The sequence below is a fragment of the Drosophila mojavensis genome, unplaced genomic scaffold, assembly GCF_018153725.1.
Source record: "Drosophila mojavensis isolate 15081-1352.22 unplaced genomic scaffold, ASM1815372v1 contig_136, whole genome shotgun sequence".
NCBI lineage: Eukaryota > Metazoa > Arthropoda > Insecta > Diptera > Drosophilidae > Drosophila > Drosophila mojavensis.
This window is the reverse complement of record NW_025318667.1, coordinates 16,967,796-17,215,393: the sequence shown is the minus strand read 5'-3', so window position 1 is coordinate 17,215,393 and position 247,598 is coordinate 16,967,796. Positions and strand designations below refer to the sequence as shown.

Below are 247,598 nucleotides of genomic sequence, written 5' to 3'. Positions count from 1 at the left end.
TTGTTTTGTCGCGCTGATTGGTCTTTCACTGGTTACAAGCGCCTGTGCGAATGCGCCACATTGTTTTGCCATCTCGCTCGCACGTGCAGCTTTCGCTGACTGTTAATTATTTTTATAGCGCGCCCCCTGTTGCTGCCATTGCTGTTGTTGTTGTTGTTCTTGGAGTTGCATTTTGATTAAATATGCTTGCAGCACATGCAATAGCTATACATATGTATGTATGTACACACACACAAACGCACATATACACACGCACACTTATGCAGTTTCGTCTAAAATGGCGTCGCAGCTGACAATAATTCATTGCATATTTCGGGGCGTTTCTATCCATTGATATGTGTCTATTCAAATTTGTGAATGCTATTTGGAATTCATTTATTAATGACTATTCATTAAAGTATCTATTTGCATTGTCTTAAACTCTTAACTCATTTTGCAGCCATATCGTAGCCTGTGTCAATTCGAATTGCCACAACTTCTGTCATGGCCGTCAGTCATATGTGTCACATGCATCTCCCTACTTGTCACCAGCTGCAAATGGAACATGGAACAGGAATTGCAACAGCAGCAGCAACAGTGGCATGTGGCATGGGGCATATGGCATGAGGCATGTGGCAAATTAGCGCTCCATGTTAACATTTGCCCACATTGTTACGTTGTGTTAATGCATTTGAATTTTTCTCTTGCTCTATGTGAGACGTCGGGCAACGTAAGTGCTTCACATGGGATGCCTAGGAGACCAAAAAAGAAGAGTGTATAGAAGAGTATATACATATATCTGAAGAAGAGTATATATATCAACTATTTAAGAGAAAGTATGTTCTGTTTAAAAGGAGTTTTTAAGAAGAAGATAGGTGGACTATATAAAAATACTACAAATAAAGTTGCTTATGATGGATTATTTCATTATACAAGACCCAATCGAGAATAGCATACAATAGATATTTAATTAAAATTATACACATATTTGTGATCTATAATTTTTAAACATCAAACTCGTATAAAAACAAATGTTATTATGTATACTGTCTTTGTCCTTAGCGCGTACAAATTTATGAAATCCAATAATTAATCATTAATTCACTATAAAATTAAATATATTAAATATAATTCAATAAATAAACACTTTTACAATTACAAAAATTATTTTATTGACAATTACCAATTAGATTTAATTTAAATTTAATTTATTATGTTTTATTTAATTGTTAATTATCAACAAAATCATTTTTGTAATTGTAATTGTTTTTATTTATTGGGCTACTCAATTTTGAGCTATTGAGTTATTTAATACATAATAAATATTATAATACAACAGAATTTTAAATTTAAAAAATAAATATAATAAATAATTATAAGCTAAAAAGTAATGTAACTATTTATTTATTTAAATAAAATAAAAAAAAAACCTTTTTTTTACGTTTGTACAATAAATTTGTAATTTTTTTTTTTATTTAGTATATTTTAAATACTTTTAATATCTGCGAAAAATTGAAACCAAAAATTATTTTAAAATTTCAAATAAATTTCAAATTTATATATTTATATATTATAGAAATATTCGTAATCTTTCGTTTCAAATTGGTATTCAATTATTGTGTTTAACACTAATTTTATAAAATTTTTAATGCAACATTTAGTGTTGTTATTTTCATGATCAGCACTATGCATATATGAGGTTCTATATCCCTCGCTCGATCTGAGCTGCTTCGCTGCAGCGTATTCGCAGTTTAGTGTTTAGCTGGTTTCGGAATTGTTGTTGCTTTGCTTTTTTAATTACTTTTTTTTTTTATTTTATTTTTTTTTGTTCAACTCATTTTCTTTTGTGCCTGGCAGTCAGCCGACAGCCCGAGCCCGCGCAGGAGCTCGAGTCCTTGCTGCCAGGATTTATGCAACGGTTGGCGTCGTTGTCGTCATCAGCAGCGTCTTTGTTGCTGTTGTTGTTGCTGCTGTTGTTGTTGTTGCTGTTGCTGTTTCTTTTGCTTGGCTGCATTTAGCATAAATTCAGTTTCATCTCATCTCATTTCAACTCATCTCGTTCTCGTTCTCGTTCTCCTGCTCGTCCTGCTCGTCAACGTTGTCCTCTGACAGACAGCCCCAGCCGCAGCCCCACCAGCCATGGGCAGCCCAGTTCTTCTGCCGCTCGCTGAAAATGACATTGTGACGATGCAATTAGTATTATGAAAATATTTCTTATGTTCTCTCTCTTTTTTTTTTTTTTTTTTTGCTCTTTCACTTTCTTTGTTGTTGTTATTATTTTTCTTTGTTTTTGTTGTTGTTTTTTTTTTTTTTTTTTTTTTGTATATGTACTATGTTTTGTTGTTGCGCCCATTTAGCGTAATCCCCGACGGTGCCCAAAAGCTCAGGCGCCAACGTTGTTGTTGTACTTGTTGTTTTGTGTCAGCCCAGCCACTGCTCCACCTCCTGCCCCCCCTCCTGCTCCCGTGTAGCTAACTTCAGGCGCGCCGTGTGCTTTTGTGTGGCGCTGATTATAATTTTGATGTGCTTGTGCCTCAGTCTCTTCCTCTCTCTCTCTCTCTCTCTCTCTCTCCCACTCTATCGCTGTGTTTCTGACGCAGAGGCCGGGCGTTGTTTATGTTTGTTTTTTTTTTAATGTATTTTTTCTCTGCTCGCTTTTCACCTGCCCTTCACTGCCATCTCAGTGTTTCTCCCATTGCATTTGGGCGCGTGCAAAAAATGTAATTAACTTAATGATTTTCATAAAGTGTGGTCGCTGCGCCACCGCGCCACCGTGCCACACGGCAAGCAGTGGCCGTTGCAGGTGCAAGTGCAGGTGGGCTGCAGGGGTAGCGCCTACCCTAACCCCTCCACCTACGCCTATGCCTAAGCCAGCATTATTGGGGCAATTAAAATGATTACAAAATGCAGCAAAAATATGACGAACTGTCGATGTTGATGTTTCTGTTGTTGTTGTTCTTGTTGTTGTTGTTGTTGTTGCTAATAGTCCTAGTTTAATGCGTAATCATTTCTGGTTTTCATTTCTGTTTTTTTTTTTTTTTTTATCCAAACCCCTGGCTTGCCTTGCTGGCTTGTTTTGTTTTCCTTTTCACTTGCGACGACAAATCATAATAATTAAAAATTCCAATTAACCACCGTCTTTGGCCACACCACATGATTCCGTCCGCCGCTGACAGCGCGGCTCAAAACAATCAGCATCAAAAGCAAATTTCATTCTTCATGATTTATCGATGGTTTTTTTTTCTCTCTGTCTCTCTCTCTCTCTATGACTTTTCGACTCCCTTCAGGCATAAACTGAGAGTTGGATTTAAACTTGAATAGAATCTATTGTGCTGATCCCTGTGACTGCCAATCGGTGTGCGGGAATTAGTTTTCATTGCAAGCTTATAAGATTACAATTTGAATCTTGTAAGACTACAAATTGTAAAATATCTTGGAATATCTATAGATATTTATGTGGAATAGTTAGAGCGGGCTGCTGCCAACTCTATAAGGCATGACTCATGAGGAATATATCGATGCATATAAATACATATAGTGATATATTGAATCAAATCCAGAAATCTATAGCTTCTAATCGAATTTTGAAACTTTGCTTTCAATTAGATATAAAGTAGAGTCCGGTTATAACGATGCTCAAAGGACCGTCGTTATACCCGGACGACGCTATCACCATATAAGTCTACACATATAAGTTTGTCTGGGGACCAGAGTTTTCGTCGCAATAGCTGTACGGACGCTATAAGCAGAGTCGTTATAGACGGATTTTGCTGTATACATATATATATATACCTACCATTGTATACATATGTATATACATCTCTGTTAGTACCTCCTTAAGCGGATCACCTTCGCCTCGATCTTAGCAACTATAGAAGCTTTTTTCCCGTCTGTCAAAAACCGATCAAGCATTTATATTTATCTTATTCTTAATATCAATAAAAATATATATTAAGCGGTTTGTTCTCAGGCGACTTATACATATATAGTTGTCATTTAGTGACTATAAATTTACCTTATAGCTTAAGCAGATCTTGCTTAATTTCAGTTAGTTTGCATCAAGCTCAGTCTAGACTTTATATATTTTCTAGAATATTCATGTACAGAATTGAAATTATTCCAACAAGTCTTCGTTAATTGCAAAATATAGTCACAAGTCTTCAGACACTTCCCAAAAATGGAATGGGCATTAGCAAACTCTTAGCTCCCTTGCATCTGTGCCTTTACTTCTGTCTCATATATATTAAATTTGTCGAGACTCTTAACAGACAGTTGATACAGTAGATAAGGGGGTGTTCAAAAAACGTGGAGAACTTTGATTTTGTAAGAGGGCTACAAAAACAGGACACTAATGACAACATTAAGGCTGAACATTTGAGCCAGATCACAAAAAGAGGATTTGTTGACGATGCTTCGAGGAGTGTGTCTGATGGGATCTATTTTGAGGATCACAAAATTTATAATACTTTCTGAATAAGTTCCATGTGCAATTCATCAGTCGGCTACTGGTAAATATATGTAAGGATATATGATGATGCACTGACCTGTCTCTACTCATTTCGGGCCCCGCGTTGGGCGCCAAAAATGTATGTAAATGACTGCGGATGTTCTCTGAAGGTTTGGGCTACTCTCGTAGGCACCTGATTGGACGCCAGAGTATTTCTCCGGCCGCAAGGTAGATGAACGGGAACTTCTGGTACCGTCGCTCATTCGGGAGTATGGGGGAGTTCGTCTCTACCTCACGACCTGAGTGCATAAATCTTATTTTTAAGTTCCCTTAGACTCCACACAGGTTGGAGCTATATCCCAGAACATGATACGTTTGAAGTAAGCAGAGAACTGGCACAATTCATAGGTAGCTCTTAAATTTGTCATGCTAATCAATTATCAGTAGATCTTTTAAGTGACAGAGAATTTCCGTGCTGGTAGAGAGTAGACCAAGCTCAAGGTTGCCTGAGACACAAATCCACTCTGATACTTTGAGAACTGCCTACAACAATAATAGTAATATAAATATAAATATAGATATAATAAAAAGTATGATGGGAAATTCCTAATCCCTGTCTAATAAAGGAAAATTTAGTCATATTAAAAAAAAAATAATAATGCCACACGCATATCTAGCATCAAAATCTAACGAATATTTAGTAATAGTTACATTCGAATAATATTCAATTATCGATTCTGGTTCAATTTCAATAATCGCAAACAACTCGAAACTAATCAAATTAGCCGAAAAAAAGGAAAAAGGAAAAAAAAAACGAAAGAGAAAATCAAACAGAGAAAAGGCAAATTGAAATACGCTTGGACAGATTCACTGATTGGGATTTGGGGCCAATAAAATGCATATTGCAGCTCAATCAAAATTGCAACAAAATGCATTTTCATTATATTTGTGCGAGCTGCTTCATAAAAAGGGTCAGAGCCAGCATAGCGAATGGATGCAAGGCTGCCGCAAAGCAAACGCAATCAATATAATTGATATACATATGTGCATGTAGGCATGTATGCAGTGTGTGTGTGTGTGTGTGTGCATTCGAAATTCATTGTGGCTTTCCACTGAGAATTGTGTTGGTTGCAATAGCTTGGCAAAAGCATAAAATGCGTTATAATTTACAAAATTGATTTGCAAAATGGAAATTCTCTGTTCCACAGCATCATCTATCTCACTCTCTCTGCCTGCTCTCTCTCTCTCTCTCTCTCTCTCTCACACTCGCTCTCCTGTCTGCCTAACCACTGTGTCCGCCATGTTGATTTATTAAATCTCAATGTGGCAACATCTTCGTGCCGCTGCCGCTGCCCGCCCCGTCGCCCCGTTTATTACCATGGCCCGAGACAATGCACACCGGCAGCATTCATTGTTTACTGAAAGCGAGCCATAAAACTACTAAACAAAACAGCTCAGCCCCCATTCCCATTCCCATTCCCAATCCCATTCCCATTCCCAAGCCCACGACCGACCCGGTCCCGCCCCTATTACCCCAATCTGGCCATACGGCTGCCTCTCACCCACGCCCACAAGCAGCCGCGCAAGTGCAGTCAGGCGAATGCAGGCGAAATGCTGCCAGGAGGGGTTTGGCCGGCTGGGCTGGTTGGGCTGCGGCAAAAATTAATCAAAACATTGCATAAAGCATGCAAAAATAATAACAATAACAATGTAGAGTGTCAGGCAAAAAGAGCCGACAGCACAGCAGAAAGTTGACAGAACAAAACCACCCAGCCCCACCCAAGGCTCCTCTTGCGCACCACCCACCCGCTCATAGGCGAGCGCCAGCTCTATCGCTGTCTCTGTCTTTCGCACGCTCTCATTGTGGCAATGACGTTGATAATGACGATGATGATGATGATGAAGATGATGATGCCACTGACACAAAAGCAACAAACAACTGTCGACAAGGATCTCATTTGTTATACTGATTATGTTGGCGCCTTGCGACAAGCACTAAGCTAAACAGAGAGCGAGAGAGAGAGAGAGAGAGAGAGAGAAAGAGTGAGTGGGTGAGTGGGTGGCAAGGAGCAACATGTCAACAAAACAAGAAATAAGAACAAGGAAATTTATGTAAATCATAGAAACACTGCCTCAATAATGCTCTCCAAAAATACGAGTTTATATGATAATGTATGTAAATATAAGAGAGAATGAGGGAGAGAGAGAGAGAGATAGATAGAGGGAGATAGGCAGAGATAGTATATGATTCATGAATTTCGATGACGATTAAAAGAAAATTTTAGAAGCATATATCTATGTATCTCTCTTGAATATTTTCATACTTGGCTAATATTCCATCGAGTCTTAACTATGGTAGCATTTTTTTTTTATTTGTAATTATTTATTTTATTTATTTATTTTATTTTTTATTTATTTTATTTTATTTTATTTTTTCTGCAGCTAAATTTTTAATTATTTGTGACGGAACTGCAGTACTTATATAACATTAAATCATACCTCGTAGGCTCGATGGCAAAGGCTGAACCAATTGTAAAGGAACAAATATTTGCATTCACAATAATAGAATGTATAATTAATTAAATGTAAATAAATAAATAAGGCTAAAAAAAAATAAATAATAATAATAACAATAATTTTAAATAAAAATCGGAATAATATATCTAAAAGAAATATAATATTTAAGTAAACAGCAAAGAAAAATATAAATAAATAAGTAAATAAATAAAATAAATTTAATACTAAAATACAAATAATAATAATTAAATAAAATATATCAAGCATACATAAATAAAAAAAATATTAAGCATATAAAATAAATAATTAAATAAAATATGTCGAATAAATCAAAAATGTGAACAAAATCAAATAAAATTCTAACTAAAATAATTGAAAAAATATATAAAACAATTAGAGTACATTCAGCATTTTATGGTAATAATACACTCTTGCGGTGACAAATCGCTTAAGAATTCTCAGAGAAACAGCCTATGAAGAGCATATGGAATAGAAACAGAAGCAGAAGCAGCAACAGAGACGCTCTTAGCAGGCAGCCAAGCTGACGCTAGTTGCCAGCCCAGGCCAGCCCAGCCAAGAGGAAGCACTGCGGGCAGGCTACCCCAGACTCAGTCCTAATCCCATTCCCAGCCACCATTCATATCCAGCTCCACGAACTTTGTATCAAATCATAATACCTACGTAATCAGGGACTTCTGCTCCGTAAACTTTTAGCTCGACTTCTGATTCTGCTGCGGGCTGCTTTGGCTGTCTGCAATTCGTTTGCCAAATGCAATATCTCAGATAGAAATTCTGATTCGAATTATAATTAATGATTCGCCACTTCTTGATTAAACTAATTATGTAAATAATATAAAATATTTATTATATATTTTCTTGAAAGTTCAACTTAGATATGCAACATTCCCATAGAAGAATCTCTGAATGAGCTCAGTTGTTATACCCTGAACCCATTGAAAATGGGAAATCAGGGTATAATGGTTTTGTGAAAAGTATGTAACAGGCAGAAGGAATCATCGCAGACCCCATAAAGTATATATATTCTTGATCAGGACGACGAGCTGAGTCGATATAGCCCTGTCCGTCTGTCCGTCCGTCCGTCCGTCCGTCCGTCCCTCCGTCCGTCCGTCCGTCCGTATGAGCAAAAGGATCTCAGAAGATATAAGAGCTAGAGAGCTGAAATTTGGCATGCATACTCGTGTATACCATAGGCAGTACGAGTTTGCTTTATTTTTTCGATAACTCATCCGATAACTTTTTTATCGAGAATAATCGAAAAATCGACTTGGTTTTTTCAGCCTAATTTGAACACTTTTAAACCTGGAGACTTCAAATTTGCGTTGTATATAGAGTTAACGGATACAAAGATTTTGTAATTTACAGATTTTGGATACCACGCCCCCTTCGCCCCCAATTTGTAAAAAACGCATTTCAAGTACTAGAGACTTGTGCTTTAGAATGTACACACACTTTCATCATATGATTACGCTCTAAAAGTTTCATTAAGATCGTGTGTCTACAAAAGAAATTATTCAAGAAATAAATTCTCATAATATTGCCCACATTGCAGCGCAGCCTAAGCGCTGTCGCTGCTTACTGCGCAGCTAGCAGAGCGCGTGCTTATAAGTGCATGTGTATGTATGTGTGCATAAAAAAAGTCCAGAATGATTAGAATATCAGCTTGGAGGAGGGTTCAGGGTATCTCCTAGTCGAGCAGTCTCGACTGGAGCCTTCTTACTTGTTTTTGCTGTGTTTATTACAGATCTGTCCTATACATTTTGACTTAAGACTTGCTTTTTTATTGATATTATGAAAGTGATATTATATTTTGTTTTCATTAATCAAAGCTCCATAGCCAAGGCTCAACCTATTCAAGGCAGAACGAGTGAGAGCTGAGAGTGAGAGAGAAATAGAGAGAGAGAGAGAACTACAAAAATAAGATAGAATGAGAGATAGACTGAAAAGAAAAATAAGAGAGAGAGAGACGATTAGAAGGAAAATTAGAGATAGATTCGAGAGTGAAATGGCGAGAGCTATCCACAGAAAGAGATAAAGAGATAGCTGCGAGGAGACAGAGACAAAAAGCGAAAACAAGAAATAGAGAGAGAACAAAAGAGAAAGAAAAGGAGAGAGGAAGAGGAAGAGAAAGAGAAAAACACAGAAATTGAGTCAGGTAGGATAGATAGGCTAGGCAGAGAAACGGGATTGGTATGGAGCAACGAAGAATGGGAGAATGGCAAAGAAATTGGGATACTGAGAGAAGGCGAGAGAGCAATCAAGCATGAGATGAGATGGTAAATTACAGATAATGGAAAGCCATATGCAGAAAGAGAGAGAGAGAGAGAGAGAGAGAAAGAGAGAGAGAGAGAAAGATAATGATAAGCTCTCTTTAATACTTTTCTATGCGATTTACACGGATTGAAATTTTGCAAAGTCAAAGCTTTGACTGAATTTTGAATTTCATTATTAATAGAAGCAAAACTTAATTTAACTAAGGCCATATTTGCATGATAATTCTATACATAAATAGTTGTTCAACAACTCCGCTAAACACTCTACCGAAATGAACTCACTAAAAATAAACTAAAAACACTTCAGGAATTATTATTTAATTGTTGCATGAGCAGAGATGCTTCCTCTACAGTGGCTGCAGCATCTCTGGCATCATCGTCTGGCAGGCAGCATCCGTGTAATTAATTGTTCGCTTAATGGACAGCTTTAACATTTGGCGTAGAGCTTCAAATGGCTCATGCGGGGCCTTGAACTTGAACAACAATTGTCGTATAATGAAATCAAAACACATTCAAGATCGACAAAAACAAGAATTACAAAAAAAAAAAAAAAAAGCAGAAAAAGCAAAAATTAATTTTAAACAAAGTCAAATGGTCGACAAAGGCAATGCCGAGGGGTAAAAGTAAGTGCAATTAATTAAAAAAACTAGGTACCCTCACCTACACACATACACACGTGCTGGAGCGGGCATGTGTGTGAGTGTGTGTATAGGAAAGCAAATCAAGTTCAAAGTATTCACTGAAATCGACTCAGAAATACCCTGTCCCAAATGAATCGAATGCTTGACAAAATTATTGATTGATTGATAGGTTGATTGACTAATTATTGAATGATTGATGATGTAAATATAGTTAAAATTATTGAGCGAAAACTTTTGACTAAAGTCGGCTCAGAAATACCCTGTCCCAAATGAAGCGAATGTTTGAGAAAATGATTGATTGATTGATTGACTAATTATTGACTAATTGATGATGTAAATATAGTTAAAACTATTGCCCGAAATCCACTTTAAGTTATTCTGTGTCATAATGAGCTAATTGATTGAGGATTGATTGATCAACTGATTGACGATGTGTATAGGAAAGTTAACTCAAGGACAATTTGATTGTTTGACTGCCTGGCTGATTGATGATCAACGTAGAGCCTAAATTGCAAGAGAAACAAATTGAATTTTAACAACTCAGAAAAAAAGTAAAATCTTTAAATTTTTTAAATATATTTTTTCCATATGATATAAGGTATAATATAGATATAGCGCAGCTCAATTATTTATATCTCAATGGCGAAATTTACAGGGTATATTTGATATTCTACAATTGCAAATAATAGCAAAGAAAAGCAATAGAAGAATGTTAAGCGTGGTAGCTGCGACTGAATCTGATGCCGATTCAGATTCAGATTCCGATTTCGATTCTCCTGTTCCCCTCTCATTCTCTCTCACACACACACAGACATACTGTATGTGTGCTCGTTCTTCTGATTGAATTGAAAACATTTTATGCATTTGATTTGATCAAAAGAGAGGAATTGAATGCGAATGCGACTGCGATGCGAATGCGAATGCACTGCGCAAAGACAACAGCAACAGCAACAACAACAACAGCAACAACAACAGCAACAGCAACAACCGAACGAGTCATTCAAATCAATTGCTAAATGGCATTCATTCATGCAATTTGCATTGTTTCGTGTGGAACGAACGACGAGGACAACATGTGCAGTGGCAGCCTCAGTAGCCGCAGAGCTCGAGCTGGCAGCGGGAGTGGGAGAGATTGTGCGGTGGTGGGGTGGCTGGCTATGCCCATATCCATGCCTCAATTGTCATTTATTCTGCCACCTGCCACCATCACACGGACTAAAAGCAATCCTAAAGCACACACTGCAACGATTTGACAAGAGTTAATTTTGATTTCATTTGCTGGCCAGAGCCGTAGTTAGTCCATGTGTGTGGTTGACACAAAAGACCAACTAACTAACTACAAAAAAAAAAAAAAGGAAACAAACAAACAAGTAGAAACAAGTATTACAACGGCAACAGGACTGCAGGTCCTTTAAACAATCATAGAGAGAGAGAGAGAGAGTGAGTGAGAGAGCGAGAGAAACTTTGCATAACAGCAAATTAGCTAATAAAACTCACTGGTAATGTAATATGTATATACATATGTTAATATACATATGTTATGTTATATACATACATATGTATATGTTAATATAACGACAAGCTCGACCAAAGAACAAGAATACGGCAGCCCCACCAGACCTCACTCTTGATGACTTTCGCTTTCTGAAACTTGAGAAACCCATGCATGCTATGAGAGCTATGCTTCAGTTGAGTACATAAAGGCGGCAACTAGATAACAGATAAAGAAAATCACAAAAGCGATTCCTGTAAATGTTTCGACAATTATAAATAAAAAATAAAAAAACAGATAATGGTTTTATTATTATTGTATTTCTATCAGACACAGCTCAAGGTATACGAACAAAATATCCGCCCACCCAAGCCAGCTGGCAATTTAGCCACTAGAAGACTAAAAAGATTTCACCCGTTGAATCTCAGAAGAGACGGAAATGTAAAGAAAGACTAGATTTAGTAGCAATAAAGGAATTTAACCTCTCTAATAGTTATCGTTTATTGAAAAATGCGCTTTAGAGTTAAGGACAAAAGTTGCAATAAAGTTTATTAAAAAAAAAAAAATAATAATATATATATATATATATATATATATATATATATATATATATATATATATATATATATAAAAAAAAAAAACAAACAAAAATTTATTAATTATTATTGTATTTCTAACTATTTAAAAAATATTTATATATTAAAAATTATGTACTCTAAAGTGTGAAAAAAAGAAAAGTTAGAAAGATCTTGACTAGACTCTACAACATGATTCCCTGAACCCATCGAGAAACGTATATTTTGAATTATAACAAAAATCCAATCTCTATTTATACATATATATAATCTGTGTTTATTGAGACTTTAGATCAGATTATACCATATGTGATAGTAGCGACCGATAGAGACGCAAATGACTTGATTTAATTTAGTCTTTTCTCATTTACAATGAGCCGTATATACATATATGTATATATAATATACATTCAGTATAAAAACAAATGCAAATATTTAAAGAAAAATAAATAAAAATAAATATAACAACCTAATATATTTTTTTAATGTAAAAAGAATTTATACTTTTATTATGCCCTGAATCCATTAAAAATAGGAAATCATTCGTGTACTAAAATTGAGAAAATAAATAGAGTAAATAAAGTAAATGTGTTTTAAATTACTTTTTTTCATTAATTTACTTTTAAACAGACCTTGTGTAAAATGTAAATTATTTGTAATTACGTAACAAGGCGCAAAAGCTGTATTTGAAAAGGAAAAATATTTTTCAAATGCTGTAATAGAGTATGAACCAAGTTTCTTGGAAATTTAAATAAATACAAAATGTAATTGTTCAATGCGTAATTAAAATTAAATAATTAAAATTAAATTAATAGAGCAAAAAGTCTATATATTATTATATATCTAATGGTTCTGAAAGGATTTATAGCTAAATCTGTATTTGGGATATTGAAGATATCTTTCAAAACGAGTCAAGCTGTAGGTATCAATCATATGTGGTACCATCCTACATATATTATGCTCTATGTGACAGCAAATTTAGATCCTAGTATTCAATCTGAAGAGGAATATAGCTTTATCCTGCAACAGTTGCTAATTAACTGTAATTAGCTTCATCACACACATGTGTCGGGCATTGTTAGGGGCTTTTATGGAAGGAGGGAAGGTGGAAGGTGGCGGATGGAATCACATCTATTCCGGGCGCTGAACTCGACGTCCGGCCGTCCCGATGCCTTTCCTCAATGCAGAGTTTTTGCGCTTGCTTTTTGTTTTTGCTCATTTTATTTCCTTCTTTTTGTTTTGCTCTTTTTATCCATTCTTTTTTTCCAGCTGGCTTTTTATTTTGTAATTTGTTTGCCGTTTTGCTTGTAATTTGTTACAGCCTTTTTAATCTCGCATTGTTCTAAGCATCCGTTGACTGACAAACTGACGGACTGACGCCCGGACGCCCGGACGGACGGATGGACATGTTTTGGACATGGCCAGTGGGCGGACGACAGCAGTGATGGAGGCGCGGTCACAATTTAATCAACATCATAATCAGTAGCCCAGCACAGGCTATGGCTATGGCTGCATCTGCATTGTCCTGCCGGAGTCACAGCTCTGTAGTAGTTCCACTCCCCAACTCTCCCTCCCCCGCCCAGCCACGTCCCAGCAACAGTTGTAAAACTCATTTTGCGTACACATGTGTGTGTTTCTAGAGATGGGCACTTGGATGAACTACACACATACATACATGCATAAGTCACGCAACTGCATAACAGAGCTCTGTCAACTTAACAGTGTCATCGCATTATTTATTTAATAGTTGATCTTGAGCTAACAGTTCATTGATCGTGTGAGATCACACTTGCAGCTGATTCTATCATTTTGATGATAGGCAGGCACCTAACTTTTGCTACCTGTTGCCGATCAAGAAAGGAAACAAATAACTGTCGCAATTAGTTTAAATTTTTACTTTGATTTATGGAAAACACATTTTTTTATTTTTATTCTTATTTATTTATTTATTTATTTTTTTTTTTTTTTCAAATTATTATAGAGGCACACATAATATATAATATGATATGATATTAATCATGATTTTTATTATTGTGCTTTAATTTTTATTTATTTATTTTTCAAATTCTTTATTCTATATATTGCTTAATTTCATTTACTCTTATACTATATATACATATTGAGTAATATAATGTAATATTACATCATATGCATTTTAAATATGCAAAAATACTTGTCATAAAATAACTATAAACAGGTAAAAAACTATAGTTCATTATTTTTTAAATTACTTTTTACTCCGTTCTAAAATATCGTCACACAACTATTTCTACGCCCTTTAAAGCTTAGATCTGCACTGAGTTTTTATATTTTAATTATTATAACTACATGCCAGCCAGGCACCCACACTCACGCACACGCTCATACACACTCACTCACACACTCACACTCACACTGGGACTAAACAACAATGAGCCAAGGCGGTGCTTTCTCATAATTCATTTGAGAGCGCACAAAAGCGCACATGAAATTGAAATGAAATTGAAATACATATAATAATAAAAAGAAATAATAATGAGAAATGAACTATGCGAGTGTGTGTGAGACTGTGTGTGTGTGTGTGTGTGTGTGTGTGTATGCAGATGTAAATGCCGAATACAATAAAAATAATAATCAACAATGCCCTCACACACACACGCACACACACACACACATGGAGTGAAACACATGTGAGTTCACAATTCAGTTTTCATGGATTTGTGCTTTTTAATTTAGTCTGGACTTATTCTTTTGCAGCCCGTTTGAATGTGCAAAAAAAAAAAATACTTACATGCATAATGGACGAGGGTGTAAAAAATGCGGGTGATTTTCTAAAATAAAATCAAAATCAAGTCAAATTATTGAGAGCGCAAAACTCGACCGTAAGATATCCCCTAATCAATGTATGTAAATGAAAGCTACTAGAAAAAATATTATATATGTATGTATATAGATTCATTTAATGTATAATATCTTAGTTTCTTAATTTTATGATGTCATGGATTGAAAATTCCTATTTAGTCAAAATAAAATAAAGGTATATATATTCTATATGGTATCAACTTTCTTTTTGTTTGACTGTTACGTACGTACGCACAAAACGTGTATACCCTGAACTGGTGTATTTTAATAAAAACAACCCAAAGTTCACTAATTAATCACAAAAGCGTTCTTATTCGCTTTGAGGTACTTTTTCTTCAGTGAATCCCAATTGGAATACTCAAAACTTGAATCAAAATAGGTTTCAGCAATATATATGTACATATATGTATGTATATATATATTTTTTTCTGACTGACTAAATTATCAGTCTTCAATTTGAGTTGGAATCGGATATTCCAATGGGATTGCTATTACATACACTGAAATACTCCAATTGGAAAATTCTTCTTCCTGCTTTTCAAATCATATCACATACATATACGATTAATGCTTCTCTCTGGTATTGTGCAGTGAACAGAGTATTACTTGACCGAAAGTACTCGATTGCAACTGATTTGCTTTTCTCTGCCAGCTCGTCAATTTGCTGATTTGCATACGAGTGCAAAATTTCTCTTTTGACTTTGGGATCGACCAACTTGTCCAGTGACTTTTTGGCATGCGAATCGGTTTTTTCCTTTAGCGAATCGGAATACATTTTACATTTACATTGCTTTATTGCTTTCCAACATGTGCATTTAGAAGGCATAACAACATAAACAAGACGTTGGGTACGAGTTGAGTACTTGTTTATATGCATATACATATATGTATATACATACAACTACATATATATGTACATATGTATGTCGCGCCTATAATTTATAATATTCTATATTTCAATTTAATCAATTATTACTTCAAAATACTAAAAATGTTAGATTTATTAGAGAAAAATTGAGCTGTATGAAAAGTCTTCTAAAATATATTCTATATAGTATATGTATATAAAATATCAACTTATATGATATCATGCTCTATATGCATATTCGATAACATGAAGCTATCTATGTGTTAGCATTCACTCTTGAAGACCTCCAATTGAAATAAAAAAAAAAAAGCTTCCAATATTTTTTTAGTATTTCTTTTTCGCATTTCTCAAGATTTTCTAACTCAATTTCTTGTGTTGATATCATAAAATCTATAATACAAACTAGAAAAAAAGAGCATTCGTAGCTCGTTGCAGGTTTGAAAAACTTTACATTATTTGATTTGATTTTTATTCTTTATTCAGCTCGCGGGTCGCTGTTATTCTCTTGTTTTTGTTTTTGTTTTTATTTTTATCAGGTCGGCCCCATTTGTGTTTGCCCCATATGACAGCGGGACAGCTGCAGCTGCAGAAGCGTTGCTCAAACGCCAATATACACACCTCGCATACCCATGTTCATGTTCATGCCCCTGCCCCTACCCCTGCCCATGCCGCTGCCCCTGACCATGCCCAACCCCTGCCGCCCACACTCTAAGCCCCATTTCGCCGCACTGAAGTGCAAAGCATAACAGTGAAAATGACAATAGCAATAACAGCAATAACACAACATCGCCCTTTGGCTCTGCCTATGGCAAAGCAAAGCGCAGCGCAACGCTTGAGCGGCGACGCCGACGCCGACTCCGACGCCTGCGTCCGCTGCCAGAATCAATGGGACAACAATAAGCTCCGCTGATAACCAAGTCTTTTCAGCATTTAATTTAGTTTCAGTTCGGTTTTGGCATTGCGCCCATTTGCATGGTTTGCTCATTGGCGCTGTGAATTAATTTTTTGCATTTAAATTTTTTGTTTTGTTTTGTTTTGTTTTCTGTGTTCTTATCCTTAGTGCGAAAGAAAGGCGGCACAACATGATTCTTAACAGCTGCAATCGCTGTTATCTGACGCTGTTACTTTGTGTGGCAGCAGCTGCAGCAGGCTCAGTGCCCGATGACAGCGGCGAAAGCGGTCCCACCACTAGAAGGTTTGCAAAAAAAAAAAAAACAGTGCTGCCAATTTGAAATTTGAAATGATTAACAGACATGTGCGTATGTATGATACATGATCATGTTAAAGGCCGAAGCAAGTTCTGTAGTGAATGCATATGCATTGTACAAACATTTATAAATATTTGATGGACATGAATATACTTATTTATTTCGTAAATGACTAATTGTCATATTCAAGAAACAAAAAAAACCAAAAAAAAAAAAAAAAAAAAACAAACAACAACACAGAGAAAAATATTGATCAACAAAATATCTATCGCACTTATTATCTGAGCGGACTGAAAAAAGAAACATTAAGCTTAATATAGGCACACACAATATAAATTGACAGTTAAAATATTTGAAACTCGAATATTATGATTAGGGGAAGATTAATAGGAAAATATTGCTAATCGATTTCGAAATCACAAGCTTTGCGTGTGCTCTGCTTCAAATAGAAACTTAAATGATATAATCAATCTATATGTAGATATATTCATGTACATATGGACGCTTTACCGTATAAGACTTTTGACACTTGACTTTTGTAGTCCAGAGTACAAACAATTGACAAACCTAAAGCTAAAGCTCGCATATTTAACAAAGCAAATGTGTGAGATCTATGAGCTATAAAGAAGCGGAAGTATGAAACAGATGCATAATGCATGTGGACTAGGCATTTGATGGGGGGACTAGGGCATCTCCATGTCAGGCACTCAGCACTTGGCTCGTCCTACTGATGATTTCAAATGATTACAGCAAATGGCTCTGCGACTCGACAGATCTTTGTCTGCCAGAGGAGAGCCTGTTGCCGGGCGAAGGGCATGAACAGCCCAGACATCGGTATGAGAGTCAGCGGGATTGCCGTCTGTCTTGTGGCAAATACGGAGCCATTTGGCCAATGCCGACCGGTGAATGCAGCCTGTCGCATGACCGTGTGCCCTTCGATCCGTGGAAGGTGCGCTTCAATGTGGTGGCCCCCAACGAGGTGACCACGCAGTTTCTGCGCGAGACGAATCGCTTGTTTGTGAGCAATCTGCTCAAGGAGTGCATCCGCAACTGCACGCTGGCCGCCAGCAAGGAGGTGCTGGTCAAGGCGACGGTGACCGACAGCAGCCTGGTGCTGGATTGGAAAACAGACGAGAGCTATATGATAGTGGTGCGCACCACCGATAAAGTTAGCTTTGTGGACATCAAGGCGGCGACAGTGTACGGCGCGCGGTTCGCATTCGAGACGCTCAGCAATCTAGTAACGGGAAGTGTGACGAACGGACTGCTATTGGTGAGCTCAGCTCGGGTCACCGATCAGCCCGTCTATCCACATCGGGGCCTGCTGCTGGACACCTCCCGCAACTTTTTGCCTTTGCGCTATATTCGCAACACCCTGGATGCAATGGCTGCCTCCAAGATGAATGTGCTGCACTGGCATGTGGTGGACACGCACAGCTTTCCGCTGGAAATAACACGCGTGCCGGAAATGCAACGATATGGCGCGTACTCGAATGCACAGACCTACTCCCATACGGATGCTCTTAATCTGGTGAAGTATGCCCGTTTGCGAGGCATTCGCATCATCATGGAGATTGACGGACCCTCGCACGCTGGCAGCGGTTGGCAGTGGGGTCCCTCAGCCGGGCTGGGCAACATGTCCGTCTGCCTGAACCAATCGCCCTGGCGCAACTACTGCGTCCAGCCGCCATGTGGCCAGCTGAATCCAATCAACGATCACATGTATGCGGTGCTTAAAGAAATATTTGCAGATATCGCCGAGCTGGGTGCACCCGAAGAGACCATACACATGGGCGGCGACGAAGTGTTCATACCCTGCTGGAACCGAACCGAAGAGATCACCACCCAAATGAAGGCCAGGGGCTACGATCTAAGCCAGGAGAGCTTCTTGCGCCTCTGGTCGCAGTTCCATCAGCGCAACGTAAAGGCCTGGGACGATATTAATCTCCAGATGTATCCCAGCGTGAGGGAACCAAAACCAGTCATACTCTGGTCCAGTAAACTGACCGATCCCGAGTACATTGAACAGATGCTGCCCAAGGAGCGCTTCATCATACAAACCTGGGTGGCTGCTCAGAGCCCGCTCAATAGGGAGCTGCTCCGAAAGGGCTATCGCATCCTAATCTCCACGAAGGATGCTTGGTATTTGGATCACGGTTTCTGGGGCAATACCCAATACTATAACTGGCGCAAGGTTTACGACAATGCGCTACCAATAGACGCACCCAACAATCAGAAGCGACAAGTGCTGGGTGGCGAGGTGTGCATGTGGAGCGAGTATGTGGATCAAAATTCTTTGGGTAAGTCTTAGCTAAACTGTGCTCTACCTCAACTAACAATTTCCATTTACAGAGGCTCGCATCTGGCCAAGAGCGGGTGGCGCCGCTGAGCGCCTTTGGTCGAATCCCAAGTCATCGGCCTACTTGGCTGAGCGTCGATTCTATAGGTATCGGGAGCGACTTATAGCACGCGGCATCCATCCAGATGCTGTATTGCCACACTGGTGTGTTCTTCACGAAGGACAATGCCTTTAAATAAAATTTTGTTATTTGTACCATGTTGGAAAAAAAAAACAACAATATTAAAAACATTTTTATTACATATTTTGGTAGTTTTATCAAGTAGAAATCAACATACATATATGCATGTACATATGTACAATTCCACAGCTTCGGCATGATTTAAATTCCTAACGGCCATTTTCAGCGCAATCAGCTGTTGACGTAGTAAACATGGTAACGTGAGTCAGCTGTTTTTATATGCTCTGGTAGCCCAGGAGACAAGCTATTTATCTGAATCAGCTGTTTTGAATATGATCTGGCAGCCCTGCCAATTAACTACTGTTTGTCAACAAGAGCGGTTTGTCCGTCAGTCTGGCAGCCCCGCGAATTCCAAATTTGTAATTTGTACACACAGCCGGTGAATTCCAAAGTAAAATCTCATCAATTTTAATAGCAAAATGTTTTTACTGCTTTATGCAGCTTACTTTGTAAGCTTTCTGCAGTTGGGCCAAGCTACCTATCCAGATTGTCACGACAGTGACAACAGGAGCAGCAATGGCACTGTTCTACCCGTCGTACTATGGCACGGAATGGGTGACACTTGTTGTTTTCCATTCAGTATGGGCTCTATTAAGAAACTAATCGAGGAGCATACCAACGGCACCTATGTGCGATCCTTGGAAATAGGTGCAAACATTGTTTTGGACTATGAGAGTGGCTTCTTTATACATCCGAACAAGCAGGTGGACTACGTATGCAAACAGCTGGCTGAGGATGAAAAGCTGGCCAATGGGTACAATGCCATTGGCTTTTCTCAGGGCGGCCAATTTTTGTATGTTGAATTGAATTGAATTCCGTTGACAGAAATATGCTAACAAATAGTTCTTCACAGACGAGCGGTGGCCCAGCGTTGTCCCAATCCGCCAATGCGGGTGCTCATCAGCCTGGGCGGCCAGCATCAGGGCATCTACGGATTGCCAAAGTGTCCCACGCTTAGCGTCAGCAGCTGCGAATATATTACCAAACTGCTCAACTATGCGGCCTACGAGGAGTAAGTGCTATGAGTAGCCATTATTGCATTGACTCTGATGTTGGCTCTTTTCTCAGCTGGGTCCAGAACGAACTGGTGCAGGCCACATACTGGCATGATCCGCTTCACGAGAACAGCTATCGACTGAAGAGCAGCTTCCTGGCGGACATCAACAATGAACTGTACATAAATGAACGCTACGCAGAGAATCTAATGAAGCTAAGGAAGTAAGCACAGCTATCGAGTTTCTATTGGACTTTCGTTGACTCGAATAACTGCATTGCAGGTTTGTAATGGTCAAGTTCCTCAATGACACCATTGTGCAGCCCAAGGAGTCGCAGTGGTTCGAGTTCTATGCACCTGGCCAGGACAAGCACATACTGCCGCTCAACGAGAGCAAAGTCTTCAAAAATGTGAGCTATATTATTAACCCGCATATAAAGTGCATTATTAAATTGCTAATTTGCCCACAGATTGGCTTGGAGCAAATGCATATATGCAAGAAGCTGCACTTCCTCAGCGTTGAGGGTGATCATCTGGCCATATCCAAGGAGTGGTTTGTGAAGGAGCTCGTGCCGCTGCTACTCGAAACATACTAAGAATATCAGCCCCGCCCTCTACCACAGCTGTGTCGTCTCACGAGCTCAAACAAAGAAACGTTTTAATAGCATACATATATAAGCTGAATGACGTACGATATGACATATAAATAGAGTTGCTACAATATTCTACATATATGTATATGTATATGTATATGTATATTTATTAGATGTGTTAAGCTGGTAGTTAATATTAATAAATATTTACGGGAAATATTTAATTCAAGGCAGTCGCGTGATCCGACTATGATTCATACGCATATCGTAATCATATTAATAACGTTCTTGATATCTACATACATACTGTGTATTTATATGTAAAGAGTATATATAGTGTATACATATATATACGCACATATATAGGTATATATATATTATATAGCTATGTACAATTAGCAGTTAACAAAAGCTTATTGACAACCATAGAATTATAGGATTTACATTTGAAATTTAATAGATTAAAGCAAAACAAATGGATATCCAAAACCAGCACAGATCCAGTGTAGCACAGAAATCGTTGTGCATGGCGTAATATGGGTGTGATTATGGTGACGGTGCTTCAGAGTAGGACTTCATGCTGTTGCCTTATTGCTAGATGCTCCACATCCACAAAGCATTGGGGGACAGCGACATTAGCAGCAAGCACATCATAATTTGGACTTTGTATTCGTATTACGTGCGAAGAAGATTTCGGGATCCTTGAGAGGACGCTGAATCTCGCGATAATTGTTGACTATTTTCTTGGACTCATCTTTGGGGCATGATTGCAGGTTCCGGAATACGCTCACCTATGTAATAGATGGACTCTGTGTTACTCGGCTCGGGCTTGGATTCTCAGGTGCGCTGGCTACTCACCTGTCCTCGCGAAACGTAAATGGGCGTGCGGTAAATTATCCACGTGACACTCTCAAAGTACGGCGCCGTTGTCAACGAGCCTTTATATGTGTAATAGTGTTTGCTTAGCTCCTGCAGACCTATCCAGGAAAGGCAATCTGCAAATGGACGAAACCAGAAACAGATTAAATCAGCAGAGTTCATTGGTAATTGTATGGCGAGCATGTCTTACCCGAATCGAGAGATGCGCTTGTGTGTATCTTTTGGACGATGCGTATGCCTTCGGTGATCTTCTTGAATTCGGGGCAATCCTTGTCGCCGCAGGCCTGAATGAAGAATGCAACAACCGCCAGTCCGTCCGGTTTGTTTTTAGCTTCCGAGAAGTCCTTGTACTTGGCATTGTAGTGCACAGCGTGCGCCTCCATCGAATACTTCATGCCCTCCAGCGTGTGCTCGCACCCAGACTCATCCGAGTCCGACCAGTGAAAGTGCAGCTGCTCGAACACATACTTATCCGAGCCGAGTCCGCCCCCGATGATATATGGCTGTTGCTTGCGCTTGCTAAATGTGACCATGGCCGAGGTGCCAGTGTTTTGAACACGGGCCACGCCGACCGGCTCCCAATGGCCATGATACTCGAGCGGATCAACGTCATCAATATGCTCGATAGCACGATTGCTAATCTCAATGGGCGACTGCACGGGCATACTGTGTAGTCTATCGGCTCTGAACTGGCTGCTCTGGCTGCTCTGGCTGCTCCGACCCGCTACCTATCTATGTAATATTCGCGGCGTTCAAGTATTTCTTCTTCCTCAGCTTGTAGACACGCCCGCGATCGGCAGCGCTGGCGTCGTCCAAGTGCTCGGCTGACAGAGGTGGCGCTTCCGGCGGCGACGTCGTGATGGCGATTGTTATCCTCGACGCCGGCGTGTGGAAGGAAGAAGTGTGACGGCTCTAAATCGAGCCCGCCCGTCCAATTCGATTAGATCTCCGCGCCGGCCCTAGCTGCCTGAAATGGAAATGAAATAATAATAATAAAAAAATCAACATGCAAATGTCAATCAGTAATTGAAAAAAACTAAAACTAAACATGAAAATGAAAATAGGAAAACTCTATTAATTGGAAAACTGTCAACTCGTGCCGCACAATAAAAGCAATTAAATGATTCAATGCTTCCGTGACCAGCTGCCCACCAGCTGGCCAGGAGCAGCCCAGGCTTTATCCCTTTATTAGCAGCAATTGTAATCGACACCTGCGACAGTGCATCCAACCGCCCCCAATGCCCCCAAGGCCTCTCAATGTCCCCCGCTTCGCATCCGTATTTGATGAGCCATTTGAGAAATTGAAATGGTTTGTGTAAATGTCTTCATTAGCCGACAATGGACAATCCGGCAAATCAACAAACCAATCGCCATTCCCCCTGCCCCCCGCTTTAAATATTTACGCGCCTCCCTCCCGCTGGCTTTAGCCTTCGTTTGTCTTGTTTGCACCTTTCGCAGCGTCGACTCAATGGATTCGTTAGCTAATCGACAGCTGTTGCATATTTCATAAGTGACAACTGATAGGCCACAAAACGCAGACGACGCTTTCGAAATTGCGTGTTCTGCATTTTCAGTGTATCAATTGAAGCGACCAATTGCCCCTATTTGTATACCCATTGAAACCGGGCTGACAACAGAAATGAAAAGGCCGAATGGTATTAGGACAGCGCAAGCAGCACACAATAGAAAGTTTCTGGAATAACAAATCGATTTATAGAATTATGCATCTCCTCATATGTATATCCAAATTTTCGGCTTTATAACTGAGTTCAATTCAATTTCTATTGCTAATCGTCTATAACATTGTCCTTTGGCCAACTCATACTACATATGTACATATGTATCATAAGACTCATACTATATATGTATATAAGAAATAATTGTCATATAGCTTACATAGATATCAGGAAGTTTTATATATCATAAATTCTTGTACAATATTATACATATAGATAAATATCGATAATCCTAGCAAAACTTGATATCACCTATCATATCATATACGACTTTTTAAGTATCCAAGAAACTGTAACGAATTTGTGTCATTTGAACAACTTGAAACCTAAGGCTGAGGGCAATTATCGTAATATCATATTGTCTACACAGTTATCGGAAGTAAAAAAGAGAACGTTTTATGTTACATATTATTCAGTAGAATATTATACTATATGTATATGAAAGTGGATAAATTTTGTAGATCTTATAAAAGGTCTTATAATAACATAAATATAATACTCAGAAATCTGTATATTGTTCAGTTAAGCCAGAATTTCATTACTAAACAAATCTCAAATTAAAACTTAGTAGAATCCAATTTTAACGACGCTCAAGAGACCGTTGTTATACCAGGCAGACGCTATAGCCGTATAAGTTTGCTCATAAAATTTGTCTGGGGACCAGAATTTTCGTCGCTATAACCGTACAGACGCTATAAGCGGAGTCGTTACTGTACAAAGTAATAAAGAAGATTCTATGTTGTCCCAGAGACGAAATTGGGATTCACCCATCTAAAGAATTAATTGCCAACATAGTGGAAATATGATATCCACTTGCTGGCACACTTAATAGTATTCATTTTAATTTTCTAACCATATAATCAGGTTATCAGAGATCAAGAGCTTAAGAGCTGGTCATAAATAATGCTGAAGGCATTAAAGAGTGCTTTAAGAGTTTTTAGCACAGATATGCATACATGAATTGATTAAATCAAATATGGTTTTAATTTGACGTTTATACAATGCACCACTCAATATTGCCCGCTAAGCCTAATCGGGGCTACTCGACAGACCGCCCACAACTGGTGGGGGAGGTGGTATCACTACCTGCTGATTGGTGGTTCGACGGCTTGTAGACTGTGAATTTATGGCAGATACTTTAAGCTTATATGGCTATTATAGGTACATATATATCGGTATGTGTGTGTGTGTCTGTGGCATGTGCTCATATCAGAGGCAGTCACTGATAAGCCAAGGAGGTCGCCGAATCAGCGGTAATTATTTGCTCAGATGTTTCGCCTGGTCACAGTCAATTAATTATGAGCGAACCATTCGCAAGGTAACCCTGACAAGAATTTCAAACTTTCCGCTCGCTGTGGGAGTGTCAAGTATTCTCTGTTGGTCTTTGGACTCGAAATTGGAGATTTGAACAGAACTGAGAACAGAATGGGGCTCGATTTGATATCTTATCATGCATCTTGGGCGAATGCAGTATATGGCTGGGCCCGTGGCTGTGGCTACATGCGTCATCAGACACCCAAGACAAACATATTAATCCAATATCAACGTTATACATGAATGAGTGTTATATAACCAACGCACAATTTGTATGCGGCTTGTGCCAAATTATATATTTGCTTCAATTGGTTCAAGAGCTCAAGAGATTCATATCTTACATTCGGATCATACGCTTATCTATACGCTTTACCAAAGTTCCCAAATTATATTCTCATTTATTTGCTTTTCTTTGGTTCTTTCAAACGAATATTCCTGATTTGATTAGAATTATGTTCGATTCGCGTAATTGAATTGTCCATTTTGGATGTAAATCGGTTGACGTACTCCTGAAAGATATATCATTTGTAAGTCGCTTTGTCAACAAGATAAAGATACGGTTATATAGAAACACATACCTGACCCTGTACCGCCCACGACTCAGACATCCTTCATGAAAATTCTTATCTAAATGAGCTTACACAGTTAATGGTTTAATAAGCAGGGCCCAATATATTTATCTATCTACGATATTTTATTCGGTATTATCTATTATTATGCACAAATAAAACAGCAAAAAACCAAAAAATGGACATTGAGATAAGGGAAAGGTACGTTCTCAATGCTGTCGAATGGAACTCTGATTGAAGTACTGTTATATATGTATATAAATATACATATAATCTATAGAGATAGAAATAGAAATATAGAGAAGTAGCTTGAAACGATGTGGAAAATGTACGGACAATAGTCAAGTGGCGTTTAGATACATTAGTTAAGGTCATGTGACGGCAGTTATCTGACGGATTGATGGATCAGCCGAGCAACTTCGGAAAGAAAGTGTAGTTAATTGGTAAGCCTTGACATATCATTTTATACATACATGTTCAGGTATGTATGTCATTTGAGTGACTATATATAACACATACACTCACACACACTGTCACACCTGATTGTATTGAGTAATTACTTAAGTAAGGCTACAGCTGTGATAAACCTTATCAGCTGGATCAACGATGAAAGAGTCGCACTTGCAAGGAAAAACAAATATACAGATATCGGATACAAATGAGAGTGAGAGAGAAACAATTAAGTAATAACAGTGGAACGGCAATTGAATACGCTTCCAAAGCAGTCGAGAGTAAATAGAGCCTCAAACATCCAGGTAGCATGCAAATGTAGCTCAGGTTAGCTACGCAATGACCTCATCCAGGTGGCATGCGTTTTGTGGAAAGGAAAGCAACAGGAGTAACATAGGCGATAGCAGCAGGAGCAACAACAGCAACAGCAACATCAACATCAACATCGACCAAATAACAGCACTCCCTCGCCCCCTCTAGAAACCTCTCGAAACTATGCGAATCCTCTGCAAATACTTGAATGTCAGTCACAAAAAAAAAAAAAGATAATAAAGCAAAATACAAGCCAAAAGCTCAAATTGACTAGCATTATACTTGTTGTATAATTATATAATTAATAAATATATATAATTTAAGAGAGTCCACTATTTACAACAGGGTATGCCCAATGTTGATGTTGGACAGCTGTTATTGTAGCTGCTGCTCCCTAAGCAAATCAATAATTGAGCGGCAAGTGCAGTGTCACCCACCCATATACACTCACACACTTACACGAATGTATTTGTGTGCGCGTGTGTAGCTGACCTTCGTACTGGCATTTGGGGGGCAAGCGGCTAGCGGCAAATGTGATGCCGGGCTGGAAAATGTTATTAGCGAAGTGGAGAGAGAAATTATATTTCCGAATCGACTAGCCATTTTACACCTTTAGCTACAATGTTATTATTTTTGAAACGCAATTAAAATGCTCACTGTTACAATAACACCAACAGTCGCTCTCACTCTGCCGGCATAGTTTTACTGTTGTTGCTTTTTTTGACATTTCGCTGAGCAGACAGACATTTTTAATAACAGAGATGCTCCGAAGTACTCGACATAATACATTTACATATCTATGTGTGTGTACTTACGCACACATCTAGATGAATGCATGTGTATATAGATGTGCCAATGTATTCATGCCATGTAGATAACTGACTAATCACACACACAGCGATACATAACACAATGTATGCACGTACATATGTATTGCACGTACATATATACATATATGTAATTGTATGTCCGATTTGTATTAGTATATTTACCTGTTGATTTTGACTTGCTTTTGCTTTTGCACTTTGTAGCCGCCGTTGCTGTCGTCTTCCGATCAATTAAAAAAAAAAAAATAACGGAGACAAATAATGTATGTAAATACAAGGAAATATGTTGACACACGCGCACCCAATTGCTTTTGGTTTTTTTAAGAGTTTTGTTTTTTTTTTTTTTTCTTGTTATTTTTGATTAATATTTATTTGTATATATTATTGAGTGCCAACAACAAATAACGCATTGTCAATGCCTTTAATATTGCGTTAGAAAAAAATAAAGCACCGAACGAGGACAAGAAACAACGCAGTGTTGACAAAAACTAAGCGCAACAGAAATCGGATGTTAATTAACAGTTTCAATAACACTTCCAGAATCCGTTGAAACCTGAAAATAAATTCTGTTAACAAGCTGTTCGCTGGCATATATATATAATAATTCTAGTAGTTTTTATTAATATTTGAAATGTGACCAGCCTAAAACATAGCGATAGCTATATATCGATATCTTACTTCAGGCACGACTTTATTAAAAATATAATGATTTTCATATGTTTAATAAATGCTTCGAATACAAATTTATTCGAAAATTATGTCAAACAATCTTAGTTGTCGGCAGTTAAAGCTCATATTTTTAAATTGGTTTTGCGTTTTTTTAAGCTGTAATAAATAATTTCTTAATAGTAATTATTATTATCGCGGCTTTTTCAAGAATATCGACATTTTGCGTATGCGTATAAAAATACGATATATGTGACGTTGAAATTTAATCGCATCTATTTCATGAAATTGCAGCTCTGTCTTTAATACTGTTTATCGATTACACACAAGTCGCAGAACGCAGAGTACTTTCGGACGTGTATCTTTTTCAATAGAGTAAATTTTAATTTCTATTTCTTAGAGTCGAGTTCGTTGCGTCTTTTTTCTTAACAAAGACACCATAAATTCAAATCAAGTAAATCTTGTTTTAAACGGAACTTCACACTTTTCCAAATTTGTTCAAATCTTACATTTTATTTGTAGCTGTGGTAAGTAAGCGTGACAAGGCAATATACACGAACTTTCTGGGGGAAAACAAATTATACTTCAATAGCATTATGATTTTTCAGATTTAAAAGAATTCTTGGTTATTTTGTTATTTCACAATTCAAAGTTTACATGAGCGTGTGTGTGTGTGTGTGTGTGTGTGAGTAGGTTTTGTGTAATCGGACGGATGCTTTATTTACAGTAAACGCAACGAACACACGCACGCACACGCACACACATACATACGCATGCTTGCTTGCACATATTTAAATACATCCCGCTAAGTTTTTAGCATAAAAAGTAAAACATGTATATATGTATAGCGTTTGTAACAATGGCTGAATTTCTTTGCAGATCAACATGCCTAGTATCAAATTGCAATCGTCTGATGAAGAAATTTTCGATACCAATATTGAAATAGCGAAGTGCTCCGGCACTATTCGCACCATGTTAGAGGATTGTGGCATGGAGGATGATGAGAATGCGATCGTGCCGCTGCCGAATGTGAATTCAACAATATTGAGAAAGGTGTTGACTTGGGCCACCTATCACAAGGATGATCCACAGCCCACCGAGGATGATGAGAGCAAAGAGAAGCGCACCGATGACATCACATCCTGGGATGCAGATTTTCTCAAAGTGGACCAGGGCACACTATTCGAACTGATCTTAGCCGCCAACTATTTGGATATCAAGGGGTTGCTGGAACTAACCTGCAAGACCGTGGCCAATATGATTAAGGGCAAGACACCCGAGGACATCCGAAAAACGTTTAACATTAAGAAGGATTTCACTCCGGCCGAGGAGGAGCAGGTGCGCAAGGAGAACGAATGGTGCGAGGAGAAGTAATTTTAGCTTGCCCAGCTTGTCGCGAAATGGTATATGGCTTCGTTATTAATCTGAGATCCCATAACAAAAATTTGCAAATTCAAAAGGATGAGATACGTTAAAATCTCAAGCAACTCAAAAATTGCTTGAACCATTGCGTATTAATATAACTTTTTATCTAGTTTATGTATAAGGTTGAATACACCCATGAAATATTTTTTCTTAAAAACCAAATTTAATTATATACGAACATGAGCAGAAGAAAATAGCAATAAAATGTAAACAGCGGTTAAACATGCGTAAATGATCAGACATATACATAATTACTATACACATGTACACACATATATGTATACACACAGGATATTTATAATCCTACTGAATCATAATAAGATTGGCATACCTTAAAACAGTCCTTTCTCGATTAAGTATTATCGGTTCGAAGTTTATCTTGACCATATATATCTCAACACAGTTTATTGAAGTATATAAAATAGAAGAAAGAACTATATTTCTTTTTTTTTAAACATACAAACTTCATTTCAATCATCCTTAATTTTGTTTCTTATTTACTAATGTGTATCATTTAACAGAAATCAAATGAATAAAACATAATCTAGATTAGAACTTAATAATCTATTAATTAATCATTTTGTAGTTTTTTGTAGACTTGCAGCCATCAAGCAATATATACTATACATATAAATATATAAATAAACTCGCCTTAACAGAAATGGTCTATTGGATATTTGAAGTCGAGTGGTGTGCGTTCGATGTTTCACTCAATATGGATCACATATCTGTCGCTAAAGAAGTCTTTTCAGCGGAAGTCGTAAATTCCAAGAAAATAAACTCGTTTTGCTGCATGCGGAATTGTTTTTTTTTTTTTTCCCTCGTGGTGTGATAATATTTTATTGGTAATATTTCTATGGATGTTGGTAAATTGGAGCTAATGTGGAATTCTTCTATTTGAAATCTGAAATTGTAAATAAATAAATATTTGATCGATCCAGATCAGAACCAAAATTCGAATCCATCCATGAAGATGCGAGAAATGTCTGTAATTATTCTCAATTTGTTTTTGTCATCCGCTGAGGATTGAAAATCTGAAAAGCAGTGTGCAAATAGAATATAGCGAATATGTACATATGCATTTATGTATGTATGTAGAGGATATATATACATACATACATACATCACCTTACGTACATACATATGTATGCACATATGTATGTACCTAAGTAGCTTCAAGAATTTGCTCGAAATCTAAGGACGTCTGGAAACTTCGAGCCGAAATGATATCGCCAGTTAGCTTTCTACATACAAATATGTACGTACATACAAATGTATGTGTATGCATTTATCTATGTAGATGCATACATATGTTTGCTAATTCCATCTATCTTCAAACATGTACATTTGCCTGCCTAACCATATACTACATACAGATGTACATATCTACATACATACATAAATACATATGCAAGTATGAACTCTGTAGGTATATTCCCTTCTCTTTTACTCCAGCTCCAGCTATCCCTTTCTAATTGATTCACTTGCATTTCCATTTTTTACACATTTAGTTGGTTTTTAATTTTATTAAATTGTTTTAAACACTACAATTAATTTGTTAAAAGGCCATAAACAAAAAATTTTTGTTCTTTATGTGAGAGTGTGTGTGGGGCTAGCTTGTCTGTGTGTGTGTGTGTGTGTGTGTACGGGTGCGTTCTTGTGCATGAATGTGTGTCTCTGTGTGAGTGTGTTTCTTTGCTAATTTTGCTGTTGTTGCATTTGGGGCGCTTTTGTGTTTGGGTTATAATATGTATAATAATTTCCTGGCTCTTATAGTTACAATGGCAAACAATAATTACATTTCAATACATTTTTCTTTTTTTATATGCATATTTATGCACCAAACATCAATCGTTATTTTTATTGTTGCAAAATTACAAATTATGCGTGTTCGTTCCATTAGGCTTGTTCCTGTTGCTGTCCCTGTGTTTGTGTATTTGTGTGCGTGCGCTCTTGAGTGCATGCCTATGCGCGTGTGTGTGTGTGTCTGTATGTGTGTTGGTGTGTGGGGAGAGGGAGGGGGGTTGCTTCTCATCCTTGTTATAACGTTTTCTTGTATTTTTTTTTTTTTTTTTATATATTTGTGTTTTTTTTTTTTTTATATTTGTTTTGTTTGTTTGCATTTTTTTGGTTGTTTTTTAAACGATTTTCAATAAATTATCATATTAAACAATTGAAAGGTGTTTGAAATAAAGATGTGCATTGGCAACATTTTGCCGCTAATCTTGCTCTAGTTGTCGTTTTTCTTTTTTTTTTTTTTTAGCTGTTGCTGCCTTTGCAATAGTTTTTCCTTTTTTTTTTTTTTTTTTTTTTAATGTTTTTTGTTTTTGCTTTAGTTTTTTTTTTTTTTTTTTTTTTTTTTTTTTTATTTATTTAATTAGGACGTCAATTTAATGAGGGCAAATGTCCACCGTGCCAATTTATTTCAATATTGGGCCATTTGGTCTGCAGACATGTGACCATCGGATTTGAGGTGCAAATCGACTTGAGATCGCCCTCTAGCAATATTGCCGAGCCACAGTAATAGCGCACCTGTAAGATAAATAGGAAAACAGTTAGGGTCTGCATACGTAAGTAAAGAATTAATTAATTTAATACAGTTGCAAAATGTTTTATATTTTTGTAAAACATGATAAGGTTCTAATTGTGTTGTGAATCATATCTAAAGTTGCTTCAATTTCGATTCGTATTGCTATATATACGCTATAAATCACCGGACTGACAGCTGAAAACAATTACAGTTGCAATAAATAACTCTAATTAGAATAGCACAAGGTAACATACATGTATATATACAGACTTCGATTTGCTTTCATTACACTAAAGTTTTTGCTAATTAATTGAATGCGTACAGCTAATGTCAATTAATGTTATAAATTAAATGACTGATGTATCTAAAGTGGGCATTATACATATATCGTTGCAGTTGTAATAATTCTAATCTATGCAAATTTTATAAATACAGTTTATAAGTTTCCCAACTAGGAAAGCCTCAAGCTCTACCCATTGACTATAATGCGCTTTGCTGTGCTATGAAATGTTAAGCAACTCGAGTGTTTGTTCACCTTGTTGTTTTCGTTGGAGCCGGGTATGCCATTGTAATGCATAAGCTCGAAAGTGTCGGGAGTTGAGCGGCGCTCCAGTGGGAAAAATTCATCCATGAATGCATTCAAGAGAATAATACCGAGATTCTCAGGGTCCAAACGCTTTTGCATGAGACTTACACTGGACGATGACATGAAAATGGAAAGAATCATGTTATTTAACTAACGGCAAACGATATTAAGAAGCAACTCACTATCCCGGCTCGCTGACCAGATTCAATGCGGCTAGCACATCACGCAGCAAGGTGCTCGATATGAAATTATTGCCCTCCGGATCGTATGACTTGAAGATACGACGTCCTGTCTCCGATGGTGTCTCTGGAGAGACCAGCCTCTTTTCGTTGCTAAACAAAACTGCAACAGAGTACAATGAATCCATATTAATTGTAAATATCGGAGATATTAAATAAATACCAGTTAAATGCGTATCCGAGCCCATTACCCAAACTGGGTAGCGTGGATTCTTGAAAAACGAGCCCACTGTGCAGTAGCGCATCTGTTCCATTAGTGTTATAAATCCAACATCGCTCTGCTCACAAATGCCACGCAGCTTTAGGCCTCCCACATCCTGCTCATTGTCCCAGACATGAGCCACAGCGCGCCCAGTTAGCATTAGGTTAATCAACGACTGTGCACCATAGCCATATGTGCTGTGTATCAGCGGCTCCGATGTGTCCGATATATCAGATGTCACCTGCTCCGTGCCCTTGGTTAGGAATACCGAATACATAAACAACAGCACGCCGTACGTATTCGATAGCTGACTATAGTTGTCCACATAGTAGCGAGCCACCTCGCCAATGTGATCAAAGTGAAGCGTGTGGAGGCGCTCATGAAATTGGTCCGGTGTCAATTCCAAATTGAAACGTGCGACAATAGCTGTTGCATCGTTTTTGGCTGCAAGAGCAGTGGCACCTGCAGCTGCAGTCGCATCGGCGGCATCAATACCAGTTGACTCCTCCGCTTCCACAGCATTTTCACTCGAATCAGTTGGCGGCGTCAGGCGACGCTCTTTGGTTGCACGCCGATGCAGTGTGACAATTTTATAGCGCGGCGCTCGACAATTCTTCAATATGTTGCATAGTGCCTGAATGAGCAGAGTCTGGCATTTTTCACTGGTCAGCTGGTAATGAGATTAAATTGAAATTAAATTTCTATTGGCATTTCGAGCGTGTGGGCGGGGCGAGGAAACAAATAAGGAGGGGAATAAAGGAATGAGGGTGCTTACCTGTTTTAATTGAAAACCTGGCATGTCCATGATAACTATCTTAAGCAAGTACGCCTGTACGGGCGCTATCACAGCACAAGGACCGCCCTGTTTTTGCACCAAAGCCGAGGGCTCCACATCACTAAACTCAAAGCCTGCAAATGCATATTGTATGTATTATACATATATATAGTGTACAGAGAGATACACACACAAAAAGCGCGCGCGCTCGTTAACCGCTGGCACTATCTGTTTGGGTGGGTTGGGGTTGGGGTTCGTGTGTGTGGGTGGTGCGGTGCAACAGCAACTTACCTTGAGACCAACGCTTGAATACATCTTCGCGCACACTGTCGCCCCACAGCAACTGCTTAATCTCGCGCAGCTCTCGCATGTCGCTCTCACTGGAACGCACTTGCGGTTGTTTTCGTCCAGCAGCAGCTGCTGCTGCTGCTGTTGATGACGGTGTACTGCCACTGGCCATAGATAGGTCTTGTTGCTGCTGCAGCTGCTGTTGTTGCTGTTGCTGCTGTTGCTGCTGCTGCTGCTGCTGCTGTTGCTGTCCTACTGTGTTGTGAGACTGTGATTCCAAGGCTGTTGACGCCAACGTCATCGACGCCGTGGCTGATGCAGTTTTCGGCGAGGCGCACTTTTCGCTGCGCTGCTCCCGTTCGCATGCGTCGCTCATCTCGCGTCGTTTTCTTTGCTGTAGGGGGGGAAGGGGTGTACGGGTATGAAATCACAAAATGTATTCGTCTTTATCGAAATCGAAATACAATAAACGCAAAGTCAACTATTTAGGTTGGCATTTTTTGGCTATGCAAATGCAACAGTGTAGGGATGTACAAAATATGGGTGCATCAATTGCTATCGATACGATTGCACGATATCACAAATGCAAGTGCTGCCCACTGCAGGCTAGTGATGTCACTTAGCAACAAAGATTCATTCGTGAAATCAATCGAGTGTTTATTAGCAAATATATCGTATTGTTATTGTTAAATTAAACAATTAAGTAGTATTATTACAAGTAAAATCTCTTTGACAATAGCTGGACTTTCTTTTGTAAAATAGGTTGAAGTCACATTTTGAAGAGTTTTTAGAAATCTGACAAGCTTATCGAACCGACTAGATTAGTGTCTACAATAAACACTAATTAAATATCGATATATCGATAGTAGTCATAAATTTGGTATCTAACTGGACCTCTGTTTATAAACATAATAAAGTTATTGGCGCCCCATGGAACTTAGAAGCATATTGCCAAAAACTTCAAACGCAACTAATCAAAGCACCTCGCCTACAGTCGCACCGAACATGAGGAAGCCCGAAACGGCACGCCTCTACTACTGTCGCTCGTGCCTGGTGGCCTTTCCCCGGTTTCTCGCCTGCAAGCTGCACGAGCAGCTGTGCGACGCGCGTTTAGCCCGGCTGCACATATGCAAATATTGCCTGACGCTGTATGGGGATGAGCAACTGCATAAGCGTCACATCCAGCGCAAGCACATGGATCGCCGGTATATGTGTTTGCAGTGTGGTACGTTTGGCAAGCGCTACAGCTCCTCGATATTCCTCTTCAAGCATGTCGTATCGTGGCATGGCGAGCAGTCGCTCTTCTACTGCGCCATGTGTGCGGACAACTGCAACGACGCGAAAGCATTTAGCTGTATGCGTGATCTGATTGCTCATGCCGAGAGCGAGCACAGTCTGCACGGCGATGGCAGCGTTGTGGACGAGACGGAGGACCTGGAGATGCTTGAGGAGAACATAGACGAGCTGCTGCCAACGGTTGACTGGGACGATGATTTAACATTTGGCTGGCCCATGGATTTGGACAAAGAGTCATGCATTGCCGATCCGAAGCCAAAGCCCAGCGCTTACGTCTGTCCAATTTGTGCTAATGGATTTACCGGCAGCATCAGCCTGTTAAAGCATATCGAAAAGTCGCATCAGCGCGATCCCCTGATCTGCATCTTCTGTGGCAAATTGCACAAAAACCGCGAGGCAGTCAGAGCACATTTGCAGCGCCAGCACGTCCTACTGCGCGCTCACATCTGTAGAGTGTGCAAGGCGGACTTTACCACCGCCGATCATCTGTTGAAGCACCGAAGAAGCCAGCATCTGGAGCGTGCCTTTGTCTGTCCCGAATGCGGCAAGTCCTTTGCCCAAATTAGTCATCTAACTCAGCACATGTTGTCCGAGCGTGGTCATATCAAACACATCTGCGCTCTATGCAACACGCAGTTCTTTCGCTCCATCGATCTCATGCGCCACACTCAAGTCCAGCACTCACTGCATCCCTAACAAGGTAGGTTACAAGCAAACATATTGCTTGACTACTCTCACTTAGCAGTGTGAGAAAGAGACAGCGCTTAGAGATGTATAATGCATATCTAGATGTATTTATGTATTTCTTTAGCAACACCAGAGAGAACATCTTTCAATATCAGTGTTTACAAGAAACTATTAATCTCAATTTGCTAGCTAATTGATCTCTGGTGGAGCGCTCTAGCTGCTCCCAGAGGAGCATGCAAAAATGCGTACGAAAAGGTTATAAAATAACGTTATAGTCCAATTTATATTAGATTTCATATATATCGTAGTTTTGTCTATATTCCATATAAAATTTCTATATTTATCAAAATGTTGTATATGCTGACCATCTATTTAATTGGGGTTTTATATTGGGTCGAATAATAATAATAATCAAAGGGACAAGTGGTATATGGTTATGGCTGTTCGACTTGGATAATCTTAACCTTGCAAAGAGAGGAATCCAATATATGTATGTGCTTCTTTTTACTTACTTTTATATCCAATACCTTTTCTACACGAACACACACATACACACGCGCTAAACGATTTATCACAAGTTTACTGCGCTTCGCCTGAAGTCTGAAGGAAACTTTTCTTTTAGATTGATTTTTTAAAAGAAATTTTCAAACCGAGCTACGAGTTTATTTAGTAAAGCACCAGCCTCTAGTATTTGAAGTTTATGCTTTGACAGTTTAGGCGAAGGTAGAGTGATATTGTAAATGTCTAATGTTTGTACATACTTATGTATGTAGAACTGAGTTCAGTGTGTTTAATCTATTTAACACACAAATCTTAGTTCTACTGATATTCCAATTAAGCCTAAGTAACGAAATAAAATGATCGATTTTTAGCAATATTGAGATGAACGATTTAGAATAATATAGTTCTAATTATTTTATAGATAATTTTGAGAAAAAAAAAAAAATACAAAAATACAAAATCAATATTTATTATAAATATGTGAGATATCTATACCTAAAATGAGCAGAGAATTAATTAAATCTATGCACAAAATACCCTATAACCAGTTTTAAACATAATAGAGTATATTCATAAATATGCATGTAAATATGTGTGTACAAAGTAGTTTCCATTGGCACTAAAAGCTCCTGCAAACGCTCTGTTAATTAACAGCGCACCTGCTGCACCCTGCGTTTGCACACACACACACACACACGCACACACACATACGTAAATCGGTCACGCACGCCAGCCTTAACAGTTAAAAGTTTTAAGCGCTAGCCCAAGAGACGTCGGCAATGCTGACAGCGACGACGACGATTCGATCGCAGCAGCCGACATGAGAGCGTCGCGTCCGTTACAAACTGAGAGCGTCGGAGCGCAACAACAGCAACAGTAACAGCAGCAGCGCAGCAGCAGCAGCAGTGGCAGCTAAGCCAACGGCGAAATAAACGTTATTGTCATTAAAAGTCTCGCTGTTGGCCCACACAGGCGACAGTTTTGAACGAATCGTGCTTGTGTTTGGATTGTGCGTCGCCGTCGCCCTCGTCGTCGTCGTTAAGAAAGTTAACAAAATATATTCTTGTTTTTGTTTTTAGTTACTTTATCGCTTCGCTAAAAAGCGTTAGATAAATTAAAGAATTGTTGTGTTGACTTAGAGAGCAGACAATAACGTGTAAGTGCATATAAAAAAAAAAAATAATAATAAAAATGAACAAAAACCTAATGTCAAAATAATTCATTAAAACTGGCGATCAAGCAACGCGACCCTCAGCCGCCAACAACTATTTTGTTTTTTTTTGTTATTGTTTTATTCTATTTATTTTGTGTGTGTTGTTTTTGTTGTTATTGTTTGTACTAATCGGGCTCAAAAGCTTTTGTGTTGCATTTGACGAGTTGGCTTTGTGAATTGTTGCTAATGTCGCTTTGAAAACTAAACTCGAATTAGAACAACATTTGATCACTCATCGAAACGAATTCTAATTTCTGATGTTGAATAAATAAAATCATAAAAAAAAACCACACAGAAATTAAAAAAAAAAAAGAGTGCACTAAAAAAATCCCGTGGAAATTGTTACGCTCGACTTAACGCACGTTGAAATTTGTTTTTGTTTTTGTTTTTTAACCTGTTGTAGACGTAAAGTTGAATAAACGTATTATTAACCGCTCAAGTCCAGTCATCAGCGAGTTAAATAAATAATAGCAATAATAAATATTTGATATACATTCAAATATAAATACAATGAAATAAACTCTTATCTATAAACAATAATTTTGATATGTGAATATCATAAGAAAAGCGAATATGTTTAATTTACCTGAACACACCTGAACTTCATAACACACCCCAATTGGATTGCATATCAAATTTGGTGTTTGGTTTTCATTTCATTTTAAATAAATTCAACTTCTTAATAATGAAAAAACCAGCTTTAAACTGGACCTGCAGGTGAATCAAGCATTTGCGAGCCGGTCGATCAACAGGTTGAAAGCCATTTAAGAATTATCATAACGAACAATAACTGCAAATAGTTGTTGTAGTACGAATTCAATTCGAATAGATGGAAGGGCGCCAGCAATTATTATCCAACAGCTTATCAAAGCCAAAATCGAACTGCTTATCATACTTGGGTTTTTTGCCCTCGACCAACGATCGCCACTGAACTGAACTGAACGGAGCTGAGCTGAGCGCAGAGCGCTGAACGCTCAACGATCACTTTACCGATCCGCTGGGGAACCATTAAATCCATAATTTATGCTGCCCTCTGTACCTCAACTGTTGCAGACATGTTAGTCATTCAGCATGCAAAACATCAGCCCTCAGTTGCCCCACGATGTTGTAGGGCATCCTCATCCTACGATGAGGCCCCTTGGCTTAGCATAAACTCCATGCAGAGGGCGTATCGTAGTTAAAGCACATTCATATATTGTACAGTGTATCGAAAATGTGTTTGCACACAGTAATACACTCATATATTAACGGTACTAGAATAGTCTGGAATTTTGCGAAATATTGGAAAATTCTATCTAAACTGATAATAATTCATATATTACATTTGGTTCTGAAAATCTGTCAAGCTACACTGGATTAGGGTATTAGCTAGTCGTGCTTTCGTCAGTGCAGCACTTTTTTTTTTTATAATTGTAATTGATTTGCCTTTTTGCGTGCGCAGACGTTGCTGTTATCTGCCTCTCGCTGTGTCCCTTTTGTTTTCTGTTGCTTTCGCTGCCGTTGTCGGGGTTGCTGCTGTTTGTTGTTGTTGTTGTTTGCTGGCAATTGAAATCGGCGCTCGTGCGCAATGGTAGAGCTATGCAGACGAAAATGGCTGAGAAGCTTTAGCCAGGTAACGCGGGATCACGGCACGGCATGACGCACCGTTCTGCAATGTCTCAGCCAATACGGGTTAAACCGACATCGACGCAGCGAGCCAGCAACAACAACAACATTGATTGGTCAACGACAATATCAATACGAATACAAATACAAACGCAAACGCATTAACTTATTAATTAAAACGTGCCGAATTTATAATCTGTACGCAGGCAACGTACTCATACTCACAGAACAGCATTGGCATGCGCTGCAATTGCTGCTGTTAACGCAACACATGACTAAAATATTGCACGATTTGTGTGATAAGCGACGCCGGCACACACATACGCACACTCATCTAGGCGACACTCTGCCGTAGTAGTAGCACAAAAGAAAATAGACGAAAACTACAGACAACGGATATTAATTTGCATTTAACAGAATTTGAGTCATGCTAACAGCGCACTGTTAACGTTAACTGACTAAGTTTCATATATGTATTTTCGCTGTTGCTTCCTGCAGCCACCCATGAATCACGCAGGTGAACAGCAACAACAACAACAACAACAACACCAGCAGCAGCAGCAGCAGCAATAACGAAGTCTACCGCCGAATCGCTGTCATATCAATCAGCATTTGTTTACTCAATGGCAAAGAAAAGAAAGAAAGAAGAAGAGGAAGCAGCAGAAAATATGCTGTCGCATTGATAGTAGCGCACACACGATTGTTGTTTTTGTCTCGCTGATTACATAAATAAACACTTTTACGCGTGCGCCCCTGCCTGTGTTTTGTGCGCAGGCATCTCCACTGTGGGCGTATGCACACAACATGTGTGCTTAAACATACATACATACAAACATAAGTAGTTATGCTCTTCTCGTTTTGTTGTTATTGGCTATGCGGTAATACAGAGCTTTTTTAAATACCTTCAAGTTAACTTCTTTAATCGCCGCGCTGCAGTTCCAAGTCAGAGCTAAAGCTATTTTTAAACAAGTTGCAGGCGTACGAAAGACACACACACACAAACACACATGCACACGTATGCATTACAGTGATTCCTCTGCTTAGCTTACTATCGCCCGCGTCTTGTGGTATTCCGTTTGTTTTTCTTGTTGCTTCTTTTTTCCTTCCTTAACGTGCATGGTGCGTTCTTTAGCTTGCGCGAGCTTTCGAAGTCGCCTGCAGCTTGTGGGGGGCCATTTCGCATATTTGTTTTGTTTTTTATTTTTTTTTTTGCATTTTTATGAATGAAATGCGATGCATTGTTGTTATTATTATGGCTGCTTAGTTGATAAACTGCCTTGAGCGTTTCGCTATCAGCGTTTGCATATATTTCATATATGTATGTATGTATATTTTTGTTTGTTTTTGTTTTTATTCTGCGCACCATTATCGCCACAACAACAACAACAACAACGACGACGACACAGCAGCAACAAATGAAAGTGAAACGCGCTAACTGACCTATAATAAACATTTTCATATTCATGCATGCCAAATGGACATACATATGTATGTGCATATATGCATAAATACATACATACATACATATGTATGCATGTATACAGCTGAGTATGAGCATATACATATGTATAGGGTATACAAGATATCCTTACGCACGTAGCTACATAAATCAGCATGCCCACGCAATGTAAATACAAATCTATAGAGAATTCTCCGTCAAGAATTTTAATTAAAAAATGCACTTTTCCTATTAAAACAAAGTAATGTGTCAGAAATACTCTACTAAAAATTAAATCCAATTTATATATATGGATCTATATGTAGAGATATTTATATATTAAATTATTTTAAGCATAGCTTTACTATTTTAAGAGGATTTAAATATAATACTAATATTATAATAAACAAATTCAAAGGAAACTCCATACTCTACTATCTACTTTTAATAAAAAAAAAACTAAAACTGGAATTTTTATATAAATATGTATACATATGCAAACGATATATCGTATATTCATATAGAATAGCTTATGCCTTGGTGCAAATGCAAATCAATATAAATTCGTAGAACGACTGTTAAAGAGCATTTGATAGTCGTCTGCACTCGCATGAACATTCCTAGATGTTTTTCTTTAATGCGCTTCGACTATTTTTACTGTTTCCGGACAAGAAACCCACTCCATCGGTAGCTTATCAAAATGGTCAGCTGATTGAAGAGTCGGATCAACCAGGCCAAGAAAACAAACATTGTCCATTCATGGCCAAAAGCGGAAAATAAGCATTTATGTCACGCATACAAAATATCCTCTAATCAAAGTGAGTGCAAAGAGGGTATACATGCAGACATAATTTTCATTGATAAACGAAAGAATATAAAATGTATATAAATATACACATATGTGTAAGTGTGTATAGATTATTATTGGTCAGATTATTATCAATACAATATTTATCAATACAAATTCTATGAATTTACAGATAGTTCAGTTTGTTTAATTGATCTTAAGTTTTTACTACATAGGGTATTTTCAAGCTCATCAACTTGACTTCTGGGACTTTTCGTAGCAATCAGCGGGCTGATGATTTACTTATTGATATGCCCAACACATAATTGCATACACACATACACACTCTTGCATTTACACACCCGCACACATACATTCACACATGCATATATAGATTTGTATATACATATGTCTCTTTATGATAACGCTGCATTTGTTGTTGTTCTTTACATATTTTGTTGCTTGCGTACTTTTGTATCAATGTCAAGTTAACCATACAAAAAAAAAAAAAAAAAAAAGGTTTTGTCATCCACAGTTGACAACAATAACAGCAACATTTAGTGACCCCAATTAAAGTTACGTCTGTCGGCCAATCGGCGTGTGGGCGGCTGCCAGAGTGTTGGTGTGCTGCGTACACCTGTTGCATTGACATAAACCAGTGCGCTGACTGAAACATAAATAAATCAGCTGTCAGAAGGGCGACCAAATCTTGGCTGACGCCTCTGTCTCTCTTCATAAAAAAAAACAAGTCATAAATCATAAACGTAGCGTAAAGTAGACAGAAGTATTAAAAAAAAGCTTCGCTATTTACATAAATGTTAATTAAGTGTTGTTGTTCTACTCTCTCTCTCTCTCTCACTCACTCATGCACGTCATGCTGCTCTATTTGCAGACAACAAAGTGACAGCCAGCGATAATAACGGTACATTGGTTAACAGCACAAGAACAGGCGTTTAGCCATGACACAAACCCAGCACACAATGCGCAGCTGCAGCAGCAGCAGCAGCGATTTACAGCATGCGCAACAGCGACGTCGACGCCAAATGTCAACGCATTGTTCGACGCTGCTGCTGCTGCTGTTGCTCGTGATCAGCTGTGGCATTTCCGTTGCCTTCGCTGCGACAGCGCAGTCGCGCTTGTCTCAACCCCAGGGCAGAATACGACCGCCGCGTGAGATATATGAGGATGATGCCGGCGCCGCAGCTGCCGCTGCTGCAGCCGCCGCCGATGCCGAGGCTGCGGAGGCAACAAGTTGCTGCCAGGGCGCAGCAGCCACATCTGTCGAGCCTGTCACGGTAAGTACACATACATACACACATATACAAAGCTCGCTGGGAGTCGGCGCCAATGCGTCGCACCTCAGCCAAGACGTAGACCGAGATCGAGACGTTGCATTATTTGGGTCAGCTGCAGTTGCCGTTGCCGTTGCAGTTGCAGCAGCTTTTTTTTACGCTCACCCATTCAGTCTGGGTGCTGTGCCTGATAAGCCGCCATGCAAATGGACAGCGGCGCCTCACTGCCAGCCGCAGGCTGCCCTGGCCTGGCATTGATAGTGCCTGGGGTCGCCTTGACTCCAAACTCAAATAGCTCGCACTGCGCCTTAATAATCCGAAGGGAGGGGGGGGCGTTACTTGGGCTCCCACCTCGCACTCGTTTTATTTGCTTAGCAATTGTGTTTGCACCAATTAAAAGATAAATCTCTTTACGTCTGCTGCACTCCCCCTCTGCCCCTCTGCCCCTCTCCCATACTCCTGCGCCACGCAGCGGAAATGAGAGTGGGATTTTGGCATATTTGTGCGAGGCGAAGCTTTTTCTAAATATTTACTTAGATACAGTTGCAGATACAGTTGGAGATACATACACAGATATATGTAGATACAGTTACAGTTACGGATACAATTACATAAACGTAAACAAATACGCTTATCGGAACCAATTGGATCGTATTACGCACCTCCGTACATTTCTAAGAGCTCGCGCGTCGATAAAAGTAAACGAACATTTTTAGAACTTTCAATGCATTGTCCTTCTAATATATAATATATATATAGAATAACTGGAAAATTCGTGTACTTTGCGACGTGGAAAAGTCTAGTTTGCTTCTTGGTTAGTAAATCCTATGGACGGCTCTAAGTCCAATTATTGACAGAACTACAAATGGGTTTGAGTTTATAAAAGCATTTTTCTAAGCAAATCAAAAATGCTATATAGGGATATTAGATATGCAAGATTTCGCAGCTAGAATTATACAATATACCATCAATTCCCGATGGCATTGATTACATACGTTGAAATTCTTAGCAGAATATACATATATGTATGTCTATGCTTGACGTAAAAGTTCTTCGTTTTCACTTACCTTTGAGTGCTTCCACATTAAGGTAAATTCTTCAGTTTTTATGAGCGGATCCCTATTGAATTTGGTCTTCTATTCTCACTCGTTAATATATTTTGTGCACCGATGCTACATAATATGTGTTTGATTATTTTGTTGTTTTTTATTTTTTTCTTTAATAAACGCAACTACGTTCTGGAAATGAATAGGGCACGTATTCATCAGAAGCCTATGAAATCAAGGTCTGCTTGTCTAGTTTGATTAGTATATACAATACTTAGTATGGAGATGTGACAGAAATGTCAAAAGTATATACTATTACAGTATTACTGCTCTACTATGTAACCCTGTTCCAAAGTCCGAATATATAAACTCGTTGAAGTGGACAACTCTTCGAGCTAGAGATTCGACTTTGTCTCAAGCAATCGATAGCAATGTCCGTGACGTCGATAACAGGAATATATATCGAACTTCTGTGCTTTAGGCTTGTTTCCAAAGGATATATAATATTATTACCAAAATATACTGTCTAGATATTCAGTTTACTCCGAATTAGGCTGTCTCTATATATTTTTGGCGAATTATGCCATTGCCAGATGCACTTTACTCCGAATTAAGCCCTCAATTTATGCACTTTAGCTATATGCACTCTGAGCTATATTACGCCTTCGCCATTACTCCGAACTGTGTCCTGCGTTTATGCACTTGACTCCGAATGATAGCATTCATGCTTATTGTTACCCCGATATATATATATATCTTACCCCGAACTATACATTTGTTTATATGCACTATATGCCATCCATATATACACTTTATTCCTAATTATACCATTAAAGTAATTTACTCCGAATTATCCCATTGATATAATAAATGATAGATCTGATATATAGAATACAAATATTTGGATATATTTCTGTAAGAGCAGCTGAACACAGAAGATAGGGTATCTTATAGTCGTATAGTCTGATATGTTTATGTTTTTATTTTATGTCACATCTAGTTGAAAAGTGTGAAATAAAATGGAATGCATATACATATATTTATATATTTATATTACAGAGTCAATGGAATTTGCAGTTTTCAGTGACTGAAAATACTTTTGTTTCCCTCTCCAGCATCCACCCCCCCTCTCCCTATCTCTCTCTTTTCCCCTGAACTTTACGTGCTAATAAGTTGGCAGCAAAATAACAGTTGAGAGCCGTAGCACCAGCTTCTCTGACGACACTGTGATTCATGTGGTAGAGGCAGGGGATGGGGAATGCAGGAACGAGGAACGACGTGAAACGAGCAGCGCGAAACGAGGAACGCTGAAACGTCGTTAGACGCCAATATTAGCGACGTGTCAATTGGTCAATCAGGCAATATTTGTGACGGCGACAATGGGACGTGTGCAGTAGAACTGTATTGGTTAGCCGCATTATTAGCGGGGTCTAGAGCGAATGCCTGGCATACCCTACGGGCCAGTTGACTCAGCCATCGCCTAAGATGTGGGCAATACAAATACTTATATATATACAAATATATATACATATATCCATATTGCTTATCTGGTATTTCGAAATGCTGAGCGTGTTTTCATTCAATTTTATGGCTAGCAAATCGCTTGCGACAGCAAAGTGTGCTATTCCGATGACTAATCTGAGAGAGAGAGAGATAGAGAGAGAGAGACAGAGAGGGTGCAACTGTAAATTGAATTGTAGCATCCGATATATGTATATACTAAGACAGTTGTTTCTCTATTGTTTTCTACAGCTTGAGCTTGAGAGCCCCCAAAGCATGTGTTCAGCTGTTTTCCCCTATTTTTTTATTTTTGTTTATTTTCTTTTTTTTGCCTGCGGAAAAAGCAACTTCAACTTAAATATTAATACACAAGTTAACAACATTTTGGAAAGTCTTGTAAACCAGAAGAAGAAAAGACTTGGCCAAAGGGTTCTACCAGCTAATCTAGTCTAAAGATAGACTTCGCTTTGCACCGATAGGTGTCGATCAATTTCGATAATTGTCTATCAATGTCAATGATTGACGATAAGTGTCGATCAGTACACGTACAGTTTATGAATTTCTATTCCAGTCTTCGTTTTATGGAGCGTACTTGAGGGGGATTGTTCAAGTTAAAATAATATTTAGGTCGATCTGCGTCGATTAATGCCGATTAGTGTAGATCAATGTCAATCAATGTCGATAAGCATCGATCAGTGTCGATCATGTATAGTTTCTAAAGTTCTGTTCCAGTCTAAAGTGTAGTGCAAAGTGAGGTGAAGAGTTAAATTTAGAATAATACTTGTGTCTTCTACAAGTTCAGGGTCGTATAGCTTCTCTCTTATGGAAACTACTTAAAAGTTTTCCACTGAGATATCAGAGAGCATTGTCAGGGAATGTAAGTAGGGAATGCGATTAGCTGTGGGATAGCGGATTAGTAGATTAAATAGACAATTTAATTTATCTCAAATACTATTATAATGTATTGATACCGCAGGATATCGACTGCTTAGCTGATTTTACTTTTTCCTACAGCATATTGAAAGCCTGGCATGAGAACGCCTGAACTCGCGAATTCAGCTCAGAATTAAAGGTCTTTAGAAAAGTATAGCTCGATTCTCGTTTACTAAACCCTGTTGTACTGTGTGTGTGTGTGTTTTTTTTTTTTTTAAGGAATTTATTGTTCTCGGATATTAAGTCAGTTTTTAGTTGCTGTTCGTGTAAATATTTGTTGCACTTGCATTACAGTTTCTATAACTATTCACTAGCTACTGCTTGTTTTTAAGGAATTTACTGTTCTCTGATATTATTTCAGTCCTAACTTGTTTTTCGTTGCATTTGCTTTGCAATTACTACAATATATTTATAATATTCGTATATGAAACTAGCTTATTCGGAACTCATATTTTTTTCTATGTTCTGAGTTTGTTTTTCGTCACCTCATTCGCTAATGATCTACTTGTATTACGCATAATATTTGAAAATGGATTTGTGCAGATCGCAGTCTAAAAATATTTTTGTTATCAGCTAACCAACATTCAACCCACACTCAGCATGATTCATAATAGAAAAGAATTAATTGTAAACTAAATATTTGCTATTGACTTAATTTTTTTTTTTATGGCATCTGATAGCCAAACGACAATTGTACCGGATGTCGTTATAGAGAGCTATAATTTGTTGTATTATATATATTAGTCAGAATGCAGTTTCTATGGGCCAAATTGTTGTTGTCCTATGCTCCTCACCTGATATTTTGCACGTCAACATTTCTCATTCGCATGTGCTACGACTGCAAGCATTCAGCAGATAAGACAAACTTATCTTTTATCAGCCTATCAATCATAAAAGAGATGTCTCACTATTTGAAACATTCTAGAGCTTTATAGAAGTGCTTCGGCAATAGTTATAGGAAATATACTCAATTATGGCTATAAAATGAAGTTATTGTGAATAACATTTGCGATAACTGTATTTAATTTATTAACACGATCCCAAAGGGTGGAAAAACTATTTTACTACGCCTTGGATATATGCGCTTTATTCTGGATTTTACTATGAACCTATATTTACTCCGAATTATGTCATTCATATATTTTGCTCCGAGCTATGTTAATTGATTTCGCCGTGTGACGTCCAAATAGGCCTGTTTAGTCCGAATTATTCTTCACTCCGAATTATGGGGATAAAAAAGTGGGCCTTTACTTGCCTTTTCATCCGTATACTTGATTCCGAATTATGTTCGCACATTTTACTCCGAACTAAGCCATCGACATATGCATACCACTCCCAGATATGATCTTTATAATAAAGGAGTTATCATACTCTTTCCGTGGACGTGTGCATTTTACTCCGAAAACTGCACTTTACTGAAAGTTATATTATATAATTATGATCTAGAGGGTTAGGAATTCTGATTTAACTCGGAGTAAAGTGAATTTTTCGGATGGACATCTCAACATATTCTACTCCAAGCTGCGTCGTCTCTGTAGACTTTATTCTTCTTCATTTCGCTGCCATATCTCTATGGATTCTTTCATCTATCTCATTGTAAGGGATTGACCACTTCAAGAGTTTAATTTGTTTTCTTGTCGTATTTTCTGTATTTCATATAGCTTTCACTGGAACTGGGAAATGTGACAACAGACTACGATGGCTCCGGCGAAACCTCCTCAAAGGGTAAGCATACCGAGAGGGAAGAACCAAATGAGCAGATCACTAATTTTCATATCGCTCTTTGTTTTCGTTCTATTCTATTTCATTGGCACAGAGACTTTCAAGCGCAGTGTGGCACGTGGTATGTGGAGGAGAGGATGAGTGCTCAAAAATTCACGGTTTGCTAATTGATGTACAATCGAATCTGTTTCAGCTGCCATTCGGAATGCGACGCCAGCGAGCTGCTCGCCACAGCCGACGATCGTGGAGCTGAAGCCACTGACGGAGCAGGGCGGGGAGCAGACGGCCTCGAATGTCTACTATTTGCCAGCGTGCACGCGCATCAATCGCTGCAACGGATGCTGCGGCTCCACGCTGATCTCGTGCCAGCCGACGGAGACGGAGACGCTGCAGCTGCGCGTGCGCAAGGTGGAGCGCTTTGGGGCGAGCAGCAAGCGGGGCTATGCCATTGTCAATGTGGAGCAGCATTTGGCATGCAAATGCGATTGCCGCATCAAGGCCGAGGACTGCAATGCGTACCAGGAGTACCGCAAGGATCTCTGCCGCTGCGAGTGCCAGAACACAGATGCGCGCGACAAGTGCCTGGAGCAATCGGATCACAAGTATTGGGACGACGCCAACTGCACCTGCGCGTGCCGCTACAACCAGAGCTGCACTACCGGCACCGTCTTCGACGAGGCCCAATGCAAATGCACCGATGTGAGTGACGACCGCGACATGTTACCAACTTGATAGATTAGATTGGCCCAAATTGTTAGCCTGGGCTTGGTTTCTGGTTCCGGTTCCGGTTCGGGTTCGGTTTGTGGGTTATAGGTTCTGTTTAAGCACTGACTGGTTGATGGTTTACTGGTTAGTCGATGTCTTTAAGTCCGAATCTGTATACATGTATATACATATATATATATATATATATATATATAATTATGTAATTATGTCGTTGTTTGCCTAGGCTTAAATATCTTAACTGTAATTCTGTTGTAATTCTGTATTTGTCTTTATTTAAATGTGTTTCTCTGTTTTTGTTTCTTTTATATTCTTTATTTTAGATCAAGAGTCTCGAGTATTATTCCTAGACTACATACATACATACATTCATACATACTGAAATAGCCTTAAAAACAAAACTGACTTAAATAGTAGTTGTAGCTGTTGTTGTTGTTGTTGCTGCTGCTTGGTTCGATTGCAAAGGCAGCTTTCAAGTAAATCATTCAGTTTATATACCATATAAAGTAATCATATTCATAATCATGATCAATCAAGGCAGCAACAACAAATCGACGACATCGCACTACAATGTGATACTACCTAAAAGTTTGCCAAATTGGAAATTCATATCAAAAACTTCAAATTTATTTAAAAGAATGTTTTTTTTTTTTTTTTTTTTTTGGCTGTTGTTGTTTTTGTAAGGCAAGTGTAACTTATAGCTGAGTTGAGGCCATGAAAATGAAAAAGAAAAAAAGAAAGAAATTACAAAAGTAAATATGAAAGAGAAACACACAACGTCAATTGTGTTGCATTGTGTGAGTATTTGTTATAATTTATGTATGTAATTTATATCCATATGTTAAGATCTTGCATGTGCTTTAGTATCTATACCCCTGCATCCCAACCCAGCTTGATTATTATTCAGTTTATGTGCTTTGTATTCCCCATTCCAGTTAACACAGCTATTAACCATTATTATCTTGATATATACATATATATGAATATCCATATATAAGTGAGTATACTAATCTCTATCTCTCTCTCTCTCTCTCTCTCTGATGTGATCGCAGCCCTCGGCGCCCAGCGATGTGGCCGACCGTCGACGCTTCATCGTACAGGCCGTGGAGGCCGTGGAGCCGGACAACAGCACCCTATACAGCGTCTAGGAGGGCAACCCAATTACAATACTTATTTATATAAAACCTATAGCTTTACTATCATACATATGTAGCTATATGCATCGATATACCAACGTATATATACCTATATAGATGCCGTATCATTTATTTCAGTATTGCCAATTCTTTCAATTCGTAGTCCTTTTGTGTGTGTTTGCTTGGCTGCCAGACATTGTGCATTCCATTTAATCGTTACTAGTATATGTTCTATCTTCCATAGACAATTTAAGTTTTAATCTTTGCGCATTTTAAAATCACATTTCTGTCCAGTTAGCTCTTAGACTTAAATAGCAAACGCAGTTACATTGTCTTTGTCTTTGTATGAGTTAGTTGTAGACTTCATAATGATATATTACTAGAATTCCTATATTATACATGCATATATATATATATGTACACATATGTATATATTATATTGAACATTTTCGTTACATTCAAAGATGAAATTAAAAAAAAAAAAAATAAAAATATATAACACTTTTAAAGAAATACAAAAAAATTATAACCAATAAACTTGAGTTTTCTTTGAATCTATCGAGCTCTGAAAAAAACTTTACTAAAGCTTAAATTTTGTGATCAAAATGGCATTTCAATTCATTTGGTGGTTCTGTAGATAAGTTTTTACATGTTAGAACAAAAAATAAATAAATCATAAAAAAATTTTTTATCTAAAATGATAAATTTATATAAGTAGATAAGTAATAAGTGCGTTACAGTAAATAATTTATTAAGTTGCTCAACCCTTTATCTGCTTAGAGTGCATCGCTTCGAACTCTCCACTAAAAATTCTGACATTGGAGATATCCGATTATCTTGTGCCCTCAGCACGAGGCGTATAACGGCGTCTATAATGTAGGATTGGGCGGAACCGCTACGGTGGCTATGTAAAGATTGAACTGAATGAATATGAATATAAAAGTGAATGTCTCCAATTGACGGAACGATAGCAGACATGTAACTTCAAACAGGATCCATCGATTACGGGAACAATGAATCCACTCGCTGCGGGACAATACAATTAGAATTCAGCTTGTGATCAGCCGAGAGAGGTACAATTGATACATTGATTTGCTTTTAATTCAAGTGATCCATTAAGATACATTAATGTTGCATGATTGATAGCTACAATTATTGGAATCTCGGACATTATGTTAAGGTAATTTACGGGGTAAAGCACAAGGGATCTCGCTGGCATTACCATTAGGCATCATATTCTCATCATCATCATCATCAACATTATCATCATTATTATTATCATCATTGCTATCCAATGTCATCGTCGATTGGGACATCGTCCGGACATTGCATATAGATTTGTATATCCAGTCTGTAGCTGAGCTGCTCGAGCCGACGTCGAGCGATCGGATCTCATTTGACATCGAGAGTGCGCTGGAACATGTGCATGGCCAAGGAGCGCAATCCCTCGCTGACAATGGGCACGTTGCGTGGGAAATCACATTCGCGAGCGGGCAGCCCGCAAAGCTGGCGTCGCAGGCGTAAATCCTGGCGTGAGCTCAACGCACGACTGCCCGGCCCGCAAACGTTGCCGACCAGACGCTGGCGCTCGGCGGCGGCGCTGCGCAGGCCCATCTGGACGCAGGCCAGCGGCTCCACATGCTCGGTGTCCAGCAATTCGCGATAGTCGTGTGCCGGCGTCGTCTTGCCCGTCTCGACCGTGTCGTGTTCGGGCTCTGTCTTGACTAGCGCCTGATTCTGCTGCGCCATTTGCTCCTCCAGCAGCAGCTGCTGTCGCGATTCCTCAATTATTTGCCGTGCATATTTCGCGCCAGCCATGCCAAAGCTGATGCCCATATCGAGCAGCACGCGATGTGGCTGCCATCGCTGTTTGGCCGATGTGTTGCGATCGGCGCCCTGCTGTGCCGCATGCTCCGTTGCCTGCTGACGCGTCTCCGCGATCAAGCCCTGCCAGTCGACGCCCAAAGCATCACCAATGCCTGTAAAGCGAAGTGCATGAATTAAATTTGTGCTGTCATCCTGCATCCAACATTTGCTTGGAAGGCAGAGGATTTATTCATCCATTTTTATCTTAGAGTTCTTGCTGTTGCTCTTGTCTCTTACCCTTGTGCCTCGCGTCCTCTTCCAATTCGCCATCGGATATCTCCTCAAAGTCCAGCACCTCGTCCACGTCCTCGTTCTTAATGTTTGTCTGTGACTGACACTGCGACTGTGACTGTGACTGACTCTGTGACTGAGACTGTGACTGTGCCTGTGACTGGGACTGAGGCTGCATTTCGCCTTTGATGTGCTCGTCACTGTTGGACAGCGTGTCAGCGGACAGCTCCTGGGTGCCAGCCAGTGCGCCCTCCAGTTGCAGCTCGCTCTTGGGCTTTACCTTATCCGTTTTGTTCAGTATATCGTCGTCACTGTCGCTGATCTCGCTCAGTTCGCCGTTGGGCTTTGGCTCCTCTTTCAGCTGACGCAGGGACGTCTCCATGCCCGCGGCCTGCTCTGCTGCCGGCTCACTGGCTCCGGTGCTTTGGCCGGGCTCTGGCATGTCAACGGAATCCTCGGACGCATCCTCCTGCTTAATGTTTGGCAACTTGCTAACCTGTGCCAAGATTCCCGGATTGGTGGTGGCATTGGCTGCGCTCTGTGCGGCTGCCTTGGCTGCGGCCACTGCTGTGGTGGCCGCCGCTACGGCGCTGGCCTGTGCCGCGGCATTGCTTGGCTTGGGCTGGGCATGGGCCGGTGCCTGGGCTGTGGACACCGTTGCAGCTGCTGCTGTGGGCGGTAGATGTGGGTGCTTCTTGAGAAATGTGTTGCCTCCCATGCCGGCGCCTCCGCCATAGGGCAGACGCTTGTGCGGAAAGCCACGCGTGCTGCCGCCACCGCCGCCATGATAGCCACCGGGCGGCTGCACCGGCAGTGTCATTAGAGGCGGGGGATGCGATCTGTAGCCGCGCTCGCCATGCTCGTGACCGTGCGACGGTGCACCGCCACCTCGCCGGAAACCGCGCCCACCACCCCGTTCCCCGCGTGCGTGCACATGATGATGCGGCGAGGATGACGGCGGATGATGAGGCGGCTGCCCCTCGCCGCCGTTGCCATTGCTGCGGCCGAAGCTCGGCTCATCGTTCTCGCGCCAGTCATTGTTGGGCTGCTGCCAGGGGCGTGGCTTGTCGCGCTGATCGTGCTCAAGCCAGGCTGGCTCATTCTTGACCACACCGACGTTGCCGTCGGCGCACTCCTCGCGTTCATCGGCATCCCAGTCGGGCTCCGAGGCGGAATGATGCTGCTGCTTGCCCGGCTGCTGGCTCGATGGTTTCGGCCGTTTGGGGCCACCCACGAAACCGGCGGCACGTCCAGGTGTGCCGCTGCCATTGGCGCCGCCGCCGCCACCGCTATTCCCGCCCCCACCGCCGTTATCCTCATCCCAGTCGCGCTCCCATTCGGCACGATAATCGCCGCGTGACGGCAAACGCTCGCGCTCCCGCTCTCTGTTCCGCTCACGTTCGCGCAACATGCGCTCCCGCTCCTCGGCATAGAGTGCATCATCGGCGTCCAACTCCCGATAGTCGCGCAGGTCGCGCGCCTCTAGCCACGCCTCTCGATCCCTAGAGTAGCGCGCATCCATATACGCCCGCTTGTAGGCCCTGCAACAAAAGAATTGCGTAAAATTAGGCTCTGACATGCGAAGGTTCTCCGAGCAGCTAATCTTGGGTGAATGAGAACTGGGAGGAAGAGTCTAAGCAAACTAGATTCTAGATTCTCTAGTTGATTAGCAAGGGTCAATTTCTGTGCAGGGGCAATCGTCATATACAATATATAGTTACCGCTCTCGCTCCTCCTCCGAGTAGAGATCGCGCGGATCTCGTAGACGTGGCGGATAGTGATCGGGCAAGGGGCTGAGCTCGCGACGCCTTTGATCTCCGTATCGTCGCATCTCGCTGATCAGGCCATGGCGCTCGGCCTCGATCAGCTCCTGTTCGCGCTCGTAGACGTCCAAGTCGCGCTTGTCGCGCACATGACGACCAGCCCGATCCACGGTCTCCAGCGAACGCTCGCGACTGCCGTATGGCATGGCCATTTCCATGTCGCGTACACCGGGCGCACCATACGGCTTCTTGCCCTCCTCCTCCTCCTGGCGACGCAGCTTCTCACGAGCTAAGCGCTCTCGCTCCCGCTGCCGCTCTTGGCAGCGCGCCAGTGCCTCGGCTCGCTCCTTGTCACGAGCCGCCTCACGCTCGGCACGCTCTCGTTCACGATCGCGCCGATCCCGTTCCCGTTCACGTAGCGATAGGTCATCGTGGCGCTGCAGCTTGTGCTCGTGCCGCTGCCTCTCGTGCTCCCGCTCTACGCGTTCGCGCTCCCTCTCTCTTTCGCGTTCGATGCGCTCGCGCTCGCGCTCTCTCTCGCTCACGCTCTAGCGACGGAGTGCGTCCACGTGTTCGTGTCTGGATGATGATCTTCTCGCGTGACATGAGCTGATGATGCATTCGGGCGGTGGGCGTGCCATTCGGCCCCAGGCCCGAACCGGGACCTGGACTCTTTTGCCGCTTGCCCACCACATCCTGATGTATGCGTATTTTGGTGGTGGTCGTGGTGCTGGAGGCGCCGGTGGGCGATCGACTGCTGCCTAAGCGATGGTGATCCCGATCGCGCTCCCGCTCCCGTTCCCTATGCACACTCCGTAGCTTTTCGCGCTCCCGTTCTCGCTGCTCTTTGCTGGCCACACGCAAATGTTTGCGCTCCGCCAGCTTCTTGAGTTTCGCCTGTGTGGCTGGGGACAGGGCGCGATGCCCGTGTCCACTTAGCGCAGCAGCTGCTCGCTTCTTGAGGCGCGCCTCCTTCAGCTTGCGCTTGATATGATTGCGTTTTGCAACCAGTTTCTTCTGAACATGATCTCGGTCTCGGTCACGATCGCGCTCCCTGTCCCGCTTGTCGCGCTTCCGTCGCTCGTCGCCCGACGATGTGCTGCCCGTGCGACGCGAGCTCTTCTTTTTCCGGTGATGACGCTCAGCTGCACGCTGATGCGGATGGGCATGACCATGGTGGTCCCGTTCGCTGTCCGAGCTGCTGTACGAACTACTGCCACTGTCTGTGTCTGTGCTGGAGCTGTCGGTGCTCGAATGTGTGTGCCGTGACTTTTTATACCGACGCAATTGCTCTTTTGCCTTTTTTTCCATCTCCATCGAAATGCACTTCAAGAGTAAAACACACTTTCTTTACTGCACAATTCCCGCGCTTTCGCCGCTACGAATGCTTAGTTTTCTTTCGGTTGCACTTTTGTTGATGTTTTTGTTTGTTGCTTAGCGTCGTTTATATTGTAATTTTGTAGCTACAATTTGTCAGCTTATTTATTTTTCTAATTTAGAATTGCATTGTGTTAAAGTTATCGATATATTTACAGCCCTGTCGATGCGTTGGCAAAGTTGTGAGCGATTGTCAACAGGTGTCGCCCTAGTGCGCACAAATCAATGGCGCCAAATTGTATGCACATTTGAAATTGATGTAAAAGCGCAAACATTTGGTAACTCATAATTTATTATTATATTTACTTACATAATGTTGATAGAAAAGAAACAAACATCTCTCACGAGGCCGTATATACTTTGTTCTTATATTTACTTTTACAATATTGATATAAAAGTTATACATAGTAGATGAAGAAACATTTGGTCATTCATATATTGACATTTTATTCTTATATTTACTTATATAATATTGATATAGAAGGAACATCTTTGAGGCCAAGCTTTTGGTCACTCATATATTGACTTATATAATATATTACTATTTTCTAAAGATTAAGTAATTTACATACTACTTGGCCGAGGTTTATAACTAACAGTTGGCTGTAATTTGCAAAATAAGAATATAAGTAAGAATATCTTTAAACTTAACTTGAGGCACTTGGATTATTCGTAGTTAAAGGTTTACATAATAGCTACAGCTTGAAGATTGAATATGCATTATGCCTTCGATGTTTCATTTCGATGAGTGTTCTGTGTTTGTTGTTGCCCTCACTCGGTTCCTTCTGTGTGTGCTTTTAGGTGGTGAATGCCTCATGCCAAAAACTGTGTTAATGATAATAGAACAATAACAACTGCAATTTACGGAAGGGCCAAGCCGGCGTTCAGTTGCTCTATCACTAAAGCTTGCGGAGCTTCTCAGGCACAACTAATGGGTTATCGCGGCGTATCTCGTTGGCGCCCATTTCACGATAGTCGAAGGTGCAATCATGGCGATCGCTATAGCGATGGACGGCACAAAAGGTGCCACCGCAACGGCAAGGGAATCCGCCGGTCAGACCAAGTTTCTTGCCACACTTGTCGCAGCCCTTCTTGCTCGGCTGCTCCTGAGCCTGTCCCTTGCCACTGTCAGCAGCTGATGGAGCAGCTGCCTGCTCTGACTCACCACCAGACGGCTGCTGATTGCCGCCCTCGGCCTGCTCATCCACTTGCTGGTGCTCATCTGGTAGATCTTCGACGCATATGGACAGAGGGCTCAGTGCAGTCCCGGTGCCTGGTGTCACATTTAACGGTGCCCTCGAATCCATGCTCTTTGACTTAAACGTCGAGATTGACTCAATTGCGCCCTCATTCGCATTGGCAAAATCGCGGATTTCTCCATTATCCATCTTAACCGGGTCTTCAGATTCGATCGTCAAAGCCTTCAGTATAAATTTTATTGAATTTTGCTGCCCAAGTCTACTACGACTTCCAAGTGTCTGAACAACCAGCAGATGAATGTGCATTAAAGCTACGCAAAGCCAAAAAATCAGTTAGTTATGGAACAACTGCTGCCAGCCCGGCCCCTAACAAACTATCGATTATCGAATTTACTACATATATGTACTTATTTCGAGTTAGATCAAATAACACTGGATTTTCAAATGTTTTCGTTCACTGCTCGACTACCCAAACGATTAATCAACACCAAAAATCCAAACATCTTTTATCATTAATCATACAAGCTAAATATGTCTGTATGTGTGTATGTATGTATGTATGTGGTCCCAATCACCTAATTGCTTGCATTGTTATTGCGCCCATTATCGCCAGCCTAGGCGTTGCCATTGATGACGTCCTGCATGTGGTGGCGATACCAATCGCCCACCGCGGTGCGCAGCACACAAACAAAGGCGCCGTAGCACCAGTCCAGCGCCGTTCTGGCCGAGCGACGAGCATGCGCATTGCAGCCATTGATGGCCGGCACGGTCTGCTCCAGATTCAGACGCCTCGGGCCGCCAAAGCTTTCGACAATGCGCATCGGATCGAAGCCGGTGCCATCGTGCCACAGCTGTAAGCGCGTCCAGAAGCAATAGACATAGCGATGCACATAGGGTACATTGCTATACTGCTGTCTGTCCAGGGCCAGGCGCTGATTCGGGCTGATCCGCTCGCTGCGGAAGCATTGATCTCGAGCACGCAGTATGGCCAGCGATTGGGCGGATCGGGCTGAAGGAGTGGGTGGTGGTGGCGGTGGCGGTGGCGGCAAAGCCAACGGCCCACAGTTAGCCAGTAGCGATAGCTGTAATTGTTCAATGGGCAATTGCAATTATCGTGTTATCGATAACATGACCGATGAGCGAACCGAATTCAAAAGAATTGCAAGCGCAATTTCAAAGTTAATTGCGCTTAAACAGGTTTTCTTTTAGCATACAACCTGAGCATTTAAATAAGTTAAGCTAAATTGTAAATTGCACATGAGCCACTTCTAATTGCGAGACTCAGATACGTACAGTCACAGTTAAAAGTCTTTGCACAACACGTAATTGTTCTTTGTTCAGTGATTGACGCAACAGTTTTTTTTTTTCTTTGCCATTCTTTGCGACGGTTTTTGTCCAAGTCTCACAATTTAGCGAGCTATTTCGATATTGGACATGAACTGCAAATTTGTCACAAAATTAAGAGAACTGTGAATGGAAATCTGATTTAAAATTTTGTACAATTTAATGAGAAAACAAATCTGAAATGTATATGTAAAGCTGAGCTGAGCTGAGTTTTGACTAGGTCTGCCCTGATGTACTTGTTGCAGCGCCTCAAGTAGCCTCCGGCTAGGCTTAATTGAGCTAATGACTCACCAGCAGCGGCATCAAGATCAGCATTCGCACGAATGTCATCTTGGGTCCACCTATAGAGCAGCACTGAGCGACATCTGGATAAGCGCTTATCAAGCTGAGCTGATCGTTGGAGCGGCAGACGCAGCGTTGATAGCCATAGCCATAGCCATTGCCATTGCCATTGCCACTCTGATTGTTATTGCTAGCCACAATCATGCCGCCCAACCACCCACCAGATGATCGACTGCAGCAGGAATGACGTCAGCAAATTGGCATTTGGCACGTTACGTACGTAGTTGAAGCCAGAGCCGTATCCAGTTGGGTAGGCAATCGAATTGGATTGGCAGTCACAGCTGCCGTTCGTCATCTGTTTTATGTTAACACATAAGTCGGGCATATAATAAGTATTCACAATCTTTCTCTATCTGTGTGTGTGGGTGTGTTTGTGTGTGTGTGTAGATAGATGATCACTTATGTAGATCATGTGCATATGGAACGCAGCGGCAACATTTTTGTAAGATTCCACACTTGTATTCGCTTGTAAACAATATTTGCGTTTCACTTCTCCTCTGGCCTCTTCTCTTTACATGTATATACCTATAAATATATATATTTTGTATTTGATATTTTTGGGTGATCTTGCAAATGGCGCAGAAGCTAAAAATCCATATCCAAATCGAAATCCCCTACACCCCCATCACATCGAATAGCAAATCAAATTGAATTCGATTCGACAGGCAACCGAAACGAGCGCATTAAAATTGATTGCGTTTAAGTATATTAAAATCTAATAGAACTTTAGAGCAAATCTCCAAGGCTGCTGGGCCCGGACTGCTTGCCTGCTCGCCTGCCTGCCTGCCATCTGGACGTGATCATCATGTGCTCCCCTCCCTCCCCTCTGTCAGCAATTATCGCTAACATTTTGCTGCAATGTTTTCTCGAAATGCCCGTGGCATTTAGCATTGCAAGATCAGTCAGTTACAAATGCGGAAATACTATATATGATATAATATATAATATCCACATATGTATCATAGGATCGATCATAATATTCATGCATATATTTATACTCTATATTTATATGAGATATATTAATATGTCATATATTATCTTAATTTCCCTAGAAGGGATCTGTTCAACTCCAACACATGTATATATATGTATTTATATGTATCTATTAATAAAGCGGATCCCAAAGTGAGTGTCTTTAAATGTATTTTTAGTAGATCAAAAACAAATATTTTTAGGACTTCTTCATTATATTGCACACGCAACATCCGCCTGGCTGGAAGTACTTACTTGGTTACCTGGTAACAGTTGATAAAAAAAAAAAAAAAAAAAAAAAAAAAAAATGGGAAGCTTTTGTATGCTTTGTGTCGCCTTGAAAATGGGAATTCTGGGTATAATGCTATTGTGGCAAGGTATGCAACAGGTAGATGACGACATCGCAGAGAATAAGGTATTTTTTTCTTAGGCAGCATGACGGGCTTGAGCACCACAAATGTTGGTAATTACATATTAAATGTGGTGGTTACGATAATGAATACGTAGTCTTTATCATGGATATGGCAAAGCTCCGTACTTCCCTTAAATTTAAATAGTAATGCATAGCTATATACACGCAGCTATTTGTCATTATCATGCACTGAAAAGTTGATTAAATACGTCTTTGTAGAGCACATTCCGGGAGCAGCCTGCGCGAAGCCCAAGCACAGCCCAAGAGCAGCCCAGGAGCAGCCCAAGCATACCCCAAGCACAGCCCATGAGCAGCCCAGGAGCAGCCCAAGCGCAGCCCAAGAACAGCCCAAGAGCAGCCCAAGCATAGCCCAAGAGCAGCCCAGGAGCAGCCCAAGAGCAGCCCAAGCATAGCCCAAGAGCAGCCCATAAGCAGCCCACGAGCAGCCCAAGCATAGCCCAAGAGCAGCCCAGGAGCAGCCCAAGCATACCCCAAGCGCAGCCCACGAGCAGCCCAGAAGCAGCCCAAGCGCAGCCCACGAGCAGCCCAGAAGCAGCCCAAGAGCAGCCCAGGAGCAGCTCAAGCGCAGCCCAGGAGCCGCCCAAGCGTACCCCAAGCGCAGCCCACGAGCAGCCCACGAGCAGCCCACGAGCAGCCCAAGAGCAGCCCAGGCATAGCCCAAGAGCAGCCCATGAGCAGCCCAAGAGCCGCCCAAGCGTACCCCAAGAGCAGCCCAAGCATAGCCCAGGAGCAGCCCAAGAGCCGCCCAAGCGTATCCCAAGAGCAGCCCAAGCATAGCCCAGGAGCAGCCCAAGCGTACCCCAAGAGCAGCCCACGAGCAGCCCAGAAGCAGCCCAAGCGCAGCCCACGAGCAGCCCAGAAGCAGCCCAAGAGCAGCCCAGGAGCCGCCCAAGCGTACCCCAAGCGCAGCCCACGAGCAGCCCACGAGCAGCCCACGAGCAGCCCAAGAGCAGCCCAGGCATAGCCCAAGAGCAGCCCAGGAGCAGCCCAAGAGCCGCCCAAGCGTACCCCAAGAGCAGCCCAAGCATAGCCCAGGAGCAGCCCAAGAGCCGCCCAAGCGTATCCCAAGAGCAGCCCAAGCATAGCCCAGGAGCAGCCCAAGCATAGCCCATGAGCAGCCCAGGAGCAGCCCAAGCGTACCCCAAGCATAGCCCAAGCGTACCCCAAGCGTACCCCAAGAGCAGCCCACGAGCAACCCAGAGCCGCCCAAGCGTACCCCAAGAGCAGCCCAAGCATAGCCCAAGCATAGCCCAAGCATAGCCCAAGCGCAGCCCAGGAGCAGCCCAAGCGCAGCCCAAGAACAGCCCAAGAGCAGTCGGAGATCAACCAAAATATAACCACAGTGCAGCCTGAGCGCAGTCCAAGCGAAGCCCAAGCACAACCTCAGCTCAGCCTAAATACAGCCAGAGGGCAGCCTATATAGAGACCGAGAGTCGCCCGAGAGCAGCCCAAGAGGAGCTCAGTGCCAGCCTGAGCGTTGCCTCAGTCGCTGCGTAAGCTGCGTGTGTAAAAGAAGCTTTCGGCGAGTGAAATAACGGCTCTTCCTGACTGCAGGTGCACGGTATTTACTAGTCGCACATAGCCGATTCGCGCTTTTCACTTGACTTGACTTATTTACAATATTTATTATTTGCAAGTCATATGTTCTAAGTGTATTTAAATGTAATGGAGCAACGAGAGAAAATAATATTTCTATCAGTTTACATGAGGCATAAGTACTTACACACACGCACACACATACAAACAGTGGTTGACTGTGTGTGAGCAGTGTCTGCGGCGGGTGGGGGGAGTAGGAGAGGCAGCTTGTGATATGTGGATGTCAACTCAACGCCAAATTTGCCGCCATCAACTGACGTCGCCGTCGGCGTCGTGACAAAGTCGCGCAAATATTTTAATTGCAATTTTTTTTGCGAGTGGCCGCCGTGTTGGTCGCATCGCATCGCATCGCATTTTCCTACCTTAAAATTATAAGTTAAATTAACAATTTTTAATTGACTCTGAAAATTAAAACAGCAACACGACGAGAGCTGCAGTCAAAATTTTGCGCCTTTTTTCAGCAAATTTTCATAGATATTTTGTGCAATAAATTGCAAAATATTATTTTAGATTTTATATACCCTAATAAAACAAGGGAATTAAACACTAAAATGGCTTTATGAACTGGCCTCAAAATAAGCTAAACATTGTTACAGGAAAGTCGAAATTCAGATGATTTATGAGGCAGCTAAGTGACAGTGGCCGAGGGATATGGCTAAGACAAGCAAATGTATGTGTGTATAAATAATCATATGTTTAAATTGGTATACAAATTTTGTATATTATTTTATATATACATATATAGTTTGTGTTTATTTACAAGCTTTAAATTTCAATTTAAATTAAAGTCCAAGCTGGCAAAAACTTCTCTGTTTTGGCAGTACAGCTCATAGTTAATACTATAGTCAAAGTTAAATACATTTGTTATAGTTTATCTTCTATCAATATATTTCCTATATAATATATGCTCGATCTTACAGGGTATCAAGTAGTTGAGCTAGTGCCTAATGCTTATTTAGAGTTATATATGCAAGTTGAATGTAATTTATATTTATTCCAACTATTTTCTATATAATTCCACTTATAGGGTATCTAGTAGTTGAGCTCAAAGAATAATGTTAGCTTAGTGTTATTTAAAGATATATGTAAATTGATTGCAATTTATATTTTGTCAATTAATTTGCCATATAATCGAACTTACAGGGTATCTGGCAGTTGGGTAATGCTGGCAAATCAAGGATTCTACTTTTTGTCTTGAGGCATTTACAGCAATTTGCTGCAGTCGTCCCACGCGGCGTATGAATGGTTAGATGTGTATGTGTGTGTGCGTGTGTGAGCATTGAGTCTATGTTTGTATTTGCTATGTATATGTATATAAATATTTATTTATATTTTTTTTAAGAATTCTTTTTTTTTTTTTTACATTTCAGCAGCGGAAGCAGCGCTGAGCACATGACACTGAGCAGAGGCTGCAAGTGGATGGCAAGTGGATGGCAAGTGGAGTGGACTGCTCAGTGCTGGGCGAGCTGGAGAGCGGAAGCGGAGCCTGGCCAGGAGCTGTTGCCGTTATTAGGGCGACAATTTTTGACATGGCTGCTGACATGGCGATGGCGATGGCAATGCCGATGCTGATCTCGATCTCGATCTCGATCTCGATGGCGTCAAATTTCCAATGGTCAACGGCGCGTAGCGCGGAACGCGTGAAAGCGCCAACAATTTGCACTTGTTGTTGTTTTCAGCATGGCAAGGCAAGGCAATGCAAGGCAAGGCAGAAACTGTGCCAGGCATTTGCCAGGTTTTTCAATTTGATTACATATTATTATAATATTATTATGCATACACATATTTCGGCCGTAGACTAGCAATTAATAATAGCAGCAGCAGCAGCAGCAGCGAGTCGTTCGCTTGATTTGCTTGGCATTTAATTCAATTTTATTAAATTAAAGTTGTTGTTGTTGCTGCTGTTATTGTTGTTGCTGGCACTAGTAGCCGGCAACGAAAATCTTGCGCATTGGCAACACATTCAGCCAATTGGCTGTCTACACTGCCGCCACCTGACCAACCTGATGACGTGAACGTCAGACATCATCTGCCTTGGGGCGGAGTGCTGGGGGTGGGGCTGCGGCAGGGGCTGCGGCTGGGCACAGCTGCAACGGAGCCGAAGCATGATGAGACGGTGTCAACATGGGCGTGTGTGTTGTTAGTCAATTGTCATGCTGTTCTCGATCACAAAATCTAAAAACAATTTCCCATTATTTGCCAAAACATTCCGAATTTTGGGTCTTTTCACTTGATTACCCATTGCAAATGCAGATGCATCCCATGTAGACCTATTTCTATATTTTATACATACAATTATTCTCCTAGTCTGTGAGAGACTGTTAATATATACATATATGTATACATATATATATATATATATATACATATATAGTTTTAGCCAAGTTTTACTCAATGCTAGGTAGCTCTGCTCCAACTGATGCGTTCCAAGCTTACACAGATCTCAGCTCTCTTTAGTTTCTGCCGAGCATCTCTCTTGCCTTCTACAAAATTATGGCTTCTTGAACAATTCGCTTTACGTAGTAGCGGAAGCATTCGAGTCTAGACAGCAGCTGTGTTTCATATGTAGCAATGAGTGTTTCCTTGATGTCAGTTCCGGTAAAGGCAATTATATTCAACCTTCTTCTGCTCCGCCAATCCATTCCATGAGGACAGCTCCAGCTGCTGTCTCATTCAAGGCAACTCTCAAGGCAACTTTAGCTGTCAGCAAGTGGGTAAAAGTTTCTCATGCTCTAAACTCAGACTCTCAACCCTAGATAGCTGCCTAACAGCTTCAGTTGATATGTCAGGTGCTGCAGTAGGTATTTAGTATCAGGCTCTAGTAATCTGTGCCGTGTAGCTATTCGATTCGATAGAGCCCTATCAGTATAATAGAATCATAATCATAATAATCTAATAATAACTAATAATATAATGCCACCTAGAGTGTTACTTGATCAAAGTCTAAAAGCCTTGTGAGCTGAATTTGATTGCCTTGCAATGCTTCACAATCTTTATTTATAATAACTGACGCTTAGGCGCTATGATTCCTGACTTCCTTGGCTTCGTTGGGACAGTCGAAGGTCACCTCCACGCCATTGGGCAGCCAGGTTCTGCTCCAGATCTCCACATCGCACACCTTCGTCTCGTTATTCGTATCGATCAGCTCCACCTTATATCTGTTCAATGTGCCAGTAACGACCTGGGTACTAGCCGATAGAATCCTTGAAACACTATAGGTAAAAAGAAAAACAAAAGTTTGTTTTTTTTAGGGAACTCAAGCACATTTGGTTGATAGAGGCTTACCGATAGTAGGGTCCACTGCCAGCTGCCAGCTTAGTGAGCGAGCTCTCCAAATTCGCCCTCGATTGCTCCAGGTCGTCGCCGGTTAGCTCGCGCGGTGCACCAAATCCCTGGGGATTGCCGCTGACCAGCGCAACAGCCGCACAGACCAACAAAATCTTTGCCACAAACATTTCTCGCTTCAAATGTCAAAGCCAGACTGAGCGCGAGAACCGAGAACTGCAATCGATTTATAGAGCAACGGTCATCGGCATCAGTTGGTGTCTTATCAGCGATTCACCTATGAAACTTAATGAGCGCTTGACCCTAATTTCTTGAAACTACATTATATTATCGTATATATTATATAATAATACATATATAATACAATATATAAATAAAGTGCGTATAGCTAGGAAGATTCCAATTGGCAAAGATGCCCTGATTGTCTGATTGTTACAGATATGGTTTGAATCCTAATGTCGCGAGGGGGGTGAGTGAGGCGTGCCACCCGGCCCAAGTTTTTCAGAGTCGGCAATCTGTTTAAAATGAATTGAAGGAGCAACAGCAGCTTTGTTGACTCTATTTGATTTTATTTAATTCTGTAATATGCCATCAGTGCATTCGGAAATTGGAATATTGATAAGCCCAATAACGTATATTCATTTATTTATAAGATCTTCACGCCGTTGTCAAAGATGAACAGAAGAAAAGTCGGCAATTTATCACCTATCATTATCGATGGCCTCACTACGCGCCGGAGTTGATTTAGTTATCCTCTGGCCTGAGGATATTCCATCGATCAGTTGATCTTCTGGAATCGTATTATGTTCTCGCCTGTGTAGGTCGGTTTTATCAAGCCAAACTTAATTTATAACTGCATGTCAAACATGAATAAACATTAGTTCATTAGAGATGAGAATTTATATAAAATGAAGAGCAATTCAACATTGAATACTGGCAGCTTGGACTTGAGCATGCATATAGGGTATTTACTGCATTCATATTTTCATATTGTCTTAGAAATGTTATTTACTTTGATGATAAATCATTTAGTAAATTTATAGACATTTAGCAACATTATAGACATTTCTCAATCTAAACACAATTCTAAAGGTCGAATAGATTCAACAACCAAATCACAGCTTGGACTACCATTTAAATTTCCCAGTCGCTTCGGTTAAGACATCTCGAACTGATCCGTATGAGTGCAAGTCAATCCACTAATCATAATCAATTATTTGGCTTTTGATCACTTATACATGTAGTTGGTTGCTACTCAATCCAAGTCCTGAAGTCCATGATCAATGCTTTGCGAACACAGAGACGAAAAAACGAAGCGAGTTTATTAAAAACCCAATTTCCAATCCTTATTTTGCATATATGTTGAGTTTCCTAACCCACGGAAGTTCGTTGAGGCACTTAAAAAACACCTCATTGCCCTTGCGCAGCCACGATCTGATAGAGACCTTAACCTCATCTGATTTAGTAGATCTTAACTTCGTCTGGTTGTTGCGTGCTCTCTTTAGAGAACTCAAATCATATTGAAGCGATGTCTGCTCAGCGAGGCACTCCTCCAATCTCCGATTGATAAATACATATGTACCTCTAATTTAGCTCCGCTTAGCTCGTCAGATGTTCCTGGGAATTGTTCCTGGGCATTGCCGTTATTAAAATCTTTATCACAAACATATCCCAATTGAAATATCAAACTGAATAAGAAAGAGCACAGCAAATTGCAATCGACTTATATGGCATCTTTCAATGTCTTATCGAAGTTTCATTTACGAGATTCCTTCTTTTTTCCTTTATATACATATATTATAATATTATACTATAATATATAAAAATATGAAAGATCTGTCTAATGGGCATAATGCCAATATAATATATCATCGTCAGCTGTTTGTGTTTCGATTACTTACAGTCGATTATCGATAAAAGAGAAAAAGAAAACAATCCACTTAAATGAAAATCCATTTACTTGCATCAATTTTTAATCTTTCTTTATTTTGGATAACTGGCGCTTAGGGGTTATGCTTCCTAACCAAGGGTTCCTCGTTGGGGCACTCAAAGGTCACCTCAATGCCATTGGGCAGCCATGTCCTGCTCCAGATTTTGACGTCACACACCTTCGTCTGGCCGTTGCTGTCGATCAGCTCCACAGTGTACCTATCCAAGGAGCCAGCAACCACCTGGTGGCTTGCCGATAGAATCTTCGAAATGCTATGGGGAAGCCAAGCAAAACAAGGGAATCGTTAGAGAGCTCAGAGCACGTTGAAGCGATGGCTGCCTACCGGTAGTTGGGTCCTTCGCCAGCTGCCAGCTTCGTGAGAGATTCCTGCAGCGTCCGCTTCGATTGCTCCAAGTCAGCTCCGCTTAGTTGGCGAGGTGCGCCAAGTGTTTGGGGATTGCCGCTGACCAGCGCAACAGCTGCACAGATCAATAAAATCTTTGCCACAAACATTTTTGGTTACTTTGAATGCCGGTTCCAGACTGAGTATGAGTACGGCGAGCTGGAATCGTTTTATATGGCGTCAGTCGGTGTCTTATCAATGCTCCCAAAATAATTTAGGTCGCACTTGACCCACTTGTACCAAATATTAATCTCTTCTATAGTGACATTTAAATATATACATATATATATATAAATATTAATAGGAAGTCGGGCACTACCGACTGCATATTGCTCAGTCAAGATCCAAAGACAATAGATCAGTTCCACAGTTCTACAGTTCTACAAACTCTATTTATATAAAATATATAATATTTCCACATTTCCACACCCCAGTAGAAATGTATATATGAATTTTGGTCAATCCTATGAAGAAGTTTAGAGTAATGTAGTTGGAATTAAGGAGCTGCATTTTCAATGAGGAAAATAATTGAAGGGTAAATGCAACGCCCCCTAAGAGCTTCCATATATCCACTATATATTTTATATCATATTTTCGGATTGCACAAAACCAATATACTCTTTCACTTCATGAGCGAGTATAACAAAGCGCATTAATCTGACGATTATGTTTCTCTTTGTTTCATGGGGAATTCTAGTTGGACAATTCTAATTAATGGCATTCTATAATTCTATGCATATATATTTATTTATTTCTTTTAATTAAGCACTTAAGCTAAGCTCAATTCTAACATTATGTGTACATAATTAGATTATATTGAGCTAATCGTAAAGGTCGCTGGCTTCAGATGGGCTTTTACCCTAAACTCGTTGAGAATGTAAAATCAAAGCATAATGGTTTTATGAAAATATATGTAACAGGCTGAAGGAGGCGTGGCAGATACAGTATGTATATTTTTGATCAGGATCAGTAGCTGAGTTGGTCTAATACCGTTACCAGATTTCCTGTGTTTGTCCATGGAAAAAATACAAAAATCTTACCATTTTTGTTTGCTGGGGATTTCTTAGTCGAACAGGCTCGACTAGAGAGCTCTTAATTGTTTTGATTTGAAAAAGCAATTATGGTTTATTGCTTATTGTGCTTATATAATATTCAAAGGCCACACAGGAAGCTTTTGATTAAAATATTGATGTACCTAAAGTTCAACATTTAAATATATATAATAATATATACTAAAATCTTTATTCTTAAAGAATATCAATTTTTTAATCTCAACGAAATCATTTTTTATAATAATGGAATAGGAATATTTATTGCTAAATTTATAAATATAATTAAAGTCCAAAATAAATAAAGATGTAAATAATCATGCTAATAAGAGACATTCATCATGGATCAATGTGCATCCTTTCAAGCCGTTGGAGTCGTAGACCTCATAAATTGTTCAGCTGGAAGACGCAGTGGCTTCCTCCTCTGGCTGTCATGTCCAATATACGGGGTAATTGCACAGAGATCAGTCGACGGAGACGATTAATTACGGATCGCATCAAAGTACGGGCACGAGTGTGCAGGCACAACAAACATCTGAACAAGAATGTCAAATGATTTAAGCTTGTCGAATATGTATTTTGCATATCTCTCTATCTCGCTCTCTCTCCCTCTTTCGCACTCCCCCCCACTCCAATCGCCCATTCATTTTTGGCGCTCCTCCAGCAAACTGTCAGAGGTGCACAAATCTATGCCCCTATGCCACGGGCACAGCCACAGCCATTCAACTGGCGGCGCATCTGAGACATTCGACCGTTTGGGGGTCCGGGCTCTGCTCGCTTTTGCTGGGAGCCCGTGGCTTATTCATCAATCCATCCAGCCATAGACATCTGCAGCCGTTGCTGTCAGCTAGAACTTGTCGCCCCGTTCTTTCATTATATATATATGTGTACATTTATATTATTATTTTTTTTTTCACCAGATTTTTGCGCTTAACACTTGTAATCCGTTTCACCTCTTGAGTGTGACGGCGCCAATGGCGATGCCCCCAATAGCGGGCGGGCTGGGGGTGGTGGCGCAATGACTTGGTCGTGGGCGTTGGCGTCGTTCCACTTCTGCTTCAAAGGTGCTTTTCGTTCTCTCTATCTCTATATCACTATCTTTCGCTGCCCTCTTATACATTTCTCCCCTCTCCTTTGGCCACTCTCACTCATTATCTCTTCTCAATCATGCTCTATTTCTTCCCATAACTATCTCTCTCGCTCTTGCTCTTTATCTCTTTCACAGTCTCTGATACTCTTTTTCTGTCTCCCTGTCACTCTTTCTTTAGCACTTTGCCTCACTATTTGCCTCTCTCTCTCTCTCTCTCCCAGTTTTAATTTTTCTTTTTTCCTGTCTCTCTCTATCTCTCTATTTCCCCCTCTCTATCTCTCACTCGTTACTCTTTACCTATCTATTCCCGTTCATTCTATCTCAGTTTCTCTCTCGCTTTATGTCTGTATCTCTCACTCCCTCATTCTCTCTCTATCTCAGTTAGGCTTACTTTCTCTGTATAGCTTTCCTTTCCCCTCCTTCCTTTCTGTTTCCTCCCACTCTCTCTCGCTCTCTTTCTCATTCTCTCTCTCTCTCTCTCTCTCTATCTCTCTCTCTCTATCTCTCTCTCTCTCTATCTATCTATCTCTCAAACTTTCGCCCCTTCTCCAAGTCTCCTTCACTTTGCTCTATCTTTCTCCTCTTCTTTCCAATAATGCTCACTCTCTCACGCTCTCTCTCTCACTCTTTTTTATTTCTTCTCTGTCCCTCCTTCTCCTCTGTAGCTAATTCCCTTTGCTCAATTCCAAATTGCTTTACACTTGATCAGTTTTAGTAGTAACATCGAGTCTATCAAGTCATCTTCATCATCCACATCATCATCGTCATTATGATCAACACAAACATTATCCACTGTTTATCATAATGAGCTGCGGCTGCTTGGTTGGCTCGTCTCTGACCCGACTCGGCACTCGCCTCGTGCCGCAAGCCGAAATGCCAAACGAAATTATTCGATTTTCGGACTTTCGGATTTTTGCGCGAAACATTTTCCGACTTTTCACATAAAAATCATGTAAGGCTGGAAAACGGCGACAGTTTGCGAACGGCAGCCGTGAAACTCGTGGCAAGTGGCACAAAAGCGAAAAACTTTATCGAGTGTTGGATCTAAAAACAAAATCAGAATTCAATAAAAAATAATACAAATTGAAATTGCAAAATTTGTAAATTTGAAAATTTGAAAATTTGAAATTTTCACAATTGGAAATTTGAAATCAAGCGAATTGAGAATTCCGATTCAGATTGAGAGCAAAGCGAAGCGTTTGGACTTTTGGCAACGTTTTTTCATTTTTGTTTGGTGGCCTTTCGTGAGATTGTGGTTGAACGTATTTGAAGCAGGTGTTGAAGTGTTTGACGATCGACGATTGACAATGATTTGCCCGAAACGCACGTCGGAGCTGCTGGATCTGCATCTGGCGCCGTTCAAGGACAAGGACCCCGCCTGGGAGGTGGGCGTCTCAAAGATCGCCGGCCGTGGCGTGATGGCCACACGCAATCTGAAGCGCGGCGAGATCATCTTCCAGGATAGCCCGCTCCTGATCGGCCTGGCTGCCCACGAGGAGGACACGCTGAACGCGTGCAGCGTCTGCTTCAAGATGCTGCCCGACACGCGCTTCATGTGCCGCCAGGGCTGCGGCCTGCCCGTCTGCAGTCTGTGCGCCAAAAAGAAGCAGCACAAAACCGATTGCGATATGTTCAAAGCGTGGGGCTCCAACGAGCCGGACGTGGCCAATTCAGTGATCATACGGCTGCTGTGCGTGGCGCGCGCCATCAATTTGAGCAAAGATCAGCGCGATCTGATCTACTGCCTGCAGGCGAATCTGGACAACAATCATCGCACCGAGGTGCGCAATGCGGCCAAGTGCTTCAAGAACTTCCCGACGGACAAGAAGATCGTGGAGATCATGAACCGCACCGTGGCCGTGCTAAGGACGAACGGCTTCGACAAGACAACAGATCGCACCACCGACAACCAGGAGTTCAACTATCGCGCCCTCTATCCGCTGTTCGCTGTCATGAATCACGATTGCATTCCCAACTCGTATTACACCTTCGAGGAGAAGACCAACAATATGATCGTGCGTGCCGCTGTCGACATTGCCGAGGGCGAGGAGATAACCACCACCTATACGAAACTCTTCACGGGCAACATAGCGCGACATCTGTTCCTCAAGATGAAGAAGGGCTTCACGTGCAAGTGTCCACGTTGCTTGGACCCAACGGTAAGTGGAAACTGGAATCGGGGATTGGGGATCGTAAGTGTGGAAATATATACATGATGCTGACTAGCAGATCGAGAGTTGAGGAAAGTCTTTATTAGAAGCTGTGTAGAGATGCTTGGGATTATATTAAATGATTATGCTGACTGATTGTACAGACTGATTGACCAATTGACTGATCGTCGGTTTAATTGATTGGCTCAATGACTGATGGGTTGACTGATGGACTGACTGATCGTTTGACTAATAACTGATAAATCGATTGGTTGAATGACTGACTGATCGATTGACTGATGGACTGACGGTTTACTTAACTGGTTGACTGACTGATTAATTGACTGATCCCGATTGACTTCCCGACTGACTGATTGACCGATATAAGAGTGGCTCGATCGACCGACTAATTGACTGACTGCTGGCTGATCTTTTACTACTATTTTTACAACGAAAGCGAAATTTGTACTTTAAAAAAATTAAAGCCTTTACATTCCAATGTGAATAGATCTTAGATATTAGATCTTAGAAATTGTGAGCATCTGCGTTTCTGAGCTCTGAATCATTCAATGCATATAGATTACGTTTGTCATCGACAGTTATTATAAAGATATTTAAAAATTTCATAAATGACAACAAACATATAAAAGAAACTTAATCCCTTAATGATCGAAAAAACCAGCTCACTTTTGATTATGTTTTTCGTTGAAAGGAACTAAAAGTCTTTAAGCCTTTTAAAAAAATCGTAAACTAATTTTTCCCCAAAATATTATTCAAAGAATTCTTAATTTCAATCACATCAACTGAATAAAACGAATCAATTGAAAAATTCATTGAGAATTACCTGAATTTTCCAGACAATTTTCTTTTCTTTAATTTTCCACTAATTCATGGGCTTTTTAGTTGAATGGAAATTGCAGCTGCAATTTGCGTTCGGCTGGTGATTCGACTTGATTGAGTGGCTAACGATTTGCAATTCCAACCCGAAATACACAACGTCGACCAGGCACAATTTACAGTCGAAGGTGTTGACTGATCGAGCAGCTGTATAAACTACTTGTTCACCCACATGAGAGTACACACGGCACACACACGCACACACACATGTATATAGACAGCTACACGTGCGAGTGTTTGTCTTTTTACTCTTACCCAAATAATGCAAATATCTATTGTATTAAAAGACTATTAATAATCATATTCATATTGGATTCTATTTAAATGTTTCACATTTGATATTTACATCGAAACATTGAGTTAGAGTTAGTTAAAGATACAGGGTATCCAACACATATATATCTATATATGTATATGATCACAGCTGCACTCAGTGTATTTGATTTTTGAATTGATGATGTTTTTGCATTTATTCGAAAATTCTCTAAATTCTGGGCGCGTGTCGTGTCTTGCTCTTGTGCAAAAACATTGCTATAAAAACTAAAAAATTGCAATAACATGAGCTAGATTTTATATTTGATATGGAATATAATAAAAAAAATATATATATAAATATTTTTCAAAATGTGACCATTATATTTAAAATAATGATTCTATAAATTAAAAATATATATATATATATATATATATATATATATATATATATATATATATAAATTTGATCACTTTATTCTGCAAAATTTATTTGCTTCTTTTCTTGTCTTAAATAATAATGAAATAATAAAAGCCATATTTTTTATTATTATTTTATTATGATTCACTAAGCTAAGGAACTAAGGAGCTGAAGAGCTAAGCTAAAAGTCTTCCAATTACCAAAGATGTCGATAATATAAAACATATCAGGATAACTCAAAATATACTAGACCAACGCATTTCTTATTACACAGATTTCTAAAATAAAAGATATATCATAAAAATGGAAAGAGACAAAAACCAAAATCTTAACAGAACTAACAACAGAATTTCATTCCGAGAATACCAGATAATAATACTTGTGAGACATACAATGGTAAACAGAAAGTGTTTGACAAAAAAAAAAAACTGATAAATAACAGATTAATTATATATCAGAAAAGGTATTCGAATAAACTAGACTCTTCTATTTAATACATATTTCTCTGATGCTGTTTTAGATAGCATCGGAATTATTCAAAATATTGGAACAACTCAACCCAATAAACTCTCTATCTTTAAGTATGTAAATTTATCAATTACTTTTCACATATCAGCTAGCTCGAATCTTCCGATATCTATTGGCTAGGTAACCATATATATGTATATATAGACATATATTTATATATATAAATCAAGTCGTTCTTTTCGCTTGCCTGTAAGAAGTTCCGGCAATCGAGAGTGGTACGTGTAAACAGGCGGTGTCAGGCGATCATCGGAAGGGCGTGTCGCGTGGAATGATCTATGTATGTACTAATAGAAAAGTCCAAGGAGAATGCAAATATTGTTGATATGTTTCGCATTTCGCTTTTCGCTTTTTCGCCTTTTCCGCTTCAATTCTGTTTTTTCTTTGGCCGTCCGAAGCAAACAATGAGAAATTTACATTAAGGATTTCCTGTGCCCATCCACATCCATCCGAAAGCAATTAAACACACACACTTTTGCAGGCAGCCAGCGCCATTCTGGATGTGCACTTGTTGTTGTTGTTGTTTTTAATTTTTATTTGTATTTGAATTTTGTTTTTGTTTTTGTTGACTGGGCCATAAATTTGATCAGCTTCCAGGCGCAACAAGTGGCAAGCAGCAAAACGCGCCACGCAATGCAAACAATGCCAGCAAACAAGCAACAGAATATACGAATGAAAATATAAGTCAGTGTGCATGATTTGTGTGGGTATGCCCGACGGGCCGGATGCTCCCAAAGAATGTTGAATGAGCTGAATGAAATAGCAGCTGATTTATATATGATATATATATTCTATTTGTGTAAACTTGTTCAATCATGATCATCTTGATACTAACTTTGAATTTACATTATATTAGAGCCAATTGCCAATTAGGTTCAGCTGCATAGACTCTAGCTTATGCCTACATATATTTCTATTTTGCAAAAAAGTGAACCTCATTGGGACTTCCAGCTACGGTATGATATTTGTCAGAAATCAAGTTAGAAAAGACACCTACCAACACCCCTACAGGGTAGCAACACTTTCGTCATCTCTTTAGGCCTATACCAACACCCCTACAGGGTGGCAGCAATCGCCTTTCTTTTTTCTTCAAGTGCAAAAATGCAGGAGAATTTATCAGAGAGTATATTCTACCTTAATGAAAGGGGCAGCACTACATTGAACATTTCCAAGGCATCCCAGCTCGAAAGAGATGTGCCTGGAAAAAAGTTCCATGCCGTAGTATCGCATGAGAGGTGTCTTCTCTCTTTTAAACATTATCCTGGCAATAGAGTCGGTGTGCTATACTCTTATTCGCTAGCCTCACAATCTAATTGAATGAATCCATCTATGCTAGGTAGAGCTCAAGCTGTTAGACTAGCACCAGCTAAGCCTTGCAGCTCGACTGACGCTTCGCTCACTTTTCAGAGTCAGCATCAGTTCAAGTTTGACTCTTGCAGAAATAAGTTCAGATATTGGTAGTCAAGCTGAGCTAACCTGAGCTACCCTCTGCACTCTGCCTATGCGACTCTGCAAATTGACCCAAAGAATAAACATGAAATATAGTAAGACCTGTAGCAAACCCAGTCTAAAAAGCAAAATGCCCTCGCTTCCGCCTACTTTCCATAAATATAGGGTATAGGAAAAACAAAATAAAAATAACAACAATATGAACACCAGCGAGAACACCATCAACAACAACAAAAACATCATTGATAATAATAATAATAATAATAATAATAATAATAATAATAGCAAGAGCAGCACGAAATTCGATGTGTTTATTTTTAACAGCAAAAGCAATTCAATTAAATCACAAATAAATATGTAAATTCCAAAAAGCTTTTAATTTGCATGAATATTTGAGGCGTTTCGCATGCCTTCACACATCTATTTGTATCTGTATATCTATAGATCTATAGATCTACAGATCTACATCCATATAGATTGGCGATTGTTTTTCCCCAGCGTATCTGAAACGTCTGTGCGTATATCCGCATCCGTTGGCAAATGATTTTGAATTTGGTTTTGGTTTTGGTTTTGACTTTGATTTCGAATTTGAATTTGATTTTGATTTCTCGCTGATCTACTGCATACACAAATACATGCCAAGAATTCAATCCCTCCCTCCCCTCCCCCCTCGAATTTCGCTCGGCTGTCCGGACGGTGGTTGTCGCGCATTTTATGACTTTTAAATTTTTTATTGGCATATCTCATGAGCAGCTATACATATGTATATCCACACAATATATGTTAACTGTATACACATATATGTATATATATATATGCTAGATTCGTATAGATTTTCTTGGCCACGGCCATAGAGCCCATACATATCGCTAGTCATGAAATCAACTATAGACTTTGTCGCTCTCGCTCTCGCTCTGGCTGCCTGGCTGTCCCGCCAGACTCACTTACAATTGGATGAGCAATTATAACAGCAATTTAATGCCTTTGAGCAGCTCATCAACGGCCCGAAATAGTTGCTAAAGTCTTTCGCCCTGACGCTTAAGCACCCATCAGCTGTCTCCACGGGCAAATGAAACGGGCGCCACAGCCTCTGAGATGGCCCGGATCTGTCTTGGGGGCGTCGCTGGGCGGCAGCCACTCAAGTTCATTTGGTTCACTGAACTTTTTTGGTGTTTGTTTCTTTTTTTTTTTTAGGGAGCGCACTCGTTGTAGCTACAACAATATCATCCATCTAAAACTTATATATAGGGCTTCTCAGAGATTTGTTACCAAAAATCGAAAAAATATTTGAAAAACCTTTGCAATTTTTACTAAATATTTTACGAAAATTTCAAATATGAATGCTGAATTTTCGTTACAAATTTTTGGGTATTTCAGATCATTTTTGATTTATATACATATTGTATAATACTCTTTAAATTTAAAACTGCTTTCTAAATGTATTAGAACAGCTGTAAACAATATATATAAATGTAATAAAATTACAAGAAATTCCTTTTTGCAACTTATTATTTTCTAGTTATATGGATCTCTTACAATCGTAATCATTTTAAATTGTGCTATGATTACAATTATATAAGAATACCATATAATCGTAATCATAGTACAATTAATTACAATTCATTATATAGATTATATAGTATACTTTTTATTAGCAATTTTTTTCAAAAACTAAATACAATTTCTATATAAATTGAATCAAGAATGGATTGAGAAATATTGGAAAATGTTCAGTGGAAACTTTTCAAATATAAAAAGTTCTTCTAAATGTCTGCATAAATGAAATCATTTAGAAAAACTTTGTATAATTATGTATAATGAAGACATAAATTAAATCACTTAAAACAACTTGGTATAATGATATACATATAATGAATAATGAATACACAAATGAAATCATTGAGAAGAACTTTTAATTTTTGAAAATGTATCTATGGGAATTTAAAATGCTGAAAATTATAGATGAATAATATTTATAATATATTAGAATATTACAAATCATCAAATCTAGCTGCTAAATATTATCAATATCAGATCAGATCTAGCTGATCAATATAATTGGCAGGTATATATTGTATAACTGGACATATTTATAGTATAATTTATATATTTATGAATATATACACATGTATAACTGGACATACTTATTGTATTTTTTAAGTTCATAAATCTTTAATTTATGAATTCTATAATATTTATGTAGAAATTTGCATTAGTAATCCCACATGTTTAATATTAGCTATTATATGATATATATTTTTGATCTCTAGATATTCAACTGGGAATTCTTTATGGGTTATTTGAAGTCCATGGACATGTATACACTAGATTATCTGTATATACTATTAGATGTATGTCTCAGTTGTTCATATTATCAACTATCAGTTGTTCGATATTATCCATAGAAATATGTATATACAAGAGCCTTGGGGTTTGATCTCAATGCATATGATAAGTATCCCTACTTTTTCCATACTTAAAGTCTATAATTCTTAGACTCAAGTGATTAAGTGACTCAAAAGGATTACTATTTAAAGAGTTAGCCGAACATTTTGTAAATCGACTATTTTACGAAACGTTCTTGATCTGCACATTAAACGTATTTGTATAACTGACCATACTTTCTGGTTCCATACAAATGATCTAAGCTGATTATGATATATAACGAATTTATCATAGCTACCATAACCTATTGGATGTCAGCTATAAGATTATATCTATGCAATTATATTTGATATTACTTCTTGAGTTCCTTGAAATCTAGAAGATATATGTATATATAGGCTGAATATGACTAATACCAATTCGGGTTGATTGCATTCCATATATGACCTAGACTGAACTAACTAACTAATTTGCAATAAACTGTTAGCAAATCCCTACCTTGCTCCATATCTATAGAACTGATCTGATGATAGCTCTTCGGTTCTTTGGTAGTCCATAATTCAATGGGACTTATTCCGTAATTTATTACTGTCGTACTTTTTGCTGAAATTTATGGTTGGCTAATTAGCGCAAATATTCGGAGACCTCGAACTGAACAAATTGGATTTGCAGAACGGAACGATGACGTGGCTAACCTTGGCGCAAGGAGCACGATCAGACTAAAGATCTGTGATGATCGCGTACGGACGGATCTTTGTCAATCTGGCGACGATCTCTTCCATACCAAATCTGTTATTAAGCATCATGTTTTTTATGTGTCACAATATTTACGATCTGCATACAGACGTGCATATACTCACACACACACACACACACACACACACATAGAAAGAGATGTGTGTGATGTGATGTATCTAGTCGAATACAGATATATACATATATAAATATATACATATATAGAGAGAGATATATCTGCCTATATCTGTTGCGTATTTTTAGCACATCTGCTGAAAAGGAATGCCAAATATTTGCGTATATGAATAACTGAGATAATGCTTGAACTGATCTGCATTTCTTTCATTTTCTTTGTGTTGTCTCTTTGATCTGATTTGCAGGAGAAGGGCTCGTTCATATCGGGACTCTACTGTCGCGATACCAACTGCAGCGGACTGGTGGTGCCGGAGATCACCGGGCTGCCGCATCCCAATTGGAATTGTCTGGTGTGCAAGCAAAAGTCGACGCATGCGCAGATGATGAAGTCGCAGGACTTCGCCAGTGGCGCCATTAATGCCAAGGTCAATTCGAATTCGCTGCGCACCCTGGTTCACTATCTGAACGAGAAGAGCGACAGCTTCATACCGAGCAGCAACTATGTGGTGATCGATGCCAAGCTGTCGGTGTTGGCGCGCCTGGCGCAGGGGCGCGAGGACTGCAACGAGGAGCTGGTGTCGAGCACGCGCCTGCGCTACTGTCGCGACATCACACAGATCATGGACAAGCTCGGCCTGGGCGATTCGGTGCTGCGCACCCAGCTGGAGCAGCAGCTGCACAAGGAGGAGGAGCGACGCGCCAAGAAGCAGAAGGAGCTGGCCGAAAAGCAGCGCCAGCTGGCCGAGCTGGAGCAGAAGGCGGCCGAGGCGGACAAGCTGCTAGCCACGCTAGCCGTGGCCGACGAGTCCGCTGCAGGCGCAGGAGGCGGGGCAGCGGCACCACCGCCAGCTCCTGCTGCTGAGCAGGCCTAGGGAGGAAGAGAGGGAACCCAATGCGTTGACGTTCGTTTATCGTCTATTCTATATATATACTACTCTATATATATATATATATATATGTTTTTTTCTCATATTGTATCGTATCGTATCGCATCGAACATAAATCTATTTGTATTTATTTATTTATAATCATTTAAAAAATATATATATATGTATATGCATATATGTACTTACAATGGAAGCACTTTTTTTTTCATTTTCTTTTTTGTTGTTTGCTCTAAAGATCAGAGGTCTGAAACGATCTCGAAATAAATGACGCATCGCTTAAATGCCAAAAGCACATTTTCCGAGGCTTTAGGATCGATTTAACAAAACGCTTTCTAATCCCAATGTCAGCAAATGTTTTTTATTATATTATTCTTTTCTTTTCTTTTTTTTTTTTGTGATAAAACATTTGTTTCAGTTTTTTTTATGGCCTAAGCGAATTACAAACGGGAGATTGGGGTATGCTGGTTTTGGTAAAATGTATGTAACGGTCAAAAAAAGGGAATATATATGCAGTCGAGTCTCGATAATTTGTACCCCGATAAATCGAAAATCGCGATAAATCGAACAGAAATCTATCGCCTTAAAAAATCGTTCTCAATAATTCTCGATAATTTGAATTTCTGTGAAAATCGAAAAATAAATAAAATATCCCCTTGCCATTTCGAATTGTCGGGAATCGACCCTATATGCCAAATACATGAAATCGTCGATGTATATTCATGCATATCAGATAAACGATAATCTCTATCGATCAAAATCGATAATTAAATCTAGTCTTTAAAATATAACTTGCATACCTTAATTGCTACAGATTTCAGATTTACATTTATCCTATATTACATGCTAAGATCTAATAATTTTCGGATTTTGAATACCACTTTCCTTCCTTGGGTAAAAAATGTAAATGCATTCCTTGATCTTTCCTTTTCAGGGTATCTTCCAGTCAGGCACACCCTATTCACGCACTCTGACTTAGTTCCTTTGTTATTTTTACAGCAGAATATATTAGCTATACTATTATATGCCAAATATAGTTGAACATTTATATCTTTTACAGACAATAAATCAAGCAGGTGTAAACATAATTTGGCTTCGCCTTTGAGCGGACTTTATGCAGTTGGCTTTTGTTATGGATTGGACTGCACTGAGTTTACGCTGGCTTTTGCGCAAATCACATTTTCCATTTGATTGTTTGCTCTTTTTATTTACATTTGAAGATTTTCATTTGATTTGTTAGCATTTGTTTTATTTGCCATAAAAAGTTGCAGAGGCCGTTAAAGTTTTGGGGGCCGCATCTATTTTGGTTACGGCAAATGCGACGCGACGCGACGCTTGCGGCCTCCTTTATATATTTTTATACCTCGGCGACACACACACACACTTTTATACTATTTATGTGTATATACACTTACATTCTCTCGCTACTTACATTCTAGATGCTTGTAATAAATGTTTGTTTCGCCTTCTTAAATAAATCTGACTGCGACTAAATTGCTCATTAAAAAGAAATTTGCCAAAAGAAAATTGGCTTAAATTCGCTAAAATTCGCAAAAATTCACAGAATCGCTAATGTTGGATAAGTGTGCAAGTATGTATTTTCATGGCCAGACATAAAGCCAACGGATACAATTTAATAATCTACCAAAACTGCAAATAAAGCATATAATTAAATATTTACATAATATTTACTATAATTACATATATTAAATTTACATTTTTCGAATATCATTGTACTTTTTCATGAAAGTGAAATGGGTATATTGGCATTGTAGTTTATAGCATGATATAGTATATATTGCATGAAATATATGTTCCAAATACTCATTGATAGTTTCGGGTGCTAAACAGTGAAGCTTTCTTCGACCCGATCTCGATTCTGAAAATGGGAAACAACATTCAATCATTGTAAGCCTACGCCCATTAGGGGCGTGGCAAATCGGACCTGAAGATATAGTGATTTTTTACATTCTGCTATATTTTGGACACTATTGATGCCAGAGACCTCAAATTTTGTATATATACTCGGGCTAATCACCCAAGACCAAAAAGTTTTGTCGGATATATGTCCGCCCACAGGGGGCGTGGCAAACCGCAAAAGTTTATATCTCCTAAAGTATAATAGTTACTAGCTTTAAATTTGGATAGTTGAGTTACTGGTAGCCTCCTCTATCGATGCCCCAAAAAATAATTTTTTCGCCTCTTTAGGGGCGTGGCATATCGAAAAATACCCTGTAATTTTCACATTTTTTGAGCGTAAGAATTCAAAGTTTGCATTTAGGTTACCGGTTTCTCGTTCTAAGAACTGGCTAAAAATGAGGAGCCTACGCCCAGAAGGGGCGTGGCAAATCAGAAAACCTGTATATTCTATAGTATTAGAGCGAAACTTAACTACTAAATTGTTGATGGGATGTGAATGAGTATTCCGCAGTCGGTAACGCCCGACTGCAACGTTCATACTTGTTTTTATTAGATTTTTTTTTTACAGAGAAACTACCTTTTGCTAGGCTTCTGAACCAAACTGTAAAAGTCTGTTTTGTCTCCCAGCCAAAGTTCGAAATAAAAAGGTAGCATATAGAAGGAATACTACGCGTATTCCTTATATTGTATATACATATGTACATAGACTTGATGAGGACCAATAACTGAATCGATCTGCATATCTCACCTGCTGCATGTCTGTCTGTCCTTCAGTACGTCCGCCCCACCTTCTGTCAGCGTCCATCTCTTTAGCCTTCCGTCCGAGCGTCTTAGTGTCCGTTCGTGCCTGTTGCTATCTGACTGGACAAATATCAATTCCGAGCCTAAAATATGTACATATATTTTAAATATGTAGAATATTTGAAATATTCTATTTGCAAAGCCTAAAAATAAATCTAGCCGAATTTAATGCTAGGTCCCAGTAAACTAGTTAGAAACAATGAAAGTAGCCAAATTCTCTGCTCGAGCTCATTTCAATTTATTTGAGTTCATTTGAAACAAATCATGTTTGAAGTATTATAATAATACTTATATGCATAGTGTATATAGTAAATGTATATATATCAACTATATCTGTCTAATAACATAAAAAATAGAAATGAAAAGAAAAGAAAAAAAAAAAAACAATAAACTGTCATAAATATTTGCTATAGCAAAACCAACAACAAATTGTCGAAGCTGAGCAAATTTTGAGAGCTGCAAAATCGTAAATAAAACTGTAATAAAAATATCAATAAATTACGCCACATATAGATTAATGAAGCAGGCAGCTCACGAGTGGCCATCAGTATTATATACATCTACATATACATATATTCATATATGTATATATCTAGAATATCTAAAAGTAGTACGAGTATCTAGCCGACTCCCTCCCCCGCCCACTGGCAACACTTGTCGCACATTCTGCCTAATCACAAATTGCTTTTAGCATTAGCTAACACGATCTTCAGATGTGAGGCTGAAGATATTCATCATATATATATATATATATGACAGATATCTATCTATCTATACATATACAGTAAATACTCATTTGAACATAATTTTAAGTGACAATTTATTTATTTTATTGTTGAAAATCTATTGAGATCTTGCCCAAGTTCACTTGATATAAGTGATCAGGTGTCTGTCGGATTCTCCTTCTGCTTCTGCTTCTTCTTCTTCTTCATACATAGATAGATGATTGGTCTATCGCCAATTGACAGCGAGGACTCTGCTCTGCCATCAAGGCTAATTAGTTAGGGGTACTCAGAAGTCGAAGCTAATTTTGTTGTCAGCTTTGATAACGAATGACAGATGAATTGAAATGAATAGAAATTTAGTCACTGTCAATGGACACATAATACCTATATTAGCTGAGACATTAACATTTGCTAGGGCTGTCACTCCCCATCCAATTGATGACCATTGATCGGTCCCATTCATTTTTACGTTTGACGTTTCGCCATCAATCTGAAATTTTTGGTTTGGGCAAATGGCTGGCGAAATTGATGAAATAGTCATTAGGCAAGTGGGGATATTGCTTATTTTTCTTACGAATTTCATTGCAATTTATTATCGTCTGTTTTGTACAATATTTAAGCATGCATTTTATGGTTCGAATTACCGCCGCCCATGGCCAAAATCTCAGCATCCATCCCGACCTCCAAAGTAATTTATGTATTTTTAATGAACCCGCAAGAGCCAAAATTATTGTGCTCATAAATTGTTCAATTACACCGCCAGATGGCGATACCAACAGCTGCATTCAATCGATATGTACTATAAATAATATACCATACTATAAATATATGCCCATCATTTTCTTTTTGCAAACGCCTCTGAGAAGTTGATTAAATTAAGTGTCACTCTACTGATGGCGCCATCTATCGTTAACATAATGAACAAATTTTCAAAAATCAGATAAAAAAAAACATTTGCCAAAAAAAAAAGACTTGTAGACTTGCAAAACTCAAACTGTCACTGTTATTAAGCTCAAGTGACGTATCAGACTGCTTTGTTCCGCTGGCAAGTAAATGTTTTATAGCAGCCAACAGTAAGTCGTGTGCCAGCTTTTCACTACGACCGCTAGAGTGCGTGTTACATTCACTATTCTCACTGGCTGAAAATCACAGTGCAGGCGGATGTGAAATGCAATTACGCTGCGGATGTGTAGAGGGGCGCAACACCAAAACACGTAGGTGTAAAAGTGGAAATTAAGAGAAACTTGATTGTGATGTATGATTATCTTGTTAAACCATTGGATATAATCTAATCTATAATATCTATAATCTCTTCGAAGAGGAACGAGTGTATTTAATAAAGCGCAGGGAATTAAAATGGCAAATAATCTTGAGCAGAATTACAGATACTGATAAGACAGAATTACAGTAGGGCAGTGTTTAATAAAACTGGGATTTATCAGTTGCTCTGGAGTATTTAGTATAAGATGCAAAGTATGCAAATGCATATAATCGAATTGAAACTTATCACACACTAATAAATAAATCAAACTACACTTTTAAGACACTCATTTTCTCATTCCTCCTTTTAAAATTGATTAATGAACTTTATTTCTAATAGACGGGAAACTTTATTTCTAATAGACGGGAAACTGTTCTCTTAATACTCTCTCTCTCTCTCTCTCTCTCTCTCTCTCCTCGCGCCACTTTTGTCCACTCTTGCGTCCAGTGTAAATATTGGTATCGATATATCGACTGGCCTGTATAATCGGCGCGAAGAATCTGACTGCCTTTTCTTTAATCAGTGCTGCAAATTTAGCCTTTTTTTAATTAAAGATAACTGTGGCGTTCGACTTTAGTCTGTAATCTTAACTGGCTACTTATATACACTATTATCTTATAATACCTAAGATATACATACATGCACATATGTATGCACATATGTTGAATATGCATATATTTGTAATGTTTATAGCCTACAATCTTCAAGAATTACGCGTAAGCTTTTACCCTGTTAAATCGCATAACACTGGGAGCTTTATAAAAGCTTTTACAACGCAAAAGATGATCACAAAAACAAACAACACGCCGACGTCGACTCCAAAGCAAATTCTGTATGTGACTGCAATGTAAGTGTATGTGTGTGTGTAGCTGCAATGTGGGCTTCGTTCGGTCAACGCCGAAGTCGACGTCAACGTCGACGCCGATGACCGCCGCGTTCTGTTTGTTTTTAAGCAAATATTTTCACAAGCAAAAAACCATTTGGAATTGTGCGTTTCCAGTGTGAAGACCGATTTCTGTTTTTTTTTTTTTGGATTCCCACTCGCGCCAAACCCAAATCAAGCACAATTTTTTTTTGTTTTCGTCTTTCATTCACAACGAGTGAGTGAATGAGCGAGCGCCGTGTTGTAATCAGCGGATCAAAATCAACAGAAGCTATCAGCGGAGCGAGTTGTTCAACAGCGCGAAATAGGTTTGTTCTAATTTAATTCAATTGAATGCCACCGCCCAAAAGAAAATAAATACAAAAAATTAAAACTTAAACAAAAACTAAAAAAAAAATAAAAAAATAACCATTAATATGCGATATAAACCAGAATAGTTAGAGCTAAATTTCGACCGGGGTATGGAGCATATTAGAATAATTTTCGCATTTGCATATGTGATTTTTGTGTGTGCGCAATCTATTGGAGATTTATAAACGACGAAAATGAAACTGGAATTTCAAATAATAATAGATGTCAGCTGATAATGGGAACTTTTTTTTTTTTTTTAAAGATTCCGCATACTAGGCGCAGCGACGACGAAGGGGGGCGTGTGCGCTCATAACAGGTCTTAGTATATTTGTGATGTCCATACAGTCAACTGATACTATAATGAACACGCGAATAGTTCAATTTGAATATATACAAATTGTTTTGATTTAGGAACTTCTATTTATATACATGGTATGTGGAAAAAAAAATAAAACCTATATAAAGGTTATCAAATGTGACTTAAGTTTTCGCTTTAGGAACTTAAACCTGTCGCCGGACTAGTTTTTTCATGCCGATCTTATTTGGTAGGGTATCAGAGTAGTTTCTACATAGACTTTCGTAATTGAAATTTGTCTTGTAATAGATTTCGTAGCTATCAATTGCCATTGATGTGTGCTATAAATGTCTAGTTTAATATTAATCAAAAGTAATCAATGATGATAATTTAAAGTGCTTCGGCGCGTGGAAGTTAAAAAAAAAAAAAACAATATGTAGTATTACAGAGAAAATATAGAATACTAGCTTCTGGGAAATACATTGAATATACGCATTATTTAAGATAAAAAAAATATATAAAATTCTGACCATACTTAAAATTTATTATTTATTATTGATTTATATTTAATTTTATTAATTTATACCATTTAAACAAGAGGAAATTATAACAAATTTTTGTTGGTCTTTTAAGAAAGATTTCCTATACCCTGAACTCGCATTTTCAATGACGTGTTGCCTCCCTTAGAAGATGATAATGTACTACGTAGAAAACATGTATGATTAAAAACAATATATAGTATAGAGACACACATACATACATATGTATATGTTATGCTGGGTATCTGTAGCATTATATATGGGTCTTGTGTAGATTGTAATAGCACGCACTGTCCGTAGCCGTAGCTGTGGCTATATATACACATAGATACAACAATTGGTTGGCAAGCGACCCGTTCGGCAACTCGAAGCTGTTAACTAACCTAATCTTTCGAGTGTGCGGCATCGAACCATGCCCGCTTGATAAGAAGGGCCCAAGCAATATGCGTAGATATACACATACATAATATATAATAATTTGCTATATACTGACGTATGTGTGTGTGTGTGTGAGCTTGAATATAATATATCAAGTATAAGTCCCCTGCGTTGCGATTAGATCAGTTTCATTTTCAAGACCAAACAAGAAGTATGTGAACATAGCTCTATATCATATATATATATATATATATATATATATATATATATATGTATGTATCTCTGAAAATATATATTCGCAGCCAAGCATTGCTCAGTTAAGTCAGAAAAGGAAGGAAACGAAGCAGGCAATCTTCAATCAAGATGAGTCCGCCGGCATTGCTAAGCAAAGACACGCCCGACATTGAGGTAGGTCGCTAGAATTTCCCTATTGGGGTTTACATTTTTTGAGACTCTTGAGACTTGTGTGTGCAGGACCTGTTGGCGCTGAATCCGCGCGTCAAGACGCAGTGCAGCGTGGTGCCCACCAAGCAGACCAAGGAGAACAAGAAGCATTGGAAGCGCAATGCCGACCACATGGCGGTGCCCTGCACCACATTGGCCAACAACTTTGAGGATATCAAGCACACGACCCTGTCGGAGCGTGGCGCCCTGGAGGAGGCAGCACGCTGCCTCAAGTGCGCCGATGCGCCCTGTCAGAAGTCCTGTCCCACGCAGCTGGACATCAAGAGCTTCATCACGTCCATTGCCAACAAGAATTTCTATGGCGCCGCCAAGGCCATCTTCTCGGACAATCCGCTGGGCCTGACCTGCGGCATGGTCTGTCCCACCAGCGATCTGTGCGTCGGCGGCTGCAATCTGCAGGCCTCCGAGGCGGGCCCCATCAACATTGGCGGCCTGCAGCAGTTCGCCACCGAGGTGTTCAAGCAGATGGGCGTGCATCAGCGTCGAGCGCCAAATCTGAAGCCGCTGCCGCAGCCGAACAAGAAGATTGCCCTGATAGGCGGCGGACCTGCCTCGCTATCGTGCGCCACATTCCTGGCCCGACTGGGCTACGACGATGTTACCATCTATGAGCGTCGCAGCTATCTGGGCGGCCTCAGTGCTGCCGAGATACCACAGTACCGTCTGCCCATCGATGTGGTCAATTTCGAGATTGATCTGGTCAAGGATGTGGGCGTCAAGTTCGAAATGCAGCGTGCCCTCAGCACCAAGGACTTGACCATTCAGGTGAGTCGCATTTACAATGCAGATACATACATATATCTATGTCTTAGATACATCAATCTACAGATACATAGATACTAGCATAAAAGGCAAATGAAGCTTTCCTCTTAAGGTAGGGGCGTTTTAATGTAAATCTTATCAGCTGTGTGCAAATCTTCTCTCTCAAAAATTGATCCTCCATCCTCCTAGTAGATGAAGGACAAAGATAAAGTTAGTATAAATAGTAGTATAGAGATAAAGGAAAATGAAAACGAAATTTCTTATGTGCTATACATACATTTATATTAGTTTTGTAAAATGAAAACCATTTCGTGGGTACACTCCTATACACTACACTATCTATATTCTGATCTTGGCTATTTTAGGAGCTAGATCAGTTTGACAGCAAGGCATATACACATAGAAATATCCTTGCATGAATGCATTCACGAATATATGTATAAGTATATATTATCATCGGTTTCATCATAATTATAATCATAATTATACTTCATATAAGTATCGATAGTTTAAGTTACCTAACTACAAACATTGCATAAAGGCTGTAGACAACAAATTGATGTATGGCTCATAAATAAAAGGATTGCGTAAAGCCTAGTTCCGAGAATCTAATCACGACTAACAACAAATACACTGCTTAAAGTAGGAGGCAGACGCGGCGTATCTGTATGTGTGTGTGTGTGTGTGTGTGAGGAAGTGTCGTAGGTGAATCAAGCACACGTATAAATGGCAAGTGTTGCATTTTGTATATGTGTGTGTGTGTGTGTGTGTGTGTGTCTGAGTTTGATCGCTTTTGCTTTTGCTGCTCGTGCATTGACCTGGAGAACTAAGCTTTTGCTGGCAAAAAGCTACTCGCCAAAAGCTATATGCAAAAAGTAGTTTCAAATATGCGAAAGCTTTCACTGACTATTCAACAGGAGCTAGAAATACTGAAGCAGAATGAATTTTAACGGATGTTTATTGTTGCTATTGAACTATTCTACTATTTGAAACATCTGGCCATATAAACTACTCATACTTAAAACTTAAATTGGACTAGCTAATACCTAATTTCAGCTAATTGCATTCAACAAAACACCTGCTCCTATTTGCCCATTTTGCACTAGCGACACCTTGACAAGAAAACACGTAATGAATACCTGAAGATCCCTTAATTCTCCCACACATCCTTATCGCAAAACCCAATAGAGCGAATTTAGAAAATTTTATAAAATTAAATAATAAACTAAACATAGAACTATAATGTATATAATATACATAATAATATATATATATATATATAATAATAAAATAAACTTCTGTTTTGAACAGGGCCTGCTCTCTTCCGGCCACGATGCCGTCTTCGTGGGCATTGGACTGCCAGAGCCAAAGATCGATCCGATTTTCAAGGGTTTGAGCACTCAGTCGGGCTTCTTCACGTCCAAGAACTTTCTGCCCTTGGTTTCGGACGGCTCGAAGCCAGGTCTGTGCGCCTGCAAATCGGCCCAGGCGCTGCCCAAGCTCTACGGCAATGTGATTGTCCTGGGTGCCGGCGACACGGCGTTCGATTGCGCTACCTCGGCGCTGCGCTGTGGGGCGCGGCGTGTGTTCGTTGTCTTCCGGAAGGGCTCGACCGGTATTCGGGCCGTGCCCGAGGAGGTGGAGCTGGCGCGTGAGGAACGCTGTGAGCTGATGCCGTACCTGAGTCCGCGCAAGGTCATTGTGAAGGACGGCCAGATCACGGGCATGGAATTCTGTCGTACCGAGCAGAACGAGCAGGACGAATGGGTGGAGGATGAGGAGCAGACCGTGCGCCTCAAGGCCAACTTTGTCATCTCCGCCTTCGGCTCGGGTCTGCAGGATGCGGACGTCAAAGAGGCGCTGGCGCCGCTCGAATTCCGCGGTGGCTTGCCCGTGGTGGATCGCAAAACCATGCAGAGCAGCGTGCCGCAGGTCTTCCTGGGCGGTGATCTGGCCGGCGTGGCCAATACCACCGTGGAGTCGGTCAACGATGGCAAAGTCGCCGCCTGGAGCATTCACTGCCAGCTGCAAGGTCTGCCCCTGGACACACCCGCCGCCCTGCCACTCTTCTATACGGACATCGACAGCGTGGACATTTCCGTCGAGATGTGCGGCCTGAAGTTCGAGAATCCCTTCGGCCTGGCCTCGGCACCGCCCACCACCAGCGCAGCGATGATACGCCGCAGCTTCGAGCAGGGCTGGGGTTTCGTGGTGACGAAGACGTTTGGCCTCGACAAGGACATGGTCACAAATGTGTCGCCGCGCATTGTGCGCGGCACCACGTCCGGCTACAGGTACGGGCCGCAGCAGGGCTGCTTCCTCAACATCGAGCTAATCTCGGAGAAGCGAGCCGAGTACTGGCTGCGCTCGATTGGCGAGCTGAAGCGCGATTTTCCCGAGAAGATCATCATAGCGAGCATCATGTGCGGCTACAACGAGGCGGATTGGACGGAGCTAGCCACCAGGGCCGAGCAGTCGGGCGCCGATGCTCTCGAGCTGAATCTATCCTGTCCGCATGGCATGGGCGAGAGCGGCATGGGCCTGGCCTGTGGCCAGGAGCCCCGACTGGTGGAGGATATCTCGCGCTGGGTGCGCAAGGCCGTCAAAATTCCCTTCTTCATCAAGCTGACGCCAAACATTACGGACATTGTGTCCATTGCCAAGGCAGCGCATCGCGGCGGTGCCAACGGTGGCTCGGCCATCAATACGGTGCAGGGTCTGATGAGCCTGAAGGCGGATGGGACGGCCTGGCCGGCGATTGGCAAGGAGCAGCGCACCACGTACGGCGGCGTCTCCGGCAATGCCACGCGTCCCATGGCACTGCGCGCCATTTCGGAGATAGCGAGGGCGTTGCCAAAGGATTTCGTTATATTGGGCATCGGAGGCATTGATTCCGGCGAGGTGGCGTTGCAGTTTATCCAGGCGGGCGCTACGGTTCTGCAGGTTTGCTCGTCCGTACAGAACCAGGACTTTACGCTCATCGAAGACTATTGCACCAGCTTGAAGGCGCTGCTCTACCTGAAGGCCAATCCGCCGCCAAATAACGGCGCCTTCTGGGACGGACAGTCGCCGCCAACGCCCGTGCACCAGAAGGGCAAGCCGGTGGTCCACCTGACCGGCAGTGGCAACCAGACGCTGGGCTTCTTTGGCCCCTACCAGCAGCAGCGCGACATCAAATTGGCCGAACTGCGCAAGGAGAAGGGCGCCCTATGGGATGCCGAGCGGACCACCGTTGATACCTCCAACCCTGGCGCTGTCATCAAGCCGGCGCCCAAGATAACAGACGTCATTGGTGCCGCCCTGCCGCGCATTGGCCCCTACAAGAGCCTCGACAACAAACAGCAGAAAGTGGCCCTTATCAATGATGTGAGTGCTTCGCTATATCTGCATGTTGACCTAATAATATAAATTTATGTGTATTCCTGTGCATTAGGACATGTGCATCAACTGTGGCAAGTGCTATATGACGTGTGCCGACTCCGGCTACCAGGCAATTGAATTCGATAAGGACACCCACTTGCCGCATGTCAACGACGACTGCACCGGCTGCACCCTCTGTGTCTCCGTCTGTCCCATCATCGACTGCATCAGGTAAGTGGACGCACTTAGCGATAAGACCCCTATGTATTACCTATGATTTACGATTTCTGAATTCTTTCTTTTGCTAGCATGGTGCCCAAGAAAATACCGCACGTTATCAAGCGAGGAATCGAGGATAAGGACAAAACGTTCTACACGCATGCGCTAAGCCAATGCCAATAATTTTACAAAATAATAATATTCCTTTACTGTAATAGAATATTCCAACCTTTTTTTTGTCAACTAAAGATGTATGTCAATAAAGTAAAGAAAATGAATGAGTATAATTAGCAACAAATAAAATTAAAGTTATTAATTTAAACACAAATTTATATATTTTGTTTAACACTGCAAACAATCTATATAATCAAATAAATAAAATAATCAATAAATAATGAAATCATTAAGCTATGCGTAAAATCATGTTGAAGTTTCTCTCCCTCACTTATGCTCTTCATCTCTCAATCTCTATTTCTTTCGTTCTCTCTCTCTCCCTCCCCCGCACTCAATTTTCATTCCTTCTTTATATCCAGATCTCTCATCCCCTCACTCTCATTCTGTCGTTCTTGCTCTATCTCTCCTTCTCTCTCGCTCTTTTTCGTTAACAAATTTGAAATTTGAAAATAGCGCCATCTATAGACTCGCGTTCAGTAAAGTAACAGAAAAAAATAATGTAATCTAACTAGTTTCTTTTCCGTGTTTACTCTTATTTATTATAATTGAATTAATAACAATATACTTATAAAGAATAATTAGGTCAAATTAAGCTTAAATTGTTTGACAAGGTCAGAGCGAAATATTTTGATTGACCCTCGCATCACGATACAAGGTTAAGCAAACGGTTTGCTAACTTCTCGCTGTGACGTCACACTTTCAGAGAGTGTGCGGCATCACCAAGCAATAGCTTGGTAGCCTCGTTTAATATAACCTTCACCTACATACACACATGCATCAAGCGGCAGTTCGCTGTGAATGGCATATTCACAGCTGTTTGATATTTGTTTGGCCTCTGTGCATCAGCTCACAAATTGTTGTTAATGGCCACCGAAACACAGTGTTCAAGCCCATCAAATTCCCCCACAGATGATAACAATGGATTGCTATCGGCGACCGTGATTGCCGGCCTCAAGAACCTGGGCACCACACTAACAGCGGTCATCAGTAAAACACTAATTGCCAACTCTCTGAAATTGACGCTCCATCCAGATGCAAGTATGCAGCTAAATATTGCTAAAATCTAAAATATATGGCATAAACAATTCGTATGGTAACAGTTATAGCACCAGTGCCCGAAATTTACGCAACGAACGCAGCCAGCGCCAAACAGAGTGAATATGCCGTGGTCACGCTCTACTCTGTCGCCACCAAGCACGGCTGGAGCAGCATTACGCTGCGGCAGCAGCTGGAAGCACTGGACCTGAATGCCAGTGCCGTTGATGAACTAACCCGGGTCTACGAGGACAATCGAAAGGATCTCGTACTGCGCCAATTGCAGTTGGGCCACAATTTCCCGCACATCACCGACGTGCAGTGGCGCATTGTATGCGACGTGAAGTCCTCGACGTCGGACCGCAGCAGCGGTGCGCCACATTTCAACATCAATTTGGGTCACTATCGCCAGAGTAGCGGTGAGCGGGTCACCGACGTGGAGTTCGTGTGCAATGCCGAGGAGCTGCAGTCGCTGGTCAATCGACTGAAGGACATCGAACGACACTGTAATCAAGTGGCCATCACTTAGAGAAATAATTAGCTCATTCGTATATTGTCATATATATATGTATCTTATACTGTCTATATATATACATGTATACATATACATATATATTTCATATATACATATACATATACATATATACGCATGTACATATATGTATTTGATTTCGTGTATTACAAACTTATGAGGGTGTAAATAGTTTGTACACAAATATTTGTGACAAGGAACAAAAACTTGACATTTAAAGACATCGTCACCACTGAGAACGGCTACGGACTTGTGTCATCCTGCGTTGCTATCTGTCGCTGGCCAGCCTCAGCTGAGCTGTGTGGGGGCGGGCCATAGTTTGTTGGCTAAACTGAAATTGTACTACAAAACTGATATTTTTATATGTCGCTTTCCACTGCGTCATTGGGGCACATCTTCGAATCGAATTTTAAACTCTGCCGGCGCAAGCAGCTCCACGAGCAGACTGTAGTTGTTGGGCGCCGTGCAGAATATGGTGCCCGAGAAGTAAACGCTGTCGTTCTCCTCGGCAGCTATGAGGACGCAGTCATTGTGATTGGATAGTCGCATATTGAGGCCACGAAAGCGATAGTCTTGTTTGTACAATACTGAGGCGTCTCTAGGTAAAAAGTATGGCCTGCCACTGAATGGGTTTAGAAAGTCTGCCCAATAGCCCAACGAGAGTAAACGGTCACTGATTTCCCTGGCAGCGAGCACAAACTGTAAGAAGACCATTATTATTATAGACTAAGGCTGTGGCTGTGACTGTGGCTGTGGCTGCGGCTGCGACAGTTGCTCACCTTTGCTGCACCTTTTTCAATGTCGCCTTCGTAGCTCAGTGTTAGAAGTGTTATGGCATAGTCTTTTTGGCCGATGGCACGCACTGGGAAGAGCTCGAAAATTGAATCACGTATCAACACCGGACACTGGCAGCATGAGAATTCTAAGCGTGACTTGTCTACGTTCACATCCTTGAAGAAATTGACTAAATTTGCCAGCGGCTCCAATAGGCCAACTGTAGATGTATCGCCCTGCCAGGCGGGACCTGTGGCATTCGGTAAATAGAAGCGATTGTGGCGTTGGGAAGTCAGTTCCCAATTGGGTTCCTCCTCCAGACTGTTGAGATCGTCTGTTGAATGTATTTAATGCAAATCTCAATTGCTGGACACACAACATTCATCAGGTCCACTTACCATCGTCAACGCCGCGTGATTTGGACACGGTTTTGAAGGGTTCGCCTGCATCCGGTGGTGGACCGTTTCGTTTCGAATAGGATGCAATGCGTCCACCGCACGCCGATTGCATTGGCTGCGGACTAAGCAGATTTCTCAACATACTATTCGCCTGCATGGGCTTCACGTAGGACTGGCCCAAAAGGCATCGTCCAAATAATTGGCTCAACGTACGCGACATTATATCATAAGCTCTGCAAGCAAACGCGCAATTTATTTGCAGTAGAACGACTTTGATCGGACCAGTGAACGGTCACACTGCGTGCACTCCACTGGCAGCTGTTGAATGACGGACAAAATTCCCGAAAATTGGTTTGTTCTTATAATTTCACGTAAAATTTTGTATTTTATTTGAAAATCCTCATCAGAATGTCGAAAGTTAAACTATCGTCAGATTTTTCAAGAAATTTTTTGTTTTTGTTTTTGTTGGTTTTTTTTACGTGTTGCGTTGATTGTCGATTGTTCCAATCGAAACGGAAATTTTACGCCCAAGCTGCCATATCACAAAAAAAAAATTATGCACAAATGTAAATATTTTCTTTCCTCTTTGTAACACTAGTGCAAAATTCTGATGGAATTTTTCTTTTGTATATAGATATATAGATTCATATAAACACTGAATTTACAAGCTCAAAGATCAAACACAATTTCAAATTTTTTAGCGAATCGGCATTCTATACAATAACAAAAGCAATAAATTATAAGGATCTATTCTAAATGAATGGGAAAACTGTTTTTATAAAAAATGTGTATTTATTACGTATATACAAAAGGCTATGTGACTATTACAGATTTCGATTCGATTTCCAAATAGAATAAAAACCCAGCATCGCCCTCACTACAGTGATATACATATACATGTATGTACAGCTTCTTCAGCATATCATTTAAGGTTGTATTCAGTTTTAGACCCGATAGAAACATTCAGTCGCCCGATCTGCACAATTGTCGTAGGGCTTGAACATGGGATCGTTTAGTTCCGCCTCGGGTACGCAGGCGCAGTGGAAGTTCTTGTTGTCTCTGTTATATAGCTTGCGGGGATAGCCAGACCACTCACGCTCCTTGCCATCGCCGCTCGTTGTGGTGCACCAGACGCGAGTGCCCTTCGCCTCGGACCACTCGATGTTGCAGCCTGGATATCGATTACGCAGCTCGTCAACTTGCGCCTTGGCTATCTTTGCCTCGTCCAGCAGTACCAGGAATTTCTTGTGGTAGACCGTCGGCTGGCCCGCTTCGTCATAGAAGCGCCCAATTAGCTTGCCCTTATAGGTATACTCCTTCTCGTAGAATTGCTGCCACTTGGCTAGCTCAATCAAGTCGTTGCCCTTCAGGCTGAGCACATCATCTGCCGTAGTCGGATCGTAGTGCTCGAACTCACCGCTCACAAAAGAGACGGATGCATCTCGGCCAACAAAAAAGTTGTAACTGCAGCCAGGTCCATAATGCTTGATGCCGCGACTGACATCAAACACGGCACCGAGCAGTGCCAAATAGATGGGTGCACCATTCTCCCCGTTGTACGTGGACAGCTGCTCCGCCGTGAAGATACTGTCGCGTGTCTCCGTGAACTTAACGGGAACACTTTCGGCACGCTCGTTGGCGGCTCTATTCAAATAACGCGCAGCTCCTATTTGCAGGAGCTGCACGATATCATTTTGGTAAACTTTTCCCAGAACGGCTATAATTATTAGAAAGAATGCAAGGCGGTAACTTGAACAGCACTTTACAAAGCCAAACATTCTGTCTACTTATGCGTGTGTGTGTCTGTGCGTGTGTACGTGCGTATCAAATTCAACCACGAATGCTTAGTAAGCTGATCACTTGAAACTGGACGCCGAAAGTGAAAGCTCAGCATAAGCAACGGCTCATTTCAGACTGCACCAGTGAGAGATTGATTATTTTCTTTTCTATCAAATCAGATATTTATGGTTTCAAATATATGTGTACATAGAAGTTTATGCTTGACTGCAAAATTAAATCGCAATTGAGAACGATAAGCTGCATACCAAGCGCAAGTGAAGTTACTGTTGTTATGTTATGGTTCTCGGCACAGCTGATTTTTACCATTCAAAGTTAACGCTGAAATGTGAGTGGCAAATACAAAGACCCGTTACTAAATAGATGCAGTTTTGATCGCTTAATACAAGTACAAATGTATTAAAAAAATATAAAATATGATAGCAGACCATTCCACAAAATCCACAGTCAGCATTGATGCGACCAAGGCGAAAAAAATATGGATTCACTGCAATTCTTGCTTCGAGCATTATGTTAATGAAAAAACTGTTATATTCTTGCTGGCATGTCAACACGTTATATGCGAGAAATGCGTCACGGCCAGCTTGGGTCGTATTCCCGGTGATGCACCCACCTATGTGTGCCCGATTTGTCAAAAGATGGTGCGTGGACGCCAGGTAAACAATGCGTTGCCATCAAATCTCAAGGGCATGTTCCACCCAGCGCCATGGCACGACGGCCTGCCGCACGATCTCATCGACTCGTTCCAGAGAGCAAACTTTAAGAATTTGGAAAAATTCATATTGAAAAAGGTGGGAAAGCATAATATACATAATTGTTTTAGGCAACAACTTAATATTTTTATGATTATGATGCAGGAAAAGGAAGAGCAGAAGTTGGATAAGGACCTATTGCTGGCCCGCGGAGTGTGTCAGAAGCAATATTTGGAACAGCACCGCCTTCGACGAATGCTGAGAGAGCTTAAGTTTCGAGTGCGTAAGATAAGTCAACAAGTGAAAATTAAAAAAAGAAAACTTGCGCAATCTCGGTGAGTTTAAACCGCCATCTGATTTGAACAAAAATAACGAAATTTTCAATTGCAAATTGTTTTGCTTCTGCTTGCAGGCGGGCGCATCGATCCATTTCAGTTTCTACAAAAAAAGCCGAAAAGCAAATCACTAAACATTCATTGCCAGAATTAAAGAGTGTGCCCATAACCAGTTTTGTACATCACAATAATTATTCTTTTGACTTGTAAATATCAATAAATACCAATTGCCAAGTAGATAGTACAAGAGAATCATTTGAGCAAGGTATATTTGTAAATGTTACGCGCCGTTTACCAGCACTGTTTGTCATGCTCTTCTTCTTCTTCTTGGCTTGCGCTTGCAACAATCGTCTACTGTGGACGCCATTTTGAATCAAACGATACTGTGTGACTGACTGTGCATATGCCAATACAATTTGACTGTATGTTTTTATTAAAGTCGAGTGAATAGAACACGCGAATGGCAAATAGAAAAGAAGTTGCGCATTAAAATCGGCGCTTTACATTGCATTTGTAAACGGTGACAACGCCAGTCGAAATTAGTTTTTTAAAGCGAACGAAACTTGTGCGGTGCCAAGCGAAAATGATGAACGGCACCAAGCCAGGCGTGGTTCTCAATTGTCGCACATGCACCCGTGCATGTAAACAATACAAATCGCTGCAAGATGAAATTGAAATCGGACCGGAGGGCAGCACTACACTCGCCAATATGCTGCAATTCTGCTCCAGTCTGTCGTTCGAGCCGCAAGATGGAGCTGCAATGCCCCAACACATTTGCATGCATTGCCTGCAGCTGCTGGAGCAGGCGTTCAACTTCAAGCGCATGGTAATTGACTCCGATGAACTGCTGCGCCTGGGTCTCGAGGAGGTGGACAACAATGCCAATGCCAGCGGTAGCAACCAGGAGTATGTGATGATCGAAGTGTTGAGCGAGGATGCTGAACCGGATGCAGGCAAACAGGACTCCAGTTTGCACGAGGTTGCAGCGCTTGTCGAAGCGTACAGTGAGCAGGAGCCGGAACATGAGGAATTTGTCGTCGATGATGTTTGCGTGGATGCCGAAGAAGAGGTTGGTGCCGAAACAGAAACGGAAGATGCTATAGAGCCAATCAATGAGTTCCATGCGGCTGATATAGAATATGTGACAATTAAAACCGAATACGACTCGCAGGTGGAGGACGAAGATGAAATCGAGATTATAGACTCCCCGCCCATGGAAACGGTCAGTGAGCAAATGCAAATCCAAATGCTAGACGATCAAATGGTCATGATGTCAGGCGAGGAGCCCATCGATGAGGTAATTGGCGAAGTCGAATCTGAGGATATTCTGGATATCGAGCGTGAGGAGCATTTGGTAATCAAACACTCATAATATTTATATTAAATGTAACCATATTGATAACTTCTAGATTGCTGCTGATAGCGAGGAGGGAGAAGAATTTATGGAAGACTCCGATTCTCGACTCTCCATTCCGGTTGTTACTGGACCCCCAGTCGAGGTGCTACCTCACGTTTGTCATGTGTGCAACAAAGCATTCCGCCAGCAATGCCGCCTCAACCAACATATGCGCTCCCATGTGGATGAGAAGCTCTACACGTGCGAGATGTGCGGCAAGAAGCTGAAGCACTTGCGCAACCACAAGGAGCACATGCTAACCCACACGAATGCCAAACCGCATCAATGTTTGGTCTGTGCACGCTTCTATCGCACCACATCCAGCCTGGCGGCCCACATGCGCACGCACGCCGAGGACAAGCCATATAAGTGCGATCAGTGCGGACGCAGCTATGCGGCCTTCGATCACCTGCGCCGGCACAAGCTGACGCACACCGGCGAACGTCCGTATGCGTGTGATCTGTGTGATAAGGCGTACTATGATTCATCCTCCCTACGGCAGCACAAGGTCAGCCATACGGGCGAGAAGGCGTTCACCTGCGAAATCTGCGGCGTTGGGTTGTCCCAGAAGTCCGGCTATAAGAAGCACATGCTGGTGCATTCCGGCGAAAAGCCGCACAAATGTCCAATCTGCGGACGCGCCTTTACCTTCACCAGTAACCTGAATGCCCACGTGCGCCTACACTCCGGCGAGAAGCCGTTCAAGTGCGACAAATGCATGAAGGCATTCCCAACCAAAAAGCGCCTTAACAGCCATTTGCGTGTCCACAACAAGGAGACGCCAGTGACTAGCACTACCACCGGCACAAACACCAGCCCCGATCGTGCCAATGCCGTGGCGGCGGGCCGTCGCACAGCCGCGAATATGCCCGATGTAACTGACCAGCAGGTGTCCACCTCCAAAGTGGTTGTCGTGCTGTAAATGCAGTAAGCAATAAGCCTAGTTCTTACACTTAGAATATAGAAACCTACCCACACCTATCCTATGTATATAGCAACAGATAATTTTACTATGTACACGTACACGTATACTACACGGACTTGTTCATCTGGTATCACAATTGGTCAACGATACTGAAACACTGTAAATTTGCATTACAACGAATCGCAGGCTTGAGGATAATTATCGTTCGAGATCCACAAATGCTGATATATATTATTTCAAACAAACATTGATATTTTTAACGTAAAGCCATATTTAAAAAAAAATATATGCCGATTAGAGGTTTTTTTTTTTTCGTTTTAAAATTTTTAGTGTAAATTTCGAATGGTTAACAAAATTGTAAATACATATGTGATTTTTCGGCCGTTCCGCAGCTAAATCATACATTTTGTATATTTCCGACACAATCACATATACATATATATGTATATGTACATAATTTATGTAAATATATATATATATACCTATATTCAAAAGGCTGTAATTACTTGTACTCGAACAGAACGTGTATGTATATATAAGCAAAAAAAACACAAAATTAATATTAAAATAAAAATTTTATAAAATCCACATATCAAATAAATTATTTTATGTATAGCATCGATCCGAAATGAATATAAGACTAAGGTTGTAATAATCGGATTTCAACCAGGTTGACAAACCGCTATGATTATACATAGCTTATATTTGATATATACATATGGGGACTAAGGGAATGTTCTGGTTTTCAACTAGGTTAACAAATCGATATGTGATATAGGAATCAATTAGAAGAAGATCGAAGGAAAATTCCATCCATCGCCTGGTGGGAATGCACATTCTCCGATCGCTTCCATTCGACCTGGGCTCAAAGTAAATGGAACATATGATCGGGATTTTATTCTGGAGACAGCTCCAGGTCCAGGTTTGCCAGGAAGCGGCAGCTGTAACTGCACATGGACATTCTCCAATCGCTTTCATTGCAACAGGAGTCAATACGGTCGAGCCATTGAAGAAAGCAATTATCCGTGAGTGAGCCATAATTTCCTGACCACCGGAAGGCCATAGTCAGGGCAAGGGATAATTATAACCAGCCAAAGATTCATTGATTATAAAATCGTTAATGCCATAGTTATATTTCAAATGCCAAATGGCTCTTTTATTTGCCGTGTTATCAGGTTCTATTCTCTGGGTGTTGTGTGTGTGTGTGTGTGTGTGTGTGTGAACATGTGCGCGTGTGTGTGTGTGTGTGTGTGTGTGGGGTGTGGCCAGGCGAACCGTTTGGGCCGGTTCACGTTTGGGTCGCCTTTTGACTTTTTGTCTTTTTGTTGCCCGCTGGCTTCGGATTGGTGGGGGTTTTTCGTGTGTGGGAGCGCTTGTGCGCGATCAGGTTGCTTGAGTAGCGGAAATTGCGTCCGCAGGTGTCACAGGTATGCGGCTTCTCACCCGTATGGGTGAGCATATGTTTTTTGTAGCCAGACTTTTGGGTCAATCCCTTGCCGCAGATGTCGCAAGTGAAGGGCTTGACGCCGCTGTGGCTGAACAGGTGCGAGCGCAATGATGATGCCTGTCTGTAGATCTTTCCACAGAATGTACACTTGTTGGGATTGTTCGGGTTGTGTAGTGTTATGTGGCCATCATAGGCGTTGCGTGTCTTAAACGATTCGCCGCAAATGCTGCAGACAAAGGGTCGATTGTCGCCGTGCAGTTGCATGTGATATTTGAATGAATTACTGGTGCTCAGCTGTTTGCCACAAATCTGTAAGAGATAGAACGATCGATTAGCAACTTTATCGAGATCATGCTAAAGTCTCGGGCTTTTGGTTATTTGGTGCTCACCGGACATTGAAGGGCGGGATTGTGGGACTTACGGCGCTGTTGCGGACGCAGCTTGAGCTCGATGTCCGCATGTATGATACTCAATGACGAGTCGTTTTCACATTCCACGGGCAGATTGTAGTTCACCTCAAAGAACTCAACAGTGGGATCGCTAACCTCAAAGTGCACTTCGCTATCCAGCATTTCGTCGGGCGCAGGCTCGTGATCGTCATCTGGTTGAGAGGATGCGACGCTGTTCACGGGTGATTGTGGTTCTTCGAGCACATAGACATATTCATCCGCACTCGCCGCTTCCATGACAGCATTCGCCTCAGCTTCAGCCTCAGGTTCAGGCTCAGACACAGGCTCAGCCTCAACATCGACAAGATTCGCCGGCGATGGAGATCGGGATATGGTGGCTCTAGATAGTCGAGCATTACGCTTCCTAAGCACGTGGTCCGTGCGCAGCGCAGTACGCTTGAAATCGTACACCTGGGTGAGCGATTCCACGCACCGCTTGCATATGTGTGTGGGCAGGAATTGCTCCTCCTCGAGCACCTGCAAGTTAGCGCAGTAGCTGAGCAGCGCACCGAGCGTTGTCAGTTCGCCGGCGATGATGTGCGGCTTGTAAAGCGAATAGGATTGTGTGGATGGCACATTGCAAACGCGGCACGGCTGTAGCTCAGCTATCTCAAGGGATGACTTGTCCTCAGAAATGGACATTTTATTTATTTTAAATTAAAATGAATCTTCCTTGCTCTATTCGTATTCGATCCCGTTGCCGTTATGGCTGCGCTTGTTTGGCTGTTGTTTATACACAATTTTGTTTGTCAGTTCTAATTGGTGGCGCTGCCAGATCGTCTCGATAGACAAAAGTCAGCTGATTTGGGACAGTATGACCGTACGGCAGACAGCATATGCAAGAATTTTCGCTGCCATGCCGGTCAAGTCCTAGGGGGTTCAACCTGGCCAACTGAAGCAATTAAGGAAAACTGCATTTTGTCAGTGAGAAAGCAAAGGAATTTGTGCGCAGCACTTCATAAACATAAAAATGAGCATGGCGCCAGTTCCAGTCATACAATTAATTCGCTTAAATACACCACGTGCTTCCCTCAACACACTGGCCAACCGATTGCGGCGCACATTTGCATTGGGTAATCAGTCGCCGACGTCGTCGCCTCTACATATCCGTTCGCTTACTACGGCTGCTGGAATCCACACAATTAAAGTGCAGGCTGCTAGCGCAGGCAAGAGATGCTATAGTAATGCCAGTAAGTAGTTTTTATTGTCTGTTTTTTTTTATTTTTTGTATTTTTTTGCGCCCTGACCCAATTGATTACTCAACACTTTTACGCAGAAGAGCCACCGACTGGAGCAGCGACAGAGGCAGCGTCGCCATTGCTCTCCAAACTCTTTCCACAAACTTCGCCCGATGTCGACAGCACTGCCGAACAGGAGCGTAAGAAGCGTGAGGAGGATGAGGCCAAGGAGAATGAGCGCGCGTGGAAGCGCATGAAACTGGGGTGAGAATCACCAACACATTCCAACCTGCTGAAGCCTAAGGCAACAAATTTACATATTCTCTGTCCATTAGCTTTGCCATTTTTGGCGGAGGCGGCATTGCCACTATACTGTGGGGCGTTTATAAGTTTGGACAGCCCGAAGTGGATTCTGAGGGTCAGATCATTGAGGATGAGTTCATAGACAAGCCGCTGGTGCAGCAGTATTTGCAGCGCATGTGGAAATCATTGCACTACTATCAGAAGATGATTCAGGAACCGTCGCGTGCTAAGCTCTTGCCAGATCCGCTCAAGCATCCGTATGTACAGCCGCGCTATACGCTCGTGCTGGAGATGAAGGATGTGCTTGTGCATCCAGATTGGACATATAAGACTGGATGGCGCTTCAAGAAGCGTCCCGGCGTCGATAGTTTCTTGCAGGAGTGCGCCAAAGACTTTGAGATTGTCGTTTTCACTGCCGAACAGGGTATGACAGTATTTCCGATATTGGATGCCCTCGACCCCAACGGCTACATTATGTACCGTCTGGTGCGCGATGCCACTCACTTTATCGATGGGCATCATGTCAAAAATCTGGACAATTTAAATCGTGACCTGAAACGCGTAAGTCTCGCCATTGATTACCTAAAGATTATTCAAATCCTCAACAGATTTGGATGCGTTTCAGGTGATTGTTGTTGACTGGGATAGAAATGCCACCCAAATGCATCCCGACAATACTTTTGGCATCGCGCGCTGGCATGGAAATGACGATGATTCCCAACTATTTGATTTGATAGCCTTTCTGAAGAGTGAGTCACATATGAATACATTAATATTTAATTGCAGACTTAATTTATCCGAAAATCAACTTTCTGTCTTGCAGCCATTGCGCAAAATGAGGTGGACGATGTGCGAGAAGTTCTACATTATTATCGTCAGTTTGCGGATCCTATTAGTCAGTTCAGGGAAAATCAGCGTAAATTGGCAGAACAGTTGCAGGAAGCTGAGCGCATCGAACAGGCGAAGACTAAGCCGATTGTCAAACAATGGTCACGCAGCATTCTGGGCCGCTAGCTGATGTTCCATTGATGCTGCTATTTCCGTCGCTGATCGCACCACGCTAACCCACGCAAGAGCCATAGTCTTTATTTCTGAAGCAGCTTTACCCAGTTACAAACTACATACATATACAAAAATCCCAAAATCCCACTCCTTATGTTTTAGTGAAGGGCATGGCCATAATATAAGAAAGGCATCAACGAAAATCCCAATCCCAGAGCTGCTCGAACAATAGAAATGTGAAAATTGTTCTATGTAAGCAAAATGCACTATATTCTTTTATAGAAAAAAAACAAAACAAAACAAAAACAACACAAAAAGTAATTAGCTGTTGTTTTATTCGTATCTTTTTTTTTGCCTTCGCTAGTTTTATTTTATTTTTACTTTTTGTTTTGGCAATGTAATTATCTTAAAATTCTTATATTAATAAAATTAATTAAAATACATGCGTCATATGTTCCTAATTCAGTGTAATTCTAGAAAACTTTCACATTATTTCATAAGACATTTATTATACATATTATTATTGCGCATTTAACAAATAATTTGCGTTTGCTTTTAAAATATTTCAAGCTTGGCGCGCAATTTTGTTCTATACGAATGAAAAACAGATATGTGTTTATTTGTATCGATAATTTTTCTGAACCAAAGAAAGCAAATATTTGAATTTTGGCGGGTTCTTTGTCTAGCGTCCTTTAAGCATGCTATAAGTGTATATATGCATATATATATATATGTTTACATTTAAATATGTGTGGTCTGTACTCCACTCCAGAGTGGAGGAGCATGCGCTATGTGTATTTTCCTTCTGTAAATGTCAAAGTTGAACTCTATATTGCAGGATACAACAGATTACAGGCAACATAGACAGGGGAAAGCACAAGTATGCGCGTTTGTTTGTAGACTTGTTTCCGCAGAAACGACGCAACAACGCCATCAACTTATGTTTGATCCAATAGAGTTCCCGCTGCTTCTTATTGTATAAGACTTAATACAAATGCGTGTATGTATGTATGTACATATGTAGATAGCAATACAAGTAATTCATTACCTAGTCAGTTTTTGCACAAGCACATACATAAACATATATGTATGTACATATGTATGTATGCACATTTCTAGGTGGGATGCTTGGCAGTCCAGCGCGACCTTTACGTCAGTTGTTTGCCCCAAGCCATCAACAACCCCCCTTTTGAAATAGACGCCATCGGGAATGATTTGTTCTCCTTCCGTGTATATTGTATGTATCTCGCTCTGTTTCTCTGCCTTATGATAAACAAGGACGCCGACACCTGTGTTAGCCGTAAGCGTGAATGACATTTAATAGCAAAATCTAATTTGCAAACCTCTTTCGTGAATTTCCATTGCCTACGGACACCAACCATCCAACATCGAGACAAGCATCTGTGGCAGCACCAACTCAGCTTCGTGCTTGTTCGTGTTCCTTACTTTCAGCCTCGATCAACAACAAGCCAAGAAGGACATGGGGTCCTTCACAACGCGTCGAGCGCTCGGCCGACATGGTTGATTGTGAAATGAAGAGCCGCTGTGCACAATTTTCGAGCTTACTCTCTGCTCTGCTCTCTCAAACAGGAACATATGCATGTCTGCACGTATGTGAATGTGCGCACAAGTAGCGGTGTACAAAAATTTAAATGTTTGCACTTACAGGTCCGAGGCTTCTCTTCACAGAGAAAAGTATAGCAAAATCATGAAAGCGTTTGTCACGCTCATGAAACATTTTAATCTTTCAATGGTAACTTATCTGATGGGAATAGATTTAAATACATACATACATATGTATTTGTAATAATGTCAACAATATGTATACATATGAATGTACATATGTAAATGCACCTGCAGACTTGATTTATTTCATACATATGTATGTATGTAAAAGTAAATGCATCGCGTAATGATTATTAGACTGTTGATCAAGCCTGAAAGTAAGAGACTTGAATTGAGTGCGGTCGTGACGCACATATTTTAAGTGCTGAAGAAGTCATTTCTCGATGTCTGTATGTATGTATATGCTGGCTATAATTCAAACACAAGTGAGAGCGTTTTGCTTACGTTCAGATACCTTCTCGCACGTTTTTTTTTGTTTTGATCAAACGTTTCGGGCGTTCTGCGAAACATTAGCCAACAGTCGTTATCAATATGTAGAAACACATAACAGATAAATGTATTATGAGAATAAAAATTAATTAAATATGTACATATATATATTTATATATCTATATAAAATTGTATGTAGCTAATAACTAGTTTTAATATATTATGCTGCCAATAGGCAAATATATATATATATATAAATATGAAATAAAAATCTTTTCTCGAAATGTGATAAAACTAAACTTAGTATTTTAAGTTTTATACATTTCATTACTAAATTTATTAAAAAAAAAAAAAAAAAAAAAGTTAATTAATATTTTACGTACGAATTATATTGCTAACGTTATAGCTGTATTTTCTGGAATACCCCATGCGTTCCTTCATTCTCTCACTCTCTCTCTCTCTCTTCTTTCTGTACATCAGCTTGTTGGCGCTTCTGCTGCTGCTGCAGCTTTTCAGCTGGTTGTGTTTCGTTTTCGTTTTTAGTTCAAAAGCGAACGCGGACGTGAGTCGGTCGTCGCAGCCGTCGCTCGCAACGCCTACGCTTTCGTTCCCTGTGTGCGTTTTGTGATTGCAAAAAGCAGCAGCAGCAAGAGGCAAGAAAACTTAATAAAAACAAATTTTCTTCTCGCGTGTGTGGATTTTTGCTAAGCAGCGCGTTAAAAACAGTTTTGTTGTAAACAAGTTGTTGTCATTTTTATTTCATTTTCTTGTCTTCTATTTATTTTGTTGATATCGATGGTATACATATACATATATTGTTTTTAATCGCGCACAGCTGCTGGCAATATATATGTGAGTTCTCTAAATATGCATCAGTAGTATGTTTTTTGTTTTGTTTTTCCTGTGATGTGTGTTATAATTGTAAAATTGTTGTAATCAAATTAACGAAATACGCAAAACAGTAAGGATAACGGAATAATGTGTGATGCAGTGTGCTGATGGGTGGGTGGTTGTTTGGCTGTGAGCACGTAAACGTAAATGCGTAAGCTCAGACCCTGGACTCGAGCTTTGCTCTCTCCAGCTCCCAAGGTTTCTATCTCAGCACCAACACCAACACCAGCACCAACAACAACAACAGCAACAAACTACTAAAAGGCATGCAACACCAGCACACACACACACACACACACAAACTTGTGTCGTGCGTATATATGTATATGCAATACACGTGCGTACATATGCACTACTCATGCGTATGTATGCGTGCGCGCGTACACGTACATGCATAAATACATACATACATACATACAGTGTGTGTGTGTGTGTGTGTGATAAGAATTTTCTACTAGATTATGGCATTTAAATTTTCTGCTTTCGGCTTAGCTTTTCCAGTCCAATATGGTTTTTCACGGTTTTCTTTGCGTGACTAGACGACCTCACACATTTTCGTGTGATTTGATTTAAGCTCCCAAAACGAGGCACAGCTGAAATTTAATGTTTTGCGGCTCCCAGTTGTATCATTGAAATGTTCTCTTGTGCTTGTGATTTTTTTTTTGTTCTTTTTTTTAATTCTTTTTCGTCCGTTGATGATAGTCATACTCGCTCGCGAAACGCGTAGCAGAGTATATTGGTGCATCCACTTAGCCGTCATTATTTATACAGCTATTACTTTATACAGCTTTCAAGCTCCATTAAACAATGATTTAGCTCAATTAGAAAATTGTAATAATAATAATAAATAAATAATAAAATAATTTGTCTGTTTTGTCACAACTGAGCAACTGTTTTGCAGAAATTTGCGACTGACTAAAGCGTTCTATACTTGATTTTGGTTTTTTGTTTTGTTTTTGTCTTGTTGTGGTTGGCTGCTTTGAGCCTAGGGCTAAATTATGTATATTGAGTGCGTACGCTTGGACCATCACCATGGTTGTTGTTATTGGCCGCTTCTGCTGCTGCTTCTGTTGTTGTTATATTTATAAATTATTAATAAACATAAAGCGCGCCACAGGTGTGCACAGAGAGCGAGCGCTCGACCTCTGCGAGTAACACTCGTATACGTAATTGTATTTGCGTGCCTTTGCCTCCTCTATCTCTTATTAGTGACTGTGCGTCTCTGAGTACGTGTGTATGTGTGTGTGTGAGAGTGTCAACGCTTGTCCACTTTCTGTTGGTTTTCGTTGCTGCTGCATGCGCCGTTAACCTTTGCATTGCCTTTACCACCACCGTCGTTATGGCTGTGCTTGTGTGTGTATGTGTGCAAATTCGGCTTCGCTCTTGCATATACGCACACTTATGCAAGGAGTGCGAAATGCAACAGCGAAGAGCACAGCTAATGATCACCCATACATATAAGACAACTCTCTTTCTGCAGCTTCTTCGTCTTCCTCCTTATTGACAGTAAGCTGAGTTACTGATACTCCAGCACTCTCGCTCTTTGGCGCTGTCTCTCTCTGTCACACACACTCTCATTCATTATTTTACTTCCGGGCCTTTCACATTCAATTATTTCTGCCTGAATAGTCGGCATAGCGGCAACTCAACGCTTAATACCGTTTGCGCTTTTTGGGGTTTTCTTCATTTCTGTTGTTGTTATGTATTTTTTACATTTGCTTGCGTCCAATTACTGTGGCAATTTATTCATCAAGCAGCAAAGCGTGCAAACAATAACATAATCAGGCATTAAAAACGGGGCCCAGCATCAAGTTTGTAATTTTTTGCGCTTTTACCACTTCTGCTTTTCCATTCTGTCCTGCGACTCTGTGTGTGTGTGTGTGTGTGTGTGTGTGTGTGTGTGTGTGTGTGTGTGTGTGTGTGTGTGTGTGTATGTAAGCGCACTACGTGCATTTTCATATTGTTGTTTGTTTCGTTTCACCGTTGCTATGCACACTTTGTTGCTGTCACACACCTTATAATATTCGCAGTTTTATTTGCTGCTGTTGCTGTTTTTGCTGTTACTGCTGCTGCCTCCCAAATTTCCTGCTGCGAACTCTTCCAACCCGCTTGACACACACTTGATCGTCACAAAACAAACTGTAGAATGACAGACAGGCTATAAACACGACCCGCTCTCATGTTACGTGCAAAGTGCACAGATTTATACACGGCAAAAATAACTAGTATATTTATATGTACGTATGCCTATTTGTCTGTCCGTCTGTATGTCTGCTGGTCTGTCTATCTGTGCACATATTTATTTACTCAATTTTGTTATTCTCCTTTATAACGGGGCATAATCAGACAAACATCTGTTCTGATATCTGCTAAGATATTTTTTGAATTCTCTCTCTTTGTAGCACGAAAATAAGATTTCTTATCTCTCATGTATATCAATTACATTATATAAATCTTCTATGGCTATGAAAGATTTACCTCTTTTATTGAAGGGCAATTTAGTAAACAAAATGAAAAGAATAGACTAATTCCTTGATGTACAGAAAAACCTCTTCATCATCTAATCATACTCGCATTTTTATAACATTTTATAACAGAGACTTTAAAGTTTATTGTATAAATGAAACTCACTAATTAAATATTGACATTCAGTTAACAAAAATTACTGAAAATATGCTTAGCTGAGATATTGTATCTAACTTAGAGCACATATCAGTTAAAGGACTGTAAAGAACTTATATTAAGTTGTCATCCATGTTCGATTCCCATGAATCTTGAGATCTATTACGAAATGCTCTATATGTATGTATATACATATTGTGTATGAATGCGTGTATATATAGGTTCTGTGTATCTATTTTCCTCCCTAATGCCTTCTACCATTCAAACGCTGTCGCTTTCGTTGTCCCTCATAATTATTGATTACTGCTTTTGTGCCTCCTTTCAGTGGGCACACGTCCAACACATGATGTTTGCAGCTGGGGCGGGCTTCGGCATGGGCGTGGGCATGATGGACAGTTATATTATGTGGGTGCTCGAAAGCCAGTGGTAAAGGCAAAGGCAGCGGCAAAAGCAATGGCAATGGCAAAGGGAAATGCAAAGCAATACAACATTGTCAATCATGAAATGTCCATTAATTAAGTTCCAATTGGCAGAGACAGCCGTAAAGTGGCCTGCAGGCAAGGCCAAGTCCATTAGGTGACTAGGCCTGAATATCGATACGTTTATATGTTCATATATGATACACTTGCAAGGCTCTATAAACATTTTAAATGCTGAGCAAATCACAATGTCAATAATAAATAACATAGTGCAGATATGCCAGCAATACCTTAGGCCTTGAGAATAACATAATCCAGTTATTCAAGCATTACACTATACCATTCCGCTATATTCACATCAGTTTGGAAGAGATTTGAACTTGAATATACTCAGAATTGTTTGGATACTTTTTATAGAATGTCAAAGGTATCATTCTATTAATAATAAAAGATAATACAATTTATGCAAATTTCGGATTACCTAATCCGGGCTCAATATGTCGAAAATCCTCGAAAATTTATAGTCTAACTCTGTTGATTGAAATGAAAAATATTGTGATGGGTTTGTTCGAATTTCTGATTATTTATTGGATTTAATATGTCAAAATAGAAAATATACAATAAATACTCTGATTCGATTAATTGAAATGAAATAAAAAGATACAACATAATGGATTTATGCGAATTTCTGTATTTTTTTTCTTTTTTAAATCGAGCTCAGCATGTCAAAAACATTTAAATATATGAAATATATGAAAATATAAGGAGATGGGTTTATTTCAACTTTAGAGTACTTTAGTTGTAGCAGCATATAGAAACTCCTTTGGAAGTTATAATCTGATTCTATCAATTTAACCTCTGCTGGGTTTATTATAAGTTTCTAATACCTGATATCGCCTCTGGAAGACATGACAAGAGCATTCTAAATGCAATACCTTATGAATTTCCAGTTGAAAGTCCATCCAATATTTCATTTCAAGTGCAGAAATTATCAGGCATAATACAATGAAGCGATAAAGAGTATATTACAACTTTATATATGTACGCTCATAAAGGAGCTGTGGATCAGTGGAAAGGTGGGGCCCATGAGCACGTCCCCAAAGCCAACGGTTTCATATTACATTCACAGACATGATGCCACGCCTCAGACTCTGGGTATAGCTGAAAATGAATAATTTATTATCTATTTAGCTATAGATAAACTAGTTCATGTAGTGACTAGATATGTGTATAATCTAAAAATAGATCGTATATCGTTAATCTCTTGGTACTTCGTAATCTTTATAGCGCCGTCAATGGGAATTGCTTTTGACTTTACCTCGTACTTGGTATTGAGAAATGAGTCAAGTGCAACCTTTGCTTAGACATTGACCGAAAAATGGAATATAATAAAAAGCGACAAACGCGTATTAGGGCTACGACCTTACGGTATCAAAGGTTAAGTTTACTTTAACCGTTTCCAGTTTCCAGTTTGCAATCTCGAAACACTTATTTCACTAATATTTCAGGTATTTCAATTGTCTAGACCGTAAGTCATCCCATTAATCGCAATCGTTGTTTACGGTTTTATCTTTATTGCCCCGCACTCAGCGGGACCATTAACTGCATAGCTAAGCATTTGGCTCAAATTGTGAATTATCACGGCGATCAACATGTAATGATGTCGTACTCGTCAGCGGATCGATTACATTATTAAAGCGAAGCAAAACATATGTGCAACAAGTGGCTTAGACATGGATCAGTCATGGCAATAACTGTGACAGTTACTGCATATGGGTAAAAACACAACAAGCATATAATAGATGGAATAAATTAGTCAGAGAGAAACTCATTCAATGCCTGTCTATTTGTATATTCATATGTACATCGATAAGTTATCGATAACCTGTGAGCATCGAAATGACTTGAGCATGCTCATTGTGGCCCTTGGCCATTTGGGGCATTAAGCATATAGGGTATCTGCTAATCGGCCACTCCCAATTTCGAGTACTCTTACTGGCTTTCTTTGTTTATCGAGTAGGTCAAGCGGTGACAGCCACAACCACGGGCAGGTGGAGGGGGAGAGGCCAGGGCAGCTTACGGGGCTCGGTTCTCGGTTCTCTTTGTTTTTGTACTGTTGTCGGTAGTCAACAATAAATCCAATTAGCAAAGCGGTTCAAGGTAACAGAAAAAAAAGAAATACAAAAATTATGCACGATAAACCAAATTCACTTCAAGTGATGCTCTTGCCATACCCTGTATGGAAATTGTATTTTCAGGCCAATGGGTGTAATGAGTTGAAAAGGAATTTGCATATATTTAATAAAATATTATTTATATAGAAGAAGAAGAAGATAATTTATATACGTATAAATAATGAAGAGAAATGTTGAAAATTTAAAGAGAATTAAAAATTAACTTTTTTGCTAATACAGCATATCTGCAAGTCGAGCAGTTTTAACTACTTTGTGTATGCCCTGTAGATTAATGAAATGTTCTAGCAATTAGTTACAAGGAAGTGAAATGGAATTGATAACTAATTAATGTAGAAGTTGTTTATGGATTTAAAAATTTTGTCAAATTTACATTTATAATTGGAGCAAAAATAATAAATAAAATTGAAATATAAGACTTGCAAAGCCCGAGATATTTATTGAGTCGATATTGTCGTACAGCATATCTGCAAGTCGAGCAGCTTTCACACATTTTCTTTTGGCTTTCCATAATACACTGTGAGCTGAGCCACGAGGTGACCTTTTCATAGATTTTCAATTCCCATTTTCATTGTGCTTCGTTAGCTCTGATAGACAGCGCAAAGTGTTCCGTGTGACAGCCAGAGATTGTCCGAGTGCTGGGACATTTAGCTTGCTCTCCTTGGGCGACGGCCGGTGGTACAGTGGGGCGAAATGAATGGTAGTTTGCATTTTAGAGCGCACATATTGCTGCACATTACACGGAAGCCATAGCAATTAGCTAAGGCAATGGCCACACATACACAACATGGTGGACCCCTAGGGCCGCAACGCCTGGCAGCCCCCAGGCCAAAATTGTAATCCAACCTTGCCACATTTTCAGGTCATAGACGCCAGCAACGCCTCAGCCATGCGCAGCACAAACACCACTGGCAACAACAATAGCCAACATAATAATAATAGCAACAGCAGCTTTAACAACAACAACAACAACAGCAACAACAGCGACCGATGATTGCCTGAAGCGAACAAAAATCCATCAGAAAGCGACAGAAAGCCTGCTTAGGCGAGAGAAGTTCAGAAGAATTAAAACCCGCCGTAATACACCAAAGACGCTGACCAAAAAGCATAAAAACATAAATAAATAACAACAAATTATATAGGCAACAAACAAATATATATAACCTGCAAACATGTTGATCAAAGAGTACCGTATACCACTGCCCCTCACCGTCGAGGAGTACCGGATTGCCCAGCTGTATATGATAGCGGTAAGTTGATAGGGCTTAACTCTATCTATAGAGAGCATTATGAAGATTGATGATAGCTGATAATTTGATCTTTCGTAGATGCGGAAGAAAATCCAATATAATTAGTCCTATTATTGATATTAACACTAATCAACTGTATATGATATTAGTATTATCATTATAGGTATACATATATATTAATATTGCTATTATTAGTATTAGTTTTCTTATGATATTTATTCGTATTTCGGAATTTATATTATTATTAGCATTTTTAGTATTAAATATATTAGTATTAGCATAGTTCATATATTCATCTATACTAGATGCGGAAAAAATCCATTACAATGAGTATTATTATAATAATATAAAATATGCATTAGTATTCTTATTATTATAGGTATATATATTAGCATTATTATTATTATTATTGCTTAAAATTTTTTGTTAGTATAATTTTTACATATATTAGTTAGTATTATTATTAGTCTTGGAATAGATATTTCCAATAGAATTAGCACTAGCATTTCCTAATACTAAAAGTATCATTAGTACCTATTCAAACGGTATTAAAGTGATTAGTATAATATTTATATAAGATTTTACAATTTCGGATTGACATTATTAATTTCCTGTATTTCCCTTCTTACAGAAAAAGAGCCGAGAGGAAAGCCATGGCGAAGGCAGCGGAGTTGAAATCATAATCAATGAGCCCTACAAAGATGGACCCGGAGGCAATGGGCAGTACACGAAAAAGATTTATCACGTGGGCAGTCACTTGCCGGGCTGGATAAAAAGTAAGTGGACTTAGAGAGATTTCCTGTGAACGAGTAGACAGAGATAGCTATATATATTTGAGAACATATATACATAAACTAAAAATATAATATAGTCTAGAGCATATATGTATATACATATATTCTATAATATCTATACACAGAACCATGTGCTGTGTCCTGTCTCAGTAACTAATAGAGCTTGAATCGTTGTCAGCTAATCAATCGATAATCGATAATCCTTATTGATTTGCAAGTTACCCCCTAGACTATGTCTAATTATATCTGTTTACTATTTGAAAAGTCAAGAAATATAATAGAAATAAAGTAATTTTCATATAGAACCAGTTGTGAAATAATATTTCCTATAATTTCCCTAGGCTTATTACCAAAGAGCGCTTTGACCGTTGAGGAGGAGGCATGGAATGCCTATCCGTATACGCGCACACGCTACACCTGTCCCTTTGTGGAGAAATTCTCACTGGATATCGAGACCTATTACCATCCGGACAATGGGTACCAGGATAATGTATTCCAGCTATCGGGCAGCGATCTGCGCAATCGCGTTGTGGGTGAGTCTCTCAAATCGAATTGTGATTGAGAAATTTTGATTTATTGACATTACTGCTTCTTCATCTTCCTGTATTCCGGAAAGATGTGATTGATATTGTCAAGGATCAGCTGTGGGGCGGCGATTACGTGAAGGAGGAGGATCCCAAGTATTTTGTATCAGAGAAGACGGGCCGTGGCCCGCTGGGCGATGATTGGCTGGAGGAGTACTGGCGCGAGGTGAAGGGCAAGAAGCAGCCGACGTCCCGCAATATGTCCCTGATGACGGCCTATAAGATCTGTCGCGTCGAATTCCGCTATTGGGGCATGCAGACCAAGCTGGAGAAGTTCATACACGATGTGGCGCTGCGGAAGACAATGCTGCGGGCCCATCGCCAGGCCTGGGCGTGGCAAGACGAATGGCACGGCCTCACCATTGAGGACATACGCGAGCTGGAGCGCCAGACGCAGCTGGCTCTAGCTAAGAAAATGGGCGGAGGGGAGGAGTGCAGCGATGGTAAGCAGAGACCTTCGATGACATTATCGAGCAGTCGTGCTAATATCTCGATTATTCCATCTTTGCGACCCACAGACAGCACCTCGGAGCCATATATGAGCAGCGCCACCGCAGCCCCCGCATCGGGCACGAGTGAGCGCAATAAATCAGCGCCGGCTGTGCCGCCCATTGTCACCCAGCAGCCGCCGAGCGCCGAAGCCAGTTCAGATGAGGACGATGAGGACGACGATGACGAGGATGAGGATGGCGTCGGCACCAATGTGGAGCTGGGTGCCCAGACCAGTGGCAATCAACGTTCCCGCTCCCAAAGCATTCAGCTGGCCAACAAGGCCAAGTTCGGCTCGAAGGGCGCCCTGCATTCGCCCGTGGGATCTGCGCACAGCTTTGACCTGCAGGTGAGCAAGGCGCCATCGCAGCTGTCCACATCTATTCAACTGATGCTGCACTCGCAGAGCAGAGCTACTGTTCATTGTCCCATCCAGTGCATAGACTCCATTGTCCTCTCACATTTGTTTTTGGGATCTATGCCCATCCTCGATTGCATGGCAACAGATTTTTGTTGTCCCCAAAACATCTCATTTGTCTATAAACATCGTCCACCCAATGCCAAGTCTGCAGTTGAAATGCTCTATATATATATATTTTCATAATGAAGCACAATTATCAGTTATTTTATCACCTGTTTCGTTGCTTATTAAACTGATAAACAAATGGAGTTTGCATTGAATTCAAATTTTGAGTTTATTGGCTTTATGATTAGTGCAAATATTGAAATGCAAATTCGATCTACATATGTATGTATATGTGTGTTTCTTTGTTTCCTCTAACTCTCTGTGTGTGCGTGTATGTGTGTGTGTGTTTGTGTGTGTGTGATTCACCATATAAATAATCTTTGATTTGCTCTTGTCATACAAAATCAAATCCAATCAACAACCACCACAAAACACTCAACACCGAAAACCGAATACCGAATACCGATTAAATGATATATGAAACGTAACCGACCCGATATTGAGCAGTCGAAAAAAGCGCATGGCAAGCCAGCAGTACGCCGTCATGTAAGTTGCGATCCAGCTCCAGCATTTAGGACCCTAGTTGACCACAATTACCGTATGAGGGCAGCTCAACTCCAGAGTTTCCGGTTGGGCAATTATTAATGATTACCGTTTGTGGTTTCCTAGGTGGCCAACTGGCGCATGGAACGTCTGGAAGTGGACTCCAAATCGAACTCGGATGAAGAGTTCTTCGATTGCTTGGGTGAGTCGTTCGATCTCGATCTCGATCTCCCGGCTCTCTATGCAGCTTCGATTAATGCTCGCACTTTGCAGACACAAATGAGACCAACTCGCTGGCCAAGTGGAGCTCACTGGAGCTGTTGGGCGAGGGCGACGACAGTCCGCCACCGCATGGCGGCAGCTCCAGTGGCAGCGGTGGTGCTGGCAGCGTGGCCGGGCGCCACAAGCAGGATGACAGCATATTCAATCAGGACTTTCTGATGCGCGTCGCATCGGAGCGCGGCAATAAGCGTCAGCTGCGCTCCTCGGCCAGCATCGATCGCAGTCACGACTCGTCGCCGCCGGGCTCGCCGAGCACGCCCTCTTGCCCCACAACCATACTGATGCTGGTGGTGCACGCCGGCAGCGTTCTGGATGCGGCCAGTGAGCTGACCGCCAAGAAGTCGGATGTGACCACCTTTAAGGGCTCCTTCGAGGCCGTCATGCGCCAGCACTATCCCAGCCTCTTGACGCACTTGACTATTAAGATGGTGCCATGCCCTTCGATTTGCACGGATGCCCTGGGCATACTGTCGAGCCTCAGTCCGTATTCGTTTGACGCGTCGCCCTCGGCCGCGGACATACCCAATATAGCGGATGTGCCCATCGGAGCCATACCGCTGCTGGCCGTGGCCTCGCCCGAATTCCAGGAGACGGTGAACAAGACGGTGGCCGCTGCCAATATTGTCTATCATGAGTTCCTTAAGTCGGAGGAGGGCCACGGCTTCTCGGGCCAGGTGGTCATGCTGGGCGACTCCATGGGCTCACTGCTGGCCTATGAGGCTCTCTGTCGCTCCAACGGCAGCCAGCCGAATGCCGGCAATCCGTCGCAGGCCGCCGGCCACAGCCAAGCCGGCGGCGCTGGCACTGGCGCTGGCGATTGTAGTCGCATGTCGCGCATGGATGACGATGAGCGCTTCATTGACTCCGACTTGGATGCGAAACGTTTGCTGGTGGCACCATCGCCGCGACGTCGTCGCTCCAGCTCCTCCAGCGATTCGCGTGCCACCAAGCTGGACTTTGAGGTCAGCGACTTTTTCATGTTCGGCTCACCGCTGTCGGTGGTCCTGGCCGCACGGAAGCTGCACGACTCAAAGACCGCCCTGGCCCGCCCCAATTGCCATCAGGTGTACAATCTGTTCCATCCAACCGACCCGATTGCCTCACGCTTGGAGCCCCTGCTGAGTGCACGCTTCTCCATTTTGTCGCCGGTGAATGTGCCGCGCTATGCTAAATATCCGCTGGGCAATGGACAGCCGTTGCATTTATGTGAGTAGACTCTCCCTCTCCCTCTCCCTCTCTCTCTCTTTGTCACATGAATTACAGTAACACATGATGTGTGTCTCTCTCTCTCTCTCTCTTTTTATCTTACATCGCTCTCTCGTTCCTTTTGATGCAGTGGAGGTAATACAATCGCATCCGCAGCACTTTAACGACGGCAATAATTTGCTCTCTGCGGGCCGACGACTCTCCGATGCATCCATGCAGAGCACCATCTCGGGCCTCATTGAGAATGTCTCGCTCAGCACCATACACTCGCGTAAGTCCAAGTTCTTTAATGATCCTCCAATCTCTCCAACTGATTTCAACCACATTCGCATTGCAGTTCAGAACAAATGGTGGGGCACAAAGCGTTTGGATTACGCTCTTTATTGTCCCGAGGGGCTGAGCAATTTCCCGGCACATGCCCTGCCGCATCTATTCCATGCCAGCTATTGGGAGAGTCCCGATGTGATTGCCTTCATATTGCGGCAAATTGGCAAATTCGAGGGCATACCGTTTGTGGGCTCCCACGATGACAAGGACAACGCTTCGTTCCATCCGGGGCAGCCGCGTGAGAAGTGGATCAAGAAGCGCACGTCCGTCAAGCTCAAGAATGTGGCGGCCAATCATCGGGCCAACGATGTCATCGTGCAGGAGGGACGGGAGCAGCGATTGAATGCACGATTCATGTACGGACCGCTGGACATGATCACGCTGCACGGCGAGAAGGTGGACGTGCACATTATGAAGGACCCGCCGGCGGGCGAATGGACATTCCTCAGCACCGAAGTGACCGATAAAAATGGCCGCATCTCGTACACCATTCCCGATCATTTGTCTCTCGGCTATGGCATCTATCCGGTCAAGATGGTGGTGCGCGGCGATCACACGTCTGTGGACTGCTATATGGCTGTGGTGCCGCCGTTGACCGAGTGTGTTGTGTTTAGCATTGACGGCTCCTTCACGGCATCCATGTCGGTGACTGGGCGTGATCCGAAGGTGCGCGCTGGCGCCGTCGATGTCTGCCGCCATTGGCAGGAGCTGGGCTATCTGCTAATCTACATTACCGGACGGCCGGACATGCAGCAGCAGCGCGTCGTCTCCTGGCTCAGCCAGCACAATTTTCCCCACGGCCTGATTTCGTTCGCCGACGGCCTATCCACCGATCCGTTGGGCCACAAGACCGCCTATCTCAATAATCTCGTGCAGAACCATGGAATCTCAATTACCGCCGCTTACGGCAGCAGCAAGGATATTAGCGTGTACACCAATGTGGGCATGCGGCCGGAACAGATCTTCATTGTGGGCAAGGTATCCGAACTCCTACCGATCTCTCTTCCTACCTATATAGTAAGATACTAATAATATCCCATCTGCCCAACAGGTGGGCAAGAAACTGCAATCGAATGCCACGGTGCTCAGCGAGGGCTATGCCGCCCACTTGGCTGGCCTGCAGGCCGTCGGTGGCTCCCGTCCGGCTAAGGGCAATGCGCGTATGGTCATTCCGCGCGGCTGCTTCAATCTGCCGGGACAGTCGGCAAATCCGCGACGCAGAAGGTAGGTGCTCCCTTCCTGTTGCTCCATGTTGCAGGCCCTCGATGGCGGGTGAGACGAGACTCCCTGCTGCACTGGCCGAGTCTTGTGTCATCTCTCAATGTAGTAAATTGTACATATGTATGTGTATGTGTATGTGTTAGTCCTAATCGGCGAAAATCATTCTAGAAACTCTAATTGTATTCTAAGTATTTGGTGTTTTGTGCATCTTTATTTTTGTATTATTATAATTTTAAGTTGTTTGTTAACTACTTTGTTTGCTTACGCCTATGTTTGATTGTTTACTTTAAATGTTGTCTTATGTTTGAGCCGCCGAGACGGCGCATGCTCAGCCCGTCATCCGTCCGGTGCTGACCTAACCGTATACATATTTCTAAGTGTGTGTCCTGTACAACAATAACGCCTTCGTCCTGGCCATGTGAAAAGTCGTTTGTAACTCAGCTAACTATATTCGAGCCAAGCTCTATCTGTCTCTCTCTCTCACGCACACCGCGGAGTCACTTAATCATGCCTCATATCTCCTTCCAAATGCCTTCCACCATCCACCCACTATCCATCGATGATTTCAATGATCAGCAATGCGTTCGAGGTGCCACAGCTCCCTGGCACGCCCATCAGCAACAGCCTTGGCCAGCTGAACGAGGGCAAAGAGTGGGACTGGAGTGACTCTGCAGCTGTAACACCCGATACCTGATACTTGACATCACCCCGCTGCCCCGCTGACCCTGACCAACCGTCCTAGACACAAAACTTTGCCTAGTCGACCAAAAGAAAATGAAAAGTGAAAATTATATTTTATTTTGTTATTAAGTTATTTGATAGTTGAAATGCCGTATTATCATATGCTAAGTTCTAGTATTATATTGTTCTTATTTTGATAAATGTGTATGAATATCTTTATATATATATATGTATTTATTAGTGCTTTTTATATTATATGATTTGGATTGATATTATTGTTATTGTAATTAATGCGAACAAAACTGAAAAAATCTGTTGAAGCACAAAATAAACCAGGGACGAAATCTAGCCAAAAAGCAACAAGCACACATACGTATACGTGTATTTAGACACAAATTATATATATCGCAAATATATATATGTACAATAAAAATGCTTAACTACCCATTTAGTATTTGTATACATACATACATATGTATATTTCATAGAATATAATTTCGAATTGTATCTTTTCTTTAATTGTTTCTTGATTTGTGATAAACAACGCTTAAACCGCTTACCGTCACACGTCACGCCCACCCGCTCGCCGTTGATGCGATCTGCACACACAAACACACACACACACAACACACACGTATACCAATACACACACACATACCACTCACTCGCTGTCTCGCACACATTCACCCACATACCCAATCCGATTATAATATATATATATTGTGAATGTGTGTATATCAATACAGGCTGCATGAACAAGCTACCAATGAAGTTTAAAAACGTTTACCAACACTGTAGATATGCAACACCGTGATGCATTAGATAAACCGTTATAAAACCAAACACAAGAAATTAAACAGAGACAAGAAAGAAGAAAAAAATCAAAGGAAAATACTAAATGCAAATTTGGTGTATAGTGTTCGTAAATTAATATATTTAGTTGAGTTGATCTGTTTGATATGCTTTTAATGCATTTTAGAGGAGCATTGTGTTATTCAGTGCTCTGGCTGCAAACAGAAATGAAAAGGAAAAGAAAAAATATAGTATTTATGCCTACAATTGGAAAAAACGCAATCAACTGAAATCTTTCTCAACTTTTCCTCTGTCTCTTTTTTCACAAAAAAAAAAAAAAAAAAAAAAATCCCTCTTTGTGAAACTTTATTTTACAAACATTTTCCCATTGAATCTACACAAAACCCCAACACACACACATACACACACACACGAACATGCCACAAATGCATCGTCAACTTGACATCGTTTCAAATGTGCAGCAATGAGACGGGCCTATCATCGCCGATACGCAGTGGCTATCTTAAACGCAAAACCTACCTGAGCCATCACTAGATCGATCCCAGCAGAGGAGCAACCTAACAGAGAGCGTCATAATAGACAAGCGATAGAGAGAGATAGCGAGAGCGTGAGCTTAGAGACAAATGTGTGCGTGATGAGTAATGCATTTTAGTTTATAGCATATCGATGTGCAAAACTATCGATTAATATAACGCAACCAGCAACTCCCACAAATACAAGCCATGCAACTAGCAATCAACTATATTTATAATAATAAATAAACCAGCATATACCTATCAAACAAAACGCTTCGTACATGTTTAGATGACATCTAAACATACTATTGGATCAGCATTAGTTGCAGTTTAACAACAACAACAATAGCAACAACAACATCTCAGCATCGATTGCCACCATATGCAACATCTGTGTATATACATAAAGCCCGTTATATTATGCGCAATATATAGCCAACTACATAGTATATGGTGTATATACAATATACAAGATACAAAATATATATATATATATATACATGAAAAATTCCAAAAATGATAAAAAAAAAAACTAAATCAATTGTACAACATATAACAAAAGTCAAATGTGTCACGCGGTAAGTAAATATCGATTGCAGCTAGCTGCAATTACCGTTATTTATAGTATGAAGTCAATCGATAGGAGAAAACTTTCTAGCTTGTTTATTCAAATGAGTTAAGATTTAATAAATATTAGAGTATTAGCATAGCTGGGATAGAGTCTCAAAATCGTTTATTATTCACCGCTAGCTTAGTTCAAGATATTTGGAAAATAAAGAAGAAAAATTAATAGTTATCGAACGAATCGAAAATTGGAGATCTAATTTTTCGACTGATGCTTATTTCAAGATCAATTCAGGGAGATATATACAATAGTAGAAATAACGAAATTTGTTAGTCATAAATCAACTGAAAATTCAATTCCTATATAGATAGATGAGTACGGATGATCGATTAGAAATGAGGATTGTTTTTTTTTTTTTTTTTTTAGAATTACAAATATGAACTCAAGGGAATAATATTTGTAAATGAAACGGATAAATACTGATACTAGTATTGCAAATAATTGGAGCTTTATCTTACAAATTTAGTTCAAATAGTTTTTTTTTTACTTTACCAGAACAAATGTACTCATATTGTATATAATTGAAAATATATAGTAATTGTAATTTCCTTTCATATCTATTTCTCAGGTACCTGGAAAGAAAGACTGTTTCCTCCTGTTGTTTGATGGTTTTTCAAACCACATAAAGAGTAAAAACAAAAACAAATCACACAAAATTAATGAAACAAAAAGGAAAAGAAAAAAATTAATGAACAGCTTATATATATACAAATAAATATGTATGTGTGGGCACCTATGTATATGTATGTAGTATGTGAGCTTATATGCTATAATTGTATAACAAAAAACAAAGTCAACCCATACATATATACATATATATTTAAACCGTTTAACATACATATGAAAATAATAATAATAATAAAAAAAAAAAAAGAGTAAACAAAACAAAGCGAACAAAGTTCAATAAATGTGGTATAAAAACATGAATGTTGATAACAATTGAAGCTAAGTACAACTTGCAGTTGGTAATACAAAGAGATCTCGCTCAGAGAACGGCTCTATGTAGCTCGCAGAGGTAAAAAGCGTTGCAAAATCAAACGACAAATTCAATGCATTTCCGAAACCAAACAAAACAAACAGTTTAAATAAATAAAATATATATTGAAATTGCTTCTGAAACAATTATTAATTACTCAACAAAGATTCTATTTCTATAAATAATTATATATAAATATATATATATATATATGTGTATGTGTAAAGCTAAAGAAAAAAGATGAAAAATATATTGAAATTGTTCCAAAATGCAAAGGAAAACAATCTGTTTCTAATTCGAGTCCTTGAGGAAACACATTAGAAATCTCTCTATAATTGTGATAGTTTTTCTCTACTGCAGCTTAAAAAAATTATTTAACAACTATGCAACATTAAAAACAAAACAAAAACACGAATATATAATATAAAAATAATATATATTTATAAAAAAAAAAAAAAAAAAAAACAAAATTAAAAATGTAAAAAACTATTTGGGAATGCGAATTCGTTAAAAGTTCAGTAGCTGTTAGTGTTATATCGTGAACCATACATATATGTATATATATACATATATATAAATAGTTGAGAGTAATGCATATATTTATGTGACATTATCCACCTTTAGGCCGGATGCAACAAGAAACAGACAGACAAACAAACAACCGACACTCATTTGTGATAAACAATAATTGAGTATATAGAATACGTTGATATTGATGACAGAATCTTCAAGTAATCCTACACTCAATGCTACCTGATGAAAAGCGAACCATATATATATATATATGTATATAGCACATATATACTTATGTATGCAATATATATATATATATGTATATATATATATATATATATATACACTTCGCGTCATCAGGTTAGCGCCCCCCTTACACTCATTTTCTTTTACGTTTTTCTCTTTGCCTATTGCACACAACTTCTTGGTTTTTTTTTTTTATTTCATTATCATCATATGAGATGTCTCTCATACCAAAAAAAACCGCGAGTGAAAACCCGTTATGTTTTATTTTCTATCCTTCTCTATTTTCGCAAAAAATGTGTGCACTTATTTTGCGTCATCAGATTAGCGCCCCCAAATGCAATTGTAAATATCTTGGTTATTTTGGCAATTACACTCACCAAATTTTTTGTGAAGCTCAAAGTATTCAATATATTTATAGTATGGGTAAAGAAACAGTTTTATCTTTGGTTGAAAATCAAAGATTGAGGCATACTTTGAATCTAGACTATGCAACCATTAAAATTGCTGAAAAATCAGGAAAAAACAGAAAACTAAGTGGCAATTTTCTTATAAATAGGGAAAACTATGGAAAAAACTATATAAGCGGCAATAATCAAGTGATTTCAGAAGGAAATAGAAGAGCATTAGTTCGAGAAGCTTCAAATTCCCACGAATCGACCACCAAGATTAGGGTTAAAATCAGTGTTAGGACGAGCTTATCAACGGTCTAAAGAGCAATTAAGAAAGTTAATTACTTAAAGAAACAGAATGTAAAAAAAAAGACACCAGTCGATATGCTGAGAAAAGAAATACGCATTAATTTTGGCCGGGCGAATATGACGTGGTCTACCCAATGGTAGCATGTTGTCTTTTCTGATGAGAAAAATTGAATTTGGAAGGAACTGATGGATATAATTATTATATCCATGACCTACTCATAGAAGAACATTATTTGGAACGGTTTCCAAGCCGCTGCGGCGGGGGGGTGGTGTGGCATTTGTGTAGGTATCAATATCTTACTACAGCACTTGCAAGCTTCAATTTTTGACATCGCGCATGAACGCATAGGACCATAATATCGTGTTTAAAACTGCTGTTCCGCATTTCTATAACCTGTCTGAAAACCGGCATTAGATTTTCCAGCATGATAATGCCCCAATTCAGACCGCCCGATCCCTGAAGTCCTGGATTCAGGGCCAAAAAATTGATCTCATGGAGTGGCCACCATACTCACTCGACCTTAATATCATTGGAAACGTCTGGGGATGGTTGGTCAGGAAAGTATATGAGTCCGGAAAGCATTATAGTACAAAGACAGAGCTAATCGAAGGTACTGAACACGCTTAATCAACCATATCCTTGAATAATATTGAACAACTTTATAATTCCATTCCTAATCGAATTTTTTAAGTAATTTCAAACAAAAAACGGCACTACGCACTACTAATATTACTTAAAAATAACAATAGCTTAAAATACAGGTGTTATTTTTGGTAATTAACTTAAATAAATTGAATTTAGCGCAGGGGGCGCTAATCTGATGACCAAATTTTTGTTACATGTTTTTTGTACATTTTACAAAAAAAATTATTAAAAAATAATCCTTATTGTTACAGTAGCCATTCTTTTTGTATTTTAAAGAGAAATAAATGGAGTATAATGTAAACAAATTTCAAAGATGGAGCTCTGCTGGTTTAGATTTTATTTAGCTTTGAGGTTGAGTGTAAAGGGGGGCGCTAACCTGATGACGCGCAGTGTATATATATATGCAAGACAACCGGAACACAAAGGATCCAAATATAAATATATATGTACATATATAAGTACATATATGTAACGTTACACCTATACCTATATTAAAAAAAAAAAAAAAAAAAAAAAAAAAAACGGGATATTATTGTAAAGCCAGGTGTTTCAAAACATAAACAGTAAAAACAAATCACAATTAAATACGTTCCTCTAAAATCTAAAAAAGTATATATATATATATATATATAATTATATATATATCGAATAAGTTCATCCATATTGATATTATCTAGTAATAGAGACTCTCAGTTCACAAATGAACAGCAACAAAAAAATAAAGCAAAATAAACAAATATGATTTTTTGAGCAATCAAATTTTGCCCAGTTTCCTGTCGAGTTTCCTTCCAAAGTTTCCCCTATTTTTTTTCTAACTTTTTTATAGACTCTTATGCTTCAATTTCTATTCTAATTGTGCTTTATATAGCTTAAAAGTATTCGAATTAAATAAATAATTTAATAACCCACCATTTAGCTGATAAGAACCCAGCTGACGTTCCAATAAAAAAAAAAGAGAAAAAAACAAAATATACATATATACATATGTATATACTGTATATGTATATGTTGTCCAAAAGTCCAATATGAATTATAAATGAATAATAAAAAAAAAAGGAGAGATAATCGAAATCTAAATACAAAACGAAATTGCAGTAATTCCAGATGCAATATCTATTTACAAAAAAAAAAAAAAAAAAATAAATATATAAAACAAGAAAAGTAGAATGAGAAAAACTTAATCTGCATACAGAACGAGAAACATATACATACATATGAAAGTGCGAAAAAGACACATATATGTATGTGTGTATCTATATATCTACACATTTTTCATAAAGTAAACTTTGTAGAGAGACAGGACGAGTTATTGTTGAACAACTGGACAAGCTGTTATCCAAAATTCGAATTCGACGAAGTTGCTTCAACTCCAAATTGCTGTCCAAATATTTTTCGATCTATGTTAGCTGTTTGTTACACCAGAGCGAGAAGGCAATATGCAGTTCAAGTAAATAATGTGCAAAGAACAAAATTATATGAAAAAAAAAAGCAAAAACAAAAAAAAAAAAATGTTCATAAAAAAAAATGTTCTATTTGATGTTATAAAATGAGAAAAACCAATAAAAACTGATGTGAAAAAAAGCAAACAAACAACTGATTTTCTATATACATATATAACTATACATGCTACAAAGCCTGGGGGTTCTTGAACCGTAAAGCAAAACAGACAAGAGCTGCAAATGAGGGGCGTTCAGCGAAACGTATAATTGAGCTCGTTCCGTGGCTGACTAATTGAAAGCTGGCGTCGCTGAATTGCTGATAAATCCATATGGGAGCAAATGAGCAGCAGCCGCAGTCAGTGCAGAACCAATTCATAAATCATAGTCTGTCTGATGATGGGTGCATTAGTTTGGCGACATTCCAGATGTGTACATAAATGTGTAAAATTTTATACAATTTATTTATTTTCTAAAGTCGCAGCTAATTAATTGTTTGTTTTTTACATACAGTATATTGGTATTGAAAACGTCTGTAATATCGTATTAAGATTATTTGAAGGCATTAATTAAGCCATATTAAGCAGTTAGTTGGGCTGGGGAAGGCGGCTTACAGCGCGGGCAGGCCAGCAGAGATGGCGCTCTCGATGCCGCAATGATCCTCGCCACGCACAATGCGGAAGAATCCGTTGTCTCCCCAGTCGGTGTTCCATGAGTTGCCAATTAGCCAGTAGGGCACTTTGCTATCGCCCCAAACGCCCCAGCCGAGTATGCGTATGGCATGGCCGCCCAGTTCTTTGCCATGGACATGCTTGTAGACGCCCGACTTGTACAATATCAAATCCTCATAGACTGTGAATGCGCCCTCCACCGGTCCGTTGGTCATGATTTCGCGTTGAATTTCACGCGGATTGCGTCTGATCGAGTAGGACTTGGAGCCAAAGTGTTTGTCTTTAGCATAATCAACGGAGTAGCTCGACTCGCATTGATGCTTGCAGGAAGGGGTTCTGCCATTTTTGCAGGGTGGGCGTGTACCATTCACGTGATGCTCACATGGCTCGATCTCATAGGGACGGCAACCCTATAACAGGCCAAACGGCCATTGAATAACTGTGAGCTACAATTCAGTGTTGAATGGACTTACCTCATTGGAGTTATAGGAGCCACCGCTCACAATGCCTTTGTGGGTCCAGTAACTCCAGGCGGCGCCAGGGAATCCGCCATTGCAGCCAAAGCCGCAAGTGTGGCAACACGAGACCAAATCCTCAGCTGAGAAATGGAAGTTTACAGTGCCATTGGAATGTATGCACACCTACAAATAAAATAAGTCAACAAATCGTTCAGCCTAAACAAAGAACATGCACACACACACACACGCATACACGTCTGTGTATGTTTCTACAAAGCCGTACACAAACACAGCAATTCAACGCAACTGTGTGAAATCGATAATCTAAATAATGATAAGCACAAAGGCAACTGCGTCATCTGCTTTGTATTTTGTCTGTGTGTGTTGTGCGAGGCTTCAGGTCAGTGGGGCATCGCTACTTACACGATCGGACATCGCCTCGACGGCACCAAAGGCCCAACAGGAGCCGCATGAGCCCTGATCACGGATCTCCCCTATGGTGGGGCAGTTGGGCCAGGCAGTACGCGCATCAAACGATTCGGGCAGATCGTCACCGTCATCTCCCACCAGATTACCGAGCACTTGGCTCTTTTCGGGCAGCGTAAACTTATGCGCATCGGGATGGACACCCATTAGGCCGCGTATATGTCCCTCTGATACAGATGCATCAAAGTTGCGACCAGGCTAATGGAAATAAACAATGGAAATGTCACGTCATCATAATCATAATAATAATATTAATAGCTTACCGTCCATGTCTTTGCTTTGCTGCGCACCAGCTCTATGAATTCATCACTTAGCATATGGGGATCATCCTCTCCGGCAGCGACTACGGCCACCAGAGCCAGCAGCGCCAAAGTTGCTGCAAAATATTTCATTTTACAGCTGCGTATTCGTCAAAATGGCGTTGACAGCGCAATTGAAAAAAAATTGTCAGAGCTCAACTAATCGTGTATGTGTATATATAATAATTTATATATGTATACAATTTGTCAATATAGATAAAAGAGTAGGCTTTGCGAATTTTATTTGGTTGACTGGCAAGCACCAGCTGCAATGGTAAACTGTTGTATAGTTTAGTTACACTCAATTTATATGCGTTGTTTCTTCTCTTTTCAAAGTAGCTGATAAGCGGCCATTGCAGTGATGACAAAAATAACGTGAGTCTCTTATCGATACTTGTGAGCAACGATATATGCGAAAAGTTGGTCATATTGATATTTTACAATTGTAAGATTTTGGCAAATTTAAAAATAATTGATTGCATTAATAAAATAATGTAATTTAAGATTATTTCATTTTATCATTGTACATCATCTATCAACAAGTTATGGATACATGGTCTAAGGGGCCAATTAGATATGCATGTGAAAAGTAAAATTAAACTAACAATCAAGAAAACAAACAAATCGTAAATCTTAACATTTATTTTATTCACAATGATTGAACTAAGTATTATCACAAACACATATTTATTTAGCTTAGACATATGGATTCCAGTTGCTGCCATCTTCTGGCAACAGATTATTAGTTATTAGCAATATGACGTCTATAATCCACCAGACTCCAACGCCGCCCATTGTCAAGAGTTTGCCCACAGCAGTTCCCGTTTGTCCCAAACAGAAGCGATCCATGCCCAGGAAGCCCAGCAGCATGCTGTATATCAATGTGGTTACGAAATAGTGATCCGTGTAGCGAACACATGGTACACCATCCCGGAAGAATGTGCGTGCGCCGTAACAGTCGATGTCCGTGTAGACGGTACATTGGACTTTGGTGTGCTCAACATCCTCATAGTTGGAGCCACCAAAACGCAGACAGCCGTAGCCCTTTTCATTGCGTGCCGAATCGTTATTCCGATGATCAATTGGCTCCTTGCATTCCAGAAAATCTCGTGGCAGAAACGAGCACATCACAGTCGGCCCCAACGGATTAAACGCTGAGTTGGTCGTGGAAGCTGCTTGCGAATTGGAGCCAACCTGTGATTGGGCCTGGACGGGTACAACCGATTGTACAGCTGTGCCGGAAACAACAGTTTGGGTCTGTTCTTTGTCACTGCGCGCCTGAATGGCATGGCTGACCGGACTAATGACTAGAAACGGGATGACAACGCTGAATAAAATTAGTTTTCGCTGCATTGTTGTTTTGCTTGCACCAAAACTAGAGATGAGCAAGATATACCGAGTTGTGTGCATAAGAAACCATCGCTTAAGCAATCTATCACGATGTATTGCAATTCATCGATATTTACTAAACATTGTTTATCATTTTATGCTGCTGGCGTCTCTAAAATAAGATAATTGTGATATTAAAAGCCGCCGTTGCATTTGCCTGATCGCGAGTTTTTAAAGTACACATCTCGTATAAATAAGCACAAATTGCCAACAACGAAGAAATACAATGCCATTCATTCAAATTTAGTATACATTGTAAACTGGTAACATTAACATTCGAAATGGATATTTTCGAAAATATTTGCCGCACTTGCGGCAACGACTGTTTGGATGCACTGGACATATTCGACGATAGCGTTATGGTGCTGGATAAAAACATTCTGATATCGGAGGTATTGTCGTCGTGCTTGCCCAGCTCGGCATCATTACCAGCGTTGAGCGAGGACGATGACTATCCCAAGCAGATATGCCGGGTCTGCATCAAGAAACTGATTATGATTTATGAATTCAATAATAAGTGGATAACGGCAACTAATGAATTCACTGTGGCCTTAAAATTCGAGCAACGTCGCAATCGATCCCGCCTCACGCAGTCAATATCATCTCCTGACGATCAGTTACCACTCAAATGCATGGGAAAAGCGATTGAAACAAATCTGGAATCTATAGCGCCAGCCCATGCTACTGGCATTAAGGCAGAAACAATTGTGTTCAAGCATGAGCCAAGTGAGGGTAAGTTCTTCAGTTTTTCACTTTAAACATATTAATGCATTTTTAAAAATTATTCACTTTTAGGTACCGAGATTGGAGACCTAATCGAAGAGGCTGAGTTGGTCCAGGATATGACGCCAAGGACCAGCATATCAATCAGATCGGCAACCAATTATCAGTGCGCTTTGTGTAATGAATGTTATCACACGCTGGCGGCCTACCAAAAGCATCATAAAGTCAATCATCGGAACTCTCAGTTCATGTTCTATACGCCAGGACAATAGACTCCGGTCACGTCTCTATTTTAACAGACTTATATATCTATATTAATATATATATACCGAAACTATTTGTATACATTTGTTTTACTTAGCTATTATTTTTTTTTTGTATTGCGGCAGCGCGAATGAAAACAAAGGGTACACAATTATATGATTATTCGTCGTCATCGTCGCGCACTTTCTGGGCGCGTGGATCATCGTGCCGGAACACCACATATCCCATTTTGTAGCGACGATTGTCACCATCCTTAGCGTAATAGTTGGTCAGGCCAATGCCTGCCATGATGAGGCCTGCAATGGCCATGGCTGAGCCGCCGACGATGTCGGGAATCTCGTTCCAGGCACGTTTCAGCAGCGATGTTGAACCTCGGGCGGCGGATGCTGACATTGTGGGCGCCTGCAAGTAGAGTTTGTATGTTAAATTATTCGTATATTAACTATAAAATATCGTTATACTTATTAAATCTACGCGTTTCAGTTACACAACAAGAGCAGTCCCGTTGTTTAGCGATGTGGTTTGACAGAAATATTTATTAGTGTTATCGATAGGTGAACACAACAAACTCAAAGCAGCGCACAGTTAGTTATTCATGCAGGTTGGCAGCTCTGCTTTTTCTAAATGTCAACTTTTCGTTTCTTTGAAGAAATTTGAAAAACATTGCCTAGAATGCCATTTTTTAGTTAGTAGAATTGTATTATTTGTTTAAGTGTCTCAGACAGTGGATGAATTGTAGAAAAATCAACTGCAACGATAAATAGAAAATGGTTGCCCGCCAAGCTCTAAAATCTATCGATTGCTCTATGATTAACAGTATGGGTGTCAACATAACAGAGCTTGCTCCACACTTTACAGACAACAAAATTTATTACTTCCCAAAGTAACAAGTGTCTGAGTTTCACTTGGCTCTATTTGTGCTTTACGCTGCTGAAAATATATCGAAATTGTTTGTAGCGGCAATATGACGGCCGTACCAGGACGAGCTCTGCACTATGTATTCAAAATTGGTGATCGCAGCAAGAATTCCTTCTTCTTCCGCACGATTCTGGGAATGCAGGTGGGATGGAGCTCACCTTAATTGCCAAGTTGCAAAACCCGGTTATAAACATGGCTATACACACGGCTTGTAAATGTGTATCAGTTTGCATGCATGTATGGGTGGCAATTAGAATTGTGAATGGCTGTATATTTTATCTGAGTAATGTGACTTGGCAATTTCGTCAAGAATTGTTTATTATGTGCTAATAATAGATATTAGATAAGAAGAAACTGATTTGAAGCTTCTCTCTTTCACAATAGGTTTTGAGGCACGAGGAGTTCAAAGAAGGCTGCGATGCCGAATGCAACGGGTATGCCATAAGACTCTAGACTCAAGACTCTAGAAATTCTCTAATCTCTGATTTTCATGCGCAGACCCTATGATAATCGCTGGAGCAAGACCATGGTCGGCTATGGGCCAGAGAAGTCGCATTTTGTCATTGAGCTAACGTACAATTATGGCGTGAAGAGCTACGACCTGGGTAACTTTTGCTCCACTCTACTTGCCTCTTCACATTCTTCACATCCTCCCGCATCTTTTAGGCAACGACTTTGGCGGCATCACTATCAACTCCAAGGATATCTTAAAGCGTGCCGCCGAGCACTCATATCCCATTGCCAAGCAGGGTGATAAAAGTGTTCTAACCTCGCCAGATGGCTATAAGTTCTACATTGTAGACACAGCGCCCGGCAGTGATCCGATGCAACAGGTTGAGCTCCATGTGACCAAATTGGATGCGTCACGCAAGTACTGGACGGAGCTGCTTAAGATGAACGTGTTGAGTGCCAGCGAGGACTCCATTCTGCTCGCATATGACGCGAAACAGACAGCTCTGCGTCTCACGGCTCTGAAAGAGCCTCTGGATCGGGCCAAGGCATATGGTCGCATTGCCTTTGCGGTGCCTGCAGCCATTCAGAAGCCATTGTACGATGAGGTCCAGAAGGCGGGCGGCACCATATTGAAACCATTGATAACACTGGACACACCCGGCAAGGCGACCGTCACGGTTCTAATTCTGGCCGATCCCGATGGTCACGAGATATGCTTTGTCGATGAGGAGGGCTTCTCGGAGCTCTCCCAAGTGGAGGAAAATGCTGCGGCGCAACTGGACAAGTATATACGCAAAGATCCATTCCAGGAGAAGTAGCAGGGGCAGGGCCAGGCGCAGGCGCAGCAGTAAATCAACCAACATCAATTGGGCCGCATTCTTAATCGTAATCAATGTAAACAGATCGGGCACTTATTATATAAATATTATTATTATTATTTTTTTTTAAATGCTATTTACACACATTTTGAGAAAATGCATAAATTTATTTAAGTGGTAACCTTGTTAAAAATCGCTTATTTTCGTTTACAAAGGGTTCGTGCGGCTTTATATAACTATATATCACGCTCTATAAACCAATTCGATTTCAAGCCGATCATAAACGAGCTCGTTCAAGAGTTAGTCGGGAAAAAGCAGAGTTTGTTGCCAGCTGCTGGGCTCCGGAATAAGTTGGATTGTTAATAAAAGTCGGCTATGCTAGTTATTCCTCTATGTATTTCTTCTATGTGTTCTGTAAGTATATTCCCAAAATATTTCTTCAAGGTGCTGTATTTCTGCAAAAAGTTTTGTGTCTTCCAAGTATTGTCTCAAGGCATTTCCTGAAAATATTTCTTTTAAGTATTTCTTCTAAGTATTTTCTATAAGTAAGTATTTCCTCTAAATGTTTCCTCTAAATATTTACTCTAAGTATGTATTTACTCTGATTATTTCCTCCAAGTGATTCCTCCAAGACTGCTCTGTCCCACCAGGCCTCGACGACTGAAGAAATGCTGCAGCTGCTGCTCTTTATATAGGGCGACTTTCACTCAGACACTCTCATATGTCGCTCTCATATGTTGAGCCCGGTGCCAGGTAGAGCTCGTTGCAGTCGAGCTTCAATGGACCAATGGGAAGGAACACTCTCTGCTGCTGTGAGCATTCTGACTTCGTTCCACTTAAATATAAATACCAAATGAATACTGTTGCATACATATAGACAATTTGAGAGATCTTTTGTAGTTCTTCTTCGTTCCTGGCCTTTGCCGTCCCTTTGCCTTTGAAAGAGTCCGACAGAGAGTCGGACGGAGAGACAGACTGTTAGTTGGACAGTGAGATAGATAGAGAGACAGTTTGACATATGTATGTACATATGTATGTAAATCGGGCTAGGAATATACATATATGGTTGGTTGATAGGGCGAAATGTTGATATGATAAATAGCTTATTTATAATAATAATATCGTGCAATTTATTATTATTATATGGCATAGACAGCTGTTTCTTCTGTTCTATAGTTCCATATTCCATCCCATGCTTATTTTAATAATAATAATAAATTTATTATGTATGTACTCTTGTTATTATTGTATTATTATTTAACTAATATTGGTCAAGTTTATTTTGTAATATTCTATGATTTTTCATTTCTTTTCTGTCAGCAGGTAAAAATTCTGAAACAAATGTAAAGCAATATTATAAATAAACAAGTAAGAAAGCTATAGTCGAGACTGCTCGACTACGAGATCCCCTGAACCCTTGGAGCAATAGCTATTTCAATAATTTTTCGCGTCTTTCAGCTTACACAAGAAACACGCACACACGCACACATACACACACACTAATAACTTTTCTTGTGGACATACGATCTTCATGAAACTTTCAGATTATGATTATAACATAACAATATGTATTTGCCAAAGCACAAGTCTCTAGTATTTGAAATACGTTTTTTACAAACATGGGGGTGAGGGGGTGGATATAAAGGTGGGGGCTAAATTTTAACAAAAACCGAAATTGTATAAATTGCATATAAGCATACATACAAAATTTGGAGACTCTAGCAATAAAGGTGTAGGAGATATAATTTTTATAACTGGTTTTCGATAAGGTCTTTTATCGATAAAAAAAAGAACGGGATGAGTTATCGATATTTAATGATAAACTCGATATCCGCGCTGTAAATACGGACATTTAAAAAAAATTTGAAGTCTCTAGCTTTTATATCTTCTGAAATCGACGCGTTCATACATACTGACTGACGGACAGACAGACAGACGGACGGACAGACGGACGGACAGACGGACGGACAGACAGACGGACAGGGCCAAATCGACTCAGCTCGTCATCCTGATCAAGAATATATATACTTTGTGGGGTCTGCCACGCCTCCTTCTCCCTGTAACATACATTTCAACAAAACCGTTATACCCTGATTTCCCATTGAAAATGGGTTCAGGGTATAAAAAATAAATAAGTAAATAAACAGACTACTAAAATGTTGTACAATATATAAAAGCAGGGACCGTAACGATTATAACTTTTATAGCAAAAAATTAAAAAACAAGAATTATTTTTGAGTAATTAAAAAAAAAATATTTGTAATTATTATAAATAATAATAAAAGCATTGCAATAAGAAAATTTGTTAAACATTGTAAATAAAAAGTCAAAGCATACCGTATATATATGTCATTATAGCTTCGTTTTTATTTTTAATTTTTAATACATTTATATAAACCTTTGGATTTTAGTTTCGTTTAAATTTGTTTTCAATTTAAATAATTTTTGTTAGAAATTCTTTTCTTTTTTTAAGAATTTTTGTTTTTCATTTATTTTCTTAACCAAAAAGCGCAGTTTTTTTTTTTTTTTTTTTAAATATATAATTTATTTGAGTAAAATTGGGGGCATCATGTCAGAGTCTTGGCCAGTACCGCCCGCCGCTATGGCACCACCTCTGAATCCGTGGGAGGTGAATCCATGGACGGACGAACAGAATCGCTCGATGTGGCGCAGCTGGGCCCAGAGCCTGGCCAGAGTACGTCGCAATGCGGCGGCGATGTATTACTTTGAGAAGAGCATCGATGACCAGGATGCGAATCGTTACGTGGCGCTATGCATGCGTAGCAATTTCAATCGGAGCATCGCTAATCCGGAGCAGGCATTGAGGGACAGCCTACGGGCGTCTGAGGCGGCACCGTGCAATCCCTACGTCAATCTGCAGGTGGCCGATGCGCTCTACGATCTGAATAGGTTCGAGGAGAACAAGTTGACGCTGCACAACAATTCGCTCCTGGTCCAGGGCACCAAACGGACGCCGTTCAGTCGTCGGATGCTGGTTGTGAACAGCAACTTTCAGGACAGTGTGGGTGAGAGTCTGGGTCCGTTCTTTCTGAAGAACATGGCGCGAATGGCCAGCATCCATGATGGGGCGTTGAGGCCGGAAAAGATGATGCCAGCAGCCACGCGCTGGAAGGCGCTCAAGGATCTCAATGAGTGCGACGTGAACAGCCATAAGGAAAGGAAAAGTATCCGGATATCGCCAATGGAGATGGCACGACGGAAGCGTAAGATGAAAATCTACAATCAAAACTATTTAAGTGGCTCCTGGATAGATGTTGCCTTCCTCAAGAACCTTCGAAATAATCCGATTGTGCTCTTGGAAAGGTACTACAAGTCCGCCAGGGAAAGGCGAGAGTATTTAAATAATTCCTATACGACTACGAAAAGGTTCATCAAAATGCTGCACAGTCGCAGTCCCATGTACAACGAGCAATACCAACGCTTGTCCAACCCAAAGGTCATGGATCGCCTGCACCAGGCCAATATGTTTCGCATACAGTATCAGGCGCGTCGGCATATGCTATCGATACTGCGTACTATACGTGAAATACGCGAACAGAAGGACGTGCAGGTGAGTCAACGGATCGCCGGACAGCTAGACGGACAGCCAGATGGACAGCTAGACAGATAGTTAGACGGTCAGTTAGACGAGCAGACGGACGGCCAATAATAAGGATAATCGGCCAATCAGGCGGACAGCCGGAAAGATCAACAGGCGGATAGTAGAACGGAGAGTCGGACGTGTAGTCAGTCGGGCAGCTAGACGGATAGCTAGACGGACGGTTAATCAGACGGATAGTCGGTCAATCAGATGGAGTGTCGGAAAGATCATCAGGCGGGTAGTAGAGCAGAGAGTCGGATGTGTAGTCATTCAGACAGGTAGGCGGACGGCTAGAAGGACAGTTGGACGAGAAGGCGGACGGACAATCAGACTGACAGGCGGGTTGTAGAACGGAGAGTCGGACGGGTAGTCAGTCGGGCAGCTAGTCGGACAGTTAAATGAGCAGTCGGACGGACAGTTAAGCAATCAAGCGGACAATCTGAAAGATAATCAAGGACGCAGTGAGACGTAGAGTCGGACAGACAGTTAGTCGAATATTTAGGACAGTCGAGCAAGCAGCCGGACGGACAGTTGATCACTCAAACGGACAGTCGGAAAGATAGTCCGGGAATCAATACGACGGAGAGTCATACGGACAGTCGACGAACTTTTTCGACTGTCAAATAAGCAGTCGTATATACCGTTAGGCAGACAGTCGGACTAGTAATCGGACGGACAGTCACAGGGACAGTAAGACAAACATAAAATACCCATATATTTGACTTCGTAAGCTCGTAGAATTACGGGTCTTGCACTTTCTGCAACTCTATCTTGAATTCGATTATCCAAATTAATGTAGAAATTAATAATCATTTGAATAGCGCCTGCGTAAGTTTGTGGCAAAGGTAATGGGCGAGTTTTTTGTGGTGAAGACGAAGACGGTAATGCCGTGGAAAATAGAGTTCATGAACGAGGTGTACAATCACTTGGCGCTGAGCCTGTGCGAGGCATATAATATACCGAACTACAAGGTGTCGCCGTACGATAACGATTCCATGTGCCGCCTGCTTGGCGTCAATCCATTCAAGCCCTCCGAGGTGCACCAAGTTGTGTTTGGCAGGCGACCGTCGTATGTGTATGACGAGAGCATGCCTGTCAACGAACACGTCAGGGCGTTCAGGTGAGTTGAGCTGAGATGAGCATGGGGATAATTGATATTAAATATGAATATGAATTATCTAGGATGGCCAAAGCGGCGCTGGATAGGCGCCTCTACTTCTCCAAGCTGCCCATCGAGCGTAGCTATTTGATGTTCGAGATTGCGGATTGTTTGCTGTCGCAGAATCATCTGGTGCAGTGCCTGCTCTATGCGAAGCGTGCCATCGATGAGGCCAGGCGGGCGAATAGTAAGATCTGGGAATTCCTAGCCACCATGATGCAGGCGAAGGCGCACGCAATTCTCTGCAAGTACGAGCGACAGGCGGAGGTGCTCAACTCCGCCTATGTGCTGGCCAAGGAACTCAAATCGCCCAAACTCTGCACCTTCATCGAGCTGTGCCGCATGCTCAACAAGGACTACATGATGCTGCGAAAGATGGCCGTACCGGCTTCCACCAGACGACTACGCTACAGGGTCTCCAATCGGTCCAGCACCGCACTGTCTGTATCGCACTAGTGTAGCGAGTACCGTACAACCGTCACAATGTGGGACTTTCCCGCATTCCGTTGTACAGCACCCGCTTCACTGGCTCGATTACGACTCGAGCTGAGATCCGCTTTTAGCGTAGGTAGTAGATATTGTATTTATTTCAAGCGATCAAATCAACAAAGCTATTTCAAATTTTATGATAAGTTTAACAATCGACATAAATTGACATTACAAAATTCTGTAATTCATAATTCATAAATCTAAAAAAAAATTATCAAATGCAATTTTGTATTGCACTGTTAATAAAATTAACTTTATTTTCAACTAAGAATTTCGGATTTTGTATCTTCGTGAGTACATGAGAATTGCATAGAAGAGCAATTCAGAGTAAAGACTTTCAATTTATTGATTCAATTACAGATAATTCTTTTCTCTTGGAAATCTTTCTTACAACAATAGGTGCAACTCAACCATCCCCCTATGTATGCATAAAATATAAATAAATAAAGGGTATTCCTTCGAAGTATATCTATCTTTATTTATTATCTAAAAACACTTGAATTTACCAATATTTTTCCTTAATTTATGAATACTTACAGTGTATATGAGTGAATTAAAATGGGCCATCATGCCGAATTTGCATAAAATATAAATATAGGGTATTCCCTCTACACATGGCTCTACCTTTTCAATATCTAACAACTCTTAGATTAATTAATATTTCTCGTTAATTTGTGATTATTTACAGGGTAGATGAAATAGGCCATCATCCCAAGGTAAAGGGTATTCCCTCTAAGCATATCTATCCCTATCGAATATAAAACTTCCCATACATTAATTAATATTTCTGGTTAATTTACAATCATTTACAGGGTATATGAGGGCCATCATTACGAATGTAAATAAAATACGAATTTATAAAAGGTATTCCATTCCCTCTACATATGGCTTTACCTATTTAATATCTAACAACCCTTACATTAATTAATATTTCTGGTTAATTTACAATCATTTACAGGGTATATGAGTAAATTTGAATGGGCCATCAATACGAATTTACATAAAATTAGAATTTATAAAGGGTATTCCCTCTACATATGGCTCTACCTATTTAATATCTAACAACTCTTAGATTAATTAATATTTCTGCTCAATTTATGATTATTTACAGGGTATATGAGTAAATTCAAATGAGCCATGTGCATAAAACATAAATTGATGAACACTTGTAGGAAATCCGTTCATTTGTAATTTCATTTCCTCATTGTTTATGGTGTCAATTTGCAGTTGCAGCTCGTCGGCGTCCATTGTCTGTTTTAAATACCATTTAATATTTTATTTGAAGCTTTTGGCACGTTTTTTGCAAAATGCATCTGCACACATATATTTATTAGTATGCCAAATGCAATGCACTTGACTCCATTCAATTTGGATCTAAGTGGGGTGCAGCAGTGGGGCAATGGCAGTGGGGAGGGGGAATGGGGGTGGCACTTGTTTTCCATCGATGAATTGTCGCATGTTTGCTGCCCCAAACGACAAAAAATGGCCAACAGAAAAAAAAAAAAAAAAAAAAATTGAAAAAACAGAAGAAGAAGAGGAGACTGAAAAGCAAAATGCAAAATGCAAAAAGCAAACGAAAATCGAGTGACGAATCAAGCGAACGAATCGAAACGAACGACGAGGCGAACTGAACTGTTTCATTTGTCGCATGCAACGCGGCTGCCGCAAATATGCAAAAGAGCGAAATGCGTCAATAAATGCAGAATGCTACACTTGCAACACAAGCGGCACGAATGAAAAATGTGCTGAAAAAGTTTTATTGTGTCAATGCTGGCCGAGACACACACACACACAGAGAGAGAGAGAGAGAGAGAGAGAGAGAGAGAGAGAGAGAGAGGGAGCGATGGTAGAGAGAGGGAGAAAGCGCGCTGAGTTGGCAAGTCCTAATGGGCTAAACACTCACACACTCACACACACACACACATGCAAAACATGCTTTACTTCCAATACAAACACACTCAAACACACACATACATTGATGCATATATGTATATGTACTTGCGGCTCATTATGCCCGGCTGCCATTAAAAATGAAAATAGACGAAAAATACGCAAGTACACTGAGCGAAATTGTCAGTTCGACTTGGAGCAATGCATTGGGCGCTGTTAGCACTCGCTGTCCGTCCACTTCAGTCCACTGGGCTTCGTGCCTTGCACTTCAATCTGTTGCCAAAAAAAAAAAAAAAAATAGAAGAAAATCTGTAATAACAACAACAACAACAATAACAATGAGTAGTAGCAGCAAAAGGCATGCCACCTGCCATGGCATGTGCAAAAAGCGGCAACCTTATTGGCCAAAATTGAGGTCAACAGAAGAAGGTCGCCGCAACTCTGCCGCTGTTAGTTTGCAAGTTTTGCAAGACTCGCAAGACGATTCCCAACGTCAACGTCGCGACGTCGGCTGGCACAACTCCCTTCCTCTCCCTCTCTCTCTCTCTCTCTCTCTCTCTCTCTCTATGGGTCTGATGGCAACGGTGACGGCCACGATAACAGCACAAATAATTGGCCACGGCAACCAAAGAACCAAATTGCATTGAACGTTAAGTTGCCATTTGTGTGCCACACGGCTGGCAACTTCCAAATGATAGCATATACATACATACATACAATTATACACAAACACATATACACATACATATGTATACCTATATACATATACATATCTGTGTATAAGTTAAATAAAGAATAATCTTTAAGCTTAAGGGACTATTCGGGCTAAGGAATATATTTGTTTGTTTTAAAAAAATATATACACTTTTTTTTATTATTATTATTTTATATTTTATTTTATTATTATTATTTTTTATTTTTGTTTTGTTTTTATTATTAATATTTTTTCTTTTTTTGGGTTAGTGCTTAAAAAAATGTATATAGTTTTTTATTTAAAATTTTATTTATTTAATTATTTGTTTTATTTTTTTTTATTTTTTATTATTAAAATTTTTTGTTTGGCTTAGGGAATGTATTTTTTTTTGTATTTAAAAACATGTTTTTATACTGCATATTTTTATTTAATATATTTATTTTTTTTTTTATTTCGGGCTAGGGAATGCATTTGTTTGTATTACAAATTTTTTTTATTATTGGTTTTTGCTGTTGTTTTTTTCTTAAGTTTTTAATTTTAATTTTTTTGCCTTTTTTTTTTTGGGTAAGGGAATGTATGTTTTTATTTAAAAAAAAGTGTATACTGCATATTTTTATTTAATATTGTATTTAATTGTTCATTTTTTTCGGGCTAGGGAATGTTTTTATAAAAAAAAATTTGTTTTTTTTTTTATTATTTTATTTAAGTTATTTGATATTTCATTTTATTTGTTTTATGTATTCAAAATTATTATTATTATTTTTTTTGTATCAATTATATATATATTTTTTTATCATCGCCCCTAATTAAATGCATTCATATTTAATGCCTTGCAGCTCGTTGCAAATTGCAATGCGTGACCCCGCCCCGATTCGAATTCACATTAAAAAAAACTTCCATTATTTCCATTAGCCACAAAACCAAAAAATCTCCTTGTGGTTAAGCAAGTTGGCTTAAATTCAACAATTCTCAAGAGTTTATGTGCAAATTTAATCCACTTGAGACCATGAAAGTTTCTTTAAATCAACAAATTTCTCCGTAGCTCACTTAAAACTTTAATTAAGTTGAAGTTAAGCAAGTTGAAGTTTTCAAGTTGAAATTGCGGTTGAGCTTACTCCAATTCTTATTGATTATATTTGGGAATATATGTATCAATATATGTGTGTATGTATTCTTAAATATTTTTAATGGACCTTAATTAAGTCACATTTCCCATTGAAAGTGAGAATTCCTGTCTTTATGGCTTTGTGATAATTTCTTGATTAACAAGGCGAGTGTGGTAGAGACAGAGCCGTATGCTTGGACTGCTTGGTTGGCTCTACATTGCTTTGCCTGTCCGATAGGCCTTCTATCCGGCTCTAGGCTCTGTTCGCCTCTACATCAGCGCTACAATTTTTTCCAGAGCACAAAAAGCTAGATCTCTCAGAAAAGGTAAGAACTGTTGCTATGTAGAGTCTACGTCTCATTGTCTTTTCGTCTCTCTGTCACTCGGTCTGTTCATCTGAACATCTTTCCGTTCCTCAGTCTGTTCGCTTGACCAACCCTTCTGTCTCTGTCTCTCCTTTCGTTCGTCTATCATTTCGTATAAACGCGGCGATATTATACACCAGAAAAGAGAGACTTAAAATTATCTATGGACATTCCTGTATACATTGCACTGAAAATGGTGGACTTTTGTTAGACAGCTCATTTTTTCTCTGTATTTCCATTATCGATAATAATCGATTATTTTATTTATTTTATTTTATTTTTTCATTAATCCATAAAACCATAAACAATTTAAAGCTAACTTTGTGCTTGTGGATATTTAGAAGGATTGAGAAATTTCACTTTAGGAATATTAAAAAGAAAAACGCCAACTTTTTGCTTCTTATTGATTTATATTTTGTTTCTCTCAGTGTATATCTGTTATGTGTGTGTGTGTGTTTGCTGTGGTTGGTGGCAACTACTAATTTACGACTGGTTGGCTGGCTTCCTGGGAAGACTCTCCAAAGATTGCAGCAATTGTCGACCCTCTTGTGGTTCGCTCAGCGCAGTTAAATGAAAGCGAACCACCAAAAGCATTAACAAAATAACAAACATGAACTCCCAGTTATTTGTACGACTATGGAATACCAATTTGTGGGCTAGAATATTGAAATACAAATGAATATAAGAAACTATTCATGCTATATGGGAAGTTTTGAATCAATAGAAATATGTTGGTCTATTTAGTGTAAAACTTTAAGGATAAGCATAGGGATAAGAATAACGATGAGGATAATGATAAGAATAGGGATAAAGATAAGGATAAGGATAATGATAATGATAACGATAAGGATAGGGATCAGGATAAGGATAAGGATAGGGATAAATATAAAGATAAGGATAAGATTGAGGATAAGGATAAGGATAAGGGTAAGGATAACGATAAAGAAGAGGATACGGATATGGATAGAGATAAAGATAAGGATAGTGATAAGGATAACGATAACGCTAATGATCAGAATAATGATAAGGATAAGGTTCAATGTCAAGAAGACTAAATGACATAACATAACATAAATTAACATAAATTTCATTTCATACAGATATGAATAAATATACTGAAAGGAATATGCCTTCTATTAACAGAAGATACAGGGTATATATACGTATATATGTATATATAAATATTGTAAGTAAACCATTTGGACAATTGCGAAAAATGTCCAAAACTAAAGTAAAACACATACACACACATACACATATAGACATATGTTGATATGATGGCTAGTGGGCGCATAGGCGTGGCTAGTGGCATTTAGTGTCCCCAATAGGCACATGCAATGCATTAGGCCCAGTTGGTATGCTAACGCCCTCAATACAATCAGTGGACCCCACCAAGGTGCCATTAGCCAAAACAAACAATAATAGCAGCTGGCTTGAGCGATGTGGATGCAGCTAAACAAATAAAATTAAAATATAATGTCGATTGCAAATAAAACTCTAGTACTTACTATGCAAATCGAATAACAAATCGAGACGAGACGCACAGAGACGGAGCCAGAGAGAGAAACAGAGACACGGACATAGACATAGGCCAAGATTGGGCCAGTCATAAAACGTTATGAGTAATCACAGACGCATAGCTGACAATAACAGAAACAAGCATGAGCATCATTTGCACAGGGTCGCAGATTGAATGCCCTAACAAATGTATTCATTGGAGCAGACCTTAGGTAGTGCGAGAGAGTCTATTATGAATATTCAAGTCTAGAATAATGACAATGACAATGACAATGGAAATGGCAATGGCAATGGCAATGGCAATGGCAATGACAATGACAATGACAATGACAATGACAATGACAATGAGAATGACAATGACAATGACAATGACAATGACAATGACAATGACAATGAGAATGACAATGACAATGACAATGACAATGTCAATGTCAATGACAATGACAATGACAATGACAATGACAATGACAATGACAATGACAATGACAATGACAATGACAATGACAATGACAATGACAATGACAATGACAATGACAATGACAATGACAATGACAATGACAATGACAATGACAATGACAATGACAATGACAATGACAATGACAATGACAATGACAATGACAATGACAATGACAATGACAATGACAATGACAATGACAATGACAATGACAATGACAATGACAATGACAATGACAATGACAATGACAATGACAATGACAATGACAATGACAATGACAATGACAATGACAATGACAATGACAATGACAATGACAATGACAATGACAATGACAATGACAATGACAATGACAATGACAATGACAATGACACATTAGAGCTGCCCTAACATATGTAATTGTTCATATACCCTGTACCCTGTCGAGCTCTATAAAAAGAAGAAGAAAAACAAGCCAGATAAACACATAAATAAATCAAACATGGACCACGACAAATCTCAGTTGGCCAGCACATTAAAATATGGCCAATATCAACCAAATATCCATGATGCGGTGATGACGATTATGATGATGACGAGGATGATGATGGCGATTATGACGATGTTGGCTGACCATGGGTAAATGCTTGGTAATAAGAGACGCAGAGAACAAAATCAAATCTTGCAGTCTTTTTATTACTGACTGCGCCATACTCTGTTCACAGAGAGCAACTGTCAATTATAAGAATGGAGCATATCCATTCCAGTTATTGATTATTTGCCAGCTGAAACCTACTGAAACTCCGATTTGCAGTGCAACAAAGCCAATATACTCCTAAAGCGCGCCTGAAAGTGGAAGGGGAAAAAAAAAAAAAAAAAACTAAAAACCAAATTCGACTTGCACATTTTTGTAATCAACATAAAATCCAATCATCCGTCATGGACAGCGGCCAACAGACGTTAGGCGGGGTTGGGCGCAGATATTGTGGGTGGCTAAACGGATTTTCATACCTTGTATCTAGTGACAATGGGCCATGAACGACTAGGGTGGCAATTGATTGTTGCTGCGATTTGGTTTATTATCTTTGCTATCTTAATCATCTTGTTTGGGTAACTTAAGGGGAGGCCTTTAAGGTCTTTGAGAGCTATGATTGTTCTATTGAAGATTTGAGGTTATTTATTTATATTAAGCATTACTCGATATCATAATCTTTTTGATAAAAATTTCCTCTATAATTAAATCTTGTTTTTGTATGGCAAAGTTATTTGTTTGTTAGACGTTCGAGTCTATATAGAATTAAAACTAACTTAAAATAAAGCACTGGCTATTGGGGCCTTCTATTGGCATAGCTATAATTACATTACAGTAGAATCCGATTAAAACGACTCCACTTAACTTTTATGACCGGATGTTACTGTATTTACTAAAACTTCTCCATTTCTCATATAGGAATGTCGATTTCAAGCATGAATAGCTCTAAAGCCTTTATGCATGCCTTTACCATAATTGACTATGCGCTGCAATGCCTTGTCTAGTGTATGCTCGACTTACTCACTTTACAGGGTATCTAATCGTCACGTACCTGCGACTGCAGCAGTTTTTCTTGTTTCTGCTCTCGGCCAGAGTGCGGTCGGTTGTTCGGCCCGGGGCAAGTATGTAAGTAAGTAAGTTCTTGCGCTGCCTTTAAAAAATGCCAAAAAACGAAAATTTTGATTTATGAGTTGGAGTAGCAAAACCAAAATATGCGCTGCTCATTTATAACGCGCTTAAATCTAATACGCTCAGTTCTCATGCGAGAAGTCGGACGCAATGGCGGGTAGTCGGGTTACACACTGTCTCGCTGTCTCGCTGTCTCGCAGTGTCATCGTCGTTGTCGACGTTGTCGACGTTGTCGTTGTCGTTGTCGCTGCTCTGGTTCTCGCCTTGGTCCTGGCCGTGGTCCCTGCTCGCTGTCCTCGTCCTGGCTTGTCTTCTTGGCGCTGTCGTGTCCGTATCCGCCAACCGCCAAACGTGCGTAAAGCGACGCGTGTCCGCTTTATGATTAATATGCGCTACAACACAAAATACACGATAAATAAGCAGGAATCGCTGCGCTGGGAGTGGGAGCTGGCGTAACTGACGCACAGTTGCCGGAATGCCAGATGAAAGATGAAGACAAGGCACAGACGCTGTCTCGCTTGATGCCCACTACTCTGCGCTCATAAGTAGGCAATGATTTTTTCCTACCCAGAGGCTTGGGCAGTAACCCACGAGTCATTTGAATGAGGATTCTAGGCATTCTCTGGTAATCGAGTGCTTCTCATATTCTTGGTATTATTTACATTTATATTCACTGCTCTTCTAGTGCGTCTAGTATATTTAGTATTATTTATACTTTTAGCCTCACTACATTTTATGAGTTATTAAAGTTAATAAGCTGGTTAGTATAGCTAGTATAGCAATGCACTTATTTATGTATAGTATTTTTAGTATTTATCGTACTTTTAGTATTTCTAATATTCCCAATCGACAAAAGTCCGGTTATAACGACGATCAAGGGACCGTCATTATAAAATCGGTATCTCCAGAAGTACAATGGTATAGTATAATAATAATAATTAGTATTTAGTATATTTAGTATTTTTAATATGTCTAGGGGCTCTAGTATTTCCAGCAGTTTTTAAAAAATATTTTTTATTATAATTATTATTATTATTATTTTTTTAAATTTTTGTTAGCATCTCTCTCATTTTCAATATTTATAGTATTTCCTCCATTTGAATATTTTCAGTATTATATATTATATTAGATATAGCTTATAGATGTTCTTTTTCTAGTATTTCTGGTATTTGTATATGTATTTTTCGCATTTTTATACCCTGAACCCATTTTCAATGGGAAATCAGGGCAGAAGGAGGCGTGGCAGACCCCATAAAGTATATATATTCTTGATCAGGGCGACGAGCTGAGTCGATTTGGCCCTGTCCGTCTGTCTGTCCGTCCGTCTGTCCGTCTGTCTGTCCGTCTGTCTGTCCGTCCGTCCGTATGTATGAACTCGTCGATTTCAGAAGATATAAGAGCTAGAGACTTCAAGTTTTTTTTTAAATGTCCGTATTTACAGCGCGGATATCGAGTTTATCACTAAAAATAGATCAATAGTTATAAAATTATATCTCCTACATCTTTGGAGCTACATGTATACTTATATGCATTTTGTACAATTTCGGTTTTTGTCAAAATTTACCCCCCACCTCTAATTCAGCCCCTCACCATCACATTTGTAAAAGGCGTATTTCAAATACTAGGGACTTGTGCTTTGGCAAATACATGCATATCTATGTTATATTCATAATCTTAAAGTTTCATGAAGATAGTCCATCCAGAAGAAAAGTTATTAAACAATTAAGTTCCCATAGTAAGCCAACACTGCAGCCAATGCGTGTTTATGCGTGCCTACGTATATCTGTGTGGGTGCATATGCGAATAATTATTGAAATATCAGTTGCTCGAAGGGTTCAGGGGATCTCGTAGTCGAGCAGTCTCGACTAGAGCTTTCTTACTTGCTTCTAGTATTTCTGGTATGTTTATATGTATTTTTCGCATTTCTTTATTTCCACTATTTCAAGTATTTCTAATATCAGTCGTACTTTATATCAGTTTCTGTATTTCTATTATTTCTTCTGTTTTTTTTTTTCAGTTTTCATTAGATTTTCTCATTGCTCTAGTATTTGTAGCATTCTCCTAGTCAGTTAGCTACATAAATCGCGAGATGGCTTAAAGCACTCAAAGCGTCGAACGACTATTCCCAGTTGACCTCTTCACTTGCTCTGTCTCTCTCTCTTTCTCTCTCCCTTGCTCGCTCTCTCCCTCTCTCTGTCTCTCTTTCCTGATCGTTCGCGTCCGCTCCTATTTCCGTCTCACTCTCTGCCTCTGTCTCTGTCTCCTCTGCCTTTTGCTGAGCTGCTTTTGTGCCATTGTGACAATGGTGACCCAGCTTCAGCTTCAGGTCCAGGGCACACATGGAATGATAACGGCAAACAAACAAATTAGCACAACTGCCGCAACGGCATTTGTGGCACTCAGTGTTTGCGCCAAGATGTGTATGTGTGTATGTGTGTGCATGTGTGCTTTTGCTTGTGCATGTGTGCGTGCGACCAAAACTAACACCAATTGCTCAGCTCTTAGCTGGATTCCAACTGTGTGCATGACGCAGTCGATGCCTGAGTTCAGAGTTGGCGTTGCCTCTCTAAAGTTAGGTTTTGGTGTTGCTACGACTTCTCCGCCTCTCTCTCTCTCGCTCCTTCTCACTGTCTATGTGTGTTTGACTTGGAGGCGCCTTCAGCCCCAAGCATAATTTTATCGCCTGCATGTCATATTCTATTGTAGCATTCGCTGTCATTGTAATGTAAAGCAGCGCCACACATTTGTTAAAGGCCAAACGAGCGCACAAATGAAGGTGCGAACTGACCCAGGGCCTCATGGCCTGGGCCCCAGTTCTTTTGTTATAAATATTACTGCGTTCTCTCTGTGTGTTTGTATACGTATGTGCATGTATGTGTGTGTGTGTGTATTTTGTTAGTCCTTTTGCTGCTTTTGTATTGTGTGTGCTGTGTTGCGGTCAGCTTGTTCTATAGCTATCCCTATCTTAACGCCCATCTCTGTCACTCTCACTCTCTTGTCCACACTCCCCGCCCTCTCTCTCTCCCTCTGCCTCTGTCTCTCGCAGTTTTTCACTTTAGCTCGCTTTGCATTCACGTGTAATTCCTGTGCTTGTTTTTGTACCTAGTGTTCTATATATTTCAGCCAACAAATATATATTAGTACAAAATACACACACACACACACACAGGCATACTAGGACAACGCTTTCACTTACACACACACACACATACACACACACACTGACATACATATATGTATGTATTATAGTTAGTATTCGTTTCAGTGGCCCCACTGTGCGCACCGTGTGGCAGCAAAAGTGCAAATGTCATTCGATGCCTGCCGCATTTAAAGTATTACGGAATTAACATTTCGTTGTGCCGCTTTTTGCATATGGGCGACGAACTCTGTCACTGCCGCTGGGCCCGTTAGTCCGACTACCACCCCCACTTCTTACTCTCCCTCTCTCTCTCTGTGTGTGTGTGTGTGTGTGTTTGTGTGCAAAAATTGCGCTTCCTTTTGTGCCGTCGCTTCACATTTTTCATTAGTTTAGTGGGTTTGTGGCACATGACAGTCACCGTCAGGCAGTGCACCGGCCTCAGCACACACACACACACACACACACACACACACTCACACACACATGCACACGCTGTCTTGTGCCTTTTTAGTCCTTAGATGTCGTGGCCTTATGTCCTCTTACTTTTCAAACTCTGTTAACCAGATGTTACCCATTCGATAACGCTTGAACTTCGCGCATAGAGTCGAATTTTGAGAAAAGCATGTAATGCTACCATTCTTAAGCTCAGTAGTTTGCATTTGAACTTATCGATTATTTATCGATTACTATATATATTCTTAGCGATCATTTTTGATATGAAAGTTTGCTTTGACAAGATGTGAACAGCCTTAAATAACATTAAATGGCTCAACATAGCTGCTGATGCAATTATAAATAGTTATCGATAGTGTGTTGCAGCTATGTTATCGACTATTGACTTTTTCTGCTTAATTATTCTACTGTACTTTTATACTTTATAAGTATTTAGCATACTTTTGAGGGAAGTCGAACTGAAGAGATCGTAATCTAGCCTATCGAACATATCGAATTGAATTTCAAGTCTGTTCTAATAGGATATCGAATCATACACAAGATTTCCTTTATATTTACTTTTTTAAAGAGCATTTAAGAGTTTGTATTGCAATATAGTGCATTATCGTAGTATTTGTTTTTCTTGTCTGCATATTATGCCCTGCCACACACACACACACACAGGGAGATACCATGCGGCATTGTTGGAGCTGTTGTAGTTGCTGAATTGCTGTTGTTGTTGTATTATTTTACTCTTTGGCTTCCATTTTCTTCTTCTTACTGCATATTTCGTAAATGATTTAAATTTTGTGGGCTCACTCTTGTGGTAAAAGATGTGTGGAGGAGGTGGAACAGCAGCAGGAGCAGCAGCAGCAGCAGCAGGAGCAATGGGAGTTGAAGTTAAAGTCGGCGCTGCTGTAAGCAATTACAGCGCCAGATAGAGCAGGCAGATTAGAGCCTATGGCATTTCCATGGAATCGTTCCTCTCTTAAGCTCATCTTTAACATTGACAGCTGAACTCTGTTGGCTGGATAATTGATGCATTTCATTTTAATTTCCTGTCTTTGGCAGCGCCCGACTGCTGGAAATGTATCCCGGGTATTCGTCGTGTTCGATACTCTGTCAATTAATGCGTTGATTGATAAACGATGAATTTTTCTTTCATTTCAATTTCTTTTGACAGCAGCTGTGCGTGCGTGTGTGTGTGGACAAATAGGTGATTTCATGACATATACTTAGAGGTGAGACAGTATTGTGTATATGTACATGTATGAATATCTACATGGCTTTATATACATATGTATGTTGTAATGCTTTGATTGGAATTGATACAGGGATTGAGCCAATCAGATATGCTGAATGAATGCTAATTAAAGCATAAATTCTTTAATGATCTTATGTACATATATGTCTGAATGTATTTATGTGTGTATGTATGTATGTATGTTATGTATGTTTTATGTAGATATTTCCATAGCTTGCAAATAACAGCTAACCTGATTCCTAACACTCTGTTCGCGAAATCAACGAAAACAAAAAATCATGCTCTCTCGCTCTCGCTCTCGATTAGAGCAAAAGGTTTCGTTTGCTTTCGTTTTTGTTTTCAGCAGAGAGAGGGAGAGACCCTTGAGTGAAGCTGTTCGTGTGAAGCTTCACATACAAAAAACTTTCACATTCACACGCACCCACTCAGTTCACCTACGCAATTGATGTGTTAAGCGAGCACAACACTTGTACACATACCAACACATACACATTCGACTTAAACAAAGAGCGAAGAAAAAAAAAAAAAATCAAAAACAAACAAGCGGCTCCTAACCGATCGCGAACGAAGTCGTTAAAGAAACGATGCAATCGGCTGCTCTCGGAGCTTTCTCTCAAAGTAAGAGCAAAAGTCACTCATTTGCAGCATCGAGAAACGGTCAACCGTTATTTGCGCACTGTGCTTATGCGTGCAAATGTATATGCATGAATACTCATATATGTATGTGTATGTGCTGGATTTGAAAGAGAGTACTAAGGCAATATTAAGTTTAGCCTATGCCTGCGTAGTATAATTGTTTGTATGATCTACACTGGGTCACAGCTTTTTTCAAACAGCAATTTAAAAGCTCTTTGTTTGGAGAGCTAATTATTAAGATTATTTATTCTTATATAGTTTTGCTGAGCAACTTGTTAATATATTTTTCTATTTCTATGAAAGCAATTAATATTGACATATAAATTTACTTGTGTCTATAAGCTTGTGTCTAGCAAATCGTGCTAGATATACACAAGTAACTTTATTCATGTCAATATAGAATGTCGCAAAACTTATACATATGTACCTGCAAAACACATGTGTGCACGGTATCTGTTAGTCGAGCAGTGTCATCTCCCAGTGCCCCCTCAATTTGTAAATTTCAATTGAATGCTACTTGATAATCTTTGTGATTGTTTTTATCTCCAGCTGCTTATGTGCGATATAAATATTCAGGAAACTTGTGCTTAAGGCAATCAGAAGTCCGGATGTGACCAAGACCGAAGTACATTGACTGTCAAAAGTTTTCGGCTGCCCTGGCTACAATGCAATGCAGCTATCCGGCTATCCCAATCGGTAAAGTTTTACATAAACAATTGCTTAACCAAACACTCTGCTCGCACTCCAAATTACAGATATGTGTGTATGTATGTGTGCGGCTGAGCAGCTACCAGAAGCAACAAAGCGCGCACACACACGCATACATATGTATGTGCATGCAAGCAAAGACACACACAGCACACACACGCACGCTTTGGGCAATACTTAATGGGCAGACAGGCGGGAGACTGGCAAAGCAGGTTTTTATTTGTTGTCGTTCTTATTGATTCATAAATATTTCAAAGCATTTCTAGACACATAAAGAAAAAGAGGAAGAAGAAGAAGAAGCAGCAGAAGAAGAAAGAGAGAAAGAAAAAAAAAAAAAAAAAAAATAAATAAACCGAACCACTTTCAATGAATATATCAAAACTATAAAAATACCATAAAGTGTTTTTCAAACATGGCCAATGCTCACCTTAAGCTGCACACCAGCGACTCTGCGTGTGTGTGTGCATCCCTTTTTCGTTTTTCGTTTTTTTCTTTTTGCCCTGCCGTAATGTATCAACAGTTAAAGATTCTTTTTTCCCGTTGTATTTTGCAGTGCTCCTTGCACTTCGCTTTGAATTTTCATTTTTATTTATTTGCGCATATTTGATTTGCCTCCTGTGGGGACGTAGGGGATGGGAGGGTGGTGCCGTGGGGGGGTAGGGGGAGGTAGGGGAGGCAAGAGTCCTGTTGATGCCACATGAGCCATTGGTCCACGAAGCTTATGGCTTTTTATATGTCTTGTTTAGCTCGCCTCGTGGAACATATTGAAGAAGTAGGCGTCGCTGCGAACGGACTAGGGACTACCGCACCGCCTTGCCCCCTTCTCCGCCTCCCACTGCTATGGCAACCACATTTGCTCTACCAATAAAAAACTGTCACACATACAGCGACACTAGACAAACGCAGACAGTGAATCGTTGAGAACGAGAGAGAGAGAGAGAGATGGAGGAGAGAGAGAGAGAGAGAGAGAGTGGGAGAGAGGAAGGGAGTCATCTACATTTAGATAACCGTTCCATCGCAGTCGCCGTCCATCGTCCGTCCTCCGTCGTCCACCTTCATTCCGCCTACAGCTTACAAAGTTATAAAGCATATCTTTATACTTTTGCCCTGCCATCGATGTATTTGTAGTGCCTTCTTCCATTCTCATCTATTGGCATATCTAAGTATCTGTGTGCGTGTGTGTGTGTGTGTGTGTGTGTGTGTACTGTGCTGATTTAAATATCTTTGGCGAACTGAGGGCTATGCTAAATATTTATGCATGACTGCTTTTCTGTGACATCAAATAAATCACTTCTTTATATATGTATCATTATACTATGTATGTACATACATACATATGTATATATATCTAGTTTTTTTTTTTTGGTGGCTGCCTAAGTTTCTATAGTTTCATAAATTTGCCGTTTTCTTATTTTAAAGTGGCTCTTATTTCGGTTTTTTATTTTATACTTTTATTTTTAAGAAGCTTGTCCTCTTTTGCATGCGCCAATAGTTTTTATAGCATCTTTTTTTCTTTTCATTATTTGCTTGGACCGAACTATTTCCAGGCGATCGCATTTAATCGAATTTGCGAAACTACTAACTGTAATACTTTGATACGAATACAGAGACATATACAATACAACAATAATCTAAATAAAATAATAAAAAATATACATATGTAAAAATTTAAACAAATTTTCAACTGACTTAAGAGTAAAAATAGTTTTGTTTAATTGATTTTAGTTTCTTCATTTTATACTCATTCACGAAAGTGAAATGAGCATATTGGTTTTGTCCGGCAGTTCGTAGAAGTGTCACAATTTCACAGCTATCGAAACTAGAGACTTGAAATTTGGAGCATAGCATCTGATCTGATAAATTGTCAAGATTTTAGGTATCTGCCCATTGGGGATGCATTTTCTGCTTTGCCTGACATTATTTTGTTTAAGTTTTCGCCAATAATTTCAATTTTTTTCATTAAATTCTGCATGAAATCCATGAATCGTAAAGCTTGGTTAATGTATTTTGTAGTTCCAGCACTTCTATATGCAATATATGCAATATAGATTAAATTCGATGGCTTCTTTTGTTGTTTCTAAATGCGTACATATTTCTAGCCAACAATCCCGAAAGACTCCCTACAATAATTTGGGTCAATTTCAAGGAAGACGCAATTGAGTAAATACATGCATACATATGTACATATAAGTATACGCACAGCTCCTATTCAGAAGTGCTTCTCTCTATTTACTTAAAGTTTATAGGGATTTGTGAAATATATTATGACAGTCAGATAATAAAACATGTCCATGATTATGAATATCGTATTCTAAATCTGATTATTAAATATTAAAAATACACAATTGTCTTCTCATCATTATAGACATACATGTATATTTCAATAATTATCCGTTCGATTTGCTGAAGCAAAAGTCTAAATTAAAAGAAAAATTTACATAAATCATTTTAGCAACTGATATGCATAAAATTAAAAATTTATATATTGAAACAAATTTGTTTTTAATATACTAAAATTTACCATATTTCTATAGGTCTTTGACGACCACAACATAAATGCTCTATGATAAATTATCCAAAAGTAGTATAAATAATTTTGACTGGACCTGAAAATAATCACATACATATGTACATGCATACACACATACATTTGTACATATACATACATTCATGCATTTAGCATTTAATAAATAACAAAAACATATTTATAATTACATACGGACAACCTCTAATAGCATTTTGCAAATAATATACCTATATAATGGATTAAAGTATTTTTACCCAATGTAATTTAACATATCAAATATTCTCATAGTAAATCGAACTAATTTAATTTAATTTGTTCTTAGTTTTAGGCGCATGCTAACAGCAGCTGTCTGTTAACAGTCAAACATAACATAACATAACATAGCCGGTTAATGCAGCTTAACATGAACAGTGGCAGAGAGCGAACTGAGCGCTGAGCTGCATGAGTGCAGCGTTTTTTCTTGTTTATTGTGCAGTTGCAGACAGACGGCATAAAAGCTTCTGAAAGCTTGCGTATAAGGCCGTTGCTCTCTCTCTCTCTGAATCTCGCTCTCTTTTTCACTTGCTCCCTCTGTCTCTCTATCTGTTTATTGTACTCTCTGCTTCGCTGCTGTTGCAGTGCAGTCAGTCGGTTCCCGGCTGCTTTTGCATTTCTCTACAGGAGCTGCTGGCTGGATGCTGTCGCTGTCGCTGTCGCTGCCGCTGCCGCTGCCGCTGCCGGTGCCGCAGTCGTCGTCGTCGTCGACGTCGCTGCACAGTTTCGTGTCTTCCGGTTGCAGCATATGTATGTTGCAGTTGGCTCTGCTGCTGCTGCTGCAAAATGTTGTAACTTTGCAGCTTATCCTGGAAATTACGTAAGCAGCGGCAGCACCAGCAGCAGCAGCAGCCGCCAGGACGACGACTACTGCAATGCTGTCGCAATGAATAAGGCAGCAAATCAAAACAAAACTAAATAAAAAAAAAAAAACCATCCATATTATATATGTATGTATGTGTATATTGACAACCAGGCGCAATGTGCGGATAAGAAGAAGAAGGCAGCACAAACAGAAAAACTAGACGAGAGCGTCTAGAGACGCGCGTGCCTTGTCCTCGACGACGTGACACGACCATGTCAAGAGTCACGAATCTGTTTCAAGTTAATAAGCTAAAAAATAAAAAGCAACAACAACAATAACAAAGCGGAGCTAAAGTTTTATTAGTTCTGTTTATGTTGACTTTTAGATTTGCTAAGTAAATACGAGATAAATTTTTGTAAAAATACATTTTTTTTTTTGCTAGAGGCACGTGCTGCCGGTGTCTGTATATATATGTATATGTATACATGTGTGTGTGTGTGTGTGCATGCCACATATTAACCTGCCCAACCTAGCAGCGGCTGTTAGTGGGAGAAGTCAAAACTGTTTTTGGTATTTACCGCTAGCAGCAGAGAGCTCTGCAGCTATACAACATAACTTCCGGGTTTCTCTCTCTTTCTCTCCCCCTCTATGTGGGTGTGCGTGCGTGCGTATGCATGCCTGTGCGTGCGTGCTTTTATGTTAGCTAAACACAATCAAATTGCAAGCAATTAATATTGATATGCCACTTCCTTTGCTAAAGGTTGCAACCTGAAATTTGATATTTTTTGGTCAGACTAACCTTTGCATTTTGCAAATAGATCTATAATTACAGTTGTGTTTTATATAGACTGCCATAATACCGGCATACTAGCCGATTAATTAGTTACACAATACACAATAATAATAAAAAAACTATATAGTGTTATACCACATAAAAAAAAACTTCTTAGTGTTTTTTATTTCTTAGAATTATTTGTAATTTATTTAATATTTTTTGTCAATATTTATAATAAAAAAAGGAAATTGGCTTAAATAAATTAAAAATTTGCAAAAATTTTGTTGTTGTCAATATATATAAAAATTTGTATCTTTGAAATGTATAAAAATTACACATAAGAAAATATTACTTAAAATGGTCTTAATTTTTTATTTTATTTTTTTTATTTTTTAATAATCAAAATCTGTTTTAAAATTGTTGTCTAAAAAAATTTACAAAAACTATGTTCAGTGTTAATGTATATTTTAAACCTTGAAAATTGTTATCTTTCTAAAGTTTAAAAATAAAAAAAATTAAAAAATATTACTTAAAACTGTTTTTTAAATTAGCACGATTTTATTAAAAACGGGTTTAAATATTAATAATAAATAATAAGATATATCATAGCTAGAATTGTTCATAAATCAACGCAAATTTCGTTGATTAGATATTTTAAAAAATTTTTTAAATGTAATAAAATGAAAATGTTTGCTCTCCATATATTATATTCTATCACTAAAACTCCTTTTCAAGGAAACGATTATTAAGACTAGACAAAATTTCCCAAATATTGTATAATTTAGCTTTAAATGTTTCTCTTTTAATATATTTTTTTTTTTTTTTCAACAATAAAACAAAAAAATTATTGAAATGCTTCCTCTGATTTCTAAGTTTCTATTCATTGAGTTACTAGAGATGACACTGAACAACTTTAGTTAGAGCTGAGAATCTTGAACTTTCTTGGCATTTGAAAGTTTTTCTACTTAGGAATGTTGATTTCATTTGTCACTTGATTATATTTTCTTGCTCCCTTTTTAGTTTTAATTTATTCAATTAATTTGAGTAGCGCGATTCGGCGTTATCTGCAGGAATCATTGCTAAAGTTTGATTGTCTTTTGCCTGCAGTTGGCTAGATGATCTTCTTCTTCTTCTTCTTCTTGTTCTTCTTCTTCTTCTTCTTCGTCTGCTTTCTGCTCTCTGTTATCTTGTTAATCGTGGGCTCAATTGTAATTTTGAAGTGCTTTGTAAGTTTCGCACCTACAAAACATTTCGCAATTGCAGCTACCGTCGACTTAATTAGTTTGTTATCCCCGACACGGAGTCTAATATCAACTCTGGACTAGCACTTGGATTGAGAGCCCCCACTCCCACCAGCTGACTCTGCTCCTAGTCCTGGCCCTGGCTCTGTCTTTAGCTCTGACACTGACTCTGTGACTGTGGCCATGGCCTTAGCTTATATGTGTCCTTTGGTTGCTCCTGCTCCTGCTGCTCCTGCTCCTGCTTCCACTCCCGCTCCCGCTCCTGCTCCTGCTCCTGCTGATGATGGTGTTGATGACGATGGCAACGGAAGTGGTTTCACAATGGAACTTAATGAGTATAAGCGGAAATTTAATCAGCAGTATAAATAATGAAATGACAGCTGAATGGCTGCCTCGCATAGCAGATAGATGTCCGGATAGATATGTATCACTACATACACACACATATATATATATATAAATGTATATATGTATGTGTGTGAAAATAGTCTGACTGATTGGTCAATGCACAGTCCAAGCCATTCGAATTGAATCCTCTCATCAAAAGTTAACTGAAGTTGAACAAAAATTGTAAAAAAAAAAAAAAAATCTTAGATCCCACTTAAATTTTTTTTACTATGAATCAAAACTTAAAAAAAAAAAAATGTTAAAGCTTATCAAACTATCGAACCTTTTAGTTTTTACTTATATTTAGTTACAAAAGAAGCTCAGTTCTTGTTTACTGTATATTTTGAATTTAATAGCTAAATCCTATTAAAAAGCTTATTATTTTCACAATTTAAAATTCTAGCTAAAATCAGGTGTAAAATGTGAGGCAGCAAAGTCAACTTGGCTAAATGCTCAGGTAAGAAACTACCTATATAAACACACACACACACACATATATATATATATATATATATTTCCAGATACATACATATACATATATATATATATATCTTTATCTACGCTTTCTCTCTGTCTCTCCTCTCCCCTCTCTTTCTCTCTCTCTCTCTATATATATATATATATATATATATATATATATATATATATACATTTGGCATTAGATTGTCGTCGTCGGGCTACGCCACTCCCCCTCCCTCCCCCTCAGGCAGCAATGAAACAAAACTAATTTGTCGCTTTTGTCGCTCTTCTCCATCTGCTTGTTGTTGTTGTTGTTGTTGTACTGGAATTGTTTGTTCGTTGTCGGTCAATCAGCGATGCCAAGGATTGCAGCTGAATGACAATGGAGCTGTTGCTGCTGCCGAAGTGTTTGAATGCGTTTTTCCATTAACAAGTTTAGATGCCGTGGACAGCTTTTTTGTACATTTTGTATTCTCCCGTTTAAATAAATATAAAAATAATTGGGAATTGGCTTTGAATTTAGAGAAATTTCTAGATTAGTTTAGGCAGGCAAATTGTTTGAATAGCTTAGAGAATATTCAATCAAAATGTATTTAGATGCAATATATACATAAATATATATATATATATAAATATAAATAAATGTAAATATATTTATATAAATATTCTGCCGAATGAAAGCAAGTAGGAAAATTGCAGTTGGGCGTTACCGACTGCAACATACTCATTCACGTGCCAAATGCTATTATATTCATTTTTCGATTTGCCACGCCCCGAATGGGTATATATAGAGGATTTACACAGTAATCAAATAGATTCTGCCTTACCAGATAGTAGATATACATATGTATAAGGCGTGTATTCATGCCAAATTTTAGCTCTACGGCCTGCACACACTAAATTAATAATTAACTCAATTTTAAAACAGTATTCTTAGCACTTAAGCTTTATATTTGTAAAAAATTTGGCAACTTGATTTGTAGTTGAGCAAAAAGAAAATGAAAGAAAAAGTTTTTTTTTTTTTTTTTTTTTTTTTTTTTTTAGAGTCGATTAAAACAATAGTCAAATTGAAGTGAAGCTGGGGCGGAGTTGAAGTCAGGCATGTGAAACATGAGTGAGTGTATGTGGGTGTGTGTGTGTGTGTACGCATGTGTGGGTGTGTGTGTGTGTGGAGGGTGTAAGGCATTTCTGATTGTGCTGTGCTGCGAAGCATGCAATTTGAATTGAACTTTCCGCTAGCAAATAAACTTTCATACTCACACACACTCACATACATAACTGCATATATATATGTGTGTATGTATAGAGTGGCAGTTAGAAATTTAATTTTCCAATTCATAAACAATTTATGCAATAAAACGACGCAAGTATCAGTAATAATAGTAAAAATAATAAAAAATAAGCATGCCACAACATAAAGACCCACTTGGTTTTTGGCTTCAAATGCTTTCTGCTCTTCGTCAGTATTATTTCTATACTCATTCACGAATGTGAAATGGGTGTATTGGTTTTGTGCTATGGGTAACTGTTTATCTGGGCGTTCCTCCATTCGTTCCTCCTTCCGTCCGTCCATCTGAATGAAAACTATTACTACCTGCAATTTGGAACATATAACCTATAAAACCCTTGATTTATAAGATGTCAAGCTGTTGCCGATTTGCGCACTTCAAATTACGAAATTTTTATTCAGCAACACATATATATGTATATAGCGATCGGGGGCGTGGCAAATCGTAAAATGGAGCAGACAGCCTTTGGAAAGTAAATGGGTATTCTTCAGTCGGTAATGCCCGACTGCAACTTTCCTACTGTCTTCTGTTTTATTATTATTTGGGCTGCAACGCCCAGTTTCAGTTTACAAGTGCCGCCATCTAAATCCCCGTCTTAGCTCTATCCCCACTCCCATAGATATATATATCTTTTTTCTTTTCTTTTCTTTTTTTTTTTGCTGCTTGTGTTTCGTATGCGTTTAGAATGTTGGGCGTGTTTGTCGCCTCTCAACGCGCTTTGATTTGCTTTTGGCGTTTTCCCTTTTTATGTTTTTTCTGTATGTTTGTTTTTTTTTTCCTAGATTTTTTTTTTCGGCACACAACAAGTATCCTTTCATAAGTCAAGTCATTCGCTCTTGAGTTCGGCAATTGTTCCTGCCAGCTCAGCTCTTGTCGTTTTTTGGCTCTCTGACTTTACGACTTTACGACTTTGTAAGCTGCACAAATCGCTTAAGTTCGCTTTATCACAACAACAACAACAACAACAACAACAACAACAACAACAACAACAATTGCCTCGATTCACAAGTTGCCAAGGCTCAAAGCTTACAAATTTGCCCACAGTATGTAGTTGTCTGCTTCCGATTCAGACTCTCATTCAGATTCTCATTCTGGCTCTGATTCCCGTTCGGATTTGTCTATTGCCCATTATCGCTTTGGCACTCAATTCAAAACGTCAGAGGCGAGGCGAGGCGAGTCGACTGTGTTTACAAATTAACAATTTATTATAATTTATTTATTTAGCAGCGTGTATGGGGATATAGTTTATAGTACCTGTTTTCTATTTTCTCTATTTTCTTTAATTCTTATGCGCATTTCATTAAATGCAATAGATTCAGTGTATTAAATACGCCTTATTAATATTCATGATTCCAATGATGATGAATAATAAATGTTCATTATTAGAATTCAATTTAATATAATTTCCCAGTCTATATCTGTTAATGATGTAATTTATATCTACTCCAAAAACATATTGCCTTATATAAAATCGCATATGTATCTTTCATATGGAGTTGTCCACTTAGAGGATTATATAGCATATGTCTCGTCGACCATTATCGGGTTGGTAATATGCTCAAGTCAAGAATGGAAGAGCTGTGCTTTATATACAGAGCAAAGCATCCGCTCAAGTTCTCTCGCTCGCAGTCTTCCTCGCTTATTATAATCTTTCTCGCTCTCAATCTGACACTCTCTCTCTCTCTCGCCTCAGTCTTTTTCATATATCTTCGCTGCTCGGTCATTTCTCTTTCTCTCAGTCTGTATCTCTTTCCTTCTTCTTTCTCCTTTACTCATATTTAGCTTTCTTCCTATTTCTATATATTGGTATCATTAGTTTTCTTTGCTTTGTCTTGTTTTTCTTTTTCGTGTCTCCGTGAGTCTCTCTATCTCCTTCCTCCTCTAAGATTTCATTCTTGTTCGCTTACTCCTTCATTCTTTTTCTTGCTTTCGCATTTTCTCACTCTATATCTTTGTATGATCTTGTGTTTTATCCGTTTATATCGTTCTGCCCTCTGTCTCTTACCATTACTCTGTGGCAGTCCGTCTCTGTTTGACTGCCTATCTTTCTTTCTTTTTCTTACGTTCACTCTCTCTCCCTCGTGAGAACGAGGAGAATGAGAATTCTCACTCTCTCTCCCTTGCTCTCATTCTCACTCACTCTCTCTCTCTCTCTTTCACTTTGTCGCCATTGACCTCTTCTCAATCTCCCTCTATCTGTTTTTCTCGCTCTCTCTTTCTATCACTTTCTCTTTCTTATTCTTTTTCTCATTCACTCTCATACTCTTTTATGTTATTTCTTACATTTTTCTCTATGTATCCTCAATCTCTCTCTTTTTCTTTCTCTCTCTTTCTTCTTATTCGCTCTATATTTTTTCCTCTCTTCCATTTTCTCTCTCTCTTTCTCTCTCTCTCTCTCTCTATCTCCCTATCTTTAGGTGTCGTATTGCATTTATTCCGTAATTCTGTACGATTTCAATGCCATGCAGATATGGGGAATCGAATTAGCTCGCCCAGCTCGTAATCGGAAATAAAAAGTTCGTCGATAACGCTTGTACGAAGAAGTGGCAAAAACCATGAGGCAATTACTGACCATTAAGTAGCAACTGAGAACGGAAATGTGAGCAGGAATCGGGGAATTAGGAATTAGAAATCAGAAATCAGTGACGAGGACATAAACATTGGCGCCTAAGTGGTCCAATAATCACTTCAATCACGTTTGCATAATTGTTCAATTATGAAGCAATTACGGCAATCCGAGCCTTCGAGCCAGTTACTATTGTTGTTGCTGTTGTTGGCCATTGCTATTGCTGCTGCTGCTGCTGCTGCTGCTGCTGCAGTTGTGTCGTCCATTACCGGGACTGTTATCAGATATATGCCGAACCGAATAACATTGCCGGGCAGCCGCATCGCCACCAAAAATCGCCAGACATTGAAAATTGCCAATGGTTCTTTCCTTGCTTCGTTCTGGTCAGCAACCTTCCTCCCCCTCCCTCTCTCCCTCTCCCTCCCACTCTCTCTCTCTGTCTCTCCCCACAAATGCAGTCCCTAATGCTGCGGCCTATCCCTGGCGCTTTAGTGCGTGCTGATGTGTCATATTAATTAAGCGTCTGATTACTAGCCGCACGGTTTCCAGCCAAAATTGGCTTCGATATATTTTGTCCGCGTAGTTGGGAGCGTGCACATTCGCTCTCAGTAACAAGTCGGAATCGGAATCGGAATCGGCACTGCCGCACGCACAGGAGCTACAGAGTCGGATAATTGCCTGCAATTTTTATGGATGTCACAAAGCCACGCTGCGTATAACGGCGCCTGTAAATGTTGCAGAAACGATTGAGCCAGCACTTTGTCAGCTATTCAATTAGTTCCATTGAACGCTATGCAAGTTTAAAGTACTTCTCTCGGAATGTGAGCGAGCCATTGCGCTTCGATGCGATTTTTAAAGACAGTGGGACACTTACTGTAAATACTTTCTTCTATACCCTAACCTAATTCAGTCAATCGGACCGTATAATAATCTTGGCAATCATCTAGCCAGTCTTATTTAGTCAACTAGTCAATCGTTCAATCAAATAATCATTCAATCCGTTAATAGGCCAATAAGATAAAGTGAGTGATTGACCAATATAGCAATAGTTTAGATGATTTACTTAGTGTCTGACAAATTGATTGATTGAGCGATTGATTGATTTCATCAATTCAGTCCATCGCTAAATTCATCTGCTTCGCCTTTAGTCAATCAATCACTGAGTCATATATATAATCTGCCAATCAATTATTCAATTACTCCATCGCTCAATCTTTCAATCAGTCACTCAGTTAACCACTTGACAAGCTAGTCAGCCAATCACTTGATTCATTTTTTGATCAATCGTCTAGTAGGTAATCACTTAATCTGTGCAATCAATTATAATCACTCACTCAATCAAATAAGTCAATCACTGCCAATCAGTTGGTTACTTAGATATATATTCAGTCAACATTTAATCAATTAGATAATTATTCTATCAGTTGATAAGTCAAACACTCAACAAGTCAATCGGCTATTCAACTACTCAATCAATCAATCACTCGATTACCATATACTCATTAATTACTCAATCAATATATGTATATAGTCAGTCAGTCAGTCAGTCAGTCAGTCAGTCAATCTGTCATTCACTTAGTCAGTCCATCTGCCCATTAGTTAATCAATCAGTCAATCATACAATCATAAAATAGCGCAAATAAGCAATGACTGAATATATAAGTCAGTCAAATGCTCAATCAATCAAGATATTAGCTAATCTATCAGACAGTTAGACCTATCAATGAGACAGTCGATATATGTATATGCTGGCAAACGCATATACAAATTGTTAGCTAATCATTCACTTAAGCTGTCAATCAGAATTGGAATTGCGAATGAAATTCGTTTATCGCAGAGTGTTGAAAATATCCATTATCCATTCTCGATGGCGAATAATGAAGTTATAGCTGGCTTATTGGCCAATTTCCAATGGGTTGGGCATGGGGCTGGCCGAGACATTTACTATCGATAGCCTGAGCGATATATTATCGATTGCACAGCGACTGTGACCGTGCGAACTGCGAGCTGCGAGCTGCGAGCTGCGACCGTGCGAATATGAATAGCAATTTGGCGAGTTTACCTCAGCAGCGCACATTTTGTAGCTCACGGCCATAATCTAAATTGCAAATGGTCCTTAATGGCCAAAACTGAATGCATGCACATGGCTACACACACACATATGCCCAGATTGTCGCTTCATTAGAGCCCAAATGTGGCCGCCTGCCATTGGGCTAGTTATTAAAATGAGGCAAACGCATAAATTAAATGACGGACGGACAGAGGGACGGACTGATGGACTGATGGACCGACTGACTACTGATTCAGGTGATTCACCTGCTGACCCATGGCCACTAAATGAGTGCTCATCATCAATTAACGTTGACAAATGTAAGAATACATAGTATCCACATATATATATATATATATAGTATATATATATCTATATTTATTTATATATGTTTAGCTGTGGCAGTGGGGCATGACACAGTTCTCACTCGTTGGGCGGCTAATTGGCAGCCAGCTGAAAGTCAAACAAAAGCCAGAGAAAATACCAATGAAGCCAACGATTGAAGCAGGATGAGGATATCCTAACGATGTTAAAAGCTGCATTAAGTATCAATCATACAATGTGTAAGTATGTGTGTGTGTGTGTGTGCATGCACATATAAAGAAAACAGAAAAAAAAAACACTCACACACAAACAAAATGAAGGCAACCAAAATTGAAGAGCTACACTGACACGTGTAGCAAATGTGTGCGTTTGTGTGCGTGTGTTTGTTTGTCTGTGTGTGCGTACGATTTGGGTGCGTGTCCTGTGATTATCGTTCGCTTGTTACACGTCTAATCTGTTAAATCCTGTTTACCAAGATTACAAATCAATTGCGGTCAGACATAAAAACACATGTGACCAAACACCGTTCCACCAAACCGCCCCCAACCTCCCCCCACCAACAGCCAACAGCCCTATCTATCCCTTACCTTCGACCCGTGTCCACATCCAATTGTATCGGGCTCTTGTTTCGGCCCTCAGCCACATTTATCCAAAGTTTGAAGCACGTATGCCAATAAACTAACTAATAGTAGATTGCCCTATACTAAATATGTACTTTAGCGTGAATATATAGACACTTATAGAGCTGGATGTGTTTGAAATTAGAATATCCATTTGAGCTTGAGTATGTGCCAAGCTGGACCCATAAAATATTTACTCGAAGTTCAATTTTGTTTGTTGATACTAAGTCAGCTAAGAGCCACGGGCTTTGAATATTTACCATAGTATGCAACAGATGATACTAAGCCAAATCGAGAGCTGACCTACGCTCCACTCTCTCAAGTGACGTCTCGAAGTATCCTGATGTGATGAGTATTTGGATTCTGGTTGGAAATTCACATGCTATGAGATATGAACAGCAGGCTATGCTTGTATTTCCAGTTGATTTAAGGAATATTCGTTTCGTTATTAATTAAATATTTTTGGTTAATGATGATTATGATTAGTAAATTTAGTGTATCGATTTTTATCGATCGAAGTCAAGGCATATTTACAAAATATAATATAATGGATAATAATGTATAAATATATATATAATGGACAAATAAAATAATAAATAGGCTTAGATAGGCTGTGATATGCCACATAAGGACAGTCATCGAGTTTTATTGATTTGATCGATAATATGAGAATGGCAACAGAGCTCGGAAAATATATTAACTTGCGGGTCAATAGACAACAGGAATGAAAGAACAGATATATGTATATATATACAGTGAGTAACATTGATATTCGGGTGTTATAGGCGTTTGAAGTTGAAGTTGAAAAAAAAATACGAATATCAATGTTACTATTGACATACCTTATAAGTTTGCCCATCGATATTTATCGATAAAATAAACTAAAGAATACATATATATATATGGCTATTAACATATCTAATAAGTTCGCCTATCGATATTTATCGATAATACAAACTAGAGAACAGCTATATATGGCTGTTCAACCGCCCTATAGGGTCCGTCATCGATATTGCTCGATTTTTATCGATAGTATGAAAATGAGCAGAGATACGGCAAACTATGTAAGCTTGTATGTATTGCATAGCGTATAGACTTACATATATCGACTTATATCGGTCATGCCTCCCCCTGCTTGTTTTATACATTTTAACAAGTTCTTTATACACAGAATTGCCTTTTCAAAGGGTTCAGGCTGGTTATACATACACATATATCACATATGGTATACATATAAATAAATTTGTAGTTTTACTTTGATTATTTTTGTCGTTCAACGCTTGAGCTTAACTCGTCAAAAATTGCTTATGCACAAAAAATGAGTGTTTTTCATATTGATACACATGTGTACATACAACATATATACATGTATGTGTATGTGTATATATACATATGTTTTTGTATATATGCAATGTGTTGAAAATGCTTTTAACGCTCGACTGCTGCAGGGCTGGGGAGTAAGGAAAAAAAGAAAGGGGCGCAACTAAGTGTGATAGAAAACATGTGATTTTTTTGATAAGCGTATAGGGATATCTATGTTTATTAAGGTATTAACTGAGCATGGGCCAGCATGTAATATGGCACTGATTAAAATAATGAAAATTCAGCACATCTGCATATATCGTGCGAGCCATCTGATAAATATTTGATGCCTTAAAACTACAGCAAGAGGGGTAAACAGAGAGAAAGAGATAATAAAGAGAGGGAGAGAGAGAAAAATACACACAAATGAGGTTCAGCCCATTGTTCGCGATATTAAGTCAAACTAACCATGCAGGACATGGTGCGTGTATGTGCATATGCATACACACACACACACACACACACACACACACACACACCCAAAGAGAGGCAGAGAACTGTCTCCATACACACACACACACACACACAATGGCATGTGTTTACTGAGAGTAGATATTATAGAATATGGAATACTCTATAAATAATTTGTGGAACACAATTCTTCGTACAGTTTATGTACATATTTCATTATGCTTTCTGTACAGGGTATACACAAGTCAGTCACTAAGATAGAGAATAAAGACATTATAGATTATGACAGACTCTGTAACTGAAACATTTCGATTTGAATTATACTATATAATGAATATAATTTGAGTAAATATCCTTTTTTCACATACAATCTGTACAGGGTATTTAAAGGTCAGTCACTCAGATAAGGAGTGTAGACATTATAACATGTAGCATACTCCTTAATTTATTTGTGAAACATTTTGAACTATATAATCGAAATATTTATGGAGAACATTTGTTATTTCACTATCCGCTCTCTGTATAGGGTATAGAAAAGTCAGTCAATTTGAAAGAAAATTATGACAACTCAAAGAAATTTGTATGAGTCCGCATTGGGTTTCAGTTAAATCAATGACAATATTGCCTAAGGGTGTGTGTGTGTGTGTGTGTGTGTGTGTGTGTGTGTGAGTGGAGACTGGGACTCGGCGACTCTTTCTCGTGCTGGGGTTATCGCTGCAGCTGCTATTGGAGACTATAATTGATGTTATCAAAATATTGTATGTGGTATAATTTATCAATAAACACCAATCGGGTGGAAATAATTTGATTATGCTTGATTTGCTTTTGAGCCATATTTGTGGTGTAAATAGTGGAATGTACCATACAAACACACACACACACACACCCAAAGCAAACAGATACACGCACACATACACATGTGTACACGGTAAACAGCAAAGAATCAAGGGGAAATAAAAAAAGAGGACCGAAAACATTGACATATATACTAGCATTTAAAGCTCAATCATTAATTAACTTTTAATCAGCGAAATTGGATTTAAGTCTGCGCACATTCAGTTTATCGATACCGTTACTTAGCTGTTTATCTAGCTGATTGATGGCCATTGTTGTGAACTCTATCTGTGAACAGTGCAGATGTCAAAAAAGCATAAATACCAATTCAAATATAAATTCCAAATCCAATTCCAATTCCAATTCCAATTCCAATTCAAATTCAAATTTAGATTTATTCAGGCGTGAATAACCAAATAATGCTTTCAATTAGACTTATATATTTATATTTACATTTCGGCATTAGGTAAATAATGTTCAAATATCTCATTTCTACATCTTAATTAATAATTGCAGCACTTCAATGTTTAAATATGATAATTGGGATTAAATTCAATAAATATCCATAAAATCACATTATTATTATGCTGTTGAGGAATATACAAAAATTCACATTTGATTTCACACAAAATAAAAAAGAAAAAAGGAAATTAATATTTCAGTTTCTATTTGGCTACTTTGAGTGCAAATTAAATAAATATTTAAACATATTATAATTAAGAGATTATCTAATGTTACATTATTATGAATATGTACATATGTATATAATTTGGTTGGGCGTTACCGACTGCAGAATACTTAATTACGGCCCAAAAGCTGTCAGATCCATTTTCAGATTTGCCACGCCTCCAATTGGAATATATGCATTATATTTGTGCAAATCAATAGCCCGATAGACTTTGCACAAAGCCAATATACTCATTTTACTTTCGTGAATAAGTATAATTTAAATGAACTTTTTCTGTTTATATACATATTTATTCTTCATTTTGAGTCCAATAATCAGCTTTCAATAAACTCATTTTTTCTCGCATTTCTAATAGATGAATAAATATGCAGAAAAAAAATTTAATTTAATTTTATATAGATATTTGTCAAAATGATGTTAATTATATTTAATGATGCAGTGCCGTTAAGTTTATTAACGCTTACAGTTTCCATTATGTGTTAGTTAAGCCGTAAATTGACCTTAGGCAATAGATAATTCCATTTGGAACCTTAAAGAGTCACAGTTAGAGGAGATGAAGCGAGAGTGGTACGATATGCAATAGCTAAATTCACATTTAATAAACATCAAGATATATGTGAATAGTTGAGATATGAAAGTAATGTATGCTTTAGAAACAGATGTGAAATATACGATTCAGATATTTTCTCTCACATAATGAACCAGGTATACATATTATGGGAAATTTTATTCTGAAACTATTGAGAATGGGAAATTAGGCCGACGATCTTAGTCGGTTTAGCCTTCTCCGCACATTTGTATACTTGAACGCGCTGATCTCAGAACCTATATGAGTTAGAGACCTTAAAATAGTTTCCTGAGTCCCTGTCTAGCAGGCGCAAATCGAGCTTGTTTAAAATAATCGATAACTATTTTTTTCCTTACTGTCATCATCTAAAAACGATACAAACAAATCTGTTTGGCGCCATAAAGTTATAGCTAGATGTTCAAGAGAGCATCTTTTAGGCTAGAGTCTCTAAATTTGTCACATATATTCTTGTGAATGACTTTATACAGTTTTGATTTTCCTTATATGTAGGATACTAGCCCCACAGTTATTTGTAAATATTTCAAAGACTATAGACTATAGACTTGTGCAAATACACAAATTTGTTTGTTTTTATCACACACTTAAAGTTTGATTCGTATAGTCACTCAGCAATAAAAGTTATTCAGCAAACAGCTTCTCATAATATTGTGCAAAATGCAGCTCAAATGCAGCTGCAACGGCAACTGCGCAGTTAGCAGTGCGCCTGCTATGTGTGTGTGTGTGTGTGTGTGCATGGGTTGTTTCTTGTGTATGCTATATAAGACCTCAGCTTAGTATCTTTTAGTATTTAGCTGACATTCTTGATTACTCAGTTTCAATAGATTTTGTTGACTTGTGTAATCAGTCAGTCAGCCAGTCAGTCAGTCAATCAGTCAATCAGTCAATCACTCAATCAGCCTGCACAAACAGCCATTTGACATTGCTGCCGCTGCTGCTGCTAACTACGAGCAGAATTCTAGTTTTTGCCCGCTCGCTTTGCTGCTCATTTTGCTTTTACTTAAGCAAACACACACACACACACACACACACACGCAGGCCAGAAAGTAGAGGAGAGGCGGGCTGGCGGATGGCGGATATAGGGGGGGATGGCAATGGCAGGAAGATAGCATGTCGGTGAGACACACGTGACTAACGCTTTATTACCATTTCTCTTCATTAATTTAATTTTTTCGTCTGCAGTAAACTGATTTCGTATGCAATTTTATTGTACTTTTGTACTCGTGCCTGGTGCGCATTGTTGTGTCGTTATCCCACTCGCCCCTAACAGCACAGCCGCCCCTGCCCCGATGCCCTTTGCCCCTACTGCTGTTGTTGTTGTTGTTCGGTGGTGCTTCTCGGTGTCTGTTAATTCAACGCAAGGAGCACACAATTTTTTTTATTGCCGCGCCAAATTCAAGTTTGCCTGCTTCGCCAGCTGTCAGTTGTTATTGTTCATGTTGTAGCTGTGTATACCCTAGGCCGAGCATAAATTAAAGGCATACACTAGCATAGGCATTATTCTTATCATTATTATTATTATTTAAGCCATTTGATTGAATGTAGCTATTGCAATTCTATTTTTAATATCTATCAAACCGTTGCTATATTATGTTTTCAGTTTGTGAAATAAAACAAATGTAATTGCATTAAATATAGTATTTTAGTTATGGGCACACAACTGTTTAGTATTTATGGCAGTCTATAGAATTTTCATTAAAATATGTTGTACTCAAATTTGGAAGGCGATAAAAAAAGAGACAATATTAAATAAATGTAAAAAATTATATACAAATATATATAAAAAATACATCAAATTAAAATTTTACAAAACATATGAAATAAATTATAATTATAAAAAAATGCTAAAGAAACTACAAAACATATTATAAATATAAAAAAATGATAAAAAAAAAAAAAAAAAAAAAAAAAATAAAAACAAATGCCAATAAATAATATAATAATAAATAAAAGGTATCAAAATAAACATACATGACAAAATAAAATATGTTAGAGAAAATTCGAAATTTCAATACAAAATTGGGAGAATAAAAATAATAAATACATGTACATATATTCATAAAAATATATATTAAATAAAAAATAATAAATATATTTTCAATAATACATATAATACATATATATTCATATAAATATATAATAATATAATAATATATAATAAACAAAAAATAATAAATATATTTTTAATATGAAGTTAATTTATATAAACAAAAATAATAATAATTAGTAAAACACTGTATATACACTTTTTTTTTTTTTTTTAATTTCATGTTTAATTTCATTAATTGTTTCATCAAGCATAGCCTTTTCGAAAGATATTACCAGTATCTAAAGACTACATGTTGAAGGCTTTCGTTGATCTCGTAGGGGGGCTGGCGTGTGTAGGTGAGGGTATGCATTGGTCCGTGCTCTTTTCTTGAAATCGGCTTTGTGCCTTTGTTGTTACCGGAGCTGCTTCACTGCTGCTGCTGCTGCTTCTGCCATTCTGCCGTTCGGCTGCTGCTGCTGCTGCCTCTGCTGGCTTGTTGGTTTTCTTTGTTTCTGTTAGCCAATAGCCCAATTTCTGCGTTTGTTGTTTGCCGTTTTGTTGCTTTTGTTGTGTGTTGTGCACTTTCGTTTTTGGCATTGCTTTGTATGTGTTGGCTTATGCTTGTCTGTTTCTCTCTCTCTCTCTCTCTCTCGGTCTCTATGTGTGTTTTTCTTAGCCTGCCCTTTGAATGGGCCCTTTTTATTTAATTTTTGTTGCGTTCGCAAATTGTTTGCATTATTTATAGCATATTTTCGAAGATTTATAATGAAGTCTCGGGCTGTGCTTTGTCCCATTTTCTAGTTTCATCTGCATTCAACTCAATAATATATTAATAAGAGCGCGTGGTCCTCGTCCTCTCGATGTCAATGGTCAAACACGCATACAGATATACACACATACACACGCACATACACACGTCCCTTTTTTGCTTTTGGTAATTTTTTTTCATTTGATTTTGACTATAGAAAAGTTTTGTGCAATTTGTGAGCAAATTTTTTCTTTAAAATTTTTTCATTCATTTTTTTTTTTTTTAGTTTCTTTTGGTTACTTTGTTTTATTTGTTTGGCATCTGCAACATTTTACGAGCAATTAGGTGAAAGATGGCTATATAGTACTTGCGAAACATTTGTGCACCTAAAAGCTGCAAAAAGTTGCACAACCACGCCTCCACGCGTACACCCCTGCCCATCCTCCCCCTCCCACACGCGTCCCTCACGTCACGGACATCATTATAAATATTTAAATATGCGCTCCAAGTACGTTAGTGTGTATGTGTGTGTGTGTGTATGGGAGTGCGAGTGTGAAACGCCTGCGCCTGTACGTCACTAAAAAGGCATCAAAGTTTTAACCACACGCTTGCCCAGCCACTCGGTTCACACCACCCGGCAGCACCGCCAGCACCGCCAAACCACTTCAGCGTGCACTGAGGACGCCCTCCTTCTGTGTGCACTGCAAAAAGTTAATTAATAAAACATCAAAAAGTTCCAGCATTTTATGTTACAACAAACTTTATATAAACTCCACGTATTTTACTTTTACTCTTTTAAATGGCAGCATCAACTGGGCTGTCGCCGTTGCCATTGCCATTCGCCTCATCGACTTTTGCACTGCTTCAAATTGGAGCAGTAACAGCAGCAGCAGGGAGAAAGAGAGAGAGAGAGAGAGAGCGAGATAGACAGTGGCAGCTAGAGAGTGCAATATTTCAAGCAGCTTATTTAACATTAATAATGGCTTCGCTTCTCAGCTGACCCAATTTTATCAATATCTGTAAATTGCAGAAGTTGTCTTGCAGCTCAATTGGTAAATCGTGAGATTAGCCAAAATCAATATTAAACTTGAGTTCAGTTCATGAGTTGCTTGATTATAGCTAGACATGGTATAATTACATATAAGAAGGTTGTCTATATACTGTACGTATGTACATAAAAAAAAAAAAAAAAAATAGTAAACCATTAAGTTTAATATATATAATAATATTATATAATATATAATAATATTATATACTGTTATTAATTTGGGGGTCCATATCTATAGCTTTCCAGTTTAATTTCTATCACTTCTGCAGCTATTCTCTTTTAATTTTGCATTTTATATGCATAATTAATAATTATATTCATTCTTTGTAACAATAAATAAATAATATATAAATTATATGCATTGCTGCTCTTAACTTCTACTACTCTTCTACTGCAACTCTTCCATTCTAATTTTACAGTTGTAGCCCATCACACAAATTCGCCTTCCCGCTCTGTAATCGCTCACAATGTGCTTTTGTAGAAGCAATTTGTAGTAGCCCTCTCTTCGTTCACTAATAATCATACCGAACATGCCGTCTGACCACTCAGTAGCCGCTCTCACTCAGTAGCCAAGACAGCCTGAAACTACACTCAACAGCAGCTATATTTGTCTCTCTCACTCTTTCGTGCAGAGTGCTAATTGGAGGATGCAAACTAGAAATGATCAGCGTTAAGCTAAGACGCAAACCTACTCGGATAATATTTATGCAACAACCATCCGTCGCAAACTAATACTATTACAACAGTAGGAGCCAATCAGAACCTCGCAAACTTAGAAATTTGACTCTGCTCGCATTGCATGAGTTTTCGATGCAACAATTTTAATTTGTACAGATAAAATATTTATAAAGGCAAGCTGAAAACCTTTGTGCCAAGTGCTTTATTTTATAAGTTAATTTTAATTAAATAAATAAATAAATAAAATAAATGAATGAGGCAACCAAAATGTGTTGAGTTTGTACGAATTTACGAATTTTTTCAAAGAGAAAATAATCTATAACATATGTATTAAGTATTAACATAATTTAAATTGACATGTTATACTACCAAAATTGAGCAATATTTATAGTACATATATAAATATATGTATATAAATATAATTGAAGATACATTTAAATTCATACAAAAGTGCAAAAGGCAATAAATGTTCTTTTTCTATGATTTGATATACACATAAATGATTTGATATACACATAAATACGTATGTATATTTAAGCACACATATATCTAAGTACAGCAAGGAATCTTTATTTACCCATGTCAATATATCAATTTTGTTGTATGCAAATGTTTATATATTTATTTTGCAGATAAAATGAACTTTGCATTGGGAGCTGCTGCTGTTGCTGCTGCTGCTGCGATGAACTGAATAAAGAATAAGCAGAGCTCGATTCAGTGTCTGTCGTTCAACAAAGAGACGTTGAAAGCCAAAGTTTAACCAAAAAGTCTTGGTCACTTCTGTTGACTGAGCCGGGCCTTGACCGGGCCAGATGATGTTGCTGTTGCTGTTGCTGCAGCTTTAATTAAAGCACGGCTGCTCATTTAATTGGCTGTGATTTGTGGTGCACAATGCAAACGTATTGATAGCTGGCATAGCGATGGCCAGGTGGGCAGGTGAGCAGCTCTATACCGTTGTAAAAGCTAAATATTATTTGAACAGTCGAGTCGTTAAAGTGAACTTGTTTGGTTTTTATGTGTGTGTGTAGGATTTGATGTTGTTGCTGTTTTTAATGTTTTTTTTTTTTCCAGCTTAGTTGTGTGGTCAGCCTATGTGACGTGTGACCACAGCAGCCGCAAAATGCTTTTTGTCCGTTGCAAGCCCAAAACAGAAACAGAGCTGTGGTAGCATCCGTTGGCAGCTGCCGGAACAGACTGCCACAGACAGATACAGGTTAAGACAAGCTTTAACATTGTTGCAGCTTAATGGAAAATATGAAATCGTATCGAATTTGCTTCCGACGGCTTAACAGCGAGCGGATGCCACAGAGCAACGTTATCCATGAGCATCTATTGAGAATATTGCGAACGTTTGCCTATATCGTATAATCTTGTCATCTATCCATATCCATATAGATTATTGAATGTGTGTGTGCGTGAATGTTTGGATTGTTGAAAGTATTATTTGAATTTTAAATAGACTCATACACATATTTATTATACGAAAAATATATTTCTTTTAATTTTAGATTATAATCAAAATAAATGATTTTTTATTCTTTATTTATATAATTATTTAATAATTTATTTTAAACTACTTTTTTTTTTTTTTTGTTTTTTTTTTTTTTTTTTTTTTTTTAAATCTTTATATACATATGTATATTTTAGTATAATAAATATAATAGTATAATATTACCATACATTTATTTATATAGTATTTTTACATTTTATATTCATAATTCTGCTTTCGTATCGCTACATATATATTTTCTAAATTATTTAGAATTTTCCCTTTTATGCAAATGAAAAGATCCGCTTAATCACTTTCTAAACGTAATACACATACCAACACATATATATGTGTGCATGTAACTGAGCCAATTGGGGGATTAGTTTTACAGAATAGAGAGAATGGACAGAGCTCAACGGAATACACATTCGGAACACATTTGTATGTTTGACAAATGGAAAGGGCGCGACAGGGAATCAAAATGGGAACGTTAATGGTAACGCTGTTTGGTTTTGCTAATTTAAAACTAACATCATAAATATTTATAGGGGAGAGGAGGCCTGGAGTGGTGCAGTGGTGGCTGTGTTGTGGGCTGGGCCAATGCTATCGCTAACGATGCCAAATCGCCGCTGAGAGCGAAAGCAAAAGTATGGCATGCCCCCTGTGGCCTTCGGCTGCCAGCTGGTTGGATGGCTCTGGTGTTCAGACTGTTGCTGTTGTTTTAATAAGCATGGTTAAACGTCTTCCTGCTGGCAAACATTTGCCATACGCTTAGTTAACAGCTTGCCACAGGTAACTGACACGGTTGAGTGCCCACACACCCGCTCCCACCGCTCACGCCGCGCAAACAAAACATGATGGCGGCAGCAGCATCAGCAGCAGTTAGATCAGCAGCCGCGGGAGCGAGAACAGGTGCAAAAGTAGGCGGCATGGGAGTCGAGTGCGCCGTTGAGTCCCGAGGCCCATCAACAGCACGCGTGCAGCATCATCCCGTGGCAACTGGTCTGGTTCCTGCCCCCGTTGCGCCTCATCGCAGTGGCAACATTTTCGAAAACTGTTACAAAGATGGAACGACCAAAAAAACAGTTGCCAACACTAAACCACTAAACTATACGGGGCGACGCGTTCCGCCCGAATTTGTATCTGTCTCATAGCCGCTTCCAGCTTCTGTGCGTGCCGTCCGGCTGTTGCCGCTGCCGTTACCGTTACTGTTACCGTTATGCGCTAAGATGATTGATGCGGCGCCAATGCCAGCCACCGGTGGCATCAGTCGCCGCTGTTACAGGCAGAGCCCTCAAATACGAATGCCCGGTGTAACAAATGGCTGAAGGGCGTATAAAGGGAGTAAATATTTACTCTATGATCTCTATTCCTCATCCTATATTCTATATTCTATATTCTATATTCTATATTCTATATTCTATATTCTATATTCTATATTCTATATTCTATATTCTATATTCTATATTCTATATTCTATATTCTATATTCTATATTCTATATTCTATATTCTATATTCTATATTCTATATTCTATTATCTATATTCTATATTCTATATTCTATATTCTATATTCTATATTCTATATTCTATATTCTATATTCTATATTCTATATTCTATATTCTATATTCTATATTCTATATTCTATATTCTATATTCTATATTCTATATTCTATATTCTATATTTTATATTCTATATTCTATATTCTATATTCTATATTCTATATTCTATATTCTATATTCTATATTCTATATTCTATATTCTATATTCTATATTCTATATTCTATATTCTATATTCTATATTCTATATTCTATATTCTATATTCTATATTCTATATTCTATATTCTATATTCTATATTCTATATTCTATATTCTATATTCTATATTCTATATTCTATATTCTATATTCTATATTCTATATTCTATATTCTATATTCTATATTCTATATTCTATATTCTATATTCTATATTCTATATTCTATATTCTATATTCTATATTCTATATTCTATATTCTATATTCTATATTCTATATTCTATATTCTATATTCTATATTCTATATTCTATATTCTATATTCTATATTCTATATTCTATATTCTATATTCTATATTCTATATTCTATATTCTATATTCTATATTCTATATTCTATATTCTATATTCTATATTCTATATTCTATATTCTATATTCTATATTCTATATTCTATATTTTATATTCTATATTCTATATTCTATATTCTATATTCTATATTCTATATTCTATATTCTATATTCTATATTCTATATTCTATATTCTATATTCTATATTCTATATTCTATATTCTATATTCTATATTCTATATTCTATATTCTATATTCTATATTCTATATTCTATATTCTATATTCTATATTCTATATTCTATATTCTATATTCTATATTCTATATTCTATATTCTATATTCTATATTCTATATTCTATATTCTATATTCTATATTCTATATTCTATATTCTATATTCTATATTCTATATTCTATATTCTATATTCTATATTCTATATTCTATATTCTATATTCTATATTCTATATTCTATATTCTATATTCTATATTCTATATTCTATATTCTATATTCTATATTCTATATTCTATATTCTATATTCTATATTCTATATTCTATATTCTATATTCTATATTCTATATTCTATATTCTATATTCTATATTCTATATTCTATATTCTATATTCTATATTCTATATTCTATATTCTATATTCTATATTCTATATTCTATATTCTATATTCTATATTCCATATTCCATATTCTATATTCTATATTCTATATTCTATATTCTACATATATTCTATATTCTATATTCTATATTCTACATATATTCTATATTCTATATTCTATATTCTATATTCTATATTCTATATTCTATATTCTATATTCTATATTCTATATTCTATATTCTATATTCTATATTCTATATTCTATATTCTATATTCTATATTCTATATTCTATATTCTATATTCTATATTCTATATTCTATATTCTATATTCTATATTCTATATTCTATATTCTATATTCTATATTCTATATTCTATATTCTATATTCTATATTATATATTCTATATTCTATATTCTATATTCTATATTCTATATTCTATATTCTATATTCTATATTCTATATTCTATATTCTATATTCTATATTCTATATTATATATTCTATATTCTATATTTTTGAAATTTTAAAAGTGTAGCATATCTTTGTGGGCTACGTATACTTAATACTAATAATATTATAATCCAGATATAATTCATCTATTCATTAATTTTTTAACTCTTTACAATAACCGATATATAATTAATGGATAATTGACTAGATTTTAAAGATTCGTTATCAAATTATAAGTTTCGTTATCTTGGATTTAACTGGAATTTGAGGGTCAAAATGATAATGTGTTATTGGGAGGCAGAGGCGTGGCAGGGGGCCTGTTTGGGAACGTGGCCTCTGTGTTTGTTTATGCTGGTTTGCACAAATGTTTGCCTTTAAATTAGACGTGATTTCGGCAACTTTATGTGAAACGCCTCTAAATGGAAGGCTCGAACCTGAAATCTAAAGGCTGAACCCTAACACGAGTCTAGGGCCTGCGTGGGCTTACGTGCTGGACGGCCACTTCATTTTTGTTTTTGTTCTGCTGTATGGGGTTCGGGACAGGGCTAAAACGAGAAATTCATTTTTCATCTTCTTGGGCGGCTGGCGGGCGGTGCACGTTGAGACTTTTACTTGTTAACGGGGTCATAAATCATGCGTAAATTTATCGAACGGAAAACAGAAAACAGATTTCCAAGCAGCAGCCAGCACAACAACAATGGCCAACAGGCAACACCAACGACAACCAGATGCAGCGACAGTATTTCTATTTTTTTTTATTCTCTCTCTGTCTGTCTCTTCTTTTTCAGCTTCTCTTGTTGTTGTTCATGTCCATTTATACCCTGTGGTCAATCTAATATTATCATGATATATTAAGTATACGCAAACGTGAGTAGATCAGATCAGACAACTTGTGCGATAGCAAGGCAGGAAAGAAGAGCATTTTTGCAGATGTTTTCATTTGAACTGAAAATTATTCAATATTTATTTTAGAAGTATTTTAAATATTTGTAAGTATTTGAAAATAATTTTCATTTTCAGCAAGCAATAAAATATTATATTAAAGGAGAAAGAGTTAGGAAAAGCGTTTGAGCAGACATTTATTTGAATTGAAAATCATAAAACATATTTTTTATAAATATTTTAAAATAGTTTCTGAAAATTCGAATGAGTACAATATAGATTACAAGCATATGTTTTCCAATCAGATTTATTATTATTGATTACTTAGAAAAAGATTTGGAATTTATTCAGATTTTTTTTTTTTTAATTCCTATTATCACTATTACTAATTATTATTGTTATTTGTATTCTGAATATTTCTCAATATATTTTTTATTTACTTTTTTTTTTAAGTTTTTCAAAACCTTTTATATCTTATGAACATTCTAAAATTTATGACGTATGTGATTTTAAGCTAGACTTCTGATTCTGCACGAACATGAGAAAGGTACTTCTTATATGATTTTTAGTGCATTTTTATTTGAAATAATATTAATATTAATTTTATAAAGTCAAAAGAAAATATAAATATACGTCAGTATTAAAAAAAAAAAAAATTTTTTTTTATATATTTGAGTTGCCTTCCCCTGTGCTCATCAAGCTATTTTAATTATTAGCTGAATATTAAATTCCAAGGCATTCCAAGAAGGGTATTCAAGTGTCGTGAAATATATTTTCATATTAACATCATTTTTTTTATTGATTTCTTTTTTTTTTTTTCGTTGGCCTTTTTCTTTTATATTCGAGAGGGCAACCCGTTCAGTTCGGCTTGAGCGTGCTAATAATCGATTTGTTTGCTTCTTTTTAATTTCCTTGAGCTTTGGCTCTGCCCCCGGCTGCTGCTGTCCAATATGACGTTTGTTTCAATGCCAAACCAACGTTCTGCCAGCTGGTCAGTTTTGTGGTTGTTCTGTTTTAGATGAGCGCAAAGCTGATTTTACAGCGATTTGCCATAAATCCCTTTGGCTGCACAGCTTCCGACTGCGCTCGAGCGACACCAAAACGAAGCAAAGGTAAAACCCTAAGGCAACTCTAACCCAAACCAAAACCAAAACCAAAACCGTAACCGTAACCGTAACCGAACCACTCATGTAGTTTGTACAATGCGAGGCTGTCAGTTCTGTTCGTAACGCGTCTTCCTCTTTTTTATGGCTTGTTTGGTACCTGCGCTGAGTTTTTAATGAAAATCGCATCCAATCAAATATGCTGGCAGCTGCCTAGATAGCGCGATGGCTTGATAACCCGATACGAAAGTCGCCAATGACATCGCGATACCTGAAACGTTTCACTCTGCACCACATCCGTGGCTGACCATGGCTGCTTTGGCTAATGCAGCTCTCTTTGTTGGCCAACATTTCATGTTTTAAGTTCAGCCTCAGCCTCAGCCTCAGCTTCAGCCCCCTTTGACTGTCAACGCATCTCTCAGCTGCTCAATATTCACGGATTTATCTGTATGTGTGTATGTGTGTATGTATGTATATATGTAGATATATTCAGCAAAGAGGATTTAGAAGGTTGCCACTGCCCGCTGACCGAGTCCGTGACTGCATTAAGCCAAACTTGTTCAAAGGGAAAACAACATCAAAGTTTGCTGAGCTCGAGAAACGGAATTTGATGTCTCTGCATTTAAACAATACAATTGTTAATGAACATGAATTTAAATTCAAAAAAAAAAAAAGGGGAAACAATTAGCAGAGTGGGTAAATATTTCAGCGCAAATTATAGAGTTGCTGGCAGACAATAGTTGAAAATTTTAATTAAAATAAGTAGGAGTGCTCTAGTCGAAACTGTCCGACTACGAGATCCCCTGAGCTCTCTCAGAGTTCAATGCATACATCAGAAGGTCAAAAAGGCAGGCGAACAGGGGTAAATCGATTCAACTCGTCAGCTTACTCAGGAATATATACATATTCTTTATGTGAGGAGCCCGGTCTGCTTTTGCTCGTCATATACGTACATTTAAACAGAACCATTATACCCTGCTTTCCCATAATAAGACTTTTTACTGTTTAATTTGATACCACGTTAATGACTAAAATTGACAATAATATTGTGAGTTTTAATGATGTAAAAAAAAAAATATATATATATACATATACATCAAATGGTGAGAGCTGGATGAAAATATTTATTTGAAATGAGACTATGAACTATGGACGAGTACGAGGAATAATGTTTTCTGGCAGGACGCATTCTATTTATGAAAGGGCAGAAGAGTGCATATATGATATTTTACGTATTGTTTTTTATTTCTATTATTATTTTTATTTATTTAATTTAATTTATATATTTTTTATATATTATGACTAGTTGAATCTGTATACATATAGATACATTCTATATTCTAAATACTTTTTCATCGTAAGCTTTTTGATATGATCTATTACAATTTGTGAAAATGATCATTTAATTAATTGAATTATCATTTAATTTACACGAATAAGAATGGAAAACACAATGAAACAACAAATTGAAGTGCGGTCTTAAAGTGTCAAATAAAAAGTGCACAAATTGTGTTGAAGATGCAGCAGCCGGACATATCTCCATCTCCATCCAAACAGGCAAAATTTTAACAAATACACGTGTACACACACCCACGTATAGATATGGCTTTATACACACACGCACACAGACATACAGTAAAATACCACAATTGGAAATGGACACGACAACTACGAGGAATACGACACATAAGCCGCTGGACATTTGTTGATTGCCATATGCTGTCTAGCGTGCAATGCAACCAATTAGATGACCTGCATGTCAGCGACCGTGTGCCACGCTGGGCGCCCCTCCACCTGTGTGTTAGATATACATACATACATACATATGTACATGTAGATATGTATACGAGTGTGCTTGTGTGCCACAACTCGCTACTGTTTGCGTTTAGCTTAAAATGCCATGGCAAATACTATTTTTTCGCATCGTTTGCTTTACATCTCGCTGGCTGTCGCTGTACGCACATTTTTACATACATAGCTGACTCATGTAACGTGTGCTGACATTATAATCATCATTACCATCACCATCAGCATCATCATCATTATCATTGTTATCATGCACTTGAACTAACCAACAACAGCACCAGCCACAGCCGCCAGGTACTTTAGTTGTTTCACCATTTGCCCACCAAACATTTGACAGCTAATGAATGCAGTCACATTATCAGCATGCCGAAGAGTGCCCAGAGCTTACAGCTAATCAATTGACTCCCTGTACCGAAAGGCATAATTCGGATGCCTCCAACTTGGCCACACACATTTACCAATCGAATCGATATGCTACTGGTCAAAGCGAATCTAACTAAATAGCATCAGCAGTAAATTGCTATATTGAAAGGAGAATGCTTCATATATTATTAGGCATATCAATAATCAATATAATACCTACAAGGTATTGTCTATAAATCTACATTTAGTATCAGCATAAGCTATCAGCTATTCATGTATGTACTGTATTACGTATACGCATTATGCATTACGCATTACGTATAACGTATACGCACTATGTATAACGTATACGCATTACGCATTACGCATTACGCATTACGCATTACGCATTACGTATGACGTATACGCATTACGTATACGCTTTACGCATTACGTATAACGTATACGCATTACGTATAACGTATACGCATTACGTATAACGTATACGCATTACGTATAACGTATACGCATTACGTATAACGTATACGCATTACGTATAACGTATACGCATTACGTATAACGTACACGCATTACGTATAACGTATACGCATTACGTATAACGTATACGCATTACGTATAACGTATACGCATTACGTATAACGTATACGCATTACACATTACGTATTACGTATACGCATTACGTATTACGTAAGCATATTACGTATTACCTATCCATTTTGTGTAATCACAGCACCTAGTCTATTCCGTAAGCATATTACGTAAGCCCACTACGCAAGCCCATTAAGCAACTACATTCTGTATTACGTATACGTAATATGTATGCATTACGTAAGCATAATACGTATTACCTACACATATTGCGTACTACGTAATTGCAACACGTTGCCGTATTACTTAACCAGATTCTGTATTACGTAACGCACTACGTATTACTTATGTAAATAACGCATTACGTATGACGTATGTGCATTACGTATTACGTATATCGAATATCAAAATATCGTTAATCATAATATCCATAACATATTCTTCGTATCCAAAAACAATTCCACATATTAACACAGAAGGTGAGCAACTTGTCTCTCGCCTATGTCAAAATAGTTCCCTTTCTACGCTATATATCTATATATGGAGAAGACATTCTAATTTATCATATGGAATTTGGCTGTTTAGCATTTGTCTTGCATGTTAATGGTAAATGTCGATTAACTAAATACTCTCAATTGCCCTTTATCCCTCTTCAAGAGTAGCAAAAAGCCTGATTGCAGTGTTATTTATTATTGCCTTTCATATTGTGTGGCAATATTATGGTATCAATTGTGAAGGTTACAAAAATAAAAAAGAGGCAAAAAAACAACAACAACAACAACAAAATGGATTGTGGAAAGCGTGTAAATACGTCAACAATTTTGTGCAAAGAAGAATTTCAATTTCCTTTAAGCGGAAGCGTGCTGTCAGCTTCGTATTTTGCGCCACAAATCATCAACTCTATCGGCCCTGGACTCGGTGACTCTTGCCGGCTGTGTGCGTTGAGTGTGTGGAGATAGATTACAACAACTGCAGCGAGGCTGTTGCTGCTGCTGCTGCTGCTGGTGCTGGTGATGCTGCTGCTGCTAGTGCTGTCTCAAAGCAACAACAGCTACACATCATCCATCCGTCCATCTAACAATAAGCGTCCAGCCAACCAGCCAGCCATCCAGCCATCCAGCCATCCATCTAGTCAGTCATCAGTCAGGCAGTTTTTGCATGGACTGAAACACCATACTGAGGCGCATTCATGTTTGGCATTCGAATGAGGGGTAAGGGGCGTGTGGCGAGAAGGGGTGACAGGCGTGTGCGGGGGCTTAGGGAATGGGTTTGCTGTAACTGCAGGTTCAACGCTGCGTGAGAAGGAAAATTTATAGTGGTATGTCAACAGTTGCCGCATAAAAATGTATGCAAAATTGTTTGTAAATGGCAATTTTTGGGCAGCAACGAGCAAAGGAAGCTGAGCAAATAATATGCCAAGTGCTCAGTGAAACTTAATTAACTTGCAATTGTCAAAAGGAGCTGCCATTAACAATGATGAGCACGATGATGATGATGATGATGATGATGATAATGATGATGATGTCAGTTGGACTTCATAAAGTGCACTTTTATCGTATCTATCAAGACAAGGCAGCATGAATACGCCTGCGATTAGCTCTCATGAACAGAATTTAGAGCTGCATCTAATACCCGGAAGCTAAATAAGAAGCAATATCTGTTCTACTGTATTGATTTTCAGCCAACCGCATTTTGGCAAATATGCTGAACATAAATTTAATGGGTAAGACAATGTGGAATCTGAGGTAAAGAGGTTAGCAGTCAAAGTCAGAGTCAGAGTTGGAGTCAGAGTCAGAGTTAGTGTTAGAGTTAGAGTTAGAGTCAGAGTAAGAGTCAGAGTCAGAGTCAGAGTCAGAGTCAGAGTCAGAGTCAGAGTCAGAGTCAGAGTCAGAGTCAGAGTCGGAGTCGGAATCAGAGTCCGACTCAGAGTCAGAGTCAGAGTCAGAGTCAGAGTCAGAGTCAGAGTTAGAGTCAGAGTCAGAGTCAACGTCAGAGTCAGAGTCAGAGTTGGAGTCAGAGTCAGAGTCAGAGTCACAGTCAGAGCTAGTGTTAGAGTTAGAGTCAGAGTTAGAGTTAGAGTCAGAGTCAGAGTCACAGTCACAGTCAGAGTCAGAGTCAGAGTCAGAGTTAGTGTTAGAGTTAGAGTCAGAGTTAGAGTTTGAGTTGGAGTTAGAGTCAGAGTCAAAATTAGAATCGGAGTTAGAGTCAGAATCAGAATCAGAGTCTGAGTCAGAGTCAGAATAAGAATCGGAGTCAATCAGAGTCAGTCACTTAATCAGTCACTTACCCAGTCACTTAGTTACTCACTTGGTCAATCCCTACTCAATCAGCCCAATTAATTGGTCTAGTAGTTGCCCCTGGTAAGAGCAGAAACATTTATCAAAAGCGCTTTAAAGTGTGGAACTATCGAGATGGATGGATGGATGCTATACGATGCTGTGCGGCACATTCTAAAATGATTTTATCAGGCCGGGCTGGCTCGCTCTTGGGCATGGGCTGGGTCAAAAATAATAGCGCGAACTGCGACAGGATGTGTGTTTGGCCAAGTTACTAAAAACTTTTCGGCATTAAAGGACTTTTTTTTGGGGCTTGAGCTGCGCAGGCCACAGGCGGCTACACGGCAAATCGTGTTTGCGTGTGGTCGCGCAATCAAGTGGTAAACCGAAAACCAAAACTCTGTCAACAGCAGCAGCAGCAACAGCAGCAGCAGCAGCAGCAGGACACACACATACATACATACACGCACGCACACATGCGTAGAAAAGAAGTGAGTGAGTAGAGAAGAGCAGGAGCTGGGGCAGTAGCTGCAGCAATTGCCAACCAGCAGCCATTGGTCGTGTCTAGCTGCTGCCTGTGGCCGTGGCAACAGCCAGCCCGGACCTGGCCCAGACCAGGACAATTGAGCGTATTGATGGCTCACAGTAATTGTTTGGCCAACAGCAGCCAACAGCAGCCAACGCTGCTGCTGCTGCTGCTGCCATAGCTACGCATATGCAAAGATATGGGCGCGTGAATCGGATTAATCAGAGCAGCAGATATGCTCGGATCGGATATATGCGTGTCTATATATACTATATACTATATATGTGCGTGTGTGTATGTGGATCCATCTGGCCTGGCCCACTGCAAATGTGTGCCTATATTTAGCCGTATCTTTACTTTAAGCTCGTTACATTCTCGAAATAGAGAAAGTTGATGACCCACATAGCCGAGGCATGCCAAGTGGCATCGTACCGAATCGCACTGCAGCCGTGCCCCAGCCCCGTCTCCAGCTCCATCTCCATCTCCATCTCTAGCTCCATCTACCGCAGCGCAACTTTTTTAATACGCAACACGAGTGACCCGCTTGCGGACAATTGGAATTGTAACTTTTGATTAAATTCGTTGCAATGGCAACAGCAAATCGGACGGCGTGCAGCATGCAGCGTGCAGCAGGCAGCAGGCAGCAGGCAGTGCGCAACGTGGCAGCGCTGGCAACGTGCAGCATGCAGCGTCGTCAAATGCAAGGATCAACTTTTTGTGCTGCTTTTCAATTGCATTTGATTACCTTGTTGCGTCGGCTTCAACGCAGCTCAGCCAACGCTTGCCTTCGTCTGTCTGTCTGTCTGTTCGTCAGTCTCTCTCTCTCTCTCTCTCTCTCTCTTCTCTCTTGCTCTCTATCTGTCTGTTATCATCAACATCGGCAGCATTTCAATAAAGTTGCAGCTAGTTGAACCTATTGCACCCGCCACCCTCGCCAAACCCCGCCAACCCCCCGCCAACACCCGCCTACCCCCGCCAACCCCATTCAGACACCCAGTTAGCCGACAGCTGCTGGTTGTTTGGCAACCACTTGTAAAATCAATTTGAAAACTATTTGAGCCGAGGTGAAATACAATTTGTGTTGACATATTTCATCATTTCATTCTTATTAGACGAGTGCATTGCATAATGCGTGCTCCATGCTCCATGCTCCATGCTCCATGCTCGACTAATGGACACAGGGCAACAAAATGCAAACAATCGAACATTTGGCCATATCGCACGGCCATCTCGGCCGCAACCAGAGCAATAACAATTGCAAATATTTTCAATGCAAATTCGAAACAAAAATGAGCACAAAAACATTTGGAAACAATATCAACTGTTTGTCCCAAATAAATATACAAAATGAATAAAAAAAATTTATGAAAATAAAAATGAGAAAACTCATTCGCAATTATCGCACATGGAGAGCAGATAACAGTTGCAAATTGTCAATGGCTCACGACTAACAAATATCCTGTAAAAAACACTGAGCTGTGCTGAATCTATTTGAGAAATATCCCAATTTATCTGTTCACAAAATGAGAGTTTGGCTGAAACTTGGCTTTTCTATTTAGGCCCAATTTGAAACGCTTTGTATACCCATTTGCCGTTAGTTGTTTTTAAAATAGACAAAACAAAACAAAAATAATATAATTGCAGATATTCATTTCAGGCCAAGCTAAAGGTTTTCCAATTTATAAAATTTATTTGTGCATTATATACATGCATACATACATGCATATGCACATATACATATATATTTATATATATTTGTATCTAGTTATTGCAACTGTCCAAGCTGAATTTGGCAAAAAATTGCTGCTAGTTGAATGAATTATTAGTTCATTCATCAAATATATCAATTTTAACTTAATTAAAGCCAATGCGATGTGATTGACGAGAAATAATAACTAAAATAATAAAAATAGCAATTATTAAAATTGAAATTATGCTAAAAATATTTCAAAATATAAATTTTTAAAACTAATTCTCAGAAATGAATTTCCCATGTTCAATTAGCATTTGGTATTTCTCACTCTCCATTTGGTATTTTCTTTCAATAATATATTGATTTTAAGTCTGAGCGTGAGTCAAGGTCTGATTGGAGTTTAACTGTCTTGGCCACATAGTATATCCAATCTATGTCTAAGCTGGAGCTGTAGCTGCTAGCTGTGAGTCACTCTGTCTATGGGCCTTTTGTAACCATTTGCGGTAATTTAATGTTTTATTTTATTTTTGTATACACTCAATTAAGGACATTTTACTTATTCTTGTTGGAAATCTGTAGCATAAAACTTTTGGTGCCTCATGATCTAATATCTGAAATCGAATTTGAAACGATCCTCCCAATTTGGTATTTTATTTACTCAGTAAGAACTTTGATTAAAATATAGATATATATAGTTAGAGAGCCAGGAAAAATCTTATTGGAGTCTGTTAAGCCAATGTTAAGCCAGTGGCCTCAACTGTAGCTTGGACCTGTAGCTGCAGACACTTAATTTCCTGCACTCCATTTCAATTTGGTACATTTTTGCTCACTCATTTCGGGACTTTTGCTCAAAAGCTTGAGAGCTTGGATTTTTACTTTTTATGCCAGATCAAAAGTCATCCAGGCTATTAGCCTGAAGGTAAAGCTGGGATATTTTTCTCCTTTTGCAGCTTTTCTTTTCTCTCAATAAGTCAGCTGCAGAAACTTGCAATACAGCATACATATACATAGGTACATACATATGTATGTATATTCATTTGAGAGAGTAGAGAGCATAGATAGCATAAATAATTATGCATGGTTGATGTTCGTATAAGAAACAAAATTCAAAAACGATTTTTAAATGATATTTAATTTTCTATTAACTCAAATGCCTAATAAATACATAACTAAGAGAATAATTAGAGTGTTAGAGAAAACGAAGGAAATTCTCATAGGTACATACAATTGTCTATGTTAAGCCCAAGCTGCCTCCTGATGCTGCTCTTGTGCGCTATGCTTAAGTAAAACCTAATAGAACTCCACTGTGTATACAAATTTCCCTGTATTACTTACTCTTTAAGCTCTTAGTATTTCACAGTTGAGCTCTGTTAACTTATTCCCTATAATGGATTTTATTTTAGTTTTGCTTTCACATTATCACATTCACATTAGCTGAGCTACTTCTCTCTGCCATTCTCATAAACTTTAAGCATTTGCTGGTTGGCTCTTAAAGTCCATTTCAGTTAATTGGCTTTCAATACAAATGTTTTATTTATTTTATTTTTTTGTATTATTGTTTTTGCTGTTATTGTTGGTTAATTCGCTCACTGCATAGAGGCTGGGCTGAGTGTACGATAGTTGAACGATATGTTGGAGATGGTATGCACAGCTCTTAAGAGCATGTTGCCGACAGTTGACTGCCTCGCATTGTAATCATTGAAATGTACAAATTATAAATTACCCATAATGGGGCTGCGTGGCAGAGGCTGGACAAGCTGCCGGGAATCTGTAGCCATGGATGCCATTGTGCACGTGCATATATACATATATATACATATAGATGTGTGTGTGTGTGTATACGTTATATATATATGTATATGAAATATGTGCATGCATATATTTAATAGATACATTATGTACTTATGCATATGTGTGCGCTAGTGTGTGTGTGTGTGTGTGCATGTGTGTAGCATACAATACGTTGCTTGCATCGGAACGAGCGACAATTTCGGTTCATTATAAATTTCCTTAATATTAATTCAAAATATTCTGTCGCCAAGCGCTGGCTATGTGTCTGTGTGTGTGTGTGTGTGTGTGCGCGTGTGTATTGTGCCTGTCTCTGGCACAGTGCCTTACATATAATGCACACACATTATCCACACAGCCGTCGTCGTCATCGCCGTCGTCCATCTGCCTCAACTGGCTTATGCTGGCAGCTACTGGAGTTGGAGTTGGAGTTGGAGTTGGAGCTGGAGCTGAAGCAAGTGCAAGTCGCGTTTTCATAGAGATAAAGTAGCTCGCTCTTGCTCTTTTCTACGTGTATGTGTGTGTGTGTGCACTCTCCGCGTCCCCCTCTGTCTTTTGCCGTCTGTCTTCTTGCGCAAGTAATCATGTTGTTGACAGCATTGTTGCCTCAGTTACAGTCGTGTCGCGTTGTATGCTAAATTGTTGCACGACAATGAGTGGCTGCCAAAAAATGCATTGGAATCGGGATTGGCATGGGGAATGTGAATGGCAATGGGAGTGGGGAAATTCAGATGCCACGTATTTATGCATATGTCGTTGTGCGCTGTGTGTGCGACCCCTGCGTACGTGTGTGCACAGGCAATTCACAAATTGAACGTACGAAATCACATTAGCCCCAGCTCCAGGCACAACCTCAGTTCCAGCTTCGACTTCAGCTGCAGTCCCATGCTGCTCCCCCTCCGCCAGCCACAGTCTTGGCTCATTTTGACCTCACTCATTGTGCAACATCTTCGCTTGTTGCAGCGACCGCCCGTCTGCCCCGACTGTCCCCCATTGCGACACGGACCAAAGATCCCGGCTGCTGGCTTATTTGGCCGAACACGTACTCAGCCGCTGGCATTGGCCAATTTGGCTGTTGCCATCGACCTCAACCAACGACCCCACCAACTGTCCTCTGCTTCTGCTCCTGCTCCTGCTGCTGCCGCATCATCGTAACGTGCTGCAGCAAAACTTTTCTGGGCTATTGATTTGAATTTTTTGCCTAATTGCAAAAAGCCACAAAGTACGGCCAAAGTAAAACAGTGCAAGGAATTCGAGTTCCAGTTAGCGACCACCAATGCCCTTAACACATATCGCTCTTGCTCATTGTCCACACACACACACATATATATACAGTTGCTCTGCCCCTGTATTGGCGCAAGGGACAATATTTTTAACTGCAATGCGATTCACTCATTAGCGAAATTAAGAGAAGGGGAAATATATACAAATAAAATCCCACAAAAGGTATATTTCTTGAACTGTGGGATTTATTTACACACGCTTTTGGGTAGAGCTAGCAAAAAATTAACAGCTGTGGAATCTATTCTCTAGCAAAAAATGAGAGGTGGATTTTCTCAAATAATATTCAGTCAAATAAATAAAAAAAATTAAGAAAAATAGGATAATAGTTTTCTAAATTTCATACTTAATTCTAGCTGACACGGGCTAAACATTAAAAAAAAAAAAAAAAAAAAAAAAAACAAGTAAGAAAGCTCTAGTCGAGACTGCTCGACTACGAGATCCCCTGAACCCTTGGAGCAATAGATATTTCAATAATTTTTCGCGTCTTTCAGCTTACACAAGAAACACGCACACACACACACACACACACGCACGTACGCACACACAAACATACATACACCCACACGCATACACACACACATACACACACACACACATACTCACACACACATACACACACAAGCACCTACGCATAAACACGCATGGGCTGCAGTGTGCGCTTACTATGAGAACTTAATTGTTTAATAACTTTTTTTATGGACGTACGATCTTCATGAAACTTTCAGATTATGATTATAACATGGATATGCATGTAATTGCCAATGCACAAGTCTCTAGTATTTGAAATACGCTTTTTACAAAAGTGATGGTGAGGGGGTGAATTTAAGGGGTGGGGTAAATTTTAACAAAAAATCGAAATTGTATAAATTGCATATAAGCATACATTAAAAATTTGGAGACTCTAGCAATAAAGGTGTAGAAGATATAATTTTATAACTGGTTTTCGATAAGGTTTTTTATCGATAAAAAAAGATCGGGATGAGTTATCGATTTTTAATGATAAACTTGATATGCGCGCTGTAATTACGGACATTTTAAAAAAATTTGAAGTCTCTAGCTCTTATATCTTCAGAAATCGACGCGCTCAAACATACGGACAGACGGACAGACGGACAGACAGACAGACGGACAGGGCCAAATCGACTCAGCTCGTCACCCTGATCAAGAATATATATACTTTGTGGGGTCTGCCACGCCTCCTTCTGCCTGTTACATACATTTCAACAAAACCATTATACCCTGATTTCCCATTTTCAATGGGTTCAGGGTATAAAAAAAAACAGGAATTAAATCGAAAGAAGAAATCATTTGAAAGAAGTTTTTAAAGTTCATACATACATACATACAATATATGTCTGTTCATTCGGAACCTTTTTTTCGCTCGATCTCTGGAAAATTTAACAACGGCAAGAAATATGCATGCAAAGCAAATTTAAATAACATTAATAAGTAAATATTAAAGCAAAGCAAACAAAAATTGAAAGCAAGATATATGTTAGAGCTAAAAACAGTCCAAATCCTAAACAGCAATGAAGTCCATACCAGCAAAGACAATAGAACCATTCAAGAACGAAAAAAAAATTTCGCTAGAGAAACATTTCTCTCAATTTGATACCGAATTAACATTCGTTTCTTGGCAAACTAGAAGCAGCAGAGAGGGAGAGAGAAAGAAAGAGAGAGAGGCAGAGAGGAAATATTTCTTTCCTCTATAAATCCCACGAAAGCAAACATTACTCACAATTTGGACTTTTTTTTTAACCCAATTTATGACTTGAGCTCGTTGAGTTCCTACTACTACTAAAAAGTGAATTGATCAAAATTTTAAGCGTGACTTAAATTGTAATTCTAATAAGAGAATTACTAATAAATAAAGTTAAAGTTATAGACTTGGATGTATATGGTTAAAGTTTAATGTTAAGACATTATTAATGAACGGAATCAAATGATAAAAAAAAATCGTTTAATACTGGACTCTCTTTTAGTGAAGCTTATCTGAAGCTCATGGCTCAAATAAATAGAGGGAAATATTTGCTCTTAGACTGAGCCAGTTAACTGCTCGCAATTTCATTTTAGATTTATATAAGATTACCTGAGTCGTCTAATTAGACTCTAAAAAACTATTAGTTATAGAAAGCAAAATATACCTCTTTAGCAGTTTGTCCAGCACAAATAGTTCCCAAATAAATTCCCCACGATTAAGAGAATTTCATCCATTTTTGCATGGCATTCCGCCGCCTGGGGAAGATCTGTAAAAGGGAATAAGAGTAAGCTTTATGCTCTTCCACTCGTACAGTAAGTAAACTGTTAGTAAATTCATTTAACAGCATAAGACTAATTGGACATTGTCTAATAAGAAAATGCTGTACATAGTGTTCACAGAGCATAATTCATATAGATTATTAAAAAACTTAAAATTTCCTTCAGTTTGATTTTTTTGCCATACTAGTTACCTGTCACCTGTCTAGCATTGGCTTTAACTTCGATGGTAGATAGTTTTAAGTGGGCGTGTCTTATGGCTCTCCAGTTTTGACTTCACAGCTCAGTTGTTGATGTTGTTCTTTTTATATTTTTTAAGTGCAGGTACATGAATTTACGCTGCTCACTCGTTCTCTGTGCACATGTGTGCGAGTGTGTGTATGTGTGTGTTTTTGCTGTGACTAAAAATGACTGGCAAGGCTTGGCCGGCATTACTTTGAAGTCAACATCAATCATGACAGTAACGAGGACAAGACGCTGACGCTGATGCTGGAAGCTGAAGCTGGAGCTGATGCTGCTGCTGCTGCTGCTGCTGTTTCAGTTGCTGCTGTTGCTGTTGCTGCTGTTGTTGTTGCTGCTGTTGCTCTTGGGCCGGACTGAAATGTGCACATGTGGCCTTTTCTTTTGGCTGTGGCAGGACCTCTGCACCCCGTAAAGGCGGGCCGCTTTGTGCGCTATGCTGCGACGCAGCGCTGCGGAGCTCTGCTCCCAACTCGGATTGTAATGACACAACAATTTAAAGTTTGTCGCGGATGCTGCAAAACTCAGTGCTAATGGCGTCAGCGTCGACTCATCATGGCCGTCTCTGTGTCCTCTTTGTGTCCTGTGTGCGTATGTGTGTGTATGTGTGTGTATGTGTGTCTCTCTCTGTCTCCGTGTCGTTGTGTTGTGTTGTTGATGACGGCGATTATTTGCGCCATGAACACATGAAAGCAGCTGCAGAAGCCAAAGGTGCGCTCCACTTGCTGCCTGCCATTCTTTCCGATGCTGAGAGCCTCCAGTTCCCTGCCTCCTGCCCGCTGCTGCGCCTCTGATGACTGTAGAGCAATTCAAACTTTAAGCTGTCGTTGCTCATGTCGAAAGCTGCAACGGCGAACGGCTACAGTTGCACTAACAGTTGCAGATGCACAGTAACAAGATACAGATACAAGATACAGGACTTGAGATGCAGACACAGCTAGAGATACTTGCAAATTTATATAGTTAGATCTAAGTATCTCGCTTGTTCTCTCTCTCTCTCTCTCTCTCTCTCTCTTTTACGCAGGATATAGTATTAATATAAATGAATTATTCTAGTGGCACTGCCTGCTTGATAGATTATATGATGGATACGCCTTAACGATGCTGCTGACAGAGATGATGACAACGACAACGACAACAACGATGACGATGACGATGACGATGACGATGACGACGACGATGACGTTGCAGCTGGCCTCAAAACTTGCCCAAATATCTATGAGCATACGCACACACATATAGAATAGGCCTACATTGGAATGTGTAAAAAAGGTATAAACAGTTTGTCAACCTTTTTTGAATACATTTTCTTTTCATTTTTCTTGACGCTCACTTAGTTTTTCACACACTAGATGACAAAAATTACTGCATAATGCTCGCTCAACTTGCTCAAAAATTAATATTGAATACATAAGCATACGCCACATAAAGCGAGCCTTATATTCCTGTTAATTAGAGTTTTCGCTTGAGTTTTGTTCAATGAAAATCTGAACAAGTTGAAAGTTCGTATAATTCGTAAAGCATGAATTTCTACCTACAGGGACCCGACTGTTCTTAATTTGGAGCAGAAGCTTATATTATAGAAGTATTAATAAATTTATTAAAAAAAAAAAAGTAATAATAATAATAATAATTTTAAAATTATAATTGAAAATAAATAAAGTTGAATTGAAAATAAATAAAGTTGAAATTACAAAATTTTTAATATACAAAAATTAAAAAATTGTATAATTAATAATTTTAAAAATGAATAATAATTATTATGTATTAATATGTATTATGTAAGTATTAATAAATTTATAAACAAATTTAAATAATAAAAAACAATACAATAAATATTTGAAAATAATTAAAATTTAATATTTTAAATAAAATTTAAATAAAAAAAAAAGCAATTAATATCTGTGCATTAATCAAAATTTAAATTTAAATTATTTAATCACAAAAATTAAATTAAATTATTAAAATTAAATTATTAAATTACAAAATTTTAAAAAATTTTTTATAAAATTTAATAAATATCATTAGTACTTAATAAATAAATTATCATTAATATTTAATGTCGAAATTTTAGCGAATTGAATTCTCCCCTTTCTCAGCTCTTTAGCTGTTTGTCGCATGTAAATAACTTAAATTTTGCTACTTTATTCTACAAAGTGAAGTTAATTACACCCACACACACACACATACACACACTCTCTCATCCCCTGTCTCTCTCCCACCCACTGAAAGACCCTTAAATGTAGCTGCTACCAGGGCTGTCGAAGCGAACCATGAATGCTCTGGGGCAGTCGATTGACTACCTAATTGCCAGCTAATTACATAATTAGTTAATCAATAGAATTAATTAGAATTATCTGCACTGCATCGCATGGGCTGCTTAGGTATCAATTGCTGCACCGTTGCCTAGACAACTTTGTTTTATAATTAGTTTGGTTTTCTTGCAGCGAAATGGCGTCCAACTGGAGCGCTGCTCATGTGTCTTTGTCTCCAACTCTGTCTCTTTCTTTGACTCTCTCTCTCTCTAGCTCTTTCTCTGTATGTGGCAGAGTTGCCTGGCGGGAGGCCTAACAATTATTTGTGACCCCAAAAGGGGAACAATAGGGCAGAGTCGAGCATGAGAATGATGCCCGCCTGGTGTGTGTGTGTGTGTGTGCGTGCGTGCGTGTGTGTGTGTGTGTGTGTGTGTGTGTGTGTGTGTCTGCCTGTATGTGTGTGTATTCCAGGGCATCAAATGACTGATGGTTGGTTAATTGTCTGGCCAACGCTTTTGTGTTTACACTGTGCATCGCTGAACGGTAGATGGATCCGAGCAGGATGTAGCGGCTGCCGCTGACGCCTGAAACATTTCACTTGCTACATGCCAAGAGATGTGCTACACCAACAACAACTGCAACAACTGCAACAACAGCAACATCAAAGACAATATACATGTGCTGCCAGAGTTCGTAAGATGCATGTCAACGGGCAGGCAACTGCAGAGACTCGAGTCTGCAGCCAAAGCTCACGTATCGGCATTTTGGATTGTCAACAAATTGGATATTTTATACTTCTATAGGAAATTCATGTGGAATAAAAAAATAGCAAATACCAAATAACAACATTTATTAAATTAAATTTAGATCTTTAAAATCAAACATTTAATAAATATATTAAATAATCTATATCGGCCAAATTTCTACTTTTACTTTAATATCAAAATTAATTTCATTAATTTTTGACTTGATTAAAACGGAATTCAAGTAAACTTTTGATTGATTTCAATATGGAATTTATTGGTATTCATGGTATTCTATATCTAGAGCTCTGCTTAGCTGCCTTGTCAAGCGAAAAGCAAAAGAATTTTCAATATACTCTAACAGAAATGGTTTCGAGCAGGGCATGCAGAGTCTTTAGGGCTGGTCCTATGTGTGCTATTTGGCTGCGAGTTTGTTGTTTGTCTCCTTGCTTTTTATGCACTGGAATTGAGCAATGAATGTTATCTGGGTATATAGGTTCCCTGTAAATAGTATTTCACATATGTATATGTGTATATTTATATAAGTATGTAAATGTCCTTATGTAGATGTATGTATGTATGTATATCTATATCTTAATATATATGACATTTTTTTACAATCTACACTTTGTTGTTAATAATGATAACATTTTCTCATTTTGATTAAGCTTGAAGCATTGCTCGAGCAATGTAGATTATACACTTGTAGAACATACTAGAAGATCATGATAGTATGTGGACATCATGCGTGGGACTCATGCCTTCCTGAAGACCAAAATATCACCTCATCCTACGCATCAAGTATAACCTTAATGCTTTTAAGATATATTTCAAAATCATACTCGAAACTTAAACTTGGAGATCATACTTCAACATCATACCTGGAGATCGTATTTGAATATTATACTCACTGCTTACCTCCCTTTTTGTGAATCAAACTTGACGATCAGAAGTCATGATCATACTTGATGATCAGAAGTGGAATTCATATAAAGAGATCATACATAGCTATCATACGTAGAGATCATACTTGATGATCAGAGTTGCAGAATTGATACCTGACGATCATACTTGATCAAGATCCAGATCATACTTGAAGATCAGAAATCTAGATCTAGAAGTATGATCATCAAATACTTGACGATCTTAAGCTCCCTTCTATTTATACTTGATGATCAGAATTTCCCTTTCGATCATACTTGATCATCATCATACAAAGAGATCATACTAAGAGATCATATACATACACACTTGAAGATCACTCTTGATGATCAGACGTACACAGCTCTTGCTGTAGGTCACACCATGAGATCATACCAAGAGATCATCTTCATATTATATTTATCATAGAGTTGTTTTAGCAAGAAGTGAACAATCAACTCCTTGCAGGATACAGGCTAGTCGGGCACGCTCAACTGGAGTCCTTTTTAGTTGTTTTTTTTTTCTATTATTTTGTTTTGTTGGCCACGTTTTTAGCGTTGGTGTTGTTATTGTGGCTGTAGCTGTTGCTGCTGAAGCCAGGGACATTTCTTGTGCTTTATGCATGCCGGGGAGTTGTTTTGTGCTCTGTTTTCTTATTTTGCTGTTGTTGTTGTTGCTGTTGCTGTTGTTTTTTCGGGCAGAGAAACAAATGGCAAGAATACGCCGCATGGCGATGATTGTGACGACGATGTTTTCATTGTTCTATGAGGCTCACTTATTTACCAGCCTCCCTGCCAGGCCGTACAGGGCGTGCATGCCCCAATATCATGTTACGCACAAACCACTTGAATGCCTACACTACCACCCCCCCCTCTCACTATTCCCTCCACCCACTACACCGGCCCTATTCCTGCCGCCTCCACAGACCCAGCACCTAGCTCCTGTGTGTCAACTGCTGTGCAGCTGCTGGCTACAATATTTTACAGACTGTTTGCTGCTGCTGCTGCTGCTGTTGCTGCTGTTGCTGCTGTTGCTGCTGTTGCTGCTGCTGCTTTTTCTCTGCAATTTTGATGGCATTTCTGAAAAGAAAAAGATCAGTAACAGTTGGAGACGTATGTGAGCTGGCAGCGGCAATAACGATGACGATGACGAGCACGAGGATTATGACTATTGCAGCAGCGGTTACAATGGCAACAGCAACAGCAACACAAACAACAACAGCAACAGCAGCAACTGTTGGAGCAGCAGGAGTAATCACAGCAGCAGCAGCAGCAGCAGCAGCAGCTCCAACATTTCCAGCTCTTTGCAATATAATTCTGCATTTAAAATTTTGTTTCTGTTTTTCTCCATCTTCTTCTTCATCTTTTTTTTTTTTTGTTGTTGCCTGCTGCATAGGTGTGCGTACAGACGCATGCAACATTGTAGAGTTGAAATTAAAAATCTGATACTGATTCGGAATATTTAGTTTTGTCTTCAATGTCCTTAAGGTGATTTTCATGTTTCTTATTGGCATAGCTGCAGCTCAATAACGACACAGCAACGCCTATTGGCCAAATGAGAAAGCAGGCAGGCATGCATACACAAACAAACACAAACATACACACAATCACACACACACACATATGCATAGCTGTTTCTATTAAGGGCTTTAGTTAGGAGTTAGTCAACCCTTTAATGGCGTTCGTTGTTTTTGTTTCGCCCCAAGTTGTGTGAGAGATTTGAATTCGGCTCTGCAGCTGCTGCTGGAAGCCGTAAATGCCTAATCCCTTGTGCTTGATACAAACGAGGTGCACTCCAGCCAAGACATACTCAGGCAACGGGCTGCAATCAAAGAGTCCTCGGAGCTCGGAGCTCGGAGCTCTCAGCCAACATTGTTAAAGCTGAACGAACAGCCAAATGATTGAGCCAAAGCAGCAAACTTATCGATTGGCAAAACAAAACTAAAAAAATTATAAAAATAATAAAAAAAAAAAAAAAAAAAAATGAAACATGAAAAATGAATAATGTGAAAATATGAAAGTCAATCTCTGCCACGTGTACTTAGCTTTAGCCACAAAATAAAAAAAGAAAATATGCAAATCCATTATTTGTTTCGGAAAAACACAAAACTTTCCAAGCTGACTTTAAGCTTAACAATAATGCTTAGAGAGTGGCGTAAGAGAATTATAGATTATAGTCCAAGGGAAAGCACATTATACATGAAGTGGGGCAGGGTATATTGGTTTGTCTGGCCATCAATTTCCAAGTTATTGCAGCTAAGTGCTTTAAAATTAGTTGCTAAAGATTAACTAAAGATTCGCAAGTAAAGTACTTTGTAATTCATTATGGAGTAAGTTAATACGTGTGCATCAGGTGAGAAGGGGTATATTAGTTTGTCTGTCCATCAATTTCGAAGCTAAACATTATATTCGCCAGTAAAGAACTTTAAAATTCATTATGGAGTTAAGTGAATGCTCGTTAATGAGGTGAAAAGGGTATATTGGTTTGTCTGTCTATCGATTTATATACTTGATTGTGTATCAATTCTTGAACTCATTTATGAACATCCATCAAAGCTAAAGATTTGTAATTTGTGAAATGGAAACAATATTCTTTGGTAAAGTATTGCGTATATTGTATGTATATAGTTTTAGGTTTATAAATAGATGTATAGTATATAGCTTTACAGATAGATATACAGTATATTGATTTATGGATATACTATACAGAACATATAGATATATAATCGCTTAGCAGTATATTCGTCTCACCATTTCGCCACTACTTATATTCTCAAATAAAGTACTTTATAATCCATATATGTATATAGTTAAACGCACGTTCATGAAGTGGAAAGGGGTATATTAACTTGTCTTTCTATGTATTGCTCCACAAGTACAGCTAAAGAGACTTGTAGAAACTTGATATATGGAATAGAAGCTAAGATATCATCGTCCTCTCAAGTATTCCCCAGGCGTCCACAGAGGACGTAGCAAATCGAGAATTACTTGAAAAGTGAATTACCGAAAAGTCATTATTAGGAGAAAAATTTTAATATGCAATACATATGTATGTATATACTCACGATGATTATCCAAGATCATAAACATCTGCTGAATAATATTTATGTTATTTGGGTGCTCTTGAGATATACCAAAGCGTAATGTGGAGAAATTGTGAACGAGTATTGTGCAGTCGTTGACGGCTGACTTTGTTATTTTTTTAGTTATTTGCATTTATTTTGTTAATTCGCTTCCCTGTTCAGCTGCAGGATTTTCTTGCGACTGTCATAAAAAATGCATTAACAATTAAAATATATCTTCTGAAAAAAGCGAGAGAACTGTTTGAGTGGGCTCGGAATAAATTCCGAGCAAAACTTTCATGTCCAGATTAACATTTTGTTGCTGTTGTTGTTGTTGTTGTTGTTGCTGGGCATTGTGGATTGTGGATTGTTGTGGCAGGTGCTGCTGCTGCTGCAGTTGCTTGGTTGCCATTAGATGTTTGGTGTCGCGTAGGAACTGGGAAGTGGGCTGTGAATGAAGCCACAGCAGCAGCAGCAGCAGGAGCAGCAGCAGCAGCAGCAGCCGCAGCAGCAGCAGCAGCGGCAGCAGCAGCGGCGGCAGTTGATTGTAATATGCGCACAAAAGCGGATTATGGCCCAGTCTTTTAGCAACATCATTTATGACGTTCAACAATAACAGCAGCCATGAAGATGCCCGGCCAGAGCGGCAGCCCGACGAGCTACAGCTCTACTATGTAGCATTAAAGTGCTTGCCAGTTGGAATTGGAGCAGCCAGAGCACCACCAGCATCCGCACCACCAGCAACCACACCACCACCTATGCACAGCTGCAGCTCTAGCATTCACCTCCACGCAATGCAATTTCGGTTAGTGGCCACAATTTTGTTTAGTGTATTGGAGTAAATATTTGTATTCGTTTTTTTGTATGCCACTCCACGGCATGCATTGTAGTTACATTCCGCGCGTACATATTGCTCGAAGTGTGTGGCACCACACCGCCACAGTCGCCACAACCGCCACACCCAACGCCCCCATTAAGCCTGATCCTCGCCCAACACCAGAGCCAAATTGAATTGAAAAGTTGAATTGGATTCGGGTCGCCAGGCGACGATGGCAGCCAGAGCCGCAGCAATGCCATGCCATGCATTTTCGAAAGCTGCTTAAAGTCTCGCCTAGTTCTTATTAGAGAATATGACAAAATAATAATGACAGAGACAGAGACAGAGTGAGAGAGAGAGAGAGAGAGAGGGAGAGAGAGTGAGTGAGAGACGGCTGCAGGTTAAACAAATTATGTTAATTGACTCGGCTCGTCTGAGCCGTTGTCCAGGCGACGCCAGCCAATTAGCCAACTGCAGCTGAGCGAGTGCAGCTCAAATCCCCAACGGGTCTGACAGTTGCTAACGATATGCAAGACTCTTGTGCGACGCTGATTATTCAAGTCTGACTAGTTTCAGTTTGTCAAATGTCATTTATATATTAATGAACAACAATACTAAATAAATTGCCAATTGCTCTCTAACTCTCTATACATTTCGTTTACACAAATTTCATTTCAATGTATGTATATGTATATGAATATCTATCCATTCGTTGTATTTGTGCTTGAAAAACTAAGTATTTAACTGTGCAGATAGTAGTAAAATTGTCTACACTCAATAGGCACACACACACACACACATACACACTTACATACACAATGGCAGACAAAAGGCTTTCAACGCACAACGCATGTGGCATCGGATGCTAATTTATGAAGAAGCTCAGTTGCACGAGCACAAAACTTGAGCATATTTATTAAAAAGTAAAACATAAATTATGCATGGGCATATGTGCAAGTCGATTGTGCACTTGAATGAGAGAGACAGAGCGAGAGAGAGAGAGAGAGAGAGAGCGAGAGAGAAAGAGAGAGTAGGAGGCGTATACACAATCTGAATTTGAAGTTTTGTGAGCACTTTGGCTGTGCGTACTTCTTTCTCCCTCTGTCTCTCCCTCTCGCTTTCTCACCCGCACTCCCTGTACGTGTGTGTCCAGCAAATAAAATTTATTGCGCCCATAAATTGTGTATTTATTTTTTTGCTGAATTAATTCAATTCCATATTAGAACTGTGAGATCTTAGCTGCATGCTAAGGCCAATGCTTCATTTAGTCCTTCAGTTTACTCAGGGGATATTCAAATACTTTCTGAAGTTAGCCATTTAATAACTTATGAAATGCCATCGACAGCGCACAATATCGGCTTGTTAGGCTTATATATATGTCTTAATTGTTTTTAGAATTTATTTATTTATTTATTTGATAGAGATTCGAACTATTATAAAATTATGACTTAAGAATTAATCATTGGCAACTGGGTTTCTCCTTAATGCGAATCATATGATTTAAAAAAAAAATCATATTTCTACATAGACTCTACATTGACTATATAGACTCTATATAGACTCAACATAGACTCTACATAGACTCTACATAGACTCTGTATAGACTCTACATATACTCTGCATAGACTCTACATAGACTTTGCATAGACTCTACATAGACTCTACATAGACTCTACATAGACTCTACATAGACTCTACATAGACTCTACATAGACTCTATATAGACCTATATACACTCTACATAGACTCTACATAGACTTTATATAGACTCTAAATCGAGTTTACATGTACTTTACATAGCCTCTACATTGACTCTACATTGACTCTATATAGACTCTACATAGACTCAACATAGACTCTACATTGACTCTATATAGACTCTATATAGACTCAACATAAACTCTACATAGACTCTACATAGACTCTGCATAGACTCTACATAGACTCTACATAGACTCTACGTAGACTGCTTAGATTGTACATGTATTCAGCACAATAAAGTAAGATTGAGTTCACATAGACTTCACAGATTCATAGCAATGTATAATTCCTTTACTCACTTTATGCATTCCTTTCACTTCCGCTCTTAACCTTTTCTTCATTAAGGAAGTCAGAAATAACAGCCTAAATTGGCTTTCCTCCGCGCATACTGTTTGTGTTTATGGGTCATATATAAACATATATACATATATATATATATATACATACACTTGTATATATATATATATAAGAGATATATGTGTATCTGCTAGTTGGGCTTTAAGTGCACTTTGATAGTTTGTTGTAAAAAGCGCAGTGCTCACTGTATTCGCGCCAACATGGCCGTTGATTGACATCGCGAGTCCTGTTTTTGGCAGGACAATTGCAGAGTGCTGCTTCTTGATGCGCTACAAGTTAAATCCATTAAACTTACGAAATGGAAATTAATTTTTGGACAAACTGCAAACAGGAAATCCCAATTGGACGCAAAATGCCAGACGTGGCCAGTTCTCTCACTTCATTAGTGTGTGTCTGCGTGTGTATGTGTGTGTGTGTGTGTGTGTGTGTGTGTGCATTCGATCAGTTTGAGAAAGTGAAATGAGCTGTTTGTCAACGGCTGACGAGTGACATCTGTGTCAGTGGCCTGGCCAGCCTCAGCCTCAGACTCAGTCAGAGCCTGAAGCAGAGCCCGAGTCCGGTCGAGTTGACTCCCCCAACGATGTTAATTTCAATTCTCGGTGGCCAGCGCGGTGGCTAGCTGACTAGCTGTGCTGGTCTGGTCGTTGACTCCACTCGACTGTCGACTGTCGACTGTCGGTTGCCGGCTGTCGCGCGACTAAATCAGACGCTGCACGTGGCAGATGCGCTCCGTCTCGGCCCAGTCTGGCGGTTGCTCCTTCGCTATCGCACTTTGGGCATGACATGGACGTGAGCAATGTGCAATGGCGATAAGAGAGTGCGGCGGCTATGGCATGCTCACCGCTTCACTTTACGCTCCTTTGCTCTGCCTAGCCCCGCCTCGATGCCCCGTACGTCTCGGCTCTGCTCCGCTCGTAATTGGCCTGGCAGAGTCAACCAACTTTGGCCAATTGAAGCGTAATGGGCAACAGTTCAATAACTTTTTGGCATTGCCATTCAGGCGATTCTTGATGCCTGCTCCTTATCTATGTGAGATCGAAATATAATTATTAGAACCACGCCAAGTACACACAATGCGATGTTAGCTCAATTAAACGCCACTCGTCCTACCAAGCTCACCCGATACGGTGTTCGCTAAGAGAACAGGATGAGCATGATATCACTAGCTAATTACTTGAATTGAACTGAATCTGTTTGTTCAATTGAAATTCATTTTGATTTGACTATGCATGGGACTATGTATGCCTTATACTGAGTCTAATTATCGAGAGAAATACGGTAGTAAAATTATATTATTCTCTACTTTTACAAAGTATGCTAATTACTCAATTAAGAGTTATCTGTGGGAAACGGTGTCAAAGTCGGTATTTTAATACTAATTACGTACTTTACACTAAGCTCTGATAATAAGGCAACAAATAAAAGCACCCTCCGGGCAGGTCAAAGATTTAATTTGGTTTTGTTTTTTTTTTTTTTTTTTTTTTTTTTTTATTAATTAGTACAAATGAATCAATTTGAATCAATTCGAATCAATTAAAGGCGACGATGAATTTAACTATCGCTAGATACTGTGTCTATGTTAGTTATTCAATTAATACTATACTAAATCATAGGAGGTGCACAAAGGGTGAGGGGAAAAACAAGCCAGATCGTTGTAATCGGGCGTCACCGACTGCAGCATACTCATTCGGGGCGCCAACGCTGTCAGTTTTAAATTTCGATTTGCCACGCCCCCAATTGGTATATATCAATATTTAAAGATAGACATAGATATAGTCGCCATATGTTTATAAACTTGTCAACGTGATTTAATATTTTATGTTTGAATTCTTGGTCTTTGAGATATAGGAAACTAAATTATTATATTATTATAATTCGAGGGCATACACGTGTATATCAGCTAAATTTCAAGGACCTACCTTCATTAGATTTTTAATGGCTAGCATTCATATATACGGATAGGCGGACGAACAGACAAAAAAAATATACACAGATAATACCAATATACTCATTTGACTTTTGTGAATGAGTATACAAATTTTTAATAAAAAAAATTGAAATATTTACATATGTATGTAAATCAATACTAGACACATTCATATATATATATTATTTATTTCTGCTGTGTATACGGCATATATTCGATACATCGTATATATGTATACATATGTCGTACATCTATAAAGCTACAAAACTCTAGAAACTAAACTAAAACTCTAGAGATCGAATGTAAGCTAATAAAAAATTAAAGTCTACCCAGAAGCGACTCGCTCAAGATGTGAATCATGAATGAAAATTTAGACAAACTATATATATATATATATATATATATATAAATAGAAATGGCTTATGTGGATGCTGCACTTTAAAGAGTTCAATAGACTTGAAGCATGAGCAAATTCTGGGCACATGCATCAAAAGCCAAACTTAAAGGCAATGACTAATATTTTTGGCTATCACCGGTGCCAAATGGCCAACGCCCCCGACTGCTGCATCCGTTAGCCTTCCTCAGCTCCTTCTCTGGCCACTTTATGCACACACACACACACACATACATATATGCACATATTTATGTGTAATCCCAATGCATATAGTACGACATATATGCAATATGTGTGTGTGTGTGTGTGTGTGTGTGTGTACATAGATACCTGGCTGGCTGGCTGGCTGGCTGATTTCGAGCTGGAGCTCTGTGCCGCTATCATTGCACAAGTGCGCAAAATTTTGGACTCAATTCACGTGCTTGGCTGCCAAAATTGTTGGCAGCCTCCAGTCGGCTCGGCCGGTCGTCGTCCGCTTCATAAATTTGCACATTGAGTCGCCCTCGTCCTCAGCTAGCAGCAGGTGGAGGCGGGCGACCGGGTCGCCATGTTCTCGGGATCGGCAATGGCAATGGCAAAAGCAACTCAAGCGCCAACACCAACACCAACACCAGCGCCAACACCAACTCCAACGTCATCGTCATCGTCATCGGCATCGGCATCGGTATACGCTTCTACATTACATCCTATTTGTATTTAATTCGATACGGGGCAACGGGTAAGCGTTGCTCTCCAAGATTTTTGCTACGCGAGTGAATCGCAGCCACGCCCACCCGCTCGCCTTGCCGTCTCCCGCATCGAACCCACTCCACTCCCACTCCGGCCAACGGACCGCACTCAAGTGCACTGAAATAGTTGTGAAACACTTTGCCAAAGATGAAAGATAAACCACACAGGCAACGGCAACGGCAACGGCAGCAATGGAGACGTCCACGTCCACGTTCACGTTCACGTCAGGCGCCATTTTTGCATGTACTACTACAGCTACACACACACACACACACACATACAGATGCGTTAACATGCATATGCATGTATACACATTCATCTCACACAAACAAATAAAAACTTTAAGTCTAACGAAATTTAAAAGCGTTTAACCCGAGGAACGCTTGCCTGCGAAATTTTCTTCAAGTTGCGCAAATATTTTTGACATTTTTTTTATGTGCTGCAAACATTTAAGAAAGTAAAAAAAAATAAAAAATAAATAAATAAATAAACTTTATTTCCTCGCTAAGGCTTATGAAAATAAAGAATAGATGTATTTGTCGTAAAGAAGCTTAAGTAATGAGAATCGCATAGAAAGGCAATGTGAATATTATTTGATTTGCGCACATAAAAAAAAAAAAAAAAAAGAATAATAATAATATTTATGAAGCTATAAATTGTAGTCAAAAGAGCTGCATAACTGCATGAACTAGTTCCAGTCATAAACACGTTCACAAAATAACTCTCCTAATATGAACGATACATATAGATCAGCTGAGTTAGTTTAGTTTCTTATGAGTGCCAGCTGCTTAGCTCAATAGAATCATAATGATCTATGTCAGTCCTGAAATTGCATAAAGCGTGCAAGACTAAACTAGCTCAGAAAATTTATAGTCGAATCAATTTAAATAAGGTTAAAAATCAAGCTATACCATTATAAAAATTAAAATGTTTTTTGACAATAACAATAAAATATTAAAGTAAATTTAACAGTTGAACAGTTGAACAAACAGTCATAGAGCTACAACAAAAAAAAAAAAATAAATAAATAAATAAATAAATAAATAAAATAACATAAATAAAAAAAGAATAATATATATATATATATATATATATATATATATATATATATATAAATTAAAATGCAGCAAAATTTGAGAGCTATTTAATTTTTTTTTTGTTTGCCATATTTGAAGCAAGCTAAAAATGCTGCATCAAATGGCGATAAAAATCATTGTCAATGATTACTTTCTATTTTAATTACTCGTTGACAATGAACAATGCGTCTGAAAATGAATGATGACATTGGCGAGCTGAACACAGGGTCGAAGGTGTGGCGAGCGGACGGGCGGTCGTATTACCCGTCATCTAGAGCAACGAAAAAAAAAAAAAAGCAACAAACAGAAACAAAAAAAGAAGAGAAAAACCTACTCAACGCCAGGCAAAGATCGAGCGCAGCAGCAGCAGCAGCAGCTCATGCAATTGGCATTATGTATACGCCGCGGCTGCCGCTTTGCATTATTATATATGGATAAATAAAAAATACAAATAAAAATTAAATCATAAAAAATACGCAGTGCACTCAACGAAATAAAGAAAAAACAATCCAAAAAAAGAAAATATATATATATATATATATATATATATATATATGTATGTATGTATATATAAAATAATGCAGAGCCGAAAAGTGACACAAAGTGCGACACAGAAATGCAATGAAGCCAGGCAGCGGCCCATCCCTGGCATGTGGACGGACTGTGCGGCGTTAGGGTTTGCTGTGGTGAGAGCGATAGGGTAGGGGAAGGTGCTGGTAAGGGCGTGTTGTTGACTAACATTGAACTCAACTGTGCTGTGTGCTCGATTGTTGTTCAGGGCTCATTGTTTTTTTCTTTTTGTATTTTGTATTTTGTATTTCGTGCCGAGCGCAGCGATAAAAATGCTGCTAAAGTATAAATTATGCCAATATGAAAAGCCGAAACACAGAAAAAAATCATGGACAGACAGCGAGGGTTGCTGCGAAGAAAACATTTGAAAAGGCTGACAAAATACAAATAAATTAATAAGAAAATAAAACAACAGTGTAATTCAATAAAATTTAGTGTTGGCTAATAATAAGATTAAAAAAAAATATATTAAATATTAATTAATATTGAATAGTTTTCCAATCATATTAAAAAAATAAATAAATAAAATAAACAGAAATTTGTGGAAAAATTAATTTAAAAATTATTAATATATTTTTATATTATATAAATATAAATTATATATTATAAATTAAATATTTAATATTAATAATTATCCAATCATATTTTTAAAAAAAAAGAATAAATAACATACAAATAAACAGAAAAATCAATTTAAACATTATTAATATATTTATATATAATAAATCATACAGGCAATATATTAAATATACAATATTAAAAAAAAAAAAGAAAATAAATTGAACATCATTCATTGCCCATTATTACATTTGAATAAATAACGTTAATCAATTTATTGATTGAAAAAATAAATAAATACATTAAAACAAAATACAATATTTATATTCATAATTTGTATGCCTAAAATAAAATTGTGTAGTTTTAATATATTGAAGCTATGAACAACTCTCGCCATTTGATAAACATAAACACAACAATAATGGCTATGAGACAATGTAGCGAATCCATAAAAAGCAATTCTGCATACACATACACATACACATGCCTACGTATGTGTGTGAATATGTATTGGTGTCTATTCGGGTCATGCTGTTAAAAAAAATGCGCATAATTGGCAAATTTAGAGTGAAATTGCCTGATAAATATGCAAAATACGAGGCGAGACCCCGGCGTAGCTCACACTCCACTAGCATCCCTCCAATAAACCCTCCAATAAAAAACCCCTTCAATAGCCCGCAGATATTGGCGCATCAATATAAGCACTTACATAATAAATAAAACAAATAATATTTAAACTGAAAATTAAATACATGTTTTATACAATTTTATTGAAAATAAGAAAAAGGGTAAAAAATAAAGATGAAAAAAATAAAAATAAAAAATAATTTGTTTTTAAAACAATTAAACGCGAACTGAATATTTCGAGTCTACTCCACATCCGTATGCTTCTTGATCCAATCCACGTGATAGTAGACACGGGCATAGCCATCTGGATAGATGTTGCCACAGCCGCCCACAACGAAACCAGCCACGCCCACCACCTCGCCATTGTAGAGCGCCGGGCCGCCAGAGTCGCCGTTGCAGGCGCCATTGTTCGCTTCGTGCATCAGACAGAGGCCAGCCGGCACACCCCAGGCAATCGACTTCTCGCATTCGTCCACCGTAAGAGTTCGGAGCGTGTTCCATTGCAAGTAGCGGGGAAGATCACCCTGATGCCTGAGACGACCCCAGCCCGAGATGATGACATCGACGCCTCCAGGCGTATCCTTGCTGGCCAGCGGAATGGGCTGCACGTTCCCCGAGTAGATGAACGGCGACTCGACACGTATCAGAGCCACATCGTTATCGAAATTCATATAGTCCTCGTGCACAATGATCTGAGCGATGTGGTGCAGGGCGCCGCCGCTAAAGCGATCGTTGGTGCCAACACGCACGGTAATCTGGCTGACCGCATACACCTGTTGCTCCCAATTGGTATCTAAGTAGACGACGCAGTGAGCCGCCGTAAGCACATAGTTGCGTGAGATAATCGAGCCGCCGCAGTTATGGGAGCCGCGAAGACGCAGCGACACCTGATACGGAAATTGTCCCTTGGTCGCATCCTGGCCGCCCACCACACGTCCGTCGGGCACTGCGGCCGCCTGACACGCGGCAGCCAACAGCAGCACTGAGCCAAAAACGTGCAGCAAATGGGTAAACATCTTCAAGCACAACTGAGTCGCTGCGAAAGCCAACACAAGCCATTTATAGTTGTGGCCAACATGTAAGCTATGATTATTTATAATTACGCCAGAGCATAGCAGTATTTCGCTTAGATAAGCTATCAACTACAACTACAAGATTTACGATGATCGATGGTCGAATGTTCTTCTTATCATTATCTGTTCATAAAATCGTTAGTTGTCTTTTCCAAGTAATGGCATTGATAATAATTGCTCATTTTTATACCCTGAACCCATTGAAAATGGGAAATCAGGGTATAATGGTTTTGTGAAAAAGTATGTAACGGGCAGAAGGAGGCGTGGCAGACCCCACAAAGTATATATATTCTTGATCAGCGCGACGAGCTGAGTCGATATAGCCCTGTCCGTCTGTCCGTCCGTCCGTCCGTCCGTATGAGTGCGTCGATCTCAGAAGTTATAAGAGCTAGACAGCTGAAATTCGGCATGCATACGTGTGTGTACCATACGCAGTACGAGTTTGCTTTATTTTTTCGATAAATCATCTGCTAACTTTTTTATCGAGAATAATCGAAAAATTGATTAGGTTTTTTTTAGCCTAATTTGAACATTTTTAGACCTGGAGTCTTCAAATTTGCGTTGTATATAAATTTAATGGACACAAAGATTTTGTAATTTACAGATTTTGGATACCACGCGACCTTCTCCCCAAATTTGTAAAAAACGCATTTCAAGTACTAGAGACTTGTGCTTCGGAATGTACACACATATTTACCATATGATTATATTCTGAAAGTTTCATTAAGATAATATGTCTACAAAAGAAATTATTCAACAAATAAATTCTCATAGTATTTGCTCACACTGCAGCGCAGCCCAAGCGCAGCCGCTGCTTACTGCGCAGTTAGCAGAGCGCGTGCTTTTAAGTGCATGTGTATGTATGTGTACATAGAAGAAGTGCAGAATGATTAGAATATCAGCTTAGAGGGTTCAGGGTATCTCCCAATCGAGCAGTCTCGACTGGAGCTTTCTTACTTGTTGTTTGTTGTTTTTCATTTAAAACTAAAGTATCTTACAAGCGAATTGCAAACAATTAACGTGCAGGTACTTATTGTAAACAACTATGTATATACCTATTAGTCTGTCACAGCTATGTCAAATTTCTCACCTTCCACCAAAAACTTTCAATGACAATTTTCAGTTGGCTTCGCATCGTCCATTGATGATCATAGCAAGCTGGACACAATAGCTGTTTCGCTCTCAGTAGGCAGCGCCCGGCACTTCACTCAGCAACAGCTATTTGTGTCTCGCTCACTCTCGCTGAGAAGGAATCAGAAATAAGCAGCGTGTAGCCAAGACGCAAACTCACTCGGATAATATTTATACACCAACCCTCAGCCTCGCACTAATACAACTAAAAAAGTAGCAACCAATGACGAATTGACAGAGCTAGTAAACAGACTCTACTATTAGCTCTGAGTATTTGGTACACTCAGAGCCCATATGAAAAACTCATTGCAATTTCCAATTAGAATTGTGCAGAGCAATAATTCTTCAGCTGCTGTTAATGCACAGACGAGATTTTAAGTAACTCTACGCATATGCTTTTATTTGATTAAAAGCTAAGATTCAAAACTAGAATTCAAGGCACCTCTTAGAAACCAAATAGCCTGAAATGGTAATATCTTTCGCTATGCTATCTTATCAGTTACTTTGCCTCTAATCACAGCAGAGTTTCTTGATATCGCTCTTTACTGACATTATCAATAATTTATACACACATTTATATTATTGATATTCGTAGTATATGTAGTATCTGCCATGGCACGTCCCGTCATGTTAGGTTGGCTTGGCTGTCATATGGCAAATTCATTTGAGGCACGAACTGAATATATAGTTGATGCCTTAAATAAACCAATTTCAAATTAAAGTTATATGTTTTAGTGTCCATCAAAAGTTATTCCTCTATTTTTTTCTGAACAATTTCCAATTAAACTTGGCTAGTTTAAATAACAAACATTTAGCAAACATTTTTCAGTTGTTGAGATAAGGTGTTTACAATTTGAAGGATCACACATATATGTTAAATAAAGTTGAGCGTGTCTGTTTACACAGAGGCACACGCATACACACACACACGCAGCAAAAGAATGCGTCCAAGTGTATAGATGATATTAACTCTCGTTCTGTATGTAGATGTAAATACACATAAATAAATACGCTCGAAATTTTCACTTCTGTATATCAAACCATCTGTGGGACATTCCACAAATCAATTTCTCTTATTATTAATTACAATTTTCTACTATGAAACTTTATAAAATCGGTATCAATTTTAATATATATACTCTCTGAGATCGACGTGTTCAGACAGTCGTACAGGGCTAAATCGACTCAGAACCTGTAAAATGTATGGTATCAGCCACGCCTTTATTTGCCTGTTACATTTTACAAAGCCATTAAACTTTGATTTTCCAATTTCAATGGCTATACAATGATATTGTATAGATATAGCATACATTAGGCATAGTTAACAGTAGCTGTAAGCTATTAACAGTCTGCCATTAAAAGTGGCCGCTAGAGTCTTGCCAACAATTGAGACAGAATGACATCTTGTTAATTCAAGCTTCTTACATACTTCATGCAACAATCATACAGCTAACAGTAGCTGTAACAGGAGAGCATTAACAGTCCGTCTTTAACAGAGCGATGCAAATAATTTGATCACATGAACTGAATGAATGAAAAATGTAATCCATATTGAAATAATAATATGTACATATATAGGATTACAGCTGCAACAGGACAAAATTAGCAAAATTCAATATAAGTATGAAAGTGGATGTAAATGAAGAACATGAGAAACTAAACAGTTTAGTTGAGCCAATAAACATGAGTTAGCATACAGTATCAATTACTTACGGTTAACAGTTGCTGTTATTGATTAACATGATAAACTGAATGGTGCGTATAGCTACAGTTGCTGTAAATGAACAGTATAGTACATCATTAGCTAACAGCAGCAATAAATTATTGGCATGTTAAATTTAACAGTGCGCCCTTAACAGAGAATTGTTTGCGATCTTGCGGAGGTACATATAAGAACGATCGAAAATTGAGTTTATCCAAATTAAAGCAAATTCGAGCTATATATTTTTTCCATTTGAGCCAAAGCCACTCTAACGAGTTTCCTCCAATTTTTGCTCTCTAAAATGCTCGAACCATGTAATATGTTAAACAAGTTATGTTCGTCTGTTAAAAGAGAGAGAGAGAGAGGGAGAGAGAGAGAGAGAGAGAGAGAGAGAGAGAGAGAGAGAGAGAGAGAGAGAGAGAGAGAGAGAAAGAGGAGGGGAAAAAGGTAAATGGCTTGCTTTCGACTTTATACATTTGTCTAGCTTTCAATTTGTCGTATTTATTATTTCGCCGTTGAATTTTTTTTGGAGAACATGCAGCTAGAGCAATCACAATCGGACACACGCACATGGACACGCACACTCATACATGTGCAGATTGGCATGTATATTCACTTACTCATACGTATGCATGAGCGTACTCGCTTTCGCATTCGCATTCGCATTCGCACTGAAGTGTGGGATGCTACTTTTGCCGCAGGAAGCGGTCGCAGCTGTGGGTTTTAAAATTTCAATTCATTTCCGTTGTGCATACGCACACGCCTCCAACCAACACTTTACAGCACACACGCACGCACCAACATGCTATTACATATATATATATATATATAGGCATGTATGTAGATGTATATATACACATGTCAAATATAGATATGTATAGAGATATATATCGGTGTGTATGTATGTGCATGCATACAAAAAAAAAAAAAAAAACAGTCTGCGCCTAAATGGAAGACAACAGCGGTAGCAACACCACCAACAACAACACCAACAACAACACCAACAACAACACCAACAACAACAACGACAACGCATATAAAACAAGCAGAACTACAACAACAAACAGCAGGCCTGGGGCATCCCGGCAATTTATGTGCCGAAAATATCGAAAGGGGCGACAAGTCGGGGGCAGCGGGAGATGCGTTGCAGTCGCCGTAGTCAGAGCCATAGCCATAGCCATAGCCGTAGCCGTATCCGTAGCCATGGGCACGCAGCTACTACGCAGTCTACGGTTTTGCAGCTAACGGGTATTATTACGGATGCGTGCGACACTTTTACGTTTAAATTTTAAATGCTTCAAGTCAAAAATTCAATAAATGTCTGGCATGCTGTGGGCGTGGCCCAGACAATGTTTTCCCTGCTGTCGAGTGCAACCGAAACACACCAGCACCCGCACCCGCACCCGTAGCCGTAGCCGTAGTTGTACCCGTACCCGTACCCACAGAGCCGTTGCGGCCACAAATTAAACAAGCGGCAATGCCATGACCAATCCCTGCCCCGCCCCCAAGTAGCCAATGCAATTGGAATAGCTTAAAGCACCTGACCCTCAGAGCAACCCCTCCTCCCCCCCAGGCAGTGCCGCCCCATCATATTTCTTTATGTTTGTGTCGGCTAGGCTAGCATTCAGCTGGCATATTTATCGTTGCACTTTTCGATTCACAATTGAATTATGAATTATTTCAAATTACTCTTAAATATTTGATAACTGTGAGCTGTAGACAGTTTTCTTGAATTGCAAAAATGATATTTCTATAAATTATAATCAATTAAAGCTGTGTGTGTGTGTGTGTGTGTGTGTGTGTGTTTTATATATTATACTTAAGCTATTGACAGAGAATAAATAGCTTTAATGAATGATCTAGTTAGAAAGGTACGACTGAAATCATATTTCATAGACAATTTCTGTGCACGTTAAACTATTTATAAATTAAAAAATTTCTATATTTTATTAAACAAGTGACAAACTCTGTAAGCTGTAAGCAATCCACAAAACAAAAGATAGTCTAGACATTTATCCCTTTGTTTGTCAGCCATAAGACCTTAAAAGAAACTTGGGTTAATATTTCTATACACCTAGCTCGGTATAAGCTAATCATTCATTTAAATAACTTCTCCAATTTACTTGCTATCGATAATAATCGAGATTTTGATTTGAATTTTTGTAGTAATCAAATAATAATAGATATTTTGATTTTGTGGTACACAAATAAACATATCGATTAATATCGATAACAAGGAAATTGGATGATTTGTAGCATATTTATATATAGTCAGCATTGAATAATTGTTATATATCGATAATCGGCAATGCTTATGTTATAATTGCGAAGCAAAGAGCTAATCCACAAGTCGTACAATTTTGCAATATCTAATCAAATTTTCTGCTCTCCTTGCTATCAATAATAATCGCTATTTAATTTGAGTCTTTATGGCACTCAAGTAATAATCGATATTTTGCTAGGGGGAGAGTCAATCCATAAATCGTATCATTCTTTTCGATAGCTCTTCCAATTTCCTTGCTATCAATAATAATCGATATTTCATTTGAGTCTTTGTGGCACTCAAGTAATAATCGATATTTCGATTTGAATTTTTTCTGGTATTCAAATTAAAATTTCGATTATTATCGATAACAAGGATATTGAATGAGCTGTAGCCTACTTGCACATAAGCAGCAAAGGATAATTGGAATAGCAGCTCTTCGCTCGGTTCGTACATCTTCAAGCCATGCGCTCCCAGCTCGAGCTCTCTTCCTAGCCCAGTTAGTTTCAAACCTCATCTAAAAAGTTGCTCCTTCTTTGCAGACTTATTAAACTATGTGCAACAGTGGCTTGCGAGAAGTCTAAAAAGTGTTATAGTCATTAGTAATTAAATGATGGCAGTCGGGTATGCACGATTGCGCGATACCCTGTCGATGGACAGACATAGATGAAATTATATATTGCATTAGCCGCAATATAGAATCGCAATCGATTACACTCTTAACTCTCTTAACTGCCCCTAGTTGATGGTGTACCGTAGAGATCTGCTGATCAGATATTATCTGTAGACTTGAGTCCCAATGTTTGGCATGTTTAATTAACTGCGGAGCCAACAGGATGTGAAGGTGCATAAAAAGCTTCATTAAAATACACGTGCTTCTATCCCGCCTCTGTGTGCTGCTGCAGCAGCCACAATGCCTGTCTATGCTGGCCATGTCTATAAAGGTAACCTTCTTAATTTGTTATGGCTGCCATTTTTTGGGTCACACGTAAATGGGCGCGGCTCGGTGGCCTCTGTGGCAGCCGCCTGGCACTGGCCGGGCATGCCCTGGCAGCAACCTCTGTGCAAATCCCGTACGCCCCATGTCCCCCTATCGCCCTGTCCTGTCCCCCCTGTCCCCCTTGTCCCCCTGTCCAGCTGTCCGTCTCACCGTCTGTCCTATGTTGTTCTGTGTGTTGTCCTGGATGAAGCGTCCAGCTGCCGTTCGCAACGTCCCATCTTTCTAGGAAGTGCCTCAAGCGTTGGCGCTGTATGCGGCTTGTCACTTTGCGTTATCCACGTTTTGTTTCAGCGCTCCTCGGATTGTTATTGTTGTAGTCGCTGTAGCTGTTGCTGTTGTTGTTGCTGCTGCTGTTGTTGTTGTTGTTGGCATATTTGCATTGCGGTGTCGCCGCCGCTGCTTTTGCAACTTTGCATTGTTTACTTTTTGTTTGGTTTTCAGCTAAAACTTTGTTGTTGCTGCTGCTCCTGCTCCTGCTCCTGCTGTTGCTGTTGCTGCCTCTGCTGCCTCTGCTGCCTCTGCTGCCTTTTTTGCCACTCTGTCAGTTTTTTGCCGTTTCCATTTTGGCAGGCTCGAAAGTAAACTAAAGCAAAAACCAAACAACTTAACAGCCAACGCAACAGCGACGCTTGCTGCGGTCAGATAAGCAATACGAATATATATATACATATATATATATAAAACATATATATTATATATACATACATACTATATATATATATATAGTAGCAGCAGCCTTGCTGACTGTTGAGTTGGAGATCTTTATCGCCTTTGGAGTTGAGCTTGAGCTGCAAATAGGCATTGAGACCTGCTCCACCCACCCACACACAAACACAAAGATACACACACACACACCCCCACACAGGCATCACAATTTATTCACTTAACAAAAAAAATTGCTTACAAAATGGAAGAAGATATAGAGTAAGCAATTGTAGTGAAATATTGTATATTTGTAGGTTTTTTTTTTTTATCATACATAATTCAATTGAAACAGAAGGATCTCAATGCAATAAGCATAAACTTGCTTTGAACCAAGCGATTCAAGCCAATTATATTTTTTACTCAGAGCCCTGGAAGCACGCGCTAAGAACTGAGCTAAACTACTTCAATAATTCTCATATATCATAAACAGTAGAATACGATTTGTACTCGGAAAACGCTACAGTCATATAAGTTAGCTCATATAAGAGTATCTGGGGACCAGCATTTTTTTTTGGCGCAATAAAAGTACGTAGAGGAGTCGTTATAACCAGTACCTACAGTATTTTTATTCTTAGGAAGGAAATAAGTATATATGCAAATATAAATTAGTGTGCATTAATTGAACGGCATGAAACAAATCGGTAAATTACGAAATAAAAAGTTAAGAGTGAATTGAGTACATAATATAATTATGATATTATTATACCTTGAACTCATGTGAACTCAAATGAGAAATCAAGGTATAATGGTTTTGCTACAATGTATATAACGTGGCAGATCCCACAAGCCCATAATATATTCTTGATCAGGGGACGAGCTGAGTGGATTTAACCCTGTCTGCCTGTCCGCCTGTCCGAGTGCCCGTGTGAAAGCAGAGATCTCGGAAGTTATCAGAGCTAGAAACTTAACATGTACACTCATGTAGCGGCGCAAGTTTATCATATTTTTTCGAAAACTCTTTTTTTATCAAGAATAATCGATAAATGTATTTCGCTTTTTAAACGCAATTTGAATACTATTAGACCTAGAGACTTCAGATTTACTGTGTATAGGCATTTGATGAATTTAAAAATTTTATAGCTTACAGATTTTGAATGCCACGCCCCTTTCGCCAATAGTTCGAAAAACGTATTTCAGCTCTTTGCTGGGTTCAAGGTTTCACCTAGTCGAACAATCTCGACTCCAGCCTCAACTTGTTACTTAAAATATTTATATCAATGCTAAAATTCAGTTAGAAAAAATATTTAAAAGCATGAAACTGTCTTCAAACTAAAATAAATGTTTTACCCGTTTTCTTTTGGCATAGTTAAAAATGTTTTCATTTCATAAATAGTGCACAAAAATCGTTTTCCCAGCACAGCAATTAAATTTTGAATCTAATTCCTTAGTCTAGTGCTCTGCTTAAAACTCTGTTGGCAGCTGGACTCGAATTGCTTTCAATGGAAATGTTAGCTGCGGCGTGTTTATTATAAGATGGTTTGTCACCAAAAACACCTGGCTAGGTGTTTGGCGACAAACATTTGCCAAGCAGCTTCAAGCTGATGCTGTTGCTGTTGATGTTGCTATTGATGTTATTATTGTTGTTGCTGTTGTTGTTGTTGTTTTGGCTGAACCGACGCTAAGCAAACAAAAACATAATTGGTTTGCTTGTCATTTGTGGTGAAACAACAAGAACAACAACAACAACAATAGCAAAATTGAATTCAGAGAGAAGAAAAAAGCACAAGCTCTAATATTTATGCTATCAAAAGTCTAAAGCGTTTAAAAACTTGATGTACTTTGAAAAATTCAAATTCAAGAATATCAGAAACTACATTTTATACAAATTTTCATTGTAAATTGGCATTTGATAAAAATAAAATAGACTTTTGTATGGGGTAAAACAGAGTAAAAAAATAAATAAATATAGAATGGCGTGAGCCAACTTGAATAAAACTATTTTAGATAGCTCTCTTTCAACTTTCATTTAAGTAATCGATTACAACGGGAGTTTTAAATATTTTATAAGATTTTTCATTTAAATAAAAGTTATCCAAAGTTTGTTGAAAATTTAAAATTACAGTCGAGCTTCGATAATTTGTACACCCATAAAACAAAAATCACGATAAATCGAAAAAATTGTATCTCCTTGAAAAAAAAAAAAAATTCATTCTCGATAAATTGAACTATTGTGTACATATTATTAAAAAAAAAAAAATAAAATAAAATAAAATAAGAAAAATAACATAAATAAATAAAAAACTGATCCCTTTGCGATTTCGAATTATCGGCAGTCGACTGTAAATATAAAATAATGATTACAGTTATCCAAAGTTTGCTGAAAATTTAAAATTACATTCGACCCTCGATCATTTGTAAAAAAAATTTTATCTCCTTGAAAAAATTCATTCTCAATAAATTGTTCAATTTTTTATTGTGTAAATAAATAAAAATAAAATAGAATAAAAAAAATAATACAAATAAAATAAATAAATAAAAACGGCTGATCCCCTTGCGATGTCGAATTATCGGCACTCGACTTGAAATATAAAATAATGATTACAACTTCACTGCAATTGTTGCATCTTACGACTAATAAACCTGAGTTGTTGAATGATTTCATATGCCATACAAACTCTTATGAATGCAGTCCCAAAATATAGACTGAAATAATGTGATATATCTGTATAGCTATGTATATGTACAGTAGAATTCCGATTATTCGAAATGGCAAAGGGATCAGTTTTTTTTTTCGATTTACACAGAAATGCAAATTATCGAGAATTATTGAGAGCAAACCATTTACAGAACTATTTTTCGATTTATCGCGATTTTCGATTTAGCGCGGCACAAATTATCGAGACTCGACTGTATATACGTATATGTATGTATATGTCTTTTAGTTGGTCATCCTGATTAGAGCAAAGCACAGCTCAGTCCGGAAAATGTGGCTGAAAAATGCCCTCGACTGTTGCTGTTGCAAATTTATCGTGCGTTTTCGAATTGCTTATTATATCTGGAGCAACTGAGTGCAAGGGGGGGTAAGACGGAGCTGAGTAGCTCGGGACCTCTAGCCAAAATGGTTAAAAAGGGCGAACCGAGTGCAAAATGTTTAACAAATATTTTATGACGATGTAGTTCAAACGCTTAAATGCGACCCAAACATGCTGCTGCTGCTGCTGTTGTTGTTGCTGTTGTTGTTGTTGTTGATGCTGTTGTTATTTTTACTGGTAAATTACCTACAAGCCAAAGGAAGCGAGCAGCCAACTATTTTGTGAGCAAAAGCAAACACACACACACACGCGCACACACACAACACCCACTTACACATATATCTAACGTAGTAGCTCAGCGCCTGCAGTTGTTGCTCTCGCTCCATTCCGCTACTCGCCCCAGAAGTCGTCTAGCTAGAGCTGTAGATGGATATTATGCGCTGCATCGCAGTCGCCAAAAAATTGTTTGAAATTCCAAACAAAGCATTTTAACAATTTGCTGACATTATAACAGCGACAAGTTGTGTTGAGAGTCAATAAACTGTTAACTGAAAATTACAACAACGGCAAAATATATGGAAAATCAAAATAAAAATGTAAAGAAAAACTGAAAACAAAATGCGCCAAAGTGAAAAGTGTAAAAAAGTGCTGATAGTAATAGAGTGAAGAGGCGCGCATCAATAGCGCCGCAAATACCTACCATAACAGCTTGTCGCCTACGCTGCACAGCTGGGGGGCGGTGGGCGGTGGCTGGTAGGCGGGCAGCGCGAAGTTTGGCACAAAATTCCTTTGCCGTTGACGATCGGCGATAACATCGCTTGGTATCTCGCTGCGTAAATATGTTGCACGAAACTTCATTACGGCGATAACCATCACAGAGACAAGCTGTCAGTCGACTCCCTCTCCCTCTCCCTCTCCGTCTCCCTCTCTCGCTCTCTCTCTCTTGATAGCATTCTGGGCCATGGCCAGAGAGGCAGCTGCGACTTGAACTTAAAGTCGTAAAAAGTTGATGAGTTGAGAGTTAGGCTGAAAAGATAATGAGAGTGTGTTGCATTGTAGACTTAAGAGTCTGAGGTGGAATAGTGTGCTATATACCCTGTAATACATATAAATGACTTGCGGGTATGACTGCTGACTGAAGTGCTAATGGGAATTTGCAGTAAAATATCCATTAGTGCGAAGAATAAAGATATTGGTAGGAGTTTATAGAGACGAAGAAAGGAAAAGAAAATAGAAGAGGCACAGACAGATAGTGAGAAAACGAGAAATTTATTGAGGAGGCGAGTAAGTGCCACAGAGATGGGGAAAGAGACAACAGCACAGAAATAGGGAAAGGGAGAAGAAGAAGGAGGACTGAGAAGATAGGGCAGATGGGAGAAAGAATGGAGGAAAGATAGAGGTGAGAGAGAGAGAGAGACAGAGAGAAAGAGAGAGACAGATAGAGATAGAGAGATAGAGTGCGAGAGAGAGAGAGTAAGGGAAAGAGCAAGAGAGTGTGACAGAAAGCTAATAAGAACAGAGAGAGAGAGAGAGAAGGAAAGAGAGAGAAATGAAAAAAACAGAGCAAGAGTGTGGTTTGCGGGGGATGCAAAGGGATGGAAAAGAAGACATACAGATTGATATATAAAGAGAAAGAAAGAGAGAGAGAGAGAGAGAGAGATAAAAGGACAGAAAAGAGAGTACAAAGGTGAGAGAGAAAGGAGGAAAGATAGAAGTGGAAACAGAGCTTTTGAGAGAGAGAAAGAGAGACGGAAGGAGATCCTTAGAGAGTCGGAGAAGGATAAAGAGTCAGAGAGTCGGATAGAGAGTGAGATATAGAGTGAGGGAAAGAGAGACAGAGAGTGCGACAGAAAGCTAATAAGAGCAGAGGGTGATATACATACATATATACATCTACAAAAAATAAGACTGATTAAAAATTAATTATGAGAAGCGCAGAGAAGGCAAAAAAAAAAAAAAATACATTAAAAATGCTTCACTCTAAGTTTTCCTGTGCCTGTCTCTAAATTGTCATAAAAGCTTACTTCAGCCAACACACACACCTCACACTCTTAAGCAGGCACAAAAACACATTTCCCGCAAGCGTTTTATGCAGCTGTTGTTGCCCTTCTTCACTCTCATCATCATCATCTTTCTTTGTTGTAATATCGGCTTCCATTTGGACTCTCTGGTTCTGTTTGTTCTTCACACTTTTTGAACTGTGATTGCTTGAAATTGAACTAATATAGAGAATGTGTTGAGCCCATCGATGTTGCAATTATTATATTATTCTTCTCTATATATAGTAAGTGCTCCTGCACTATGCACTATCTTCTAGTCCGGCAGCTGTCTTTGTGCAGTTCTGCTTATATTAGTTGCAAAATTGTGAAATGAAAATTTCCAGCTATGTTGCTCTGACAACATCATCAGCATCAGCAGCAGTATCAACATCAACATTAACATCAACAGCAGCAGCAGGAGCAGCAGCAGGACAAGCAGCAGGAGCGGAGCTATCAATGCGCAGTGGCTGCGCCGCAAAGTATGCAACAGAAAGTTATTAAGGCTTTTGGCTCTCGCTCGTGATAAGCCTTGAGCTTTGGGATTCTACCAACAGTTTTTAAGATTTTTTTTATATGTGTGCGAATGTGTGTGTGTGTGTGTTGTGTGTGTTGCCTCTGATTACATTAGATGCGAAATGCTGTTTTTCAAAGTACGTCCATGTTAGTCTCCTCTGCCGCTCTCTCTCTGTCTCTCTCTCTCTCTCTATCTCGCCCTCTCTGTCTGTAGTTTAAGGCATGCTGCATGCTAGCTATAAACGCATATTAAGTAGACCATAATGAATGCTCGTGGCAGCAGCAGGCTGCAGGTATACAAACAGACATAGACTCACATAGCCGCTTCCATTAGCCACTTGCCTCACTCACTTTGAGGATCATAGAATAGCCTATCATAGTGGCCAACTTAAGTCATCTCCACTCAACTTTCAAGTGCATTGGATAGTCGACTCAAGCTGCGGTTGCAGCTGCCACTCGGCAAATAAACGGAATGTTATGAGAACGAGCAAAAGAGAGCGCAAACAGAGTATTGCGTATGGGCTGGGTTGGGTTGGGTTTGGAGCTCGGCTTGGAGCTGGAACTGGGTTTGGTTATGCCAGTGGGCTGGATCAATCAGAACGCTGCGATTTTAATTAATATTGCTGGCGCATTGTTTAAATTAAACTCGGGCTGGTAATAAACCAGCACAATTAACGCATGTGTTCCACAAAACCCAATCCAACACAATTGCGCTATTAAAGTGACCAAGCGACAGGCGGACAAACAACAACAACAACAACAACAACAACAGCAGCAAAATAAATAATAAAAAATAAATAAGTATAAAAACAAAGAAAAAATGTGGGTAAATAACGCAGTTGCCACACATGTATAAATATAATAATTCATCTCAGCTTGAGTTAAATATGATGAAATTAAATGAAATTTATACAATATAAACTCAATCTCTTTGGCCCGCAATCAATATGCGCTGTCCATCCAGTGCAGGGTATTTTGAGCGATGTTTGCTTACATTTCGCTTCGCTCATTATTATTATTATTAATATTATTGCTATTATTTTCACTATTATTATTTGCATCCACAATTTATGCACGTGGGCGCGCGCGAGTGTATTGCGTGTTGACCGAGCCATTAATTGGATTATCTAGTAATCAGTACACTGAAAATAATATTTTATGAATACAGCTCTGCAGCAGCGACAGCGAAAAAAAAAAATATGAAAGATATATAATCATAATAAAATATACTCAGAGAAATGTGATTTGAGTGGGTATCATAGACTGCTTAGGAGTGTAGATGAACTGAGATGAGAGAGAAACGAATGTCAAAGTTAAAAATCCTATAGCAAAGAAATATTGATAAATATATTTATATGCAATTGAATGAAAAATCTTAAAAAAAAAAAAAATACAAATAATAAAATATGTAGCCAGTGAATGCAATTCAAGAGAGGGAAACTTTAATGTCTGCTATGCAGTCCTTGTGAGATTCAATATAACTGAGATGTACTAGATAAAATAGTTAAAATATAGGAGTTAAGTCTAGCATAGTTACTGAAAGGAAAGCAGTTTTAGGTGAAGATTATTTCGACTAGACTCCAATGAAAAAACTTAATCAAATCTAGATCAATTTTATAATACATTAGAATCCGGCTATAATGAATTCGCTTAAAGCATCTGTACGGTTATAGCGACGAAAATTCTGGACTCCAGACAAAATTATATTGGTGTAGCGTCTTCCGGGTATAACGACTGTCCCTTGAGCGTCGGTATAACCGGATGCTACTGTAGTACTTATATACCCAAATGAATGTGACTTGACAGCTTATGATGACTGCACTTATTTTTATTAATTTAGTTTTTATTTATAATTTTTAAAATTGTTATTTATTGATTTTTTTATTTTTTTTTTTTATTTTTTGCTAACTCTAAATAAGGTAAACGTTCGAAATGTTGGGAAACACTTTCTTATATTTTATGTAATTTATGCAATTTTAATTTCTATTAGCATAAAAACATCAAATGGCAAAGCTAGTTCTGTTATCGATGTCGTTTATCGGTCTACAGAATATATCGATAAGTATGCAAAACAAGTTTTGGCAAACCAGTTTTCTTTACCGTATTTTTTTTTTTTTTTAATTTATTATGGGTAATAATATTTTAAGTAGAATTACACTGATGGTCACATATAATAATAATAATATATAATAATAATTTTTATCAAATATTATATCTATAAATGCATTCTTTAAGATTTTGACGGTGGCTGGTAGTGTTTAATAGCACCGTGCACATGTTCATACTTGAACAGATCTATTTTATCATAATAATATAATACTTCAAGTCCTTTATCCAGTAGTAAATATTCTGGAATGTCCTTGGCCAGATTAGTTTTGGTAGTCAAATAAGATGCGAACAGGATTGACTGGTAGTGCTAAATCCTTACACAGCACAGTCTAAGCCAGTCCGCTGCAGCCCATCGTAGAGCTCTATTTGAACTTGCATCTGGTTGGTTGTAGAGTGCGCCGCATTGAGAGAAATGCTCGCCTATTAGAGGGATTCGATGTGGAATGGCTGGGACATTCCTTGTAAACGGTGTTGTTCTCACATCCTTGCTTGGAACGGTCTGCAGTCTGAGGGTTTTTTTCGGCGACAATGGGATTCATTCTAGACCAGCGTCCTATTGCCTAGAGTTGAAATTTAGAACTTGCTTGCTTCAGCTTGTAAGCGAATATGAGAAAACTGAGCTGTGGGAGCACCATATATACTCTGCCGTAGAGCCCGATTGCTATTGTTCCCGAATTGATTTCATTTAATGATTCGAGTGATTTATTTAATGGCTTTTGCATTTAAAAGATCGTTTACTGCTCAATTTGGTTTAGTATTTTGTTCTTTGTTTTTATCTGCATATTGAGATGAGCTGGCTTATAACTGACTATGTTCTTTGATCAGCCTTCTATCCGTAGAAACTTTAGTTACACTAGGAATCGGGACTAGATTATATATGTATATATGTATTTTTATATACAGTCGAGTTCCGATAATTCGAAATGGCAAGGCGTTCTGTTTTTTTTTTTTTTTTTTTTGGATTTACAAATTCAAATTAAATTATCAAGAATGAATTTTGTTCAAGGGCTAAATTTTTTTTTTTCCAATTATCGCTGTTTTTAGTTCAGCGGGGTACAAATTAACAAGAATCGACTGTATTTCGAAATGTGTTTGAGAAGAAATTTAAATAATTATATAAAGTGTATTTTTTTTTTATATATATAAATAAATATTTGCTTTAAATAAATAAATATAAAAAATAATTATTTTAAAATATTTTTTTTTGTATATATATATACAAATGAATAGCATATTAAATTATGATTTGAGCAAAAAATTCATAAAAATAAAAATCTGCAAAAAAACCAAGATAATATTTGATTCTCTCTCTCTCTCCTTCTCTCCCTTTCTTGAGGCCTCGCTCAATAGCTGACAATAATCAAGTCTGAGAACAATTCGAACAACATCATTAACTTGCGCTATATATACTAACTAAATAGCCAAGAAAAATTAGATAAAAATAAATTCTAGGATATCTGCTCGTGAGGCAACTTATAAATGGCTTATGTGCACTTAGTTCATTTTCGCAGTTGCAGGTGCTGTTGCATGACTAAATGCAGCTGCTGCTGTTGTTGCTGCTGTTGCTGTTATTGCCAATGATGATGATGTGGGTGGGGGTGGTGGTGCGGCTGGCGGTGCGGGTAAAGGAGCAGCAACACGTAAATGTAAATGGAAAAACGCATTAATGAATAATTTAAAATTGTGAGCGAGCATCAATCAGGCCGTCCATCGATCAATGTCCGACATCTTGGCTGCTTCTACGCAATAGTTTACAGTGCAGCGCCACGCCCACCGCTAGTCATATTATGCGCTAACGCCTTCTGCAAAAACAGTCCAAATGCATTTGGATGGACAAATGAATGGACAAAAGCCAGACAGATGGACGGACACGCACTGCACTGACGTACACACAATTTTGGTTAGCACTGTTCATTTCACGCTGGACTCGCCTATGCTGCCTGGTCAAATGTGTGTTTGACATTTTCGTTATGTTTTTGCGCCTAGGATACGTGCGCCATTTAATACTTCAGCTATTTTTGCTGCTGCTGCTGCTGCTGTTGTCGTTGTTGTTGTTGTTTGGGGCTACTGCGACTCTGCGGTGGCTGGCTTTTGCATTTGTATTTTGCATGACATTCCTCTAAATTGTACGTGTATGTGTGTGTGTGTGTGTGTGTACATTCGTTGAGGTTGCTGTTATAATTTAGTTGAAAATTGTTGTTGCATGCACCCACGCACTCACGCACACACACACGCGCACACCTACCAATGCACTATGGGGAATTTTGCCGTTTTTCGGGTATTTAGTCATTTTTGCGAAGTATGAAAATTTATAATTTTTTTATGTTAACATCTTAATAAAACTCCAAACTTTAAGGTACTGTACCCAAAATGTTGAATAACAGTCCACTGTTAAGCCTAACAGCTGTTAAATTCAGCTGTTATCTTCGAAAAGCATTTGCCTTCAGCTTACAATTTGTGTTAGCCGATTTTCAAATCATCGTTATTCAATGACCAGACATTATTTTTGAGAAATTTAAAAAGGATATGAATTTTTAGGGCTTCTACTATGCGTTGGCTTAAAAACAATTGATGTTTGAACTTATTTTAATCATTTATTGTATAATTAGCAAATGTTGTCAAATTTCATTTCTTGTAAATAAAATTAAACTTTGCAAAGACATATAAAACAGCCACCAGGGCGCACCAGTGTAATTCCAATTGCATGTTATAGAGTAATCAATTGGGATCTTAGTGCCTTTGTCTCAATGTGCACTTTTGCGCACAACCGGCGCAAATCAATTTTTAGCAGGTGACTATGAGCTGACCTGTGTGATATTTGGCTCAATGAAAAAGGCAACTCTAACCAAGAAATAGTAATTGTGATTTTGAAACTAAATAAGACTAATATTGATTCAACTTATAAATGATATTAAAAAAAGCAAAAGCCGCTTTTTTTGCCAAAATATAAATTACAAATGGAAGAAATGCAGCAGGAACAAAAACTAGCTGACAACTATGAATGACTGCCTATGACAGCAAATGTTTATAAAAATAATTGTTCATTTGAGGCAGATTATGGAAAGTACTGTTCATCCTGTAGGCTTTTTTGGTAAGGAAGCGTCTGATTTGCCCAACCAGGTCTATAAATCAGACTAATTTCATCATGCATGAGAGCATGAGAGCAGAATCCATAATTTCGCTGATGGTTTTTAACAATGGATACATCTGATCAGATTATTTCTTCGGCAAATCTTTAGAAAAGAGTTTGAAAGCATAAAGGTCGCTGTCTAATGAAGTTGTACGTATTGTATTATGTAAAGTTGAAGGCACAATTAAATCAGTTGAAGAACCCGAATTTTTTAGCGGATCAATATTTCTGGCTGATTTGGAACTCGAAACTGAAGAAAACTAATTTCGATTTTATGAAAGTTCGATTGTTTTCAATTAAAATTATTATTTTAAAGTATGAACAAGCAAAATTCTTAAAAAAAAAAAAAAATTTTTAATACAAAATTTTAATAAATTTTTTTTGGGTGGGCGGTGACACGCCCATTTTTCTAAAATATATTTCTGATGGTATACATATTAATAATACAAAAACCGGATCAAAAAATCTGGCTTAGTTTTTAAGTTATTAATTAATACCCGATAATTTGGATTTTTCCCCATAGTGCAATGCATACAGGAAATGGAGATATCGCATCGTTAAGCCAATTAACCCATTGGCATTGGATGTCCAACTCTATATGCCATATATGCTCAAACACTTATCGCAAGCTTGCAAGCTAATATTATTAATGCAAATAGCATATATTTATATTAGTAGCAGATTTACAATAGTAACTAAATATAAATATAATTAGTTTTCCTGCAAATCTATAATTAGATTAATTTGCTCTCTCCTTCACGTATATGTATGCACATACATACATATGTACAAATATAAATGCCTTGTAACACAATCGAGTGATATTCTGAGTCTGTCAACGAACACTCAGTTTACACTCACACTCTGAATTAAAAAAAAAAAAAAACTCAGAGAGCAGCCGAATGCATTGGTTCGTTAATAGCTTCGTTCGCGATCGGCTGTCGTTTGCCTCGCTCTAGTTTTTGCGCTGACCGTTTGATTGAGTGAAGTGAAGCAAAAAGTCTTTTGTACATGTATTGGTATGTATGCGAGAGCTGTGCTCGCTGAGCATATCAATTGCGTAGGTGAATTGAGTGTGTGCGTGCGTATGTGAATGTGAAGCCCGATTGCATTGAAATTTGGAGTCATTTTTCGCGTCACGCGAATAGTTTCACTCAAGGCGCTCAGCAGAAAGCATAAACAATAAGAACCGTAATCTCTCGCTGAGAGCCAGAGAGAGATAGAGAGAGTGAGTATGAGTGTTTGTCTTTTCTGTTAAGGTACTAAACTGTTAACAGATAATTGTAAGCTATGATTGTATTACATATTTATGGACATACATGTGTCTATATGTCTAGACATAAATATGTATGTAGTATAGATCTAATAATAATGTATAAATTACTTATACTAAACAAATTAATTGAAATTTAACCATGAAGCAATCAAATTAATTTATCTTTATTATTAATTAATAATATTGTTATTATTATTTTTATTACCATCATATACATGTAAAGTAATATATTTTATAATAGCCAAAACAAAAATGTAGGGATAAATATGCAATTAAAAAAAAAATCATTCGGCATTTGAAAATATATTCAAGTAAATTTTTTGTTTTCCATACTTACAAATCTAATCTAAGTGGATAAAAAAAATTTCAAACAGTAACAAATTCATTTCACTTCACATTTAAAGAGTTATTTAAACATTTAACAGCTGTTAGCTATCTGATGGAAACAGCAGTGTTAACGGCATAATGTTAATGTCAACTCAAGCCAGTTGAGTTGTTATGCTCAGACCATTTGAGCTTCGACGGGTTAAAAGCCATATACATATGTACGTTCCCAATTATGTTTTTATTGCAAATACCATATAAATTCGTTTACGCGCTTTCGCCTGGTCTCTAGCTTCCTTTTTTGTTGTTTAACTTATTTTTGTATAGACATCCAATTTGAGAGCTCGTTGCAAAATTCCCAAGCGTTGGATCTAATAACATTGCGGGCCAACTTGGTAGCGTACTCTGGTCGCTCGCCTACCTGTCCGTCCGTCAACTTGTCCGTGCGTCAACTTGTCCGTGCGTCAACTTGTCCGTCTGTCAACTTGTCCGTCCGTCAGACTCTCCCCTGTCCGTACGTTTGGCAGTTAGTTGAAAATTGCACAGCGAAAATGTTTTGAAATTGTAATTTTGGATTTACGGTTTCTAAGCACATTTATAAATAACTGATTCATTTCTGGTCCATGGTCACAACTGTACGCGACGAGTTTCGTGGGTAAATAAATTAATTAAAACATAAATTCTCGCAGGGAGAGAGAGGGCGAGGGGGGTAGAGAGAGAGAGAGAGAGAGAGAGAGAGTGTGAGAGTGAGAGGGACAGCTGCTGCCAGGTATAATAAACTCTATGGTAGCTCGATTAGATGCTTGGCCTTTTCTTGTTTTTTTTTTTTTTTTTTTTTTTTTAAATTACTTATGCATGAATTTTATTTCACCAATGTTTTATTTTTGTATTTATTTATTTTATAATTTTATTTTACTTTATTTTTTTTTTTTTTTTTTTTTTTTTAAGATTTGTTGACATCACATTTTGAATATTTTATCGCTCAAATGGACGCCTTGAGCCTATACGGCGTATTGTGTGCGTCTCCGGCATATATGTATATAGAGTTGCCAGATGGTTCCATCGAATCCCGTACACTACTAACTATTTGAGAGTTCTATAGTATGGAATTTTTCCAGATCTTTAGCGGTATTTTCGAGTAGTCCTAGTGCTAATAGCCCGTTTATATATGTATATATGTCAGATATTGTTTTTATTAACTTATTAAATTCAAGCTGTTTAAAAATATTTGTTTATCAGCTCAAGGGTAGAAGAGTGCGGGTCTACAAATTGTTGTCAATACAATTTGGTGGCGCTTTAATGAGTTGCATAAACCTATGTATTTAACTGAATTAAGTGGTGTAATTTGGCGCCCTTGACCAGCTGACCAACTGACCAACTGACCAATTGGCAAATTGGCCAATTGGCCGCCAACAACAGAAACAACAAGCAATTGGCCAATTGGCCAATTCAATTGATCAAGCAGAGCTTATTATGGCGGCTTAGTGCTTGTTATTGGCGAACTTGTTCAACATGGCTGAAATGGCAGTGGCTCGGCTTAAATATGGCTTGCATGTGGCTGTGGATGTGGATTGAAATTCTATAAAAAACTGAATTGAGAGATGAATCGGAAGAGTATATCAAAATATAGAGGATATCTAGAGCATGCGCTTGCTGTAAATGCTATACCTAGTACAGGGTATATTTTGATGATTAAAAGCATGTAGTATATGCAGGAAAACGGAATATATACATACATATACATATGTGTATGTATAAGTGTGAAAGTGTTTGGTAAAGCAAGTTGGAGTTCCATATGTTGATAATCAGTCAAGCGATACCCTGTAATAGTGTTGGCAAGAGAAAGGGATATGCGATATGGAATATCCAATGAGTGTAGGAAGTTCATACATTGGCAGCCTTATTAAATGCCCATTAGGTAGTGGCTGTATACCCTGTATTATTTGAGAGTGTTTAATGCTATATAGAAAGTGCTATATAGAAAGAGAGAATGATAAGAGAGAAGGAGAGAGAATGATAAGAGAGAGAGGGAGAGAGAATGATAAGAGTGACATTCTCTCTTTCTATATAGAGAGCGATCCTCTCTTTCACTATTTTGAATGTGAGCTGTGAGTTGGTGAGTTTACAGCTCGCTATACAATATTATTTACTATTGAGCACCTACTCTAATCAATATACCCCATTAGCTATCGGCAATGCATGCAGGGTATGCAAAAATGATTTTAATGCAAATTTAAATGAGAAATCATAACATTTTCAAATTAAAACTGGCATAAAATGGAAATGAAATTAAATAGCAATGGCGATTTAAGAGAGACAGAGAGCGATATACATAGATAGAGAGGTAGCCAGTAGGAGAGAGCGCGGCAGAGGAAGAGATGCATTTATGGCTATTGCAGACAAGCAGATAAAGATACAAACACACTGAGACAGAGACAGAGACAGTTGTGTATTGTAAATGGGCATTTGGGCAAACCGAATAGCCGATTAATAAATACATACATATACATATAGAATACATACATATGAGCACACATATGTATATGCTATACATATATAGACACTTAACATATAATTTAAATGCCGGCCTATGCGCTATAAGCGCCATGTATTACCGGGTAATTCCGTCCAGAATCTTTTATGGCCGCGCGGCGAGTGTGCGAAATTGGCCACAAATCGTGCGCGAAATTGTCGAAATGCGAAAAAAAAGAATGCTGAAGTCAGGCATTATCGACTGCCGAATACCCATTCATAATCTAAATCCATTTGATCCGATTTGGTATAGGTATATGTATATACTAACAGGTATATATGCATTACTTGTATGCAAATTTGTATCAATAACTGTACAATATGCTGTTTCCCGATTTGCTACGCCCCCTATGGGCGTAGATATATTATATATTCCATATGTTTTTGAGCTTGTGTTGTCAATATTCCAAATATATTTCCGTTTTCAACTCTCTAAAACGTTCATTACCAAAATTTCTGAACTGCCACTCCCCCTATGGGCGATTCGGGAAAATCTTGGCACGTTATACGCCATATGTTTTTGAGCTTCTGTAGTAAATATTCCAAATATATTTCCATTTTCAACACTCTAGCCAAAATTCCGGAGCTACCAGAAAAAGTACTTTTCGATGTACCACGCCCCCTATGGGCGATTCGGGAAAATATTGGCACGTTATAGTTTGACTATATATTGTCTGTCTTCAATCGCTACGAAATTAATACGGACAAGCAGCAAAACGGACGGATATTACGCAAAACCTATATAACCACTGCACTTTCGTGAATGGGTATACAAAAAGCAAAAACAAAAATGATAAGAAGAAGTACAAATACCGTGTGCTACACACACTTCTTAACATCACTTAAATTTCTATGCTGAAATTTTCGCAATTAATTTATACATTTATTGCTCATATTTCATAAGTACTTGTTGTTGTTGTTGTTGTTGCTTTTAGAGCTCTTGCGGCTGAGTCTTTGCTCTTATTAAAATAGAATTGCTACTCAATTAGCATATTTAAATGTTTACTCTATGAGTTAGATTGTTTTAGATGAGATTTTAGGTGAGATTATTGGACGGATGATTAGATTTCTCTAGATTGCTCTATAGGTATTTCTATATAAATCATCAACTTAACTTACTTTAACTACTAAGTGAATGAGGCATTTGAATACACTCATTCTTTTTTTTTCTTTTTGACAACCCTAAGTAACCGCTAGCATTAATCAGAGTACAGACGGAAAACCTGCTCTACCTATGCTTCCCATTTTTGAAATTGATCTTAACATTATATATGCATATCATTTAAAATGACCATTTTCTTGAATCATATTAACATCTGTCTGGACTCACTATATACTATACAAATGTTACGATTATATATCATATGATTTAAAATACTTTGTAAATTTTAATAAATATGATTACATTTAAAAAAATATATTTTTCAGTATTATTTTATTCTTTATTTTATTTTTGTAATTTTTGGGATTATATTTCAATTGAAATTGTTTTTCAATTTTTATAATTATTGCACTAATTATTTTAATTATTCAATAGTTATAATAATTCTACACTTTCATATTTTAAAAAATTTTAATTATTATTTTTTAAATAATTTTATTTTGTTTAATATATTTAGGTATTAAAATATATTTAAATATTTTAAAAATATCTTGATATTTTTAATTAATAGTACATTTATTCTTATGTTTAATTATAATATCTATTATATTATAATATATATTTATTTAATTTTAAATTTTATGTATTTAATTATTAAGTGCTTAAAAATTATATTACCAAGTTTTTAATTAAGTATGCTGAAAGGTGTTTTGAAGCCCAAGAATTCGCCTAAGTATTTGGCCTTAAGATATTACTCAGTTCTATCGCTTCCCCTAGTCCCCCGTCGTCGCTTTTCAGGCAGGGAGTCTTCAATGAGTTTCCCTTATTCCTCTTCAATTTCTATTCAATTTTTACCTCAGTTACGCATGGAGTAGTTCATTGCTGCCCTTTATCCAGTTCTCAAACTATTTTTTGCTTCTTTTCTCTCTATTCCTCTATTTTTAATTTTTTTTTTTTTTATCTTTATGTGCCTCCGACACCATGCCAAATGGGCTGTCAGATTTAATTGAAATTTAAATATGACACAGGCCAAATGAAATTGTTTTAATTCACGAAATGAAACGAAAATATTCCACATTAATGAGCGAAGGAGAGATTTACGAGTGGACTGAGCGGTTACTCAACCTGATTATGAATAGATATCCAAGAGTGTATCGTTACTCAATGGATGTTAGCAGAGTTTTGTATACGGTATATGCTCAATATGAATGCTCTTCAGTTATTAATTTCTTTTTTGTGAATTTTTGGCCCGCAATTCCTTGAAGCGTATGCAAATGTCGGCTATGTTTTGCTTTGTCTGACTAATGTGTGTTCTCTTCTTCTGCTGCTTCTTCATCATCATCTTTTTCGTTTCGTTTTTTTTTTTTTTTTTAATTAAAATTTTTTTAGATATATAACATTAGCACTTGGCACTGTCAGAGCTAAGTACTTGGAAATGGCAATTAAGTGTTGGCTGGAAAAACATTTGGCCCACAAAAACGCAGCCACTCGATAAATGGCCACTTCACTTTTCACTTCATCTGTTTGTGGTGGGCTCTACGCACACACACACACACACACACGCAAGCAGCTGTTAATTGGAAATTGATTTGGCCATATGCATTAGTTGATACATTTATAATAATGCTTTTCAATTGCGGCCCAGTCAGAAACTGGCCAAGAAGAGAATCTGTTTTGCCAACTGTGGGTGGGTTGGGTGAGTGGGTTGGCTGTTTGGCTGTTTGAGTTGTGTTAGCGTCAAGACGCTTAACGCACCAACAACAACAGCAACAGCCAAGCAGCTAAGCACCGAAAATAAGCGTTGCTGCCACACAGACAAGCCGCACGAGGCACTCAAGTAGCTGCGAGCTACAACGACGACGACGACGGCGACGACGACGGCGACGACGACGGCGACGACGACGGCGACGACGACGGCGACGACGACGGCGAGAAGAAGGCACATAAAAACCACTATAAACTTTATTAATTTTAATTAAAAACACTACACTCATTCTGAGAGTTAAATTCCCGTGCACATCTCTTGCCTGTGTGCGTGACCATTGGGTAATGTTTCTGTTCACTGTTCACTGCTCTGCGCATTTTTTTTTTTTTTTAATTTTTGTTGTTGTTTGTTTGTTGCTTTGCTGTTTTGTTGTTTTCCTTGCTGCTGGCGTCGCGCTGCGTGTTGTAAGCCACAGAACGCGTCCTTTGGCCAGCAGGCGGTGAGCAGTTAAAAACAGGAAAGCCCTCCTCTTAAATGTCTGCGTGCAGCCAGATGAACTTTGAATGCTCTCGTCCGCTAGCATTAATTAGAGTACGGACGGAAGACCTGCTATACACGGGGCGCATATTTCAAATTGATCTTAACATTATGCATACTAAACATAATATATAATATAAATAAAATTATTAAAAGTTGCCTGAATTTAGAGAACAGTTCAACTTGATCATAAATTATATAAGAACAAAAAATAATATACAAATTATATTTATATTCATTTTTTGTATTTATTTTTTGTTTTTTAAATAAATGTTGACTTGTTTTGCTAGATTAAAAAAAAAAATATATATATATATATATATATATATACATATTTATTAGCATTTTATAAAGTCTGGACTCAGTGAACAATTGAGATTATTCATGAATTATACATTATAAAAAATGATATGTTTATATAGCATATGGCTTTACATTATTTTTTAATTTTAATGGATAATTTTAATTTTTTTTTTTAAATATTTTTCATTATTATTTTATTCTTTTAATCTTTTTTTGTTTAATTTTGTGATTAAAAATTATTTGATTTAAAATTGTTTTTCAATTTTACTAATTATTACACTAATTATTTTATTTATTCAAACATTTTAATAATTCTACACTTTCATATTTTTTAAATTTTGTGACTATAAATTATTTGATTTAAAATTGTTTTTCAATTTTACTAATTATTACACTAATTATTTTATTTATTTAAAAATTTTAATAATTCTTCACTTTCATATATTATTAATAATATATATATATTTTTAATAATTTTCTTTTGTTTAATATATTTATCTATTTAAAAAATTGCTTGAGCTCTAAATATTTTTATTTAATGGTACATTTATATTTTTATGTTTTATTGTAATATAAATTATAAATTTATTTTATTTAAAGTTGTATGTATATAATTATTGAAAATTTAAAAATTATATTACCAAGTTTTTAATTAAGTATGCTGAAAACAATTTTGAAGCCCAAGAATTTGCTTTCAGATTTCATTTGAAATTCACCAAGCTAGTTTTCATCCGATCTGTCAGATTCCTGTCATATTTCTATCGTCATCTTATAGTACATATTGATGGCTTGGAATGTGGGCATAAAATGCTAGGAACAGCCATAGATGGATTGAAATCTGAATTCTGAATTGAAATTCATAATATTCAATTTTATTTAATTTTAATTTATTTAAAACTTTTTTTCATAGTTTTAATTTTATGCAAAAATTTATACAACTTATATTTGTTTATACTATTTTCGTATATTGGCCATATTTAGTCATGGCATGTGGCATGCCCCGATTAATTAGTGTATCATAATGAAGAAGCTGCAACTGAAAAATCTGGCCAAAGTTTTCGCTGAAAAGGCGTAAGACGTTTAGGGGCGGATTGAGGTGGGTTGAGCTACATTCGGCTGGCCACGGCACAACGGCTGATGACTAACAGCTCAAGGCGAGGGATCGTTGGGCGAGTTGAAGGGGGTCGGGGCTGGGGCTGGGGCTGGGGCCGGGGGCTTTGGTTGAAAGTTGGGGTCGCCACTGCGAGCTTCTTATTTATTGTTTTGGCGGTGCGCGGCAGTTGGCCGCTTAATGCCATAAAAAACAAAGGTGCCATGGCGATAAACAATAAAGAGGATACAGATGGGGGTCGCTGCCAAACATTTTATGCAAATTTATGGCTTAAACACAAATTTTTTTCTTTATTTTATTTAATTTTTGTTTTTTTTTTTTTTTGTTATTTTGTTTTTATATGTATTTTATTATTATTGTAAAATAGCAAGCGTTTTGCACTTGAAGCCAAATAAAAACATCTATATACATAATAAACGAAACAGAATATAAATATACATATATAGCATTTAGCACACAGTCTTACTGGATGAGGAGAGGGGAGGGAAGAGGGGGAGGGGGGGTAGGTAACAACAGCTAGGGTCTTAGTGACTATTTAGAATCGTTAGCGACTCTCAGCTGGAGTCCCGGTTGAGGCTTTTGAGCGGACCGAGCTGACTGAGCAGCACCGGCAACAGAATCAGGCCATGGGCCGCACCGATGAGCACGATGCCGAGGTACATGCGAAAATAGAAGATCTGGAAGACCTGCGACTTGGAGAAGGCCAGCACCACGATGCCGGCGAATTTGGTTAGCGTAATGCCGGACAGGACACTGCTGCCGGTGACGCTGAGCGCGTGGAACGAGCGCTGCTGGGCATTGCCTTTGGCCTGCTTGAACGAGCGCACAATGTGCGATACGAACTCCACTCCGATGCCCACACAGACGACCAGATTGACCAGCGAGATGGCGTTGAGCGATATGTCCCAGGCCCACATCATTCCGCCCATATTAATCACAATGCACAGCACCATGAACAGCACGATGAGAGCCGACGTGATGTCCAGCCCGGTCAGCAGCAGCGTCACCACGAATATCGCCGCCAGCGAGACGCCCAGCGAGACGAGGGCGTCATCCCAAATGGTTAAATACTGTTCATAAAATATGAAGAACACACAGTAGGGAAAGACCTCTGTGTCGATGCCGTTGCGGGCGAACATCCCATTGATGTCGGACTGAACGCGACGCGCCTCGCGTAGCGCCGCCACAAACTTGTCCGATGTGGTCGACGTCGTCGAGTACTGCATGAAGTGGGTGTCCAGAATGGTAGCCATACCCTCGTCATTCAGCGTATAAATGACGGCCTGCAAACAGAGAAGAAGAAGCAGAGAAATTTTAGATATCTCTATCAGAAACTATTGTAGTATGAGTGCTCTAGTCGACATTAGCCACATCAATAATCTCTAATCTTTTATATGGGGTATTTCTGAATTTCAGGTAAAGAGGGGGGAGTGGGTATTTCACATCTCAATTACAATACTTTTTTTCTATTTTCTTCTCTCTCTTCTGCATATGAGGTTTTAAGTCTCTTAAGTTCTATGTCTATCATCGTTATGTCAAATTATCCATATTTTTTGGAGCTTGTTTCAAAGTATAACAAGAAGAAAAATTCCATTAAAAACTACAAAATACATAAAAGTCAGAATATAGTAACCGACTTTTGAAGGCGATATTAATCGATAGCATAAAAAACTCTAGTATTCTAAATAGGTTTTACCAAATTTCGAGCTAAATGGATAGCACTCAAAGTTACAAAACTTTTTTTTTCCCCATTTCATTTAGTCTATTTTATTCGTACACGGCTCTATATGGCATCATTTTAAGCCTATTCCGAGTTTAAAATGTCAAATTATTTTTAATTTTGGGGATGCTCTAAAGTATAACAAGAACAAATCCATAATATATGTGTTAAAGTAAATGCAAAATATTGGAAGATTTAAGCGACTTTTAAAAACGATATTAATCGATATCATCAAAAATTAAAAGGTAGTAATATTATTATTTTTTTTTTTAGATGAATTTTACTCTTTAACAGCCTAACTTAGTCACCGACTTATGAAAACGATATTAATCGATATAATTAAAAAGAATATAGCTTAGAATTCTTTGGGCAAATACAATATAATATAGATCCCATATGGGAAACATCAATACAAATGTACTATATAGGAACATAATTTAGTCATAGACTTATGAAAACGATATTAATCGATAGCATTAAAATGGATATAGCTAAGAATTTTTTGGGTAAATATTATATAGATCCCATACAGGAAACTACATACAATAAAAATTCCAGCTTCTAGCTCTTGGAAATTCTGAGATTGTTGCGTTCGCAACAACAGGCGTATGGAAAGCTAGTCGTACAATGCTCTATCGAATCAACTCGTCAGCCTTATCAACACTATAAATACTTATTGCCGCCTGCTCTCCGCTGCATACATTTAAGCTAAATAATTATATCCTGATCTCTCATTTTCAATGGGATCGGAGTATAAGGAGATAAACTATGGTTGATCGGGCTCTACTTACGTCCGCATAGGAAGGTCGACCCGCCTTCGCGCACTCAGCATCGGGCAGATCGGAGAGAAACAGCGGCACATACTTGTCGAAGGTCTCGGACGTGGGTCGGAGACCATTTTCGGTGAACTCTCGCTCGCATGGATAGCAATCGTCGCTCTTGGAGTCTGGGGGTGGGAGGGAGTGGAAAGATCTATTAGAGCATTTGCATATCTCGGGCCCACTTCTGGGACTTACTGCTCGGACAGAAGCTTCCCGTCGTGGCATTGATCTTGCAGCAATCGGGAATGTTGAGCCAATCGATGTAATCGTCGATCCACGACGAGGCCGGTCGTGCCAGCGATGTGATCTGCGGATAGCGTGACTGTATGTACAGCTGGACGGAGAGCGAGTCGTCGTTGCACTCCACGCCGCCGCAAATGAAGTTCTGATGCGTCGGATTGCTGTAGTTGAGGCCCGGCTTGAGCACCCAATAGACGGGCGCACCCATGGACAGCAGCTCGTCCATGTAGCGGAAGTACTTGACCACGTGCGAGTCCTGCGGCATGGACGTCTCCTGGTCCAGGCCCGGTTCGATCGAGGGCATGACCATCAGCGAGAGCGCCGTGACCACAGTGAACACCACCATCACAATTATCTTGACGGACCTGAAAAGCAAAGCGAATGGAATGAATGCACTGAAATGGACTGGACGATCTCTGGCCGAGTGTTGCGACTCACTTGGAGAGCAGGAACGGAGCATAGAAGTTGGTGAAGAGCTTCTCGAGCACGCCAATGTCATGTGTGGCGCCCGGCTTCACGTTGCTGCGCACACAGCAGAACAGATCGAGCCGTCCGCTCTTGCGGCGCCTCTCATCGATGGCCATCAGTGCGACGAACGCTGTGATCTGCAGCAGGAAGTCGAGCAGAATGGCGATCGCTGCGTACATGGCGAACGTCTTCACCGCCGGCATCTCGGAGATGGCGCCAATCGCGAAGCAGGCGAACTCGCTGCAGGCCGTCTGGAGAATGGAGGGTCCCACCTGGCCGATGGCCTCGCCGATCGCCTCATGGGTGCTGGCAAATTGAGTGTGATCGAGCCGCTCATAGGTGTGCACCATGATGAAGATATTGTCCACGCCCACGGCCAGCACCAGGAACGGTATTACCTCAATGGCCAGCATGGTGGTTGTCGCGCCCACATAGCCCCAAAAGCCCAAGCTGCACACAACCGACGCCATCACGATCACAATTCCGCTCACAGCCAGCATGATGCGTGACTCACGCAAAAAGCCCACACAGCTGCGTATGCGTCCGAGCGAGATCGCCACGTAGATGAACATCACCACGTAGCTGATGACGACGGTGCTGACCTCGCCCTCGGACAGCTCGACAATGGCGTCCTGTATGGAGCGCTCCGCCGAGTAGGCAATGTCCAGATATTCGCTCTTGTAGTCCTTCAAAAAGTCCACGAACAGTTTCTCCCATTTCCGGCTGATCTCCAGCTTCGATTCGTCCAGATGATTCTTGCCCAGAAATGTGAGCACCAAGGCCGTGGCCAGCATATAGTCGGGATCCTCGCCATTCTCGGCTGGGGGCAAGCCGCCCACAGCGATGCCCGGCTCGATGGGTCCGCCGTAATTGCTGAAGCAGTCCTCCATCATCGGAACGCTATTCAAAGAGAACATATATATAATTATATATAAAGCAATCTATCTAGCAACCCTATATCTTTTGTCAAAGACGTGCACAATACGCCGTACAGACTAGAGACGGTCACTTGAGATATATTATATTCAAAGAGCGATAAAGACAACATCTAATAAATTGTGTTTATCTTTGGGTCTATGGGTCCGTCGAATATGGGCAGCCTTGTGGGGTTGCCAGATGGGTCCGTCGCATATGGGCAGCTCTATATAATATACGTTTACCCATATGTACATATATATGTATATGCATATATTCGCTAGCTCTTATCGTGAAATATATATACAAAACTGTTCGAAGATTATTAAAGTTTATGCTGTGATTCACTTAGAGCTACATATATAGTGGGTTTTCCCTACGCCACTCTTCGACCTGTCACATTGCTGTTATGTTTCCATCTTGGACTTACCGCAAGCAATCCTCCAGCTGGTTGAGATAGTTGATAGTAAAGTTGTTGCTGTCCACATAGGAGCTATGGAATTTGTCCATGTCAGTCTGGAAGTAGCCATAGATGGACTGGATGAGACAGTCGTCCACGGTGGGCGTGAGGCCGGGATATAGGACGGGTGCATAGCAAATTTGTTCCAAGCTCACGCCCTCCTCCACGCCCAGCTTCATGATTTGCTCCTGCAGCTCGAATACCTCCTGAAGGAACTTTTGCTCATAGGCTGGACCGAAGGTGAGAGTTCCGCTGGGGGCTTCGTGAGTAAACTGAGGGAGGGAGAAACACAGAGGGAGAGGAAGAGAGAGAGAGAGAGAGACGAGAGAGAGAGAGAGAGAGAGAGAGACAGAGAGAGAGAGAGTGGAGTAGAGCAAAGGTTATCCGTGAAGGCCAACGGCGAATGCTTACTGTGTCTTTCTTCACCGGCTTCACGAACAGCTGATTGGTGCGATAGAAGGGTCCGAAGTGCTGATCGAAATAGTTCTTCTCGATGCGCGTGTTGCTCTCCTCACTGGCCCAGAGCTCGACGGGATCGGTGGTCACGTTCATGTAGCGTATGCCATAGGCCAGCCCCCCAATCACCCACGAGCAGATGGCCAGCACGAGCACCGGATGCTTCGCACAGAAGGTGCCCCACATGCGGCAGCCCTGATACAGAAATTCCCCGTACACTGTCGGCATGCGGATGTTGGGACCCGGACGGTCGCTGATGGCGCCATAGCAAATGAGGCAAGCGATCAGCAGGGCGATCACCAGAGCAACTATGAAGGTAATGCCGTACAGTCCGGCTATCTGCCAGGGATCCTCGTAGCCAGCCGGCGGATCGGTGAGCGGACAGGAGTCGTCGCAATCGATGCAGGCGCAGGCATAGTTGCCCTCATAGCTCTCGCCGCACTCCAGCGGAAATACGCTCAAATAGACATCCGTAGAGCCCGGCGGAGCATCCTCACTCCACGTATAGTTAATGACGAACGGCACATAGTCGTTGTTCTCGCCATCGCCCATGAAGTAATACCAACGGCGATAGTTGCACGTTTTGGCATTGTACGCACCGCAGCCGAGATCCATGGCCGGTCGGCCCGTCTGCGGATGCTGGATGCCGCTGCAGCTGTTGTAGATCTTCTGTACGGACTCGTCGTTTATGTAATAGTCGATGTGCTCCACAAAGTCCACATTATCGGGACTCTTTTCGATGTAGGGCTTCAGGAAGAGCGAATGATTCTTGGCGCAGGTCATCATGCAGACGGTTTGGGCCATATTCAGCGTGCATGTGGGACAGCGGCTGAACACACCGTCCGCTTGATTCAAGCCGGCGTCCATGCTCAACAGTTGATTGCCATCGCAGCAGAGCTCCAGCTCGTTATCGCCATTGGGTCCCTTGTATTCCGCATAGAGGACGGGGCAGCGCCTGATGAAGATGGCCTCAGCCTCTGGATCATTCAGCGGTAGTGCCGGTCCATGGTACTCCTTGTTCTGCCAGTGCTCTCCAATCTTATGGCTTTCGCCATACCAAATGCAATGGGGCTCGGCCACCATTTGCTGCACAGCCCACAATAATAGCAGGGCGACCAACTGAAATTTCATTTCCATTTCAGCAAACACACAACACAACACAGCAAACACACGCACACACAGAAAAAAAAAAGATTGAAGAGAAAAGAGCCCAAACAATGCGAAAAGCGTAAAGGCTTAATAATTTGATTCGCCACACACAGTTGACCAGGAGCCACTTGAAGCGCTCCAGCCGACCAGCTCGTTAGCTCGTTAACAACTGTTTAATCAATTGAAATTGAAATTGAAATAGAAGCCAGCGTGTGTGTGGGCATTACCATTATCAGACTAAAGTGCTCTCGGCGTGCCGTTGATAAGATTTTGGGGACTGATTTGGCGATTAGCCCCGAACACCGAGCTCCATTAACAACTAGCAGCGGCTTATCTGTCCAGCGGCAGATAAGCCATTCCGTTGCCGAATCGATTCCAGTCCCACAGCTATTGTGTGGGGCTCATATACGTATATACGTATATACATATATATATATATATATATATATATATATATTTATTGGATTAGCAACAATGCCAATTATGGTAATTGCCAGGATTGGATGGGATTAAAAATAATCATGAATAAATATTTAATTTTATTGTTGAACCCTTAGCAAATATTGAAATGGATTTCAAATAAATATATAGTAGATGATGGGGGGAGAGAAGAAGGGAGAAAGAGAAGTGACGAAGCTCTGTTTAGAAGGAGATAAATGTTAAGTGAGAAAAAGAAAACATGAATGAAACGAGTAGGGGCGGAGATCGAGAAAGACCCATATTTAAATGCGAGAGAAAGACACAGCCTGAGATTGAAAGAGAAAGAAGAAGAAAGAGAAAGAAGAAGAAACAAAGAAAAAAGAGTGTGATCGAAAGAATAAGATGTGAGATAAAGATAGAGATAGGGATAGAGATAGAGATAGGGATAGAGATAGAGATAGAGATAGAGATAGAGATAGAGATAGAGATAGAGATAGAGATAGAGATAGAGATAGAGATAGAGATAGAGATAGAGATAGAGATAGAGATAGAGATAGAGATAGAGATAGAGATAGAGATAGAGATAGAGATAGAGATAGAGATAGAGATAGAGATAGAGATAGAGATAGAGATAGAGATAGAGATAGAGATAGAGATAGAGATAGAGATAGAGATAGAGATAGAGATAGAGATAGAGATAGAGATAGAGATAGAGATAGAGATAGAGATAGAGATAGAGATAGAGATAGAGATAGAGATAGAGATAGAGATAGAGATAGAAAGAGAAAGAGAAAGAGAAAGTGAAAGAGGAAAAAAAAGAGAAAGAGAAAGAGAAAGAGAAAGAGAAAGGGAAATAGAAATAGAAATAGAAATAGAAATAGAAATAGAAATAGAAGAGGGTTTTTGATATAGAGAGAGAGAGAGAGAGAGAGAGAGAGAGAAACAAAAGAAGACGGAGAAGTGAAAGCGAGAGAGAGAGAGAGAGAGAGGAAGCGAGGAATATAAATTGTGGCTGTGAGGGATGTAAAGGGGCAGAGAGAAAGAGAGAAAGACAGAGAGAGAGAGAGGCGTGTAGACATAGACTGGCGAAGAAAGAGAGCGAGATAGAGAGAAAGAAAAATATAATATGACATGAGAGAGAGGGAGAGAGAGAGAGGGAGAGATATGAAAATGCGAGGTGGAGGAGGGCGAAAAGAGAAATTACCAAAATTCAGCTAAAGTAAAGTCCCACTTAAAAATAAAGTCCCACTTGAACTTGTGAGAATCGCATAGAAGGGAATCATTTAAAATGCGTGAATCAGAATACGTGAATCGCCCATTCGAAGAGGCTTTCATTAGACGGGAAGCCAGCATTTGATTTGTGTCAATTTGCGTGTAATTTATGCTATTTATATATACTATATTTAGTTGATATGGGCAAAGTAGCTGCAAATAAATAAATCATAGATGGGAACTTCCATTCATTCTGCGAACGTGTAATTAAGCCGTTGCTCAACTGCCAATTACAATGGGCAGCCACAATGGAGCATTTGGTTCCCAGTCTGGCAGTCAGACAGTCAGACAGCTTGAGTACTTCTATATGCTATGCAATAGATCCATAGACGAGGCTCAGGCATTAAATGCTTCCATTTGGTATTTGTTGTGTGAGTCACTTGGTTCAGTTTTTATCTGTTCTGTTTTTTTTTTTATTTTTTTTATTCATGTTTTAGACGGCCTTTTGTTACCTTGTGGAGCTGCCTCTGGGCGCTTTATAGTTTTTATGATGGGCAAGTGTTTCAATAGCTTTAAGACTCTGGCCACTGTCGGTGGCTTATCGGCAATGGGTCGAACAGGTGTTCACTTGAGAAATCGACAGCTAACGACGTTTCAGCTGAAAGCCAAATCATTTTATAGCGATTTGCACTTATCGCAAGCAGCTGCTAACCCACTCATCGACAGATCGCTGCCGATGCATACCTCAATACCGTCTACCAGGTGTGTGTCCGAAGCTCAGCGATAAGCTCTCGATATCCCAATCCCAAATATTCCACGAAAATTACCCATTTACCAGCATTACCAGGGGGAGCTCAAGAGCGAAATGATTATATCTAAGCAAATTCTTATCTAAATTTCGTGCAAGGTGCTCTACACTGTCGATGTTAATCGCATTATGGCTCCCCCAGCTGCCACCTTATCATACCTTATCGGTCTTTAATAATAAATAGCTCAATATTTATTAAATATCAATTTTCATTTCTTTTGATATTCCCGTAGCTCTGCATACACTACATTATGAGAGCTTGAGTAAATTCTCTTGTGGATGGACTTTCTGTATCAGACTTTCAGCATTCGATAATGACATCCATATGTGTATTGCTGGGAGGGGCTTGGCATCTAAAATAGAAAAAAAGATTTGATTTGATTAGATTTAGCTTAAGATTTAGATTTAGCAAATTGCCAAATTTTAAGACTCTAGCTCTCAAGATGAACGATATATGATTGCTTATCGATAACTTGCAATCGGGTATACTTATCGATTTTTTAAGAACATACTCCATCTGCGTGTGGGACCTACAAAAAAGCTAAGTCAATTCAAGTCTCTTGCTCTTTTAAGTATTTTATATCAAAATTTATACTCTGAACCCATTAAAAAATAGAAAATAGAAATACATTTTTTTTTTTTTTTTTTTTTTTTTTTTTAAAGTTATTATGAACAAAAGATTTTCCATTTTCAGTGGGTTACAATAGTTACTGGCGATATTTTGCGGAAAATGTATTTCCCGTGTCTTTCAACTGATCTTCCTTGGCATCTTTGCGAACTATCTAAAAGTCTTGAGCATTTCACATTCCTCTATCTTCTATCGTCTCTATTGCTTAAAACAGAAAAGGTAAGGAGGATAGAACAATCCAATTTATTTATAAACTTTTGGTACTTACACTTCAAATGACAACTTTCGCTAATCCAGCTATTGAATATACTATTTAATTAAAAGCTTGAGGAATTTGGGTGACACTACCCCGATATTTTCTATTGATATTTTCGATAGCCGCAGCAGGCGTTGGATTTCAAGTCACAGCTCAAAAGTGAGGCTCACGTCATCTATGGTGACGGATGTATAGTAAATCAAAAAGTTCAGTAAGATATGGAAAATAAGTTCAACCACTCGGAAGAAAAACATTTTATACACGTGGCAGCAACGACAAAAGCATCGGCAGTGTGGCATGAGCGAACGAGCACAACAAATAAACAGCAGGAGGACACGACAGAAACCGACTCGGAGCGCTTTTATACGCCGGACGAATTTGAGCTCATACCGCCCAATCTAATAATCCGTAGCTCAGCGCCAAGATCCCCAAGTGAGTAGCTCAGCAGCGTCGAGACGGTAGATGTAGCTGCGAAGCGGCTTAATTATCAATAGATCCCTCATTCTAGCTGACAACGAAGGAAACTGCATTACCAACGGCCACGCCCTAGCCGGCAACTACCAAGAACTGGTGCAAGACATCCAGTTGCATTTGTCGGAGCATAGAAGGTGTCCATTGCAGTCCGACGTGCCGGAGTACGGGCAGGAGGAGCATAAGAGCTACCGGATCGGGTTTGTGGAGCTGTTTCGTCAGCGCATGCACTACGACCGACTTGGCATTCCGTTGACATCACTCGAGCTGCTCTACATGGGTGACAGTGAGCGTGAGTGGCTGCGGCAGCACCGTAGGCGAGAGCGGGAGTACCGGCAGCAGCAGCAGAAGCAGCAACAGCAGGAGCAGGGGCAGGAGCAGCATCGCTACCGCGAACGCCGGTGCCGCAACAGCGGTACCCAAACAGATAGCAAAATGCTGGGCCGCCGGGCTCATCGCTTGCATGGCGGCAATGGCTGCATTTGCGGCTTCATCGAGGTCGAGCCGGGCAAATCCATGCTGAACTCGGAGCTGCGCGAGACTAGGGGACTGGGCAATATGCCGGGTAATATGAACGAGCATCTGCTGACGGTGTCGAGTCAGTACTTTGAGGCGGTCTCGTGCCAGCCCATTGGCTCGGACGAGCGCATGCGAAATATCTATCTAACGCGAGCGGAGCCGCCCGGCTACGTCTGTTGCGGCTGTCAGGCCATGCGCCTGCACAAGCGGCATCGTAAGCCCCAGCCGGCTGCGGCAGGGGCACCGGCTCGACCCACCTCGGTGCGTATACTGTTGCCCCCATCGCCGCTGCCGCCGCTGCGCTCCACGCACTTGGAGCATCGCAAGAGCCGGGAGCTGCGCCGCTGGCGCAAGAGGCGAGACGAGGAGTCCAAGATGCAGTCCTCGCAAAGGGGCACCTATCAGTTTCCCGTTAAGTACAAGAATAAGCCCAAGGAGCAGGTCAAGCAGCGTGCCCAGTGCGTGGATCTTAAGGAGAAAGCCGAGCTGAGCTACCTGCTGCGTCGCTCGCCGAAGAACCTCCACCTGCCCATGAAGATGGGGACGGAGCCAAGCGTCGAGGATGAGTCCTACGATGAGCTCGCCTCGAACGAGTCCAGCAAGGTGGAAGTGCTGCTGGCACCGGACACGCCCCGACTGGTGCTCAACGAAACGGAGATGTCCGGCATGATGCAGTCGAAGAGCATTACGTTCACGGAGAGCTCCTCTCAGGTGGACTCGATGCTGGGCATTGCGAATGCGGCTCGACTGTCCTTCGAGGCGGGCGATTTGCGGCACGGCTCCACGGACACCCTCAACGAGGTGTGGTGTGATCCGGGCATCTTTCTGGCCGTCCATACGCCACCGGTGGCCCAGAGTGTGCGAGAGCGCCGGAAGCAGCTGACCGTCGATGCCCTAACCGTCGGCTATTTGGGCGCCCCGGTGCTCGGCGAGCAGGCGGCCCGTGCGGCTCTCGAGAAATGCGCGTATCTGTCCCGTGAGTTCGACAGCCTCAGCCGAGAGCAGCGCACAAAGGACATCGCCCTGCGGCTGCAGCAGCTGCGCCACTTCCAGGAGAAGGCCAGCTGGGACTACGTCTGCTGCATCCACGCGAACGAGTCGCGCGATGGCCATCGTCACAGCTATAACCAAACGATGCCACGCCTCTTCGACTGTCCACTGAACAAGCCGAACTGTGTGCGGCTGCTCAACGAATCGATGCTGGCCCACTTTCTGCACGTGCACTTCAGTGAGCCCGGCCTGGCCCTCAACGAGCTGTTCGAGCGCGACCAGGTGCTGATCATGTTCAAGCCGCGCTCCTTCAAGCGCGCCCACAACGTCTGCCTCTCGATGATCGTCTATGCCGGCGCCAAGGACAAGTCCAACGCTCTGCCCATCACACACTACATGCCCGACTACAACGTCGGCCTGCCCGGCCGTTACAGCAAGTTCACCGGCCACATGCCCATCTTTGTGATGGCCTGTCGCACCCGTCGACGCTTCAGGGAGCGCACCACGGAGAGACAGTCCCTGGGCTGTGACTCATCCAGTTCGAGTCTCTCGCTGCCGGACAGGCAGTGCGTGGGCGAGAGCGTGATGGCCCTCTGGCTGGTCAGCGTCGAGCTGACACGGCCCATCCATGTCCAAATGACCGTCTTCAATCGTCGCGTCGACATCAGCCGCAGCTCGATCATGCAGGTGCGCGGCCTCAACAAGTGCCACGACTGCGACAAGTTCATGGCCAAAAGCAAAAACTATCTGCGTCTCACCTCACAGGACTTGCGCGTGCTGACCAACAACTATACGGAGCCCGTCTACATGGAGATCTCCGTGCAGGACTATGCCCATCCCGCTGCTCTCGAACGGCTGATGAAACTGCGCCGCTCCTACATGCCATAGCCCGAGATTTGACGCTTTCGTTCTGATCCATGTCCGAAGTTTTCTTTTACCAAATTTTAATTGAATATTTAGCTACTGCAATGCTTTTACTCATGTTTGGCAATCACCGAGAG

General features: G+C 39.3%; 33 protein-coding genes and 2 long non-coding RNA genes across 46 annotated transcripts in view; 18 read left to right on the top strand and 17 right to left on the bottom strand.

The window, feature by feature from the left end:
- The first annotated feature begins 16,582 nt into the window (after positions 1 to 16,582).
- On the top strand, positions 16,583 to 19,462 carry LOC6584062 (chitooligosaccharidolytic beta-N-acetylglucosaminidase). Its single transcript, XM_002009686.4, has 3 exons — positions 16,583 to 16,846; positions 17,610 to 19,159; positions 19,212 to 19,462. The coding sequence occupies exons 1-3, from the start codon at positions 16,734 to 16,736 to the stop codon at positions 19,391 to 19,393; spliced, it is 1,845 nt and encodes a 614-aa protein (XP_002009722.1). The 5' UTR covers positions 16,583 to 16,733; the 3' UTR covers positions 19,394 to 19,462.
- Positions 19,463 to 19,710: 248 nt separating this feature from the next.
- On the top strand, positions 19,711 to 21,156 carry LOC6584061 (palmitoyl-protein thioesterase 1). Its single transcript, XM_002009685.4, has 5 exons — positions 19,711 to 20,192; positions 20,253 to 20,411; positions 20,468 to 20,617; positions 20,677 to 20,803; positions 20,864 to 21,156. Exons 1-5 carry the CDS (start codon positions 19,819 to 19,821, stop codon positions 20,987 to 20,989), a joined length of 936 nt encoding a protein of 311 aa, XP_002009721.1. The 5' UTR covers positions 19,711 to 19,818; the 3' UTR covers positions 20,990 to 21,156.
- A 151-nt stretch (positions 21,157 to 21,307) lies between these two features.
- Positions 21,308 to 27,565, bottom strand: LOC6584060 (carbonic anhydrase 2). Its single transcript, XM_002009684.4, has 4 exons — positions 27,239 to 27,565; positions 22,056 to 22,832; positions 21,845 to 21,981; positions 21,308 to 21,777 (listed from the first exon to the last, which is right to left on the bottom strand). The coding sequence occupies exons 2-4, from the start codon at positions 22,528 to 22,530 to the stop codon at positions 21,637 to 21,639; spliced, it is 753 nt and encodes a 250-aa protein (XP_002009720.1). The 5' UTR covers positions 22,531 to 22,832; positions 27,239 to 27,565; the 3' UTR covers positions 21,308 to 21,636.
- A 487-nt stretch (positions 27,566 to 28,052) lies between these two features.
- On the top strand, positions 28,053 to 29,719 carry LOC6584059 (S-phase kinase-associated protein 1). Its single transcript, XM_002009683.4, has 2 exons — positions 28,053 to 28,266; positions 28,619 to 29,719. Exon 2 carries the CDS (start codon positions 28,625 to 28,627, stop codon positions 29,111 to 29,113), a length of 489 nt encoding a protein of 162 aa, XP_002009719.1. The 5' UTR covers positions 28,053 to 28,266; positions 28,619 to 28,624; the 3' UTR covers positions 29,114 to 29,719.
- Positions 29,720 to 31,500: 1,781 nt separating this feature from the next.
- On the bottom strand, positions 31,501 to 43,703 carry LOC6584058 (ubiquitin carboxyl-terminal hydrolase MINDY-3 homolog). The gene is made up of 7 exons (XM_032732302.2): positions 43,671 to 43,703; positions 33,788 to 34,178; positions 33,497 to 33,630; positions 32,683 to 33,391; positions 32,463 to 32,622; positions 32,230 to 32,389; positions 31,501 to 31,696 (listed from the first exon to the last, which is right to left on the bottom strand). The coding sequence occupies exons 1-7, from the start codon at positions 43,686 to 43,688 to the stop codon at positions 31,550 to 31,552; spliced, it is 1,719 nt and encodes a 572-aa protein (XP_032588193.2). The 5' UTR covers positions 43,689 to 43,703; the 3' UTR covers positions 31,501 to 31,549.
- Positions 34,650 to 42,288, top strand: LOC6584057 (zinc finger protein 629). Of its 2 annotated transcripts, none has more exons than XM_032732304.2 (2): positions 34,650 to 35,780; positions 36,923 to 37,310. In XM_032732304.2, the coding sequence occupies exon 1, from the start codon at positions 34,715 to 34,717 to the stop codon at positions 35,774 to 35,776; it is 1,062 nt and encodes a 353-aa protein (XP_032588195.1). In that variant the 5' UTR covers positions 34,650 to 34,714; the 3' UTR covers positions 35,777 to 35,780; positions 36,923 to 37,310. The 2 variants fall into 2 exon arrangements, with proteins under 2 accessions (XP_032588195.1, XP_002009717.2); XM_002009681.4 differs by lacking the exon at positions 36,923 to 37,310 and adding an exon at positions 42,204 to 42,288 and having other exon boundaries at positions 34,672 to 35,780.
- Positions 42,271 to 49,751, top strand: LOC6584056. 2 transcript variants are annotated; one of them, XR_004364467.2, is made up of 6 exons: positions 42,271 to 42,606; positions 47,744 to 47,807; positions 47,899 to 47,925; positions 47,998 to 48,503; positions 48,851 to 49,324; positions 49,580 to 49,751. XR_004364467.2 is itself a non-coding variant. In XM_002009680.4 (5 exons), the coding sequence occupies exons 1-5, from the start codon at positions 42,271 to 42,273 to the stop codon at positions 49,673 to 49,675; spliced, it is 1,029 nt and encodes a 342-aa protein (XP_002009716.2). In that variant the 3' UTR covers positions 49,676 to 49,751. The 2 variants fall into 2 exon arrangements, 1 of the variants encoding a protein (XP_002009716.2); XM_002009680.4 differs by lacking the exon at positions 48,851 to 49,324.
- Positions 49,752 to 50,746: 995 nt separating this feature from the next.
- Positions 50,747 to 55,045, bottom strand: LOC6584055 (fl(2)d-associated complex component). Its single transcript, XM_044011545.1, has 4 exons — positions 54,055 to 55,045; positions 53,482 to 54,020; positions 51,767 to 53,301; positions 50,747 to 51,642 (listed from the first exon to the last, which is right to left on the bottom strand). Exons 1-4 carry the CDS (start codon positions 54,838 to 54,840, stop codon positions 51,056 to 51,058), a joined length of 3,447 nt encoding a protein of 1,148 aa, XP_043867480.1. The 5' UTR covers positions 54,841 to 55,045; the 3' UTR covers positions 50,747 to 51,055.
- Positions 55,046 to 55,312: 267 nt separating this feature from the next.
- On the bottom strand, positions 55,313 to 56,694 carry LOC6584054 (zinc finger A20 and AN1 domain-containing stress-associated protein 2). The gene has a single exon (XM_002009678.4). The coding sequence runs from the start codon at positions 56,403 to 56,405 to the stop codon at positions 55,800 to 55,802; it is 606 nt and encodes a 201-aa protein (XP_002009714.2). The 5' UTR covers positions 56,406 to 56,694; the 3' UTR covers positions 55,313 to 55,799.
- Positions 56,594 to 58,074, bottom strand: LOC6584053. Its single transcript, XM_002009677.4, has 2 exons — positions 57,735 to 58,074; positions 56,594 to 57,181 (listed from the first exon to the last, which is right to left on the bottom strand). The coding sequence occupies exons 1-2, from the start codon at positions 57,927 to 57,929 to the stop codon at positions 56,714 to 56,716; spliced, it is 663 nt and encodes a 220-aa protein (XP_002009713.3). The 5' UTR covers positions 57,930 to 58,074; the 3' UTR covers positions 56,594 to 56,713.
- Positions 58,075 to 59,192: 1,118 nt separating this feature from the next.
- On the top strand, positions 59,193 to 60,154 carry LOC6584052 (alpha carbonic anhydrase 8-like). The gene is made up of 2 exons (XM_044008341.1): positions 59,193 to 59,220; positions 59,682 to 60,154. Exons 1-2 carry the CDS (start codon positions 59,193 to 59,195, stop codon positions 60,152 to 60,154), a joined length of 501 nt encoding a protein of 166 aa, XP_043864276.1.
- A 3,592-nt stretch (positions 60,155 to 63,746) lies between these two features.
- LOC6584051 (sarcocystatin-A) lies at positions 63,747 to 64,279 on the bottom strand. The gene is made up of 2 exons (XM_002009675.4): positions 64,072 to 64,279; positions 63,747 to 63,998 (listed from the first exon to the last, which is right to left on the bottom strand). Exons 1-2 carry the CDS (start codon positions 64,239 to 64,241, stop codon positions 63,800 to 63,802), a joined length of 369 nt encoding a protein of 122 aa, XP_002009711.1. The 5' UTR covers positions 64,242 to 64,279; the 3' UTR covers positions 63,747 to 63,799.
- A 1,732-nt stretch (positions 64,280 to 66,011) lies between these two features.
- Positions 66,012 to 66,563, bottom strand: LOC6584050 (sarcocystatin-A). Its single transcript, XM_002009674.4, has 2 exons — positions 66,345 to 66,563; positions 66,012 to 66,273 (listed from the first exon to the last, which is right to left on the bottom strand). The coding sequence occupies exons 1-2, from the start codon at positions 66,512 to 66,514 to the stop codon at positions 66,075 to 66,077; spliced, it is 369 nt and encodes a 122-aa protein (XP_002009710.1). The 5' UTR covers positions 66,515 to 66,563; the 3' UTR covers positions 66,012 to 66,074.
- A 2,939-nt stretch (positions 66,564 to 69,502) lies between these two features.
- LOC6584049 (SET domain-containing protein SmydA-8) lies at positions 69,503 to 78,567 on the top strand. The gene is made up of 2 exons (XM_002009673.4): positions 69,503 to 70,702; positions 77,738 to 78,567. Exons 1-2 carry the CDS (start codon positions 69,851 to 69,853, stop codon positions 78,362 to 78,364), a joined length of 1,479 nt encoding a protein of 492 aa, XP_002009709.1. The 5' UTR covers positions 69,503 to 69,850; the 3' UTR covers positions 78,365 to 78,567.
- Positions 78,568 to 84,068: 5,501 nt separating this feature from the next.
- LOC6584048 (dihydropyrimidine dehydrogenase [NADP(+)]) lies at positions 84,069 to 90,613 on the top strand. Its single transcript, XM_002009672.4, has 6 exons — positions 84,069 to 84,274; positions 85,832 to 85,937; positions 86,004 to 86,759; positions 88,068 to 90,122; positions 90,190 to 90,347; positions 90,425 to 90,613. Exons 2-6 carry the CDS (start codon positions 85,893 to 85,895, stop codon positions 90,516 to 90,518), a joined length of 3,108 nt encoding a protein of 1,035 aa, XP_002009708.1. The 5' UTR covers positions 84,069 to 84,274; positions 85,832 to 85,892; the 3' UTR covers positions 90,519 to 90,613.
- Positions 90,614 to 91,297: 684 nt separating this feature from the next.
- On the top strand, positions 91,298 to 92,164 carry LOC6584047 (COMM domain-containing protein 3). The gene is made up of 2 exons (XM_002009671.4): positions 91,298 to 91,547; positions 91,610 to 92,164. Exons 1-2 carry the CDS (start codon positions 91,373 to 91,375, stop codon positions 92,071 to 92,073), a joined length of 639 nt encoding a protein of 212 aa, XP_002009707.1. The 5' UTR covers positions 91,298 to 91,372; the 3' UTR covers positions 92,074 to 92,164.
- On the bottom strand, positions 92,070 to 93,916 carry LOC6584046 (cobalamin trafficking protein CblD). The gene is made up of 3 exons (XM_002009670.4): positions 93,249 to 93,916; positions 92,856 to 93,184; positions 92,070 to 92,775 (listed from the first exon to the last, which is right to left on the bottom strand). The coding sequence occupies exons 1-3, from the start codon at positions 93,466 to 93,468 to the stop codon at positions 92,458 to 92,460; spliced, it is 867 nt and encodes a 288-aa protein (XP_002009706.1). The 5' UTR covers positions 93,469 to 93,916; the 3' UTR covers positions 92,070 to 92,457.
- A 104-nt stretch (positions 93,917 to 94,020) lies between these two features.
- LOC6584045 (neuferricin homolog) lies at positions 94,021 to 95,304 on the bottom strand. The gene has a single exon (XM_002009669.4). The coding sequence runs from the start codon at positions 95,024 to 95,026 to the stop codon at positions 94,193 to 94,195; it is 834 nt and encodes a 277-aa protein (XP_002009705.1). The 5' UTR covers positions 95,027 to 95,304; the 3' UTR covers positions 94,021 to 94,192.
- A 56-nt stretch (positions 95,305 to 95,360) lies between these two features.
- LOC6584044 (RING finger protein vilya) lies at positions 95,361 to 96,309 on the top strand. Its single transcript, XM_002009668.4, has 3 exons — positions 95,361 to 95,836; positions 95,903 to 96,072; positions 96,150 to 96,309. Exons 1-3 carry the CDS (start codon positions 95,462 to 95,464, stop codon positions 96,280 to 96,282), a joined length of 678 nt encoding a protein of 225 aa, XP_002009704.2. The 5' UTR covers positions 95,361 to 95,461; the 3' UTR covers positions 96,283 to 96,309.
- A 129-nt stretch (positions 96,310 to 96,438) lies between these two features.
- LOC6584043 (zinc finger protein 436) lies at positions 96,439 to 98,981 on the top strand. Of its 2 annotated transcripts, XM_015161329.3 has the most exons (3): positions 96,439 to 97,141; positions 97,244 to 97,426; positions 97,482 to 98,981. In XM_015161329.3, exons 1-3 carry the CDS (start codon positions 96,656 to 96,658, stop codon positions 98,388 to 98,390), a joined length of 1,578 nt encoding a protein of 525 aa, XP_015016815.1. In that variant the 5' UTR covers positions 96,439 to 96,655; the 3' UTR covers positions 98,391 to 98,981. The 2 variants fall into 2 exon arrangements, with proteins under 2 accessions (XP_015016815.1, XP_002009703.1); XM_002009667.4 differs by having other exon boundaries at positions 96,439 to 97,426.
- A 541-nt stretch (positions 98,982 to 99,522) lies between these two features.
- Positions 99,523 to 101,043, bottom strand: LOC6584042 (zinc finger protein 221). 2 transcript variants are annotated; one of them, XM_002009666.4, is made up of 2 exons: positions 100,230 to 101,041; positions 99,523 to 100,149 (listed from the first exon to the last, which is right to left on the bottom strand). In XM_002009666.4, the coding sequence occupies exons 1-2, from the start codon at positions 100,929 to 100,931 to the stop codon at positions 99,682 to 99,684; spliced, it is 1,170 nt and encodes a 389-aa protein (XP_002009702.1). In that variant the 5' UTR covers positions 100,932 to 101,041; the 3' UTR covers positions 99,523 to 99,681. The 2 variants fall into 2 exon arrangements, with proteins under 2 accessions (XP_002009702.1, XP_032588372.1); XM_032732481.2 differs by having other exon boundaries at positions 100,022 to 100,149; positions 100,262 to 101,043.
- Positions 101,044 to 101,132: 89 nt separating this feature from the next.
- On the top strand, positions 101,133 to 103,093 carry LOC6584041 (mitochondrial import inner membrane translocase subunit TIM50-C). Its single transcript, XM_002009665.4, has 5 exons — positions 101,133 to 101,479; positions 101,566 to 101,731; positions 101,803 to 102,331; positions 102,396 to 102,519; positions 102,594 to 103,093. Exons 1-5 carry the CDS (start codon positions 101,260 to 101,262, stop codon positions 102,782 to 102,784), a joined length of 1,230 nt encoding a protein of 409 aa, XP_002009701.1. The 5' UTR covers positions 101,133 to 101,259; the 3' UTR covers positions 102,785 to 103,093.
- Positions 103,094 to 103,167: 74 nt separating this feature from the next.
- LOC122756723 lies at positions 103,168 to 104,438 on the bottom strand. Its single transcript, XR_006356559.1, has 3 exons — positions 104,116 to 104,438; positions 103,821 to 104,061; positions 103,168 to 103,756 (listed from the first exon to the last, which is right to left on the bottom strand). It is a non-coding gene; the product is annotated as an uncharacterized LOC122756723 (long non-coding RNA).
- Positions 104,439 to 105,829: 1,391 nt separating this feature from the next.
- On the top strand, positions 105,830 to 112,201 carry LOC122756771 (putative uncharacterized protein DDB_G0280331). Its single transcript, XM_044007228.1, has 2 exons — positions 105,830 to 105,916; positions 111,814 to 112,201. Exons 1-2 carry the CDS (start codon positions 105,866 to 105,868, stop codon positions 111,943 to 111,945), a joined length of 183 nt encoding a protein of 60 aa, XP_043863163.1. The 5' UTR covers positions 105,830 to 105,865; the 3' UTR covers positions 111,946 to 112,201.
- On the top strand, positions 112,114 to 121,857 carry LOC6584040 (protein retinal degeneration B). 7 transcript variants are annotated; one of them, XR_004364415.2, is made up of 13 exons: positions 112,114 to 112,201; positions 112,833 to 112,977; positions 113,337 to 113,528; positions 113,612 to 114,022; positions 114,098 to 114,417; positions 115,042 to 115,080; positions 115,204 to 115,279; positions 115,351 to 116,565; positions 116,696 to 116,836; positions 116,903 to 117,870; positions 117,944 to 118,116; positions 120,069 to 120,700; positions 121,316 to 121,857. XR_004364415.2 is itself a non-coding variant. In XM_015161335.3 (12 exons), the coding sequence occupies exons 1-12, from the start codon at positions 112,124 to 112,126 to the stop codon at positions 118,805 to 118,807; spliced, it is 3,876 nt and encodes a 1,291-aa protein (XP_015016821.1). In that variant the 5' UTR covers positions 112,114 to 112,123; the 3' UTR covers positions 118,808 to 119,301. The 7 variants fall into 7 exon arrangements, 4 of the variants coding, with proteins under 4 accessions (XP_015016821.1, XP_015016819.1, XP_015016820.1 ...); XR_004364416.2 differs by having other exon boundaries at positions 119,541 to 120,700; XR_004364417.2 differs by lacking the exon at positions 115,042 to 115,080 and having other exon boundaries at positions 119,541 to 120,700.
- Positions 121,858 to 125,707: 3,850 nt separating this feature from the next.
- Positions 125,708 to 127,520, bottom strand: LOC6584039 (cathepsin B). The gene is made up of 4 exons (XM_002009663.2): positions 127,141 to 127,520; positions 126,815 to 127,075; positions 126,407 to 126,574; positions 125,708 to 126,343 (listed from the first exon to the last, which is right to left on the bottom strand). The coding sequence occupies exons 1-4, from the start codon at positions 127,267 to 127,269 to the stop codon at positions 125,873 to 125,875; spliced, it is 1,029 nt and encodes a 342-aa protein (XP_002009699.1). The 5' UTR covers positions 127,270 to 127,520; the 3' UTR covers positions 125,708 to 125,872.
- Positions 127,521 to 127,803: 283 nt separating this feature from the next.
- LOC6584038 (TM2 domain-containing protein CG11103) lies at positions 127,804 to 128,575 on the bottom strand. Its single transcript, XM_002009662.4, has one exon. The coding sequence runs from the start codon at positions 128,527 to 128,529 to the stop codon at positions 127,873 to 127,875; it is 657 nt and encodes a 218-aa protein (XP_002009698.3). The 5' UTR covers positions 128,530 to 128,575; the 3' UTR covers positions 127,804 to 127,872.
- Positions 128,576 to 128,658: 83 nt separating this feature from the next.
- On the top strand, positions 128,659 to 129,625 carry LOC6584037. The gene is made up of 2 exons (XM_002009661.4): positions 128,659 to 129,297; positions 129,361 to 129,625. Exons 1-2 carry the CDS (start codon positions 128,847 to 128,849, stop codon positions 129,558 to 129,560), a joined length of 651 nt encoding a protein of 216 aa, XP_002009697.1. The 5' UTR covers positions 128,659 to 128,846; the 3' UTR covers positions 129,561 to 129,625.
- On the bottom strand, positions 129,624 to 130,123 carry LOC6584036. The gene is made up of 2 exons (XM_002009660.4): positions 130,014 to 130,123; positions 129,624 to 129,954 (listed from the first exon to the last, which is right to left on the bottom strand). Exon 2 carries the CDS (start codon positions 129,943 to 129,945, stop codon positions 129,712 to 129,714), a length of 234 nt encoding a protein of 77 aa, XP_002009696.1. The 5' UTR covers positions 129,946 to 129,954; positions 130,014 to 130,123; the 3' UTR covers positions 129,624 to 129,711.
- A 270-nt stretch (positions 130,124 to 130,393) lies between these two features.
- LOC6584035 (glyoxalase domain-containing protein 4) lies at positions 130,394 to 132,126 on the top strand. Its single transcript, XM_002009659.4, has 4 exons — positions 130,394 to 130,612; positions 130,855 to 130,904; positions 130,969 to 131,075; positions 131,137 to 132,126. The coding sequence occupies exons 1-4, from the start codon at positions 130,517 to 130,519 to the stop codon at positions 131,739 to 131,741; spliced, it is 858 nt and encodes a 285-aa protein (XP_002009695.1). The 5' UTR covers positions 130,394 to 130,516; the 3' UTR covers positions 131,742 to 132,126.
- A 19-nt stretch (positions 132,127 to 132,145) lies between these two features.
- LOC122756791 lies at positions 132,146 to 133,161 on the bottom strand. Its single transcript, XR_006356645.1, has 2 exons — positions 132,342 to 133,161; positions 132,146 to 132,241 (listed from the first exon to the last, which is right to left on the bottom strand). It is a non-coding gene; the product is annotated as an uncharacterized LOC122756791 (long non-coding RNA).
- Positions 133,162 to 134,249: 1,088 nt separating this feature from the next.
- LOC6584034 lies at positions 134,250 to 137,209 on the top strand. 2 transcript variants are annotated; one of them, XM_002009658.4, is made up of 3 exons: positions 134,254 to 135,312; positions 136,164 to 136,462; positions 136,525 to 137,209. In XM_002009658.4, exons 1-3 carry the CDS (start codon positions 134,311 to 134,313, stop codon positions 136,955 to 136,957), a joined length of 1,734 nt encoding a protein of 577 aa, XP_002009694.1. In that variant the 5' UTR covers positions 134,254 to 134,310; the 3' UTR covers positions 136,958 to 137,209. The 2 variants fall into 2 exon arrangements, with proteins under 2 accessions (XP_043867463.1, XP_002009694.1); XM_044011528.1 differs by lacking the exon at positions 136,525 to 137,209 and having other exon boundaries at positions 134,250 to 135,312; positions 136,142 to 136,174.
- Positions 137,210 to 207,682: 70,473 nt separating this feature from the next.
- LOC6584031 (serine protease SP24D) lies at positions 207,683 to 211,856 on the bottom strand (the record flags this gene model as incomplete). The annotated part of the gene is made up of 2 exons (XM_002009655.4): positions 207,683 to 208,620; positions 211,801 to 211,856. Coding segments are annotated over 2 exons (897 nt in total), but the record flags the coding sequence as incomplete, so codon positions are not given.
- Positions 211,857 to 235,392: 23,536 nt separating this feature from the next.
- Positions 235,393 to 241,455, bottom strand: LOC6584030 (NPC intracellular cholesterol transporter 1 homolog 1b). Its single transcript, XM_002009654.4, has 6 exons — positions 240,100 to 241,455; positions 239,659 to 239,960; positions 238,284 to 239,213; positions 237,801 to 238,210; positions 237,576 to 237,730; positions 235,393 to 236,347 (listed from the first exon to the last, which is right to left on the bottom strand). Exons 1-6 carry the CDS (start codon positions 241,279 to 241,281, stop codon positions 235,619 to 235,621), a joined length of 3,708 nt encoding a protein of 1,235 aa, XP_002009690.2. The 5' UTR covers positions 241,282 to 241,455; the 3' UTR covers positions 235,393 to 235,618.
- Positions 241,456 to 244,765: 3,310 nt separating this feature from the next.
- Positions 244,766 to 247,598, top strand: part of LOC6584029 — a 3,023-nt gene continuing 190 nt past the window's right edge. The window contains exons 1-2 of the mRNA XM_002009653.4: positions 244,766 to 245,049; positions 245,126 to 247,598. The exon at positions 245,126 to 247,598 is cut by the window's right edge and continues 190 nt beyond it. Of these exons, the coding sequence (XP_002009689.1) occupies positions 244,836 to 245,049; positions 245,126 to 247,485 (2,574 nt within the window). The 5' untranslated portion in view covers positions 244,766 to 244,835 and the 3' untranslated portion in view covers positions 247,486 to 247,598. The remainder of the gene's footprint in view (positions 245,050 to 245,125) is intronic.

Coding starts and splice junctions, on each gene's coding strand:
- LOC6584044 (XM_002009668.4), top strand. CDS start 95,462: ATGATAGCAGACCATTCCACAAAATCCACAGTCAGCATTGATGCGACC. Junction 95,837..95,902: donor AAAAATTCATATTGAAAAAG/GTGGGAAAGCAT, acceptor ATTATGATGCAG/GAAAAGGAAGAGCAGAAGTT. Junction 96,073..96,149: donor AGAAAACTTGCGCAATCTCG/GTGAGTTTAAAC, acceptor TTCTGCTTGCAG/GCGGGCGCATCGATCCATTT.
- LOC6584034 (XM_002009658.4), top strand. CDS start 134,311: ATGTCAGAGTCTTGGCCAGTACCGCCCGCCGCTATGGCACCACCTCTG. Junction 135,313..136,163: donor GCGAACAGAAGGACGTGCAG/GTGAGTCAACGG, acceptor TCATTTGAATAG/CGCCTGCGTAAGTTTGTGGC. Junction 136,463..136,524: donor GAACACGTCAGGGCGTTCAG/GTGAGTTGAGCT, acceptor TGAATTATCTAG/GATGGCCAAAGCGGCGCTGG.
- LOC6584041 (XM_002009665.4), top strand. CDS start 101,260: ATGAGCATGGCGCCAGTTCCAGTCATACAATTAATTCGCTTAAATACA. Junction 101,480..101,565: donor GAGATGCTATAGTAATGCCA/GTAAGTAGTTTT, acceptor ACTTTTACGCAG/AAGAGCCACCGACTGGAGCA. Junction 102,332..102,395: donor TAAATCGTGACCTGAAACGC/GTAAGTCTCGCC, acceptor GATGCGTTTCAG/GTGATTGTTGTTGACTGGGA.
- LOC6584047 (XM_002009671.4), top strand. CDS start 91,373: ATGGCCACCGAAACACAGTGTTCAAGCCCATCAAATTCCCCCACAGAT. Junction 91,548..91,609: donor GACGCTCCATCCAGATGCAA/GTATGCAGCTAA, acceptor GTATGGTAACAG/TTATAGCACCAGTGCCCGAA.
- LOC6584050 (XM_002009674.4), bottom strand. CDS start 66,514: ATGTTTGTGGCAAAGATTTTATTGATCTGTGCAGCTGTTGCGCTGGTC. Junction 66,274..66,344: donor GGCGAAGGACCCAACTACCG/GTAGGCAGCCAT, acceptor GCTTCCCCATAG/CATTTCGAAGATTCTATCGG.
- LOC6584037 (XM_002009661.4), top strand. CDS start 128,847: ATGGATATTTTCGAAAATATTTGCCGCACTTGCGGCAACGACTGTTTG. Junction 129,298..129,360: donor CAAGCATGAGCCAAGTGAGG/GTAAGTTCTTCA, acceptor ATTCACTTTTAG/GTACCGAGATTGGAGACCTA.
- LOC122756771 (XM_044007228.1), top strand. CDS start 105,866: ATGCGTAAGCTCAGACCCTGGACTCGAGCTTTGCTCTCTCCAGCTCCC. Junction 105,917..111,813: donor TGCTCTCTCCAGCTCCCAAG/GTTTCTATCTCA, acceptor CCACATTTTCAG/GTCATAGACGCCAGCAACGC.
- LOC6584045 (XM_002009669.4), bottom strand. CDS start 95,026: ATGTTTGGCTTTGTAAAGTGCTGTTCAAGTTACCGCCTTGCATTCTTT.
- LOC6584059 (XM_002009683.4), top strand. CDS start 28,625: ATGCCTAGTATCAAATTGCAATCGTCTGATGAAGAAATTTTCGATACC.
- LOC6584057 (XM_002009681.4), top strand. CDS start 34,715: ATGGAACTTAGAAGCATATTGCCAAAAACTTCAAACGCAACTAATCAA.
- LOC6584042 (XM_002009666.4), bottom strand. CDS start 100,931: ATGTCCATTTCTGAGGACAAGTCATCCCTTGAGATAGCTGAGCTACAG. Junction 100,150..100,229: donor ATCCCGCCCTTCAATGTCCG/GTGAGCACCAAA, acceptor TATCTCTTACAG/ATTTGTGGCAAACAGCTGAG.
- LOC6584055 (XM_044011545.1), bottom strand. CDS start 54,840: ATGGAGATGGAAAAAAAGGCAAAAGAGCAATTGCGTCGGTATAAAAAG. Junction 54,021..54,054: donor TAGAGCGTGAGCGAGAGAGA/GCGCGAGCGCGA, acceptor CGCGAAAGAGAG/AGGGAGCGCGAACGCGTAGA. Junction 53,302..53,481: donor TCGGAGGAGGAGCGAGAGCG/GTAACTATATAT, acceptor CTTTTGTTGCAG/GGCCTACAAGCGGGCGTATA.
- LOC6584054 (XM_002009678.4), bottom strand. CDS start 56,405: ATGCACATTCATCTGCTGGTTGTTCAGACACTTGGAAGTCGTAGTAGA.
- LOC6584048 (XM_002009672.4), top strand. CDS start 85,893: ATGAGTCCGCCGGCATTGCTAAGCAAAGACACGCCCGACATTGAG. Junction 85,938..86,003: donor AAGACACGCCCGACATTGAG/GTAGGTCGCTAG, acceptor TTGTGTGTGCAG/GACCTGTTGGCGCTGAATCC. Junction 90,123..90,189: donor AAGTGGCCCTTATCAATGAT/GTGAGTGCTTCG, acceptor CCTGTGCATTAG/GACATGTGCATCAACTGTGG.
- LOC6584056 (XM_002009680.4), top strand. CDS start 42,271: ATGACACAAACCCAGCACACAATGCGCAGCTGCAGCAGCAGCAGCAGC. Junction 42,607..47,743: donor CATCTGTCGAGCCTGTCACG/GTAAGTACACAT, acceptor TATTTCATATAG/CTTTCACTGGAACTGGGAAA. Junction 47,808..47,898: donor CGGCGAAACCTCCTCAAAGG/GTAAGCATACCG, acceptor TCATTGGCACAG/AGACTTTCAAGCGCAGTGTG.
- LOC6584052 (XM_044008341.1), top strand. CDS start 59,193: ATGACGGGCTTGAGCACCACAAATGTTG. Junction 59,221..59,681: donor CTTGAGCACCACAAATGTTG/GTAATTACATAT, acceptor GCCCACGAGCAG/CCCAGAAGCAGCCCAAGCGC.
- LOC6584035 (XM_002009659.4), top strand. CDS start 130,517: ATGACGGCCGTACCAGGACGAGCTCTGCACTATGTATTCAAAATTGGT. Junction 130,905..130,968: donor TGCGATGCCGAATGCAACGG/GTATGCCATAAG, acceptor TTTCATGCGCAG/ACCCTATGATAATCGCTGGA. Junction 131,076..131,136: donor CGTGAAGAGCTACGACCTGG/GTAACTTTTGCT, acceptor CGCATCTTTTAG/GCAACGACTTTGGCGGCATC.
- LOC6584060 (XM_002009684.4), bottom strand. CDS start 22,530: ATGCCCGTGCAGTCGCCCATTGAGATTAGCAATCGTGCTATCGAGCAT. Junction 21,982..22,055: donor AAGCGCATCTCTCGATTCGG/GTAAGACATGCT, acceptor GTCCATTTGCAG/ATTGCCTTTCCTGGATAGGT. Junction 21,778..21,844: donor TTTACGTTTCGCGAGGACAG/GTGAGTAGCCAG, acceptor TCTATTACATAG/GTGAGCGTATTCCGGAACCT.
- LOC6584062 (XM_002009686.4), top strand. CDS start 16,734: ATGATTCTTAACAGCTGCAATCGCTGTTATCTGACGCTGTTACTTTGT. Junction 16,847..17,609: donor AGCGGTCCCACCACTAGAAG/GTTTGCAAAAAA, acceptor AAATGATTACAG/CAAATGGCTCTGCGACTCGA. Junction 19,160..19,211: donor TGTGGATCAAAATTCTTTGG/GTAAGTCTTAGC, acceptor TTCCATTTACAG/AGGCTCGCATCTGGCCAAGA.
- LOC6584061 (XM_002009685.4), top strand. CDS start 19,819: ATGTTTTTACTGCTTTATGCAGCTTACTTTGTAAGCTTTCTGCAGTTG. Junction 20,618..20,676: donor AATCTAATGAAGCTAAGGAA/GTAAGCACAGCT, acceptor ACTGCATTGCAG/GTTTGTAATGGTCAAGTTCC. Junction 20,804..20,863: donor AGAGCAAAGTCTTCAAAAAT/GTGAGCTATATT, acceptor ATTTGCCCACAG/ATTGGCTTGGAGCAAATGCA.
- LOC6584051 (XM_002009675.4), bottom strand. CDS start 64,241: ATGTTTGTGGCAAAGATTTTGTTGGTCTGTGCGGCTGTTGCGCTGGTC. Junction 63,999..64,071: donor GGCAGTGGACCCTACTATCG/GTAAGCCTCTAT, acceptor TTTTACCTATAG/TGTTTCAAGGATTCTATCGG.
- LOC6584040 (XM_015161335.3), top strand. CDS start 112,124: ATGTTGATCAAAGAGTACCGTATACCACTGCCCCTCACCGTCGAGGAG. Junction 112,202..112,832: donor CCCAGCTGTATATGATAGCG/GTAAGTTGATAG, acceptor CCCTTCTTACAG/AAAAAGAGCCGAGAGGAAAG. Junction 118,117..118,689: donor GCAAATCCGCGACGCAGAAG/GTAGGTGCTCCC, acceptor TTCAATGATCAG/CAATGCGTTCGAGGTGCCAC.
- LOC6584053 (XM_002009677.4), bottom strand. CDS start 57,929: ATGATTGTGGCTAGCAATAACAATCAGAGTGGCAATGGCAATGGCAAT. Junction 57,182..57,734: donor TGATCTTGATGCCGCTGCTG/GTGAGTCATTAG, acceptor GAACAATTACAG/CTATCGCTACTGGCTAACTG.
- LOC6584049 (XM_002009673.4), top strand. CDS start 69,851: ATGATTTGCCCGAAACGCACGTCGGAGCTGCTGGATCTGCATCTGGCG. Junction 70,703..77,737: donor CACGTTGCTTGGACCCAACG/GTAAGTGGAAAC, acceptor TCTGATTTGCAG/GAGAAGGGCTCGTTCATATC.
- LOC6584036 (XM_002009660.4), bottom strand. CDS start 129,945: ATGTCAGCATCCGCCGCCCGAGGTTCAACATCGCTGCTGAAACGTGCC.
- LOC6584030 (XM_002009654.4), bottom strand. CDS start 241,281: ATGGAAATGAAATTTCAGTTGGTCGCCCTGCTATTATTGTGGGCTGTG. Junction 239,214..239,658: donor CAGCTGGAGGATTGCTTGCG/GTAAGTCCAAGA, acceptor CTCTTTGAATAG/CGTTCCGATGATGGAGGACT. Junction 238,211..238,283: donor GCTCCGTTCCTGCTCTCCAA/GTGAGTCGCAAC, acceptor TTTGCTTTTCAG/GTCCGTCAAGATAATTGTGA.
- LOC6584039 (XM_002009663.2), bottom strand. CDS start 127,269: ATGAAATATTTTGCAGCAACTTTGGCGCTGCTGGCTCTGGTGGCCGTA. Junction 126,575..126,814: donor TCGAGGCGATGTCCGATCGT/GTAAGTAGCGAT, acceptor TTTTATTTGTAG/GTGTGCATACATTCCAATGG. Junction 126,344..126,406: donor GCTCCTATAACTCCAATGAG/GTAAGTCCATTC, acceptor GGCCTGTTATAG/GGTTGCCGTCCCTATGAGAT.
- LOC6584058 (XM_032732302.2), bottom strand. Junction 33,631..33,787: donor ATTCAAGCGTTGGTCTCAAG/GTAAGTTGCTGT, acceptor ATGCATTTGCAG/GCTTTGAGTTTAGTGATGTG. Junction 31,697..32,229: donor GCTCCAACGAAAACAACAAG/GTGAACAAACAC, acceptor TTTATCTTACAG/GTGCGCTATTACTGTGGCTC.
- LOC6584038 (XM_002009662.4), bottom strand. CDS start 128,529: ATGCAGCGAAAACTAATTTTATTCAGCGTTGTCATCCCGTTTCTAGTC.
- LOC6584043 (XM_002009667.4), top strand. CDS start 96,656: ATGATGAACGGCACCAAGCCAGGCGTGGTTCTCAATTGTCGCACATGC. Junction 97,427..97,481: donor TCGAGCGTGAGGAGCATTTG/GTAATCAAACAC, acceptor GATAACTTCTAG/ATTGCTGCTGATAGCGAGGA.
- LOC6584046 (XM_002009670.4), bottom strand. CDS start 93,468: ATGTCGCGTACGTTGAGCCAATTATTTGGACGATGCCTTTTGGGCCAG. Junction 93,185..93,248: donor ATCACGCGGCGTTGACGATG/GTAAGTGGACCT, acceptor TACATTCAACAG/ACGATCTCAACAGTCTGGAG. Junction 92,776..92,855: donor TTGAAAAAGGTGCAGCAAAG/GTGAGCAACTGT, acceptor GTCTTCTTACAG/TTTGTGCTCGCTGCCAGGGA.